Raw genomic sequence first — 273826 nt, 5'->3', positions numbered from 1 at the left:
CAGACAAAGGAAAATACATGCTTTCCTTCTGGATAGGGTCTTCCTAAGGGACACCTTCCACTTGCCTATCCTTGTATGCTACCAACATGATACAGAGGGACATGTATCAAAGGAGAGCTGATGTCACAGGCATTTTCAACTACATGTCTTTGCTGGAAATGGGGCAGGGTGAGGATTCTGAGATGTCTTTAAGGATTTGGGGGGCTCAGGCAATGACTGAGGCATTTTTCATAAGCTTAGAGAGTCATTTTGCATCACTGAATTTGAATGGTGTCAGTGGGGCCCCTACTGCAATGAGGCAGCTAGGCCATCTAAAATGGCTGATGCAAGAAACAGGGACACAGTCAACTCATTGTTTCTTCCTTTTCCTCCCTGGAGGATCCCTCCCAGACACCCTGTGTGGCACTGCTGGAGGGCGGCTTTCCCTCCCATCCTGGGCACGGTGCAGTGATGAAGGTAAATCATATATGGGATCTATGGGGACTTGACAGCGTTAGGTTTGCAGTTGGACTCAATCTTAAAGGTTTTTTCCAACCCGAACAATTCTGTGATGCAATGCTTGCCCTCATTCCCTCTAGTGCACAGCCCATGGATGAGCTCAACAGTAGTAGTATAAAGTAGAGAGGAAAACATAGCTCTACCTCCTACACATTAATTAGCTTTCATGCAACGCATCTTTTTGGACATCTCTAGAAGTCTTAATCTATGTCAGGAACTAATTAGTTATGAGGAAAGATTCTCACCCATACCTTAGCACATTTACCCAAGGAAAAGAGGCCTGAGAAGCCTGAAGTCAGGTAGAGCACAATATGCTGGCAGCTTCTGAGGAGCCCAGTGACAGTTCAGGTACAAGAGGTCTGCCACAGGACAGGACCACAGGGCACAATGCTGCTGACTGATGTCAGACATGAGATACTGTCTACATACCGTAAACCTAGCTGCTGAAGCTGTCTAGAATCATAAGAGTGGAAAAGTAATTTCAATCATCTTCCCCCTTGCTAGGTTGTGGGTCTTGAACTCTGCTTCTTACAGCTGTACCACAGTATGGGCCAAAACTGACATTCTGAAAAAAAAACCAAAACCAAAACCAACCACAACCAAAAAAAGACTATCAATTAATAGGCAAGCCGATTCTTTTTTTTTTTTTTTTAAAAAGAAAAAAGAAAAAAAGAGGGAGAAAGAAAATATTGGCAGTTGGATTCCCAAGCTGACACATTTTTCAGCAGTGCTAAACAGAAGCTATTGCAATAAAAAATTTTACTGCAACTATTACTGGAATTACTGAAATTAGAACAAGAGGGAAAAAAAGCATCCTTATTTGAAGTGGTTAGTCTCATTGTTTTGTGATTTCTGCTGCACAAATAGCTAACTGATGATTTTAGCCTTTTAGCTGTGGCTTAAAGAGGGCATTATGAATGCTGGCAGGCCCGCTTACATAGAGGAAACAGACTTCTGCACCTTTTTGTATATAGCTTGTAATCCAGAAATGAACAGATGACTGTGTGCAAAGTCTGGTTCTCCTGATCTCACGCTGATGTCAGCTCCAAAACCAACATTTCCTTCACTCAAATTCCTGAAACACTGGCCTACTTTCCGTATTTGTATTCAGACCCTCCCCCCAAAAAATGAATAAACATAGGAATACTGTACAGCAGGTGTTGTGCAGATCATGATCTCTGTTCCTACTGGGATAGGTGGGGTTTTGTACTTTAATTGTGCTGTTAAGAAGTTTACATGAGTCACTGCCTCTCCTCTTTCCTGCCTTTCTAACCGCCTTGTACTATACCAACAGGCGTGTGTGTGAGGGGACCGTGGGTGTGTAAAAAGAAACTTGAAGAGTCCCCACAGAGATACCAGTGCGGCTGGTAATGTTTCTAATCTTGATTCAGAATGACAATACATAAGAAGTTGCATTGCTAGTAACAATGGTAAGAAGGAAAATAGAAAATCCTAACAAATCCTAGAGAATCCCAATTCGGAACTAAACAAAAGTACCCCAGCTAATCTTTTCTCAGTGCTGGCACTCCCAACAGTTATTCGATAGCCAAGGAAGAATAAATAATATGCCAAAATTATTTTTTTCAAATTAATCTCTTGGGAGGGGGAAGCAGGAAGGGAACGTAAGTTGTCTTTGTGGAATGTCGTTAGATGAGAATTAAAATTCCAGTCTTTACTGAGGCCTCTGCTGGAATGTGCAAAATACTGGGTACATTCCCCTCATGCACATACACATTTTGTGTTTTATTTTTTCATGGCATGCTGCTTAAAGGCTTACAGCTGCTTTCTTACTTGGTTTCTCAGTAATCTTGGTACATAAACACAGTGACACCCAAAGCTGCACTTCTCAGCCCTGGTGCCTTAGCTGAAATAGAAGCCATTTCACCCAGAAGTGAGATATGTCTGAAGGTCCATGCTGGGACTAGGATGAAACTGCTACATAGGACCAGCCTGAGGTATAGTTTGCTCCCTCCACCAAAAGCTTCTCAAACATGCTACCAAAGAAGGCTTAGCAAAACTTCAGTGGTCAACAGTGGGACAGCTGAGGCCCAGCAAAGCTCGAATTTCATTTCCAAATGGTTAGCATTTGTCTTATGCTGTAAACCGCCACTGTTAATCTTCATCATCTATCCTACTGTTTGCAGTTGTTACCCAAACTTTCACAAACAACAGAATATTCTTCCCAGGCATAGGAGAGGGGAAATGTGATTTTTCTTCCCATGGTAGTTGGCCAGAAAACATAGTCTGAACACCACACACAAGGAAGCCTGTAGAGGGGAAAAACACATCCCTTCACAACAGGACTGTTCCACAATTCCTAACAGAATGATATAAACATTTTTCCTAATATCTAACAAACAAACTATACAGGCCACTTATTGTAGGCAACTATTCAATAAATTCCAAAATAACACTGTATGACAATAAAGTTAGATGCCAATTACTAACTCTTTTCACAGTCCAATCCCACTGAAGTCAAAGGCAAACTTCCAAGACAAGTATAAATGGAGACTTGGAGCTGGATTTGTTCAAGTATTCTTTCAATAGATGCCTTACGATGCAGACAATACTTTAAAAGGTGTCATTGTATACCTTAATCCCACTTGTTTGCTGAAGATAAGTGAGAGTTTCAACTCTGAAAATCCCACTAAATATAATCTGAATTTCTAGGAGCTTAAATAGCTTTGAAAAAATGCATTCATGCGTGAAATTCACCCTGTGTTGGGGCCAGAAGAGGATTTTACTCTCCATTGGGAGCAAAGGTATACTGAGGTCTCCAGCCGTAACAAGCAGGGAATCTTCTGCTGATCACACTCTTTAAGGCTGCACATGCCATGTTACAAATTAGTGTTAAAACTCAGACGCTAGAATTGTAACTTCCATATGCAAGAGGAACACAACAGGGTACAGCGCAGAGCCACGCTGTATGTAACCAACAGCAGATCCTCACAGACTGTCAAAAACTATGTTCCTGGAAGCCCCGCAGTGCCAAAACAGATCCCCCTTGTATGGGAACTTTCCACAGACTACAAGTACTGTCCAGTGAGCAAGGGCTGGCAACAGAGTCCTGCCCTGGTGCCTTATCACTGATTGGAATGGGTTGTTAGTTACTAACTGCAGTTTCTGTTGGACTCACTAAGGGCAATTAGGCCAACAGTCAGTTTAAATTTTAACTCGTAGATACATAACCTTGCTTTTCTAAGAGCAGTTCAAGTACACTTCAAATTCCATAAGAAAAGCTCTATTTTGCATGGCAGAAGAGGTTCCTAGCTCTTGCAGCACTGAGCATATTCAAGCAAGCACTGTGCTCCAGATGACTACCACCAACTAACATCTAAATCAATCAATTCCATGAGCACAGACAGTAATTAAGTCAGTTTTCTATGGATTTGTATCTTATGGCCTCACTGCTGCACAATAATACACAAGCTCATGATACAGTCTCCCTCGCATACAATTATTTGGTCTCTTCCATCCTATTAACCTATTTAGACTAATTTAGGACACTGCTTTGCTGTTAAAGCTAGCCAAAATTAGCCAGGGGAATCCACAGGAGTCAGACAAACAGTAAGGTTGCATTAGGTCTCCCTGAGTTAGGAACCTAGGCTAAAAATAAGCTATCCTCTGCACAACTATTTTTAAACTGCTGTACTGTCAGGGAAGATCAGGAAGAGAAAATTCTTAAAATTCTGAGCATGTCTGCTCTTACACTCTGAACACAGAAATCAGAGTAAATTCTTTTCTGAAGGCCAAACTCCAGTCAGCCTAGGAAAATACAGGATTCTCCGTATCTAATACTGCCTAGTGCCAACAGAACATTGACTGAGTCACTTCCAGAGAACAGTCCCCAGGCCTACGTTCCCAAACATGAACAGGCCTACCCATTTGTTTGGAAAGTTAATTATTTAACAGTTCTGACCTCAGTTACCGAGGCAGCCTGTGTTTCCTCAACACAGCACAAAGAGAAGCAACTTGCTTAATTGGAAAACACAGTGGAATGATGAGTCTTTTGTATTCACAAAATTCACCCAGGTTCTGTTTGGCTGTGTTTCCATCCAGACCTTAAACCCACCCCAAAATAACAAACACCACTGTCAGGAAGAAGCTAAGCTTTAAGTGTCAAAAATAACTTGTAATCAGCTGTCTGAGACATGCCCAATTACATAGTACTGCTACAAAATTATTTCAGACCTGGGTAAAATCCTTTTACTTCTCCATCATGATTTCCTTGTTAAATGAGGCAACAGCATACACCTTTTTTCCCTGCAATGTACTTTTCAAAGATTAATTGTTATCTGTAGAATTTTGAACATCCAAGTGGCCAGTGGGAACTAAACATTATTATACCTTCAAGACCAGAAAACTGACCATATTTGACAGGTAATTTGAAGTGCATGTGGGCAGATATTTTGTAGCCCACACATTCACTGTCATCATTTATTTTTCTTAAGGGTCTCAACAAAACTGCTTACATTTTTCTTGAACAAATATGATATTTAAAAAGCCATTTATTTAATGACTTCATGAGAACCTTAAACTATTAAAGCTCACCCTTGGAAAATCCTTTTTGTCACAACTTGCAAGCCTGATTCTTCACTATCTCATTACATGGTTACTTGCTTATTACCCACTGAAAACAGCAGAAGCCTTTTCAGTTTTACTTTAGATCAGACCCTTGCAACGATATAACAACTCCGTTTAAAAAAGCAAAATTAGTCCCAGTTTTCACGAGCAAAATTGAAGGAAGACTTATAGACTACAAACAGACCTAAATTAAGAATGGAAATTTTGCCTAACACAAAAGGAAGCTTTAACTAAACTCACAGCCATACCTATTACTATTATGTTTTACAGCTGCATTGTTCAATCCACTGATGAATGCCAGGCACATCTGTTTTGATCTTTTTTTTTTAAAGCCAACATAATTGATAAGCTTACACATGTTATTACTCTCTCACTAATATTTAAATGAATGCAACACTCACTTTACTTAATTGCAACAGTATAGAGAATCCACAAATGAAATAGCACACTTCTGGTTAAGGCAAGGTTATATGGGTGCAAAACCACTTGTTCACAAAACTGTCCAAATCTAATTACCATCTGAGAACACACAGCTAGGATAAGCCCCAAAGAAGAGTATGCTGCAAATAATAAGCAAAAGCCAAGGGAAAACTGAAGAATTGTCATTTTTAGTAGCCTACAATGGTATGATTTTCAGGTAGGCTAAGTGAAAGATACGAGTTACTGTTCTGAAACCAAAGGTAGAACGCGGGTATGCAGAGCTGAAGTCCAGCAGATCCATCAGGCCTGCATTCTTATTATCACATGAAGCTGAACTAAGCAGCTAAGCTCTTTTTGCACTCAGAAATGTAATTTTGTATTTCAGCTTTACAACAGACCATAAACTCCAGACCAAAATTCTCCGTGCTTCAAAAACTTCAGCAGACAAATTCCCTCTGGCCACATACCGAGATGACTAGTCTCAGTACAGTGGCTGATACTGCATAGCAAAATAAAGGTCTGTGGATATGTAGCCCTCAGTTTCTTTGGCTCAGCTGTGTTCAATTTGTCAACTACTGAAAGACCAGATGACACTCCAGAACATGCATACACAAACAAGGCTCCCCTTGAATGACTTCCTCATTTTGTCTGTTCATTTAAGAACACATGGGGCACTCAGCCCTCTCATCATTTTCAAACAATGTTGATCTTTTTTATCTAGTCTCAGAACTATGTGACTTCTTTTGTGTGTATGGTTCTAGAGACCTGTGTTTATCAGAACAAACCCTGTCACGATATACCATTTGTCTATTATTTTTTTAACATGCTGTGACAGAAACCCATGTTGCAGTGCAGTGGGAATTTACTAGCAGACACTTTTGAAGAGTAACATGGTGCCACAGTCTCAAGAGGTTCATAAAGTATTTGCAGAGCAAATCACCTCTCCAAAGAGCAAAGGGCAAAAGCATTACTAATGCACACTTGGGACTCCTGTTCTAATGCTGTCGTTTAAAGTGCTGAGGGCGTTCCTGCACTTAAGAGATTACTTTTGCTCTCTTCACCCCAAACATCCTCTGCTACTGGCCAATTTTTTATATATTAAAGGAGCTGGTAGCAAAGGGTTTGGGTATGAACACAGCATTTGTCCTGAAAAGTGAGCAAATCCCCAACACCCAAGAAAGCTATAAAATGAATGCCTCAAAAGACACTCCCAACTCAAACACAGTGACTCACGCTCATTTGCTGTTAACGCAGCTTTGCTAGCTGAGGCATTAAAGTAACTGGCCTTATTTTCAATGTATGTGTACGTCACACTCGGGCAGTCGCAGATCGGAGAGATATCACTAGTGCCAGAAGCGCCTGGGTGGCAGAGTGCAGTTGTGCTCCAGCGAAAAGGAGGAGTGAAGCTGTTCTACATAGTGGAAACAACCTGCTGCTCCTTAGATGAAGTCTGTAGGAGAGGTACAAAATTGAAATTCTGTACTAACGAGGCAGGGCATTGCTTAACAGATTCATCCTTTGTTAAAAAAGACTGACTATATGTAAGTAACTTGAGGGAGGGGGAATCGTTGCCACACTCCAGCACACTTGGACTGAAATACAGAATGTCATTTTTTAATAACAGGAGTATTTCTCATTGTATTGAAATAAAAAGCATATACAAATTCATGTTCCAAGGTGCAGGCTAACTACTAAAGTAATATTTGTAATATGCAGTAACATGCTGCAGTGTTTCTGAAGGAAGTAAAGGAAAGTAGGAGATACGCATTCCCTTCCTCCGCAATGTCTTTTTCTGGCTAGGTTCACACAGGGTACTGAGGCAGATGGCTCTAATCCAGTACGGCAATTCCTATTTCTCATGCCACACAGCCTCTTTTTCTCTTTATTACAGGGGATATACAAATACATTACGCTGTTTTACAGCCTCTACAGTGAGACAAAGGCTCTTCACTGCTTTCACAAAGTACGGTTTGTGTGTAGTACATGATACCCCTCAGTGGAAGGGAAGTGTTCCATTCCTTTCTCCCCAGATCAAAGCGTGGGTGGACTGCTGAGAGAACACACGTTGGCGGTTTTCTTGCATGTTTCTCATTTACCAGAACGGAGTGAAAAATCTTGCCGCCGCAGTTAGAGCAGGTGGAGACCTCGGTGCCCATCCCCAAACCCGCGGGCGGTGAGACGGGGGAAGGCAGACGCCGCTCCCCCCCGGCGGAGCAGGGCAGGGGCAGGACAGAACCCCCGCTGCCTGCAGGGCCGAACAGCAGGGCTCCCTCGGCGCTGCGGCGGAGCGCGGCCAGCCTCCCCCCGCCCGCGGGCAGGGCTGCCCCTAACGGCTGCCCCAGGCCGGCCGGCCCGGCACCTCCGCCCGCGGCCTCGGCCCGGCGCGGCTGCGGGGAGTCGCCCGCACCCAGGGACAGGGACAGGGCCACAGGCGCGCGTGCCCGGGCGCGGCAGGCGGCGGCTGCGCGCGCAGCGCCCCTCGCGTGCCAGGGGGCCCCGCCCCCGGGCCGCTATTAATAGCGCGGTGGCGGCGGGCGCGGCGCGCGCGGGGCACCCGAGGACAGCAGCGGTGGCCGCTTAAACGGGCAACGCCGCGCTCGCCGCACCGGGGCCCCTCACCGCGTCTGCCCCGGCCCGCCGGGGCCCGCCGGTTCCCGCCATCCGCTGCTGCCCGAGTGCCGTTCGGGCGGCGCCCCCCCGCCCGTTGCGGCGGTGGGGTCGGCCTCGGCCCGGGGAGGCCGGCTCCGGCTGTGTCGGGGCCTCCCTGGCTCGGCGACTGGCGAGGTCCGCTCCCCTCCCCCGGCTGCTGGGCTGCCCGGTGCTCCTCGTCGGGCCCCCGTGTGCCAGCTGCCTTAACGTTACATAAACTCGAGGCAAGCACTGAGCTGGGTAAAGACGGATACACTGGAAGTGGGTATTAAAAGCCCCCACACTGCACACACTCCTTCATTTCCAGCAGCAAGAAACGTAAAAAGGAAGGTGTCTGAAGACCAAGCACCGAAAGTTCCTGTGGTTTGACCTTTTCTATACCTGTACTTCTGCAAAACCCTGCCCACACTTGGGCCGACTGAGGTGTGTGCCTCACTGCAAGCAGTGTTCGGTGGCGGAAATTTCCACTTGACTGGGTGTTGATTTTGTCAGGAGGAAAATGGCTAAGAGCAGCGCTTGCCCCTCTCTTGTGTGATCCTCACTATAACTTGGAAAGCTGGAATAACCCAAACAAAGACCTTCAAAGCCACAAGTAAGTGTTCAAGCCTCTTCGTTTCTGCCAAGACCAGAAGGACGTTACCCAGTATTTCCCTACTGCAAAACACAGGCTTTAACTAAGGGAAAACCTTACCAGCTGCTACTTGCACAACAGCAAGGAGCCAGGATCCCATACACCTTTGAATTTGCAGTTCAGCATGAATTTCACCAGAGGGTCACTTAAGAGGAGGAACCCACGTTCTGTGAAAAGGGCTACAGAGTTACACTTAGCTATGCACCTAGCTTACCAGGAACCTACGCTGCCCGTTTCTACCTCTCCCTCACTCTCAACAAGCCACAAAAAGCTTTGTACGCTATATCCATTTTTTAGGGCTTAAGCAGACATTACTGGCTTTGCCCTCAGTCTAACTAAATCAAGTCAGCCTTGAACTTTGCTAGATGACTAAAATTGTAACATAATCAGCAACATTTATGTTTCTGTAAGTCCTCACTTGGTGGCCTGGACACAGCATTTTGACATGAGCTGCTGACTACTACCCTTCTTCCTACTTCCTCTAGCCCGATCCTGTGTGGAAGCAGCCAAAATAAGAACAGGAAGAACTCCACGTGCCCACTAGTGGGAAATCTTGCTCTTGCTCTTGCATCAGGAGTGCCTAGCTGTCTTATACCTAGCAGGATTATCATTAATTTTTTGAGAAATTAACTTAATCATAACAGCAATAAAACCTCCTGCCTTCTCACATCAAATATCCTAATTTGTCTATATTAATTATGCTACCTTTTGCTCCATTTTCTTGCTGATAGTATGACAATGCTTCTCACAGAGTGAAATCTTTTTTGACCCACCTGAAGGGAGTAGACCCAATTCTACATCAACAGCCCTTTTTCTCTGTCTGCACCTTTTTGGCCACCCAGAGGTATATATCATCACTTTTTATGGGTTTGGGATTATTTCACACATTGAAATGTATTATGCAGGAAGACAAGGAATGTTCATGTATACATTTAAGTCATAATAACCTTTGTGGTTTTATGTTTTGTTGTATGACATCACCATGCACTTACCATAAGTATACACACAGATACACAAGTCTACAACTACTACTGTAACTACTGCTATCTCCACAGGCTTTTAAGTGTTCAGCTCACTAGCTATACTGCATGGTGGCACAATCACATGAGATTTACCAATACCGTGAATTTATTGGTTTAGTTTTATTATTTTACCATAATTGGACTAAAAGTCACTGTTCTGGCACATTCCTCACTGGATATTGCCTTTCCCAGCATCTAATATATTGTAGCCTGTTTCCACTATGTCCGTGAATGCTGTCTTCCCTGTCCTAGTGGACTTTACACACTAAATACCCCTTTCTACAGATCAAGCTCTTTACTCAACAAGAGCTCAAGCACACTTCGGAGTTACAGAAGCAAACATCATGTGCTATCCTGTACCTGCCTCCCCCCACCACACCCCAGCCCCTTGCCAGAATACACTGATGGCAGACAATGTATTTTGGTAAGCCTGTTTACCGCAGGTGATTTTCTGATGCGTTATGAAACACCTAGTCAAGCAGACCTGGAATGAATAGCCTTGATTTTCTGGTTTTCTGTGCCATATAACTATACATACACCTGAGCTGGAACTCTCTATTTCCAGTTTTTGAATGAATGTGTACCTTTGCACTGACATGGAGTGAAACCCCAAGGGGCCAGGGCAGTGGAAATGCAGGAGGTAGTCTATAGAAGCCTCTACAAACAAAAAGAGAGTTATTGGGGTCTGTTTGGAGCCATACACATTTAATTTGAAAGTATCCCAAACTGTTGTTTTTCTTGTAAAAAGCGGCTTGTTCTGGCCAACATTCTTTAAGAGGTCTTTGCCAAGTTATGAACAATGCTTCATCAAAACATAGTATTGTGCAAAGCACGTAAACATATGCCATAAAGGTTATACTGTTATTCTTTCCAGCCACAGATCACCCTTGTTTTCATAAAGATGTTTCAAGAGGAACATCTAATTCAATTAATAGGATGCTTTCATTTTTTAAATTATGTACATACTTTTCAGATGTATCACCAAAATTTAATCTCCAGCATGCATGCTGAAAATGCATGCACCAATGTTCACAGTATAAAAAGTTACACGCAGATGAATCATGCATTCATGGTGAACAAAAACAGTGAACAGACAGACTACCGAGACAGGAAGTCTAAAGCAAGTCAAAAGCCAAAACAAGTTACTTACCCCAAACAAATTCAGAGATAAACTAACCTCCCTACTTTGGGATAACATGATATGATGATTAGTAAACTTACTTAGTCATGTGTGTGTGAACAGGTAACGGTAACAGAAAAAGAGAGGAAAAGTCCTTAAAAGGGAAGGAAAACAAAAGAGAAAAGGACTAAATTCTGTATGAAATGGAGTGGAATCAAAGGAGGATTGGGACAGTACTGAGACAGGTGAGACCAGAGCCTGCCCTTTTACATGGCTGCTGATTACCAGTTGCCACCACTAGACCTCTCAGATGTCTGGGTCTGATGTGAACTGTTCAAATTACAGTGCTACCTGGACCATTACAAGGCTGTGTACAAGGAAGCTGTGTCAGTCTTGATGCTGAACAGTGGGGAGGATTCATTCTTTACATGGAGGTTTATACGTACTCCACTTGTTGTTGCCCCATTCAGAAATAGGTGGTTGTGCCTAGCATCACCACATTTGTCATTCTAGCCAAGCCTCAGGAAGGCAGAGGTACTGTCTGCATCTCTGGATATGGTCCAGATCAGACCTCAGCTGTGGTCTGCGATACTCTGGGAGGTAACATACATGCATTTTGCTTTAAGATTCAGACAAGTCTGGCAAACCACATACTTTTGGAAACAGCTGCTCCTCCTGTCAGCAACAGCAGTTAGCCTGTACGGAGCAAGGGGTGCACGTAGGCCCATAGCACCTTCTGGGTAACTAAACCTTAAGCACCCTCCTCCCTGGCCTATACAGATGGCATTCTTGGCTAGATTGTTAAAGAAAGAAGCCTTGGGGACTCCTATGGGAAACTGTATATGCAGACCATGTGAACCACGGAGCATGCATTTATTCACCCGATTACCTGTACAACCCTGCAACCCATGTGTTGTAGCACCAAGTTATTGCAAGGAGCACCTACTCACTGACCACAACTAAACAATGAAAAATAATGGGACTGAAAAGACAAAAGCCAGAACATATGCTTAAACAAAAATGAGCAGTCTTCCTTCTTTTCACCTTGACATCAATGCAAGTGTTGGCAAGACAGAGGGGGAGCTTTACAGCACTGAACCTCCCTCACTATACTTCTGCAAGACAGAAAACATTGCACTTTTAGGAACTTCCATCACCTTTCCTCTAGCTCAACTATAGCTGCTATTACTGGTGACATTTTGATTCCATATGATATATCCATGCAAATCCCTGTGAATTTCACATACTTGAAGAAGGCAGGATTGTACTCTGGATCTAGTCAAGTCTCACACCATTTTGTTCTTGTGAGCCTTGGGATGTACAAAAGACATGCATTATCCTTCTTTATTACAAGAGTTATTTTTACTTCTTAAATTCACAGATTTACATATGGAGAAAGTCAACATACCATGCTTGCCTTGTCCATGGCAGGACCCTTCCAAGACCATCAACAGATGTCTAAGGTAACAGCCTGCAATCCATTTAATTGTGCAACATTTTCTAAAACATGCCAAAAGCAAATCTCACAAGTTGACAAGTGAGATACAAAACCATAGTTTACATGCTAAAGAAGGAATCTTAGTTCAGTCGTGCTTACTGAAAATCCAAATTTGTCTTTGTGGGGTTGTTCTGACAATTCAGTAAAACATATAACATGCTCAGCAATTCATTGCAAACAGCAAGGAGTTAAATAGAGAGCAATTAAAAAATATAATAATAAGGCTCCCATCCAGCGTGATTTATAGTGGGCTTTTGAGTATTCCTGAATACACAACATCCACAGATTTGAGTGAAAATATAAAAAGGAGCACACAAGTTATGCTAGTAATGCTATGAGAATATACTTGTATGTTTTCCTCAAAGATGAAGCAGGCTGAACACAGCAGGTTCCATGCCTGTAAGAGAGGTAACATGGGAAAAAGTGTAACTAAAAGAAAGTATTCTTCAAGATGAACTCCACCAAATGACAGGATAGGAGAGTGGGGGTTATGACTGGCAAGAAGCATTCAGCATTTCTGCAAGAATCTTTTTGAACAAAGTGACAATAACAAAGGTAATAGGAACAGTGGAAGACAACTTTGAACAGGAGGTCAAAAAAAAAACAAACAACTGAAAATGCCAAGACAGTTTAGCGAGAAGAAAAAAGATATCAATAAATAGAGCTGCGTGAGCTGTTTGAAGCCTGTCAAATTGATAAGAAATGGCTGACATTGAACTAAAATCTAGCAAGAGAATGTAACTCCTTATAGTATTAAACAATATGCACAACATTCTTTGTTCTCCAGATTTTTTGTATTATAAATTCAAATGTCTCTCTGCCTAACAACGATCAGTACCCAGTACAGCATAGCATTATGTGGCATCATGGTTAGAAATGGTGATGTTACCATGCTATTGTAGGTGAGGCTGTGGAGGTAGGGATGAAAACCCTAACATTACCAGAATGTTCTTCAGTTTTAGATTTTGCAGTTTGGGGAATGCTAAACAGTGGATGTTCAGACCACTGAAGCCATGAAAAGTTCTTTAACTTGATTTAACAGCCTCCAATTGGGCATCCAAAATAAAAAGTCCAAAATGAATGGAAAGTTTTTAAATAGTTGAGATTAATGACTTGCCAAAGGCCACACAGGAGATTTGGCATGTGCTGGCTTTACTACCACTTTACTCTGAGAAGCACATAGCACATGTAATCTTCAATGGGACTTTATTATTTCAGTGGCACTTTTCCTAGATTCAAGTAACATAATGGTCAAACAGATAAATGGAAATAATAATTTAAACTTACATGCTTTTAAAAATGTTTCTTAAGAAGGAAATAGTTTTCACCATTCTGAAAACATTATCCATGGGGCACCATAAGGACATGCTGCTGAATGCATGAATTTCACAGCTTTTAACTTCTGATTTTGTCCAAAATTGCAGTCTGTTAGTCTTCCAATATTAAGGTCACTTAAAATAGAATGAACTTCTGAAACCAAAATTGCAATTTCATTACTGTTCTGACAGTACTGTCACAGTTTCCACCCCGTGCAGGAGGGCTGGCCACTTCTTCTGGAACTACACCAAAGCAGCAAGCAAGTGACACTGCAGACAGGCTGCTGACAGAGCCTGCAGTGAGGATGTGCACGATCAAACCTCCAGCAACTACCACCTGGAATCAGAACACTTATATTCATGGAAATATCTGGGCAGAACAACTTACAAACAAACCTCTCACTGTATTAACACACTGGCTAGCTAAATAGGTACGGACTAGGAAGAAATCACTGTTTGCAACACAGAAAGCCACACATCAACATAATTCTTACTTGTGCCCCAAAACTTAATCCCAAAGAAAAGTAAAATGTCACTTGGAGCTATTGAAAAAATTTGGAAGACATTTTTGCCATGAATGCTAATTCCCAGCTCCCACAGATGCGCTATGTCATTAGGATTCTGCATAGCAGAGGTTAAGCCACTAGAGAGCTATCTAGTTGCTAAATTTAAAATAGAATTGGATTGTTTTACTTGCAACTTTTCGTTTCCAGTCTTGTATCTCGAAAGTCTAACTCAAGTCTTATTAAATACTCTCCAACCTTGTTTGGGATTTGGGACAAAGAGAATCAAAGTGAAATACAAAGTAACATGATGAGCTCAAGCAGTTTAGTTCATAGGAATCCCAGGGGGATCTACAGCACAAAACACATTTAAGAATCCAAGGCCTGAAAATCGTTTATTTTTGCACTGCACAGGGACATTGCACAGACTGATACTACTGAGGGAAAAGAATTCCCATAACAAGCCCAAACCAGTACATGTCCCGTGAGGAAAACACTTCAGAGTTGTGGGCAAACCCTGAATCATAGGCATGAACTCCAGTTACGTATTTTGCCAAGGCATTAGCACAGGTAGAGAGACCAGACAGACACAATAGGACACCCTTACTGAATATTTCTTAATCAGTTCATATTACAGCTGCTGACAAACAAATGCATAATACCTAGATGTGATACTAATTAGGGTTTCTGCATGTCTTGTGCCATGAAACCCTTGGAGGAATATGTAGATTAACCAACATTTATATATATATTTTTAATATGCTACTTCTTTCCCACAAACTCCATATCCCACAGGGGTTAAACGGTACAGTAACAGAGTTAAAACAGGCGCAGGAAAGAGCATGAGACTTAAAAATAGATGAGGAATCCAGGAGGCAAAGATACAGGAAGAGGTCTCTGAGACAGGCTGCAACAAACCCATGGAGGGCTTTGGAAGAGGAGGGGAAAAAAAAAATAAAAAGGCTTGAAATCCTTTGCCTTGTTTAAGTCAGTATAGGTTTTGCCAGTGCCCTTTTACTGAGGCAGTACTTCATCCATAGAGATCAAACTTGGATTTGATTATCAAGTGAATGAAAAGCCAGTATAGTGGGAGACAGTGACTCAACAAACATTTCCCTGTTTATGTGGAGTGCAGAGTGCTGCAGCCCTTGAAAAACACAGATTGGCTTCAAGTCTGCCTTTACACAGTCTGATAGCTATTAAATGAAAGTTTTACAACATGATAAGCTTTTGTTCTGCAGGGATATGAACCTCCCCCTCCTTGTGTTTTTAAGGAAGAGCAAGGCTGGAGGAAGCCTTGCTGGGTTTGAAACTATAGAAGTATGAAAGTTAGTCGTTCACAAATCTTTAGTCTTAACGCAACACTGCAGCAGACTGCATAAGGACTAAGGTACAATGCAGCCTTAGACACAAAAACCAACATGACTAACTACACGGCTGAGTTCACATAAATCTTTCATTGAAATTCTTCAGGCTCTTTAACCTGCAAGTGACTGATGTTTTTTTTATTTTTTTTAAAAAAAGTGTAACCATTAGGTACTGTAGCAGCAATTCCTCAAACACGTATTTGCATGCGCTGACACTTCTGAAAGGAAGGCTGTTGCGCAGTTATGCTGGGAAATAAACATTGCCTAACCCTGAAGAGTAACCACAAGAACAGAAAAACAAGTGTTTCTGCAGCTGGTGTCCTCCTCCCACACCACTAGTCTCTGACTACTGAAATGAAAAGATTAAAAGTCATCTGAGGGTCTAGCTGGTATTTAAGTAACTTTCTTATAGCTATATAAAGCTTGCAGTTCAAAAGTCTAGTCACCACTTCCACCCCATTAACCTTCTCCCCTCCAAAAAGTTTGGCTACTGACAAGAAAAAATACGCTCTCTCAAAACCTTTCTACTAGGTGTATTTACTTTGCAAGTTCAGCCATGATCCTGGCCAATGGGGACACTAGGGACAGCACAACTTACTTGTCTCCACGAAAAGCAGTAACTTTTTGGACATTTTGAGCAAGTAAGGAGAAGAGAAAATCTATTGAAAGAGATGGTCTTCTTCCCCATGGCCCTGTTTGTGTCAAGTATTAGAAGATATACGTGCAAGAGGCTGAATTCCTATGTAGCTGGTGCCTAGCCACCTTCACAAACAAACCTGCATCCAACCCTGTAAGCTAGTTTACTCTTTCAAGAAGCAGGTTAGTTTAGCCTACTCTCCATTACAGTTACTAACTTTACACTAACTAAAGAGCTTCTTGTGCAGACTGTATTTACAGTCATCAAGTGGCCACTGGCCGTTTTACACTCTGATACTTAGTCAGCTGGATTAGAAAGTTAGTCGAACCCAATGTCATGGTTTAACCACAGCCAGCAACTAAGTACCATGCAGGCACTTGCTCATTCCCTGCCCACACCACCCCCTGCTGTGGGATGGGGAAGAGAATTGGAAAAAAGGTAAAATCCATGGGTTGCGATAAGAACAGTTTAATAATTGAAATAAACTAAAAGATAATACTAAGTCTCAACTACTACTACTGAGTCTCAATATATTGGTATGATCCCAGAGCCAAGCAGAAATAACTGATTATTCTAATATTTGGGTTCATGAGCCTGGTAGACTGAAAAGGATGGCAGCTGTAATCAGTTTGGAAAACTTTGATGAAGATAATGGAATTTTGAGCTGTTTTCTCATAAACAAACACTAAGTCTTCAACTAGTTAGCATCCTTTACCATTAGGATGTTATGCTGGAGGATACATGGTGTTGGCTTCAGAGAGTAGAAAGGGCCAGAAATCAACAGAATCTCTTTTTGCCATGATTCTTTTTCAAGGGTTGGAATCAGTTTGTCTTTTCACTTTGGATTTTGTGAATAATTTTGAAAGAATCACCTTCCTTGGGAAGGGAACACATAGGTGTGAGGCATCCTGAAAAGATCCAATCAATTTGCCATTTATAGATGAACAATCCATGAACCACATGTTATGATTTGTAGAAACACTGGACTTGAGACAAATATGTGACAGTGCCTCAGAAAATTTCTGTTTGAAATTCTCAACTGGAAATAAAATGCAAACATAAGAAAAGAGACTGCTAGGAACTCACTTCCACCTGAGTATTATTGCAAGCTCTTCAGAGGTTAAGATTTCCTTTCCCTCACAGAATGAGATGGTAAGAACAAGACCAGCAGATCTAGCTTTTAGCAATAAAAAAGAGAGTGAAAGCACATCATAGGTTGAGCAGCTCTTCTTTCATTTGTGACTTTATATTGCAGAATGGGGAGAAGAATCACCTCCCAAATACTACTCACAAATCCCAAGCACTGTCTAGCCAAGCAAAAGTCCATGAACATTCCCCACCACCACCACCTTCTTGCCCAAGTTTTCAGGGGTCAGATTCACTAAAACCACCATTGTATTGTAGTGACCGGAACACACAAACAGAGTTTCTATAGTGGAAAATAAAGTTTGTGAAGTACAGCATCCCATATGCCACTCTACTCATACAAAGCCTCATACAACAGCAGCAGCCCCAAGGTGACAATTTAGCCTTTATTAATAGGTAATCATTTCCACTGTGTATAGCTCATGAACACATGAGATTTAAACATCATGAGTGCAACTGACTAGCATACTTGCAAAATTCAGCACAACAAAAATTACCTGGTGCCAAGCCAATGGTGAACATGATCCTACATAATAAGATTGGACTATGGGAGAAAAAGAAATGTGAAAAAAAATGTGAAAAAAAAAATGGTGCTGTACATTCAGATTTCAGGCGGGAGTAAAACTGAAGCAAATGGCAGAAATTATATGCTTGCTATGAGGCACAAAGCCAGAGCTAAAAAGAATTGCCTCTATTCAGTGTCTCAGCTTTATAAACATGGAGTGGATAAACAATTAGACAATGGGTTTGGTGTACAATTTCATTGCACTGAGTCAGAAGCAGTGGGTATGTATAGACTAGTACTCTTGGAGAATCAATGCTTGCATGAGGATGAGCTAGATGAGCTACAGCACCATCACTTCTGATCCATGAGAAACAAAGAAACCTGGCAGAGATTGAAAAGCACCCACTCCCCGTGCCATGGATACCACTTACTTCCAAAGCATTCAAACAGTCCAGAACGCCTGCTACAGTTCTCCAATGCCAGCATTAGACTAAACCACACAGTGTAGTAAACACAGGGAAAACACATTACAAAGCCCTCTGATGGGCTTTAGGGTGGGAGGAAGACAGGGGAATGAGATTTCCATACTTTAAAGCCTTGGCAAGTACAGTCTTCAGACAGGCCTGACTGCAATCATGATTGGCTACTTCATTCACCTATTTCTGTAGACACTGGCCTTCCTCCAGGTACTGCTGGTGCTTTTCAAGCAGTGTGCGCTTTCCAGCAATGCCTCTCATATGCCTCCGGCAGCTGTCCTGGGGGCTCTGCAACAGCACACTGCTTTGGCCATGAATGGGCTTGCTGCCCTGCCTGTCACAGCGCTGCCAGCTGAGCACTCTCGTTTTATCAAACTGGCGGGACTCTGGCCAAAGTTTTTAGTTGCTCCTTAAACAAACCTTCAGCTCCAGGTCTCACACCCCCAATAGCACATGCTATAGAATATAACACTCCTTAAAACTAGGGTTTGCAGCATCTGTGGGTTATGTTTTCATTCTCCAGTTTCTAGCTGTGCCACAATGCATGTAATAGGAAAAGGCTTGCATGGGTACCATCCACCTCCTAATGTCAGCACCTCTGGGAAGAACAAGTTCTGTTTCAAAGCTGCCAACTGCCAATAATGGATATCGACTGCACGATCTAATCCATCTTCCAGTTATTAAGGTCAGCCTACTATTTCTTTCCGCTGGCTAAATGTCCTTAAAACTAGATACAAATATTCATGTATAATCCGGAGCTTACTTGAGATGCTGTTGCTATAGTCTTGCTGAATAGCATTACACAAGAGGATTTCACACAAGATTTCACAATTTCCTAAATTAGACTGTGCTGGGAGTGGAAGTAGGAGATGGGGGGGAGAAGAATGCAAATACTTGATAGAATTAATTCAGTGTGACAGAGTCAGAACCATGCATCTGAACATCTGATTCAATTACGAACTTGAAACCAAGGATATGAAACCTGTTTTGCTTATTTTACACCCCCATTAGGTATCTGCCACCTACTGCTATCTGCTAGCGGGACAGAAGGAGAAAGAAAGGACAATATATTCTGTGAATACTGCAAAACTCAAGCAGTAATCTCCAAAATTCTTCAATTTGCATGCCATTTCCTGCTCCTTATCTCTTGCCTTTGCTCTGTCACATGTACTCCCAGTTCTTCATTCACCCTTTATTTTATTCCTTTAACCTCCTCCACCAGAAATCCCTTTGCTGAACAGTAACCTGGCAAGCTGCATTCATGCTGGCCTGTCTGCACTCAAACTGACCAAAAGAGCCAAACCTACACCTGGTGAAGCACCTCACAGATGACCAAAGCACAGCTCTTCATGATCAGGTGGCCTGAAATGCATTGCACAAAGCTGTTGTACTAGTTTGACCACCAGCCCTCCTCAGAATGTCTCATCCGCCTTCCTCTTCTCACTGCATATGCTGCTTGTCAGATACAGATAAAGATGACTTATATTTTGTTTCCCTTGCTACAAATGAAAGTATCACAACCTGTAGGTAGAAAGTTACTCAGAGATAACTGTTCTTGGTTTTATTGTTTCTCCGAGATCTATGAATCCTAGAAAAAAATGTTTTCCTTTCATTAGAGAACACAGCTAGCTGCAAGCGTTCCCTGCCTACAGACTGCCTAGGCACTACCCACACATCTGGGCAGAAATGGAGTCACCAGGTTCTAAGGAGGGGGCATGAGAAGGATGCCGGAGTACAAGTCCTGTCCTCAGGATTACCAACTGTGATTATGTCCTTTTTGCTCTAAGGGAAAAAGCAGCGTGCAAAAAAAATCATTCCTTGTTAAACCTCTATTAGTCTAGAATAGAAACCATTTCTGAAAATAACTGACAACCTGAGGGTTCAAGTCTGTGGAAAGTGCTAAAACACCTACATCTTAGTGGAAGTCCCAAGATCTTACATCACTTTTCAAAAGGGAAAGTAAATACTTAAATTACTTGGATGTTTTTTAAATCTCTACCCTACAAACAAAAAGAGAAAAAAGGCCCAGTTACATAGGCCTCATGCTCCCAGCCTCCCTAACGGGCAAGGAATGCAGGCTCTGTAGAGACAAGCAAAAAATAATGGGTAAGATTGCACTTTTTAGTAAGGTACCTCAATTACATGAGAAAGATGTGGATGTGAAGAGGCTGGCCAGGCTTCCAGCTACGCTGGCTTATTTCAATATCACATCCCAAGACTATTTCACTATAAACAAATTCTACACAATGACAGTAATCTCTTGAAAAGGCATTTTTTCACCCTGGGAAAAATATTCAGAACTACATCCAGACTAAGGAGCACAGTGATCTTACCTCAATGTACTTGCCTCAACAACAGTCATTTGGTTTTAATCTGTATTTACTATCACAGGTACTGTTACACATTTGATTGACCACAAAAGGCCATACAGGACCCCAGACTCCAAGGCTCTGCATTAACACACACCTTATTGCAGGAGCAAGTGCTCAATTGGCTGTCATTATTGAATTTTAATTTCTAGCAAACATTTTCAAAAACAGCTCAAGACTCCACAACAATCCACCTGATTTAGTAAAGGGAAGCAGCAAGCTTCTACCCAAAGATGGTAAGTTTTGCCCCTCACCACTCAGTTCTTTATTCATTCCAACATTTTAATGTTTGCTTCATGAAATACTTTTGGGGAGGGTGTCATGGCCACAAGCACTCACAACAAACTGATTTCCCCTTCCACTGCCCTGAGAAACGGACAATTTCCCCTCACTGACAGAGCTACCAGCTAAATAAGGTGACAGCCAACTTCCAGAAGATTGACAAAAATCAAAGACATTTGTTCAGCCTTTCTGAGCCCTTGACTCACCCCCACCTCTCACTGTAGATAAGCAAAGCATCAGGAGCTCTCCCTTCTCTCTTCACCAAGAGCCCTGCTCTGAAAGCAACTAGTCTTCTTCCACTCCAGCGCTCACAGAGCCAGACTACTACAATTACCTCAATGGAAAGCTAGCTAAACCCCTTCTTCTTCTTCTTCCTGCACCTCCACACCCACCAGTCACACCAAGCTCTTTACAAGACAAATGCTTTCCTCTACCTTCTCTCCTGTCTCTCTCAGCCTCTGCCTGAGCACCTACTGAAGTGGGAAATGCTTGTGTCTCAGGCTCATTTTAACAGCAAGATCTGTAGCAGGTGGGACTTTCCCCCAGACCGCAAAGACTACCAGCACTGCACTGCTTCCAGCCCCAGAAGTCCCATGCTTCCTGGGGGACAATAGCCTTTGCAGAACCATAAGCATCTACAAAGAGCCCGAAATCTGTCAGAAAAAGCCCAGCATCTTATGAAGTAGAGCAATACTGTGAAGTGATAGTACTGGATTGGTTACTTCCATTAGGCACAAATATATTAACTAAAGGCAGCAGAAGAAAAATGAATAGATGTCTTGAAAGAGACTATACTACTGTATAGCAACGTAACTTGAGTAAGCTCACAAAGACCTAATGCAGGGGATGCTCATGCATTCATAAGTTCATGCATATCATGCAACTCATAATAGTTGCAAAGACCTAGAGACACCAAGTCACATGGCACAGTAGAGAAAGGAGGCACCCAGAATTGTTAAATGGGTCCTCGATGGACATTATTGAGACGTTCTCTCAACATCTTTATCAGAGATTTAAATAGGCAGTCTTAGCTGAATGGTTATTTATGGATATCCTATATAACAGATGCAACAGAATGATAAAACTCCACTGTGCCAAGTGCTCTTCTCTTCTGTCTCTGACCCACACACCTGGGTTTTGCACTAGCTTGCTGGAAAGGCGCAGTTCTGCAAATATTTATGAGACCTTAATTAAACTGATTTATGGCAGAAGGGAATGGGGGTGTTAAAAAATACATGAGAGAATTAAGAAAAGGTGACATGGTGAGCCTATTACGGATTGCAGTAAATGATAGAGATGAGACTCTTGTAACAGTTTTCCCACTGAAGGCAAAACTGTAGGACTTCCCTGTTTTCAACACTGCACAAACTATGCACAGGAAATATTCCTACAAGATAAACTGCAGTATTTGCTCAAGCAAAGTTTACAGTCAAGCTTTCACAGCTCTCCCTCTCTTGGAGTATCAAAGCATTTTTATTTGCAACATGGAACATGCTAGTTAACAGTGTGATGCTTTATTGCTCAAATCCTCTCTGAGACATATTTCATAGGCTTTGTAATTGTGCCATTTACTTACACAGTGCATTACATTTCTTGAAATATACATGAACAGTATGCGTGCAGAATACAGTGGGCACTTTGTACATTGGAGCTAGTCCTTGGTTACAAGCAGTGAGCTCAAGGGTTGGGAAAAGGCCCCTTTAGAACACTGTACCCTTGCCCCACGGTTCACACACATTAAAAATGCTTGTTGTGTTTTTGTGTCATTCACTACTTGCAGAAAGCCCTTCTAGTAATCTCCATAAAAGATGGAGCAAAGTCCATGACAGATACGATGCATCCCCTGAAGACAGCTTTGGGAAATTCAGAGATCTGGAACAGGAGAGGGTTCTCCAAACTCAAGACAGTGCTTGGACTGAGTATCTCAAAGTGACTCTTTGCTGCTGCTGTTATTTTTTACTTACTTAGCTTTCTCCTCCCACTTTGTTTCCTTGTATTTTCTCCCTATTTGAATTTATTTACCTCAGTTTTTCTTATTAAATGGTTTTGTCCTCTGGATGCTCTGCATCCAGACTCTGTACCCATGCAGTGCAGAGTCATGTCATCAGCTTTACTCCCAGCTTGGGTGAGAAACTCCATGGTCCTAGTTCAGAAAAAAACAATGTTGATTTTTGTGGACCTTAAGGACACAATTAGAGAGTCCTTACTGAATATAGCTGTCTTTCCAAACCAGGGACACTGGTAGGAGGAACAGCTTCAAGGAACAAAGCCAGACTTGAGGAGTCAAAAATCCTTGCTGGTGGCAGGCAGAAGAGTTGGAAAGCAGTGCCCCATTTAAGACAAGCACCTAGTGGAAAAGCATAAACCAGGATAAAGAGGAGAAACCCAGGGTTGGTTTTGGTCCGTCCCCCCCCCCCCTCCTTACTTCCTTGTTAAAAAGAGATGCAGGTTGTCTTTGTCAACTGGCAAAATTAGCTTAGCTCCTTCCTTACTCTGAAGGCTTCCTGCACAAAGGAAACCACAACTCACCTGCCCTTTCACTAAGGGTCAGCTGCTGTTAACTACCTCTGCATCATCATGCTTGTTGCTTCCTGATCTGCAGGGTTTCTCATCTGGGAAATCTGGGAAATCCCCTAGCCCAAAGAAAATCTGTTGTTCAAAGATGAGCTAGGGAGTCAACCCCCTCTGCATGAAGCTGCTTTCAAATACAAAAGCATCTTCTCCAGCTCTGTGGCTGCTGTGAGCTCCAGCCAGAGGGCGTGTGCTCCGACTCATAATACACACATTAACACTTTTCACTCAAACAAGGGCATTGTCTTATTTAATATTTTAGTCATATAATCACTAAAGCATTTCCATGATTTATTAAATATCACCACATTCTAATTTGAACTGCCTATACAGGATTATTTCTGAAAGGTACTGCAAGTTGCAACATTCAAACACACAGAATGAAAATAAAATCTAACTTACTTATTAAATGCAGGGGTTTATTCACAAACAAGTGCTGTCATGGCAGTGTACTAATTGGTGCAACAAGTAATTAAGCCTGCATCCTTATTTTGCCTCTACAGGATTTCTGTTGCAAGCATCAGCCTTCATAGTGCAACAGAAAAACTAGGCAGTTATGGGAGTTTAAATAATGGTGTTACCTCTCTTATTCTAAGACAGCATGGCAGTTCTGCACTATGGAGTAAATACATTGTTATCACAAAGGCAGCAGCCTTACTGCTGGAGGCTGCAGAGTACAGCCCACTTAGTCCCCCAAGAAGCATCCCACTCGCTAAGGAGCTTTATTATAATTTTCTTTTATCTAAGTTTCTCGGAAAATGCATTACATCATATCACTCATTCACTGTGCTTTGTTCAGCACTTGTGCTACGCAAAATCATCAAAAACTGTTAAACAGCCAGCACTGCCCTATGGCATTTTGCTGTCCCCACAGTGGGACAAGTAGTCCCTTGTTCTGGGCTGTTGTTGACCACAGTCATGGTTCACATGAACCCTGATGGGCTCAGCTGGACAGAAGAACACTGGCAGCTGTGAGACAAACACATGCAATTAGCCAGCACCTGCCACACAGAGCACTTGCAACCCTCATTCATAATATTAAGCTATCCTCTGATAAATAAGGCGGCTACTAAAGATAGAACAACAACACTGGAGAGAACATTATAAATTAGACAAGCAACTGTTGCAGAGTCTAGGTATTATTAGTCAAGCACACTAAACCCCATAAAGTGTGTATAAATAAAAATAAATGTAACTGTTACAAAGGGAATCTCTTTCCTCACAGAACTAACTGCAGAGACACTATGGGCTTCCACTGCAGGCATTTGGCAGGCGAGACAAGAGAGGGTTTGGAGAAGAGCTACTCACAGATTGCACCCAAAAGCTAAAGTGGTTGTTATTATATAGGCCATTAAACCTTTCACCCCTTCCAGCTCCAGCAGGGATCCTAAGTTCATTGTCCACTTGAAGTGTGCAAGTGAGGCTTTGTCCTAATTCCAAATGACTATCAGCCTGTTATACACTCTGCTGAATGTCACCAAACTCATCTTCTTACTGACCAGGGGTTTTCCTTTTTTTTTTTTTAATAATACGTGAACCAGCCAAAAGGAGACCAAGCTTCTCAGGCAGGCAATGAATATTCCCACTGTGGAATGTGTTCAACCACCTACCGGCAGAGTACACAAGCCCATCTAGCCAGACCACATTTCCCACTATATTTTTATTCTTGAAAACAGATGAACGCCCAAGACAAAGGTCAGTTTCATTACCCAAGTAAATAATCTGAGCTCAAAGTAAATCAACTAATGAACTTGGACAATCATTAGCATCTGTACTCTAAACACATTCTGTTAGTGCTATTTGAGCCCTTCATGTTTGGGTTCCTTGAATCTGAGTGAATACATTTGAGTCTGATGAATGATAAATCCTCTGAAGAACTACCTTTAAGTCCACATTTACTTTTTTAACATTTGCTCAAAGTAAATTGTGTAACCTGGATTACACAATTACTCTGCAACAACGTAAACTATGCATTGGAAATCCATGTTATCGTTGCTTTCCTACGGCAGTTAGATTCAGGAAACAGAACTATTGCATGAACTGGGAACCTAACCAATAAAAAACAAACTGCAGATTTTCAGTCACCTGTTTGTAAACCACCTACACACCAAGAAATTCATGGTACAATGTATGAATAGTGTTTCACAGAAAACTGTGTTTTGTCATATATCCACAGACAACAATAAGCAAACAATTCCATAGGTAGCTGAACTAAAGAAAAATTATTTCTTAGGGACATCAGCAAGGCGTCACTAATGCCCCGAAAGGAGAAAATTCTGCCGCAGCTTCCCATCTGGAAGCATGGACGGGGACCTGCCCTCTAGCCACTAACCTGTTTTCAAAGGATATCTATGAAGTTACTCATTTTTATGACTTGAACTCACAGAACAAGCTGAAAATGTATTAAGTAGGAAACAGACATGGAATTGAGTAAGCCTGGCTTCTACAACCAACCCCCCCACCTCCCCAGAAAAACAACTATAAGGAAGTAGGGTCATGCAAAGGAGACTCCAGGAATTTGCTCTGGACTTTTATACATTTTTCCTTGAGTAAAATTCATGTGGTGACTGCGCTGCTTCCTGTGTCTTCAAATGAGGTCCAGTTTTTCTTTCCTTTTATTCAAAAACATGTCCTCAAAAGTCTGAAGTCTTACAGGCCGGGTGCCTTTGATTTCATATATATATATAAGAAACAGGATGGTACACTAAGGACACTAAAGATTTATAAGAACTATAGCAACAATCTCACTAATGATTTAAGGAAAGAGAAGAAATTACATTAGGGTTCACCTCTACTGTACGTTTCCATTTGTGACAAGAAGCTATTTAGTAAATCTGCTTTATAGAGAGATGGCACATGCTCTTCCTCAAAGGCAGGATGCTCAGCTTGAACAACAAATGCTGGAAACTTAAGATAGCTCCTAGGGAAAACCATTACTGTGAAAAGTCACTCCCTGATCCTGGCAAAGCCTATTTAAGCCTAAGTCCGTGAGATAATCACTGAATATGGTAAGCCTTTCCTGAAGAATATTATGTTATTTCAGATGTTTGCAGTATATGGACCAGTAAGTGTGCAAGAAAGTCATAGAATCTTTTAGGCTGGAAAAGATCAAGTCCAACTGTAAACCTAACACCGCCAAGGCCACCACTAAACCATGTCCGTAAGTGCCACATTTGCACACCTTTTAAAGACCTCCACAGATGGTGACTCAACCACTTCCCTGGGCAGCCAGTTCCAATGCTTGACAACCCTTTCAGTGAAGAAATGTTTTGCTAGTTTCCAATGTAAACCTCCCCTGGTGCAACTTGAGGCCATTTCCTCTTGTCCTGTTGCTTGTTACTTGGGTGAAAAGACCAACACCCACCTCACTACAACCACCTTTCAGGTAGTTATTTGTAGAGAGCAATAAGGTCTCTCCTCAACCCCCTTTTCTCCAGACTAAACACCCCCAGTTCCCTCAGCCAATCCTCATAAGACTTGTTCTTTACACCCTTCAGCAGCCTCCTTGCCCTCCTTTGGACACACTCCAGCACCTCGATGTCTTTCTTGTAGTGAGAGGCCCAAAACTGAATGCAGTATTCGAGCTGTGGCCTCACCAGTGCCAAGTACAGAGCACTGTACACAAGAATTGCACATACTGGGCACAAGTCTTCTCTCAGTATATTTCATTCCAGGGAAAGGAACAGTTCTTGTGCTCCCAAATGGAATTACTCTGATATAGCTCAGCGTAGCACACATGACTGCTTCAGAACAAGTTAAATAACTGTTGGTTTAAAAATAAGAAATCATCCAGGACTTCACAGAATGGACATCCAAAGTCACCAAAAGTACATTAGAAGTACCTAAACAAGGAACCCAGCTTCCAAATGATAGCATTGATATGCTTGTGCAGGGACATACTGGAGGATGGGAAAACTTGTGGGCCACCTCCCTTAGTGCCAGCTGGTATAGCTCATGCTTTTGTGTCACACGAAGTACACATCTTCCCCCACTGCCTGGGTTTCCTGAAAATATCTCTAATTTTCTGCACAGTGCTTAGTCAGATTGAGAGATCATTTCTGTACTTCGCACTACAAACTGAGCCTTTTGGTGATGACACATTTCTGCAACCGTCCCTTCTCTGCTTCAGAGGTACAATTTATCTTCCACATCAGGAAAGGAGAAAATAGTCATGTTAAATCATGTCATTGTCACCTAGTGTCCCTGAAAAAAAAACCAAGAGAACTCTGTGAAGCTTGTCTGCATATGACACATAACATCTAAATTGCACATCTAGTATTTAATTCATATTAATTCATAACAGCATAAACTATGCCATTAAAAAGTATTTGTTTTGCATGCATCAGCAAAAGCTGTGCCCAGTGCCCTGTGGCTGGGCATTTCTGAAAAGGCAAGGGTCACATTCTCAACCAATACACAAAGGTATCATGGTTCTCATCCTAGAACAATAACGTTGCTTGGCTGAGCTTCCAAGTACCTTTTTCTAGTTTATATTACCTTCCCACATGGATAAAGTTTGGGCATTTGTGAATTGCTATAGGGTAACTCATTCTATCTCAGTCAAAATAATCTGGGATTTACAGATCTGTAAGGCTGGTAAGCAGTCTTCAGTATGTAGGTATCAGAGTTATTGTAAAGATGAAGAGAAGTCATAACACTGTCATGAAAGTGAGAGATGCCAGCACAGTGGCTGAGGGGCAAGAGACATTGACCAGATGCAGGTCTTGTACTGATAGTCTGGATATAGAGCAAACATGGGCAATAAACAAGAAGAAAAGGAAAGAAAAGCAGAACACAGCTTCATAAATGGTTTCTCTTCATAAGGAATGATACAAACAGAGCATTTTAGATAGTACACATGTTAAATACCTAGGGAGACAATGAATCACAGAGATAAGACAGTGAAGCAGCATACATTCACAGATGAGAAAGAACGGTTGGCTTAGCTTCTCAGGCCCTGTTTCAGGGAGCAAGATAAACCTCCTTTGCAGAAGTGGCAATAACAGTTCCTGGCAGCAGAAGAACTGGTAGTGGTGCCAAAGGAAAAAAACCAACAACCAAACAAAACCAAAAAACTACTAAAATCTCATGAAGTCAAGCAAATCTCCCATTGCTGCCAAGAAGTCCACTGCAGAGCAGAAGACACTGAAAGCCCTGGCCTGGACCAGCCAAAACAGAGCACCAGGACACTACTGAGGGGAGGCAGGATCATGAGAAGGGACTGGGTTTGGTTAACACCAGTAGACAGCCAAGTCCCACACAGATGCTCCCACATTCCCCTGCAGTGGGATGAGAAAGACAACTGGAAGGGTAAAAGTGAGAAAACTTATGGGTTGAGATAAAGACCGATTAAAAAGGAAGGGGCAAAACAAAACAAAAGACAAACAAGGGATACAAAAGTAACTGCTCACCACCAGCTACACCAATACCCAGGCAGTCTCCAAGCAATGACAACCCCTAGAAAACTCCCCAGTCTTATTGCTGAACGTGACGTTGTACAGTAGGGGATATCCTTTCAGTCAGCTGGGGTCAGTTGTCCTGGCTGTGTCCCCTCCCTGCCTCTTTGCCCACCTCCAGGGGCAAAGTGAGAAACAGAAAGCCTTGACACTGCGTAAGCACTGTTCAGCAACTACTAAAACATCCATGTGGTATCAACACTGTTTTGTTCATAAATCCAAAGCACAGCACTATAATACAGCTGCTGTGAAGTAAATTACCCCCACCTCAGGCAGACCCAGCACACGGACCCACCTGCTGACTGAACCCTGTCAACAGACACTATCCTACAGCACGTTCAGTCTCCAACCGCACTTAAATAATGGTTTCCAGGGGAGGGGAATTCAGGCTTGGGGTGCTTCAATCTGCTTTAATGAATCAGTAAGAGACAGATTTACTTATTTTACAGAAAACTCAGCTGAATTAACACAGCTTACACAGAAGGCTGTAAGGATGATGGATAGACCACGTACCTAGTATAGCGACCTTGCTACAAATGCAGCCTAAGGAGAGGAATAAAAAGAAGATCCACTGCACAAAGGCCAGTTAACCTGAAATCTGTGCTGATAAACTCTTTGACATAGGGCAGTCACTTAAACACTCTTGTGTTTCTGCCACAGCTCTGGGTAGCACTCCCTCAGTTGGACACTGATGGGTTTGGATTTTGCCATATTGGTGCCACATGCTCTCGATGGGAACAGGTGGCTAGGGCTCTCCTGCCCTTGGGAACTGTCCTGGTTCCAGCTGGGATGGAGTTAGTTACCTTCTTAGGAGCTAGTACGGTGCTGTGTTTTGGCTTTGATGTGAGACTTTTCAGTTTCTCAGGCCTTGTTAGCGAAAAGGCTGGAGGGACACAAGGACACAGCCAGGTCAGCCAACCCGAACTAGCCAAAGAAGTATTCCATACCATGGGATGTCATGCTTGGCATATATACCCGGGGGATTGGTTGAGGCAGGCAGATAGTTGCTCAGGGACTGGCTGGGCATCAGTTGGCGGGTGGTGAGCAGTTGCATTGTGCACCACAAGTTTCTTCCTTCCTCTCTGGATTTTATTCTTTCCCTCCCTCTTTTCATTATAACTGTTATTGTCATTGTTGCTATTATTTTTCTTTCATTTTTATTCTATTTCGATTATTAAATTGTTCTTTTCTCAAGCCTCCATCCAGTATTACATTCCTTTCCAACTCTCCTTCCCATCCCTCTGGGTGAGGGGGGAGTGAGCGAGCAGCTGAGCGGTACTTAATTACCAGCCAGGGTTAAACCATGACAACAACAAATTTTGCAGAGGTGGGATCTCACCGCCCATTACTTTCAGGCTCTCGAAAAGGGCCAGAGTTTCCCAGCTAAGTGGACATTTTGGATTAACAGTTTATTTCTTCAACAGCAGTCTTTAGGAAAAGCAAACAAATATACAGACCACATGAGACTGCTGAAAACCAATTAGTTTTACTTTAGATATCACAAGTTATAGGCATGCATAGACATGGTAACAACCACCCAAGTGCATCTGGTCACTTTTCCAGCAACCTCACAACAGCTCTCTAACATCAGAGGTCTCTGGGCGATCTAGTTTAGTGTCATTCAGTTTCTCTCAATCTCTCTCTTTAGCTGACCTTTGAATCAAGCAGCAACAAAACAGATTTCTCTCTCTCCCCTCTGCCCTATCTTTCCTCTACCAGTAGTAGTATGCTTATAAACCCCTTAAAAGGAAAGAAAAAGGCACAGATGCTTTTACGTATTATAACTTGCAGTTACTTTGCTAAGTAATTATCTGGTCAGCCTCATCATGTGACCACTCTTCTTAAATCTATTACACCCTCACCTTTATATCCAGGTTCAGATTATAAATCATGGCCTGCCACGCAAAGTAGCCATTTTCTTACCTATGCATGTTCTGCCGGGATGCACAGCTACCAACATTATGCTATCTGAAAGAATTTCTTTTGTTCCTTGCAGTGGCTCAATTCAGAGGCAGGAGAAAATTGATTAAACCCCCCTACTCCAAATTTAGTTTGCAGTGTAACACAAACATACATACCAACTGTCCAATAGCAAGCATTGTACATCAACTGTATCCAAACATAAGATCTTTTAATAATGGTTTATAAATATAAAATGCCAGGTTTTGAGCATTGGCCTGTTGAGCAGGCCAAACTTATTACTGATCTGACATTATGGTCTGCTATTGCCTGATCTGCTTCAGATAGTGTATTGCAAAAATAAGCAGCTGAATATTTTGCAGTAGTATTTGCACCTACAATTAATGGCTGGCTTGCAAGCATGGATGTGAATAAGTTCCACAACATTGACTGAACTACTAGATCAATTAATTCATCTGAGAGCTTCCTGGTGATGCGTCAATTTTTTCTGTACTTTTGAATGAAAAGAAGCAACATGCAATATTCATATGTTGCAAAAAGCACACAAGTGAAGAATTAGAAATTATAAATGGGTAAATCATAAAAGACCAAAACTAATTAGAGCTCAAAAGAATGATTTGGTAATTGGAATCTGGTGGAAGTGATTATACTCAGTGCATGGCTTCTAACTTCATCACTTTCTGCTTTATAGCTGGCAAAATCTGACAGAAGTCTCAAGGTCCTGTTACAGAGACTGGAAATAGAAAAATTAATTATTTCATATTTTACCTTCCCACATTTGCTGTACTTTAACCTGAACACGCTCCCTTACTCTGGTAAGCATTACTTGCTGTTGCATTTAAGAAAAAGTTACCTTCTTTTTTTGATCCAGTTCCTCATAAATATGCACCAGATTGAGAACTGCATTTAACAATTTCAAATTTTATTATATTTTTAGGGCAGGAAAGTTACACTTCCCAATATTCTTCAGTTTTTACATCAACAGTTAAAAGGTCCTTTAATGGTGCAGCCGCTGACTTGTTCTGATTGGATGTCTCAGAACCACCGGCCACCAGGTGCTACTCCTTCACTTGGAACCTTTTTCCTAGTGTGTTACAGACCACTGTCCTACAGCTTTGCTCTCATTGAATTGCTTTCCTGTAATGTATGAAGAACAACAACCTTATGAAAATTAGGAGACAGAAAGGCAAAAGGAAGATGAAAAAGGAAATTAAAAGCAAAACCCCCAAATGTTTACTTGTGGGTCAGTAGTTCACAGGCCTGTCCACAGCAGAAGGGCATGCCTGTACCTGGAAATTAACCAAGACACTCTCATGCCTCAACTGCAGAGGTCAGGCACTATCGAACAGGTCTGCTTGCGGTATTCAGTGATGTTGATCACTGTGAAGCATTTCAGGATGCTCTACTGATCACTATTGCAAGAAACAGCACTACCATCTTTAAAAAGACCTCTTTGCCTGCTTCATGGCTGAAAGAAACCAGAGAAATAGCCCTATACAGCCTCAAGTATGGCATTTTCTTCAGTCACAACTTTCTCAGAGATTATGTGTAAAAAAGAATGTCATGAGCACAGCAACTGCAGATGTCTTCTGTGATCTACCCAGTACCTGATGTCTGACAGCTGAAGCAGAAACTGAATTCCATGATTTAGTTTGCTGCTCACAAAGAAGTGCTTTACTTCTGCCTCTTTCCAGTACGGAAAGGGCAGTGCCTAGAAGCCCAGAACCTTACAAGCACCTAAGTAACTAAGAGATGCCTGGATGCTGGCAGTGATGCCAGCCCCCACGTCCAGGGGTGAGGAGAGTTGTGCCATGGAGAGAGAAGCTGGAAGAGTCCACATGCACCACTTTATAGGTCCATCCAGGAAATTCAGAGACAAGTGTAGCTTTGCTATACAGCCAGTCCTATATGTAGCATTAAGAAAAGCTAATAAAGTGGAAAAGGGGGGGGGGGGGGGGGGAAGTGGTATATAAAAAAAAGCATCTCACATTTCAATACACACCTATCTGCTTACTAAACATTGTGCTAAGCTGTATCTAAGTTGAGAAAATTATTGAGGAAAAGAACCAGGCCTTGATTCCAAAATAAAAGTGCTGGAATAAAACATTTCCCTGGGCAAGCAGCAACGGTTTCACTAAGCCTCCCTCTCCATCTTTCTTCTCTCAAGAAGAGGTAAAAATATATAAATAGATAAAACAAACCAAGCCCTTCTCCACACCCCATAGCCCCCAATTAGTCTTGCTGCTTAGAAATGCACAGGCATTATTTGCAAACACAGTGGCTGCAACAATTATGTGGATAGCCTCACTACAAGTCCTCCCAAGAAATCCATTAAAACGGATACAGTTTACATACAATATCACTGATGCTCATTTCTAACATCTAAACTATTACAAAATGCAGTCTTTTTTTGGTGTCCCATCTTCCATCTTCCACAAGAGTTCCACAAAACTCTATCTTAAGTGAGGGGGCTTTTCCCTCAAGAGTTTATTTTCCTAATTACTCATTTATCTCTGCCATATCAATAATGCCTTCCACCATTTTGTGTGCAATCATTAATTACAATAGCACTTTTCTAATTTTAACATGGAAGAAGAACAATACTCAAGAATTTAGAAGTCTGTCCATCAACAGAAGCCATCAAATTACACTGAAAATCAAACGGGAGAGTTTGCAAAAGCACTTTCATGAAATTTCCAACCTATCTGGATTCAACTGAGCAAGAAAGATGGCAAGACCATTGTTTTAGTCACTATTCTAGCATTTTTGCTTCTTAACACAGCCAGGAAGCTCAGTGACATAGCACATTGTTGCACTAAAGCTTACAGTGCCTTCTCAGCTTTCCAAAGCTGCTTGCAGGGTTTCTGAAATGTCCAAGTTGCCAACTCCTAGATGCCATCTTTAATGGCTTCTTCATCTTCTTAATATTCAAGTCTTACCCCCACCCTTTGCAAAAGTATTGTCAAATTTATTGTCAAAACACAAGAGCCTCTGGGTGTTTTGGTGGGGGTTTTTGTGCTGTTGTTTTTTTGGGGGATTGTTTTTTTTTTACAGTCCAAGTCTTTAACAACTGGAGACTAACGGGTGATGTTGATATGAATTCAAACAATTACTTGCTGTAACATAGTGATTTGTCCAAACTGAGCTAAAGGGTTTCTGAACATGAGGGTGAATGTCTCACTCTTTTATTAAAGTCACTGGAAGCCATGGCAAAAACAACACTGCACGAACACTCACCCGAGTGTGGCACATCTCTGGCAGAAACCTGTTCATTTCCTCTCCCTCTTCCTATCTTCTACCAGTTCTGCATTATTATTAACCTGATATGAACAAGAAAGACATCATTAAGCATGCTTATCTTTGAGAGTGCTACAGGCCATAGGCTTTACAGTTCTGTCCCCATTTATTCCCATGGCTATGAACTCAAACAACCACTCTTACACAGCTCTTCCCAGAGCCCACCCTCAAACCATGCAATCACTATGGAGCAATCACAGGGTATCAGTAAATCAAATCACAGAGTATCAGTAAAGGCTGATACTCTATCAAAAGACAGGATTGTGAATACAGGTACTGCAAGAACACAGCCAGAGATATCTGCTGTTTCCTGTTTCCTTTTTCCCCTTGTTTCTTCAGTTTTATTGAACATGGAACTGTTTACATAGACAAAATAAAATGAAACTAGGTCTTTTCATCTTACAGCTGCTGTGTAAGAACTGAAACAGGGAAAGGGACTACATGGCCTTTTACTTTTTCCGTTCTCATAAAGAGCTTCCTGAGGTGATGTCAAATAATGTAACTTCACTGAGGTCCATAGAACTCCTATGGTTTACACTTCTTTTGTGTCTGACTCACTGGATATAAAGCAGAAGTGTATGAAAATAGAAAAAAATATTGAGCAAATTCATGCAGGAAAAGTGCTGATGAAATGTCTGCTGCTATAAAACTTCATGTTTAGATCATATCATGTTCTTGGGAATAGTAAACTAATTTTTCTCAGATAAAATTCCTTATATCTCTCACTCATAAATTCCTGCTTCAGATTGCCCTGTTTTGCATGTTGCTGACTTCCACTATCATTTGGTTTATAAGGATGTGATGTTACAGCATTCTTTTAACTGGAATAGTGGGTTTTATACCAGTTATGAAAAATGTTGCTATAGCTCAATTTTGATTTATTTATTTCAGCCACACAAAATAAAACTTCAGCTGATTTTGAAGCAAGTATGGCATTTGTGTAAGGACTTTGTTCTATTATGTTTAAAGTTCTTGTTAATAGAGGTCATAAAACTATTTTCATCACACAAAGCATTTTAAAGCTGCTTATTCCTGTTAGTTAAAACAATGAGCTCTTTTGGGAGGGGCAGAACAGGGTGGATTAGATTTAAAATTATTCCGCTGCTATGCATTTGTAACTAAACAAAACTCTAAATTACCTATTAAGAAAACACTAAATATCAAAAACCTCTGCCAAACCCCAGGCTGCATTACTTGAGTAGATGGAAAAATAGTGCCATAACAGAGGGAAAAATTCTCACCTCTGTCTGTGGGACAAATGCCTGCAGGTGAGAACACATCAACAACATAATCAAATAAAGCAAAGACAGAGGCAAAATATATTTTTCTTAAATGTTTTTGGTAATCTCCATTTCAAAATTCAGCTCATGTGGTGAGAACAAGTCAACAGTGGCAGGATATTCAGAGGTGAATTTAAGATACTGTGTACGTACAGAAATTTACTTCGCCACTTGCTCAGAGAAAAGAAATATGCAGTAAATAATAACAATTAGCAAGTAGGCAGGTAAATATATTATTATTATTATTACAAGAAAGAGTTGATAAATGCGTATGGTATTTTGGCTAGCAAATCTCCATAAAATCTTTTTGTACTACTGATACACTGTAATGGCTGAAACTTCTTACAAAGGACTCTTCACTGCTGCCTGCAGAGAGGCTATTGATTTGCTACTGCTAGTCCACACAGAAGCATTTAATATTTGCAGTCCTGCACTAAAAAGCTGGAATTTTCATGTCCAGGTAACAAACACACTTACTACACCCTGCTCTTGTATATGCAAAGAGAGAGCTACTCTTTCATACTGACAGTGTGCAAGACAGGACAATTACTTCTAGTCAACTATTAGAAAGTCAGAGGCATATTTTCATTCATAACCATGATTTAAGACAGTGTAATAGATGAACCTTAGCTGGGCAACATGCACACCTGCCAAATATGACTCACTTTTCCCTCACATTAAAAAGCATGTCTGTTACAAGTAACCTCCACAACATTGCTCTTTCCCAAATGATGTCGTATCCAAAAGGTTTATCCAAACAAAAAAGAAGTTCGCATCAAAACAAACCTCCTCCCCTGAGGCCCCCCACTTTAGCAGCCTGCCCTTAACCACACAGAGCACAGCCAGCGTCACATTTCCAGGCTGATATCAAAAACAAGCTCTCAACCACAAAATTGCAGAAGTACGAGAGAGTTCATGAAGTTCACTGGGGACTTGGTTATGGCCATTAATTTTACACGAAAAGCACTCCTATATAACAGGAGCTGCTATCAGGACAAGTCTTTAAACCTAACAGATACATTGGGAAAAAAAAAAAAAAAGTTAGCACTTATCCCTGCCATCAGCTCTAGCCAGCCATTACCTCCTCTCACAGCCTACCTGCTGCCCACGGGCCTGGCCATGCACATGACGCAGTGCCTCTCTCCTCTAGCCAAAGGCTCCGGGAATGCGCCCAGCTGTGTCCTGCCCGCTCATACGAAGGCAAAATACAAACAACATCGGATCATAACCCTCATGGAGAGGCACTTGTCTCCCTGCCAACAGAGCACCCAGAAAACCATCCCCTGAGGAGAACCTCACCCAGCATGGAAGGTTCCTTCCTGATTGGCTGGCCTTCTCTGGAAGGTTCCAGAAAGGGAGCAGAGCAGCCAATCACATCTCTCGGCTCTCCTGAGGGCTCTCTCCTCAGGCCAGGCAAACAGCAGGGCTGTGCTGAGGGGAAATTCTTGGGACCTGCTGAACTCCCCCTCTTGGCCTCTGCCATCAGCTCTCCCCTGGCCAGGGCCAGGCTACTCCAACCCTCCAGAGCCACAGGGAGCTCTGGAGAAGCTGCTGCTACACAGTGGGGCCGGCAGCATGGCCAGGACAGGTTATGGAGGAACACTGTGGGATGAGACAGCGGTGAGGAGAGCTGGTAGGAGAGCAGCACAGCAGTGCTGAGGGGGCTGTGTGGGATGAGCACCACAGAGATAACCAGGGTGCCTCTGGAAGCTCCCTGTTAGTGCTCAGGCAAAGCCTGCTGGTGGCTGGTGACCACAGTAATCCAGGTGTCCCTTTTCCTGGCCATTTACTGATAATAGTCCTTGGTGTTGAGTAAGGACAGAGAACTTGGGCCTAAACTCTGCCCTTTCCTCAGCCCCCTGAAAACAGCCCACGTTTCTCCTCAAACCAGGAGAGCTGCAGGGTTTCTGCTCTGAATCTACTACTAATTCTAAAGAACTGCCAGGTATGTCTGTTTAAGCAATACTCCTCCCTCAAAGAGGAGGTTGAGCTTGAACTCAACTGAAGTTTCTTATAAAAATGCTTTACCCAGAATTCCTTTTTCATCTAGGCAAGTCCCAGACTCAAGTTTTTTGTTTGGAAATGTGTAAATGTTTCCTCTAGATGTGCTCAGCAGAACAAATGGCATGATCTGCCTGCATCAGAAATATCTGGCTCAATTCCGCATTAAACCACATCCTCCCGCACGGGTTGTATGCCTGATTCCTCCCATGGCTGCAGTGATTCAAGTCCCGTGGAGCACCACAGGCTGCTCTGTTACGAGAGCAGACAGGGAGCACTGCGGCAGACACAGGTTACCAACGAGTCTGACCCGAAGGGGAACTGTTGCATGACAACCTAAAGTACATTTTTTCATAATGTGCAGTGGAAGCATGAGCAGACGTTGCTCCTGAATAACATTTTCATGTGTATGAAACTGGTATTTTACTCAACACCAAAACTATTTGAGTTTCTGCAACAGATGTTCACTTCCTCTCACACCCCCTCAAACTTGCCATCCAGAAAGGCTTTCAAAGAAGCCCTCCTGCTTTCTGACCATCTCTGTCTCACAGGAAAGGTCTCTCTATACTAAAGACAGGAATTAAGTCTGGAGAGTTCCAACAAAAGGTAAGAAGCACCACAAACTAACTGCTTTCAGACCTGAATTCAAATGCATTTCTTTACTTTGGATTGGCGAGGTAGTCACACGCGCGATGCTCTTGTTCACTCGGGCATTGTCTCTGTTAAACTGGCAGAGCTGTTACCTTTTGCAAGCTGAGAATAATAATGAATAGAAAGTTATTTTCATTTGTACTTTCAAATAATTTAGAGGCAGCAGAGTGCTACAGCCAGAGTTTTGACTGAAAGGAAGGTGGTTTCAAGTGTGTTCCCTGGCAGTTACTGAAACCCATCGCAACCTATTAAAATCCACAGACGGCCCCTGTCCGTGCAGCCGCGGCCCGGGCGGCGCGGCCTCGCTCTCTCCTCTCGCTTGCAGCAGTTCCAGCCTCACGCTGTCTAGTTCAGCCTCTTCCTTTTAACAGATGAGCGCCTGTGAAGCCGTCCCTAGCGGTAGGGGCCCCGATGCGGCACGCCCCGAATCGTTAACACCCGTCGGGGGCAGCGGCCTGCGAGAGGGGCAGGGAGAGCGCTTCACGCTCGCACAGCCGCCGGCCGGGGCAGGCTGCGGGCGCTTTCCCGCGGGCGGAGGGGTCGGCGCCCGCCGCTCTGCGCGCTGCGGACCTGCGGCTGGGGTGGCTGCGGGGGGCGGAGGGTGCCGCACGCTCCCGCAGCGGGTGGCGTGGCCGCGCGGCGCCCCCCCGCCAGCCAATCGGCCGCTTCCTTTCATTTGCGGGCGGCGGGCCCGGCCCTGCCCGCGCGCCGCCGAGCTCCCGGCCCCGCGCGCCGCCAACCTGATGGGCGCAGGATGTGGCTTCGCGGTGACGTCAGGCCCAGATGTTTGTCCAGGCCACGCCCCCGCAGGGGTCCGGGCGACTCCGAGGAGCGATAACGGGGAAAGCTTATTCTACTGTCACAACGCAATGGAAGGGCTGGGGAAACCGCATCTTGATCTTATTGCGTTCTCGAAAGAACAGCATTAATTCATACTCCAGACAACCAGCTGCCAGTGCCCAGGATCTGTCTGCTCTTTTTTTTTCTCATCCATTGGACTTCCAACGCTTTTTTGATTTAGAGACGAGCTGGGTGTTATCGTCACGAACAAAGTCTGGTTTTGATGGCTGCTAAATCAGCCTTTACTTCTACAAAGAGATCCTAAGAAATAAGAGAGGAAAAAGTCTGCTCACACAATCTTTTTAGAAAGGGAAAGAGCAGTGTTGTGGGTTTTTTTCCCTCTTCTGTTTGGATTTCTTTATAAACTTATGAAAAATGGCAACAGCAGCATATGTGGATCATTTTGCAGCAGAGTGCCTTGTTTCTATGTCCAGTCGTGCTGTTATCCATAGTCCCAAAGGAGAGCCTGATCTTCAACCTGATGCAGCGATACCTCCTTCATCGAATGGAGAAGATAAGCGGGAAGTCAGAGAAACTGGGAAAGACAATGGATCATCGTTACTTGTGGTAGCTAGCATTTTAGCTGATCTCAACCAGCATGTCCCAAACTCACCCGCTCTAAGGATGGAAAAATCAGAAACCTTTGATATCACAGAACAAATACACATTTCTATTGCTCCTAAGGAGTTTGGGGAAGAAAGTGTGTCTTCGGCTGGTAAGCGTGGAGGAGGAAGAGCAGCCACACCTACTAGCCTGGCTGCAGTAACTGAGCCAAGTCCCAGACAAAAGAACAAACGCATGAGAAGCTGGACTGACCCTGGATCACCCCAGAAAAAGCACAAATGCCACTATGTGGGGTGTGAAAAAGTTTATGGCAAATCTTCCCATCTTAAAGCTCATCTAAGGACCCACACAGGTTAGTTACAAACCAGCCAGAGATTTATTTGTTACAGCTTGGTAATTAAAATGAATGTTGAAAAAACCAAAACCAAACAAACTTGTATTTGGCCACCATTATGGTTTCATCCCTCAGAACTGAAGCTCGGGAAAACCAAACAACAACAACAAACAAACAAACAAAAAAACCTCTGGGAATAAACCCTTACTGGGCATAGATTCACAGTTAACCTTGCCCTTTTTTATTAGTTAATGTCACAGGGAACAGTGTGTGGGTCATCTGTGTGGATTGTACCAAGCTGTAATTTTTAGCTGCTAGCCTTCTTGTTCGGTGTGTCTTCTACTTCCCTTTCCAATGCTTCTTACCCTCCCCCGTTTACTTTTTTCCTACCCCTTGCTCCCATCACTACCTTTATACCAGCTTATCACTTTCCATGCAAGCATCAATGCTCTTGAAATTTTAAAATTAAATGTTCTAGAGGCACCTGAATGACTGTGTGTCTGTTTCTTTCTTTAGCAGACACTTGTGTGAAAGCTAGAGTAGGCAGGAAAGGCAGATGAGAGGCTGAACATGAGTCACAAGGAGACATTTGTTGAAAGTGTTGAGAGAGGGGGACATGGGCGGTCTCAAAAAAGCTTCTGGCAGCTGGGTAAAACCTAGTTCAAAACAAAAAAAAACATTTGGATGGAAGCACTAGCTTGTTCTGAGCAGTGTTCAGTGGTTAATTCTTGGTGAAGACTTACCTGGCCACTTTTTTTGTTGCTATTATAATTTATGAGATCCACTTCATATGTGTGTGTGTGTGTGTGTGTGTAAGTCTTGCAAGCACTATGAAGGTTATGCACTGAAAATATTAGGAGGGCCATCTTGAAATAGGCCCTGTGACTTTCCAGACCTTGCGCCTCTGCCTGGTGCTGGGGAACAGGATGGCTTCCAGTCAGACAGGGAGCACCAAAAACTGAGGAGACTGATCTCAGCTGAGGGCAGTGATCATAGCACATATGGCTGAGGCACCATACCGACTAGAGCGTGATTGTGCAAGCTGTTCCAGTGAGTAATTTCAGACAACAAATTAGTTCACGAAGATCTACGGTCAGTTCACTTTTAAAGAGCATTAAGAAAAAGATCCTCAGCACTAACTGTGACTCAATGACTCTTGAACAGTTTCAGCTCAGAGGTGGCAGCCTCACCCACACAGGCCATACCTTCAGTGCACCTTTAGCTTTTCCTGTTGCCTTCCTGAGAGCAACAGCCCTTCTAAATTGAGGGCATGTTTTGCTCTCTGTGGGAGAGAAGAAAGCCCTATCAAGTCTGAGCATATGGATGGACAATTCCCTGTGCTGCACAGCCAAAGGAACAGCGTGTTCCTGGCACCCCAGACAGCCTGCCCTGCTTTGCACAGTGTAACTGCTTTTTGCCTCCTTGGGAGTTATGCAGAAAGGGTGCTTCCACTTGGCTTGCAGGGAATTGTCACCATTAATTTTCAGTTCTTTTCCTTTCTTATTTCTGGCATTTGCCGTTGTCCTAACAGTTAAAGATAAATTTAGCAATGTTTTTGGGCTCTCAAACCAACTAGAGACCACGAAGGGGAACTCCTGTCCCTGATCGAGAGAGGAGGGCTGGGCATGCCCGCCCTGCGGGGAGAGGAGAGGGAGGGCAGGGCCGGTGGGGAGTGTCGCTCCGGGCTGCCGGCTCAGCCGAGTCATTCGGGGACGCTGGCTTGCCTCCAAGTTCTCTGGGTTTTTTTTTCTCCACCCCCCTCCTTTTTTTTTTTTTAACTCTTCATTTCCTGTATTGTTTCCAGGTCTGTACGGCTTAATTGGTTATTGCTGTAGCTGATGGCACTGAGAGAAGAGAGCCTGTGCGTGTCTGTGAGAGCTAGAGGAAAAGCAGGGAAGGGACTGGTTTTGCCCTCGGAGTGGCAGGACCCTCGGGGACTGCAGCTTCTTTTGTTTTCTTGTGTCTCCAGTGTCCGTGTGGGAAGCTTTAAACAAAGCTGCCAAGCTTCCCTCCTCACTGGCAACAGGTCTGTCTCTGTTTGGATTGGGTTTTAAACAGGCTTGAATGCCTTTTACTCCTCTTGCAGAATGCTTTCTAAGGTGTTTGATTTTTTTTCTTTCTTTAAAAGAAATTGTGACAGGCTTGAGAAAAGTTTATATGACGCTAGGAGTTAAGCTAACAGAACAAGCAGTGACTTCCAGGACTGGCAAATATTTGTTTTTGCAAAACACATAATAGGTTTTACTGATTTAGAACAAGGGGTTTGGGTCTCCTCTGGTTTCCGGTGGTCCTGAACTACTTATGCAACATGTACACATCAGTCTGCCCATCTGTCAAATGGATAGGGTGGTGGCCATCCACCTCACCAAGCAGTGGTGAAAGTACACAGGCAAGGTGCTTTAAAGAGCTACCCTAGTAACTCCCAAACCTGTTTACTAAGAAACAATCAAAACCTTCTGCTATGGAGTGGAAATTCTTCCATGTGCTGTATGACTAGATGAGCTGGTATTTAGGGGTGAACTGAAGGCTAAGAACAGTACTGCAGGCTAGAAGATACTGATGATAGTGCTAGAGATATTTGAATAGTGCAGTTTATGACCTGCTTTAGAAACTTGCTTGTCCTTGTCTGCTACTGTGCTCAGAAACTAAAGGCCTTGCTCTTCATGCCTGGAGGAAGGATAGCCTAGATCATTGAGCTTATGGTGTGGCAAAGAGATAGAGCCTTCCAAGTACTGTTGGGTCAAATCCAGCCCACATTGGTAGGGACTGAAAGCTAGTACTATTTTCAGCTGTTTGGTGCCCCATGTGAAATCCTCATAGTTAGCACCAGATTTCAGTGCCTAAATGTCCAAAGCAAAAACCATACTGCAGAGGATGCCAATTATCCTGCTTAAAGCACAAGATGGAATAGCCAAGGAAGCAGCATCTGCCTTTTGTCCTTAGGCCCTTGCTCTGAGTACAGGGTTTTAGAATGAAGTTCTCTGTTAGAACATAATGTGCTAGAGCAATCCACAGTCCCTTGTGTTTGGTACACTAGCGGTTAAGCTATCTCAGCCTTATGAATGCTTCATCTTTATTAAATTGACAAACCCTCGAACCAGGCAGAAAACATTAGTCACCAAAATCCTTGCTGTTCTCTCCACCAGCTTTCAAACCCTTCCCCTCCCCCTACATTTCTTTTCAAATGTTTATGTTTTCCACCCTACTCTCTCACTAGATGTCCTGGAGTTCAACGTGATCATCAGCCACAAAGCCCTTGAAGTTTTAATGTTTACCAGAAGGTTGTATTTAGTGTCAGTGGGTAGATGTCAAGTCCAGATTCTTTTCCACTGAGGTTCCCATGGTCCTCAGAAGCTGTGTTGTGATCCACAGATGCAGTACCCTGTTTGTCCCAAGCTATATTGATCCCACTGATACAAAAATTTCACTGGCACACCAGTTTTAAAAATTCTCTCCACTCCTGAGAAAATTCCTAAACAGAAAGGACTTTCAGAAAATCAGATAAACCATTTACATGACAAAGTTCTCCTTCCTGTAAGCAGGTTTTTGGCACAGGGTCACTAGGAAGGTTTGGAAATTCTCTGGAGTCACTGGGAACCAGTTTGTCTCTTTTGATGCAGCAGTGGGAGGAGAGAGATGGCTATTAGGCTCTGCACTATCTACAGGCTACAACCTCATAAAGCATTGTCCAGGAGCACTGTGTTCTGAGAGGCTGTAGAGAGCCACAGCATACTGCATTATACTGTGTGTTTTACATGTAGAGAAAAACTGACTGGATTTCGGACAGGGATCACAAGAATCCTATGTATTGCAGCCCCCCAAATCACTGTGACCTCTCAAGCCATCTTCATTAGCATGCCATTATGAATGCAGAGAAACCTTAATTCCATTGAAATGTCCTTCTAAACTTACTGGTTCTAGTCACTAAGTAGTACCTCATAATGCAGAGACGGCTTGTTGATCATCAGAACTAAATGTGTTTGCACAAATTAGCGTAAACTAAGGAGGTGTGGGTACCAGTCTCAGTCTGGACTCTTAACTATGAGAGTCTTGCACTGAAACAAACTTGGGGCCCAGGTGGCTTAACGGTGGCTCCTCTACTATTGTTAAACTAGCTGACTTCTTTATGGCTGTTGGGACACAGGAAGAAGGGAAGACCATCCTAATTATCTTACCCTTCTTCCTAGATGTCAGGTTAGGAATCATCCAAGAGAAAGCAGTCAAGACCTTTGACCTCTAGCTGGGAGAGCTTGGACAGCTATCTGTTCAGCCTACTTAACCATGCATTTATGAAGGATATGTTACTTCATATCTGTTTTTCTTTTCAGTCTAACCCTTATTCATGAAATATTAGCTGAATTTAAATAGGTAGAAAAGACTGACTCCTTTCCATTCACTTTAAGGAATTTTCCATTTCTTTACATTAAATTTTTATAATAACTTTTTTGAGGACAACACTAAAGAACCATATGAGAAAAGTTAGTTTTTAACTTATGTACCCTCTTTCCCCCCTCAATTACTATGTCTTGTTTCCCTAAGCAAAATTTTTCTGATTACTTTGTAACTGAAGTATGTGAAGATTGAGAAATTCATAATGTATTTGTCATTTGAAAGCAATCTGAGAAATAAAGCAATCAGACTTCACTGTGACAAGTGTGACAACAGCATAACAATTAGTCTGGTCAAACTGAAGTAGCATTAGGCCTCTGTTTAGGCTGGTAAAGTGGCCTTTGTATAGAGTACACATAGTAAGTTTTAAACAGGAGGTGGTTTTCACTTTCAGTTCTAGTACATCTAATTTGCTCTGACTACATTAATTAAAAACACAGTGATAAAGCACAACTTCTTTGAAGTTGGTCTGAATCAAGATGCTACCTATGTGCATGTGAAGAAACTGATTAACCAATGTAGCAAGAAGCAAGTTTATGTATCAGTGAAAAAGTTTCTCTTCCTTTTTACCACCTGGCAATTACCAGAAATGTAGCTGGTTAGCTAAAAAATGTGGACTAGACGTGGCTCTGGTTTCCTTTAGCTTGCCTGTAGGCACACAGTGATTCTACGTGCATGTGGCAAGCAGGCAGTGTTTGTAAGACACAAGCCTTCACAGGAGAAGATTAGGAGAGGAGAAACTTAATCTAATGCCTCCCATGCCACTCGAGGGAGCAGAGGAAAACAGGGCTGCACACTGCTCTTGTGCAGGGCAGGAAGAAATGAGTGGGTACCATTAGTTCAGTCCATCCTCTGAGTTGCCAGCTGGGCTGCTCTGGATGCCAGGACTGAATGGGAAGCTGCACTCCCTCTGAACAGGATGCCAGAGGAAACTGGAAAGGCCTTTCCCCAGTGCTGATTTCTCACAGGGAAGGGGACAGAGCTTGGCCCTCTGCATGTTTGCTCGTCAGTTTCAGCTTTAGTGGCTGGGCCTCCTGTTTTTGACTTCTTGTGTTAGAATTTAGGAACAGCTAGCTGGCTCTGTGTACCTAACTCACTATCATTAGCATACAGTCAGACTGTCGCAAAGCTCCAGTGTGCCTCTGGGCTGCTGTATCCCATAATGCTCTTCTGCTGCCTTCCCCCTCCTCTCTTTGCTGAGTGCATTAAAATCTTTTCTGTAAGGTTTTTCTCTGAGGTGGGCTAAAACGATAGCTTCAGGACAGCTTCAAAGCCAGCCTCATGAAACAGTTGTCTGTCCAGCCTGAGCCATAAGCATTCTTTCTCAGTGTTAAATAGTTCAGCAACCTGCTCCTGCATTTTTCTGAAAACTGATGGTCTTACATGTCTTTTAATAAGTCTGTATTTTTAAAAACAATACAAAACTGCAAAGCATTGTTTTAGTTCGCTCTGAAAGAGCTCTGCAATTTCTTTCTTACTTCCTCTAAGAAAGTTTTAACATATTAAAAAAAAGTCAGCTGAAAACATAGAACAACTTCATTTACAGCCCTGCCTAAGTCCTCACCCTAACATGCAATTCCAAAGAATGAAGTTCTTACCTAAAAATACTGATCCTAAGCCTGCATCAAACTATGTTCATTGAAGATAACAAGCAGCATATATGCTGTATGTCTCTTTTTGTCAAAATCTTTGAAATAAGCACAGGGCATACATTTCTTAAAAGAATAAGCAAGTTTTAAAACTTACCTTTTTCAAAAGGAATTGAAATCAGGAAGAAAGGCAGAAGAACTACCCTTACTCACTCCTTTTACCTGACTGGTTCAGGACTGAATAATAGGATTCAGTTAATTCAGCTGCAAAAGAGTTGGGTTTAGATTGGTTGCATGGAGAATCCTGATGGCTGACAACTGTATTTACCACACTTGAGCAGTATTAGCTGCTAGAGAGAATTACATCTACAGGTTTTTCTTCCCTTCCTTTCACTCCTTTTTCTCCCCAGTCTTTATGGAGATATTAATAATGCAGAAGTCACAGAAATGAAGGTTCTGATAATAATTAACAGAGCTTAGGCATTGTAGCTAAAAAGCCATTAAAGCAAAGCTGTATTTACCATTGTCATAACTGTGATGGAGAGAGGGTCTACTACAAAGGAGACTATTTTCTTTTTCCTTCTTCACCATTGTCTTTGAAACAGGTACAATCAGCATAGTTAATATTCTCTCTCCATAATTTCCCTCTGCTTGTCCCCTGTTTGCTTTTCCTGAGTGAAGGAAGAGGAAGACATAAAAGACAGGTGAGTGTTGCATTGAATCTGAGGAGACACACATGGTTGTGTTGTACTGAAACACTCCATAAACCGGGGGGTGGGGCGAGGCAACATGCAGAAAGAAGAATCAATTTGTGACTTCCACAATTCTTCGGAAATCACATTTTCTAAGACCAAGACAGTTACTGAGACAAGTCTAGCTCAGGCAGTGAGTTGCCAGCCTGTGCAACCTGTGCTCAACTGAAGTTGAGCAGAGGGTAATTAACTGAAAATATCCCAATTAGAGTATTGCTGTTCCAGTCAACATCATTTACAGAATACAGTGTTGAGGAACTGCTTTGCTACAGGGTGAAAGCTTTGTGTATCTAGTGGAAAATCGGAAACTTCACAGAATTCTCTTTCCACAAACTATCTTCCTTTTAGCATGGAAGTGACACTTGGGCCCAGTGGAATGAGATCTGTTAATGCTGGAAGTGGTGTGGATGGATCACCTTCCAGTAGTTTTCTTCATCCTAGACACCAGTAGGAGCACTTTCCTTCTCAACAGCAAGACCTAAGTCTTACAGATAGACTGGAGTAAACCAGCAAACAATTTTTTTAATGAATGAATGATTGCAATTGATAGCTGTGTTTGTATTAGAAATTAATCACAGCCTTATGGAAAAAGTGTTCTGAATGATCTGTATACAATTCTTCTGCCGTAGCACATACTTCTCTGCAGGACACTGGAAAGTATTTGTTTGTGACATGAGTTGTGCATAAACAAACCTTTCACTAAACTGGAGCTCTTTATGAAACAAACGCACAATTGGATTTCATCTGAAAAGAAGGCACCTTTAACCATTTAAAATACAACTGTTGCATTGTGTTATTGTCTGGCTGAACAGGGTTATGGCACATCCCAGAGCAGGAACCTGGAACTTGTTTATATTGGACATGTGGTTTCTAGTTCTGTTTTATAAGTTAAGCATGTTCCAACTTCCCCCCTGCCCCCTTCCAATCTTGGATCAGCTGTTTGGAAGTCAGTGCTGACAGAGCCAAAAAAATACTCTGCTGTTCAAATGCAGGACAACCTTTGAAGGGTCCTTTCTGTAGAATTTCTATAGGTATACTTTTTTCCCCTTTGTTACCCCCTTGGCTTTTATTAGGTAGATTCACATGGGCAGTGATATCATTATCTTGCTGTGTTCAGTTTAACAATAGCTAGACAATGTGGGTTATTTAAGTGCAGGCACTGAAGTCAGACACACATATCCTGTATTTTTCAGGTCTTGCAGATTCAGCAGATCTTATAGGGCCTCCACTTAATATAAAAGTTTTTAAAAGTTCAGAGCGCCACTGTTTAGTTACTGGTAGAAAAATGACAGAAGCTTTTTTGCAGCCCTAACATAAAAAGTATTTACTAACCAGGAATTTGGCACGAGTCAAATGGAATTAAAGTTAGCATATCCTTAAATGACCTCTAGTGCAAGGAAAAGGTTTTCTGTAATCAGTTACAGTACTTTTGTAGTGCTCTCAGGAATTATAGGCAAAATATTTGTGACTGGGTGTCTGTTGACGTTGCAGTCAATGAATCAATAAACTGTCTTAGATTTCTTGCGCACTATATTTCTACCAGACTGCTCTCTATTAATTGGTTATGTTATATGAGTTTTTGGACTAGAAGCACCTGAAAAATTCACATGAGTGTGCATTGTGTTGCTGCTACATGTTTTGTGGCTTTCTGTCTATTTTGGTCCTGGAGCCAGCTGGAATATCCCCAGACAGCAAATACACAAGCAGAATGGGTATGCTGGTCATGTAGCCTTTGCTGCCTGCCTTCAACAGTAGCTTTTAAAACTGGTCAAGGAGAGAGGCAGAAATGCTAACCACTTAGTTCCAGGGTAAGACCATCCGAGTACAGAAGCCTAAAAGGATGTATTGAGCTTTTTAAAGTAAACAGCTGTCAGTATTTCCACTAGAGTAACTTACTGAGAATCAGCTGAGAAGGGTTAGAACATGACAGCCTAGTCCATCTTCAGGTGTTTCCTGCAAAAATTTGCTGAAATGGTGAGCTGTTTGTTAGTAGATCAGAGAAATATTTGTTTTGCAATTTGGAGATAAATAAATGAAATTACATTGGTAGAAATTTACATACTAGACTGAGGCTTTATAGATTCTTGCAAAACCTCACTGTGCGTATGGGCCTTTCCTGCATTCTTAATCTGGTGGTTTAGGATCCTGCTATAACAAATACGAACAGGGATGCTGCTAAAATTTCACTGAACCACAGACTAATTCTTGTTATGTATTGTAGGAGTTTACTGAATTTAAATTTGCAATTCCTTTTAAGTGCCAGCAGAAGGAATGCAGACTAGCATTAATGTGATTGCTTTGGCAGTTTTTGATTGTTGTGGTGATGGATATATTTTCCAAGACCAAGGTGAATTGTATGCAGCTTTCTTATGCATGTGTGTGAAACTCTTAATAGAGCAGTGAAAGCCCCTCTTAACTCAACAGAAATTTCCGTTTGGTGTTATCTGTGTCCATACAAGCAGTGCCAATAGAATGTTGGCAGATGGCTAGTCTTATTGTATAATATATCCAGGGTGTATTTGCAAAGTATGTTTTTTAAATTCTCTGAACACAGCCAGAACAAAACTGAATTTCTTAGATACCCCAAAAGATTACATCTCTGGATTTGCATACATATTTTTTTTTCTCCTTTGTCCAGAGCTGTACAGTATTTGGCCCTTCCGTTTCCCCCAGCTTTCATCATTCTTGGAAACAACTGAATTCTCGCTAACTTTTTAGAAATAGTCTTTCTCAGATTGGCAACATGTGCAACATCTTCTAGCTTAAAAAAAAATGTAAAAGCAAACAACCAGAAAAGCGAATGCTTTGGGATTTATAGATACCCCTAAATAGTATTAGCATAAATGCACCTATAAGAAATGGATTTAAAAGCTCATTTTTTCAAGAAACAGCTGAAAAGATGTAGAATTTGGTCATGGGACAAAGTAATTCTGTATCATGGGTTTAATAGATGCTATGGTGTGGATTTAATTAATCAGTTTTACTTTAAACCGTATGATAGGAGAGGTTAAGACTATCTTCAGTAAATCACCTACCCCTTGTCTTCAAAAACAGTAATGTCAGTATCCCTAATAAGGTAACGTGTTATTTTTTAAGCACAGAATTTTGTGTTTTATTTGGAAAGAAGCACTTCCTCTCCCCACCACCTGCACATATAGTAAGCATTGCATTGATAATATACGTAAACATGGTTTTGCATACAATTAAAGATCACTTATGGTGAACCCTAACTCTGATTCTGTCCCTCCTTCATGTGCTGGTGAAGCTTTGAGGGGGGAATAGTGCTGCTGCGGCTAAGCAGATTAACTCAGCATTGCTCTAACAGTGGGACATGTGGTCTGGAGGGAGGAGGATTCTCCCTGTCCCCACCATCTCCAGCTCTTAGCTGCTCTGCAGAAGAGCTGTTACTGTTGAAAACGAGTTTTCAAGTGGCAGACAGGTATGATAGCTGCCAGAGTTTGCGGAGGGCCTGAAACAGTAACTTTAAGAGGAGAAATGTCTCAATTCATAACAGTGAGTTTTAACAGATGCTACTGAAGGTATTTTAGAGGTTTGGCATGCATCTATGGCATTCAGAGCCATTACTTTCCAGTCAGCTTCATCTATAGTGCAGCTCCCACGTAATCTGCAAACTCTAAAGTCTAGAGAACAACTGAAAACTGATGTTTACACCATAAAATTATGTTTAAAACTGTTAAAGTTAAACTGTACCCATGTATTGTAACTCCTATAATCCTGATATGCTGATTTATGAAAGACCCGTAGAAGCACAGATATGCTAGTGGGAGCATAACTGAACGTTGTTGGAAGCCAATTCTATTCACAATTCATTCGATTCTGGTTATATTCCATAGCTTTCGGAACATCTCACCTGCAAGTAGGTTCAGTTATCACACAAGTTTGGGGCAATTACTCATTCTTAAAGACTCTTCTACTATTTTCCTATGTTTTCCTTCAGCTTGAGTGAGTTTTGTTGTGTTCGCATTGCCTTTCAGTCTGTTGGTCAGTATCATTGTTGGCACCATCTCACTGACCAACTCAAAAATTATTTAAGCCAGCACCTGTTGGAGCTTGGAGTTTAAATGTATAAGTCTAACTGCTGGGGAGCTATTTTAATTGGCAAGTCTTGCTGGTAGCTTTCAGAGGATGAGATGGTTGGGCAGGTTACAGTGTCATCTTTGCTGTACTCACTGAAGTAAGCAAATATTATACAACAGCTAGCACAAATGCGTTACCATGAACCTTGTCCCAGACTTTTAGAACTGGGAAACATAGGGTCAAATATCCGTAGAAACATGACTGTCAGATACCTTGTACTGTCTAAGGTGGTAATTTACAAAACTCTCATCATATAATGCAAAGACAAAGCTGTATTGAGAAACAGCTTTTAAACACTGCTTATCAAAGTACAGATGTTCAGCACCAGCATCTTCTAAGCAAAGTTTCAGGCAGTCCCCAAAGGGGTGTTCTTTTTTTAAAAAAGCAAAAAACAACAGAACATTTTGTCATTCTGTTTCTTACTTTAGCTTCAGTGTATGAAACTGACCATGTTTCTGGCAAGCAATATGGACTAAGCAAACATATTCTCTGCAACTGTAAACTCTCATCTGACTCATACCACAAGATCCTAGATGGTGAAGGGCTATTAATTTTTAGATAGTTTTTTTGCTAACATTACTTACTGGTGAAAAGCCATGTAGAACTCACCTGTTTTCTCTGCATTTCTGCATCTTTCATTTTTGAGCAATGTTGCCTCTGGAGAAAACAGTAGCACTGGCCTTACCGAACCAGAATCATCTCTGTAATGACTGACTATTTTAAACCTACACCTTTCACATGATACTTCCTTTTCTCTTTTCTGTAATTTAAAAAGATTGTTTAATAGGCTGCTGTTAATTTCTTGAAATTTTAGGGCTCTGTAACATAAAAAAAAAAAGTAATAGTTCAGCTCTTTCACCGTGCTTGACAGGATAATAAGGATTTGAGTGCTTTCCTCACTCTTAACGCCAAACTTCCCAGTGAAAACATCCTTCTCTTCTTCTGTCCTTATCTTGACTGGTGTTTTTGTAGACCGTTTACAAGAACATAATTCAATTTTTGTAAGTGATAAATGACTCCCTTTTGAATGTATAAATCACTAGATTATTTTTTGTCACTAAGGCAAAATTAAAAAGTTTTATTTTTTGTCATTAAGAATATAATAGGTTACAAAAAAGGTCTGAGATAATGCTGTCTGGCTGGTGCTTTGCTTTTGTACCAATACCCTGCTTTGTGCTGCTAAGGTTAGCACTTGTGGGTGAGTTACAGACTAATTATTTTGTAAAAGCATGACACCTGTGCTAACTTCTGTGCGTATGTTTGTTTAAAGCTTCTTTCTGTGAGCCAACTGGTCTTGTGTATAGCGTACCCTTGGACACATCCAAGTTACACTTTACAATTCTGAATTATACATATACACTGTAAACTGGATATGACCACTGTTATTGGCAAGAGACTCAAACTCATTTGGTTTTCTCAACTAAGTAGTTGTAAAAAGGCTGTAACATTCTGATGGGTGCTCTGCAAGTTTTGTGTTATTTCCTTTATGAAAAAGTGATAGTGCTAGCACGCTTTTCACTGAGTACTTGTTGAAGCTTCAAGGACAAACCCACTAACAACAGTAACTTCTACTGCACAACTGTTTTTCACTTGGAAATCAGACCACCTTAGGGGTTTTTAATACCTATGGTGTGGGTTTTTTTAATATATAAAGCAGTTCTAAGTTCCTAAGTCAAGCTTGTGTTTGACTCTTTTGATTATAAAACACAGCTACAGCTCCTTACCATCCGTACAGAACTCCACAGACACAGCAGTAGTCAAGGCATAATCAACTCTAATCCTGTCAGCTTTTGTGTTACTTTCAGTGTGGATGTTCCTTGTGTCCAGTTCCTTCTCCCATATATTAAGGAAAGGGAACAGGCCCTATCTGTGAGTGGTGAATTTATTCTTTTAACAGCATTTACAGCCTTGAGTAATAGAACAAAGGGGTTACACTGAAAAGGTGATTTACAAATGTGCATCTAGCATTGTGTATACAACTTTACAGTGCTGAGGTTATGTGTCTTCTGCAAAAAATGGTAAACACCTCTGTGTGTGCGGTGTAACGATGTATCATTTTTCCTAAGACTATTGATTTACTCTGACTCGTCCAATGTTCACAAAAACGCTAAACTTAAGGTGTAAAAGCTTTTCAAAAGGAAGTAGAAACAAGTTTCAAAGAATTGGCTGAAATCCAAGGTCAAAGTACTTTGTGCACCACATCTTTTGTAGAAATAATGAAGGGTCCTGTTTGGCACTGTCAAGCGGTGACACCTGTAGTCAGATCAATCATCTCAATTCCCCAAAGCTAAGTCGGGATACAACACAACTCATGAAGTTGCAATTCCTGTTTTCTTTGGTTTTATTTACAGTCAGTCTGTTGTAACAGAACCTCCTGATTACTCGAGCTTATGAACCTTGCAACTCTGAATACTGCAGTTCTGGAATCCCAGCCTGAGACCCCTCTTGCCTGCCAGAGTTGCGCTCAGCAGGAGCTAGGAATATGGATGGGAAGTCAGCTTCAAATAATTTTGTACTTTCCTAGATTTAGAACTAGGTTGACCAAGAGTCCGAATGAAAAGAACAGGTGGGAATTTCAATGATCTTTTTCAAAGTAAAAATTATGTCCTCTGCATAGGGTTTTGGAGGTAGCCTGCAGACTTGCATGTCAGGGATATCTTTTAGAATTTCACAGTAATAGTTTAAAATAATGTGCATTTCCTATTAGATTTCACAGAACCTTTCTGTTACAGGAAGCTTCTCCTGAAAAATCTTTGGCTACAGTAAAATCCTATATTTTGCAGAGTATTTAGTTAGCCACTCTGCTTTGGACATGCAAAGTGTGGTCAACTGATTTCCTACGTACGCAAGGGATAGGTGCACCACCTCAAAAAGCTAGAAGGGCCAGCAGTTTCCTCACCTCAGCCAAAAGAGAAGGCCTATTAGAGAGCAGACTAGCTCATTTCATAAATGAAGTATAGCAGAGCATGAATAATTGTTCCTGAGGCACTTGTAATTTATGTTTTGGCAAGTAACAGGGATCTTTCTACTACAACTTCTCTACCTTTACGGCAGCTACATTTTCACATGGTATTTATGACCTGGAGAATTCAGAATCTCTGCTAAGGAATCACTCACACAGTAAAATGGTTTATGTGTCAAGAGGCTTTTAAAGTACTTCTAGAGAAAATGGTCACTGCTGGGCAGCCCTTCTAGCATGATTCATATGTATAAACCTGTAGTGTATTCTGTAGTGCGACACAACTGGTTTTAACTCCAGACTGCTCTGTAAAGGCAAGCAATGAAGACATGGGTGCAGCACGCATGGGAAAACAGAGTTATGGTTGATAAAGAGGCCATGCTTTTAGATACGTATAATTTGGCAAATTCCAAAATAGTGAAGATGTTCCTTTGAATACTACTTTGAAAAAGGAAAGTATTGGAAGTAGTATTTCCTTTTGAAAAAAAGGAATCCAGTTGATTTCTCTATGTGAATACATAATGAGATAGCTGCTTCAAAAGTAGAGAGAGGTGTTTTCAAAGTTAGGTTAAGGTGCCCTTGACAAAGCTGTTTTTGAAATACGTCCATATTCTACTTAAGATCTTAGCTTTTCAGTTATGTTTGATGTGCAGAGTCATACTCTGATAATTGGCTCCTGACTTGTACTCCTCCACAACCACATCCTTCATTCATTCATTTCCAGCACTGACCGTGGCCTCTCTCCTACGCCATGACCTCACCTCACATGCAGACAGAGCGGGTGAGACCAGCCTCCCTAAGTGACCCTGCAATCAGCTGTCCTGCAAAGTGATCATAAAACATGAAGAGATCGCGGGAGCTGAGCTGCACCTAGGGCGTGTTATACTGTGGCTGTTAATGCTTGGAGAAAGGGTGCTGTAGCAGCAACACTCCTCCATTGCAGTCTAATAAAACAGCCTCCATGTGACTTGTTGATGCCTGAAGTCCTGCAGGCTTAGGGGTAAGTTGCTTGGCAAGTCTATCTAAGGAGGAATGCTAAGGAAATCTCATTACAGCATCTCATTAATAACCAATTATTTCTATTTTGTATAGAATATAGCCAGGGCAGTAACAGATGCTTTCAGAAACAACTTGAGACATTGGATAGGAGCCTGATTTTTCAGAGAACTGGGTGTACATGCCTACAGGTTCACACCAGTGATTAAAACATTAAGACAGCCAAAACTAAAAGACAACCTAACCAGTGCAAGCTGCTGAAAACTTTCTCTTATTTATTTTCTGCTTATATATGAGGTCTAGATGTGTGTGCATATACATATTTGTAGTTTTAAAGAATTAGCACATAGAAAAGACTGAAAAACAAGCTGAAGCTAGAAAGGAGCAGATAATGTGCTGCTCTTCATACAGCAGTGGTTGAAGGAGACTGCTAGATGGGGAGATGGAAAATATAAAGGGAAGGTATTGTCAGAATAAAACATATAAATAAGACTTGCAAGAGTTGAATGTTGAACTGCAAATACTGTCTTTTCTAAAAAGTTGACCTGCTTTAAAAGTCTTTATTAGAATGTGAATACAACTGTTATCATAGAATCTGATTCCTGTATTAAAAACAAAAACCTGAATCCTGGTTTAAACAGGAAGTGTGGCTTTACAATCCAGGAAGAAGATTTTCTGAAGTGTATGCAACAGGTTTACGCATACCTTGAATGGTAACTGCCTGGTGTCAAGCAACAGACTTACTGTTTGTTTATCAACCCATAAAACCACTTTCTAGAGTGGCGTGTTCCCTGAAGCTGGGTGCTGCATGTGGCCATTGGCTGATGCTGCTTATAAACTACTCCAGCACCACCTTGCTCTCTGGCACAACGATCCATCCAGAACGAGAATAAAAATAGAAGGAAATTCCCACTCCCTCTCTCCTCCATACAGTTGCAATAGACTCTCATACCAGATTTTTCACTCAGCTTTACAGGTTCAGTTGTACTTATAAATGCTGAAGTCCCATGTTTCATGCATGCTGTGTTACTGTGAGGTTGTTGATTAAACAGTTCAAAAGTTCACAAAGACATTTCACGGTTACAGCCAAAGACAACTTTACTAACTTCTGTTTGCTTGGCTTCTAGCAAAATGAAATCTCATCCTGTCCCCAGATCCTGGGAGATGCTGTGCACATAAAATGTCATAACTTACCCGCAGTGTCTATTCATGCCAAAGTATGTGGACTTCAGTTGGAGGCAGATGACATTCAACATCTTCCAGAATTCAGATAAATAAAGTACAGGTTTCAGTTTAGATGAACAATCCTTTAGTCTGTTATTTTGCATAGCAGGACAACCTTTCATTAATTTGATAAGCTTTGCTTTTACAAGCACTTTTCTGTTTTTAGTAGGATAGAATAATAAAAAAATTATTGATCTATCAACAGAGAAAACACTGATTCCTGGGGTCATATGATTCCTTCTTTGCAGTTATTCACGCAAGTGCTGGGTAATGCTCTTGGAGCCAAAGTTTTACAATTTCAGCATGAATTCACCTACAATTCACACCAGATGAATATAATTTGTCATTAACTATTTAATTGCTCTCCCACTTAAAACATTTTAATTGTTGTACCAGAGATCAGGAACATTACCATTCAAATTTTTTATGAAAGCCACCACAAAAATTATTTGTGATGTAGACTTTCATTGAGAGTTCATCATATAGACAGGGATGGTTTGTGATGTTTCAGTTTGATTTCAAATATTTTTGTGATACAAGCATCTTCAGGATCTAACTTTTAAGTACCTACCTCCCACAGTGATCAGAACTCAGATAAATTAAAGCTTAAGACCATCTAAGTAAGCTAACTAGAATTTTCCACAAGGACTAGGTACCAGCATTTTCTGGCAGAGAGGGAAGACCCTTGGGTTGTTAGAAGAGCAAGGAATAACCTGTGTCCCACACTGAAGGCTGATGAAAAACAGGTCATCACATTGATGAAAAAAGGAGCAAAATTATCGATGGAGATACATTTGCAAGAAGATCTACAAAAAAGGAGTTATTTAGAAGTCACTATGCTGCATTTTTGATTCCTGCCATTTAACCCATAAGTACTTAGTGGTTAATTCTCCTACGTGTATAATTTCTCTGCATAAAGACCACACCATTGATAATGAACGGCTTGACAATTAGCCTGTCAGCTCTGTTGGGCCATAACCCTAGGTTTCAAGAAGAGGTAGCACAGACTGGAAGAAGAGGGGGAAGTGTCCTATAGTGATCATGTAATCTTTTTTCCACCGTACGAGTGGGCTGGAGAAAGACAGAATGCGAAGGAGTGTAATACTCTCCAGAGGTCCCATGGAACTGCAAACAGTCAGATGTCTGATCTGGAGCTGTTTTGAGTTTGCAGAGTGGGCTGGGTAACAGAGTGAGCAATTCTGAGGTAGCACAGGAAAGATCCAGACAACAGTTTGTAATGGAAACTTTGTGTTTCTCTTGGTACCTTAACTAAACATTCCCTGTAGATGCATTTGGTTCAGTTGTGTCAGCTACGGGTAAGGGAAAATCAAGTCTGGGGAGTTTTCTTTCTTGGCTTCAGTTGCTGTCTGCATAACATTTTCATTAATCACCTTATTTGCTCTAACAGAGGCTGAGTGGTGCAGCCGAAATCATCAGCTTGTAGCAGAGAACAAATCAGCATGCTAGCATGCTAGAACAGAAGTAACATGAAACTGCAAATGACTAAACGAGGTCTCAGTCCAGCATATATATTCATCAAGGCCCATATTATTATTTTCCTTTTCAAGTTTTAACTGGACTCATTTGATAAAAACCATGGCATTTGTTATTACAGACATTTGGAGAACCCTCCTCTAGGCCCTTGTCACTTTAAAAGATTTGAATTGGCTCATTGACATGACAGAAAAAGAACAAAATCCCACATAACTTCACTGATGTTAGTCTCTGTTCAATGTTTTAAGAAGCCAGAGACATCTCTGGCCTATGCTGAAGACACAAGTTTTGTACATAAGGAATGAAGAAAGCCCCTTAAATAAGCTTTTGGCTCAAGGCAAGAATTCTAGGCTGAAATTCCTTTGCTGGGGTAATGTAATAGGTCAGATTTGCTGATTAGCACTTTTTTGGGGGTTGTTGTTTGTTTGTTTTGCAACCCCAGTCATCTTTCGAAGTGTATTTATTAAATATTATAATTGACCAATGAAAAAGGAAAGAAATCCCGCATTTTTAGTTTTGTCATTCAATAATACCCAGATGTGTTCAGAGCTCTATTTATGGTGTTTTTTTCATTTATTTTCTGTTCACAGTAGAAATCATCCTCCTTTCTTACATTCATAGATCTCGGTACAACAAATAAAAGAAATATAGTAATTAAAGGGCTACTTTACTAAGTCCTCTTTGCAAGGAGTCTGATGTTTCAGTGTTGTTTGGAAATGACACATAGCTAAGACACATCTTCCTCTCCCCAGAATTCATCACTTCATCATTTCAGCATAATACAATTCAATTGTCTTGCATTTAAGTGCAAAGCCAAAGGGTCAGCTATTGATCTCCGTTCTTGGAACAAGCCACAGGAGAGACAAAATCAAGTGGAAGTTGCTGCTCTTCTAAATTAGTGGCATTTTGGCTCTCACTGAGCACTAGTGTAGGATTTAATGCCTCAGAGATAAGGAGACCCAGTAAGAGTTTTAGGTTCACTGAACAGAAATTACACACAGCAATTGCAGATGCTTAACTTCGATGGAAACCCCAACATTTAGTTTGCATTATTGTAAAACATAAGCTCTTTGACACTGAGGCTGTTGCCTTTCATTTTTCAACTTAGGCCTGTCATAGATACTCAGTAAAAGAGCATTGTTTACTCACAGATTCCAGCACCACAGGGAAAAAAATGCTGCTTTTATAATAGGATGTGGCAAAAGTCCACATAAACAAAAGCATTATACTTAATGGAAGCACAATCAATAGAAGTTATTCCTGTGGGGCAGACAGTGTCCATTCTAGTCTGCATGCTCACCTAGACATGGAAGTTGTCCCTGCTAGGTAGGGTAAGTTTCCAACCCCATGGCTATCCTAATGGCTCTGACATTCCTCTTTTCTTAGATGGGAGGTTTCCATTCCGGTTGTGCATCAGAACTTTTGGGAAAAAGAATGAAATGGTGAACATAAAGCTTTGGAGTTAAGACAGAATCAACAACAGAACAGCATTAGATAACAATGATAAAGCCATATAGATCTGTAAGGAGATTTATACCTTATCTTTGAAATTGCAACCATTGTAAACACCATCTCATACAATCATGTAACATTACTATTTTTCTGGCTGATGGATTCCTACCTTTGTAAGAGGTAGCTGAAGTTTTGATTACTCACAATGTTATAGACTGAGAGGTATTGCCATACTGACAGTGAGTGCATTTAAAGTGTACGTGCTATCAGTGCAGTCACATAGCAAGACTACAGCAAACATGATAGAAAAGAGTCAAGAGAAATTCTGTGTATGTAGATTTTGACAAGGCCATCTAGAAGGTATAGCAATAATACAGTTGCTACCACAAAGTTGTGCATTGTTTTTTCTGGCCATCAAAGGAAAACCTTACCTGCCCTCTGAGATGTGGGAAACATCTTTCATGCTTGTGATGCTTTGAGAGGAGAAAACATACATATGCATCTCATTCTTAGCTGACACGGCTAATCTGAATACCTAAGGTACTAATGAGCAAATTTACATCCGAAAAGAATTGCTCTTACTGCATTTGTATGTAACCAGTAACTCCTCCAGAAATACTTTGCTAAGAACATCACAAAAAATGAAGAGGAAAATACCACACCCAATGTCCAGCTCAGTGAGGCATCCTGGCCTTAGAGTGGACGATGTACAGCGCTGTGTAGGGTCAGGAAATGGAAGACAAGGAAGCCAGTTCTGTCCGCTTGCCTAGCCTAGAGTGGGTTCTCTCTTCCTTTCATCTCTGCAGTAAGAGCTGTGAAGCCAAGTGGCATTTACAGCAGCTAATCAACGCATACTGATGACACGGTATAAATGGTACAAGTGCTGCTGAGTTCCTAGTTTAAACTTGCAGTATTTGATCTAGGACAGTTTTCATTGAGACTGCTGTGGTTTATGGTCCTAGCAGCGGTCAGGGACACGCTTGCAACCACATGGGCTGACTCCACTGTAAGGCCACAGAATTTCACCCACAAGCCCTTTCATATTGTCTCTTTCACTCTTCTCTGTTACTCTTCTGTTCCTTTTAACTGCGCCACATTTCAGGCTAGTGAGAAAAAAAAGACTGGAAAGGTGACAATTGTCTGACACCATACTTCAGCACCATCTATTTCCTCTCTAGTTTGCCACTAACCCTGTCTACAACCTGAAACATAACCCGGTTCTGACTAAAGAAAGCAATACATTACTAAGTATTTTTAAAATGAGAACATTCTCTACAAGCTCAGGCATAAAGCAAATGAAGATAGATGTGGATTATACAATCATTAGCTGCTTTGAGATGCAAGAATATAACCTCACTATAAGTGAAAGAAGTTTTAGGCAAGGAAGAGTGGCGTGGAGCAGAGGTAGCATTGCTGTGAAGCCGTGTCATGCGGGACGCTGTAGCGGGTGTGCTGAATAGTTCACGTAATATGTAGTTTTCAAATGGGTAAACAATGCTGACATACAACCTTACTGTTTGACAGATGATTAGCATATTCAAAGGTATCACCTGTGTCTTACTATTAGCAATAACTTAGAGAAAGGAAAGAATCAGGTATGATGGATTAAATTTTTTCATGAAATCTCAGCAGTATACCTACAAAGATACTATTTAGAGCTGTTTGGCTAAATTTCAATACTTTAAATTCCAACAGGACTTTTTTTTGTTGTTTTTACCTTCTTTTTTATGGCTACTATGATGGGAAGCTGGGAAGGACAGCAAAGCCAAGGATGCCTTCATCTCTCTTCACTAAATTAACTTCCTTCATTTTGCTAGTAGTCACAGATAGCCTGTGATGCTTGGTTAGAAAAATGATGAGGAATCTTTAAGTTGTAGGAGTGTTTTACAAATTACACATATCTCTGTTCCCTCACTTTCACTTTCTCAGCCTTTAGTTTCAGAGTTGTCTTTCTACTGGCTTTTCTATTCCACTGGATTCTACTGATGCATCAAATTGAGTCATCAGATGCACAGATACTTACATAAGTGGTGAGCATATGACTAGGTTAATTAATTATTCAGAAAGTTATAAAAGCACCTTTGGTTCAATGCTTTAATCGGCTAATTCAACCTCTTTGCTGAAGTAGCTTTAAGTACTTCTGTTACTTCTAATAGAGAGGATGTGTTTCAGAAATATGTCTATATATTTAGACCCCATCATAAAAGAAAAGAATCTTGAAGGCTAATGATTTTGCATCTGGTTGTGTTTCAAGAGAAAAACTCTTTAACGTATTTAACACATACAAATGTAACTGTTTCCTCAGTCCCAGTTTTGATGTAGTCTGTATAATTGACCTCAAAGCTTCACAAGCCCCTGGCCTAGTGCAACTTATTTTTTGTAGTTTCAAAAGAGGAAGGAACATACGATAGGGAGGGGTTGCATGAGGAAGGGAGAAGAGATAAAGTGCGAACTCTTCAGAAACGGAAGTGGCAAACTGCACAGGAGAAAGCCTACTGTTAGCAATGGCAAGTATTCTGCGTTGTAGTCCAAGGGTGCAGTAAAACAAGTAGCATTAGACTCTCAGGTCTGCAGGCACAGATCTGAAATTTAAACTGTGGAATTACTGAAGGTTTTTTCTGACTTTTTTATGGTCTTCAATTGATGGGAAATAATTTAATTTCTCTATTGCCCAGCAGGACTAATATTTGGAGTACTCTCTAGCAGAGAGAGAGACTACAATGTAAATGTAGCTAGAGAGAAGAAAACCAAATAGAATTCACTATGTATCCATGGAACTGTAACATTCCATGTCAGTCCAGAGAAGATCATAAAAATACATACCTGGAAAATATGCTTGGGCTTTCTGGCATGGTCTTTGGGTTGGTTGCTTCTTTGCCATTCCAGTAGTGCATCTTTTTAGGTTTTGAAGGGAGAACTCAAAATGTCAGACAGAGCGTTTTGAAGGGCTGCATCACTTACCAACAGTATGCAAAATGGCTCAGGAGCACAAACGTACAAGGAAACCAAAGCAGCTCAGCATAACACTGGGAAATAAGTTTCTTGTGCTTAAGATGCTGTAGGGAATCACCTAAGACTCCTTGGGCCACACTGCAAAGCTAGAGGCCAAATTCTCAGTCACATTCTCAGCATAGATCTAGAATGTATTCCAAGATTTCTTTGTGAAGGGGAGGATAGAGTTTCATGGTCCTTACACTTGGCTGGTTAGCCTGTCTTTGTTGGCCGTTTTTGAAAATCCCTTGTGCTTATAAACACGGGGAGTCCAGTGAAAGTTGAAAACACAAATGAAATTGTTCCCTTAGAAGATCAGACTTGCAGTTAGTCACCTAATAAAAATGTCAGGCATTTAATCTTCATGAAGAGAAAGCTGCTAAGAAATGTTTATAAATAATATCAAAAACTTTGCATTTCTTTATTAGTAAGAAATATAGAAACTAAATTTTTGGTGAACACTTGTTCACCGACAAGTGGCTTTTTATGAAGAACAGAACTATGTATCAGTGAAACTCAGCAAATAGTTCAGGCTGACTTTTTTTATTTCAGAAAAATTGTGATAATGTGTTTCATCAATTCATTTCAAATTAACATCATCGTTGTGTTGAAATTTGTCTCCAGAGCTAAAGGAATTAAAATAGTGTTACAAAGGAACACCCCAAAAGTAGTAAAACATTTTACCAAAAATAAAATTACTATGGGCTACTTGGTTTGCTGAGTTCTTCTGCACTTCAAAGTTTTTTTTTATTTTTTCAGTGGAGCAAAAAATAAATAATAAACATAGCTCTAGCCTTTATTTTGCTCTTTCATTCAAAACCTTAGCAAAAGATGTAGCAAATTTTCTTTTTATTGAATTTATGACCATTTCATTTTAAAGCAAATTTGCTATAAGATTTATTTTCCAGATCATGGAATATAACTTTCAGCTACTTACTGGTGGTTTGTGCAAAGCAGTTTGGAACTAGGTTTTAGCTGGGAGTGGAACACAGAGCTTAATGTACTGAACACACAGTGATGTACTTTAGCAAAGATAAAGTGAGAACTAAACAGGAGTCAAAACAGGAGTTAACATGGTAGGCAGAAAATGACTTGGTAAAGATAAGAGGTTCAAATTCCAGATTCTTAATTTACTGTGCAAAAATGCAGAATAAAAATCGTGGGTATTTTAAAAGTGCTAAGCTATAGAAACTCACACAGAGCAGTTCAGCTTGGGCATCCCAGTTTGAACAGGGATTCAGTAAAGCCATGGAATGCATATTTTAGACAACAGAAAGATTATGTGATGGAGTGTCCTGTGAAAAAAACAAAAGCTTAAAAGGCTAGAATGTTTCTGCCTTGACAAAAGAGAAGCAAATGTAGCTGATAAAAATACCGTAAAATTATTCTAAACTGAGATTTAAGATATTAATGAACAAGCATGAAATAAAGGCCTAGAATATAACTGATAGAATGCAATCTGTTTAAAAAAAAAAAAGAAAAAAAGAAAAAGATTTTTTCCATTATGGTGAAAGTGAGTTGTAATATTTTTAAGAAGGAGCAGAAGGTAGCTGCATGGAACATACCAAAGTAGTTATTTTGGTCCTTGGGCAGACCCGACTGTGGTTAAGGCTAGGGGAGGAATTTTGCACTACTTGTATTTCTCCGGCATTGTAATCATTATCATTATGGTATCTGAACTGTTGTTCATCATTTGCTGTTTGCGTTGTTCTAGTTAGCTGTGGTTATACAGATAAGTCATGCGTGCTGTAATCTGTGCTCCCAGATGGAGCAATAAAGCACTTCCAGAACAAACAGTAACACACATTCACTTAAAATGTAAACTTGCCGCTTGGAAATTCAAGAAATATTCATACCTGTCTAAATAACTCAATAAGAATGTTAAGGTACAGGAAATAAATCAAGGATTTAAATAATGGATATAACGGTAGCTGTTGCAGCCTCTGCTCAGTAATAGTTTCCTGTGCACATGGTAAACATAAGATCCAAAAATTTATCCATTTAATGACTGTATTTGCTAAGATTAAAGTAAAGATGCCCACACTTTCAAGTTTGATTGTACTTGATGCCTGGGTCTGTGCCTGTTGGAAATCTGCGAACTCCAGTTCCCAAAAAAAGGTCGCATCACAGGTAATGGAAATAGCAGGAACATGCATGCTTCTGTCAGCAGGTACCAATGCAATCCAGCTCCTTGTTCCGGTGTGTCCTAGGGGCTTTGGGGAGGTTATGTCCCAGTGTCTAATAAAGTGTGAACTCTGACTAAAGCTTCTCTTGGTTTGGGGCATTCATAGCACACTCCCATATTGGGCTTCTGGTGTCTAATGACAGTCAAATTCACCCTGTGACTTTTCTTTTGACTGAGAACATTACTAAAACTTCCTCGTATTCCTGGAACTAGCCAAGCTTAATATTGCTGAATTCACTACCTGTTAGATATGGTTGAAGGTAGTGGAGACATTGAAAAGCTGTTGACAGACACACAAAAGTGGATACAAAAATCATGATCGCATTTCGCTTGTTTGGTTATGAAATGTCACCTCCAAAGTCATTAATTTAAAACTGTTTAATTTATAGAAATTTGGAATTGTGAAGCTTTGGAATGTTTTGATCCCTTTTAAAATACTTGGTAAAGAAACCACCATTCATTTAACATCAAAGCGGTGCATTATTCTCTCTCTTGCACTCAGATGGTTAAGGGCTTGGTTTTTGACTGCAAAAGGGCTTGTTTATAAAAAAGAGAGTAACAGAAGCTAAATGCTTGTAAATACATATCGGTGCTATTGAAGGATAACCTTTCTTTTTTTTCTAAATAACAGCCAGTCTCAAGAAACATGGTCTGCTTGGGTGAGTGTTTTTTCCCAGGATAGCATTTCCTCTCTTAGAGGAAGGCTGCTTCAGTCACATCTGTATTTAACTGTCTGCCCCTCATCCTCCCCACCCAGCCTGCTAATCTGTGTTTCCAAATATACCCGTAATTATGTATATGAAAATGTAGAAATATAAGAATAGTACACAGTGGCATGTTCAGGTTTCTAGTCTGTTTTTGTAACAACATACCATGCAGTTCTGCAAAACAGCAGAACAGATTAAAGATCACAGAAAATTGTTTCTGGCTTACTGTTTCTGGTTTTGCAGGCACGTGTGGAATTCCCAGAATATAAATTTCTTTGTTACTGCATGGTCTTGGCATATGTTTGAAGGTGCTAATGTGCAAAGCTACTACATGAGTTAAATTGAAAAAAATAGCCCGTATACATGGTTTGACTGGATAATACTCTAATCTGTAGGGCAGTGGATATCACGTTCCAAATTGTTCAGATAGGATTGCCTAATCTTTCCATTGGAATTCTGAAAATGGTTGGTATGACAGGTGTCTCAACCTGTTTTGGCATTTTAGTCATTTGTAGGCGTGGGGTTTTTTAAGCACGCTCAGGCCTACATAGTACTTAGTATCATTTTTAACTTCTATTCAAATGCTGGATATCATACAGATGAATCAGTCAAACAGGACTCCAGGGTCTGTACAGGAGTGTCACTGTATAAGAAAGGAGCCCTTAAAACTGTGTGTGAATTGGGGAAAAGTGGAGAGTACACTAGAAGTGTGGTACAAGTCAAGACATCAGTTCTGGTTCCACCATCTCTGTAGTTTTTGTTTCCCATAAGTACATGTAGTTGCCTCAATATATGTAACGATTGACAAATATAGAATAATACAAAGGACTTTTATGTAATATCAGAAGAACAGCCTGGCTCTACTTGCTTCTGAATCTCTTCCAGCAAGAAAGAAGAGAGGTGCATTTTTTAAAATGCTGTTTCTATAGCGCAGGCAACTCTACGGTTCCTTTGGTGGTGTGCTCTGGCAAGCAGTATAAAACAGTATGAGTAGCTAGGGCTGTGCCACTGGAATGAATTTGGAGTTAGTACACCTGCAGATCTCATGTTCTTTTACTCAGTGAGCACTGCAAGTTTCTTAATGCAGCTTGACACACATTTTTCTTTGGACTGGGTGGAGTTCAGGGAGAAGCCAAAAATGTTCTTGCTTGTGTAATTTTCAGTTAAGATCAGTTGTATTTAATTCTCAAATGTGATGTTTTTCCATGAGCTTGTGTAACTTTTAACACCAGTTATGTGATGTTATATGCTCTGTCAGAGGAGCTAGAAAGGTTACAGTTTAGTGGGATTTGGAACATGGAAATCCAAACCTATTTAAAATTGTTTAAAAAAATTAATTACAATATTCCTTATCTTTTAAAGGCATCTTTTGCCTGCCTCTCTTAAGAGTAAAAAAGCCTAAGCTGCTTTTTGATTCCTTTATTTTCAAGGATCTTTATCTTTTGGAGACTTATCTCTCTTTGAGACCTGCTAGTAATGCTCATAATGCACAAAAAACCTGATGTTGCCAAGGCAGTGCTAAGACTTTCAATATATACATTCACATGCTTGACGTGTTTCCTACCATATTTAAGATACCTGATAATATTTTCACAGTAATTTATAGGATCAAATTCTGCAGTCATTGTATAAAGGTAAAATTCTGACTTCAACACTGCCTAAGATGGACCTCAAAGTCTTTATTTTGTCGTGTACAGCAACTTTAACATTGAAGGCTCTTTGTTAACTACAATATGACCATGAATTACTGCTGATGCAAAAAACTTGTACTGTGGCTGCATTTTCCCTAATGAGATTAGGCAGTCAATTCATATAAACTGTCATTCTGTTGATTGCTTTACTGACAGTAAAAGGTCATTTATATAACGTACCTGCACAGAAAACCACATCCCTTCTGTTTAAGAGATGAGATTGATGACAGACTATGAATTTCCACGTGTGGTTTTAGACCAACAGCTAGGTCTTGCCTTAATTAACATCCTGCAGCAACTTTGTTCCAGACTGTGTACTAATTTTTTATGAACAATAATGATTCTCATATCTTCACACAAGAATTCCAGCATTTCCTCACAATACAGCTTTTCTTTGAGGAGGTATTGCTAAACCTTAACAAAGCTGGGAAGCACTCTAGAGAACTTCCTACCACTACTAGAGTGAGATTGCACTGTAAGAGTGCACGGAGGGGAAAAACATTTGGCCAAGAAACTTAAAGGCAATTAGCAAAAAGATATCAAATCAAGACTAGAGAGGACCGAGGGGAAAATATAGTTTCTTGGAAGGAGAAGTAGTAGTGGAAGAAAGGCCACATTTTCTTTGGCTTAGCACCCAAATCACCATGACCATCATCAACAACATCGTCAGGCAGGTGAGTAGGAACTTGAGTAACAGAAATGTCCAAAGGCCTTACCAGAAAGTGATGCTATAGCACAGGCATGAGAAAATTCCATTCTGCAGGCCAGATCCAGCTGTTAGACCATGTCTTATTGCCCTTCTTTCCAAGGGTCCCGGATTCCTCCTGGAAGTATATCTGTTATATGACCAAAACATAGGAAAAAGATTAGTGAATCTAGTCACACAACAGGGATATCTGGCACATCCCACCACAGGCAGGAGCATATCTAACAACGATGACTGGGTACAAACATAGTGAAAATGTATTTGTTTCCCGTTTCTCAGCAGACTGAGAGATGAATCCCTGACAGTTTGCAGAAGGCCAAGGAGGACATGGAATGGCTTTGCATAGGTTTTTTAAGCAACAAAACTATATGCATTAAATGAGTTGTTGGTGGGTTTGCTCTTAAAAAATTTGTAGATCCCTAAGTTTTTTAGGCTTTAGATCAAAGGAAGCAACTGAAAGCAGTCCTGTTCATCTTAGCTGACTTTTGTAGGTCACTTAGGAGGTGGCGTTCATGGTTCTCCATATGAAAATCTCCCTTGTGTACTGTACAGGTATAACTATTGCATTAGGCATTGTAGTTGTAGGTGTAACTAATGAAATCCACAAAATGTGCTTAAGATTGGGGTTTCTCCTAAATAATCAAGGAAACATGAGGAACACTTGTTTTCTCCATGGTCTCGAATAAAATTTTATTTAAAATAAGAATTGCGTGTCTATTAGTTGAGACACTGTTTGAGATTTGGCTGAAGTATCTTGGAGGCTTCATGAACAGAGGTAAAAAGAACCTAAAAATCTCTTTTTCTGAGCAGAAGCCTCCTAAGTAGATCCTGGAGATAAATGTTATGGCCAAATCTGTGAATTTAAAACAGATTACTGGCCACTTAGATTGAAGGTTGGCTGGTGTTAATTTTGCTATCAGACAATTTCAATTAAGGTGTGTTGAATTTCTCCAGGAGACTAATTTATGTATTTATTTCCTATTTGGCGTAGTGTGTGTAACTTTAATTTCTGATTTTGGGACAGAAATTTTATACCTCTCTGGACCTCCTGAACTGCCTATTCAGCATTAGAAAAATTAAGATTGGTGCAAGTAGGAAGTTATAAAAATTATAACTACAAAAACTGCTAAGTCTGTATTCACAAATGAATAAGATGTTCTAGATTGATAACAAATAAAGAACATGATATTCAGATGCAGTGACAGTAAGAACCAAACCAACGTACAGAAGTAGTAGGCAGCACATTTCATGGTTTGATGTTGTCATTTTTAACAAACGGAGAAACTAAGGATGGAAACAAATAGTACAAGTTGCCTAAGGCTATGCAGCGCATCAGTGATGAAGCTGGGAATACATCCCAGATACCCATCTATTACAACAACAACACTACTTCTGTCTGCAGCCGGTGCTCACCTCCAGTGCTTGAGCTTCTCAGGCTGCACATCTACCACAGTGCCCAAGTGCAGACCTCCAGCATAGCCATGCAACTGCCCTATGAAAGATGTTTCCCATGGCTGAAATCTGTTGAGAAGTGCATCAAGTCACCATACTGCTGTTTCTTTGAGCTCAGTGGTCCTACCTGAAGTGTCATAGTCATGGGTTTTAGCTGTTGATAGAAGGTTGCTATGTGGCACATTTACCTAGTTGAAATATAGGGCTCCCTCCCTTGTCTTCTAAAATGAGACCTAAGGCAGTGAACAAGAGAAACCCTAGTACCTTCAGCAAATGCAGAAATCACAGGCACGGCTGTGGAGAGTGCAAGGTGACAGCCTCACACCCAGTGCCTCAAAATTTCCATTGTGCATTTTTACCATTATTGTTTTTAAACTGAAGAGAGACTTCATCACACCTCCTGAACTTCAACACCGAGTCAGACAGACATAGGGACAGCTCGGAGGAGTAAGTGAATATTCTGTAGAGCTCGGTACAGATATTGTCAAAGCCCAGAAGTCTAATGGACTACAAGAGATATGAAATGTCACATCAGCTTAAAGGATCAGGAGCCCAGCATCCCTGAAGATCCAGTTATCAAATGAGGCATCTATCACTAGTTTGATTTGAAGTACTTTTTAATGGATTGGAATACCACGGTGGTCTCATCTCAGGCAGAGAGTAACACTTTCTCCATCCAATTAGTGCCAAATGGCTTCTACCATGCTCCCAACCTTTCTATTCTAACTTTTGCATACAAAAAAAGCACATGGAAGACATTGCTATCCCTTCTAATCATGCCATGTTTGCTTCTTGCAGGTGAACGACCTTTTGAATGCAATTGGCAAGGATGTAACAAGAAGTTTGCTCGCTCGGATGAGCTGGCCCGCCATTACCGCACTCACACTGGAGAAAAGAAGTTCAGCTGTCCTCTCTGTGAGAAACGCTTCATGCGCAGTGATCATCTGACAAAGCATGCCCGTCGCCATGCCAATTTCCACCCAAGCATGCTCAAGAGACGAAGCGGAAGCAGCTCAAGAACAGGATCTGTCAGTGACTACAGCCGCTCAGATGCCTCAAGTCCAACAATTAGTCCTGCCAGTTCCCCATAGACCTACCTGCACTGGATGTCAGCACTTTGCCTCTAATACCTAACGTGGAGTTTTGTTTGTGTTGCACACACTTAAAAAACTGTTGCTTCCCCTCTTCAGTTCCCCACCCCACCTTTTTTTTTTTAAAAAAAATCAGTAAATAGCTGCCTTCCACTGCAATTTCCAGTCAAATTTTCTTTACCCAACCAGACAAGTGGCTATTCTAACCTCATGGACAGACAGACTTACATGTTACACTTTGTGACTTCTGCTGTCTCAATATTTCAAACATTTTGAAACCATTTACAAATCTTCTTGATTATTCTTTATAAGAAAATGAGAAAATCTAAAAAAAACCCAAACCACTTAATTCACCTCAGGTGTCAAAGTAGTTTTGTAAGACCAGATTGCACAGCATGAGCATACATACATTTACAAATCAACTGTGTTGGATTGTGTCCCCCTTCTCCTTTCTCAGGGATGGATATTTATGTTACACAATAATTATAATGAAGACACACCCTAACCGCAGCCTTACTCTGTAAATGTATTTGCACTCAGAAGCTTTTTGTTAGGTTCTTTCACACACTGGGGAAAAAATAAAAACCAAACAATACAAAGAACAAATCAGTACTGGAATGTGGTACCAGACTCTTCCATTATTTGTTTTCCTGATTACAAACGTACATTGAGGAGTGTCCAAACAGGAGTCTTGCCTTTCTTCAAGCTGCTCTCTGCTTTTGGTAGGAAGCTGTATTTTCACTTCATGCCGAAGATGCTCCAAAACCAACTTCCTATTGCAAAAATCTCTGTGAGGTTGATAAACTTGTTTGTTTGTTTCATGCTAGATAAAATTCTGAGAAAAAATGCTAAAGAAGATGCCTTAAGTAAATAACCTCAATCGTGAGGAAACATATTTACACTGGGTAACATTTTATTGCAAGGTGGCATGGAATCTCGGAGGCATTCTGTCACTCTCTCCCAAGTTGTTAAGCAATCTGCACTGCCTATTCAGTATGGGACCAACAGAATATTCAAATCAAACCACACTGACTTGAACAATTTTCTTCTTTTTTTTTTTTTTTTTTTTAATAAACTATGGAAATAGCATAGCTGAACCAATGCCCACCAAAACTTTTATCAAGGTACTTACTGTACAGCTGTATCTTAGAAAGACAAATTGTCTAAGACCTAGTTTCTCTATCCTGTTGCCTCACAATCGTGGTCACTGATAAAAGGAATGGAAAATCATAATGTATCTTCTGACTGGAAAAATTAAATACACATTTTTAAGTTTTAAAATAAAAGGACATTTTAGCTCATCACTGCTACAAATTTCTCAAAAATACGCATACCAGCATAAAGTAAGGTGCTCTCATTTCTGAATAACTGCTTAATAACAAAAAGGGAATCTTGGCTAGTTTTCAGTAACTTTCAAATATTTGACACTAGACAGAGGTAGAATTTTTATGTTTTACATGGTAGCAGATATAGCAAATGACCAGCAGCATTGTGATGTACTGGAGATCTCATTGGCAGCAAATACACTATGCTTGGTTTGGCTGGGTCTGATGGTGCGTATTATAAATTCAGGTCCTTTTGATTCTGGAAATTTTGGGGGTTTCTTGCTTTTACTGTAGGGTATAAATGCAGTTAAGTGTAGCATGGTGAAAAGTAACTCTCTATGCCAAACCTGCCATTTGATATCAAGCGAATGCCTCCAGATTCCAAATGAAACTATATCTTACTTGCTGCTTTGCATTGATCCAATTTTGCAAGTCTTTATTGTACTGTATATTAACTGTGAGAGGCTAATATAGATTTCCAAGTAGTTTCATAGGTACTTCCATAATATTTACATTATTCCTAATACTACACATTCTATTAGTTGTATGGATAAATACTTAAAGACAGTTCAAACTGCAGTTATTTCAGTATTTTTTTATGGCTGTTTGCTTCAGATTTCACCTCTATAAAAATCAGTTTTCCCCTTTCAACTGGAAGTCGTGTGAGGCACAATTCTACTGTTTCATTTCACAGAAAATGAAAGAACATCATAATGGGTTTTGCAAGATGACAAACGTTGAGTTTGTGTGACAAGCTGCCTAACCACTGTAAGTTAGGAGAAAGCCAGATCTGTTTGCCTCCATAGATTTCCTCTTTTCTTCTTTTTAATCTCATCTACTGATACACACAATTTTAACAACTTGATACAATTCAGGTAACAGGAATTCACATTCCAATACTTTCTGTGACTGCTAAAAGTGCTCTTGTGCTGTGGTTAGTAACGAGGCATTTAAGGTGTCTAGCTAAAGGAATTCTACAAGTCAACAGTCTTGTGCATGTACTTGGAAACAAGACATAAACACATTTCTCATTATTATTATTATACCTTAATAGAGGGATTGGGGTGGGGAGAAAGGGGGAGAGGAGATCAAAAGGAAAACTAAGTATCAGCAAAAATCATAGGCTTCGTGGTTCAGTTTGTTGTAAAATCATCTTTTCCAACAAGAGCATCATTTAATCTTTAGCAAAGGAGGAATCACTTCAGTCCATTTAGGGCATAATAATTCAGCATTAATCAGTAGGTGCATTACAAACAAGTTGTTTCAATAGCCTGGAGAAAGAATATTCACACCAGGTTTCATTAGTACTGAGATTATGGGATATAAAGATTACAGGACAGCTATTGTGAGTGACACAAGAACTATGTAAACTTTAACTCAAATAGTAAACTAAGGATTTTATGTATATTTCTCATAGGTATTACTAGTAATTCTCCCAGATTAAGTAGAAAAAAAAAATTGGTTCAAAGATGAATTTCCAGTTCAGCCAGTTCATCTAATAAGAAGGCTGTGAGATTCTATGCAGCCAACATAGCTACACTTTCAGGAAATTCTCTGAAATGCTTTGTTAATATTTATTTATTTTTTTAAAAAAACACACATTTTTTTTACATCTGAGCTGTAAATACCTCAGAATGTGTTAGACTCGCAGTCAAATTACTGTGTTTTAAAATCGTAGAGTTTCAAATATCTCCATTAATAGTTTAATATATGATAGCTTTAGGATAAAATGATGAATTACAAACCACTAGTAGTTTCCAAAACTGAATGCGAACAAAACTTCTCTTATTATTTTCATATGGAAAGAGTGTGTTTGGGGTTTTGTAGCATCTGCTAGATGTTAGAAAAGAAGCAGAAGTATCAGCAAAGTCATAAGACTCCATTCTCGTGATGGTTCCTCCTGAGGTTTGCAGATATGAGAAGCCTGAACAGATTATGTTTTGAAATCTGGGTGCTTACTCAAACTAACCTCAAAGTTTTACCCTTTTGCTGTTTCACCCAGCAGTGAACCTCAAACATTCTCCTGGCATAGCAACAAACATCGCAGGCTTGGGAAGCACTGCTCTGGCAAGGTGCAGATGTCTTTGCAGTCCTCCATTTGGACGCATGTGCACCTCTCTTGCCTCCTCCTTTCCCCATGCAATCTGTTGAGGTGATTCCCCACAAACTAAAAAATTGCCCTATTTTTTTATTTTTAGTTTCAGCATATAACAACAGGTTTATGATTATTAAGAAAGCCCTGAAAGTTTGTTTTTCTCCAGCCATGATTCTAGCTTCCTCTGAGTTGAGTTTAACTGCCTTGCTATAGGAAATGGGTGCAAGTTAAAATCATCACATCACTACCACCACTCGAACTGAAAGTAAAGACACCCTTAGAAACTCATTCATCCCTTCCATTAACCTCATCCTGTGCAAAGTCCTGAAGTGCATTAATGGCCACATGAATTCAATTTGCATCTTGCTTCTTAGAAAGCAGTCCTGGTAAACTCCTGGCAGCTAGATTTTATTGTGAGAATTGTTTATATCGGCGAACTAATTGTTCCTTGCTTTTATAATGTATGCATACTATCCGTTTATGTTACATAACTGCAAAGGTATATATTTATAACAAGTCATCAGAAGCCTCTGTTTGATGGTAACATCAAATTCCTGTATATATCCTACCCCCTGTACTGCATTAACCTTTGCAATAACTTTTAGCTATGAAGGCCTCTGTACACCTTTAAAACCTCATCACCTTCTGTCCAGACATTCAGCGCTCTCCATGCTTCATGCAGCCAGGCAGCAAAAGGCTGTGCGAAGAGCTTACCTGTTTCTACCTATTCACATTCACAACTGCTTTTCTCCAGTTCTTTGCCATGAGTTCTAGAATGTGTACTCTTTGAAGTGCATTGTTGTTTTGGGGTACATGGTTTGTGAAGAAAGAACAAGGAAAATGAACCCTGCCTACTTAAAGCTTGCTTTTTCATTGCCATTTGATTTACTAATTTCATTAGGTGATGCCTACGAACTGACTTTCAGGTGCTCTTTTACTCCATCACACCACCTGTTTGTGCATTGGGTGCTAACATATAGTCTATGTCAGTGAATGGTATGATGAATGTCTGTATCTTTACCTCTTTTGGGGATAAAGCTATAGCCTTAGGCAGAAGAAAATAACCGAGTTATACTTGTTTACCCCATAAGCCAGAATATAAAATGCAAAACCCCATCCACTGAGATAGGTTATATATATATGGATTTATAGAAGCATATGCACATATATATAAATACATATATATGTGTATACTGTATAGTACGTATACACAGCAGTGTGTATATACTACACACTGAATAACGAAGGGATGTCTACAGAACACAAATAGGTATCCATTTCATTATAACTAGTGATGGGTCTGAACCAGAATCCTAGATCCACACCATTGCATTTGGAAAGTTTGAAGCTGTTTTTTTGAGATTTGTGGTTGAGTTTCATCTCTGGTTACAGCTGCAGTTACTTGTGTATGTATGCATTCTGGGGGACGGGTGGGCATGTACACACGTGGTTTTTCACAAGCACATGCCTGTGTGGGTGACAGAGAATATGTGTGCCAGTAAGTGTGCATGTGTTTACATATATACTTCCAGCTTTAGTGAACTAAATGTTACCGGCATCATCTTTACTTCTACAGTTTTATCAGCAGCACATGAATGCTTCCATGGGTCACTTTTCAACTCTTTAAATCACTACATTGAAGTATTACAGTTGTACAGTCGTATGTTCATCTATTCTTGCTCTGCTGTAACTTTTTATGTATTTTGTACTGCATAGATTATATATTGTGATAATGTCCTATGCAACAACAATAACAAAGGAAAAAAAAGGAAAAAGAAAGAAAATTAACAACTGTAAAATATTGTCTTAACTTGTATGCATGGTTAGTGACGTTTACATTTTCCAAAATAAAACTTATAACTATGAAATATTGCTTTTCTCTTAATTTCCTTCTCTATGTATCAGTTAGAAAGCATCAGTTGTTAATATTTGTGGTGTTCATTTGAGGTTTGATATCTTGTTACACATCTTTGTTTAAATGTCAACCGGTGCTATTCTTTAAAATTGGATTATGTTTTTAATAATTGAGAGAAAGTTTCTGTGATGTTTGTTAAGTACTCTCATCTGCTTTAACCAGTATTTTATAGTTGCATAGTGAAATTATTTTCTCAAAGCTGGTATATACTGTGGGGTTTTTACAAGATGGTTACAGGATTAATATGCACTACAAAGGTCAAAGAGTCAACTATCCTTTCTTCAAGCCTCAGTTCTTTGCAGATTTCTGATATCATCTCTGCAGGTGGCAGTGTACTATCAGAACAGTTGTAACTTAATCTCACAGCATTCCAAAATGTTCTTTCATAATTTTAAAGAAGAGTAAACTGAAACACAAGAGATCTGAGTGACTTTCTCGAATACATGAGGCAGTGGCTGATGTATGCCTTTGTCCTCTGAAAGTTACACCACACCCCTAGGAAAACAATTTTGTTCTCTATAATGAATATCTGTCTATAGAACATTATAACTGATGGCAAAAATAATTTAGAACAGTGGACTACTGTTGAAAGATGAAAGCTAAAATATCTTCGTTAAGCTAGAGGCAATTGTGGGAATTACTTTAAAATGAGTACATTTTGTTGTGCGGTGGTCATGAAAACTGTTCAGAGCAAATAACTTGGAGACCATTATCTTTAATAACAGTTTTCCCCGTGTATTCATTACAGTGTTGAACTGTCATTGCTATTCATTATCTCTGACCATGCACCAGTTAGCTTGTACATCTATCTACACGTGTCTATGATTAACTGCTATTCTGTGACTTACACAGAGGAACTAGCTAAATCACATAAATGCTTAACCATGGTACTGCAGTATTTAAGGGCTCGTTATCTGAGAATAACATACTCTTTGCGCATGCAATGGGTAGCCCTGACTATTAGTGAGCCATCACTGGAACAGAAGACAAAATGCTTCTGTCCAACAGAAAACCACAGGTTTGTTTCATTCTCTTCTACTAATATTAGCGTGGCGTGGCCTCCCACTGTTTATTCTCCGCGCCTGTGTTATAACTGGGAAATCCCAGGCAGAGGACTGTCTGGAGCATTCAGGTTGTGAGAATCCTCAGGCAAAACTCCTGGTAAACTGTCTAATAATGGAGGGAGCTGAGGTTCCCTTGCAGACCTTGTTATCAGTCTGTCTGTTGAACTTCCATTTCACATCCACTCGAGTAACTAGCATCACCCTTCCCCTGGCAGTCTTTGCCTTAATGCTTCCTCAGATGTCTTTTCACCCCATTCACAATTCTAGTTAAATTTTCACCCTTGAACAGACAGGCTAGACAGCTGCTTTAGGAGTCCAGTTGGGTTTTGCTGGGTTGTTCCTGTGGAAAGGGTGTGACATATCTGATCTCTGCCACCCCCCAGTTTTTCAGCCACTCGCTCAACCTGAATTCACTGTTTGTACTGGGGAAAAAAGATGGGGAGGGGTCTTTTTTCTGCTGATGCTGGAGAAAGTTGGTATGGACCCTTGCTCCTCTTTTCTGTGAAGTAATGAGTCTGAAGTTTCTTGAAAATACAGGTTACACAACACTTCTAAGCACTGTTTGTGAAAACAGGCCCCGAGAGTAGCGCTTCTGAAGTCATCCTACATGAAGGATCTGCCTCATGTTTGCTAACAGAAGAGCAGTCAAAGATTGTTTTCTAAGCTTTCTAGAAGAATGAAAAGAGAAACAAATACTTCTAAAAGGATATGCCTTTTCAGTTTGAGTTGATTGCCTTGGTACTGCAATGTTACATGCCTCCCCACCCAGACACCCACGCTCCGAAATGTGTATATTAACACATTCTCACCTGCAAAAGAAACTTATTCTCTCGAGTTGCTAAATGTATGAGTTTCTGTCTTGCCTGTGACTCAGCATTTGCCATGAAATGTTCATAGACTTGGCAGTAGTCCATCAGTTCAGAAGAGAAGGGATAATAATGCTAGAATCAGGATGGGATATTCCTATTTACATTTACCTGTGCAGCATTTCTGGCTTCAAAGTAGTCCATCTCAAGGTTAATTGCCCCAGCTTTTCAAGGAACCACACCCATGGCATGCTTTGCAAGTTCACTGAAGGAGATTAAAGTCACATAAATATAAATAGAGTCAACAGAGAGAAAAGAGAGAGAATATGGGGACTGAAATAAAAATAAAGAGGTGAGGGCAATGGGACAAGGTGAGTGTTTCTAGCAGCTGACCAGAAAGGCTCAGCACCAGAATACACATGGGCCTTCCTAAAGAACCGCAGAGCAAGGAAGCTAGGCAGCATCTCCAAAGATGACCAGAGACTGCATCATCTTTTCTAAGAGCAGTAGAGAAGGGACCTAAATTGAACAGTAATTCAAGCAGGCAAGCATACATGTCTAGCTAGATACAGCACATTGCTGGCACAGCTAAGAGTATAAAGAGAGAGGGAAAGATTCTTTTAATAGATTTCTTAATCCATACATCAGACAAGGGACACTGGATGCCCAGACATCTGAGCAGCAAGAGGAGAAGGGGGAAGCATCAACGAACGCTGGATTTGTTGGCCAGATTTGCGCCATAATGTAACAAGGTTACATTAAACAAATCTGGAAAAAAGAGAAAATTAAAAAAAAAAAAAAAAAAAAAGTGAAGAAAAAGCCTGGGTGGGCTTTTAGGCAAGAACAGGCCCCAAAGGTGTGCAACAAAACCTAAACACTGAGCTTAGTAATCACTCTGCCACACCAAGAGAAAACAGCTCTAGAGTATAATTGCTGCTTCATCATAATTGTAAACAAAGGATCAACCTGTCCTGCCTGGCTGGCACTGGAAGGGGTTAGATTCAATCTTTGGCTCCCACTGGCTGGAGCAAACGTTGAACGGGAAAGGGGGTTGGCATCAGGGGCTGGGCTAAGAGAGGCTCCGAGACGCTGTTGCCAGCAGGTTTCTGTTGAGCTGACGTTTCTTCTCTGCATCACTGGATAAACACGCCTGCCTGAGCACAGCCCGCAGGTCTGAGCCTGCTGCACTAGCGCTTGGAAGGTGCACCCGAAGGGTCGCGCAAGAGCTTCCCCTGCCCAGGCCGGCTTGTTCAGGGCTAGCCCAAGCGCCCTTCCCAAGGCCTGCCTGGCGTGACGGGGACATCCCCCAGAGAGAAGGTGCAGTGTGCCAAGTGGGTGGGTGAGAGAGCACCACTGAGAGAAAAAAGGCCCAGCTGCAGGACAAGGGAGATGGAGTGTTTCAAGTATGGGGCTGTGTAGTAAGAGCAATGGGAAGAACATGGGGAACAGATGAAAAGTGCAATAAATGGAAAAGGTAAGGTAAAGAGAGGGAAGTATAGAGAAAATAAGAAAGGAGTATAGGGTAGTGCAATTTTATGTCATTTTCTAGGGAGAAAAAGAAAGGCCTCAGGTGCAAAATCCAAAAGGGTGTCTAGAGGAAGGAGCACGACAGTTCAAGTGGTAGCATTTCCAACAGCCTAGAAAGTAAGGCATGTCGGTGCGTAATAAACAGGACTGTGTGTCTTTAAGAGACCAGTGTTTGTGTTTTCCCATGCTCTCCTATTGTGGAAATAACTTTGAGTCATTTCTCTGATCCTGGAGACAAACTGAACAGACACAAAACATAACAAAACACAATAGCAACGGAAGAGAGAAATTCCTCCCTCCCCCTTCCACCACTAACGCATTTTACGTCAGCGATCTGCACGCACTCAAAGCCTCAGAGTGGGAGAGAAACAAGGCACAGACTGTGTTGTTCAGTACACACTTCTTGAATCAAGCTCTCCTTCTCCACCACTGCATAAACAGTTAAAACATGAAAGCCACACTTTCCCAGTCTGTTACTTTAAAATATTTTATCCAGTGTCTTTGGTTAAAAGTCTGACCTTCCAGATTTTCCACAGGCGGTGAACTGCAACAGGAATTTCCTAGCTTTTTTAAACTACAAAGCTTTGCACTTCAAAGGCCCTGCGATTTTTCTCTCAAGCTTCATGCCCCACCCTCTGCAAAAAATATGTCAGTTTGGGACTCTTGCAAAATGCCACATTCAGAGGCTCACATACATCTAAACATCAACGTCACAGCTACGGTTTTCCCAGAGGGGAGCAAGGGATGCACACCCACGAGTGGCCGGCCCCAAACCCAGGCTGTGTCAAGACTTCCCGCACCAAAATGCAGAATCGCCACTGATCAGACCCGAGACGAGCCCATTTTCTCTGTTTCTTCCTCCAGCCTCTGTTGTTGTGCTGAGGACTGGCTTGGACCCTTTGGCGTTACAGACAGCACAGTCCTGAGAAGCTGCAAGGCCTTCCAGGTCTGGTTTAACGTGCCATCTTTTTGACTTTGGGGGTCGTAAAACGAATCCCAAGCTTTTCCACTCTGCGACTGCCCTACCAGCTGTTGTTGCAGCCTGCTGGGAGGAATAGGATGGCTTGACAGGAAGAAGCAGGACAGTTTGTTGGGGATTGCGAATGCCACCTGTGGTGCCGCAGTGAACCCTGCCCCAGCCCGCAGAGCCGGGGGCGATGCCCCAGCTCCGGGCAGGCACCGTGGGCTGGCTGCAGGAGCAGAGCAGGTGGGCAGATCCACAAAAGAAATGACCTTCATCCACCTTCCTCCCTGCAGGAGAGTCGTCCCTCACAGGGGTGAGGGTTGGAAAGCAGTCACAGCACACCCCAGCTTTTGCAGCTTTTCCTGAAGACAGGGTGAGGGGTGGGTTCCCCTTCACGTGCCCTCGCAAGCAGCTGTGCTGGGGAGTGAGCACGAGGCAAGCCCGGGAACGGGAGCTGTGCGGAGCGTGGGACGGCACAAACAAGGCTGGGGGAATAAATCAGGCATGGATTGACTTCCCTCTGAGAAACCTTCCATTAAGGCTCCACTGGATATTTTCGGACTCCACCTGCCTATTTTTAGGAGGGATAATTAATGCAGAAGGAAATGGGGGGGGGGGGGGGGGGAGGGGGCGGGAATCAAGCTTTAAGTCAAATAACGGAAAATTTGGTATTCTCCACAAAATCACTATGATTAAGGAGGACTAGAAAGGAAGGGTTATATTTCAGCAGCAAAAATATGCTACAAGTCACTGTAAAAATCGTATGTTACATGGTGTTTGCCAGGAGAGCGGAAGGTTTTCAAGAAGACGGAGCTTCACCACTTCACTCTTACTGAGCTGGAGCGCAGGCACCGCTGAACGCCCGGCTCTCAAGCACCGCTGTACTCCGGCCGTGCCTCTGCGTAGCTCTCAGCTGTGCTCAGGCTCCTGGCTCCTCTGCCTGTTGTGACTGGGCTCTGGGAGGGGCTGGCTGGGGCCTGGAGAGCGCCCAGCACCGCTCTGCCCAGTACTGTGTGGGAAGTTAGGCAGGAAGAGGAAAAACCCCAGCCAAGCTACGCAGCACCCCCACCAGGTCCTTAAAATAATCTGCTTGAAGCACAGGGCTGTTACGAGGCTAGAAAAATCTGTTTCATGAACTAAGATGGGAGGTTCTCAGACAAAAACCCTCATCCTCTTGGATACGGGAGCTGGAACATGATAAAACAACGTGTGCAATGCTTTCAAAATTCAGCCATTATTTTACCGATAGCAGTGGTTTAGATTCACATCCCTCAGCCTAACAATACAGTCTTCTACCAGTGTTAAATGGTAACGTTGCCTGTAGAAGAAAAAAAGCCTTTCCTTAGTCATCTGCTTGTGTGTTCATGTCCCACCTCCCTCCGAAGAGCGATTGCTTCAGAGCAGGGCCTCCTTGCTTGCCTGCTCAGCATCTTCTGCACAGCACCGTGCAGTCACCACACACAGGAACGGCACCTTTGCCCTCCTCCAAGGAAAATCACCCTGGCTCCCTCCTTTCCAACCAGTACCAGTTCCAAAGACTACCAAGTAACAAAAAAAAAAAAAAGCTACCAAAAAGGACATAAATATTGAACAGGAAAGTTTATCAAATGCAAATGTTTTTTTTCTTCAAAATTACTTGCAATTCTATCTCTGTACTATCTTCATACTATTGTGAAGTCATATGTAATATTAACTGGAAACTGACCCTACGTTCCCTGTCACACACACGAATTTTTATACTGGAGGGGTCACCTCCTCTTAGACCGAGCCCAGTTTGTGAATTCCTGACACCACAGAGAACGGCTAACGTACCTAACAGAACTGGAATGTGCCAAGGGGCTGCACTCAGCACCTCCCTTTTAGGTACCTCTGAAAAGAGTTGCCTCTTTGCTTTGGGGAATATTATACAAAAATTATCTTTTTAACTTAGAATTGCCATTTCCTGTAAGCATGACTGTGGTCTGGGAAGGGTTGTTGCTAGGAAAAATCCCTGGGAATTATTCAGTACCATTCCTGATCATACCTTTCCTGCCTGATGCCCTGTGTCTCTACACAGAGTGTCTTTGCAAACCTGCTACATGAAGATCTCTCTATTTCTGAACTCAGGGAGGTAAATACCATCTCCCAGGACTGATAAAACAATTGGAAGAGTAAGAACATGCTACAGAGTGTCTTTTCTAAACAATAGTATTTCTAGTTGTAAAAGGTTTGCAGATGTGACACGGTAATGAGCATTTGAACTACTTGGTGCTAGACACATTGTAATGATACGAAGTGCTATACAGTAAAAGTGATGCTGAAGCATTTATATTTTGTATTTGCTTTCAATTACGTTCGATAATAGAATTTACAGCAGTATTCCCCACAAATCTTAGAAGCCCAGATTCATGAGACATTTAAGTGACCACTAATGAGCTCCTGGCTTCTCTGATAATTTCAGCAGAAGCCAAAGGCAGAGTGGGCTGGCTGTGGTTTGGGTTTTATCAGTTAGAAAGGTACACACTGACATCTTGACCGTCCCAGTCAGAGGCACAGCAAGTACCTCCCTCCAAGGCCATCAGGCAGCAACAGGTCTAACTGCCACATGGGAACCAAGCTGGGTGAGTTTATCCAGCTCCCAGGTGACAAGGACCTAACAACAGCCACTGCCATCGACATCTGCAGGTACCTCATAGACACACGCACGGAACCAACACAAACACAGGATGGGCGCTTTCCTCCTTGGCCAGATTCTGCTCCAGATAAAAGATTCAGATGCTGGAGCAGAATTAGCACTGTTTGCCTATGAGCACAGCCCTGCCTTCACGGATGTGTCCCGGTCTCTTAAACCTACAGAGTCTTTGGTTCTGATGGTAAATATATTACATGCTCAGTAGCATATTAACCAGCTTTCTGCAAAGTGGCGGTTGCTATATGGAATCTCAGCCAGAACCCAGAAAGTCTGGAAAATCATCAACACAAGTGATGTGTCAGCTTTTTGAAAAGAAAGGGCTATGGAGCTGTTTGAACTTTGTTGAAAAAGTCAGGGAGTAGTTGGTTATTTTATGTAGTCGCACATCCATAATTTGAGTTCATGTCTATAAATAACTTCCTTTTTAATTTGTAGTTTCTTAAGTTAAAAAACTTCCTTTAAAGAAGAAAAGCAACATCTGTTACACGAACCTTCTGCCAACATTTAAAATCCCTTAGATGGTACCTTTGCCAGTTTTCTGTTTTCCTGGAATAGTGTGCAGGAGACAAGAAGTCAGTAACAGATTTTACAACCGACTGATACCAAATTAAACTCGTGATTCTTCTCTGTTCACATAAATTATGTCGTTTGGAGAATGTTACCCATAAGCACTGCAAAAAGAGAGGGAGGAATTTTCCCTGCAGTTAGATTCCCACCACTTACTAATTCCAATGTTTTGCACTTACCTTCGAAACAAGTTCAGTTCTAGAGCAGAGCGATCCCAACGCCTCCCTGTCGTCTGGGCAGAAAACTGGACTTCAGATCTGACGGGACTCCTGCGTGACGTTTATCAGGCACCAAAACCACTGCTCTGGGACACACACAAGTGACCAAAAGTGCACATAAAACGGCAGTGGTAAAAATCTGTCTGCCCATGCTGTCAGCGCCTGCTACGGGGCAGGAGCGCCCGGGTGCCTTTGGGGCAGCTCACACAACCGGAGAGCAGCCGGGAAAGCAGAGGACAGATACTGGGGTGTCAGCAGCACCTGGCTCAGCAGGAATGAGGTCTGATCTAACGGGAATGGCACGGGCACGGACTTGGGGAAGTATGGGTCACCTGTGGGGTTTAACAAGAGATTTCATGGGGACATACTGGATACTTGCTCGCTCTCTGTAACTGCCGAAGAGCTTGCTTACTTGCTGCTCCTGCCCATCTTACATAGGCAAGGCCTTATGTAGGCAGCTTTCTCTGGTCTACCTGTGGTAAATATACTCACATACATAGTAATTAAAACGTATTAATAACTCGTCCTGCACTAGCCACTGCTCTTTGCTCCACTCCTTCCTAATCACTTCAATTCAATGATCAGGGTTTTTTAAATTATAATTGACAGATGAAGTCTAATGTATGATATTTTACATTTTAAAACCCTTGTGCATGCCATGACTTACATGCTGTTAAATCTTGCATAAGAGGTATGGATGCTTGGGTCTGCCTTGCTTTCATTCCAGTCACTCCAACAGTTTTCAGCCTTTGTAGGCAACTGATTTGCTGTAGAACGAAGAAAGTAAATTCAGTGTTATTCTGCGCAGTACTGAGATGCATGGCTTTTCTGTTCAGGTGGCTCTGTGTCCTTGAGTAAACAGACTGACTTAACACCTTTCTGTGCAGAAAGACAATGTTTTCATCTTGCAAGTATAGAATGGGGCACTGCAGAGGGAGGCCAGGATTCCTTTAGGAATCTCTCCAGCCCTGGGTGCTCAGGTAACTGTCTTGGCCTTTGCTTCATCGATCAGATTTCTCTTAGTTCTTATGCTGCGCGTAACTAGACATTTGGGCAAATGCTATGGTCACAATAATAACAATTGCATTTTTGTTCATTTTTTGTCTTAGATTCACAGCACTTTGTGAGTTTAGATGAGCCAATTTAGCAGTCTTATAAACCATTATCATCAGCTCCTAGCGTAGCCCCAAAAAGTCTGCTTTGTCCTTAAAGCCTCCAGCATTTCCCCCAGGAGACATGCAGCTGGCGTGTCAGCCACAGTTTTTCTACTTCTGTTTTAGCATCCTTACATCCCTTTGAGTTCTGCACTCTACCTACCTCTGGCTTTTGTTTGTTTGTTTGTTTTTTTCATGTTAGTGTCCTTGAGGGGCAACACCTGCAATGCATTCTTCAGTTACAGCATGTCCCTGATCTGTAACTTGTTCTTCCCATGTGGTAGCTGTGCACTTCCATTGTCACCACTTCCAATGCACACTGAAATCAGACAAGGGAAAATAAGCTACAACAGGGAGGAGAAACTAGATTTTTTCCACAAGTGGTACTTGCTCTCAGAGCTTTATAACCATGTTAGGTTCTTAAACTGCTTTCATTTTGTTTCCTCAGAGTTAACAATATGAACAGCTTTATTTCAGCAAGGCATCCAAGTTAGGCGGAGTTTTGTGGAAAGGTACTCAATTTGTTCTTTAAAACACCCTTTTTTTCTTGCAAATGTAGTTATGTGAAGAAAAACACTGCAATTGTGTTGTAAGTAGAGGGAGTCTTTCAAATGTGGTGAAACTCAGAGTGATGCATAGATTTAGTTAAGGAGACCACAGGAAGCGGAACACAACTCTGTAAAGTCAAATCAAGTATGCACTTGCATATGGTTAATGTTGTGAAACATTTCTGTTCTCAAGCTAGTTACTTACTGAACTATTTGAAGTATTAAAATCCAGTTAGATTACTCATCTATGACTTGCTTTTTAATAGTTCTGGCTGAGAGCTGCCCTCTAGTTCTAGGGGTAAACTTTACCCCGTCAGTAATCTTTCTTGAAATGTATTGATCTTATGAATGGCAAAGTTTACAAATCTGACTCACATGAGGGGTCCAAAAAATGCTGCTTTTTAGAAGTATTTTCTAGTTACATGTGAAGTTTAACTGAGCCATCTGTGTAGAAATCAAACAAATGAAATTTAAAAAAAAAAAATCCTGTAGCAAAGATGACAACATCAGGAGTAAATTATATAACTTTTTTGATAGGATTTGAAGTTACCAGAAATCAACTATAAATGCTAGTTAGTTTGGCAAGGAAAAACAAATGCCACAGAAGAAAATTGGAATCACTTACAACAAAGCTGACAGACTGCAGAGAACTGCTTTTTATCGGTGCTCCGCAGATGTGGGCTATTTCCTCTCTTTTCATTAAGAAATCCCAGTTTCACTAGATGCTGTTAAAAATAAGCATCTATCACCAGTTTTCTGCACAGCAGTATGTGATACCAGCACCGCTTCCTGCATCCCCACAGTGGGAGACCAGTAGATGGGTGACTGGTACTGGTGGTCCAGGGGCGGCAGGCAGCAAGCCCTCGGGGAAGGGGGCTCACCCCAAACAGCCGTTTGACAGGGTGACCCAAAGGAAGTCATTATGTACCAACGCTGCTTTTCCTCTTTAAAGCTTTCTATAAGAGAGATTAGCAACATGCATCATAAATTAAAATGCCATTTTCCAAACTTCTGGACTGACTGAACACTCGCCTGTAATAGTTCTGAGCACACAGTGAAAAGGAACCACACCTCCAGAACAAGCTGAAGGAATCCAAGTGTTTGGATTTTGGCCAGAATGCCAATCCGGGAGGCCAACCAATGCTAGATTTCGACAAGTAAAGCCTTATGTTGCTTTAACATCCTTCAGTCAAAGTGTTTCTTGAGTGTAAATTCCAGCTCTACGAGTAAGTCTGCCCTCTTTTCATGAAGGCCTCTTGGAGATTATAAAGCTCTAGAAAGACACAGGAATCTGATCGTGCTGAGCACACTGCGTGACTGTGCCCTCTAAATCAACACAAGATGAGAACACAAGAGCTATTTAACGTACCACTGCAATAAAGCTAATTCCAGTATCAATCACACAGGCAGGGAAGTTTAGTATTACGATGTCCTTATATTTAAGAACCATGTTCCTAGAAACCAGTCACGCCAGTTCAGAAAATTCTTCATGAAACACACAGATCTGAGCGAGTCCGTAACCTCTGCCGAGCATTAGCTTCCCTTCTGTCTTTAGGTGCAGTTTGTTTGCACCAGGAAGAAAGGAAACCCTAATGGCAGGTTGGCATATTGTGGGCAGAAACCTTTGAGATCTGCAGAACAGTAACACACGTTCAAAGATTTTTTTATCTCCTTTCCCCAAACTATTTTACTGTTTGATTTATCCCCAAATCAAATTCACGATGGTGTCAAGCAGCAACTACTGAAGGTAAATGCGCGCTGTGAACACAGGCACAATAATGAAATGGTTAATATGGAACTTGAATCAAGAATGATTTACAAGGGTAAAATAAATAAAGTCAGTATTATAATATAAAAAATAGGCTCTTTCAAACCTTTTTTAGATTACTTGAAAAGATTAGAAGATCAACCGATAAATTCTCACCAACCCACTACCTCAAGAGTGTCCAGCCTGCACCGATCACCAGGGGACAGTGCTTAAAAGAATTAATAATATTAGGAGACTAAATGATTGGCTGCTAATACAGAGTAATCAGGATTGCTCTGGAAACTGGGTACAAGCAAACCAAGTGTGTTTGATACAATCAAAATTAACTCAGAGATTTAGGACGACACCCCATCAGCTTGGCTATACTCACCAGATGAGGACTCTAGCTCAGGAAGCAAGGGCTCTGAAAAACGCCGGGTCAGAGCGCAGCTGGGTGAGAGGTCCTTGTACGTCTTACAGCCAGAAAGAGTGAAGACATCTTTGTGAATGAACAGACAATCGTTTCAATTAGGGAATAAACTTATGCTGAAAAAAATGTCGATTCTTCCACAGGATCGGTGGCATGTTCAGCAGAGGGGCAGTCCAACGGAGCCTGCGGCCGTCTCTGCCTGGATTCCTTCTCGGTGGAGCTGGCGTGTGTTTCACAGAGAGCTTTCGGTCTAATTCAGGTATCTACAGATCAAGGAGGGGTTAAAAGGCTGGAGAAGGCTTGTAGCACAGGCATGAGAAGGATTACGCTCCACGAACTGGAATTACGCCTTTGCAATGGCCTTGGAAAGCACAACCCGCTCAGCCTGACACAGAGGTTAAGGGACAGCCCCGCCAGAGGGCACAAGCAGCTGGAGGGCAGCTCCTCCGTCAGACAGGGGGGAAATGAGACCCAAAGGCAGAAACCAGAGTCAGGCAAATTCAGGTTAGAAATAAAAGGGTTTTTAAAAATGGTTACTTAACTGTTGGCACAACTTACCATGGGTTAATATGACTTCTTCAGCACTCGGGATTTTTCTAACGAAACACTGTAGTTCACCAAAAGATGTTTGACAAATGCCCTGGCTGCCACCTGACAGCACGGGCATGGATGTCCCGAGGGTGGTAGGTCACAGCCCAGCCCTTGGCACGGCACAGGGGGTCCTTGTGCCCTCGGAACCCGGGAACTGGGAACACTGTAGAAACAAAAGCTGAACAGGCCTGGCAGCGCCTCATGTCTGGCTTTTGCCTCAGACTGTCGGTGACCCACCTCATGCAGACCTTGAAGTCAAACTGAGTGGACTTGGCGGCTGCAGGAGGGGAGCCAGCGACGTCCCAGTTATCCCCCACCCGCAGTTCACAGCGTGCCCCTCGCCCCTTGCTTCCCTTCCAGGCTGCGGTGTTTCCCCAGCATAACACTGAGAAGAGCACACAAAAAGCACAAACAAGAATTCAAGCAAACAAATACTTTAGAAATAAGTTAATTTTATTGGATAGGCATTATAGCTTCTCTCAGTTTCAAATAATGGAGAAGCCAATTCACACGGATTACAGAGCTATCAGTTACTTTGAGTAATCTTTCATAAAAGAAAGAAATTAAATACAGTTCTGCTATAAAAAGTGCGACAGTTATAACTGGAAGTTTTTCAAAACAAAAGCAAGTTTTACTACCTATTGCAAAAATTGGTTTAGTGCTTTAATACTTTACAAAGTAACAATCCAACTGCTAAAAACAGCTCTTACGCATCATCTTTGTCGAAGTATGGATCAGATTAAAAATGACATTTAAATTGAATTTGAATGAAAACTGCATGTAGAAAAGGTTCTCAAGAACTCACACCTTTCACAACAAAAAAAAATCATTATCCTTTAACATTAATTAATGCTCCTGGTTACTTTTGAACCATGGGTTTAAACATGACATGGCAGTCAGCTTAAAAATTATCAGCTGTTTTGTGTGCAGATGAAAGTGACTGCAACCAATTATGTCTTTAAATTGCAAATAGGGAAGGGAATAGGAAAATAAAAATTCACTCCTTTCATACGGGGTAAAAGTTTTGCATGAAAATGGTCAAACACAGAGAAACCTGAAAAGTCACTTCAGCTTTAAATAAGTTTCTGGTATATCTATCATTTTGTTTATTGAAATCATAAATCAATCTTTGCTAAAACAGTATAAACTTATAGAAGACAACAGACTCAGACTCTGGAAAATGAGGATGGTACGACTACCAAGAAGCTGAACTCTTAGCCAACAAAAATCAGTGAGACTTGCTTTATTCCTTATTAACATTTACTTGAGCCTCAGTGAGACCCAGCTACTGTCCATCTTTGAAACATGGACTTCAAGTACAAGTATGTTCATTGTACCATTTCTACATTTTTAAAAATGCTGAGTTTGCTAGGTTATTAGAAAGTGTCACATTACCTGTCCTGATCTTTTAAACTTCATAAAATTAGCTTTGGTTATAACTGAACAAAGACTCAGTTAAGGAGTAAATGAACTGCTGTAAACTACGGGTGTGACATCTGTGTTATTTTAATTCCTGACTGGGGAGACAAGCCACTCTATATGCAAACTGAGCTAAGAAAGCCAAATCTTTATTGGAAAATCTACCACAGGCTTTAAGGACAAAGAGCTTTAAAATTTGTCTAAGGAAGTAGAAGATGAAAGGGAAAATGTTAGCAACAGCAAAAAAGATAAACAATTTGGGGAGGGCACATTATACAACAGTAATAGTAAAGTTACAATGAATTAGCTACATATACCTTTTGTGTATAATAATTCAGACTATCCTTCAAGATTCGTCCATATCTGAGAGGCATTGAGTTTTAACAACACAAAATTGTGTAACAAAAAAGATAAACTACACCACATGGCAGAAATACATGTAAACAGCATTGACATTTTCAGTGTTTCATTCAGCTTCTTCCATACAAAGATGTCAGTCACAAGAATCAACGAGGAAGAACGAGGCCTTCCAAGGAGAACAAAGTCTTTCAGCCACGCAACCGTCAACGTCAAGGCATTAGGACAAGTTTATAACAGTATTCTGCGTCTTACAATTGAACACAAAATAAAGCTCTAGATGGACTCCAGTAACAGACAAGAGGTCTATGCAGATTTGAAAAACTGCTTTGCAGCTGAATCATGAGAAGACCAGCAGATCACAAGTGCAACAAGGAGTTAGCAGAGTAAGGCTTGGAAAAGATGCAGAAGTAACTGCTCCTGCCTGGGAAAGAGCACAAACCTCAACTAGATCATTGGGATAGAGTTTTATACAAAGCTGTCAAAGCTGGCCTGGAATACTATGGTTGGTGGCTAATTCCATGAATTATTTAATCTAGGCTTAAATCCCGTTTGTTCTCCTTGGTTTATGGTGACTGAACAGAGACAGGTATCATGTGCATGCAAAGCTCTTTGAGCGGCTCTGAGGCAAAAGCATCGTTTGTCCTGGACACGTACTGTGTGCAGTACACAAAGGCCATATTTACAGTACTCAGAACCTTGAGCAAATAAACGATAAAACCATTGCTATATTTCTGTTAGTATTAAAACGTAAGTGCACACAATTTGCAAAGTTCAGAGATGAGAGCGCTTCTGTCACGCCCACATGGCTGCGTTTCAATTCATACCTGATTGCAAGCCCATGAAAAGGAGATGCAGGGCATTCTCTGAGCCCAAGGTGCCATCTTTTGCTGCTACATCCTCCTGCATATTTTAACTAAAAGCACAGGGAAAAGGCTTTCTGTTACTTAAACCTGGTGCAAGTGACAAGGCAGTGTTCTGCTCCATCTTTACTGCAAAGACACCGCTCAGACGCCACGGGCCAGGACTAACTGTCTGTTCTAAAGGCAGGAACGACCAGGCTTGCTCTGTTTTGGCCAGGCTGGCCGTGGCTCTCCAGCTCCCAACATACTGCCAGGCAAAGCTCCTGGGCCAAGGCATTCTAATTTTATTCTGTGGCAAAGCAGTTACATGGGTTTTGCCTAAAAATGTAGCTTTTACCTCTCAACTTGCCTGAGAGGGGAAGTGCAACTCCAGTGTAACTCCATTTTCAAGCTTATATGGAATTTGCATGTGAAAAAAAGGAAGAACTGGGTAACTGTCCTACAAGCTTATTCTTTAAACTTCCCCTCACCCCCCCCCTTTTTTTTTTATTTTAAAAGAGCATTTGAAAGGGGCAAAATTAAAATAAAATACACAACTCACAGGAGTTAGGCACTGTTTAGTTCTAACACTGGATTATATTTTTGCAATCTCAGATGACTGCCACTAGAGTAGAAATTGCTTTATTAAGGAAGGGAAGAAAACTTGCCATTTTTCTCTCCCTTCTTCCCCAACAGCAAACCTCTGCCACCAAGTAAGAGACTACATTAGATGCAGAGATGATTGGCAAAATAATATTTTTTTTTTCTGAGAATACAGCCTCTACAAAACTTCCAGACTTGACAGGAAATAAGTTTTGATACATCTTCACTGGTTTCCCTCTTTTCAGCATTTTGGTGCCATGGTTACTCCGCTAGCTACCATTATCTCTCGAATTTTACATCTTATCTCCTCTTTTGAGTAAGGTTTCCTGACACAATGACACTTGTCAAAGAATTACAAATTTTTAAAGGAAAAAAGCCTTCAAGATGGCAGGTTATTCAAGATGAATACAAAACAGTTACACAGACGACAGAGGCTAGTGTTTTACAGCCATGGTTAGATGAAGCAGTTGGGACAGAGGCTGCATCCAGTTAAGTGACTCTCAGTCCCCAGAGAGTCGTAATTTTAAGGCTGTTTGGAACATGGTGGCTTTTACCCACATCATGTGTTCCGCAGTGCAAATGTGCATCAGCCATTTCAATCCTCTTGGTACAGTACGTGCATTCAGGTAATGGGACATTAACCAGCAGTCAGAACAGCACATTCATTTCAGAGGAAAATCAAATAATCAAAACAGAGCCATCAGGATATCCAAGAAGAAAAGGTCTCATAATCCCCCCAGGTCGGTGGAACGCACTAGCCCCACTATGAATGCAACAGTTAAATGGACAGGTATGTGGTGGTTTGGTACAAGGCAAGCAATCACTTTATGAATAAGCCAAATTATTTGTTCACACGTGGAAAATCACTAAAGAGAAAATGTAAATTCCATTGACTGAAAAGAAGTGTAGACTTACAAAGGAAAGCCCTGAACGTGTGCTGGAGTAATGCTCACTTGATTTTCTGAAACCAAGAAAGAACTTTTCCTCCCACAGAAACTGATGCTCAGCACACCTTAAATCCACTCTATTAGGAGAAACCTAGATGCAGAATCTTAACGTTAGTTAGGCACCCAGACTTGAGAATTTTGGTTGCAGTACATACCTTAATAGTAATTCTTAAATAAACAAACCAACCCCAACAAACTAAACCACAAAATTTATGGAATTTTAAAAACTACACTGACTCCTAGCTTAACGTTACACATAGTTTGCAAAGTCTTTTTTGCACAGATCATCAGTAACTGATATGTACAGTACAAAGAACTAAGAAGAAATAAAATCTGAACACTTTAATCTGCAAGAATAAAATGCATATTAGATATATATTAAGACACAATGAACCTGCCAATTAGAGGATGACTTTTCTATGATCTAGAGTGATTTTCTTCCCACAGATGTTAAATGGTTGCACTGGTTATTAATGCTTGATTTTCACTCTGAAGGAATAATAAATCTTTGATTTATTATTTTTTTAAAAGTAATCCTACTCCAGTGGATCCAAGGTGTATTATGGATGTATTAAATCAATCAATATCTGTGCAGAAATGTTTCATTTGTCAAGAAAACTTTCCAGATGAACATTTATTCAGAAGCTGCTTAGAAAAATGGTGACTGGTAGGACTGGAAAGAAGAATGGAATTGAATAGGGAGGGACAGTGTTGTACCAAAATATATAAAGAAAAATTTAAAGCTTTTCAATTGAAAAAAAATTGTATATTCAACGCGCATTAGATATAGATGTGCACAACAGACAGAGCAGTTAGAAACAAGTACATTTACAAAGCTTTCTTCACGGTTAATTTCTACCAGCATTTCTGAAGGTAACCTACTAAAATGATGACCCTGTTTATAATAAAGGTGCAAAATATTGCTCTGTAGCATATTTTGAAAATAATATAAAAATAATTTCTATATTACAATTTAAACTTGGCTTGTAAAATTCCAACATAATACAGCCTTGTCTACAAACAGAACATACTTACAAACACCTCTATTGGTTTCCTTTCATTTTTAACAATATAATATTTTAGTCATATACACTGGAAATTAATGTGCAAATTAAAACAGGTACTACTGTCTGTTACTGAAATAATTTTAGCTCCATGCTATATACTGTTCGCGATCCTCTGCGCGAGCTGCCATACCCTAAAACAAATACTCTTCAAATACCCTAAGCTGAAAAGCCATCTACAATCACCACCAGTTATTTTGCTTCTCTGGACCTGTGTTTATTGAAGATTATTGTGGTTTCTATTAACATACGGTGTTCGGCCTGTGCAAAATGTTCCCAGCGTTACGAAGACCCTACTCCCTTACTAGCTCCTACTCTGCTTTCACGTCCAGCTTGCAGGCGCCTGCGTGCCATGGAGGCCTGACGGCAGGGCCCACTACTGGGGGCACCCTGCCCACCCATTTCAGAGGGCAGCAGGGCCAGCCCAGAGAGGCCGAAGGCTCCCCTCGCCTCCTCGGGCAAAATCCTCATCGGTTCTCTCACTGGAAGAGTAACACCAGGCAGCCCGAGGGGAGCAAACACCGGCTAAAGGCCTAGGCCTGGATCCCACAAACATTTATGCTTTTTCTTAACAGTTACATGAAGTTTCTGAAAAAAAGCAGTCTCCTTGATGTCAGAGTGCGGTGAAGTTAAGCACCAGTTTAACTGTTTGCAGAATCAGAGTTAGAGGGCAGTATTTTTTTGTCAGATCTGTGCTGTGGATTTTTTGATATCTACACCTCCACCACACAAGAAGTAGATGACCCTGAATATGCCGATACATGCAAGGATTGCTATGGCCTCTGCAGACTACCCTGATCTGCAGCCACACGGCACGCAAACCCATGTTAGCATCCCTCCTCAACGCCGTGCCAAGCAACACTGCTTACATCATCAACTTTGCGGCTTTAGAAAAGATGACTCTGAAGACTTCACTTGGCCTACTTAGACTTCTTAAGAAACAAGGAACACGGAACTCCCCAAGGACAGCATCTTCCTTTCACTGATGCCCTTAATGTTGCCTTTGACCTAGGAAGTAGGAACTAATTGCTAAAGCTGGGCCACACACTGTATTTCCATCGCATTTATAAAGCGTAATGAACCATAATAACAGAAGGTTAATCAACTGTTTTAAAATCCAAAATATCTGAAGTTACCTTCGATAATCTGTGCCACCTTCTTCTGAATGAGCTGCCTGTTAGCCGTATGCTACAACTGATATCCACATTTGAAAAAATACTTGTAAAATCTAGCAATAGTTGATTAACTCTTTATAAAGCATTTCAAATGGAACTTTAATATAAAGTGTGACTGAAACCCATTATGTATTACAGGTGTCCTCTGTTACAAACAGACCTTTGTATCAGAGTTTATGAACAACGTAAAAAACTTGCATAATTGGTTTAAGCCTTTTTTAAATTAGAAAAATTGTACATTCACAGACTAAAAAAAATCCAGCTTCCTCCAACCTAAATATCTCCCGGTGATGTTGGCTCTATTCTGGGAAGGTGCAGCCTACCCAGGATCTAGTCCGTACTTTTGAGATCCGGACAACAGTGAAAATTGTTGAATCCCTGTCAAGGAGAGAGAGGGGGGAAAAGCACATGCAACTGCAAAAATACACGTGTCTTGCAGCCACCTGAGCTAACAGAAGAAACAAACAGGGTCCTGCAAAACTAAAACTGAGTTCTGTACAGCTGGGACTAAGTTCTGGAAGGTACAGAGAGGGCGACCAGGCACCGAAAAGGGCTTGCTGGCCTCTGGGCTACATATAGCTTTCAATGTAAGGAAAAATAAACCAAAAGAGCAGTCAAAGGTTAGCCATTTAGTGCAACAGAAAAATACACTTGAAGGTTATTCCCTCTTATACCTAGCTGAGGAATGACACAATTTCTTCCAGTGCTGGTGATTGCAAGTCATGAGCAATTGGGGATTCCCTCTGGGAAAAAATAGGTAGAAAATGTCCTCACATAGCTAGGCTCTTCGGTTAGGGGGACAATCCCTTCCTCAGGAGGAGGCACTGTTTCTGCATGTTTGGACTGTTCAATACCAGCTATGGGATCTTCTTTAGACGACTGCCACAAATACCTCAGAAATAATAATAAAAAAAAATAATTAAAAATATTTTTTAAAAAAATCACAGTATTACTTATCCAGAAAAAAGGACAATTACTAGGAAAAGGTGGGTAGAATTTAACTGGCAAATTGCATTGTAGGCCTGCAGCTTCTTTTCAGTATCAGATATTAAGGGACAAAAGAATAGTGGGGTATTTGAAGACAGTTCTAAAAGAAAACAGCAATATTAAGCAAGTTATTCAAAGATATACCAAGAGGAGTATTCTGAGGAAACAGATACAACTAAAGTGTTCTGTCAGTATTTCATATAACAGATATTTAAAAATGTGCAATCCAGTAGTGGTATATATTTATGGAAATATCTGAGTGACTTGACGATGATAGTGAATACTAAAGCTTGGTACCCTACACAGACAAGCCTATTATTATTCAGAAGACCAGTTAATTTTTCAAAATAATCTAACATACAGGTACAGTCTATTCAATAATATAGAACAGAGTAATTTATCTAAATATTGTCCAGCTGTAAATCTTTCTTTTGTGAGCAGTGGATCTTAAAAACATACCATAGGAACAACTCTTTTGAAAAATGGGAAACAGCAAATTCACATGGTAATGGCTTATTTTTACATACGTGCTGTTACTTTTTCCCTCATTCAGAATAGATACAGCTGACAAATACACGGGCTGGTGTAGCTGGCTGCTAACGTAGGGTTTCTTAAGCACTTTACATAGAAGCAATTCTCAGAGTATCAAATGCTACTGCTACTCTAACGCTCTATGAATTCTTAAATATTTCTTTTTTTCTTGAAGTTCTATCCTGCCACTTTCCTCAGTCTCAGCAACAAACACAAATAAGTATGCCATTTGTTGTGCTTTAACGCGATCTGGCTTGGTTTAGCACGATCTGCAACCGGATTTCTCTGACGAGAACCAGCAGGTAACCACCACCCTTAACTAAAACAGGCACTGGTGACCAGTGCGCGCGGCCGGAGGCACAGGGTTTAGAGTGCGCTTACCTGAGGGACAGCAGTCACACGGAGCTTTCCCCTCTCATTACGCGCACCGATACCTCCCTCTTGTGAAGGAATGCGAATTCAGTAACAGTCAGTAATGGCAAGAAATACAAAGTACAGGTCTGGATTCACGGCACAGACCGTGGCTTTTTAGGAGTGGCTAATGGACTTATTTTGAAATGATTCTTTAAATATCCCACTCAGCAGAAAACCTAAAGATATGGTAAATTTGAAGTACGTGCTCAGTTGCACAGATTTCAGTGGGACATTAGCAAAAGCTTATGTGCTTTTCCTGAAAGCCAGCACATGTCAGCATAAATTTGTGTATCTTGTTTCACAGACTACTTCAGGCTTGGTTTCAAGGCTCACTAGGATTAACTGTAAGCAAGGGAAGTGGTGGAGCCTGCGTCAAGAATAAAAACTGGGCTACAGCAGCAAAGAATCAGGAACAAAGACTGTTTGGCAAAGAATCTTTCCTGTGCGGGCCAGAAAAGTGCTATTCCATAGCGAGTAAGGCAGAACTCATGTTCTGCATCTTCAGGTGGCAGAGTAATCAGTCTTGGAGGCAGCACTTCACCTATTTCTGGAAAGTGAGGGTTCTTTTAAAAAAAAAAAAAAAAAGGTAGACAGTAAATGAGCCATTGCTTACAAGTGCAACAAGGCTAAAGATCTGTTCTTACTACATTACACCAGTTGGTGATGGAGAGGTGCAAAAATGGCGAGTACTATATTGAATAACACTTCCTAATGTCATACACATACTTTACCAGTATTTGCGGTGTCTGCTTTACAGAAATGTTTCTATAAGCAAAGTTTTGTTTCCAAAAATATTGCAGATACTTCTGTAAATATCTGGGTATCAGACTTGTGCAAACATGTGCTAGGAGTTGCAATTCATACTGGAGATACTTTATAGCCATCTTGGAACCTCCTGCGGGGTACATAACTCACTCTAGGAGAAGACTCAGAAAATAGATGGAGCCACCAGACTTCCAAGAAACATCAAGAAGTAGTTATATTTGCGATAACTTATCACTCAATAATGCTGAGAAAGGAATAAATAATGATTAAATTCATGCAATGGCTAAGAGAATCAATTGGTGCAATACCTTTGTTTTGACAAGCAGTTCATTCAGCTCTAAAATGATCCTAACTTTCCTAGCTGGTCACCAAATTATCCAAATCTAATAGGATTTTTGGATTTTCATTTAACGCCTCTCAATTTTAACAGAAATGGAAATACTACTGAAATTCAGGTGCCCAAAACTATACTATATGGAGATTTTTTGTGACGTGAAGTCTTGCAAGTCATCATATATTTTTTATAAAACCCGTTGAAATACTCAGTACAAATAAAATTGGCTCATTCTACCTTTTTATGGAAATGTAGAAATAACTGGTAAGAACTTAAAATAAAAAAGGGCTACAGCCCTCATGAATTCAGACCTTTCACTCCCATTTTCCCAGAATCATTCAGCTTTAGACTGAAATGAGTACAAACATTAGTAGCAATGCAATATGCTGCCGTGTTAAAAATGTGCAGTATGCAAAATCACTACCCTCCTGAAAAAAAAAGGCTATGAAAAATTTAGGTTTTACTGAGGAAAAAATACTCTCATAATAGCTATAGAATTCCAAATGTCTGCAAGGCAGATACTACCCTACTACAACACCACATCTCCGGTATTATGACTTTTCCCTATCATTCTACTACCTGAGTGATGTCAGTGTAAATTCAGGCACCATTAGTAAATTTTTGACCAAACATATACACAGCACTGACAAAGGAGTAAACAACCCTTCAGCTTACCAGTGTATGTAAAAAAGACACCGACAAAATGGAAAATAATACTTTTTTTATGATAAATTAATCCTATTATTTCCTCATTGCCCCGGAAAAGCGAAAAGCTAGACACTATTTACTCATCAATCCTTTATTCTTTTCTTAAGGATTCCTTTTACTGCAATTCAACACTGTTTACTTTGTAAGTAAGAAAATGGTAAAACTAAGTAGTCACAGAAGAATCCTCAATGCCTGTGTCCCTTGCTTTCTCTCTCCCTGCGCTTTAACTCTTCTTTGTAGCAGTACGAACAGTAATTCTCAGTCTCAGGCCGACCATAAAAGGAACAGTTCTCCTTCTTACAGCGGTTCTGCTGGATGGAATATATTGGGCAAACTGTGCTTCTGCCTTGATTTTTATCATTGTTCAACCAGGTCTGAGGAGCATCCTCATCAGCATATTCTAAGCAGTCTCTAATATCACCAGTATTGAATCCATTTGTGTATGTCTGAGACTTGTGTTCGGTAGGCATGGCATAGCTCAGCGATTCCACCGTGTTCACCGTACGGATCCCGGATATCCGGGCTGGGCTATAGCTCTGAGAAGACAGTGATCTGTTTTGTTGGGGATATGTGGCACAGGTTTTTAAGGTGCCAACCACTGGCTTGTAGGTATCATCTTGGAAGCTCGATGGCTTGGAGTTGACATCATGCAAATGGATGACACTTTGCCTCTGAACAGGTGGCGTATGGCTATAGTGGGCAGATACCGGAATGGGTCCACTTTTCTTAGCACCATTACTAGGCGAAGAAAATGACCCAGGAGTGGGACTAGTGCGATCTTTAAATTTTAAAACCAGTTGAGTTGTATGGCTTTGAGGCAAGACGGGTGATGCCCTATCCTGAGGAGACGTTTCTAATTTTTCTTTTGAGTACGCTTCTGGCTCCAGTTTCCTGCTAGATGACCCATTCAGTGCAGCCTTTTTCTCAGCATCCTTTCTCTTCTGTTCCTGCTCTGCGTTGAAACGCTCCTGTGCGCTGGTCAGGTAATAGCCTATCATCTCCTCGTGGAACTGATGCCTATGACTGGTCAAAAGAAGGCCAGCAAAAATAAACTTTCGTTCGCCCTGCATGGCAGCTCTCAAAATGTTCAGGCTGAGTTTCACGTCAGTGCTGTACTTCCATGGGTCAGACTGCTTATCAAAGGACTTAGTGTTCACCTTCTCAGTGGGTGAGTTGCTAGCTCTGTCAGTTGGAGATGGAGTGGTCTTTTCGGATGGAGAAGTGCTCGCCGACTGTCCCGATTCCTCTTTGCTCCCTTTTCGAGACTTGGACTTCTTCTCTTTGACTTTCTCTACTGTGTCACCATTTTTTCCATTCCCTGAATTGGCTCTGCTCATTTTGCCATGCACCAGGCCTCCAAGACCACCCATATTCTTTTTCAGTTTAATTCCCAGGGTTTTGCTGAGGCTTCCTATTTTATTGGCAACTGAATCCGTCCTGGTTTTGTCTTTATCTTTTCTCTGTTTGTCCTTTTCTTTTTCTTTACTGTTTTTGCCATTATTGCCGTTGGAATTACTACAGATGGAATCTCGATCCGAGTCCATTGAGTCAGCCAGAGACTGAACGTCTTCCCCAGCTGAAGCTGTAGGGGATTCTGGTTGAGCCAAAGGGGCCTGCTATGGAAAAGTAATTATAATTAGATACCGCAAAATCAGTTTCACACAGGGACTTGGTGCAACCCCCCCCCCCCCCCCCCCAAATCCACTATAGATTTTGACACTGATTTCAAATGTACTTTTAAATTTATGCACTGACATTTTAGGCTGGTTTCTTCACCAAATAAAGCAGCTCATTTGGCTGTGCTGACTATGTATCTTGCTTATTCCTGCTGTGGCTTTTGGCTCATTTCAAGCATGTTTGTAGGACAGAGGTCAGTCATCCAGAGGTTCTGTGACAACCAGTGCCTGATCAATGGCAGATGCGGGCACACAGCCGCCCTGCTTGTGCCGCCCCGCTGCGTGGCTGGCAGCAGGGATCGGCCCTTCAGCAGGAAGCACCTATGACACAGGCTGCCTCTCAGCCAGGGGGGAGGACAGAGCATGGAAAGAAAACGATAGTATTTTGATGGAAGAGAAATGAGGTTCTGCTGAAAGCTGAGAGGGGGATGCAGCACACAAACCTGTGCGTTAGCAGTATTTCAAAATTCATCGTGTTCAAAACCCAACTTATTTAAATTGGTTTCTTCATTGTTCAGGTCTCTGGTGCATGAAAATCAAAGGTGTGCTGCACCAGACCAGAGCTAAACATCTTGCCCGAAATATTAAACTTCAGCAAGTAGACTGAGAAATACAATAAGGTGCATTCATTCTGACTGGAAGTACAATGCAGATAAAACTGGTGTCAGAAGTCTGAGTTCCAATTTATATTTTAGGTAAGGTAATAGAACATCTTTCTTGAAAATGCAGTAATGAGGATCCTAGGATACTTTAAAATGTGGCTGTGTTCATTCACTCCTGCAAAACTTAGTCTTGCTTTCAGGCACCATGAAGCTAAATTCTGCTAGAGACGAATATGAAACATTTAACTAACCATAACGATTCAGAGCTCTGCAGATGTATATACTTGCAGTATAGAAATGCATGCCTGCTTCTTGTCCCTGGCTACTTAAATGTCCTTTCTCTCTCGATTCCTTGAGCACCCCAGCACTCAGCAGGGAGCAATGCTGTTACTTTGTAAGTAAGAAAATGGTAAAACTAAGTAGTCACAGAAGAATCCTCAATGCCTGTGTCCCTTGCTTTCTCTCTCCCTGCAACTGGCAAAGGAGAAACCCAGTGCTAAGGGGACCTGGCCACGCTCGTGTGCTCTCACAAATTTCAGGCTCAGAGCTTACAACTACAGGACCATTTTGCCTCTCCTTTTTCTGACGTGGTAGCTACCACTGTAGAAACTGTAGAAAAATGGATTTTCCCCCTCTTGCAGCCTGTTAAATGCTTTCTCCTTTTGTGTTCTTTCCCTCCTTTCAAACCCCATCTGTGTAGGCTGTCTAAATCACATCCACCCTCTCCTAGCAACCTTTTGCCTCCAGACTAACGCCTCAATCTATTCAATGTAATTTGCAGAGAAATTTGCGGCTGACTAGGTGCCAGTTGGGCATGGTTCTAAAATCGCTTTCTGAAAGAACCAGGCTCCAGTTTAGTGCCAGTCTGTGGCCTCTTGTCAGCCACTCTAAACTGGGAGCTGTCCAATGGGGTGCAAATGTATTCTCTGAAAGAGAAAGGACTTGGGACTGGTGACCTAACAGTGGCATTAGGAGAACAAGCCAAAGTTCTGAGAAAACAATGGTGAGAAAAGGTCTGTTTTAAGGTTTTTCTGAACTACACGGACTACTGAAATAAGTAACAGAAAGATTAAGCTAGAAAATACATTTCAGAACAGAGTACGAGTTGCAAAAAAACCAAGCAACCGTGTTATTGAAACAAATAAGTAGAAAAATCTATAAGCCTGACTGCAATGGTGACGTGCCGTGAGTGACTTGTCCCTGCTGCTAGGACACCAAGGTGTCTCCAGGCAGCCCACCCTGTGCAACACCCTGTCACGCCTCAGAACTCGCCTCTTGTTTCGATCAAGGGGGAGGTTCACCTTACCCGTGTCTCAGATGGTATGCGTATCCACGTTACATTCATATAGCTGTGTAGAAGATTAAGCTTTGCCTCGAGAGACAGGATCAAACTAAGGATGAAAAAAGAAGGGAACAAACAGTCAAAAAGCCTGAAAGAAAAAGCAGTACTTGTTAACAGCAAGAGATGTAACAGCAGCCTGAACGTGACCACCCACCGGACACCCACCCCTGTCCTCTGCCATGTAAGCAGAGAGCACGAACAAAGCCCTGTCTGTCTGCTAGAAGCTCCCCCCGTACTTCAATCAGGTATGGCTCCAGACATTTTAACCCTTAACACTAAAGTTACAGAAAGGTCTTACTTGGCCAGTCTGGTGTTATCATTGTCATCTTTTCCCCACTCCCAGTCTTTCCCAGGATCGACCGCAAAGTGCAAAGGCAGTAACTTGTGTTCAGAGTCAGTCAGGGGGATCACCGCTGAAGTAGAGAAGACACAAGGATGGGGGGACAGGGGGAGGACAAAAACAACAACAATGAAAAATGATTCAGCTGTGAAAAGCAGCATAAATGGTTGAAGTGTGCTGCAGAATAGCCACATCCAGAGCACCACAAACAATTTATACCAAGCTCCATTTCCCTGTTTTGATGTTTGTGCAACAGAACAGGCGAGGGAGAGGTTAATACACTGATTGCTCTTGGAGTGAAAGACAGTTACCTGGGGGGGGAGGGGCCGGGGGAGACCTCTGGGAGAACAATATTGCCATTTTGTAATGCACAACAGACAGAGCCATTAGAAAAGCAGAAAGCAATAGAAAGTTGAAATACTCTTACTGCCTCTCACACAGATGCACATACTTGTTAATTATTTTGTCACCTCATCTTAGTATCTTTCTGTTTTCAAATGCCAAAGGAACAAAAATATATTGATAACATCATTAAGAAACAAAGCAAACCGTAGTTACAGCAATTTTGGACTCAAACTGTGAATTAGCATAATCGAGATGCACAGATTGACATATATATGTGTTAAGAGGTCAGTTGGAGGCCTGTCTTGAGTGCAGTGAAAAGACCATTACTGCTGTCACAGCCCAGCATCACTGCCTGTTCTGGTTCTTCCAGCCCTTCCCTCCCCGCTAGGGCTTTGCCTTCTGACACGTGCCACTCCGCTTCACACGCAGCACAGGGCCTGCGCTCTGATTTCAGTGTCGAGCATTCAGCACCAGCAAGGAACTAAGAGAAAAGTACTGTCAGCTTTAATCAAAGCCAGCAACGTGCTTCCATTTCATCAGAAACAAAGCAAAAGCTGTTGAAGGACTGGGTGGCTTCCTCATCACTGCTGCTCCTCTGAACACCAATCAAGGAATTTTCTATACTAGATCCTTAAGGACTTTGCCTAGGTATTCATTCCAGGAGCACCAAAGGGCAACAAAACCTGGAGAAATCACCCAAACATCGTAGCACTGAATTATTGAAAATTAATTGCACTTACTGGTTATATGCTGTTTATAATCTTTTCTGCAGTTCAGAAAACATTTGTTGGTAATACAAAGGTACAGCATTTTTGGTTCAATATTGTTCCTCACCTAGTAGAATGCAGGAAATTTTAAACCTGCATTTTAGATTAACACAGTGAAGTCAGTATTTGGTTCAGACAGTTCGACAATAACCACAGAAAATATACGTATTTTGTCATCTTTGCAGACTGGAAATAAAAAGGTCAAACTTCCACAAATTCCGTGGATGTGTTGCCCCCTACTGCTTATAGCAGGCAATTCTTGAAATACTTTCCCCATATTAATGGCAACAGTGAACGTGTTAAAGTAAGTTAATATAAGAACAGCTGGAGATTAATCAACATCAGTTGCAGATACCACTGTTAGATGCAAGCACAGAAATTAATATTGTAAGAAAATTTAGCTCCTTAAAGAAACTCAATGTGAGTAAGTACCAGAGAGGATACCTCTGCAGTTCCAAATACACTGTAAAGCGAGCTCCTGAGGCATGAGAACACAAGACACCTACAGCACAGGTGACAACTGAATAAACTTTTCAACACTTATCGGTGTAATATGAGGGCTTACTCTGCTGCCTTCAGTGAAATTATTGCAACAACGGGGCTGCAATAGCTGAGAACACAATTAACTGATCACATTTCACAAGGAAAATACATACCCTGCCAATTAACTGAATTGCTAGCAAGTACTGACTGGATTTACAACTGACCTTACAGTGCAATTTATCAACTGTTTAAAGGAAGAAGGCAACTTAGAAAAGAGCAGCATAATAAGTGAAACACAACGCTTCCACCTCTGGTAGCACCTGACCTTACAGGTGCAGCCTGGCAGAGAACTGGGAATGTGAGCTGGGAGCAGATGTTGGCAAGCCTGGGCCAAAGAACTGTGCAGACAGTTGACTCTGTCTCTTTGGGATGCAAACCTCAAAAAGTAAATTTGAGTCTCTTTTCTAAGGACACCTTGAAACTAACTAATTTTCACATATTCAATAAATAGTAATTTTTAGACACAATTCTTTAAAGGAATCCTTTTTTAAAGCTGGCTGTTACTAGTGACACTGAAAATAACCTATTAGAAATGTTTAGTGATAATTTTATTGAAGTCTTAATATCAAAGTACCAAACAAAGTTTAGAGCTGTTTATCTGTAGCATATCACTGCTGTTTTAACTAATGCACACATTATGACCTATACTGTCTCCATCTTCCCACAGAAATTTGTTAACTATTATTTTTCAAACTCTGAGGTGAATGGAAACTGTATACTCATGGTAAGGGATACTGTGAGGCTGGAATGGAGCACTATCATCTTCACGCAAAAAGTATCTGCTAAAATAATGGAGTTTTAAAATTCTGTCTTCATTGCAAGAGACCTCCTCTCTCTCTGCGAACTCTGTTTGATAGCGGGGGTTCCTTGTAGGATTTCCCCACATTCCTGACAAGAGTACTTTAATATTAGGGCTGCGAGCAGGATCCTCCACATGAATTTCTAAACCAAACCAGACTGTAGCAGCTTCCTGATGCCCAGCCGCATTGGAGCTTGCAGCTGTGGTGTGGCAGCACAGTGACGCTTGGGTTGGGATGCTCACTAGCTGAAGTGACACTATTTGGAACACACTCTACAAGTCCTAATGCTGACAGATGGGATACGTCACAAGTAACAGCAACTGGTTTGTCCGTGGCAGTTTTAAGAGGCACAGGGTGGACTTTCACACCATTCCCCAGCTGGGTGCACTACCGCCTGTGCTGCCAAGTCACAGTGCTTCCCAGCACTCATCTCCATGCCTCAAGCATCATTGTTCATCTTCTAGAAAGAACAACAATTTAACTAGTGCCGAAAATACTAGTAAAATAAAATGCTGACACAGACACTGATATGCTGCTGTTACAAACCACGGTCACACCTCTCCCACTTGTTACTGCAAATGGGCTGGGGGCAGCCATTTCACTGCTGGCTGGGCGGCAGTGCGTGGCAGCATGGCAAAGCGCGGCAGCATGGCAAGCTCTAAGTTCAACGAAGCACTCCTGGGGGCAGTTGAGAGCTGCTCTTTATTGTCCATAAACAAAGATCCCAAACACCTGCATAAATACAGCCTGCATGAATACAAAAGTATTTACAGGTTTTTAATTAGATGTTGTGGGTTTCAGAACAAGAGGGCTCTCAGTGGCCATCAGAACGCCAGCTGTGTGCTGGTAAAAAGAAGACATATCAAAAAGTGTTTTAAATCCTCTTCAGACAAGAGGATGTTAGCATGCTAGATTCAGGCACTGCTCCTGACATCCCGTTACATGGTCAGAGTACAAATACTGTAAGCCATGAACAGCCTGGTTATCGGAGGTGCTCATTGTAAGAAGCTGTAGTGCTCAGCTCTCAGCTGCATTCCGGCAGTTCAAAATCCAGCCGTGTGCTGTGGCACCTGTGCAGTGTTTTCTGCTTTAACAACTGTGGCTCTCCCTGCCCCTGTGCCAAAGCTGCCAACATCTCTACGCTGACAAGGTACAAAAAATAAGGCGTTATTAGAGCATCCTTGTGCCAATCTATTTCCTGCCACAGCATCTGAAGGACAATAGCAATGCTGTGGTCGCTGTTAGATGCTGCAGTCTCTAACAGCAACCAGCTTGGCAGCCGAAAGCTAAAGCATTCCCTTCATCCCAGACTTAATGCCAAGGGCTCTCCGCTGTTCCACAGAATTGAAGCCTGTGTATTCAAGGCCCTGCAGTGAAACATGCAAAATCAGATCATAATACTGACTATTTTGATTCAACAGCCCCTGTAATTAACCTGGATGAACTTGAACACGAGCAAAGCCAGTATTTAACGTTATTGATGCTGTGCTGGATCTTTGGGAGCTTCTTCTCTTTCAGCACCTTTCCTGTGCGACTACAGGTGTAGGAAATGCCTACAGAAAGACAGTTTCTAACCACAAGTATATTTAACATTATTGATAGCACTTGTGGGAGAAATCAAGTATGTGACCTTGTTATCAAACTCAAGATCTTGCAGCCTGCAATTAACAGGAATATACGGCTTGTGATATTGGGAATGCTTCAGTAGGGGGCACCAAGGTGTATCGCTGCATACTTAAACGCGTACTGAGAGGTGGGGTCAGAGCAACCGAGCAGTAGTTTCCCTCACTGCCTTTTGTCAATCTTGTCACTTCGAGGATAGCACAATAGCAAAAGGTTTGGTGGGTGGCAGTTACTCTGTCTGCAAAGTTATTGCAGAGATTGTTATGTCTGTGTACTCAATCAGATGGAGGTGCCTGAAATAAATGATGTTACTGTCAGGCTAGTGATATTCCAATCCCGGTTCTTAGACAGGAAGAAACAAGACTGCCTACTCCAGAAATTGTAATTTTTCACCACCAACGGACCTAAAAAGACCTAGACCAAAGACACAGAGGCATGTTGTACAACAGGACAACTCTATGATTTGTAACATAGACATACATGCAGGAGCTGCTAACCTAACGGCACGCTGACATTAGTCCTGGCTGCATCGTATCATCGGCAACTACCAACAGTGGAACAGTATCCTTAAAGAGGCTCTTCAAAACTCTGTCTTTATTCGTATCACATTATTGTATTAAAATGGTTTCCTTTGCAGACTTTCATTCCTCACAAGGCGTTTCATATCACACCTCAGTGTACTGCTTTGGAAATGGTTCCTATGTGAAAAGGATTTTCCTAAGAGCCGCTCCTCTACAGACGGAGGGCTGGAAGCAGCTGCAGTGTGCCGCTGTGAACTGCAAAGGCCAGACCTATTGCCGAGCACCTACCTACACACACCTGACAGAGCTATGTGCCCCTGAAGGCTCAACAGTTGGGCTGGATTGATTTTCCCGCTGAATAGCTGACATCTAGAGCAATCTTCTTCTCTGTTTCTGTCTTACGATTTAGTCTCCTCTTCACCAACACAAAGTTTGCCAATACCACCTGCATCCCTTAGCAGAGTGTTTCCCATCTCACACAACCTCATATAAAACACCCTGTGCTCCTTCCAAGAAGGATGACTTAACTACATGTCAAATTCTTGCATGAAGATGTCTGCAACAAAACCTGTTGTTTGAGAGTTTCTTTCCTCTGTTGCATCATTTTAATTAATGTATTTCTCTCTACTTTACACAGCTGCATCACGCTGACTGTCTCACAAGCATAGCAAATGTTTAATATATCCAAAATCAGATGAAATGCACACAGGGTTAGGGAATTAAATGAAGGATATTTACTTGCCTCTAAATTGCTTTCTAGGAAGGAGGATGAAATGAAATTCACTCAGGAGATCACAACAACCAGCATACATTCCATGTTTACTTTACATGGTATCAAAACACCCCTGCAGTGTCATCAGGCAAAAGAAAAAACCCAGGAGGACTCATACCTAATAGCAAAACTGCACTGAATTTTTCTAAAGGCTCACCATGGTTTTGGCAATACACTTTTCCCTTCCCAACAAAAGGAGCAAAGACACATAGGAGTCCATCTCACAGTATTCTACTATGAAGCAAACAGTTCTTCCAAACAAGGGCAGGAATAGCTAGCTCCTAGGCTACTGATGCAGGAACAAACCCAGTCCTGAAGCTCTTGTCACTCCCAATCCCATATACAGGAAGCTCAAACTTGACACAGAAATACCTGGTCAGACTTTGTTGTCAGTGTTCTGAAGTAAAGCAGAAGATAGCAAGATGATAAAACATCTCTACCAAACGTTTTTAAATGAGAAGTGCATTTAGCACACTAGAAGAGAGACTTCTCACTAGTAATCTGACTCATACTTAATCTTTACTTTACTAACCCAAATTAACAAATGCCTTCAAGAACCCAGAAGCACAGCAGGTAGCTCTGATTATACCTATTTACATATATGGAACTGACAGAAAAGGTTTAAGCACCAAAGACAGACAGTGAGAGCACAAGGATTAGGACTGAAGAGTTCTTGGCTCCCAGTCTTGTGATTAGACCACTTAGGCTCCTAATACAGCAATAAAATTTAGTGGCTATTGTTTCCTTTCTGATAGATAAATACACGGACAGGTATCAGAAAGTGCTTTGTGCATTGCATTCGACACATACCCTTGTGCTGCCGTGTTTATAGCATACCTTGTTCTCTCTGTTGATCTTTTTGTTCCATGGAAACAAGTGCGGAGAAATGGGCCTGATCGTAGGCTAGCACAAGAGGTGAGCAATGGCATCTGTTAGGTAGAACTTCAAGTGGCAAATAAATTCCTCCAAATGGTATAGGTGCAAATGCTGCAAAGAAAAATGTGTTTTATATATATGTATGTATATTTTAAAGTTATGTCAAAGAACAGTTATGTTGGTTCTATTGTGTGTAACAATTGTGCTACAACATTTTCAGAGCTCCAGGTGAGCAGCCTAAAGTGGAGTAATCAGTGCAGAAAACAGTCATAACAACAGGTAAAATTTCATCATAAAAACATCAGAAAATATACTAAGAACAATAATGAAAACTTTTTGTTCTTACACATATATTTTTCTTGCTCTAATTGTTTACTAGTAAAGATATTAAGGTCTTGTAATGAAATCCTAATGATTCTCACACATGTATCCAGATTGGTACCTTCCTGTAATGCTTTCAGGTACAAGATATTTTCTAATAAGCCACAGTAAATACGCTACCGGCTCTTTTGGTAACATACTCTGCTTGTGCCTTGCATTAACAGATTTCTATGAGAAACATTACAAACATATTTATAGTCCACACGCACATGTTATCACATCATATATGTATGAATGTGTATATGTACGTATATATAATGAACATAAGGAAAGATTAAAAAATTCCACAAATAGAATTTGAATGGGATGCTGCATCTGTAAAGGCAGAGCTTTGAGAGATTCTGTGCTTGTTTATAATTATGAGAAACAGCAAGTTTGGGCAGGAAAATCCTCTCAATGTGTTTGCTTCTAACCCATCATATTTCCTTCAGCTGTGAAAATATGAATCCTTGTTGCTGAAATATTTCCAAAATGAGCATAAGGAAAAAGTAACCCCAAACAATGCACTGTTTTTACTAGAGGCTTTTTCTTTGAAGAGTCTGCTGTGTCCAGACTTTGGGATGAAGAACAGCATTGAGTTTGAGGCACAGATCTACATTTTGGTGAGTCTGTCCAAATTTGACAAAGTTATTAGTCTTTCTGAAAACCAGTACTTTGTACATTAAACCATTAAACTGAGGTAACTTGATCATGCTGGTCCATATGAGGCCAGTGGTGAACAAAACACTGTTATTACTGTGCAGAATCAGATTGGGTCAAGGAAGTGAAAGTGTGCGGAGGGGAATTATGAGGAGATGGAGCAACAGTCATGGAGTCTGTCAGAGTGGACAGCAACCATACAACCCCTACCTGGCAGTTCACAACTTGCACAGAAACTGAAATTACCCAGCATTTCCCTGTGGAAGTATATTTCTGTAAACTCTACCACATGTTCAATATCCCCCTTTAATCAACCAATCATTCCCCTTTAGTGAAGCATCATACTATCAATAATTAGTATTCTATTAGTTCACGGTAAAAAGTGAAAGAGACTAATTTAATCATTCAAGTCCTGTTCAGAGAGTTGTCCAGTTGGTTCCACATACGGATCTAACATTTGTGTGTTCACATGTGCAAACTGAATAAAACATTCTGGAAACTCTTGAACAAGAGGCTGCAAAGGAGCTAGTACAAACAAAAAGCCGATCTACACACATTCAAAATTCAGTTTTCCCAAGTCAGATTAGATAGATCTATGCAGAGTTTTAAGGGGCACTAAGATAACACAGCAAAATTGGAACCTTGTTAACACAGACCAGTAAGAAATGTGTTGTGCTCTGTAATTTGGTGGTTATTAAGTTAATAGTAAACATCTAGGATAAACAGGTTTTCCATGAGACTTACATAATTATCTTGTATTTTTTACTTTTATCTAGTAGAAAGGGATTAACATTCTGCTCTTCCCCCCACCTCCACAAAAAGGCAGCAGCTAACCCCTAAACACTCAGATGTGTTACAGCTGGCTCTTTTGTTTATGATAGTTTATGATTAATTCAATTTATGTAGGTACATACATTTCTAATGAAGAACTCTTACCTTCTCCCCCTGAGTCTCGCAACATTGTGTCTGCTACTACAACAATAGGTCTTCTCAAAATATGGGCTAAGACAAAAACGTGGAACTCTTCTAAGCTCTCATACACTGGATCTTCTGAATTATCAACTCTGGAAGACACAGAATTGACACCTTTTGAACCAACTTGAACCAACCATTGCAACTTTAGTGAACCAACATGTCACAGCAGCTATTTCTTCTTCCTTATCACTCATATTCCCACTCTTCTGAAACACATATTTCCAATTATTGAAATAGGTAACACAAGAAACTGGAAAGGAAGATATTGTTTTGGAAATAATATAATAGCAACATAGAAAATGTTTTCACTTGTAGACTCCACACCACCGGTTTAGTAGTCAGCAAAATTCATTATTTTCTGATGCTGTTTGGTAGCCTAATGGCAATAAAGAAGGTAAGTCTTAGCCAAGCTCCTGGTGTAAATCTGCTTTTGTCACAAAAAATGCAATTTCATGTGACACACTTGGCACACAGACTCTACAATGAAAGGTGTTTTTCTAGTCCGTCTGAACCAAACAGGGGTGAGTTTACCTTGGCAGCGTAAGAAACGCTGACGTCAATGTGAGCAGAAGAAATGTAACTTATGAAGTCACCAGCTTTTTTTCTTTTGACTATTACCAAAACATATCTTTTTAAGATGGGGAGATTCATTTTCCTTTAGATTTCCCAATGACAGGCCACCTACTTTCAGACATCTAAAATCAGAATTCTAACCATTTCACCTTGACTGCCTCCACAGATAACAAAATGACAGGCACATCTGGAAGCAGGATCATCCCTCTCCTCTGCAGCATTTGCCCAAAGATGAGATGAAAATTCTCATTTCTCTTTATAGAATGCAGAAGGAATCTAGATGGAGATGTAGTTAGGTGAGACAAGGCCAAGCATTTTTGCCAGTGGAGCTTTGTGTTTCAGAAAACAGATAAAAAGAATCAATACAAATATCTTATATGGCAGGAGAGCAGAACATACAATTCAAACAGTAGGACAGCACTACAGAGAAACCCAAGTCTTTTCTTTACATTGGCCTTCTACGGGTCTGATCCAAATACCACTGGAATTAATAAGTCTCTCCTTTCTCCATCTAGCTGGAGCAGATAGAGAGCACTTAAAAAAGTGGAGAGATAATACTTCATTTTAGATTAAAATAAATGTTTTATTGAGGATATTCCATGGGTGTAAACAGAGTTAATCCTCATCCAACTTCACAATAAGCAAGTAATTTAAGACAATGACAAAAACCTGCTGTTCTTGGAAGGAATTTTTTTTAAAATAAAAAATTTATGTAAAATATAACTGGAAGACAATTTGAGTGCTTGAAGTCTTCTGCATTCTGAAGAGTTGTTTCTTCCTTTCAAATGGCTGATACTGTTAAGGAATATACATCTTGGGAGGAAAAATATTATTAAATTAATTATCCTTACTTGGAGAAAGTTCTGTTAGCTTACATCATTACTACTACTTAGAAGAACATAAGAGATAAGACATTTAGGAAAGCCAAAAATGCATACAACAAGATTTGTAATTTTTTCACATCAGTACTAAAAAGCTCTAAAGCACCCAGGGAGCCAGTCCCTGTCAGATTCACCTACCACCTATACATCTATTTGCAAAAGCATTGAGTATCACAAGTGCACATTTAACAACACAAATGAATAGCATTAAACCACCATGCACGAATAGAGAGGCAAATCCTTACAGTGTAATTTATGGACTAAAATCCCTAAATTCCTTAAAATATACCTGTGCTATCCTATTCATCTGAATACTTCAGTCTTACTTTCCCAACCTATACAAATGTCAAAAAAACCCTTTCTTTCGTATATGAAGAGACAAACACAATTGCTAAGCTTGTTTTAAATGTTCTCTTTTACCGAAAAGCTTACAAGAAGTGCAGTTTGATAGCTCAAAACATTTGACAGCAAGAAAAGAGAAACTTTATATTAAAGAACATGTGCTGCTGACTTCCAGGGATATGCTGCTGATGACTAAAGGCAACGGGGTTCTCCAAAACAGCTAAGAGTAAAAACCTGACTTGAATGACAAAAATAAAAAACATTTTTCCAGGTAGCAGCAGTATGCTTTGGATCAGCCCCACAATCTTCCAGGAAATGGGAATGCCCAGCCCCTTTGGAAAGCTAACCTATAAAGTCAATCATTTAGGAAACAGATCATCCTATTATCTAGACTGCAAGAATAAATCTGTAAAAATCACCACTTCTCTAGCTGAACACTTCCAAGCCCTTCTATGACTTTTTAAGCATTTCATAGACTCTTTGGTTTCAGTTTTCTCCTTTCCTATTTTTCAAGTTTCATGTCATTAATATCACCACCACATCTTAAAGCGTTGCCTCTGCCTAGAAGACAGACATGAACACACTAGATGGAAGATGACAGAAAAACGGTGAGGCTGTGGGAGGCAGACAGAAGTGAAGATAGTCACTCCCAGCTGAGCGCCGCTTGGAAGTGTAACACACAGAGCACAGCTTCCATGAGGCAAGGCAAATAAAGGTGGGCAACGTCACCCAGGCACACCTGAATGAAGGCAGCGATTGTCCTGTCATTGCTGGGTGTGCAGAGAACTTCCATAACTACCTGTCATTAATTTTCATTATATATGAAAAATAGTGCACCCAACATAACTGTACGTGCACTGCTCTAGAGAATGTGGGACAGATACAGGAACCTTCTCACAGGTCTGATGGCATCCAGCCCATCCCTGAAAGTCTACATTAAAATCTTTCATCCCAGCCCAGGAGTGCAGCATACGGAAGTTATTAACAGTAGGCTGACGCAGGACACAAACTGATCAAGCAGTGAGACACCTCTCCTTCCCTGTATCACTCTTCCCGTAACTCAAACTCATCAAGAAATTTTTCCTGATGTTCAAACTAAATTCTGCATTTTGTAATTTTCTCTCATATTCCTTAATGAATTCCTCCCTGTTGTTGGCTGTCTCAGCTTTTCAGCATTTGCAGTCCATCACGTCACCCTCAGAGTGATTTGTTAGCCAAAGTTAAAAGAAAGTTAAAAGAAGTTAAAAGAATCATGTTACTGGCCAGATGACATGCTACAACGATTTCCACCTATCTTCTCATGTTCTATTTCCAGACTATCGGTCCTAAAGTTTTTCTTTAAATCCTCTAATTATTCCTCATCTCCTAGTAAATGAGGTTTCTAGAAGTGAAAGGCATATTTCGATGCCGCTGTACCAGAAGGACCTTCATCCCTCTGGTCAGCTGCTTTGGTCAAGCCTGACTGCACAAGGTCCAACATTCCACTGGGCTTTTTTATCCTTCAATATCACATCATGAAGTTGCGTGATTCACTATTTTTGATCATATTCACGCCCTTCAAATCCTTCTCTTCTATGACACAGCTCGTTTCCATCACTCATTTCTGAAGAACCACCGTGGCTGCAGCTGGAAGGGATCTCTGGAGGTCCCCATGTCCAGCACCCCCATTCAAGCAGGGGTGCCTACAGCCAGATGCCCAGGACCGTGTCCAGACAGTTTCTGAATACCTCCAAGGAGGAAGACTTCACAGCCTTTCTGGGAAACCTTTTCAATGTTCAGTTTTATTTCATCATTGCCATGAATTCAGGTGGGCCATCTTATATTATGTCAGTGTAACTGCTGAGGATTCAGTACAAATTTTCCTAAAGATTAATGAGAACGAAAAACTGTCATTAACAAGTACCCAGAGATACCTGCCACATCCTTTCATCCACTTATCATTCCATTTTTTTCATTGATCTTTATTTATGTTAACGACATGGCCATGAAAATGGTGGACAAAATAGTTTTGTTACTATAACATGGAACCAAAGGAAATTTAAGAAAAGTTAATGTAAAGTTATTTTTTAAATAATGAAATCCACATATATAAAAGCATATAAATTCTGCATTGCAGAATCCTGCTTAACCAGGGCACTCTAAATAATTGATCTTGATTGTAAGAACAACTTAACAAGAAAGTTAAAAAAAATTTAAAACCCCCTCAGTCTATCCTACAGGACCACTGACACCTCGAATCCAAACAGAGCAGACACCTACTAAGCACTCCAAAGAGATCGTCTCTCTTATGGAAAATCTACTTTGTACTGTAGCCAGTAATGAAAAAAAAACTCAAAGAGCTGAAATGGAAAAGTCACCTACCCTGCTGCTCCAGCTGGCTATCTGCTGGCTGCTCCTCTCTTTTGCCTGTGAACTCTGAGCAAGATCTGTTTTCACGTCCTTGGATTTCCTTCTAAACCGCTCCCTACGGTAACCTTGCTTTTCTTTGCCATACATACGCTCCAGACTCTCAGTTTGTCCAACAGACTCGTAACAGCTATTCCAAGTTTAGATTAAGTTTCAGGATTCACACAGAGCAAGAGACCAATGCCTGCAGACAGTTGAGATGTACTGAAACAACATGACACGCATCAAGTTCTTCAACCTGGTGATTAGGTACAAGCGTGAGACCAGAATGAAATCTGGGTTCATATCTCAATCTGCCACCGTTCCGTCTCTGAAACCTCTTCTTTCCCTGGTTAAGAATTCCAAAATTAAAACAAACATAGACTACAGCCACAGCTTACTGGCAAGCATAAATCCCTGCTGTAGGTAGGTGTAAGAATGTATCTGTTGATTTCTTTACACAGTGTTTCAGCAATAAGCTTCAAGTAAAACACAAAAAAATTGCACAGTAATGGGACATGTCCCTTCTTTTCTTGGCAGGGTGGGGGGTGGGGCACAACAACATGCTATACTGCATCAACTAAAGGACATACGTAACAAGAGTGTTTTGAGTTCCAATTTTTATTTCTTAGTCTTTAAAAATATCAGTATTTTCTCAGGTAAAAACAACATAAAGGAAGCAGTTTTGAAGGCATATAATAAAAGAGAAAACCTAAATTAACTCACCCTAGATTATTTTGGTTTGAATGTTATTTTGTGTTTAATTGTGTAGGAATGCATGCTTTTGTGTCACACATCTTCTGTGGCATGTGAGATGCAACCATCTGTCAAATAGGAAATTAAATACCTTGAATTCAACAAAAACTTGTTAAATAAAGAAAAAACCATTCCCTGCATAGGTACTAGTACTTAGTTTTAATATGACATAATTCTGATCCCTCCTTTGCCTTGAATTTTATCTCTTTTCTAGAGTCTGGGGGATATCCACTGTTTCCCAATCTGAAGGACAGCCTGCAATAGCACATTTGAATCACCACAGCAATTTGATTATTTCCAGGCTGTGTTTGGCTTAAGTACAATTTACATCAACTGAAAATAGGCCAACTGAGAAGATTTATTAGCCAACTGAAACTTCAGTGAAAAGGGAAAGATACACTGTTGTAATGAACCTCTTTCTATCTGTACCCTGTAACTGCTGCATATACTTAACAGTTAAAAAGGAACAGCCCTCCTATAATAGACAACCAGATTAGACATATATAGTTTTAAAGCAACATCTTTGTTAAATGATCTCAACTAAGTTACCTATAAAATGAGGGTTTTTGATAGGCACAGTAGTTTTGTATGAAGAATTGTACGTTAAAATATTCTGAACACCTAACCAAGCCCGAAACCTCAGAGACTGCATGCATTTGAGGGGCACTTTCTGTTTAAATGTTCTGGGTTTCTGCCTTAAATAAAAAACTAATGACACATAGGAAGATTACAGCAATATTCTCTCCCTTCTTCCGCATTTAAAACCACTTGACTTTCTTAATAAGATGGTGCCAACAGCATACGAGACAGCTAGCTGGAAGGTGACAGTTAATACTAAATAAGAATACCACTCACTTTCAAAATCTGTATTAGCCCACACCACGAGACAACCAGACATCTAGCTTTCAGCTCTACTAGGTTTTCAAGAAGTGAGAACAACAGCAGTATTCAATCTAGCACTAGAACAGGCTTTGAAATCTCTCACTGACGCTAAGTCTGCAAAATGAAGGAATGGATTGCAATTTTTTCTTTAGCAGTTATCGCCATAGTTAGGCTCTTAATAAAAACAGAGGACAAGACATTTTTTTTTTTTCAGAGCAGTTGCTTCAATTCAGTACCCCTGGTTGTGCTTGTAAATGGAGATAAACAAAACAATTACGTTCTGAAATTTGTTATTTACATTTACAGAGAGATGTGCAAATCTGCTTCATAATAAGAATCTGCTTCATAGTTAATTAGTTTGCTCTGCTTTAGTGCTTGAAGGATTTTACGTGTTAGAAACAAGAACTTAAGAATTAAGCTTTTCTGTGCTCCCTTTATCTTTCCCTTTTTTTTCAACTTCCAAGCCTCAGAATGAGAGTGCTCTCAAAGAAGAAAACTTTGGAGGTTTAGTGACAATTGCTGATCTCCTTTGCATGTAGTTCACTCTGAAAAACAACTAAAAGGAACTTACAGGTGAATGAGGCAGCATAATTCCAGATGTAGGCTTGTCACCGACTCTTTTGAAGCAGATACAACTTCTGATGCTTTAGCTAATTCTGACACCAAAGGAGAACATCTCATCTACAATTCAAAGACTAATTTTCAGGCTTTCTTAATACAGTACCTAACTAGAGAACATAATATGCCCCATCTCAAAAATACTATTCTGATATTCCTTTTCCTTCTCAAGGGCTCTATTTTTAACATGGGTACATTAAACTGAGAAAATTATTCATTTTGTCACAATCATTGTGTCTTTGGAATGATTGTAGAGAAATACATATTCACATCTTAAACAGGCCACATTTCTTGCCTGATTCCTCTTTCAGTATTTGAAAGGAAAAATTAACTGTGTTCTAGTTATCCTTATTTTATTTTGATTTGCAAAAAAATAAATGCAAACTATGATGAGAACATTAAAAATTATTTAAATTAATTCTTTATGTGACAGTGATATGTCATGTTTAAGTATCTGGGAACTAAAGGCAGAGATGGTTGGGTGATGGCAAATGCAACATTTAAGGACGTCTCTGATGGGTAGATACTGAAACTACACAGTACATGAAACATACAGAATGAAACAGACGGAACAAGGCCAGAGGGAACTGGTGGTGAATGGCCAAATCTAATAGAAATGTGAATTGGACTGCATTAGAAGACTGAAGCGTATCAACAGGAAAATATCTACAAACATGAGAAACACTAGAGATTAAAATGAAAACAAATCCAGTTCTTTTTTAGCCTCAAAATAGAAGAAAATGAGATGCATTACGATTGACAATTTTCTAAACAATGTCCTCCTGTATTACTGTCCTTGGCATCATAGGGTTAAAAGGAAAATATGATAGTCTTTCAAAGCCCAGAGAACATCATCTACAAATTGTATTACTTTCATCGTGTTGTATACCTTATTTTGTCAATTTACTTATTCACTTATAATTTTGTCAATTTTCTCCAGGGGAAACAGCAGCTAGAGAAAACACACACAGAGTAAACAAACACTACATATTTTTAGTGATAAACACTTGACACAAAACCTAAAGCTTCTGTGTTCTTAGGGTTGATCAATAATCCTATACTTTGGGAACAGGTGAACTGAAAGTGAGGGATGGTTTACTATAGCAACTACTTAAAGCAGTTTCTGTATGTAGATCAGGGGTATTTAAATGTTGTAGATACTATTTCATCTCAAACTTTTTCACAAATACGTTTCTATCCATCTTTTCTAATAGCTTCTAAACACCTAAACCAAATGCATCTGGGAATAAAGCAGACAGTACTGGGATTTTCCCCTATGGCCATCAAATATTCTGGTACTGTTTATAAGCAGCTAGTTGACTAAAATGCTACCAACTGAGTGTTACACTAAGATTAAACACACATACTAAGCTGGTCATCAAGAAAGCACACTTTCCTTGCTTGCCTGTTAGCACTGGGTAGTAACAGGCAAAGGCTGCAACTTTGCGGAGTGTAATCAAAGCAGCTGCAATCAGCCATGCTCTTATGGAATCCATCCAGATAAACAGATATGAAATTAGGTACGAAAAGAATCTGATGTGGTTCTTAGAAATACAGACATACCCTGTACAGAACCTTCCAGCAATATAAAACCTTACTAGGATGACAATAGATCAGTTTAATTCAAAATAAAAGCCCCTACAATCCTTAAATAATTCTTGCACTTGAGAGCACTATTTGTTACATGGGTTTAATAAAAGCTTGACTAGCCAAAGAAAGGGCAACTGTTCCTATCAGTGCAGCATTAATTATCATGATTTTTAGTGAAAGTTTTTTAAAGTTGTTCAAAGAATGAAGTAGCATATTGATATTTCAGAAGGGTTTCAAGAGCCTACAAACTATAACTCTGTATTCTACTTTCTGTTTTAAGACACTGCATCCAAATATTTAATCTTTAGCCAAAAATAGTACTTCCGCTCCCCCCCCCCCCCCCCCCCCCCCCCCCATGTTTTCGGTTAACAGCATTTTAAAAGTAGAAAATGTGAAGAGTAACTTGGGTGACTTGCTCTCAAAAAAGATCTCTCTGAATACTCCCTGTTTGAACTACAAAGCAAAAAAAGGCTGAAATAAATGTATGAATATGAGAAGACAGCATTAAAGCTGTAGAAGTGATATCTGGGCACAAACTACTTTATTCTGAATGCTATTAGAAGATGTGATGTTTCCCTGTCATTCTGTGTTTTTGTGAAAATATCTGAGCAGCAGCTATCTTTCTGCTAAGTCTTCCTCAATCAAAAAGCTATGTATCTTCAGTGAGACGAGGCACTTCATCTCCTTGAAGCTAAATGCCACTGCCAACACACTTGTTCCAGAAACCAAGAAATGAGGATTAATGGAATCCTGACTCTTGGATGCAAAGTAACCTCAAGTTAGTCTGGTAACTGTACAAGGAAATGCTAAATATTATAATGGGATGTTTAGACACTCGTATTGTACCATGCAAAGAGATCACAACAGTTGAAAAGGCAGTTTGATGGTCCTATAAACATCATCATTCATTTGTACTGTATTGTTTTCCTACTGAGAACAAAAAGGGACAAATTTTGCCATACTCTAAACTTACCCTCCACCAGTGCCTCCATTTTTGCTGAAATGCGTTCGCGGCTCACTCGATGCCAGTTTAAGCAGTTCATTCCACTCCCGTTCCCACTCTTCCTCTGTATACACTAAACCTGACTATGGGAGAGAATGAAACACCTTTATGATGATGCTGGTTAAAAATGAAATGTAAGCAGAGTTCTGTAGCAGTATTTATGCCTAACTTAGAGATTCATACATGATGCAGATTAATATCTTGGATCATTAATGGTTCAACATTTCTATTCAGGTCAAAGAATATTAGCTTACTAAAAAAAAGACCTAAACCACTCACTGCTAATTAGATTACATTTCTAGATGTGGGCCTGCTGCTACTAACACAGTGCTCCACTACTGGAGCTCCAGTTAGTCATACCCATATGAATTCCTTGCAACCACGGTCAGCATGCTTTACTGCCCATTTCTGGAGGTTTTCTGTCTTCCCCAATACCTGGAACTACTATGAATGCCCCCCCTGGTAGACAGGTGATGCTTTCTCCCTCTGTTCAAGAGCAGAACGGGTATGTAAGTGCTTCTGTGCCCCTGTATTTTCAGGTAGCCTGAAGTAGCTGAGCCAGTCACAGCTCAGCCATACTGTCACTGACTGCTGCCAACAAAAACCAGATTACAGAAGTCACAACCATTTAAGCATGTTCACTTAATTGCGTTGAGGATTACTCCTGAAACTGGCTTTTCTAGCCACTGTTTGGGCGCAGACATCTTCAGATCAACAGTCAAACCAAATCTACAGGTGATTTATTTAGGAAACATCCACCCTATTTGGTCACAGCTCTAAGAATCCTAACTCACCATTTTGGGGAATCTTTCCTAAATGGGGTTTTCTTTCTTTTGTGCATTTCATCCACTCATTTTATAATGCTTGTGATAGCTAAATGATACATTTAATTTTGCAGTCCCAACTTTTCTACAGGTTCCAAACTCATCTTAGACCTTTATAGGCACAAAACTGTGCACATTTATGCTCACAAAGCTACAACACAACTGCATTCTGATATGAAACTTCTAAATACAAATATCTTTCCCATTTTGCATGGGAAGCACAAGGAATTTGATAGCAATTACAACTTTCACCAAAGTCCAGAAGAATACTTTTTTTTAAGAAGACTGTCTTCAGGCACACAGACCTCCTTATTCTGCTGGGTCTGTTGCCATCTCCATCTTCTTTTCAGTGCTTCCCTTTCAGCTCCGCTCCTCATCATAGTGTAGAGTGCTTTACGTAAAACAAGGTCCCGGTCATGAAATCCCCACATTCCTAAAGTAGCACAGGACAACATTCAGTTTTAAAGAAGCAGCTGTGAAATACAAATAGTAACTACTAATACAAATAACGTTGCTCTATTAAATAATGTATAAGCTATGCTTCTTTTGCTAAGATTCTCTTTGGGAAATAATTCACTCATCATTTTTAAGGTTTCCTAAAGAAACAGTCAATACAGATAAGCTAATGAACAAGAGGGAACTCTAACAAAGTTTAAACTTTGATTAAGGAATGACTAAGGATTTGAGCTGTTGCAGAGTTTGCTTGCAGGCAACTTCAACTTTGCTGCAAGCAACGGAATATTCAGTGCACAGGTTGGTTTTATCTGTAGCTGCCAACAGAGCTTGCAGACACAAGAATGCTAATGACAACTGCAGGCACTTCTGTGAATCACAGATGATGCCAACACCCAAAGGCTCCAACTCTTACACAGCATGATGGTAAATTTCCTTTAGCTTCAACATCCAAATAAAGAGACGAGCATTCGAGATGACTGGAAGTCTAAAAATACCACCAGCCACAGGCTTTCAAGCTCATTTTAAGATAATAAAATGTCTTCATGTAGTCGAGAATAGTAACGCACAACATAAGAGAGCAGAGCTCTCACCAAGACACGTGCCCATAGACAGCCACATTTCAGCTACTGTACTGTCAGCTGCTGGCATTAAATATGTTTATTAAAGACTTTGCAAGTCAAAATACTCCAAATATTTGCTGCAAATAATATACAATTCCTCCTAATTAAAAATGAAGCAGACAAAGATAAAAGGATCCTTGGAAACAGCAAAAGCTCTTTTACGACTTCTTTCAAAAAGAATCTCTTCAAAATACTAAAAATCTCAGTGTTTTTTAAAAAGTCACCTTTTGGAGTTCTGTTGGTGAAGGATTTTAGCAACTGCAACAAAAAATGTTTCCTCATAATAGGTTAGGATATACAAGGCATATCAAAGACTTTCAGCTTCACAGGCTTCTGTTTATTTGATTTGAAGAAAGGCTTCAAAAATTCTGTATTAATGATTCATTAATCAATTGGAAATTATTTTAATTCACCCCAGATGCTGTTTCCCATATACTTAAACTTTACAAGGAGCCAACAAAGATAACAGATATTGCATTCTTGAAGATAGCAAGAGAACTGTTCAACAAAACCCAGAAAATGAATGCAATTTCTCGCCCACAATGAGGCCAATCCTACAGAAGCCCCTGGAATTTGCCTGTTCCAGAGCTGTTAGGTTGGGCTCTGTAAGGAAAATGCAAATCACCGGTGTTTATGATATATACTGTTGCAATGACACTACTTTTTAACCTGATAAAACTCTCACCTTCCACCCTCCAGCATGCCTAAAGCAAACAATACTTAAGTGAAATTTGAAGAATATATTGCTCCAGAATCAGACTTTTAATGAAAGTCTTTGCATCTGATGTGTTTCTGAGCTTTTGCTGGGGACAGAGAAAAGTGGTAAACATTTTTGGCAGAAGGTTGCATGCACAGACTCTCCCTTACCTAGAGACGCAGCATGCAAGAGGCAGTTTCCATCACCCGTTGTAGCCAAGGGAAGAAGACGTTTGCAGCTTGTACACACTGTGGACCACCAATTTAATCGTCCTGAAAAGAAAGAATCTGTTAAAATGGTGGAATGGAAACTAAAACAGCACACTGTGTACAGGCATACAGTGATGTGCAAAGTTTAAGGTTAATCATGAACATCCTTTCTGCCAAATAAATGTAATGTCAAAAGTGAAAACTGAAAAGACTAGAAAGAAGAGGCAGATAAACTATTCCCTACATGTATTTGGAATAAGATAAGAGCACCTTTAATTGGTTTTGATCTTCTGCTCTCATATGCTGCATTCAGGTATGGATTTCCAAGGATTACGTGGCCTAAATACCGTTATGAGTCCTGCTATCAGTTCCCAAACATAATTGACATTGGCCTCCCATACACAGGTGACAGATTATGTTACAGCAATAACAACGCAAAAGACAAAAGTAGTATGTACATGTTAATCAGGATATGTTTCTGTCAGGTAAGTTTATTAAGTAATATTGTTTCAATCAGATGGATTGATTCAACAGCTGAGTTTCCTCTCATTTACCATAGTGTTACTTATTATTAGACCTACTAAAAACAACAACTAATCTACCAGGGAGTTAAATTGAGACCAAATGCATAGCCCAAGGTGTAAGATAGCATGTGGCTTCTCTCTTTGAGGACATTTAGAGAACCACTTATTCATCACTGCTACATGAAGCATGTTTTACAGGTTACAAAACAGATGGAATATGAAAAACACCGACAAGAGGACCGATATTTGATGTACCTAGATGAAGCAAATAAAGTCATGAAGAGTATCAGTGCCAAAGTCAACACTGGAAGTACAAAACTCCTGGCACACAGGTTGTCATGTGGTAGCTTATTGGAGTGTTACATCTTGGTTAAATGGTCACGTGAATATTTCTAATATAAAGAAAGAGAACGTGACTAATTGTATAACATTTTGGGGACACGGAAGAGCAGATGATTAAGAATGATGAGTGGAGCTGGTATATTTCCCAAGACTTTTGGAAAGTCTGTGGTTAATGCACAATTGAATAATTGAATGAATAATGCAATAGGCAGCTTGCGATGGCTCCATTTGTTTGTCCCCTTCTGCAGACTTCTTCCCTGACTCCTTTACTTGCAAGCCAGAGAGGAACCACAACACATCTCTATATTTGTACAGCCAGCCTTGCATTTAAGGTTAAACCCCCAAAAAATAAAGTTCAAGCAATGAAAAAACTTTTCTCCATTGATATGTTTGGGGGACTTTATTGTTCTCTACAACTGCTTGACAGGCGGCTGTAGGTGGGGGTGTGGGGGTGTTGGTCTCTTCTCCCAGATAACAAGCAACAGGACAAGAGGAAACAACCTCAAATTATGCCAGGGGAGGTTTAGATTGGATATTAGGAAAAGTTTCTTCACTGAAAGGGTGGTGAAGCTGAAGCACTGGCACAAGCTGCCCAGGGAAGTGGTGGGATCACCATCCCTGGAGATGTTTAAAAAACATGTAGCTGTGGTGCTTAGGGACAGATTTAGTGGTGGACTTGGCCGTCCTGGGATAATGGTTGGACCTGATGATCTTAAAGGTCTTTTCCAACCTAAATAATTCTAGGATTCTGTGTTTTCATTATGAAATTATAGTGAAGGTTATTTGTAACAACAGGTAATACATATTGTGCAAAACCCCAGTATAATAATATTTTAATGTGTGCCCCGAATTACTTGTTCCAGGTACCAAGAACTATCTTGATAAAGAACTCATATAACTACATTTCAGTTAGTCAGTATGGGTTGAGAGTTACTATACTGTAAAGGTAAAGATGCACCGTAGATCAATAACTAACCACATCTGGTAATCCTCATAAGATTTTGGCAGCTATTTTGTACATGTCCAATGTCTCAGACTAGGCTTATTGAGTTCTAAATTAAATATGCATTAAAGAAGTTTAATTTAAAGCACTATGGGACAGCCTTTGGGAAAGAAATCTGAAATAACAAGTAATCATTTTTAGCAACCCCTGTGCCTGTGGGCTGTGAAATAACAACTCGCCACCTGTTTTTTGCAGAATGTTTTGGTGGTATCATATTCGGTCATCAGTTACACCACGGTGCTGCCTAAAGCACAGTTACAAGACCCAAAACAGACAGACCTTAGGACTTAAAGGACTAGTGAGTGGTACTGCTTTGCAGATTAACTAGCAGCTATTGGCAATAAATGTCGACGTCTGGTGTTTACAAATCTTTTGAATAACAGGAGGTTTCTATAAAAAAGTGATCTGCTTTCAAGTAGATTATGCAAAAAAAGTTTGTGGGCTTGGTTAATGTCACAAAGCTTATGGCTGACTAAAAAAATTAGCAGAAAGGCATTGGATTGTAATAAAGAAAGTGGCACATTTTCATTTTTTATATCTAGTGATATAGTGGATTTCTTCAGGGAAACAACAGGAAAGAGGAGCTTGAATGAAAACTGGGAACAGTTCTGTCTCAGGCTTATTTCTGTCTGCTTTGATGAGACTATATTTATGGACAAACCAGACCCACGTCTCACTCTCCCTCTCTCTGTTGGTCTCCTACTTGATCTTGCTGCTTTTTTTTTTTTTCTTTTGCTCACAAAATCTATTTAATCTTAAAAAAATTTCAAGAAATGGAACTGTTGTTATACAGCAAAAATACTGTGAGAATATAGCCATGTTCTAGTACATTGAACCTTAACCTTAATTTTAGATCAAGATTTGAAGTCCTGTTCAGGTGACATGGTTTAACCCCCGCCAGGCAGCTAAGCACCACACAGCCACTCACTCGCTCCCCTCCCCCGCCTCAGTGGGACAGGGGAGAGATTTGGAAGGGTGACAGTGAGAAAACTAGAAAACTCATGGGCTCAGCCAAAGACAGGTTAATAACGGAAATAAAGTATAATAACCATAATAATGATGATGATGGTGATAATAATAATAGTGATAATAATGATGATAATAGATAGAAAATAACAAAAAAAGAGACAAATAAACCCCAAGGAAAACAAGCAATTCAAATGAAAAACAACTGCTTACCACCAACCACCCAAAGCCCAGCCTGTTCCCAGCAGCAGCCCCCAGCCAGCCCCCCCAGTTTATATACTGAGGTGACATTCTATGGTATGGAACAGCCCTTTGGCCACTTCGGGTCAGCTGCCCTGGCTGTGCCCCCTCCCAGTGCCTTGTGCCCCTCCAGCCCTCTTGCTGGCAGGGCCTGAGAAGCTGAGAAGTCCTTCACTTAGCATAAACACGGCTCAGCAACAACTAAACCATCAGTGTGTTATCAACATTATTGTCATTCTAATTCCAAAACAGAGCACTGGACCAGCTAGTAGGAAGAAACTTAACTCTATCCCAGCTGAAACCAGGACATTATTTTTAGATATGACTAAAAGCCCTATCCAGGTTTATGATCTAGCAACATACAACCTGAGAGGCAGACACGAGCACACAATACTGCCCTTCCTTTGCATGATACTTAAGATTTCAGGTGCAAACCCCAAAGAAATGTTAACAGACTCTAGTACCCTCCATGGCTGAAGACAGCCAACTCTGCCTGTATTCTGCCGTCATCCCAGTCCTGCGCTACACAGCCTGTATCAGGCTTCACCTAAGACAAAGCAGATATTGGCTCCCCCATCCCCTTATTTGCAGGGCTCATCAAGAATCAATCATTCTGATACAGAACCAGATATAGACTTGTATTCCATGCAAAGAAGGTAAACTGAATCTCAGAGAAAGTTAACATTGGAGTATTATTAATGGACACTAGAAAGGTTAAGTGTTACTTTCATAAGCCTCATACGGTATTATAAGCCACAAGTGTATTGTTTCTTGCTGCAGGATTTATGGGAGGAAATTGCCAAAGAAGATTCTAGATGGTTATATGACCTGAACGGCTCAAACAGAAGGCAGCAGAGAACAGAGAACACATTTCAAGTATTCACAGGGGCCAGGCTTGGCTTTTGATACCAGCCCCAATGCCTTATGCACTGGTACTACAGAAGATACAATAGCATACAGTATAAACAAGAGGATTAAAACATACCACTGAAATTATTCTAGGTTATGACTATCCCATAAAGATGCTCACACAGAGCTGCCCTCCAGTTTGGTAAGGTCCACTATAAAGTATTCACTGCCCAAACACGCAGAAGGTCAGTGGTACACATACAAACTAAACAAATTCAAAACAAACATGAGATTACATAATACCTAAGAACCTCTGTAGATACTGCACAAATCCTTTGCTCCCTCTTCATTTTCTCCAGTCCATATTTTCTTTTTTCTGGCTTAAGCTACTAAGAAACTAAATAGCTTTGCAGACTTGGGATTTTTCTGATAGAATTAACTCCCCAAAAAGTTACAAGGACTTTGCAAACAGCAACTTAATATAACTCTCCAAACAAGGGAAAAGGAGATGCTACAAAGGATTAGCTCCCTCGGAAGCTCGGTATGACTGAGTGTGGCTGAAGTGTCACTGCAAAGCCAGATGGGCTATCGCTGCCTCCAAGACAGTTTCTTGCCTGCAACGCCACTGTGCATTTATTGTAGCAAAAGTAAGTCAGAATTCTTACAGAATAAATGGAACACACATTAAGAGAAAAAGAAGGATGGCTAAAGATGGGAAAAAGGATAAAGTGTCATGTCACAGTTTGTACAGATTTACTTCAGACTGAGTGCGACTGTCTTCTAACGCAGCAATTCACGGTGCTTTTAACAGTACTCTTTCACACAGCCAAGTAAACCAGCCTTAGGGCATCTCCTCAAAACCACTGGCAGAGGAGACATCTCACTGAGGAAAACAAGTTGATCTGTGCACAGTGGGACTCAAGGTCCTGTTTCCTGCACTTGTCATATGTACGGCTACAGGTGAGGTTTCTGATGGCTTTTCATTTATTTGCAGTTGGGCAGTCTTTCCCATGTGGATTCTGTAGCGTTTCATAAGCAATATTCATGCTGCAAGTTTTTATTCTATGGAAATACTAAAAATAAGCTAGCTCCTTATTTTCATGAAACTTGTAAAAGCTTAGTGACAAATATGTTTGAAATTGGTAGAGTTAAATTTAAAAAAAATAAACAGTGGTACAATCTTAAGGGACAGCTTGCTGACACAAGCTCAGTTTCCTTAAGAAACTAGGCTAAAACCAGCCTTTCTTTCACCTCTCTAGCACATCATATTTCCAGAAATCCATCTCTCATCTGTCCCTCAAGACAAACCAGTTGCAAAATACCATTTGCAGCTTCCACAGCAAGTCTAGTTCGGGACACCCCATATATCCTCAAAAGCAATGGTTCACTCTAACTCCCCTCTGGAATCCAAGAGCAAGAACTGCTCTGAGGTGTGCTCAGGACTAAAGTCAAGAGGGACTGCTCAGCCCACGCATAAGAGTCAGACAATTGACAATATGTGCCGGAACCTGAATTCCATATTTCAGCAGAGCTACTTCAACACTTCATGTGTTTCTTACATGACTAGCTAAGAGGATTTGCTTGTTTGGTTTTAGTCCTTTCATACAATAAACGTGTACTTGCAAGTATTGATGTGAAGAAAATTGCACAAGCAGATTTTCTACATGGGCTTATATTAATCATTCAGTGACTGCTTACTTTTTTAAATAAATGAATAAATAAAACATTTACCAATACATTTTCTGCACTTCAAAGAAAGGGCCTTCTTGTAGGAGCTCTCTCTTTTATTTGCAGTAGCATCTGCAAGGCTATTCATATTTACTGATGTCCTTGAAATGTAATGTTGAGCTGTGCATGTAGAAATAAGTAAAACTGAGCAGTTAAGTGAATGCTTCTCTTTTAGCCTGATGCATAAGCAACATCGACTCTGCCACAGAAGCTACTGACCAGAATGCAGATCAAGTATCATAAAATAAGATGGCACAGAAATATATGGCTAGGCCAAAGCGGCTGTAGATAACCGATAACTGAGTTCAGTTACCTGCAGGTCACTGCAGATCCACTGGTACTGGCTTTCTTAATTTGTTTCTTTTGTCACCCAAGACAGTTTTCTATGACATAATTGCATTTCATCCTACTCTGTGATACAGTATTTGTCATTCATATTAGAACTGAATTACACAAGCATGCACCTCAGACCAGAATTCAGGAAATTAATACAGTTCTCTTGTAATTATGGTTGATATCCTGGCACCCTGCATATACTGTGTGGAAGTCTGTTAAAAATTCTGGGATAAGAAAATGTTTCTACAATCTGAAAAGGCACCAGTTTTCCTTTAACAAAGCTTATTTTTTAACAGTTTGAAATCAAACATTTCCAGAATTTTGGTGGATTTGGTTTCGGGGATGCTTAACAAAGTATGACACTTTATTTTGCCTTTAGCTGTATCAAATGCTTCACAGAAAACACAAACCTGATCACAGAAAGAAAAATGTAGGAAAACAATATTCTTGAAGTTTTTTACAGTTTACATACACTCAGAGATCCGTCTGCACATTACTTACAAGCTGACCTCATTCCGTTTGAGGCAGTAATGAACAGCTGAGTTTATAAGATGCAGAAAACCCCAAAATGCTTTCAAGAATGTTGTGAATTCTATCCTCTAAGGGAAATATTCAGAAAGCAGTCACACAGAGTAGAGGATACACTGCATCAGCAGAGCGCGAGCAAATCATGCTGCCTTTATCTGAGCCTTTCCTTTGTAACCTCACCCAGCATTTCTGAGTAAATCAGAACATTTGCTCTGACTTTCTATACAGGTAGGGTGCAACCTGAAATCCTTTCACATATAGATGTAATGGTAGCAAGTGCCTAAGCATACAAAAAGAGAATATAAACACCCTACAGGCTTTCATAGACATCCAGCTCATATGGCCACTTCAGACAACATGTGCGACAGTCTGTTAATAGTAATTTTGGTCTCCCAGTCCTGGCTTTGTGAGTAGTAAGCTGTTCTGTGTTCCTTACAAAGTTCCTCCTCCTTTTGCCTATTCACATTTCTCTTCTCTCCCCCATAAACCATAAAATTCATGCCATTAAACCCAAGGACACACCTCTCTCTTTTCCTTTAACGCTACCCCCAACCTCAGTTACAGAAGCTACTGCTCTTCACGGGGTTTGGTTTGAAATAGATTTTAGCTCCTTTGCAGGGAATGCACCTTATCTGTTAATGTTTTTTATGCCACTGACCAAACCATAACCAAACTGGGCCTGCTGGCAGGAGATAAAATGTTTAATGCCAAATGACTTTCCTATTAATTCACTCTCTTCGTTTCAGACAACAAAATGTCTAAAACAGGCAGGACATAATAGGAAACTTAATATCTTTATGTCTTAAGTAGAGACAAAAGGTCAGTTTACATGAAGTCTTACATGATTTTCTTAAACATTCACTGTCTAATCTGTTTAACTTACTGGAAGTTTCCCAGGAAGTTCCAGTTTATTTGAATGAAATGCTCATGTAAGTAAACTAAATCTAGGCAGTCTACGAGAATACCTGTGATCCAAACCACAAGCGTATGGCGTGGTCAATACACCCTCCTTTCCAGGATGCAAGAGGCTCTGGGGAGGAAAGGACTTTTCCAGTGTGAGTCAAGTTATTGCCCTAATTAATGTGAAAAAAATAATAAATGATTTATTCTATTTTCAGACAGATTTGAGAGAGGACTGCTAAGAGGCAGCAGATTTGGTGGTTTCTGCAGCCCTATTTCAAGCTCAAAGCCAGCCAGCTCTGTATAAATTAGAAGAGGTCAGCTCTAAAATCACATATTCCATGATTTTAAGGGTAGAAAACCACTGTGATCCTCTAGTTTGTACTCTTGCATTAACTGACTCTAAAGGCTGTAATTCCACTGAAGCAGGTGGGTCAACAATGACACTATAGCAAGGTATTTTCTGATAGCCCTGTGGAACTCAGGGTGATTGGCAGAGCTGCCAGAGGAAAAGCCATCCTTTCCCTGCCCTGCCCCCCCCCCACCCCCCCCCACCCCCCGTCCTTGTGTCAGCTGGTTCCTAGAGAAACTAGGTATATCTCCTTTGTAGGTGAGTGACAGTTTTCGTACTTCATAGATGCCTGGTAGCATTCCCACATTATTTAATACTGCTATTTTTTTCCAGAAGGTGGTCTTTCTGAATACTGTTTGGGTTTTTTTGTTTGGTTGGTTTTTAAGTATTTGCTGTTTGATGCTACAATCTAAGCATGTCTTGCTTTTCAAATACCAAAGCCAAAAAAAAAATTAATCACATGACTATACGTGGTCAATACCCAGCGGGACACCAGATTAGCAGAGGTCCTGCCTAAAAACTATGATGCAGTGCCCTGATCAGTAGCAAGCAGCAGTTTACCAGGCTGAACACACTGTACGACCAGGCACTGAGTTTTGAGAACGAATTCTCAGGTGAATACACAGCGTTACACAAGCCAGTATAGCAATCAATAGAAAAAACCAACTGGCTAGCTGCTGTTCCACAGGCAGCCATGAAACCTGATTTTGTAGCTCCCTTATATCACCAGGGATGGGCATTTCACCATATAGATGTGTTCGTGTCATGGGTCATTAATATATTTGCTGAGATAAGGCAGAGATAATATTTTTCAATAAATTTCTCCATATCATTCAAAACTGACTTAAAACCTTAAACTACTACTAAATCTGATTTTTTTTTTTTAACTTTTTTCCATGGCCATAATGAAGTATTACTTTAAAATTAGTTTCTTATTACAAGAATAATCAATACATAAAATACATATTTAAAAACTATTTTCTCAAGCTGCAGCAGAAGCCATGAGTCATTGCAATGTAGTTTCCTCACAAGAACTGGAAGTACCACCCTGCTCCAACCATCCAGACTCGCATCCTTCTCTATGGTATGACTTCCTCATCAGTCCTCCTTTCCTTCCTCACTCAATGTCTTTGTTTCACTAAGTAAATTCAACAGTTTTCTCCATAATGTTTTAAAAGAAACAGGGTATGTGTTATTTTGCAAAGAGCACAGTATCTGCTGTCACTGTCTGGCATTTATTTCCCATGCAGTATGCGCAAGCTCCAGAAATGAAGCATGATTAGAAATGTCAACCAAAATGTCAGATTGCCCAGCTGCTGACATCTGAAATATTTACCCACCTGCTTGCTCCAGAGCAACCATTGTCGCCTGCTCAATTAAGTCACGTTCAATGAAGCTTCTGAAGTCTTCACTGTACACGCTAAGGTCTGGTAGCTGGAATGTGTAGATGGGCATCTCCAAAGGAAACTGTTCATTGCTGCACTCGTTGGCTACATGTGATCGAGCAAGGGAGACTATGGCTGAGCTGGCATGAGAAATACCTCTGGAAAGACGCTTTTCTGTAGAAAAACCAAAGAGATATTATAGCCTAAAAGACCTACCTAAATACCTAAAAGACCAGGCAACAGCAAGTCTGGTGAATGCCAGTTCCTTTCACTCAGGAATTTATTCCACTTCCTCCTGGTTACCTTGTTTAGGTTACTTCCCACTGTAAAAGACTACTTAGTTCTTACTGTGGATCCTACAGCAAATCATAGGAACTCCACTCTCCTTCTAGCAAAACAGACAAACAGTAAAAGTAACGAGATATGAAAGAACTATTTCTATGAAAATTGTTTTAACGTTTCTGAAGTTTCCGAAGAAACATTTACTGGCAGACAGATGATAATCCGTTAAAAGTTTTGAACTCACGATCTGACTTGTTGTAAATCAAAATATCCAGCATTTTACAATAGCTTCATATCAAACATTCCACATATTTTTAATCTCAGAACATTAATCTCAGAATTACCTGAAGGCAATTTTAACATCATTATGCTGAATTTGAGATAAACTCAGGTTTTACGGGTATGTGTTTTCTAAAATCCCGATTCAAGAAACAATACATAGTTCAAAAAGAATGATGACATTAACAAGCCTGGTACAAAAGAATGCATTATTTTATCAAAACAACTATGAGCTAATATCTTATAACTTCCTGAATTTCTCTGTGAACAAATGCTTAAACAAGGAACAGTAAAGGGTCATTAAAGCAAAATATGCATTAGAATGTTAAGAAAGGGACAAAATATTACCATCATACCATTTCATTTTACTATATGGCCTCAGTTCTGGTATCAGCAAATAAATACTTTTAAAGTGCTTAAATCATGAATCATTCAGTCAAAATGGACAGAGGTATTTCCCCTGTTTAGTTTCTGCCCTGCACTGCTGCTTATATTTTTGAAAACGGAAATGAACGTTTTGTAGCTGCTTAAAATTTATGTTCATCAAAAATTACTAGTCTTCTCTCTCAGAAGTTTAGCATTCAGTATAAAGTTTCTTTCTGCGTCGGGGAAGCGGCACCTGTTAGAAGCACAGTACCACTGACTTTCTGTGCTTCACCGCCTGACCTCATCTCTTCCACTGGGTTGCACTCTGGCTAGCCATCCTTCGCAACAGGCACCACCTGAAATTAATACTAGAAAGTCTCCTGGGTGTATTACTGAGTTTTATTTGTGAGTTGACACCATGTTTATGGAGTTTCTCACATTTCTGAGTATGCAGAAAGCTTCCTGGTAGGATTTACATCATGTTAAGTTCGATAATAGTTTCATTGATTTTCCTTGGAAATGGGTACATTATCATACTGGAAGCTTTTGTAAAAAAACCTATTTGGTGCAACTTCACTTCTGTAGCTTCATAAATACTACCATAAACTGGTCTTTAGTGATCAACTCTCAAACATGTACAATGCTATATTAAAATAAAAGGTGTTCCTGTACTTCTGTGCCTTCAAGAATTAACAATGAAGCTTACTTAAATGTAGCTTATCACTTGCGCTAATAGTGTTTTTAAAGCATCTCAAACTGACTAACTAATAGTCATTAAAAAATTAATTTTCCTGGAGTTTGTGAACTTTTGGTTCCCTAATGGATCAAAGTCTTTTTAATTTTAAGAGCTAAATTGCACTCCCTAAAATATCCTAAATTGGGGTGAGGGGCAGAAGTTTTGATTACATTTGATTTTCTTTCCTCTCCCTGTAGATCTCTGCTAAATGACTTTTAAGCAGGGGAACTCAAGTAGAGCACCTGTTTGTCATTCCCTTGCTACCCCTGCAACACCCCTTCCCCCATGGCCCAACCCTCACCTGTGGGCTGCATCCTGCACTCCAGGTGCTTGGTCCATAACAAGAGCCTCCTTTCCCTTCTCTGCTCCTCCCTGCACATCCTCCTGACTCCAGTTTCACATTTCGGTCAGAGATGGCTCTCCGATCACAAAGTCATCAGTTATGCATTGAATTAGTAGTAAAATTACTGTCAGTGCAGGCATTTAAAGCCAGACCTAGCCACACTAGCTACTACACCCACTAAAATATCAAATGACCGTTTCAGTGTAAACTGAGCACTTTAATTAACACAGAATTTGAGAGTGAGCTATATCCTAATGAGAACGAAGGGACACAGTTTTATCAACTACAGTGTGCTACTCTTCCTCCCTTTATCTGTATTCAGAGCTTTTAAGCAGTCATAAGCAGCACTACAGTTACTCTTCTACCTATGGAAGTTATCAACTTTAAAAAGTTTACTGACACCCCTAAGTACTGATGCCATTTCCTGTTTAACAGGAGGGAAGAGCCAGTGGGAAAAGGGAAGACTTTCTGTTCCTTTTAAGGATTGCATAGAAAGCCATCACTAAGCTAGTGCTATTACTTCCCTACATGACAAGCTGTCAGACCTGCAGATTTATTTTGGTGTAAACTACAGTTCCTTGATAAATTACTATTAACAAAAATGCATTCCAACAGTCTGAGAGAGAGAGAGATCTGAAATAAAATCTATAAAAGGTCTGCAAGCAAAAAATTGTAAATTCTAATGCTTATTATCCTGTACTGAAAATCAATTGCTAGGGGTAGTTGACTCATTTTTCTTAAGGTTTCTATTTGATGGAGGTAGGAGGTTGTCCTTTCTTCTATGGAACCATAGAAGAGCAAAATTTCAAAGCTGAAAGTTATTCATAGATTTCATACAGCCTAATCACGTACTGTGAGTAAGAATGCAAAGATTGAAATACGGATAATTTTTTTTAACCTTTCTTTGGTCTCAGTAAGCATAGAAAACTACACACAATAGTGGTCTGTGACACCCTCTAATCAATTCCTTTTATACATACCCTAGGACTTCTTGGGGACAACGTATTTTTGTAATCACACATTAAAAAGATAGCTTGCAGAACTGAGGCAAAGCTCACGAGAACCGAAACACTGAAACGTAGGGTCTAGCAGCAGCTCTGTGCATCCCATCACAATGGCAGTTCACAGGCTGATGGCAAATGACTTCCAACTCCTTGCAGACAAGCACAACTCACAAGCAGACAAGCTAGAAAGCTGCTTGTCCACAAAAGCCCTGGTGAAGAGCTCTTACCTTGAGCAATGTCATCCTGCCTTTGCAGGCAGGGCCTCTCAGCCTTTGTCACCTGGGGAGGCTGCTCTGGCTCCTGCTGCTTGTAGTATTTGCCCTCATTGAACACCTGTGGCAGGTTGGCGGTGTGCACCTGCCGGAGCTGCTCATAGTCATTCAAAGCTGCTGTCAAGTCCCAATTTTTGCCTGCCAAATAGCAAAAGGACATTCTGCTCACATCTGTATGTGACCAGACTAATAACCTGGAAACCATCTTCATATGCACTTAAAACATAAACTTAAATAGAGAAATCACTCTTAAAGCATCAGCAAAGAAACAAGAGATTCTTTGGATAAAACATTTTACAACCGCTCCTCCCTCAACAAAAATGCACAGTTGACAAACACCTTGAAAGTACACAGCAAATGGACAAAGAAAAATATTTTTATATTTCTTAATTTGTATTTTAGTTTTCTTTATACCACAATTGAAGAAGACAACTCTCGCCTAACCTCCTGCTCAAAGCAGGGTCAGCTATAAGATCAGGCTAGATTTATTCAGTTTGGTCATTAAAACGCCAAGGATGGAGCCTGTACAACCTCCCCGGGCAAATTGTTCCCACATCTGACCGTCTTCATGGGACCTATGTCCGCTCTGAGCCCCTCTTGTTTCACCTTGTACCCCCTGCCCTTTGTCCATCTGCCGTGCACCACTGCGAAGGGCCCGACACTGACTCCTTAATAATCTTCTTACTGGCACTGGAAGGCTGCTGTTAGATCCCCTCAGAGTCCCCCATTTCCAGCCTGAAAAAGCCCCAGTCCCCTCAGCCTCTTCTCACAGGACTCGTGTTCCAGCCCCCCACAACCTCTGTAGCCTTCCCCAAACTCAATCCAATTTAGAATTGCCCTCCTTGGCCGGGGTTTGAGGGGCAAAATGAGACACCGTATTATAGATGTCTAATGAGTGCTGAGTAGAGAGGTATAAAACCCTTCCCTTATGGGCTATGGTCCAGCTGACACAACTCGGCATACTGCTGCCTTTCCTAGCTGGCAGGGACACGGCTGGTTCCCCTGAAGTTTGCTGGCTACCAAGACCTCCATGTCTTTTTCTGCCAAGCCGCCCCGCAGCCCGTGTCATTGCAGAGGGTTCTTCCTTCCCAGGTGCAGAACTCCAGTGTTCACCCGTGTTAATGCCATCAGGGTCCCGCCAGCCAATTCCCTCGCTCTGTCTAGGTTCCCCTGAACGGCAGCTCTGCCCTTGAAGATGTCAGCTGGTCCCCCCAGCTGGTGTCTCCTGCAAACTCCAAGCTGCCTCACTGACAAAGGCTTTACAGAGGTATAGACCCCTGAGGTACAGACCCCCCTTGTTACCAGCTTCCAGCCAGAACGCTGTCCTTTAGCTACTACTCTCTGAGCTTGACCATCAAAACAGTTACTTGCCCACCTCATAGCCCACCCATCCAGACTGTAACATCCTAACCTGAATACAATAATACTGTGGGAAACAGTGTCCAAAGCCTGCGAATGCCGAGGTGTAAGCTTTCCACGGCTCCCCTCTCACCAACACATCCAGACATTTTATCATACAAGGCAACCAATGCCATGACTTCCTTTGCTTGGATTTGCCAAATGGCAAATTAAGGTGAACACTAAATCCCACAGAATTTAACATAAAATAAGGACAGGCTGTAATAATTCACTCTGTACAGTTGTATTATTAATAAATAAGAATCAGCAACGATGGAAACACATGACAGTGTTATAGCACAAAAGAGGGGAAAACTTTCTTATCTTTCTATTTGCAAGTAGCTAAAATGCAAATGCAAAATACTTCAGGTCCCTTTTATCTTGTACATCAGAGAGAACTTGATCCCTCTCAGAGATTTTAGAAGTCTTTTAGAAAGCAGATAATATAGGACAGTGTTCTGTACCAAAACATGCAGTGAGAGGATTCAGTCCGTGTGGTTCCATGTCTGTGCCAGCTGCTCATGGAACCTGCCAAGACAGAATCCTCTAAAAATTTGCTTCCAAGCTCCCACTTCATCATATTGCTATGACCAGTGGTAACAGAATGCAGATATCCAGAGATAAAGTCATCTGTTCAGTACAGGTGGTGAATTATCACTCCCCAAAAATAATGAAAAATATGTTGAGATGTTTGTATGTTATTTTCAGAACAATCCTGCTAAGTTAAAACACATAGATGCCCTAGTATTCTCCAAGTACTTGTTTTTAATTGGAAAATTACAAATATTTAATAGCAGGAAGAAAGACCCCACTAAATTATAAAACATTCATAGCATTCCATGAGCAGTTTTTCTGGGGATTCAAAGGCAATCTGATTCTGATTAATACATGATTTATCACACCATAAAAGGTTGTCACTGTGTACTTCGAGAAGCTACATTACCTGAGTAGCAGTGAAATATAACTTATTTGCTTACACAAAGGAAAATAAGCTAAAAATAGTACAAAGCAGTTTTATAGAGATATAAGGAAGTTTTTTACTGTTACAGTCATTCCTGTGAAGTAGGAAAAAACCTACACAAAGAGCTGTTACTTACAGGGTTGAGCTAAACTATCTCAAGTTTCGAAGTACTAAACAAAATTGTGAAAGGAAAATTAATATCACCAAGCAAGAATGTTATATACATCCTTAGAAGTCCATAATAGAAACCACCACGTCAGTGATATGGTATCGTTATATATGCAATGCTGTAATGTATTAGAAAGCCTGTAGGACAAAATGTAAATTCATTGAAAATTGTCAGAAACCCTAGTACAAGCACTTGAGTTATGGCCAGCATATTTTTTTTCTAAAAATCCCATGTAGATGCAAAGGCTAGAATCCAGTCAGGGCTCTGCTCTAACCACATATTTCATCTGAATCAAGTTGCCCAAACCAAACATTGAAGAATCATGAGCGTATTCCCAAGATTGATGTGATAACATATTAATGTTTGGAGTAGGGACTGCTTTTCTTGGGTCCTGTTTATAGGAGGGCACTTAAAACATGCTTTTTAAATCTTCTCCTCAACCATGAGGACAATAAAGAAAAACTTCTTAAAAAGTGAAAGTGACACTATATGTAATTCTAGGAAATGTAGGTTTAAACTAAATAGTATTATCTATTTGCAATGGTACAAGTCCAGCACTGTGTGACTCAGCAGCAACCTGGGTTTATTCAGCACAGGTCCTTGAGTAACAGACCTGTATCAATGGAACACAGACAGCATGTCTCCAGTGTCAGGGAATTCCTTACAGGTCACCTGCTCAAAATACTTCCATGTTTAAGTTCTGCAATCTAACAAAAGATCACTGTGCAATACTGCAAGTGACTGCTGTGTGACAGGACTCTGATGTATGTACTTGGAAAGCAGAAAAAAAATCAGTAGACTAACAGAAATCCCACTGTCCTTAGTTTTAGGCCAAATGCAATCACCTTATATAAAAGCTCTATCATAAAAATTACAGTCAGCCTTCAGAAAATAGGCTCACAGTGTGTTGCATTTAAAACTAATCGCATAGTGACTCTTGAGTTCGCTCCATGCTACAGTGCAGCAACTGAACTTACAATACAGACCTGGAACTACACATAAAATATAATTCCTATATCTAATTGTATCTTACATAGAAATATTGTGTTTTCAGATCTGCCTGTCTCCATGGAATTGTCCTCATCTCATGAACAAAAGCACCAATTCAGCACCATAGCCTTAAATTTCAGAGAATCAACATAGAAAATTATTATTAGACTCGCTCTCCCCCAGTTTGCTGGAGCCTCCAAACATTGGAATACAAGAAAAAATTCCAATCAAATTAGAGAACGTATTAAGCACCTTTCCATCTCCATGAAATGCTGGTTTCAGACAGTCAGCCACCCTAACTTGCTAGCTTAAGTGCTTTCAGCTACTCGCCGTACCAGAAACATGTAAGATTGCCCCCTTTATCAAGGCTTGCCCTCATTTTGGGTTATATTTTTACAAGCTAATACAAATTACAGACCTTTTGTTTTTCCCATTGCCCAAAAGAAAGAGGAGAATCCATCAGTTTGGGAGGATTAAAGAAGAAAATTCCTAAGTCAAAGTAGAGGGAACTGAATACAGCAAAGAGAATTAGGAAAAAGGAGGAGAGGAAAAAACAGGCATTTACAAAAGACACTGTGATGAAATGCTAGATAGTAAAGAAATAACGCAGTGTAAAATGAAAAAAAAGTCAACAGATGCAATAAAAAGTGTAATGTGATTTGGACCACAGAAATGGACTGCTGAAGGAATGGACAAGCTGGGAACAAATCAGAAAAGTTATTAAATTCAAAGATGCTCAGAGCAGATGATCTGGACAAGGATTTCTAGCAGTGTGACATAGCATGCGAGAAAGTTTCAGCTGGAGGTTACTGAAGAAACTAGGGGGCTTATGACTGATACGAATAGAGCTAACTGCCTAGCTCTCCTCCACCAGATTTTGCATACCAAAAGCTTTTGAATTTCTAAAGCTGTATCGTATTACCTTCCAAACTAAGTTCTGAAGAAAGTAAAATCCTGAGGTATCCTGGGTCAGAAATGACAAAAATAAATTTGTACAAGATTGAAATCAAATATATCTCCACCAATGCCTCATGAGGTAGGTCCCTCCTTCCAGTCTTGCTGCTTGTTCACCAAGCTTCAGCAGCCTTCTGGTTTGCAGCAGACTGTGTACAGTCCCCCTGGGTCCCGAGGGAAAGCCTTCCTCTTTCTATTGTCTAAGTTCTGTTTGTATGTCTGTTCCCTGCTCTTCTCTGAAATCTCTGAGACCCTGCTCATCACACACGTCCCTGCTCTGTCACATCATTTTTATTTTTGTTGATTGTCATCTCCTGCATTGGCCCTCAACAGAAATGAACAACCTCTCCTGTCCCACAGAGGTTACACCTGACGTAGGCACTAACATGCCCTCCCTCACAAAGCTGAAGGACAAGCAACAGGTAATTGATCTATTTTGCATAGTTTCATCAACTAAAAATTAAGTCAAGTAAGACTTTTTGTGACAATCTGGAGGACAACACTATTTTTTCAGATTGTCCACTATTTTTTTTTAACGTTACTTACCTGATGCACCCTACCATTCACTGACTGCAAACTTCTTTGTTTATATGACATATTGTCATATTTATTAAAAAAGGTATTCCACAGGCATAACAATGTTATTTCAGTGCACACAATCCCATCAGCTGACAAGTCACTGGCAGCACCATATCAATTAGTAGCAAATTAATTGCTCCAAAGCAGCACTGACCCAGTGGGTTTACATGAAAGGCTTTGATTTTTTAATGGTTGAAGAACAACAGTCAGCAAAAACCTGGAGCAGCACAAAGCTGGTTAGAAAACACAGGTAGTGATTCATGATCAGGATGTTGGAATCATATTAATTTACTAAATCAACAGAAAGAATATTCTTACTGAACAATTATTTCCAGAACAGCTGCATGTGCCATGTAAGTCAGCAGGTGTAAAACTTAACAGAACTGAGTGGTCTCTGCTTTAAAACCAATTGTTTCTAGTGTGGAGGAAAAAAAACCAGCAAAGTGCAGCTAAGTAAGGAATGGCAGACACACTCTGAGGGCGGTACTGACGTCTTAGTGTCAGAGACAGCAGGCATCTACGTGAAAGGGAAAATAAAATATAACCTCAGTTACAGCCTGAACCCAGCCAAGGGTTTGTTCGCCCAAGTATTGTTTTAACATATCACTACTTTATTGAGTTTTAAATAAAATAATATATTGCATAGTTCTAAAAAACCCCGAACAGTACAACTATATAGTGCTTTCTACTGGAAGGTCTCTTGGAAAACTTTCCGTGACTTCCTGACAAAGTCTCGACTCCTTTCTTTTAATAGATACATTTCCAGCTCACTCCCCATTTTAATACGCTGATCAGCTTGAAAGCTGAAATCTGAAAGCAGAAGAGCACTAGAAATTTTTGACTGCTGCTTTAAACCATATGCTTCAAGACTATCACCTATTGTAATTTTTTAGATGAGAAATACATTCTGCCTTCATAAAGATAAGTAGGGGTAGCACCACTCAGGTTTTACAATAGTTTTCATAGCCCATAGCTGTATTCACCCTTGTTTTCTGGAAAATAAGGGTCCATGTTTTATTTTATTTTTTTAATCTAGCCTTTCTCTAGTCTTCAGCTTGATTGTGCTGTGAGGAGAAAGTGACTTAATGCTCTGCAGCACATGAGTAATTCTTGCTTGCTCAATGTTAAGCATGTGCTTTGTCAGATCACAGTATGTACTCTCTAATAACAAAAATCAGGCCCATTAGGCAGCCTACACTAGCTGTGCAGATACGAGATTCTACATCTTCCAGGCAGAGAATATTCAGACAGCAAAACCTGAGCAACATGCTATTATTTGGCCTTTGGGTTTTTTGCTTTTTATCATTTTAGATACAACAACGTAGCTTAGCGGAGCTGTGACAGTTAATATATCTATTGTCTTTCACTTCTTAAATCAGATATAATAAAACTAGAGGACATTTATCATTAATTAGTAAGAATAGCAACCATGCAACTATTATGTACTCCCCCCCACCAAGCTTTCAAATATCCACCTACTCCAATATGTTAAAAAGAATATTCGAAAGGTCATCAGCAATTCTTGATTTAATGATAACCAAAATGCTAGAAAGAATGCGATTTGAGATGGGCAACTGGGAGAGAGTAAATGGTAAGGACCACAAAGAAGGGCAACTTGCAGCAACAACATATGCGCAGGACTTCAGCAAAGGAAGTTCAGAAGGGGCAGTAAATGCTGCCTAAAGCTATACAGGAGCAAAAACATGTAGGAAAAAGGATGCAGAAGAGGAAGGTTAAACAGAATTAAACAAATTATGATGCAGCCCATGTTCACAGCTAACAAACTGCTGGTGCATATATCTAAGAAATAGAAGCGATAAAAATATCCAGTAAAAATTAACGTGAAATTTTCACAAAACAACAAAGGAAAAAAAAGTAAGCTAAAATGCTACACAGCTCACAGAGAAAGCAACGTGGACAAGATTACAGAATGATGCATTTCTGAAAATAAAAATGTGATCTATTGAAGCACAAAAAGATGAGGAAACAACAAGACACTAAGCTGAAAGGAAGAAAGACTCATTTTTCAGTGTGACAAATACAAGAAAGAAAAAAGGTATTTTGGGGAGATGGCAGTAAAACTAAAATAGACCCACGTTTGGAATTTTTAACCATTCTAATCAGATACAATATCTGCCCATCTACTTTACATTTAATGCCAGTTTTGCTCTTAATGAAACACACTTGAATGCAATGCCATTTAGAAAACTTTTTTTTTTAAAAAAAAAAAAGAGACTACTGAAGAACCAGTACCAACAATGTAACTTTCAAGGTTTTTGCCACTATTTCTTAAATATTTTACTATCATTGTCTGTATTTTTTACTAGTGAATTTGAAGAAAATTACACTATTACTAAAGCTAATGCAAACCACCCACAGGAAAAAAAGGTCTCCCTATTAAAAACAAAATATTCAAAATTTAACAAAGCATCCCTGCCCACAGAACAGGGAAAATCTTGCCGTCAGACAAAAATTTTCTTTTCAGTATCATCCCAATCATTACTACTCTTTCCAATCTACTGCAGAGAGCACGCCTCTGTGACTCAGAGCTGCTCCACACCAGGGTACAGAAAGGTGTTCTTGCCAAACAGCTGTCCCACAAATGCAAAGCATCAGCTGTCAGGAGGTGCATCATCTCCATCTTTTAGCCCATTTAATGGAGCCAGTGTTTTACATGAGACTATACTGTGGATCACTAACAAATCAATTACACAGGTATAGGAATTTTCAGCAGTAATGCTTGATTCATGTAGCCCTCCCCTTGTGAGGGTGAAAACTACCTGTAAGGATGTACAATCTGAAATGTTTACAAATGCCAGATACAAATCTATTATTTAGCAGGCTGTGTAACATATTTCTAAAAACAAAACCCAGGGTTCTTAATCCACCTGTATCTAATATTTAAAATTGTGATTACAGGCACAAGGCAGAGCTATCATCTAACTAAACAGTAATTTCAGCTTCAACTGCAAAATCTCTTTTACTTCTTCAGTTATTGTTAGCATTGATAATACTAGGAGATCTTTTACTGGATACAAGCTATTTAATAAATCCAGGAGCTTTCAGTGACTGTGCTAGAAAGGCATTTGAAGAAATGATAAGGAGTTCTGTCTTTCAAGATTGTCGATCGACTGATAGTTTTCACCAACATAAAATGATCCTGATTTTGTGCCACTAGGCCAGTGCACAATGATTAATTTTTTTTTTTTAATACATATACAAAAATTTAAATCCCCTAGACTTGACAATTTGTTAAGATACAGAGTCTACCATCAGCTTCTTTCCCATGTAAGGAAGTCTGCTCTTGCAAACCAACTGCTAATAAAGCAATCCACAAGTTCAGTTTAAATGCAGTCATTTCTTCCTATTTGGCCTGAAGTAGATTAACAAGTATTACCAGGCATAAGACAAGAAGAGGAACTCAAGATCAGCTTTATTCCTTCTGAAAAACCTAAGTGCAAAACTAGGATAAAATTAGACCATAAGTTTCAAAACAAGATTTAATTTTGGTCTATGTTCTCAAAGGCAAACAATGTAGCAAGGACATTTTGTTAACATTTGCCTCATTTTCTGCTAGATTGCAAAGTCACTCAAAGCTGAACAGACAGCTGGAAATGACAATTTTGATCTCTGCATAACGAGACATTGGTAGCAGCTCAGCTTCCTCTTCCCTTTGCCAAGCCTTCCACCAGAGAACTAAAAAAGGAACTGTCTGAGGGAGAGAAGAATAAGAGACTATTTTGGGGGAGTTAGCTTTGAACACTCAATCACATGACAGTACTGTAAATTTCTCTCTCCCTTTCCATTAATCCCATGCTTTCCTTTGAATTCCACCCGTATACACTGTTCTTTGAGGAGGCATCTATCTACTGCATCTCTCATTCTCCACGGGGTCAGTCTCCTCTACCACACACACTTTGTGACTGGAAAGCCAATTGCCTGATTTCTGAATTAATGGTGAACTGCGTATACCTCGATTAAGCACTAATAAGGCTGGCAAATTAAGTGAGGGCTGAAATCCAACTCTCTGGGTAATAAATGGAAAACTTGTAGCATCTAGATGGCCCTACATTAGTACGTTTTCATGCCATCAAACTAAAAAGGAAGGCAAAACGCACTACGAAACCTGCCACTCGGCTCGCCCCAACTTCTGCTGTGTTCACCCGGTTCTCCTGACTAAAACGTCTCCAGTTCTTCTACTACAGGTTGGGGAAAATGGGTTGGAGTTTGGTATACAATTTATAATGATAATACTCACGTAACATTTCTTTCAGTTCTTTTGCACAGCAATTGATAGGTTAGTTTTAAAGGGAAAAATGAAATTATCTAGAAAAGTTTGGAAATGGGCTCATTTTAGACTCACTTCCTTTCAATGCTTTAGGTTTGGAAATGTATTATCTGTTCACCTTTTTGAAAATTGAGGCACTGATATTTGCAAAAAGAGAATAATGACCAATGCTTCCTAGAACAATCAGACCACATCTCAGAAAAAGCATTTCCTGAATGCATAGCATAAAACTGCACATGCAGCACTCAAGAAGTCAGGTCACATAGAACAAACGCAGTAACAGTTTCAGGTTCTCCAGCAGAATTGCAGAGGCTCATGCATTCTTTATTTCCACATGGGGACTGATAAACAAAAACTTGTTCAGTAAAGGAGCAGTTTTTAAAAAAATAATGGAAATAGTACCTTCATCCATAATCAGCTTATTAGGAAAAGTAAGTAAATTTGAAAGAACATGTATTAGTGAACAGGAAAATATCAACAGGGGATCTGAAAAGTTGGTTAGAAAATATGCAAAACAAAAATAATCTTAAAATGGAGAGGAAGTAAAGTTTCTCAAAATGTAATACCTTCTCTGCATAATCTCACATACAGAAGTATGCTTTCAGTTCTTGGGTAAAAAACTCAAAGTGGTGAATAGTATCTCAAAAGAGATATGAAATTAAACTGGTGAAAGACTCAGGAAGCAATCATCCAAAACTGAAAGTGAAGCTGGAAAATAACATTTCTAAGAAACAAGTAGTTTAGCAAACGTGTACAATCCACTAATATATATTAGACAGAGCTAATACTTGAAATTTAGCAGTATTAATTTATAATTAAAGTTATAAGCATCTTAATAAATACAGAAGTCAAATATTAGGGTTTTCTACCAGATAACCATTAAAATGTTTTAAGTTGCTTTTGTTTTCATAAATGTAACAGCACAAGGCAAGACTATGCTCTTGGCATTTATTGGAGGTAAAAAGATTTCAGATCTCTGATTTCTATTTCTTTTAACTGGAATCAAGGGGGAAAACTGAAAGTATGATGAAATTTGTCACATACTTTTATTTTTACTTTTTTTTAATCCATTCATACATCCACATTAAATTACCCCATAAATTATTCCTGTGCTGCACTAGGCATATCAAGAGAAAGTGTTGGCTATTAAAATCAATGGCAACTACTAGTACTTAAGCAGAATTATTTTCGCTGATATGTATCAGCATACGCAGAACACATCTGTGAATGAGATTAAAAGCTGAATACATATTTTCAGCAACCAAGAGCTAAACAATTCACCACTGAAAAATAAAATGGAGGGAAAAGAAAATGGGTATCAAAAGCAGAGAGACGTGAAACAGTGGTGTTGGTCGTCTGTACAGTCAAAGAGATCAGAAGCCCATCTTCCAGGTAGTGAAGACTGAGAAGAACAGACAACCTCATTCTGATGTGGAATTTTGCTACAACCTTATACATACAAGTGGATTTTAAAAGAATATTCTGCCCTTCCGGAGTGTTTATTTTCAAAAATGAGGCCAGTCGACGAAAACACAGAGTGCTTCCATTTAATGGAAGAATACTTTTACAGTAATATGGAATGACCTATGACCTTCTATACCCCAACGTGTATCCTTTTTTTAACGTATATGCTTGCCTTCAACCATCTAGTTTCCTATAGCTATTAAGTTCCTCATGGAAAACAGCACAATAATATCAACAACCGTAGGTTTCCAAATAGGGATAATATATACTGGAAGAATATACAGGGAAATAGAATTGGTAATAATCTTATCCTGGTGAACAAGATTCAATGTGAGATTTGAATGCAGTTTTAAATAGTGGTTTTAAACTTAGGAGAATATACAGAGGTTTACACTGTGTTCTTGGATACTTCTAGTTCAAAATGAATGTTCTGTCTCAAGGAATTATATGAAAGGTTGTTAGAGGAAGATTTACAGTGATGGGAATGCTCTTGTTTTCAGTTTTCAGGCAGGCTGACTGAATAAAACTGTCATGGGGTTTTTTTGGAAGACAGACAAACTTCTACAGTCTTCCTTCCTCCTGAATGAAAGTGCACAGAGACAACACCTCAGGTCTGTGGGTCTGTAGCAGATGTTTTTGATAGAAAGTGATCTGCTTCAAGCATATCTGATTCCTGAACTATCACACTATGTAATGTCAGATCCAGTTTCCATGTCCCCTGAGTCAAATGCTACTTGGAGAGCCAAGCAACTGTCACAGTCACTCTCCACTCTATAATTCGCTGACATATGTGGTGCTCATATATTCTCCCCAACCCATGATTTTATTTTTTGTCTAGTACAGTCAGCAAATAGCTTTTGGTGTCCTTTTATCTGCATAGGGACATATTAATCATTCTTTGGTTGACTCATAATTATTAACATAAAAACATCAGGATTTATGATGTCTTGGAGATGCCATGAATTTGAGGACACTTATTTTTAGATGCGCAGGCTCTCAAAAGGTAATTCCTGCTGGGTGTTTGCTTTAAAGTCTCTGCAAGATTAGAGACAAAGGTGTAAATAGATATCAATAAAGTGTTCTCCCTAGAGTCCTAAACAAAGATGAACACTGCAAAGTCTTGTAATCATAACCAAGCTGAAAGATCTGTGCTTCCCATTTTAATAATTCAGCCATAACAGTAGCTAAAAATCTAGCAGGGCTGTAGAAAGCTGTTCTTCAACTGAAAAGCACAATGGAAGTATTCTGGGTGGTCCAGGACAGCATTCAGCCAAAGAAAGCAAGGAGTGCTGAGTAAAGGGAGGAAAAGCCCTTCAGTATATGAAGTACAGAAAGGTACCAAGAACAAGCAACCAAAACCAAGCATGAAGTGTTCTATGCATAAGACGTTGCCAGCAACTAGCAAAGTAGACAAAAATTCCTACAGCTTCTGATGGAAAAGACTCTGATGTGGAGACAGATCATCTGGAGAAGTCAGCCCAGAAATAGCTCACTCAGCTATTGCTCAGGCACGCAGGCACACTGTGGGCACAAGAAAAAAATTTATACTAGTACAGAGAAGGGTAGATGAGAGCCTCCTGAGTTCGGAGCTGAGAGAGATAAGATGCTGTTTGGGTGAGCTGTACATAATCCCCATGAAAGGGCTTTTCTCATGATCTCAGCTACCCTGGGTTCTCATCCTAAAGTGGGCATGCAGTTATTGCAACGTTCAAAAGCAAGGGGCAGGGGGGGAACGGGGGCAGAAATGGGAGAGAGGAGTGTTCACACTTTAAAGCTACAAAGTCATTCTAAGGTCTCATTAAACTGAGTTACTAAAGCATCCACAGCACATCAGAGAGCAGAATAAATTTGATTACTCATATGATTGTATATCTTCAGTCGATGCATATGAGTAATAAGGTAAACCATTTGGTGCAACCAAAACCTCTGCTTGAAAACTATGCATAATCTATCCTTTACAATATACCAGTTATCCAACTCGATATGACTATAAATCTAACATTCTTTGCTATGCTAAATTATTATTTAACACAAATGGCGTGCATTTATAAAATACATCCAGTCATAAATATTGGCAATGCCATATTCAACAGCTGGAAAAAGGCCTCAGTTTTGAAATATTTATATACAGTTTAATAAAAAAATAATCACAGAATCAATCAAAATACATAGGTCTATGACATATCAGATTCTAATCTCAAGTTTCAAAAGTTTTCTTTAACAGCAGAAATGGGCTGTTTATCAATCAACAATTTATCAGAATAAACTGTAATGGAAGGAAGCTCCTTTACAACACTCAAAAAACCAGAAAAAAGCCTCAAGAAAACTCAGACAATAAGACAGATGACTTACTGAAGTGCAGGTCTATGTGCCATTAGGTGCTAAGCCCTTTCTGCCTCCACAAACCTTTACTTGTACTTTCTCCTAGTCTGTACATGTAAATTCCCAAAGCTGTATCACATAAACAGCGAACAGCAAGTAACCTACAACTGGCCTAGGAACGAATCACAAATTGTGCACTGGACAAACACAAACTAAGCCATTTCTAATGCAATTTTATCCACCAATGAATGGCTGACTAGACATATAAGGTTTTTCCTAAATTTAGACTTAGCACTGTAATGAAAAAAAATTAATTTTCCACACAGAACTAAGAAAACTCCATTTTTAATTTTGATGCAGCTGAAAAAGTCTGCATTTACATCCATTTTCAGATGTGCATGACAAAGTTTCTCATACCATTGAAATAATGCCTTTAGTTAAGATTTTAAGTCTGTGAAATCTGAACTACTTAACAGGTAAGCAACTGCACAGAATTCTAGAATTGGTAACTGAAATGGCAAACCGAGCATTGACTTGACTACAAGTTCCCTGTGTAATACTAAAGCAAACCTGGCCAAAGATACAATCAGTGGCATGTGCAATGTAATTGCAAAGCAGCAATCTCTGCACTAGAAAGATACATGCCAAAATAGCCAAAACATTTCTGTATACATTCTTCTGAATGGTAGAGAAAATAGAGAGACAGAAAGTGAATCTTAGAGCTCAACATGTTTAGCTTATCAAAACTGGATAGAAAAGCGATTGGTTTATAGTATTATTTATTTTAGGATAATAATAGCTGGCAAAAAGAACCAAACACAAATAAATTAGAACCAATATATGTGTATGATTGTATATATATCTTTTTGAAAAATTTCTTTCTATCTTCATTTCAAATCAAGAACGGACACTTTCTTGAAGATACGCATCAAGCACAAAAAGCAGAATGTTTTAGTGAGACAAGTAAGTGTGCTCAATATGAAGTTCAACAGAAAAAAAACTGCAAGGATTTTACCAGCAGGACAGGTAGAGTATACAAACATCAACAGAGCCAATATTTAGGACAGCTTCTGGCAATTTAGAAAATCTATATTCAATCTATAGATTTTTAGCTATTTGTACAACAGTAAGTGTGTATTTAATTCACTCATTTGTTGCCAGGGAGAACATCAAATATTGTGCATAATACTATCCTTATGCATCTACAGGACAATCAAAGCAAAACAATTAATTTATTAACATAATTTGATAAGGAGCAGAAACTGGTATCCTTGATTGTCTCCAGGGTAGTGAAATTCAGGAAATTTCCCCCAGAAGATGAACGAAAGAAAGAGTATTAGAAATGGCTCTGAAAAAGATGTGTACACTCCGTAGAAGAATTTCATGAACGTTCAGTCTGAGCAAGTTATAAAAACCTGTGAGCAGATCAGAAAGAGAGAAGGGCATGGGACCCTCAAAGAACTAGCCAAAACTTATGATGTCATGAAAATGAGTCTATACAAGAAGCTTTTTTGGCTCAAGGTTTTCTATGACAGTCATTTTGGGGCTACAAACTACAACCAAATCTTGAAATTTCTCAAAAATGTTTGTGCACATCTGTTTTCAAATTCTGAATTCAAGATATTATACAGACATCATCAATCCAAGACCAGGTGCAATACATTTGCTACAGCCTTGTGCACCATGGTGTGGAGGCTTGCTCTTCTGAATATTGTTTACCTTTAAGAAGTTACCTCATGAGTGTCAGTGATGTTCACAGAGCCCAGAGCATCTACACACTGTGACAACTATGAAAGACAGTTGTAATGGTGTAAGGGCAGCAGTTCCTCCTGTGTCTTTGTTAAACACATGAGAAACCACTGGATCAATTACTGTCCCCCAGCATAACATATGGCCAGTGTTAGAAGCTGTTACACCAAATGCAGCCACAACTACATGTGCTGAAATGTTGCTGTGAGCACATCTTGTCCAAAACTACCAACAATCCCTTTTACTTTGATAAATTCCTTTGTAGGAGGAAATAATTTGAGCTAGGTGCATATGTCTATTAGCTTGTTCAGAATAATTAAATTGTTTATTGCGTATATCTTTATTAATATATATGGTGTGAGTTTATTCATCAAAACAAATAAGAAGTAAACCAGATTTTTTTTCTAAGTTTATTTTCTAAATTCTAAAATGTTCTAAATTTATTTGGAAGCATTATCCTTTATAGAAAGGAAAACAAGCTAAGTAGCTCTTCTAAACCATCTCTGGTATGTAGGAACACTTCTTCAAATTTTGGCAATACTCTATCAGCACAATAACTGACAATCTGTCTTGGTATTGCTAAGAAAAAACTTCTCATATTCGTTTTCAAAAAGACCAACAGACAAAGACAGACTCTAGGCTACAATAACAGGTTGATCAAATCAGACAAAACAGCGATCTCTTCAATATAGTGAGCCAATGATGGTACCCATAGCTAGGTATTCTAAGGTTTTATTACATGTAACACAGATGACCTGGGAAACTCTACAAAATTATGTGTATGTCATTCCTTATTACTGAAAAATCCAGAATAAAAAAAAAGAACTTACAGCAAAATCTAAAACTTTTAGCATAGTATGATAAAGTGAAATTGCTCTCACAAAAAGGATATATATACCCTGATGTATACTTTTAAGTCTGCTGTGGCTGTTCAGTAGTTACTTTCATTTAACACACCATTTCTTAAAGCATATTAATATAAAAAAACAAAACAAACCGAAACAGAAAACAACTTTCAGGGAAGAAGTCCAGTGTGCATGTATCAAGCCCCCAGAATCACCTTGCAATTTACATAGGTATTGCCTACTCATGTCTAACTCCCACCTTCACAATTGTTAGCCCACATAAGAAATGAACAAAAATAACTATTACAAAATGTCTTCAAGTATCAAGTGACTTTCCATTTTTAAGCTTATAAGTTTAAAACTACTACAAGAAAATAAAGACCTAGTTATTTCTCTGATACGGCTTCTTAGATGCTTTTCAACCTAGCCGTTTGACTCCCATACCCTGAAGTTTAGGTACACATGTTAATCACTGGGCCCCCAAAATATCTCTGGTTCTCTATCACAGTTAAGACTATTTCAGACTAAACTTAGCTGCTCTGCACAGTAAGCCGGAACATTTACAACTATTTTCAGGATGCTGAAAATTACAAAATTCAGCTAAAGCCCCCTCCCCTCCTCCACGGCACATACACTTTCAAGGCATGACTGTTAATAACCTAAAATACAGCAACCTAACATTAAGAACATTTTAAGGCTTTTGCTGAAAACACCTACCTTAGTATAGTCTACTGTCAGCTTATTTCAAGAGCTGACTTACTAGTGAAGATGCTAAGAAATGTCTGTTTCTATAAATGGAGCTTTCTTTTTACGGCTGGTTCTTGCTTTAAGCAAGCAGGGAACACAGGAAATTTTTGTGTCCTGAAAGCTTACCTTCCAGTAAGTCTCTTGCCAGACCTGGTTCTGCCCCTGTGGACCGAACAAAGTCTGACAGGACTGCATCCATATCAAGAGTCATGTGATCATTCAGAGATGCTGCCAGACATGCAGCAGCCGCAGGACTCACTGGTCGGCTAGAAGACATCCATCTGTGCCAAGGAGAAAAAGCAACAGGATTTTAGAATGTACCCTAAATGGATGTAAACCACATTTTTCCTATCTTCCCCAAACATGACTACTACAAATGCTAAGACATTCAAGTTACAGCATATTAAAATAAACAGTATTTGTCATCCATCTCTGCCTTAGCCTAGAAGCTGTTGATCACTCACACTACAAGGTTTTCTCTTTCTTAACATTTCAGATTTTTATTGATTTTTCTTATGTGCAGCTTGTAAATAATTCTGCAACTCAAAGACTCCAATCCAGCTAAACACAGGCACTGTTCATACACTGTAGTTTAGCAAGTATTTAAATGTTTGGCTAGCCTAGAACTCTTTTGCCTTACAGAGATCAGTATTTGTTCTTGTATTTGCCTTGTCAATACCACTTCTGCAATTTATAGTTTCTTCACTGTACTGGGTCTGGCTGGGATGGAGGTCATTTTCTTCATTAATTTGCCAGAATTGTGGCTAAACCGGTGTTGATAACACCTCAATATTTCAGTCATCGCTAAGCAGTGCTTACACAGCTTCAGGCCTTCTCCACCCCCCCAGTGACCAGGCTGGGGGTAGACAAGAGGCTGGGAGCAGGACAGCCAGGACAGCTGACGACGGCTGACCAAAGGGATATTCCAGACCATATAACATCATGCTCAGCGGTAAAACCGGGGCAGAGTCTTTCCAAACTAGCCTTTGCTCAGAAACTGGCTGGCCATCAGTCTGCTTGTGAGTGGTGGTGACTTATCGTCTTGGCGTCACTTGCTTTTCCCATCCCCCCCCCTCTTTCCTTCACTTTAATGAGTGTATCGTGATCCATGATGGGGGTTTTCTTGCTTTTGCTGTTTCGATTCTCTCTCCCATCCCGCTGTGGGGTGAGGAGAGTGAGTGAGCAGCTGGTAGGTGCTTAGCTGCTGGCTGGGGTTGGAAACTCCAGGTCTTTATACATCCCACTCTGGGATTTGTTAATGGTCACTTTCAGCTTTTGCTGTTTGCTGTGTTATCACTTCAGGTTTTGTTGTCTGAGAGCTACGACAAAAGCACTAGCCTTGAGTCTAATCTGGTGTTTGGCCCATGTATTGCTGCCATCCCAGTACTCTAGGAATCATCTCATGGAGTCAGTTGACAGTTACAGCTTTCTCCTCCAGGAGCAACTTCCTGTGGAAATTAAGAATGTCATCTCCTCCTCCAGGGCCGATGTTTCCTGCCTCATTACGATGGCCCCTCGGTTTCTGAAAGCTCCCTGTGTATCTGCGGAAGGGTTACGCCTGTCAGCCAGGCGGGCACATTATCACCTGGTCGCTGTGCCACTGGGGTACCGAGGCCCGCAGTCAGAAATCGGAGGGTAGGGAAGCGCAGCAGCTGGCAGCCCTGGCTAAGGACCAGGGAATCGGCAACGGGGCTGGAAAAGGGGCAACAATCCACAGCTCTGGAGGCAGCTCCTGTTAGGCATGAAGGCAAGGTATTCCCTCAGGCTACTAAGGCAAGCGGACCACCCCTGAGGAAGGTATCCATTATCTGAGGGAATCAGTGGTGGTGGAGGTGATTTACAGCAACCTGGATAACAACCAGTCCTCCAAAGATCTGGACAAAACCCAGTGCATGTGGGTCATGTGGCGGAAGTTTGTATGGAACACGCTGACACCATATGCCAGCACCCTGGCGGTAACAGACTGGACAGACACCAAGGTACCAACTGTGGAAAGACTGGCTGTAGTTACATCTTCAGTGGAGAAGCTACCCCCCCAAAACCACATCAGAAACACCTGCAACACACACATGGTATAAACACTCGGACAAACTGATGCCCTGCTGGAACAGGCAGAAAGGAAGGGTCTGGCAGGATTTCACCCCTGTTCCTCTGAGAGATGCAATTAAGAGTACTAATTAACACAACCAGGGACACAAAAGCCTTTACTGGTTTTATATCTAATTCACTATGCCCCCCCAAAAAAACCCCCAACCCAACCCAGCCACCTATCCAGGGCTTTCTAAAAGAGTTATTATTGCAATACCCACTTAAACATAAGACAAAAGCACCACTTTTTTTTTGCACAAGTGGAGGTTTCCTTCCTGGAAGAATTTGTTTGTCCTGAGGCACAGCGACAGCAGCCTACCACAAGAAAACCAGCACCCCAACAATATATCATTGCACCGGGTGCCTGTGGCCAGGCTCTGGTACCAGGGGCTGCAGGGCTGCCCTCTGTGGGGAGGGGGCTCCACCAGTTCCAGCTGACTCTGCAAGAACCCACAGTTCAGCCAAGCTGGTGGCACCTCTCTAAAAACACTCCTACTTCACAGGAAGGCAGAAGGCTGATTTTAAAAGGAAGAGGAAAAACAAGGCACTGATATTACAGTAATTTATAAGTTTTACTTGTTTTATTGTTTTATTTTGTTGTACGGTCATCTATTGATGACCAACACTATAGCTACTGTACAGTTTTTACTATTTTTAAACAGTCTGTGGGGGCAATCTTACTAGGGTACTCTGTTGGGGGCACAGTCATCTGGGGACCCATTAGGAAGCAGATTGTGTTTTGACTCAAGTGAAATGCGACACAATGTCCAGCACAGGAGGCTTTCTTGCCAAATGCATGGCTAACAAAATACATATGCCCTACCGCATTTTCTACCTACTTTTCTGATCCTGGAAAAGTGAAAGCCATCCTTCTAGGCAATATACTCTACAAATATCAAATAAAAATTAAAGCAGGCACTTCAAGAGTAGCTGGTGTTAGACAAGCTATTAAAGACGGCTGGCATTCAAAACACACTAACTCTGTAGTTCTATCCTGCCTGCACCGCTGCAAAACTAGTGCAAGGCAAAGGAAACACAATGAAGTTAAATGATACACAACATACTCAGAAGCATATGTTTTACTTTCATGCTTGTTATTCATCATCAGTCAAAGTTTACCTTTGAACATGAATTAGATTTTTTTCCCGTTAATTCCTCCTCACAGGCTCAGTTGGAACTTTACCATGTGCCAAGGGTAAGGACTAGCATGGAGATTTCCTACTGGTAGTAGATGATATTGGTTGGCTCTTGCTTGTACCACAGCTACAGAGAAATAAACTGTGAAAAAAATTGGAAACCAGTTGATTTCACTGTTCCCCAAATGAAACACACTCCTTTCCTACTCCACGTGCAATTACCTGGTTATATTTTACCTTAAAAATGGAATGCCTTTTTTTTCTCAGAAATTGCCCTTTTCTGCAAGTACTTATCTCAGCTAAAATACAAACATGATTTACCTTCTGCCCCAGGAAGGTGGGGTCGTTTTTTCAGCCTCATCCGCCAGGACTGCCTGCAAAACTCAATTTACCCCAACAAGTTGGAAGTGTGTGGGCTATGGTTACACAATTACCTATTTTTCAGTATCAAAGCAGATTACACTCTTACTAATCTTACCCAATCACAGTCTTCTGGCCCCTACAATGTACCATGTTTTATACTATTTATACAGCTGTATATTGGGGCTGCATGAGGGTGGCAGGGGAAGCGATCCTTGCCCCTCTATTCAGCCCTGCTGAGACTCATCTGGAGCACTGGTCCATTTCTGGTGGCCCAACACAAGAAAGACGTGAACATACTGGAGCAAGTCCAGTGAACTGGACATCTGGATCCCACTGGACCAGGGAAAGACTTCTGAAATGTAACATAATGAAAAAGTAGTAGCAGAAGGAAAGCTGGAGATATTGAGGAGGCAAGTTAAAAAAGGAGCGCTGACACTTCAGGAAGAGAACTACTTTAATGGATTATGGCCAAAGTTGGCATCTAAGCTTTGTAGCAACTGAATATATTTCAATGCAAATGCAGAACAAAAATGCTACTTTTATTTAAAAAAAACCAAAACCCAACAACTCATACATGGATCCACTGTACTAAACAGCACTAACATCCTTACAAAAAGATCACCAGAAACTGAATACAATTCATTTCTTTAGTGACTTGGAAAAAGAATGAAATAAGTCTTAACCAGCAGGATGAAAACATATGGATCAAGCTAAAAGAACCTACTTCAGGTGAATGATACAAAGCATTACTGAATTTCAGATAATCAAAAGTGACTCAGTAGTATGATGACTGCTAAATTAAAATGTACCAGCTGGGCACTCAAGTACAGTCACTATGTGTGGGGGCCAGACTGCTCATAAATTTGGAAAACTGAAGTGCTTATCAGTCTGAAAAGTCATTTCATGAGTTGTCTCAGTATCAGCATTACTTCAGTATTTTCACCGGTAGTATTGAAAAGCTATCCTTTTAACAGCAGAAAATCAGTCTCTTTCTGCATTTATGACACCACCCCATCCCCTCAAAATTGCCCCTTGATTACGTCATCATCAGAACATATACAGTAACCGTGTCAACAGACACATTTAATTCTTAACTCATCCCAGCAAAGGTTATATAAGCTGCCTGCAAGGATCTTTACTACAAAAGAGGTTCTTTCTGGTAAGGCAGAAATTTCTTTATATAGAAAAATGGTAATATCTGTGCATTGACAGCTGCTGGAAACACAGCCACATGCAACAGAGCCAGAGATAAAGCTAGCTGTTGTTTTACTGAAAAACAGTAATTTAAATAAAATACTAGCCACATTACATTATATAACGATAAACAGCTGTACAGGTAGAAAACACCTGTCTTGCGTTGGGTGCCAAGGTATCACACCCAATCCAGACCTTACAAATCCATGACAGTGTGAGGAAAAAGTTTTTTAGTTGAAATCTCCCTCAATGCCTGTGCACTATGCTTTATAATTCTCTAGGCTCTGGGTCCTGCAGCTGTGCTTAGAGCACCTGTACAAAAATATCGATGCTATTTAATTCTTCCTGTTACTCATCAGACCTTAAATTAACAGCACAACATAGATTAATAGTGTTTATCCAGACAGATGCATCTGAAAAGATGGAAGAATCAATGACAAAACGTGTTAATGAACGTTAAAACTGAAAGAAAGCAGAACAAACCCAGCACTGGTTAGCTGTGTTGAATTACCTCAAAATGAAATAAGATCTACAGGACTGTGCTGACTGGGGCCGGACTCCTGCACCGTCTCCATGCAAACTCCAAATTGCAACAGTGCTGAATTAAGTACATCCAATGTTGTAAGAGACAATTACACATGCAAGTGAGAAGCAACCAGCTGTGGAAACTCATTCCTCATCTGCTGGTAAGGCCTCACAAAGTCCCTGAAACATTAAAAACTGAGTGGGGTGCTACCAAACCCACAAATATTAACAGCTATAGTACAACGAAAACACAAACAAAATACCCCTACAAAAACCCTCTCCAAATCTCAAATGCTACTTTTCCTACTATCACAATATTTTACTGCTAGTACTAGCTACTAACCATGTACTAACTATTTTTTCTTTTTTTTCATGCAGCAGACATCGTCCCTCTACCCTGTTTTGAAGTCATAATTGTCACAGGTGGCAGGTGGTCTGGCTGTTACTTGTACTACCTCACCCTGAAGAAAAACTTACAAAATGTCTGAATTATGCATGTTCTACACTCTGAAAGCAAGGAGCAGAGTTAGTAGGATCCTCCTGGTACACATCTGAACTAGCACTACTTTTTTTTCCCATAGGAAGTAGTTTTCTCAGCTCTCTAGAATTTAGAGAAAGAAAAGCCCAACATCCCCCCTGCCAAACAAAAAAGAAGTCTTCAAAGAAATATTATCTTTGTCAGAAAATTACTATCAGCTCTGAAAACCCGCTCAGATGGAATAGTGAAAACTACTAAGCAAAAAAAGAACATAAATTGCAAAGGAGGAGGCAGTGACTCAGAAGCCAGGTGGCTGCCTGACCTTACTGTTATTACCAGGTGAACACAGTCTCTCCTCACCTACAAACCCATCTCAACCCCCTTTGCTCTGGTCAAAGCATTAACCAAACTTACGCTTCACTTATACACACCTGGAGGAGTTCTAACACAACCATCCATGTTATAGCCACCTGCCAACACGCGTCACTCCCCTTGCAGTTAACAGCATTGACACACATACCAGCTTGCAGTTTTCCTCTCAAATGTGCCCCACATGAGACACAAACCACATTTTGAACATTCTTGACCCTCAAAACACAATGAAGACCTTGGTTGTCACTCACTTTCTAGCCAGATTTCTTCCCTAAATAATTTCTTCTTTATCAATGCAAACACAAAAGGCAGTGAAAGGGGGTAATTTGTTGCATATTGTAAGAAAAGGCATTTTTAAAGTATTTAAAAAAAGAGATACTGATTGCTTCTAAATGCTAAGATGGTTTAATAGGACTTGAAATCAATTTAATATGAACTCATTTGTATTTGATCTTTTCTTTTCCTCTAAGTACCTCTCTCAAAACTGAGCCATACTTGGAAGCAGTTTTCATCTGAATCTAAATTTGACTTCTTCAAAATCAAATAGCTTCAGCCAGTTAAACAACATGAAGGTGTGGGTTGGTGGTTTTTTTACCAAAGAAGCAGAAACAGATGCACAGGGCTAACTAATAAAGAAAGCAAGTATGTTAAAACAAATCCCATGCGTCCAGAATACAAACAGCTGACAAAACAGAAGTGAGGAACAGAAAGAAAACAGTGCACAGTGGACAAATCCTCAGAAAGACATAATAACCAAACAGCAACAAAGACCTTTCACTTTCATAATTTTCAAAGAAAGGCTGAAATAAGCCCCATCAATAACATGCCTAGTCTCAGTGCTTTAGAAAGCCAGTGGAAAGACTAACATTAAACCAGTCCCCCCACACACTTTTTTTTTCTTAATTTCCCTGCAGTGTGACAAGGCTAAATACCTATTAAGATTACTGATTCCTCTCAGCTGGTTTGGCAATAAACAGGCTAAGTGCAGCCCACTCGTGTGTTGAATGTGCATGCCGCTTGCATTTTTGGTTGTCAGGCAGAAAGACTGTGTTTGTGCACAGCTCCAGACTCTGAAAGTAATTCTTTCTGACATGCCATGTTTGATCGCAAATATCATCATTCTACAATCTTGACAATATTATGAAATTGAACTGATGCACTAAGTAAGACCATTTCTCAGTGAAGCATTTAAACTTTTTGAGCTCAGGCTGTATAATTTCTCATTCTTTTCTGCCTGCAAAATGTATTTACTTAGTTTCACAGAGACTTTAATTTTTTGTAAGCTAGAGAGTTTTTATGTGGTTATTTAATTTCTAAAGCCGCTCCCACTCTTCAATAGATAACACTTTGCAAAATGTTCATATACAAGATAAAAACTATTAAGGAAAAAACTGTAATTAAACCACCAAGTCCGTTACAGAAGATTTGTTTAGGGAGGGGAACACCAGCTTTAAGGGAACTCTTAGTTTATGTAGGCACTCAGCTTTTCAGATTACTTGGTAGGAATACCATGTATATGTAAGAGTAGTTAATTGTTCAGAGCATTCGTTGCCTAGGTAAAACATGATTAAATATTAAAGGACCAATCTGAAGTATAGAAAGATAATGCTCTGCCAGGAGTAGCTGAAAGGAACGATATTGAATTTCTAGTATTTTTGCACCAATGGAGACACAAGTCTTGTGAATACTTATAGGAAGCCTACCTTATTTCCAACATGAAATTTCTCCCTACACTTTACTTGTGTTAAATTTAACATTATTTAACACGCTATGACCTCGATGCAGTTTGTTTTTTGTATTCAGAGTAATGCTTCAAACTTGCTTTTCTGCAGTGTTCCCCTGAATAGCTGGGGCCTTCTATCACTATGCTTTTATTTTATTTCTGCACGGATAGAGTCAGATACGTGTCCAAGATATAACTGGGGAAAAAAATGAGAAACAGTTACTCATACAGACATGTTTCTGTGTTCCAGTATTCAAAATGAAACTAGAAGGTAAAACCAGAAGTCAGATGTTGGCAAAGCCTCTTCTGGAATACTGAAGCAAGTTCAGTAACAGGTTTCAGAGAGATCACTTCAGACTGAAACAGGCAAAATGAAAGGCTACAGATCATCAGAAGTTAAGTGTTTTATCTTAGGACAAGTCACTAGAAGGGCCTGGATTGCAGAGCCAATGAAACAAGGCTGAGAACTGGACTGAGACTGATCTTCAGAAATACACCGAGTTCCAAGCAGACACAGGCTGGAACTAAAGACGGGGCTCCCAGTGACAGAAGTACTGGGAACAATCTTTCCTTAGCAGCTGGGGGAAAAGTACTGAATTATTTTTAAAAATAGTTACCTAAGGTAAAGTACAACATCCTGCAGTGATAGGAAACCAGACTTTAAAAAATGGGCAGTTTTCTTGCAGTCCTGTGGCCTGTTTTTTTGACACTAACGAATAAGCTGAGTTTCCAGGAAACTCTTCCAGGGGTTATTCGTACTGGGCAATGCAATAAGGTTGTCCTCATTGCAATGTTAGAACAATTTCTAGATGACAAAAATCTGTATTGAACCTTTTCTGGTTTTCTCTATAATTTCCACTTGGAAAGATATGTAAGCAAGTCACACATGCATAGAATTTACTTCTGTAAAAGGACATACACATATAGATGGCATTTAGGTACAGATGCAAGGAAAACATCAGAAGATTAAAGGTGAGATTCTTCCTGAAAACAAATTTCTACACTAATTTACACTAGTGAAAAACAACACCTTAATTTCACAGCAGTATTTTATAATCCCTTTTTAAAGGTCACAGTGATTATATGTGAAGAACTGGCATAAGAACAAATTGTCTCTTTGGAAATAAGTATTCTGCATAGTTTCTGATTTTCTAATAAACAAATGTGCAGCTTATATTACAATACAGACTATATCGCAAATGTTTATCTTTGTATGTAAATATTGAGGATATAATACGTTGTATCAATAATAGGATATGTGATAGCTTAAACAACATACTAAGCTTAGTTGGAAGGGTTTTTTCCTTTGTACAACTTGACCCATTTTTTTAAAACTAACACTCTAGTGGTAAAACATGTAAGCACTAGCTACAGGACTTCACACATTTTACTAAGCTGATGATGATTATATATCTGACAGGTAGTTTTACTAAAAAAAAACAAACCAAAAAAAAAAATAAAACCAAAACAAAAAAACCTACCCCAAAACCACACCAAACACAAACACTAGTATATGACTGCAACACTAAAAATATAACAGCATTTAGGGTTTTTCGTGTGAAGCAGGCATGGTAAACACATACATGTTAGAAGTGTTAACACCTCTCATAAAAGTAATGTTCTTCTCTACATATACAATTCTCTACATTTCAAAGGAACTGAATGGCAAGTAAATGCTATTTGCCAAGAACATATGTCTTGTTTTGTTCCCTGCCAATTAGACTGCTATTCATTTTCGGCAGGAAAGGAAAAATTAATACTTTTTACAGGGGTAAGAATACTGTTAAAATATTAGACTCCAAATTCTAACAGAACTACTGGTTCAAGATACCAAACACTGAAGAAAAATGAAAGAATTTCCAAAGAGCTAAGCAAAGTATATGCAATGAGAAAATTTCACTTCTGTTTTACATTATTGCACCAGTAATAATGTAAGGTGTAAACTGGAAGCACATATTAAGTCACACTCATTTAAAGCACCTCTATGCAAATCATTGTAGCAGCAGTTCAAAAACCCACAGAACCATGGGCTTAGTTTTAAACCCATGCTGAAACCCTACCCAAATCAGAGAGAAAAAGACTGTGCTGCTTCGGTGCCCCAGGCAGCGTGACAGACCAACTGCTACTGAACTGCATCACCTGCCTCGGCATTTCTCCAAGAATTTTACAAGTCCCAAGTATCCTATGAGAGGATTGAGGAGTTTTTTCTTTATTTCCCTCTAGCAATAAAATGATCCCCATTCCGTCACAGCCTGCATCACTGCTGTGCAGTCCAAATTTCTGCCTGGAACTTACAGTTGGGGCCCAGCTGAACTGCTGTTTGCAACCTGGACTGTAACTATGCAAAAACAGTTGCAGCCTTTTACTTGTAAGAGCAATAAATATGGCTTTTGATACAAACATTTTCGCTTCATTTCCCTAGTACTTAGCACTCTCCTTGGTCTTTAGATCCTTTCCTACAATTCTGATTTAAAAAACCATATTTTTCATAAATCAAAAGCTCTCTTACGTGACAGTGGGACAGCTGGGGGTAGAAGTGTTCTGCTGACAGACCACAGCATGGTCATTTAAGACATGGTATTTTTTACCAACTGTAAAATTTTCTCACTGGTCTGAAATGTACTTTTTCCTCTCAGACTCAGAAGGAACAGCCTAAATCAATACTTCTTTGTACTCTTAGCCTATGCTCAGAGAATGATAGTTGAGGCTAAGAAAGATATTTTATTTTGGTTAGTAAGGTGGCAGAAGACAAGACTACTACTTATATCAATGCACCATACATAAATGCAAATATAAAAAGCCCAACCAACCCCCCCTCCAAAAAAAAACCAAAACAAAACACCCGTCGGTCTTAAATTAGCACCTCAACAAACCGCACACAGGCTTGTTCCAACACACTACTATCAGCCTTGTTATTCATCTTTATTTTGCACTAGGGTAAAATCTTGCTGGTACCATCCAGCACAGTTGAATGTTTTGGTATGGATGACCAGAGCTGTTCTGTCACCTTATCTTCTTTTGAAACATTACAACATATTTAGGCTAGAGAAATTTACAAAATGATGTACAGGTACAAATCCTGGCCTTCATGTTTCACTTGTAACTGCTGATCCCAATCAGCCATAAAATGCCACTTGGGATCATGCACTGGGTGAAGGAGACGCAGAAGTGTGGAAGATAACACCGTGTTAACACTTCAAAGTTGTCTGCTGCAGGTACCTTTCCACTTTTAAATCTAGCCTGTTTCAAGACGACTGACTATTCTCCTGCTACATCATCACAATGGTTCTCTGTCACTGACAGTACAGGTGTGGCTTTACAGAACTGCCCAGCTTCTGATGCCTGTAGCCATCTCTGAGTGTGTATTTAGTTGTGGACATTAACTTGGAGTGAAGCCCTGCTTGTAAGAGAACACAAGTCAACCTTTTTTTTTTTTTTTTTTGCATGTGTGTGAAAATTATAATGCTAGGAAGTCATAAATGGACTAGAATATTGCTTCTTCATATAGTCTGTTGGTTTACAGAACTAGAGAGCATTACAGATTACAAATCAGGCAATCTCCCTGCATTTGCACAATGCAGATGCAGTTATGAAGTTTGTTCTTGTGCTGTTTGTTTCGAATCTGTAACCATCTCCTCCAAAAGCCACACACAGCTCCTTGCCCAAAGTCTGCATAATTACGCCAACATCTACTGATGGATAGTTAAAAATAATAATACTAGTCTACTTCAGATTTTCAGAAAAGGAAATAATTCTAGTCAGGACACTGTTACAAGTTAAAAAGAAGCTACCTGAATAATCTCTCTACTGAAATGCTCACGCTAATTTTTATTTGAAAACCTCCAAATGCTTCTGAAAATGTTAGTTTGAATTAGCCTCACATTTGACAATTGTTTCATTGTTCTTGGTTTGTTTCTTTAATCCTGAAGGTTTAAACTTTGTCAGTTTAGGATCTGTATTTGTTTAAATACCAATGGATGAGAACCTCTGTATGGCCCTTCATAAATTTACACTTTGCTTAGTTCTCCTCTTCTTGATGTGTTTGTATACTGATAATTAAATTTACTGCTTGCAGAAAGAATAGTTTGTTTTCTCATTTTTATCAGTCCTTTGAACTTAAACGGCCCAGCAATTTGACAAATATCTTTACCAGAGATTTGCTGTTATCTGGAATTTCAAAGAGGTTTTTATGTGTCAGTAAGAACAAAGTATTTAGACTGCCACAAGCTGTGTGTCATTTGCAGATGAGTATATTGCCCAACCAATGCACTACTACAGTGACTACACTAAATCAATAACGCTTATTTTTGTACTACTATATAGTACAACATAATCACTAAGGTAGATTTATCCGAGGTTAAGTCAAAATTGAGAAACACGAACTTCAAATTCTGAAAGGGGAAATTTCAGCAACGCCTACCTTTCTCAGAGGGGAGGAGAAAAAAAAAAACAAGAAAGAAAAAGGGGGAAAATATTTTTCTTGAAAGGTGTGTATTTTCATATACAATCCTCTTCTGGTCTCTTTTCATTTTTTTGTTTGTTGGCTGGTTTTTAACAAGTATTAGTAGTGACTATAGCACTTCATCCTAAAAGCATGACCATTATTATTTTTTAAATCAACTAAAAAATAACCAGGAGGAAGAACTCCGTTTCAGAGAAATTCCAAAGCAGAAGCTACATACTGTGGAATCTTTTAAAATTCCAGTCTGACTGATGACAGCTGTGTAAGACACTGTGCAACTCAAAATTTAAAAGGAGATTACTCAACAGCAGCTCTAGCTATATGAAGAAAGGTGTACAGACTTCTAATTCAGTTTTATTTACTTATTTACCACGATCCAGTAACTGGAAGGATGAAAACAAGCATGTGGGATTCAGAGAAAAGTTATGTCAAAGAGAAGAAAGCAAAGGCAAAACATAACTGCACTGTCTAATATACCACACAAATTCATTCAGCCACATAAAGGTTTGTAGCTAGTGCTACTCTAGATACAACATGGTATCTTCTGGGTTTCAGCCACTGCTCCAGAAGTGTATGGGTCAGCATCATATTTCTCATGAAATGTGGCTATGGCAGATGATACAGAGCTTTCAAAATGGCAATACAGATCCACATGTAAATAAGGTGCTTGAATCACCTCTTTCTACCTATAATACTTACCAGCTGCATATTCAGGTACCTGAATCACATCTGAAATATACTTGGGGATTTTTGTTTGTTTATGTTCACCTTAATTTGTCAAGACTGCACAAGGCCATAAATAAAGATAAACAACTGAACAGAAATTTTGACATCAAGTTTTTCCAGAAAATTCTTCAGTTCTCAAGACAGGCTCTTCCTAGACATGATGACTTCAGCTGGGAAAATGCAGTGTCCCAATAAACACATTCAAACAGAAGCTCACTCTGTCTCCTAACAAACATATCTCTCAAGTGATTGAGTGGCAAACAACAAACGTGGTTACAAGGAAATATTCCACACCTGTTGTTCACTCAGGAGGTCCTGGCTCCCTCTGCAGTGATTTCATTGTTCCCAGAGATTTCAGGCCTTCAGCTTCTGCAAAATCTCTCTAGCATTGCCCTAACTTGCACGGCACTGATGCTGCCTGCAAGCAGGATACTCCAGTCCACCAGAAATTCAAATTTGACTGTAAATCACTGGACACAAGGCAGCTTTTTCACATAAAGCATAAAGCTGCTTAAGCCAAACTCTCTCAGAACAAATCTCAGAGATCATAATAGACTTAACTGAAGTTAAGAGTAGATGCTTACGCTCACTCCCATAGCACAGAATTTTAAAGGTGAATTAAAAGAGAGCATATCTCTTAAGTATTTTACTTTTATACTTTGTATTCACCCCAGATTGATTACTTTTCCAGCCTTGCACCTGCTTTGTTTTAAATAGACCTTTATCTTCAAATAGCTTCCGTTTTTATCTGCCAAGAATATTGAGATGAAAGCCAGTTTTTAACTTCTCAGTCAGAAGAACATCTCCCATAGAACTAAATGTATATTATACACTTTCATCATAGATGAAGTGGACCTAAATTTTACAATCTGTTTTTTTACAACTAAGTCCATACTGCTCACAGAACTCCAATGATAGAAACAAATTATTATTCAGGAAACATACTGTACAAACCATACCATTTAAGCTTATCAAAGTGCTCCTCAGTCTGTACTGAGGTAGGAAGACCAGCTCCTAAGTCATGAAAGCATCTTTCATCTACCTCCATTCAATCAGCTGCACTTGACTGAATTCTACCACCAGAATGGCAAATCACTCCGTTAACAGGCACTGCATAATTACATTATAGAAAGGACATGTGGTCACAAGTTATTTGCAATAATAACCACCCCTTTCTGCAAAATCTGTAAAAAGTGTTTTAGAAAGTGGCTGGATGGTTAAGATCTTGACAGCAGATACAGTTATAGTGATAGATTAAAAGTCGTTAGTTAAAGCAGCAAAAATTATGATGACTATCTAACAAAAGGTAACATGCACTAGACCTGATGGCACAGTAGGGTATTTATATGGTAATTATAAAATCTAGGCTCTTAAAATATGTAAGACAGGACAACATTTAGTGACTAGTAAAATTATGGGCAATCTACCTTCTAAAGTACAAAACACCAGAGTTATAGGAACAAAAGGTGAAGAACAAGAAAAATAAAAGCTCTAATCGGGCATTATTACTAAGGTTTTGTCTACACAATGGACCTCAGGAAAATTAACCCAAATTAATTTAACTGGATTTGTCCATGTCCATTAAATTCCTTTGCAAACACTTTCATCTGGGAATAAAAATGTGGCCTTAATTTGGTTTGGCTCGTCTTGCCTTTGAAGTGAATTAAACTAAATTCACTGGAGGCCACTCTAATCATGAATGGGAATGTGCGCACAGAGAATTGCTGGGATTTAAGCTGCCCTCTCTAAGTTCCTACACTTAGTTGACTTGCATCAATTTTCCTCAGTATCTTGTGCAGACAAGCCCCGAACTAACAGAGAACAAGGGAAGCTACACTGAGGAGTCCTCAGTCAACACACTAACCCCCATGGGAACCATCGAAGAAGAGCTGTTATCCAAGAGAAGAGAATTGTTCAACTACTTCAGGTTCAGTTCTAGGAAGAATACCACTGAAGTTCAGGGACCAACTAGGAAGTATTTTAAAAATGCAGCTACATCTCAGTTTTCAAAATGCTATTTATATAAAAGATCTACTATTTGCTTATTTATTTATTGAAGCTAGATATATTGATAAAGCACACCACTAAGTCATCTTTTGAAGTCATTTGTTTAAGAATTAGTGGTTGTAACCTATTACTGGACGCTAAGATAAAAGAAAGTAGAAAAGAAAAATTGAGAAGATCACACTGCGTTCTAGAGCTATGGCACACTCCAACTAAAGAAACATTATGGAAAGTTAGAGACACCCCATGCCTTAAAATACCTGAGTGCCCCTAAAATATTCTGAAACTGGTAACACTGACAACTGAGAGGTCTTTTACTTGCACTTCATCACTGAGGGCAGCCTAGCAAAAAGCACAGCACCAGTCCTATGTCAGATGCACATGCAGGAAGATTAATTCATCTGCTCAGATGTTCTGCTGGCACATTTTTACAAATGTATTTTCATGGAGATTCAGAGGGTTTTCATAACACTATGTTATTTGTATTCTGGCAGAAAGCAGCAGTGCAAGAGAGAAATGTAATGCCACTGATAAAATTGGAATTTCCCTAAAACAAAGATCTTCATTTTAAATCAAATTCAAATATCAATTATTCTTTTATCTGGGAAAGTGACAAAGAAGTAGGCAGTATTATACTGTACTGGAAATAGAACAATTAGGTTTTAAAATGCTAATCTGTGGCCTCTTATTAAATGCAGTTTAAGTAACATGCATCTCTTCCATTAGAATATATCTCTACAATAGGAACAAGCTAGATCTTTTCCTCATCCAGAATTTTTTCCTTACCTCTCTCCCTCATTTTCCTCATTTATAAATTTTTCCTGACCTACAAGAAGATACTATTTCCAAATATTGAACACATTCCTCCAAACGTCATCCTTTCAAATAAAGAAGGTACGCTGGGCAAAAGTCTTAACAGAGTTTTCTTTCACAAAAATATATATCATATAATCCACATGCATAAAATTTACTTCAGTACATAAAAAACAATATGTCCGAGTAACCATTATTTGACATACATAACATGGAATTTCTTTTTTTTTTTTCAAGTTTCCATTGCATTAGAAGTCAAACACTTGGTCCTACAGGCACCACAAAATGATGCAACTTAACAACCAACAGAACGAAGACCAGCTTAACCACTTGCTTTTTCTTACATTTTCAGTAAGCCCCCTATTTCTACATTGCAACTCTAAAATTAATTGTCATAGCAACAGGAGTCTAAGTCTTCATTTACAATGCAGATAATCTTTTCAATCATGTTGCTCATGCATAACCCCATAGCTTCTGATGTGCAGTGTACTCAAGTCAGCTCTTACTAGGGGCTGTGGGGAGAGGGCAGAACATGGAGGGGTGGCACACAGCAGTCAGGAAGCAGTTCAGCCTCAGCCTCTGCTTTAGAGCAAGTTACTTCCTCCTATACTTTTCATTTAAGAACAAACGGCTGCTGCTGAAAAGTCAGACTGCTAAGATTAGTTCTGCTGTTAAGGCTGCTTATTCTTAAGCTGTAGATAGACACACAGTTGATTAAAGTTACCTTTAAGCAAGTTTTTAACTTACCTAGACTTTAAATAAGAGTTCCTTGAGGCATGTGAGAGATGGGCATTATGCTGCTGGTTTTTGGTGAGGAAAATAATCCGGTTTTGCCACAGTAGAAGGTATGAATAAGCAAAATTTTGTCCCCTGAGAAATCTGGAAAAAAAAAAATAGTAGTATGTTAATCATCATACTTACTCTATGCTATCTGAAGAATAATAACTGGCAAAAAACATTACCTTTGACCTTAGGAGCCTAATGGATACTACTCTCAATGCAGATAAATTACCATATACAATAATATGCATTAAGAAGGTTACTTGGGCACAAGCCAGGCAATTAAAGGAAAAAAAATAATTACAAAAGTACAAAAATATCCTGATGGCCATCCTATGTGAAAATGGTAATTCACACTTCAAAATTCCTCTAACTGTTCTCTTTCTTAAGATTAATACACCTTTGGAAGTTTTTCTTCTCATAAGCTCTCAAAATGTAAGGCAACTAGTGAAGAGTTATGCAGAAGACTCAATTTACACAGCCGTTTTCTTTCATGGATAAAAGGGACAAACACATGAAGAAAGAAGGAACATTATTACATGGAATTTATTTATCTTTAAAAGAAACAGCACTTCCCTTCTCATATAACGTACTCCTATCTCTGTAAGTCCTGCTGCCTGCAAATACATAATCCAATTACTATAAGCTTCACCTTATTATTTTAAAAGGCACTTACAATCAGTTTTACTGTTTTTTTAATCCATTCACAAAACCCATGCGCTTGTAACTGAGCCCAGCCTTATCAAAATCAGGATTTAACAGATATCTGACCAAAACCTTTCATCACGGAAAACATTCCTTACAATAATGCCTTTAGAACAGGCAGAAATATAACAAGGTCCACAAATCTTAGGAATTTGTAAAAACTATTATACGAAAACAGAACATTATAATATTTCTCATTATTTCCTAGAATACATACAGAAATAACCAAATCTCAGTAGATAATAGTCCTGATGCAAAAAATCCCAGTTGTCTATAACAACTCAGCTGCAACAGGAGGTGTTTCTGAGCTAATATATAGTATTTCATAAGATTCCTAGCCTTTTTTTCTCCTTCACTGTGATGTATTTTTATGCAAGAATCATACAGCTGAACAAAAAAAAAATCAATCTTCAGTTCTTTGCTGGAACTTACTTATGAATGTAACACAGATAACCTCATACAAAAGCAGATTATTTTAAAGTTCAGAATAACATGGAAAGAATAATTTCATACATTACAAAGGAAATATAAGTAGAAGTAAACTGCATTAGCCTATGACCCTCATCTTTCTCACCCTCACAGAATTAAAAAAAAAAAAATTAAAAAAACCAAACAACCAAACACAACTGTAAAACTGTCATCAATTTACAACAGTAACTTTTAATAGCTCTAACCCTTTCATAGATATTTTGACTGCAAGGGATAGAAATAACTATCAAATGTGAATATGCCTCAATACTGTCATTTTTACCACGTCAACAAACTGAAATATCTACGCTAAGAGAGTCTATTAGCTATGGAGAAGTAACAAAAACCTCTGTTATGCAGCCTTCAAAATCAATGATGTTTCTGCTAAGGAGATGTGAGTTTTATCACTGCTGTGGAAATAATCAAACAGTCAACATATGTAGCTTTTTTCAGCTACATATTAACAAACCATGATTGAAACATTTTTACAGTTTTGTTCAGTACATCAGCTGCACAGAAAAATCAACCAGTTCCAACACTTGACCTACTTCAGCTGAAAGAGGACTTAACGTATGTGCTTGCAGTACATGTTTTTCTTTTTAGCAAATCGCAATGCAGCATTTAAACTACACTACAAATTATTCCCTTTAGTTTGCTGTCATAAATAAGTGATTTGAAATATTACCATGGATACTATGATTGTTAGGGCACAAGGAAATGCGTGTAGCTCAGCCCTTTTTGTCATTTCTCACACACACACACTGCAGCTTCACAAATTTTAGTTTTCTGGGTGTTTTTTTTTTTAGTTTTCATCTGTTTCACTGAACATTAATTTGATAGTACAGTGTGCAAGAGCTCAAGCATGGGTTTATGAAAAGCAGGTCCTGCTTGATGGAACCTGATCTCCTTCTATGACGAGATGACCCACCTAGTGGGTGAGGGAAAGGCCACGGGTGCTGCCTGGACCTCAGCAAAGCCTTTGGCACCGTCTGCCGCAGCATCTCCTGGAGAAACCAGATGCTGGTGGCCGGGCTGGCATGCTCTGTGCTGGGCAACAAACTGGCCAGCTTGTCAAGACCAGAGTGCAGTGGGGAATGGAGTTAGCCCCAGTGGCGGCCGGGCACGAGTGGTGTTCCCGGGGGCTCTGTGCTGGGGCCACTCCTGTTTAACATTTTATTCAATTATGTGGACAAGGGGATCAAGTGATCTAATCTCAGTAAGCTTGCAGAAGACACCGAGCTAGAAGCAGCACTGACCTGCTGGGGGGCTGGGGGCTCTGCAGAGGGGCCTGGGTAGGCCGGGCCCATGGGCCGAGGCCAGTTGTGTGAGGTTCCACCAGTGCCGGGCCCTGCCCGTGGGGCACAGCGACCCCAGGCAGCTGCAGGCTGGGGCAGGGGGCTGGGAAACTGGAAAGGTCCTGGGGGGCTGACGGCTGAACGTGAGCCCCCAGTGTGCCCAGGGGGCCAAGGCGGCCAACAGCACTTTGTGCTTAGTTTCTGTTTAGACCAGGCTTCTTCAGTGTAAATTCTAGGTTCAGAACAAGGCCTTACTTACAGCTACATTGCTCAGTGGTTCTTTGCAAAGACTTCATTTAACTCAAGCAACATATGAAGGAAAAGATCTCTCTAATAATAAAGAAGCAATAATATTTAAGTAGTAATAAGATCACCTGAAGGAAGAGTTTTTTATGTTAAAGGCAGCCACTATCAGTATGTTGGTCCTCTTAAACAGAAATTACAAGCATCAAAGGAATTATTATTCTAGTTACGGAAAGTAGCTCTGCCACATCCTACAGATGTCTGTGTTGAAAACTGTGGGGGAATGATACAAAATTTGATCAACAGCATCTGTCCACAGTTCATCTAGAAAAGATCCGACTGGCTAATGTTTCACTTTCTTGCGGACACATTTTACAGTTATGTTATTCCCCAGAGCAAAGCAGCACTTTGATGATCTACTTTTTTGAGGACCAGTTCTTGAGCACAGTCTGAAGTACTAGCACAGACAGATTTTCTTTTTGTACTGAACATTCATCACTTGAAATCTCTTTGTAACCCCTGCATAAGAAACATCTCTTGTTTTATCTGTCTCCTAAATCTCTATAGTCTGTCACAAGTTATTGAAGAAGGAAAAGATTTCTCCTCTAGCTAGAAAAAAACTCTTCTTTGCCCTGACTATTGGTTCTTCCATGTGAGAAATGGAACACATTTCTCCCCTTCTTGTCTTATGCTAGTTTTACTCAGAAAATGTGTGCAATGCATTGAGCTGACAGGGATATGCAGGCAGAAGCTTAAACGACATCAAAAGTGTTAGCATTGTGAGCTCTGTATAAATAGTCTTATTGATACAGTTCTCCAAGCATCCTTTATCTTCTTGTGCACAGAGATTAGAGAAAAGCTCAAATGCTTAATTGTATGTCAAGTGCATAGTCAACACATCAAGAGTTCAGTACAGGCTTTTTTAAGGGAGTCTTCAGCATATTCGTGCCTTGAGGTAGACAATCCAGCTGCTATTTTAAACACAACGCCTAACTGTCTGTTACTTTTCGCTTTGCATTGTTCCTCACATCAAGGCAAAACATGTTATGGTCATTTTTCCACATTCCCCTTAAAAATACTGATCCCACCAATGCATTCGCCCCATAGCTGCAGTGACAGACTGATAGGAAAGTGCCCACTCTTACAAGTATGCTAAAAATAACAGCAGAATTTAACTTCCGAGATTCCGATTATGTACAAAAAGCAAGTCCTTAGATGCACATAACGTGCAAAGAATAGCAAGTTCCTAGCTTGCCAGGCATTCACTTAATCTGCTGGAATTTAACAGTAAGCATATCAGCTCGGTGTACACAGCAGCTAAATAAGCTACAGCAGGAAAGAGCTCACGCAGACACATTATGCAGCAAAACTGAAGTGGTTATTTCCCCCAATCCCATGACTCCCATCCTCATTTCTGTGGGATATGAAGTTCCTCAGTTATTGCATTTAGTTTGGAAAACTAAATTAAGAATAGAAGGCTTAATTCCTGTTCCCACTAAAAACTATGCTTAAATGTCATCTCCAAGATTTTTAGAACAACTAGAGATACAAAGGAGAAAATAAAGATATGAGATATGGAATCTGGAATGATTCATTTCACAACATTTTGAAGATGAATACTTTAAGTATAGCAACTGTGTGTTTCACTTAAACTGGGTAAGTAACTGACAGTCTGAGAAGGACCCATTAGGAAAACTAAAAACCATGCATCAGACACATCAAGAGAAAGCACTCCTCCTCCCATTTGCACAGTATGGAACAATACACCACAGATGCAGTATTAAAGACCATCAAACAGCTCAATCACTACACTGGTGAGTAAGCAGTCAGTAACGTAGTTGATCAGAACCCGAATCTTCAACTCTTCCTCAGCTTAGGGTGTCAAGCTGTAGGAGTCACGCATCACATTTTATACTGAAAAAGAACTGAAATATGACTATAATAAATTATAATGGATACTAGCCTGTTTTAAGTACTCTGAAGACACTCATTGCTACAATCACCCCAGCAGGATTAAAGCACAGTTCTTACAAATCATGTTCAATTGTTGGAATTTTTGCTTATGTTAAAAATCTGCTAGTATCAAGATTAGGGGAAAACACCATGTTTTTTTCAATTATGGGTTATTTCTAAAACTTTATGCCAGGGTAGGGGAGGACAGGAAGGTGTAAGCATGTTATTTTTCAATGCCAACTCAACAGTTGCACTGGATAAAAAGTGTGTCTGATGGTATAAATTAATTCATTTGGAAGACTGCTGTAATTGACTAAATCAAATCAGGGTTGGCTCTAGAAATCAGTACCTACAGAAGGCAGATTTGCAATGCTATCTCTGACAGTAAACTTCTAGCTGAGGCCAAGCTTCCGATTGATTCTGGCTCCTTTTTTCAGCTAGAAGTGCTGTTGAAGAACCAGTCTTGACAGGAGGGACTGGAGCCCCCCACTGCCAGGCCACGTCACACAGTGCGGCTGGGTTTACTTCCACATCACTGATTTGAATATGATCTGTTCTAAACTGACTGAAACTTATCAGAGTGGTGTTCGGTAGCCTCTGAGAACATTAGCAGTATTAGTCCAGTTCATATGAGGAGCACAGCTTAATTTATGTGCTGCTGTGAAGTATCAATATAGAAATGATTACAGAAGACAAGACATATGCTAAATGTATTTTTCAAAACTTGTCAGAGACCACTCACACTCCAATTAGAGATACCCTGGGGGACAATAGGAAGAGGTAAACCCAACTTTCTTCAGTGAAATAACGAAACAGCAAACTTTGTTGTTTGTGCCTTTGTCCTGGCATATTAAAGATTTTAATTTTTGGGGGGGTCAAATGACAACACAGAACATGCAGCTCTTTTTTTAAAAATAACAGCAAAAGTAGTACTGTACTATTATGATTCTCTGCATTTTGCTTGAACTCTGTTTCCTTTTTGTGTTGCAACTCCTTTTCATACTTATGTTTATACATTATAGCAAGCCATAAATTTTACTTAATTTTCAAGCAAAATGTCTTGTGTGAAATTATCTAGTAGTAAGAATGGCTCTTCATCAAAATTTAAAGAAAACATAAGCTGCCCTAAGCAGCAAGAAAATCCCTCTTTCATTTAGTCAAACCAATTTGGTAACATTCTGTAAATTTTCTTACCACAATAAGCTATAGCTACCTCTATGGCCATAGACCTTCATAATACCTTTACATGTTTCCTGTAATTCAGGCAATATTAAAAACAAAAACAAAAAATGGGAAAAACTCAGACTTAACAAGGAGAACTGGAAGCTGATGAATCAAGCAAAGTGTTACAAGGTTATAAAGAAACATGCAGAAAAATTGTACACAAAAAAACCACATTAGCAACTAAACAGATATTCAAAGTTTGATGTTAAAATAGGACAGCCTGATTTTTGAGAGCTTTTGAACAGTTGTGACCAACTTCAACAGGATTAATGGATATTCAACATCTCTAAGAAGTAGCCCATTAGTTCTAATTGCCACTGTCGTCATCATCTATTATTTCGTTCTATGAAAAGCAGGACACAATTGGAGTTAAATATCAGTGTGTGAAACAGGAAATTTAGAAAGCCAGGAAAAATTGGAAATCGCTATTGATTGCAAAATAAGTCCAGAGGTGGGGAAATAAAACCCTTCACCACACTGAATATTAATGTCTACAGGCAACAGCTAAAGGAAGTAATGGTGCCTGTTTTTTTTTTAACTTATGTACCAAATTCACATATGAAAACAGCACCTGTACACTGTGCTGCACTAAAAAAATGAAGAACAATCTCTTCTGAAAAACTGCTCATCATAGACTACCAGACAGAAAAAGAGGGAAAAATACAAAAAATTTGTATTCTCCTTGAGCCTTAGTCAACAAATGTGATGACAACATCACTCTAAGGAATTAGAACACATTTTGTAGAGCTTACTGAAAGCTTCAGCACATAAATATCTTTCAGTTCACGCTACTGCATAAAGAATTATTTAAATATATTTTTTAAACATCTCAAACACATGGATTTCAGAAATACCTGTATTTTTCTCAGCTTTTTATAACAAAAAAAGTCCTGGAAAATAGACAGATTCATAAAACAAAAAATCCTTGAAGCTATCCAAAGTGATATTCTCTGTCACACATTCAAATTTTTTGTCTTTATTTTAAAGACATATTGATCAAAATACTCTGCTCTGCTGCTGATCTGAAGCTAAATGCATAGCAAAACTGACAGGGAATCATTGCCAATTATTTTTAGAAACAATGTATCATCACTTTGGACAATAAACACTGTCAATTTATTAGAAATCTTTCAAAGAAGATTGGCAGAAAATTGCTCTGTCTGACTAGCAAGTCTGCTTATTAGCCAGAAAAGCAAGGAAGAAAGAAAGAATCCTGTTACTGCTGGTTTAAAACTAAAGGATGTGGAGGTGGAGCAGGAATGATCTCAATGATGATCTTCAATTTCAGTTAGGTGTTATATGAAATACAAATGGCTGGGGGAGGGGAGGGAAAGAGCAAAAATCTATTATTTGATGCAGGGAATTGGTCCCAAAACAACAGATTGGTAGTTTGGTAAGACAGATGCTCAGCAGACAGGCAAGACTACAGACCACATAAAAAGGAAGGGAGGAAAAATAATAATTATGGAAACCATGTTCATCCATCACCTGCAAAACAATTAAAAAAACTGATCAAAATAGCTGCTTAAGGAGTGACCAACCACAGTGCAAGAAGCAGAGAAACAGGGCTACTCTCATTTCCCTGTTGAGTTTTGCAGAAATCTATTCGAAAAATTATGGTTTTATTGTTTATGTCAGTCCCTTTCCACTACCTCAGTCAGTTTGCCTGACAGTGAACACGTGCAATGTTCACTCATTTGAGTCCGGTTTTCTCTTATTTACAAATGTTTTGGAGTAACATCCTTCTTTCCAGTTTGCTGAACCAGTCAATTAACCAGCAGTATTCTCCATTTCATGACAGACAGAACGAGCTAACTTCTTGGAGCTGCAGTCAGTAGACATAGAAGGGCAAACCATTTATGGGGAGCTCATAATACTCTAAAATGCAAAAAGATAAAGCTGAACTTTATCTAGTTGATAAGAATTCATTTTTTTCAACCACCAGTATCAAAGTAAAAGTGGTGGTGTCAGGAAAAGAAGGTCACTGCCATCAACTAGTCAAATATTTAAACTTGAACCTGAACTAAGCTTGTTTCACCAGTATCTATGTTTTAAATAATACAGAAATGGATCTGGGTATGTGCAACATAATATATGCAACTCAGAAACTGCACAACAGCTACTATTTTCTTATCTATAACATCAATGTTTTCTGTGATGATGATCTCCAAAGACTAGAGGAACGGAAGAACTTCTCCAGCAACTTCAAACAGTCCTGAATCTGACCTGTGATTTTTTACACAGCTGATGTGACTGAATATCTAGTCCACATATATAAATCCATGTCTGCTTGATCAAATTAGACTATCAGTCTCCAAAAGTAAAGCCATAGCCAAAAGGCCCAAAATTACGTAAACAACCTCCAGCAAGAGGCTGAAAATCTGGCTCTGTATTTTCTCTATAGTATAAATGATAGAATTACAAGCTCCAAGTAGCATGCCCTCAAACAGAAAGAGATTCAGAGAATTTATATTATAATTACCATTGCTACTTACAGAGAACAGTAAACTTTCCCATAATACTTTACCTCTTGAAAGCCAGACACATTATAGAATGTCACCCACACAACACAGCAGTGTCACCACTGAACGCTGGCCTTGGAAGTTTTTCTGTCCTATCAGTCCTCCTCCAAACCACGACAAGAATTTACTAAGTGACAGATTTCTTCACATTTTTCTCTGTTCTTCCCATAAACTAATCTATCCATTAAACACTACTGAGATGAAGACACATGCATCTGTGGAAGCAAAGACTGTAGTGAGGGCCTTTTTTTCCATATTGAGACAAAAAGTTAAGGACTAGCATAGCTGAACCATATTAAGTTTCTTACTGGAGAAACCTGGCTGAGGAAAGTATCCAGACTGCTAGAATTATATCACTTCACTTCCCTAACATGGAAAAAAGTAATGCTCATAATGAAAGGATTGCAGATAGGTCAACAGACTATCTGCCTTGGCTGAAATGCAGGAAAAATGCAGGACTGCTCATTTTTCTTCTCCCACATCTGCTCTTCAAACAGTCTGAAAAAAATACTGAAATCTTTTTCAGCTACCTTGCTCACTCTATGTAGTAGCATAAAGATGAAACCTGGGGTTTAGTTTTTATAGCACTTTCGCTCTCCCTTCTAAGCTTGACAGCTTTCTCCTGGACATCACTAAGGTGACTATAACATCAAACAGCACAACATATACTATTTACTCTGAAGTGAAATAGTGAAGAGGAATAATTAATTTTTATACATAATTTGCAATTTGTTGCACTGCTTCGGTGAAATAAAAATACCCTGCATTCTTGCACAAGGACACTAGGCCTTTAAAAAACAAAAGCAGCATTTTGATGGGGAAACCTAGGAATAAAGAGCACACCAGAAGCTGCACTAAATGGTAGGCAACATACCATCCTGTGACCTTCTGGATTTACAAATAGCTCCGATGTTTTTCAGAAGCAGAAGGCAGCTCTCAATGCTGCACGTGCCAATCTCTTCAGTTTTGACTAGACCCATCTATCCACCTTTAGTTAATATCACCACAAATACCAGTATGCTCTCAGGCACAGTTAGCATCTCTGAATTCACAGAATCAATAAATCAATTCCACATGTAGAAAACTTATTTGGAAAATCCTATCAGCTTTGCAGGAAATCGTTCTGTGAGCGGCAGAAAGAAGGAAGCCTGGCTTTATTTGGATTTCTGTCCTTTAATACCCTAAACTTCTGCAGCTACCAGCACATCCCAGACTTAGTCCAGAACCAAATATGCACTGGACTGTCCAGACAACTGCTGTCAAACAGTGTAGAAAACAGTATGGTTCTAGTTTCAGTCTTTCGTCCCCAACAGCCACAGACTTTCACAAATTTTGTAAGAAATCTTATTAACTTGGACAATTTAACTATTTTTCAAATAGTACCATGGTTTCAGGGGAACTGGAAAGAACAATACACAGATGGATGGGCATAAGTCTCATTAGAGAGACTGTTAGAAAAACAGGCTACAAATGCTTTCCCCTTTTCACGACGTTTGGTATCAGTTCAAGACTGCATGCCTGTCAGCTTGCTAGCATGATGTTATCCAGTGATGTCTGATTTCAGAACTTCAATTCCAGCTCAGTATAACCCTGATTTGTAGATCCTAATTGCAGAGTTGAAGGTTTACCCATTTAATCAGCCTTTCTTCTTACCAAGAGATGGAAACAACAGAGTGCAAGAATTTCAGAACCCCTACTCTAGCCAAACAAGTCAATCTGCAAATGGAGATCTGAAGTTCTCCCTGGACAGTTAACTGATGTAGACAGGCTCCACTAAGGTGCTCTAGTTGCACTTTGGAGTCTCCATTAACTATTTTGGGAGTCTGGATTCTTAATTCCAGGAATATGGTTAAAGTCACATCATATAAATACTCCATTATATACATTGCTCAAAAATTGCAATCAATTTTTCAACGTTGGATGAATTCAGACATTACAAGAAACAGTAGTATAGTATTTAAATATCTGTATCAACAATGAAATGCTAAATATACATATATTAGTGTTTCCCTATACTGCAAGACAGGGATATGCCTTTTTTTTCTTTGCTGTGCAGCAGAAGTAATTTTATCACTTTTCTTTCTTTGAAGATGCTTACTGTTGTAACTATTTATTGCAAGAGCAATTGGAGATTTTGTCTCACTGGTCCAAGAACATGGCCCAGAAATTAATAGGCTTCTCAGTTTTCACTATAACACTGTTTACCAAACCAATTTAATCACTTATAATCCTTTTTCTTAATGGCTGGGCTTTTAGAAGCTGAACTTTTAGGAAGAAGAAAGCTATTTTGCATACAGCTCTGCTTAGTTCCAGTTTTCAAATAAAAGTCGTCTGCATAAATACTACAATGTGTTATCCCTTTTTCTTATTTCTAATGAGTAAGACGTACTTTGCTATCATTTTTAGAGGCACACTGGGAATCCCCCCAGCACTTGTCCTTCCTATACTGCAAAAGATTTGATACAACAAATGAAGTAACTGGATGGTCACCAACTTTGTTACTTTTACTGCAGTCATGAGTGGTTCTACCTGCAGCAACTCACAGAGTATCCCTGTTTCACAAGAAGTATTGTAGATGAGTCAGATGGCATTCAAGGACACACAAGTATCCCTTAGTATCTTTAAGGTCCTGCCATTTCCTCCTATAAAAGATGTTCTTGATAGCCAGGGGTAGTGACTAGGATGGCTTCACCAAGAGATACAGAGAGAGACAACTGGCTTCCTCTTGGGTGGCATCTCCCCTTGGTGATGCTTTAATCATCACAAGAAGCAAAAGTGTTTTCAACAAATTGTCTTATTCCATCATAGTATCAAGCAATTCAGCAGATGGTTTCAGAATCAATGAAAAAATGTATTGAAACAATTTATTTCTACTATTAAAATCTGTTAACCACAATCACTGAAAAGAGTGCAAATCTTTCTTAATTTCTGCATAAAAGGAAAGATCACTCCCTCACAAAATAAAATACCTCACCATAAAAATTTATCTAATTACTTACACAACTTTTCAACCAAGATATTTTAATAAGACATCCTTTTAATCCCTGCCTGTTCAATAAGACAAATGAAACATTTGTTACTTTATTACACCACCAGTGCACAATTCATTTTTATGATACAGCAACAATAAATAACTTAAGAACACAAATGGAACAGCCAAATCTCACAGCCTCCAGTGAAACAATATATGGAACATAATTACATGCAGTACACATTTTCAAAGAACATTGACTCAGTTCCAAATTTAGCAAAATGTGACCAGGAAATAAGTGTCTGGAACTTAACCACAGCGTGTGTTTGACCCTTTTCAATCTTGAAACCTACTATTTGCCAAATGCTATTTCAGCTTGTAAGAGTGTTAAAGATCCTCTAGTCTTCTGTAAACAATTAACTGCTTCATGAAGAGATTTTTTTTTTAGTATATTACTGGTCTAATTTACACTGAAACTTACTTGAGTTCCTCAAAATATTTTTTTTTCTCTTTGGATAAAGATCCAAAGATTTTTAACATCTATGGGAAACCAACAGCGTCAGCTTTTCATGCTTGAAATATATGGAGGTAGTTCAAGAAGAAATGTGAGAGGAGATGATTAACTTGGAAAGGAGCTACTCCCCATCTTCTCTATCAACAACATACCAACAGGCTCCTCCTCCTTTTAGCTACACAAACAGTACCAACTTCTCTATCCATATGCTCTTTGCCCTTACACGCATTAATACAACTGAAAGCTCAAGTACAGATAGTTTTTGTCTAATTTTACAGAAATTCTTTTTGTCTTCACAAAAAGGGTAATTCAAAACTACATTAATTTACTTATAAGCATGAGAATCTCAGTGACCTTACGCTGTGCTATAGTTTGGTTCCACAATGCTAAAAATTTATTACAGAGCCCATGCAGCACCTAGAACAGATGACATATATATTTTGAAATACTCTGATTTTAAAGGTTTAATATATTAGAAACTTGGAGCTTCTAATCACCTTATCTAAAATAGTAGTACTTTTAAAGAGACAAAGGTATTTTCATCACGTAGCCAGTGTCCACTAGCTTAGACTGTAGACACCACATTAATATGTGCATCATATTATTAACAGTAAAAAAAAGTGGACTAGAAATTCTCATAGACTTCATGCTAAATAACTTTTAAAGTAGTGTTTAAATATTATGAATACTATAAAAGTCTTTATACTGTATGAAATGTTTAAACTATATCCTTCTAATGCTCTATACTATTATTTTCATGCTACAATATATTAAGGCCTTCTTAGATTAAGATAGGTTTCTTTAGTGACAGACTCTTCCTCTAAATTGAACCAGTCAATATTATTTTTTCTTAAAAATGCATCCTGATGATTGAACTGTCCAGAACATATTATTTTTTAAAGTATACACTTAATTCTTTTCATCCAGGTCTAGAACTACCTACCTTAGAAAAACACAGTTTTACTGTGAAAAAGGTATCTTCAAGCCAAAAAAATTTCCTGGAATTCCATGAGAAGCTACCTTGGATAAAATTAACTAAGACACGAAGTTTCGTTTGCATAGACTGGCCTGAAAAGCTGTGTGAAGTTACTGCCTCACAAGCACAGCTTCTTTCAGTGGTAAAACACATGACTTATATGGTTCGTACAAAAGAGGATGCATCTCTTTTCTCACTATAGAATAGGGCTCAGGAGTATTTTACTCTACTTCTGGCAATTAGCAAAATTATTTTGATTTCATAACAACTAAGTGAATTAGTCTGGTTCACACTGAAAGCAAGTAACAAAACCTGTAAAAGCATATACCAGAGGTAAAGAGCATGAACTAGAATATTTGTGTTTTCTGCATTTGAAAAAGCAAAGCTATGTTTTCACTCCCTGACAACAGGTACCTCATACAGTAACAATATTGTTGTTATCATATAACAAAATTATTAATAAAATAACCAATCTAACTAGCAATTAAATTTCAAAATGCTGGAGCATTGCCTGTCATTAAAACACGCTTCTACTTCTACCCATGTTAGGCAAAGAAGCCTGAATATCCCAATACACCAGTTAGTTTTTATTAATTGTATCTCAGTGATGATTCCCAAGATAAATTCAATACTGAAATCAAATAGACTACAATCAAATGGTACAGAGTCTTAACTTAGCCTAAAATTAACAGTAACTGCGAAATGATGGATTCAAGAGTAAGCTGCCTGTAGTGACAGGTAATTGTCCCAGTTATTTGCAATACTAAATGCCACTGCTGTATAATAAGCCAACACACTTCTGTAAAAATAGTACCACAGCAGTAGCCAAGATGATGCTTAAATAAAGTAGAATAACGTTTCTGTCTTACCCCTCTGACTACACGTTACATTAACTGCATCAGAAGATTAAAAGTGAGATTTGTTTTCTATTGATAACCACCTCGTCATTACCGGAAAGTTCTGGGACATTGCTTACATCCCAAACAAGGCAGTTTCCTAAAAACTTGTAAGCAGTTGTTTGTTACGCTTTGGGCGATGCCATCACCAGCCCTGCGGGAGGACAGCAGACATCCAACGCAGATGTGTAAAACAAACTAGAAGGATTCAGATTTCTTTGCAAAGGATGAACCCAGAGCAGGTAGTGGGAGGGAGGGTGAGAGATGCTTGGGCTTATTTACAACCCAGAAAACCCCCTTGTCAAAGCAGACACTGAGTTTAGTAGGAACCAAAGCACTTACACAGCACAAGCTGCAGCTTCAAGACAGCAACACAACAGCATCTGCGACTTAAAACTTTAGCCATCTAAGCCAGGGTTTTCTTTTCCAAGTTGCGCATCAGGGAACACACAGAGAAATCAGTTCTGTGAAGCTGGTAAAAGGAGTATCCAAGAAGGATCTATTCTTGCAACAAACAACTAAATACTTAGAAGTGAATTTTGCCATCAAAAGATTTTTAGATTGGCAATGTAAAGTGGAACAAGAGAACATTTTATTTCCTCCTTTTCCTTCAGATCTGCCGGTTCCCTAGTCTACTCCAATTTCCTACTCTTCTATTCCTTGAAAAGCAAAATCTAACAAAAGAATACGGTAGAATTGCATGTTTCAGATGCATAGATGAGGCCCATTAGATAGATTTGGTTTAGATTAGATACATAAGAGCTAATAGCACATAGAAGTGGTAACCGGAATTACCTGAAATGAAGGTTGGAGAAGGTAATATAACTTCTGAGAACCAAATTCAGAATTATTTTTTTTCAGTTAAATTAGGCACAGAATGTGGAAAGATTAGAGTCTAATTTGTCTTACAAAGGGACTGCTTATCTTTACCTGACCCCTATCACTATGAAGAGACTGGAATTGGCTGGAGCCACTGCCCCAAATAAAATAATCACTTCTAAAACATTAAAGAAGCCACTAACATGGATTGACTTTGTCCCAGCAGAACAGAGCAATGTCATCTGTTCAGTGCTGGTGATCTGGCAAGGACACATAAAATTAGTCTGACACCCGAGTGGAAAGTCAGGGACTTGCAGATGCTGAGCACAGTGTCCAAACTCACACGGACTTTTGAAGTAACAATGGTTCCAGAGGAAATGTTCTATATGCAACACCTGGGTATGGCTTTTTCTACATGATTGAACTGGATACTTACAAAATTCTCAGCAAGAACCCCAAACGTTTTACTAATGTCATTCTTAATCCTCAACAGTTTAAATAAAGAACAGTTCCTACAGAGAAGCATGGAGTTCTCAAAAAAATTGTGTATCAGCTATAGAGAGAACTGATGAGCTCAGCAATAGTTGAGGAGCCTTAAGATAGTTTGATATGTCAAGTCCCATTTCTGAAAAGGAGAGAGAGACACAAAGAATCTATATTCAAGAAGAGACTAAAAAAAAACCAGGATCTGGACACAATTCAGGCTTGAAAGTAGGAAAAAAAGATCTGAGAATTCTAACTTTGTTTCTTTGCTTGACTGACTTCATGCATGATCCAGTCTGTTTACATGCATTTGGTATGAAGGTTTGCTTGTAAGGAAACATTTTTGTCATTTCTCTTTTTCTGAACTGTATGAAAATCTTATTACTCAGAATCTGTGTGGACAGAAAGAATACTCTTCAGTATGGAACTATTACCCATGTCTATGTTTATGTTCTTACTCCATCCCCTGAAAGTATTGAAGAACATTATTTTCTCTTGAAACTGTAATATTTGGATAATTACAGCTCAAGAAGGAAAGAAAACAGAAGATTTGACAAAAATAATTTCAGGTCCCCGGATCAATACAGCACATTCACCACACTTCACAACTGTCAGATGTGGAAATCCAGCTCTTCCTGAATGACTGTCTATTTGCTACAGAGAGCAGTGTAGCAGAAAAACAAGACTGTTTGTGCCAAAACACAAGAGAGCACAACATTAACGGCAGAACGCACCACCAGTCCATTCAGCTGTTGTACTTAGGACAGAAAAAGGAAAGCAGTATTAGTCAAGGATACCTTTCTCATCTCTTTGAGAGAATTTCACAGCATAGACCACTTCAAGCATTTGCACTGGCTGTTGTTCTTGGATAAACAGGTTAGATCACAGTGCTCCTCTTTTTGTAATACATTTTGCTAGCACCTAGCACTCTTGTTTCAGAACTCCATAGTATGAGACAATGTTCTTTTGTGCCATTGCTCTCCTGCCATCAAAACAGAGTCCCCAGCCTTTTATTAAACACAACTGCATTTATAATTGCTTTGCAATGAATTTCAACAAATCAACACTTCTCTCATTTCAAATGAGTTACAAAAGGACTTATAAGACAAAAAGAAAATACAAGTCTTTCCAGCACAATGTTCTATGAAAGAGAAGCATACCTGCAGTAGTATAGTTTGTTGTTTGATTACTTACTTTTCCTTTACCCCAGACATATTGCTGAACCAACTTCATAATAGGGATGATATAAATATTTCAAAATAATAAAACACTGAGGAATCCCCATCCTTTTTTCAAAAATATTCTATCCAATTAAAATGTGATTCAAATTCATGCAATTCCTCCCTGATGTTTGATGACAGTTAAGATGACCAAAATGTAAGCAAATCAATAAATACAACACTATTTCTTCTTAACTTTGCTGATGGTTTACTGAGTTCTGTAAGAGTTTCCCTTGAAACTGCAACACCATAGCCTGATAAATATGTTCGCAAAGAACTGTGCAGGCTTTAATTTTTAATGTCTGGAATTGAGGGACTGATTATTATTTCCCAAATAAAATCCACATTTTTCTGTTGTTTTTTTCCTGTTTTTTTCCCAGGCTTTGCACTACCTGCAAGTTAATGACATTTTCCCAATCATCTTATTTTCAAAATTAAAATTTGTCAGTATAATGTTTATGAAAACTCAGAACTCTGCTAATCGCTCCACTGAAGACTGTAATGCCAGTAGCAGAACAAAGTTATGGCTCAGGCTTTAAAAGCACAAACTCCAACTTAAACAGGAAAGTTTAGTAGAAAAATACACCATTTCAAAGGCAGCTAAAACCAGCACTTGCAAGAAGACAGTAAAATTTGCCACCCAGTAGTCTACCTTAAATTCTATGATCCATGATGACTGTTCAGCATTTTGCTACACAATTTTTTTATATTTAGAACGATTGGGAAATATCAAAAGTATTAAAGACAATTATTTTGAGGCAAGAGAAGATTTAATTAGATTCAGCTAGCCTACAGGTTTCTTCTGTTTGAATTTCACTTTTTTCTGATTCCTTTCTACTCAAAATCCCATGAGCCTGTACTAAGTCCCCTAAGCTTTGCTAGAAGTGCTGTCTTGATATTTTTGAGCTCTGCCTCCCCCAATCATCCATGCCTTACAGTCAACTTACCTCATGATAGATGCTCACATAATCCTGAATATAAAAAAAATAAGCATAAAATAATCCAGTAGAATGATTTGGGGTTTTGTATCACTGCAAGTGGTTAGGTTCATATCTCTCTATTATCCAGTAATGAAAAGGCCCTTCTGTAAAGCAAACTGAAAAACAGATGCCATGGTCTCAAGGCCATGGTTTCCCCAATGGTATGCACAGCCAAAGGTGCTAGAAGAATATCCTGGCCATAAGTCCCTGTAGATCAAATCTAGTAAATGCAAAAATGAAGAATTTTTGTTCCATGCTCTTGTGAGTAAGCATTATAATACAGCCTTTAATTATACCCTCACTCTTGTATTTTCACTCAAGATCCCTGCTTTTAAACATTTTGCAGAATCAACAGGGCTCACTTAGTCAGCAGATTTTTCAATATTCAGTTGAACTCAACCACGCAAGTGTGGCCCCAGGAATTTGACTTACTGTAACCTTTTGGCCCTCTTGAAGGGAAGTTCAGGATGTTTTTCCTCTCCTTCCATGATCACCTGTTCAGTACATACATGTCTCACAAAACAATAATGAGCTTAGTTAAGAATGTGCCTGTAAGGTGTGCAATTACTACACCATTTTAGAAATTGAGCCAAGGAAGACAATTTAAAAAGTATTATTAGTTTTGAGTCCCTGCGCTTTATACAATTTTTGAGGATATACAGCAACTCAAAATTAAAAATCTAGCTCCTATGCACTTCATTTTCAGTGTAACATTCAAGACAGACCTTGTGGTGTCAAATCAAGGTTATAGACCACTTTTCCTCATATTTTTCTCATGTACATGGTAGAAAGTAATTATTTTCATCTCCCTTTAGTTTGCTGCTTTAGTTATTGAAGTCCTCTCAAGCAGTTCTGTGGACCTAATATGGCAGGGGAAGAGCTACTCAGTCTGGCACTGCTGCCAAGGAAGCAATACATGTAACATACTTCCAGGGAACAAGAAACATTTGTGTGCAAATTTTTGTTTAAGCAAAGTATTTAGCATCACTGAGAACTTCTGTAGCAGAAGCATGGACCAAATCCAACTCACCATGGTAGGTTCTACTTGCAAATTCTATTTGCAAAAACCTCCCTTCTCTCCTGCATGCCCTATCTCATTTTGGTGAAGCAAATGAAGCAGGCATCCACACCAGTAAACCCACTTTCTCCCTAGAAAAAGACAGAGAAGTCAGCAAGTAAATAGCAATTTACAGCAGCTGATAATCAGCTAAACACCACTTATTTAGCAAATATATTGATCAGTTCACTGTCCTTAGCAAGGTTATTACTATGGTGATCTTCCATTTAAGTCTCACAATGGGCTGCACCATGTTATGACAGAATGAACTGTTAAGAAATATAAAATCAAAGAACTAAGCCCAAACCAGGACTTCTGCAGTGATGGATCAACTGCCGAAGCAGTTTAATGTGGCAATGACATGGATGGTTTTAGGAACTTATTTAGCATCCAGGCTTTAGGAAGCACAGATAAAGATTAACTTAATGAGTAACACGGCATCACCCATCAGCTCTGTGTTGCCACAGGCAATAGGTATGCTGTTAGCTTGCTAATAATTTTAGCTGGTTTCTTTGGTTGGCTACACTTAATTGTTGTCAACCAGAAAACAAATTACATTCTTGTTTTCTTTGCAAGACCCCTTATGCTGAGCATTTCAAAACAAATAAATGACAGATGCTAATTTGGGGGATGGAGAGGATGTTTATAGCTACTTACAGGAATGAGGTAGGTAGGCCCCTGTTTCTTTTTCTAATATGTTTACCTATTTAGGAAGGCAGGAGGCAACAGTCCAGCTGATTTGATTTCTGATTTTGAAGCTCTGCAGTATCATGTGCCTGTGAGAATGGAGAGAAGACCAGAACATGTTTTACTCCAAAACTGACACTAAAGTACTGTTCTGCATCCATTTATCATTCCCACTACACACCTTGACCCCGGAATCTTAACCTGCAGCACAATTACAAAGAAAGAATCTCTTTCTTCCAGCTTTGACCATTCCCATGATTGTTATAAGCACTTCAGTATCTCACTGTTGAGGTCACAATAGCTTTTCATCAAGAACTTCAGCCAGGACCCAATCCAATTCAGATTAAACAAAAGAAACATTCATTATGAAATAGAGAAACACAAACAAAGCTTTCTCGAGGGAATCATTGTCTGCCCACTGGCACACATTAACCAGGACATAAGGATTCTGAAAGGTAACTTGATAAACCCAAATGGTACACCTTAAGGCTGAGCTGACTTTGCTATTGCAGAGCTATGTGCATCAGATGACAGCTTCTTAGAAATGCAGCCCCCTTACTGTTTGGCTCAGAGAAACGAAGGCAATATATCTCAAAATCTAGTATAGAGGGCTGGTTGTATACCAGTTTGACTGTATGTTCCACATCAATGACAGAATAGAGTAAATTATTCCAACTGATTCAATGCATATAGTCCCTTTCTGCTCATGAAACATTCATCTACAGGTTGAGATTTACTGATTCTGTTCAAAAAAAGTCATATGATTTAAAAAAAAGCCAACAACAAAATATTAACACAAAAACAACAACAAAGCACTGCAGACTGATCTAAAAGAATCCTCAATATTAATGAAATTAACCATGAAGCATGGACCTGAGTGGTTTAAAGAGCTATATGATCATGTTTTTCTTCCTGACTGGATATGTGAGTATGCTGCAGTTTATGTAGCTTTTTATCTGGTTTACCTGTCAAGAGAGCTAAAATGATCATACTCTTCTTTTAAAGCCTGTTCAGTGATCCTCTGCCCAAATATCAATCATTCTGACACTGACTAAAGTCTTCTTCTCTGTTAGTTTAAGAGCAATTAATCAAGGTCATCAAACATCGTGTCTTGAAAAGTTTTTACAGCTCTCATTCTCATACATGCTTTTTCCCAATTCTGTGAATGTTTTGTTCCTCCTAGTTACAACATATTACACTTTCTTCACGATATACAATTTGGTTTTTTCTTAATGAATTCATATATATATTTAGATATATTTGTATGTACTTGTAAAATATATTTGTTTTATAAAAAGAAAGACTAATAAAATCTCTTTTCTATTTTCCTCTTCCACACTCTCAGCTGTATTTTTCCTAGTATATGTTATTGCACAAATTTATTTCAACATAAAACACTTCACTGGTCATTTTTAAAGACATACCTGCTTTTCAGGTTCAGTTGAATTTTCACCTGGTTAACTCATGTCAGCCACCTAGAATACTGTCTAAATTCACTTTTTTTGTGAAATTCCACTGAGATGGCAAAACATCTATGGTAACCTGACCAGAAAGAACTAAATGCACTCCATGTTCATAAAGAAGATTTGGAAGTGGTAGTGGTCACAAAAATAACAATTTAAAGTGTGAAAAATCAACATGCAATTCCACACAGTCAGGAACTTACATGCACATTTTTACAAATGTCTACTGAAGTCCACAGGCAAAACTGGACGAACATTTTTGACTAAAGATATCACACCTTTGATTCCCAGCAGTATAAGAAACAATCCAAAATGCCAAATTAAGATATGTTTTATAAGAGGTTGTCCAGATACTTTTTTCACTCTTGCCAAGGTCTTTATTTCAGATGCCTAGATGGAAACATTACCCCAAATTCACTTCAATTTCACTGTAGTGTTTATATTGTTATGTGCAGATTGTACAAGTACACATAACTACGCGAAAATTGATGAATAGATGAATAACGGTGCTCAAGATCTTTGAGAGCTCGTCTGATTCCTTTCCACCAGCAACATTTCATTCACAACACACATTATAGTCACACACACAAATCATTGAGAACAAGTGGTGCGTCAGTAATGCTTTTGGTGGAAACAAAAAGAGAGTCCAAGCCTGTTGTGCTGTTCTGATGCCCTCACATCCTGCTGAACTGCTTGACACTCACAAAACTCAATTAACACTTCTAGAAACAGCACACATGGTAGAACCACTCAGAGTATCACTGTCCAAAGTGCCCATTTATTTCTCTGAAGTGCCATTAAAAACAGTTGTTTTAATTGTAGAAGTTAAAAACTACCCAGAACAAAGTGCTCTCTAGGTAGGAAATGTGAAGTAAAAAAAAGTTATACTTAAGAGATTACAGTGAAAAGTCTCTTCTGGTTACTTTGCCTCCTGCTAAAACCACCCCTGGACACTTGCATGTATCCATTGGATAATAAAGCAGGTTAGGAGAATGACAAGAAGTGTACTAGTCTCATTGTAACTGGGTGAAATTCATGCAACAGCACAAGCAATCGGCAAGGAAACACAAAATTTGCCTTTCAAAGCAGAGGCCATAGCAAAAGCCATAGTTATCTCTTGTGATCTACACATTTAAATGAAACTGTAATTCCCGATACAAGCAATTAATCTGACCTCAGTATTCAATTCTAGATTTAGATATTTGATGAATCTGTCAAAATGATTCATACCTAAGGAAAGAAAAACAAATGATGCTAGATTCAAACTGAAACAATCACAAGAAAGTTTTTACGGAAAGAATATCAAACATTTCCAGGAAATTCCTATGAAGGTAATTAATGCTGTCAAAACTCAATCTGTGTCTCGTTTATGGCATGACTGAAGTGTGATGATCTCTCACTAACAATTAATGAATGTTTTGGTGTAGTAATACCTTCAAGGATTACACACTAATAAGTACTGTATGTTCTCACATTTGATTATGTGATGCATATTACCAATATATTGATGATATTACTGTTTAAGCTCAGACTGATAATTCTGTCTCTGAAAATAAAATACCCTGCCAGTCATGCAGAGGATTGTTACATGTGTTTTTTCATTAGTCCAAAGAAACATACACACTGAAGATTTCTAACTTCAAAACGTAAAAAGGACCTTTGTGAACAATTTCATTTGGATGAATTCCATCATGAAAGGCTGTAATGGGACAACACAGGTATACTGGAAATGCCCATGTTGGAGGTTTCTGGCAGACCTTGGGGTTTGTCCATGGTTAGGTACTAAAGTGGTTTTTGCAAAAGCTACTGCATTTGAGCAGTGACAGAAACAGTATCACCAAGATCTTGGGAAGTTTTCCGTATGTTCCCTTTAGCTCTCAGTAGCATGTGCCACTTTAAGGCAGCAGTCTTTTTTTCCAAAGTTCTAATTTAAGACATGATAAACCTCTCAGTTATGTTTGTTGCTTCTGACTTTTAGCATCTGTAGTAACAGCATGAAGTCATGGAAAACACAGTAGTTGTTTGACTGGTCAAAAGCTGAGGACACTTTTTTACAATGGAAAAATCTCTTTTTAATTAAAGGCCTTATATACAACACATACTTCTTTATCACACAAAGAAGAGACGCTTTTCCAGGCCCATGCTAGAAAGCTATGCAATCTAAACTCTCAAGTTTATGAATGATCAACACTTATCTTCTGAAATAAAATAACGAAAATCTGAATTGGACAAACAATGAATGTTATCCCCAATCTCCACATATCTGCTTTATATTCCTTCCCCATCAAAACCAGTCTGTACTGACTCAAAGATGATGCTACAACTTAGTAGCTTTAAACGGTGGATTCCTCTTCCTTCTCAGTGGTGCTGGTTTGGGCCGTTTGGTGCCACGTGCTCCTTTTCATTTGCTCAGACACTTGTCTAATTGGTCTGTGGGCCACTGACTCAGCCAACAAAAATAATCCCTGCTACATTTTTTTGGCTGGAAGAATTTTGTGCCAGATTGAATCAACTCACAGAAGGGTCTGCAAAAACACCGCTGCCAGCACAAAGCAGGCAACATGAAGCAAGCGGGGTGAAGACTTTCTTTTCTTCAGTACCAATGACCTTGCAGATTAGCTCTCCCCTTTTGCAGATGCACAGCTCCAGTGTACTGCCATTGAGCTAGTTACAGGCTGGCCCACTGCCACTGCGCAGAGGGCTGAACTAACTGCTCACAGGGCTGGCCCTTCTGACTTGGTGACAGCTGAAAAACCAGCCTTCACCTTTAAGAGTATAAAAGTAAGCTGGGCTGCAGCTTAGGTCCGAGGGCTTTAGCCACATGTTGTACACAGCTTGTGTTTCAAAGAAATTTCCAAATACACATCTCACACCTGCACTTTTCTTCTCAGTCTCACAACTAAAAATCTGTGGAAACAGCAACAGTCCAACCTGTCCTAGAAAACTGGGGCAACAAAAGTGTATTGGAACATCTTCCTTTTCTCCAACAGCCAAGGAATATTTTACCAAGTGTAAGAAAGACTAAATTATTTGACTGTCTAGCTACAACATCATTAAAACAATCTGACTCTTCCACGCTACCAGAAGTGCATCCAGCTACTCTCAGCAAGTCTGTAAACAGGACTGAGAAATACAAGATCATAAAGCTTGCTTTATCTCCCCAGTACTGTGAACACCTACACTTTATTGTACATATCCATTTTTTTTAAATGCCATCAAATAAGTAGCTCTTTTTTTCCTAGCCACTGAAAGCTCAAAATTCTCAATTGAATTAGTTATAAGGGAGATTTTGCAAGTTAAAAATGGTATGGATCTAAATTGAACTCCAGAAATAGATCTTGACTACATAACTATCTATATATACTTGCATTAAAACCTCTTAAACAGGAATAAAAGGAACTCCAATACTGGGGAAAATACCTTGGAAAAAAGGGTTACATTTTATACTTAAGGTGCCTGGCCTGATAAACTCATATCATTTCTGCTTAAATTCACGAAGGAAACATTTCTGGGGTTAGTTTTTTAAATACAAATTGTCTGATTTCACCTTTTAGCTCAATAAAAATCTCCTTCTGTAGCCTTACTTTCATTAAAGGAATAAGTTTCAGGGAATAAAAATGCTGTCACATATCCACACATACAAAATCCCTAAGACATGTAATTGAAATCTTAATTATTTTTCCCTGTGTAAACCAGATATATGACTTCCAAATTACTTTCTGAAAAATGCTTTTTTTCCCCCTTTTGCAGCCAGAAAATTGAAACAAAGGCCACATAAAATGATCAAGTAAAAATTATCTGAAAACTAAAATACAAATCTTATAAATAATATTGTGTGTCATGGTGTGTCATGGCTTTTTGTTACCATGGGAATTCACTTTTTTCTTACAAACTCAACAATTGTCCTGTACCCTGAATCACAAACATAAAATTCCAATTCTAAGAGTTTTTATCTCTCTCACATCACCATCAGTACTACCATAAAACAGAATATAATTTTCTTTGTGAACAATGCGAAGTCAGCAAGTGCATTGATGTAGGTTTCAGAATTATTATCATTTGGCTTAATAGATGAAAAGGTTACTTTTAAAATCACATCTTCATTTAGTTTCTCCTGAGTTCAGAAGAATTTAAATCCATACAAACCTACCTGCATGATTAGTTTTACTGACATCATTAGACCATTCACACAAAAGCGAACACCAAGTTACTAATGTGACAGCATGTTTCCAGGATCTTCTGGAACACACAGGAAGAAATCCTAACTTCAGTGAGGTCAGAGAAAGTTTTCCATGAACTTCACCTATAGACATCCTTTAAACACTTCGACCTCTGTTATTACACAAACAAACAAACAAACAAAAACCTCAGGGGAAGATCAATCAACACATGTCATCTTTAAACAATGCTAACAGTAACTGACTTACCTCTGGGTACTCATTTTTTGTGGTTTGAAAACTTTCATATTAATGTGTTTCAGTTTAACATATACAAAATAAATTTTATGTCTGTGCATATATATATATATATATAAAATCTGCCTACTTGTTCATTATCATTTCCCATGAGCCTCTCAGACTTTGGTACAAGACAACAGATCTTTAATTAGTGCCTGATGACTAGTTATTTTCACAAATCAGTTTCTAGTCACAACTTTTCTATCATACTCCATTACAGGCATACAAAGTTATACCTTTCACTAATCTAGAAGTGTGTCCTTCATTCATTCCTAGGTGGTAGAAGATGAGTAACTTTTATTTGAAATGTATCTTCTTAATTTCTGATCATTTCTAATTAACTTACCTGCCATAAATTCCTGAAAAAAAAAAAAGCTATTTCTAAGTTTTATACGCAAGCAATAAGCCCACAACATGAACAAAGCTACATTACAAACTTTCTCTGCAAGCTATCAGCAAAGTCCTCTACCAGCGTACAGACACTTCAGTGGTGGACTGCACTGGGAAAGCCTACTGCCAGAGAGCTGTACAAACCTTAGCAAATAAATGGAGTGCACTGCAATTGCAAACCGAGCTACCCTCTTCTAAAATAATATAAAATGCAAGTAATTCAAGTTAATCTTTCACACTGTACACCACCCACCCAGACTGCTGACTGTGCAGGAAAAACACAGCCATAGTTTTACCTTTCAAGACTTTTTTTACACTTCATGAATTTAATAGGGACAGCTTCACCCTTACAAATAATAAAAGCAATTTCACTTCTAAAACACACCTCTAGATACAAAATCTGACAAGCTCCACAGCCCACTAAGGAAGAGTAGTACCGTACCATATTTCAAAGTATCTGATCAGGCATGATAGGACCTTTCTGGTCACTACTGGATGAGAAAATACATGGCAAACCTAAAGCATGCAGAACATACTGATGCCTAAAGACTCACAGCATACAGCACAGTCTCCTATTGATTTTAGCTTCATCTCAGGACACCTATTTTCCTTCTAAACCTACTTCACCAAATAAAGCCATTTTCTAGTTGCCCCTCTCCCGACACTGAAAAAAACCCTAGACTGACTCGGAGGTTAGCGAGAGCTTCCTGTGAAGACTAGGAACCTACTACTTCTTTATACAATCACGGAAGGATTGTTTCTCCTCCATCAGCTTCTTAAGAACTGCGGACTGAGAGAGAAGAAAGGCGGCCTATGGCCTGCCTCATAGACGCTGTGTGGCTGAGCCATGGTAATTCCAGCGGGCGCATTCAGAGAGCTCTTGGTTTGCCGCCCATCTGTGCTTCTCACCAGCAGCTTCTCAAGGGTGAGGGGTGGGCGCGGAAAGAGAATGGAGCGTGTCAAAGACACTGAAACATGCCAAAGTCTGTGCTTTGCTAAGCGATTACTTCTGCATCGTGAAATGCCAGCAGAGCAAACCTGACCTCTGTACAAGAGGAGACGACTAAGAAAAAAGAAAAATGACTAGGGGAAATTCTCCATATGATTTAATGAGGTGGGGGAGGGAGAATATATTTTGAACCACAGGCAATAACTCTTCTATCACCCAAAATATATATCTGTAGCCCAGATGTCAATGAGGGGTTTCCAAAAAATAATTACCTAAGTCTCTTGTTAGAGGAAGACAAAAAGGTATTAAACCATCTTTCTTGTTTTTCAGAGATGCTTTAGTGGAAAACATGATGATTATATGATGAGCTGTCGTTCAGTTACACCCACTCAGTTCTATTACTGCTCACTACAGCTGCTTTAACATTCAGTTAGCTCAGTTACCTTTTATATTCATTACATGCAGAAATTCTCACATGTCCCTTATCAACATAGGGCAATCCTTGTCCTTGGAGTCCAAACTGATTTGATCTCTCTTTGCTTTATTGGAATTTAGGACTGAATTTTGAAAGAGAGTAGGAACTCGGTTTCACTATCATTTGAATTCCTGCACCACACGCATTTTTCTCTGCCCTTCCTTTTGCTCTCTAGAAGGCTGAGGTTATAGGGCGCACTGCACATTTGCATATCAAAAGCAACAGCACTTTACACAAAAATGAAAAGCAGTCACTTCTGGTTTCAGTGACACAAAGAAAATTTCGTTCCTCTGCATCTGTAACTCCAAATTCAGGTAACTCAGTCCATCAAGACTGATTCAGATAAATACCCTTAACATGAAGAAACTCCCCCACTGCCACTGTTACCTGATACTTATCTGCCAAAGACAGAGTTCATTTTCTTTCCAGACGCTTTCCTTTTGGAGCAGTTACAGACTTCACTGTCTTACAAGTAAGAACATAATTAAGACATGCCAAAGAGTTCAAAGGTCATAAAGAAACATTTCTTCTTTATCTCAAGTTATACCAAACTTGTCTAAATGGCACTACCCCACTTACTGTGTATTTCAATGCCCTTTTTGGGCTGGCCACCATGACCTCAGATGTGTCAGAATTTATTACTAAAATAAGCTGGATGACTCTGCTCTACCTTAAACAAACAAAAGAACATCTATACAGAATGCTATCCCAGGTTACTGTAAGTTCATGCTAAGGTAGCAACCTTGCCCTAAGTTTCTACATGGAGGTGCCTTTTCTGAAGCAAAATGTGCAACACTGGTGCTAAAGAACATACACACAAGCTATTAGCGCAGAATAGCTAGCACACCATGAACTATGCTAACTTGGAACCTCCATCAAGCTCCATGAGACACAGCCTTGATACTGGATTATTGCACCCTGTTTTCCTCAACAGGAGGAAGAAGTGATTCAAGCACAAGCTATATACCTGCTGAAGTTCAATATGCCCCTAACTGCATCACACCTAACCTTTACACCCTCAATGCATCAGATCAGCCTCCGTTAGGCTAAACCCAGCCATACCCTCCAGAAAGCAGACAGGTGAATAAATACATAAATACAAAAGACATTCATAGTTCTGTTTCTGGGAAAGACTCTTCCTGAACCTTACAGTATGAGTCTGTAGGCTAGGTCTTGGCATACTAGCAGACAGGTGAGACTAAAAATACAAGCTATCGCATCCTTGTGAGGCACAATAACTGACCATGTATACGTTGTTCCCGTACCCTTTTTACTGATGGTCACATACATCAGGTAGATGAGTGCATAAAGGCTTCAAAAGGGGTAACAGAAGGATGCAACCATGTCCCCTCTCCCCCATAACACGACTGTGATTTGTGACATCATTTTTAATGACTTTCCTGCCTAGAAATGTACCTGGTCACCCACACACCCTAGACAGAGTGATCAGGTGGGAACAGCAGAATGAATGACTCAGGAGAAATACCAGCTGTTTACCACAGTGTCTCACTACTCCCAATACCAACAGTAGTAGGTGGTGTTTGAGCTGTCCTTGACCCAGCCAAATCCCTCTTTAACTACTTCCCACCATTAGAAACACTGATGTGTTTCCAAGTCCTACCATGAATGCATTACTGATTTCATGAGGAAGATCTGTCTGCTTTAGACTGCTTGAAAGAAAAATAGCTAGCAGACAACACTTATGCTCGAGAACCATGCTATACTATGAGTACATTGATTACACATTCATTTAACTTGTACCAGCCAATCAAGCTAGTTTATCATTCATGAGTCACCTAAACCCCTTCTTAAATCAGCAGAGATATCTCATCTATTTCCTTACGTGTCTTCAGTTAGATCATTTAAAGAAATTGCACTGGATCAGAAACAAGAACCAGTATTTAAAACCAGTTTGTCTCAGCAACTTTGCCTCCATTTTTCATCTATTTCTTATTAAAGAACACAGTGCAATGGTATGCTCATTTAACATAAAAATAAATGTTTATGAGTACATTGCTATTTGCATTGGAATCTTTCACTGTAAAATAATTTTTATCAAATTCTCAAACACATTTCTACCCTAATACTCTGTACCTCAGATGATGAAGCCAACAGTCATGCCACTACCATGTTTTTACAGAGAAGTAACAGGATAGTGGATCCATAGAAGACTGAGATCTCAAACGCAGAGTAATAGTATTGCCACCATCCTCTGTAACCCTTACAGGATTACAATTCACCTGGAACACTATATTCCTTTATTGCACTGCAGGTGATAAAAGGGAGAACCTCCTAAAACTGTTAGGTGGACCTTCGCTTCTGAAGTCCTACATCTTATGGTGAATAAATTGTTCTCTCTTTAACGGTTGCCAAAGCCGATGTTGCCATTCTTATTAATTATTTGGAGAAAACTACACCCATCTTTCTAGAAATACTTGAAAAGCCTACATCCTACACAGATGGGGAAAAAATAATAATCAGGTGTCCATAAACATGGCTTCCCCATAGCCTGATTGGACTTGTTTGGTTGGAAACAAGCATGAGAAAAGCAGACATGTTTCAGTGCAAATAGTCCTATTCCCTGGCAGTCTACACCAAACACAAATGAAGGAACAGGACCTTTTTATAAAACTTCATAAACTGGTAAGAGGTAAAAGACACACAAAGCATAAATAGGTATTGACACCTGGCAATAAGCAATGTGCTCTAAGGTAGCGTCACTAACCCCTGACAGGTTCACCAGAATAGTCAAATTCAAACCAAGGTGGACTGGATATACGTGTGTTAGAAGCGAGCATTTTTCACAGCTGTATTTCTCAAGAAGCATGGAGAAGAAACAAAACTCCCAATTCAAACAGCATATACAAACCTCTTCAAAAAGATCACAAGTCAGCTGTCAAAACTATCTTTTATGTCCTGCACCATCTTCAGTCCAACCCTGCCTCTCTGCCTGCCTGATGTATTCAGAGGTTGTTGCTGGAGTCACTTCCTCTTGTCTCTCCTATTTAACTAATCTAATTCAACAGAATAAAATAAACTATTTCTGCCATAGCAGGAAGGCACACAGTGAACTGTGGAATACCAAACATACCAATTCACTTTATTCAGTGGATACAAATTTTACCCAGAATACCTCTCTGTAACTGACTAACACTAAAACAGAACAAATAATTCAGTAATCACACCTGCACCCGGAACAGTCTGTCTTGTTCAGGACTGAGGTCATCCAGGGAGGGGAGTTTACAGTGCAGCTGCTGTACTTGACATAAACACAGAGCTTCCATGGAAATTTGAATGCTTGCTTCTTCCACCCCCCACCCCCACCCCCCTTTTTATTTTATTTTTAAATATAACTTTCCTATATACTACGGAAAACTACAAATTACTATCCTCCACTGCCTTTTGTTGGCAGCTGGGTTTTTTCTAGTTTGAGAATAAACTACATCACAAAATTATTTCCTATTGTAAAAGACAGACCTGTCTGATGATTTTAGTATGTTATTAACAGAAGGTTCTTAACTATTTTTATAGCATAAGAAACAAAATTTTAAACCGCCTAACTATGCTTTTTCCAAAGCAGGCAAGGCAGAGTTTTGAAGGAGAAAAGCCCAACAATTCAGGTAAGTATGACAAATTGATGTTTTTATGCTTACATGGTTATAGCCTTTTGGTGGCAAAATGACCCAGCATGCACTCACTCCTTCACAACACTAAGCCCCTCTCCAAGGCTGATCCTCCTCCTCCACATTTGTCCTTATACTAAACAAATAGCTGACAATAATGGAGAATAGTTATTGCCATTTCTCGTATGTTAAATGCTCACATATATTCTCTTCACATCCTTAATGGTTCACTTTTATTACAAGCATTACTCAGCGTACACCTTCTCATTACTTGCCAAACCCACACTCAAACACTTGCCAAACTATGCTGGTAAAGTAAATAACTCAGATTTAATGTATGGAATAAATTGTAGCTATCAACATAAAACTGGTTAACAGAGACAGTCTAAAAATTCTGCAATGCAAGTAAGCGTTTGATAAACCCCAAGATAACTTAATTATAAGCATTCATGTGTCATTAACCTACATCAAAACAGATTCAAGCTCTCATTTTGTAAATAGCTCTGCAAGAATGCACATTTTTTTTACCCATATCCCTGAAACAAGTTGCAAAGATAAATAGCAGATGTTTCAGTATCAGCCGGTCTAGGTGTCCTAACTGAGCCAGAGCCTCCCACTGAAGCAAGCTGGGAATCCTGCTTCAGTAAGCATTCTTAATGGGACCCATTCAAATTCTCATATATGCTGGCAGAATAAGCAGGAAGTTCAACAACAAAAAAAAGGAAATAAATTTACACAATTCAATGCATTAAAATAATGCAGGATTTCCATTCTTCTCTGTTCAAGTTCCTGTGTATATGTAAAAGAGGATGAAGAAGTAAAATACTCCCTTTCAACTAGCAATTGTGCTAGAAGCAGCATCAAAAGATGGAAATGTCTCTGTCGGTCCGGCTGAATGTCATCTAGTCAACTGTTACTAAAGGTACCTACCAAAATGAGTGGCAAAAACACTGCTGCCTTCAATGACAAAGATTCCTCTCCAAAGCCAAAAAAATACAACATGGTTGTTTTGCACTTTTATTTTACTAAGTGTGCTTGCATTACATCAGCTTTTGCATCAAAGCTGGTAGTGCAAAGAGGAAAGCACAGCCAATTTTATGAACTGATGTAATCAAGCCTAGCATCTCTGTGGGAGTTTTTTGTTCCTATGGTCACAATGACATCAGACTACTCTGCCTATTTAGTAGTGGAGAGCAATGACAGTTCTTCACCTCTGCACACACTTCTCTATTCTTTTCCCCCTGCTTGCACATCTTAACACATTAGGAGTCAGCTTGCATTTCAATGGGACACAAACAACACTTGCCTCAGATCTCTCCCTCTCTCTCTCCCCCCTCCCTTTCTCTCAATATCACAGGCAAAGTTAAAACTATACTTAAAGTGGAAGGAAGAAAAAAAAAATCTCAGGAATTTAACAAAGCACATCTAAACACTGCAGTGGGTCATGAATTTACACACTGGAACACACAGTGCTCAAATAATTGCTGTATTTTAAGTGTAGCAGATATTTATCCATACACAGAGCTGACCTGGAAAGATTATGAAGCTGTGTATCTGCCTGATGGCACGGGGAGATGCTTTGCTGGTACTCCAGCCCCACAGACACCCAATGCAGCTGATTTAATACGCTTGCTACGCCTAGCTTTCTAGTTTGCATGAGTCCATATACGTTTCAAAAGGCTCCTAAAAACTTATGCAACTAACTTCACTTTTCTGTGTCAGTTTCTACACCTGCAAAATTTAAATAATTACACTAATCTTAAAAATAACTTAAACACATCAACTGAAGAGAAGTAGATTCATTTCCTGTTCATATAATCCAGCCCTGGAATTGCCCATCTGATCAGTTCTCTCACCTGAGAGACAGCACCTAGGCCAGATACAGCTACACTCTGCTCTGAAATCTTCGAATCTAAACCACACAAACATACTGTAATACCTCTAAAAAGTATATTTTGCAGTTCTTATTTGCACTGTAGAGCACCTGTGAGCAACCTTCATATTCTGCCAGTAGGGGAAAAACATTTTTACCACCACATGAGTTCTTACACAGCCTTATTATCTAGAAACAAATTTCAACAGAATATATTACAGAAAATATATTTACACATGGAATAATCAGTTACTGAAGACTACCAGTGTACAGACCGTCTATTTTGTAAGTTTTCCTACTATGATTTCTTGAATCTGCCCTGCTGTATAGCACACAAACATGTATCTGCACAGAAGTCGGTATCAAAACGTATCTAAAAAAAAATTAAAATCCACCATCAGACCAAACAACCCACCTCACCCCACCAATCACCACCTCTTTCTCCATGTCTCAAACTATTAGGAGAAATTAATAAAGATAAAATAGCAGTATGTTAGACACTCCAATTTCTAGATATTTTTTTGTCTCCTTCACTGAATTAATTCTTTTGCAAGGTTTAAGAGAAGCAACACTATGAAGCACCTAAACAACAGCAAAAGTAACCTTGACATAGAGTGGAAAAAAAAAGTAATACTAGATAGTTATGTACATAAAATTATCACATTTCTTTTATTATCCATCTCATATATTCTTCAGCTGAAGTCTGATATTTTCCATTGATATAATTTTGTATAAAATCTAGACAATAAGAAAAATGTGATTCTTTCCAGCTGAATTGCCTACTTCAGTCCCTAAAACTGATTATTTGCCAGCTGTCCTTCCCATTAATAAAAAAAAGAGCACAATCCCCCCACATCTGCTATTATTTTTGAGCAGCTTACCAAGTAACATGCAAAGAAATGAGGAAACATTTTAATAACTGTAAGTCAAATACATTAGAAAAGAGGTACAACAAATATAAAAAAAATACAAGTATGTGTTTTTATGCACATAAAGAAAATATTATGTACTTGTTGAAATATATATAGGTATTATATCTTTATATAACCTATATCTAACAAATAGGTATATATTTATACTGCATCTATATTATCTATATGACTATATTATCAATATATTTCTGTAGATATAAATATATGTAGTTTGAGCTACAGATAATATAATTAAAATCACTGATGCCACTTTTTTTTTTATTTGGGATAAACTGTCAATTTAAAATACAGAACTTTATATAGAGCAACCATTAACCCTACAGTAAGCCATGCAGTTAAAAGCCTAAAGGATTTATTTAATATTCTTCTTACAACCAGTTGACAGACATCTGACAACACAGAAATGTAACATTTCATTTAACTTATCCATAGGCTTAGTCTACCAAGCCCCAGATGTTTAAGCAAAAGAGAAAAGAAGTTCCACAATTTTAGGGTGGAGGACAGGAAACCTGTTTATTACAAATGGCCCTTGCTTTATTAATTTCTACCAAAAATTAAGAGGCATTAAGTTTAATTAATAAACAAATAAAAAGATATATCTCAAGTAGTAAAACATTCTAGTTTGATTAGCTTGCTTGCCTTTGTTTGTCTGGATTTTTTGTTTGTTTTGTGTGTGTAAGGTACCACGTGTTGCAGAAACCAGGAATAAATTTTCTGGAGGACATTCCATATTATCCATCAAGTCTTTTTCCCCCTAAACTTATCAACTTATCAATTCTTCTCTTCCTTCTATGGCAGAACAAAGTCAAATTAGAACAGAAGACATGTACCTCTTTCTAGTTTTATGTCACAGCCATTATGCAATATATAACAAAATGGAACTAGCAAAAATTCTAATAATCCCTAAAATATATTTTAAGGTAATTAAGTTCCATTTAATTTCAAAAGCCTTCCAGCACCATTGATTTCATGCCTTTATTTAACCTGCAGATCTTGAGAAATTGTTTGGCTTTTTTTTAACAAACAAAAAGACAAAGCATATGGCGACAGAGGCAGAGATGACAAAAGGCGAGAGTTTCTAACAAAGTCACACCTTCCCCAACTGTTCCCAGTGTTCAGATGAACCTGTCACATGTCCCTTGGGCAGTGTGGAGAAAGATCACACTCATGCCAGGTAGCTTGAACTCAATCCCACTCAGTTTGCGCCTTTGCCAGCTGCACTCAAAATGTGTGTAATTACCATCAAGTGAACCAATCAATTACAGCACTTCTGAAGTGCCTGAAATAGTAAGAATGAAGTCCTTCAAATAACCAAATACAACATTTCAAAATACCGTTACCTGCTGTAGTGATGAAGTAATGAGCTATGAATTGCTGTACAAAGGTCAAATTCGAGAAAACAAGACCTCTGAAAACTGGTAGAAGTACGGAACAAAGTGATTCAAAAACACTGAGAAGATACTATTAACATGTACTTTAAGTAAGCTCAACTTTTCAACATAATAACTTGTCCAATAGCAGAAGTCTATCAGAAACTGAGTAAGATGGCATGTACTAGCTTTAAAGGTGAGTATGTAAGCGTTTTTTGCATTTCAGTTTGCTAAAGATTTCATTTTGTTTATCCTTTCTGTCTGAAATGCATAGTGTAAGCAGGACAGTTGGAGAGTGATGAGTTATGAGCTGTTTAGAAAGAACATAAAGTGTGACATAAAACCACTATTGCTTGATAACATAGATAAAAGTATCTTTACCCTGACTATAAATGACTGAATTCTGCTCAAAGACAAAATATTCCAAAAGTTTACCCAGCAAAGTTTCATCTACTCTACCTTTTCATTGAAAGAAAACTAATCTTTTACAGTAGTTAGAAGACTAACCTTTTAAATTGTCCATTGAGTAATGGAGAATCACATATGCAAGAATCTCTGTAACTTTTATAAACTTCCAAAAAATATATTATCCTCCTAGAAAAGACAAAGATGTTCCCATAAGAACACTGGCAAAGCATCTTTACTTATTAATAAAATGAAAATGCATCCAGAGCGCACACAGCCTAATCCTCAATAGAAAGATTGTCATCCTGTAGAAGTATAAAGCTGTTCAAGTCAAGAATAAACCACGTCTCTGCTTAAAATCCCCAGCTAAGCAACTGTGTTACTGAGCAGGACACTGGGCAGCACAGGAAAACACAGACCCAGCTTTAGCAGACAGAAAATACAAGGGGGCTTGCAACTGGAAATTAATCAAACTACAGGCTGGAGTCAAAACAGTGCAACTGACCATAAACAGAGTTTAAAGAATTACACAGTTACAGTATTGTGATACCAAATAGTACAAAACAGCCTGCAAAGCAGTTTTAACAAAATTTCCTATATAATAAAACAGTAATAGCGCCTGGCAAAACGAGCCTGGATCTTCAGCTGGGTACATCTGTGACATAAGTTAATTGTAGTATTTCCTGCTGACACACAAACTGAAACTGAAAAGCACACCATAAGAAGAGAATGAGATGTCTAACACAGAAGATGAGAAAACAAAATCTAGTAGTTGTCCTTCAGTCTATCTTTTCAGATGTTTATCTATCAAAGGTGTCAAACAGATAATATGCCAGGGCAACAGCATAGCAGGAAAGGGATACCACATCCTACCCTCCCGCTTTGTAACTCTACACATGGGGCATCCTAAGGATTGAATTATAGCAAACTTTACACTGAACAGAAAAGCTTTTCATATACTAGGCAAAACAATAAACCAATTTAACACTCAAGCAGACTTCAAGGCACACTGTACGACATAACTGGGATAGCATTCGCAAAAGCCATAAATAGCTTCAGCAAAACCCTAGCAGGGATATGCTTTGTGTACAAAGGATAGTTAAAATTTCCCGATGGCTAGTGCTGCTCAGTGCAGACCAAGTATTTCAGAATAAAAAACAGGAACAGGAATCCTAAATTCTGCACAGTTTGCCCTGTGCTTCTCAAGAACCTGGGGAAGTTTTTCCAAATGAAACAGGTTTCCAGATTAATGTTTATTTTTTCCACCTCTGAAATTACATCTCTGCAATTACTCGTGTAACAGGGTAGTGGTTTTTTGGGGGGGGGCAGAAGGGCAGTGCTTTGGGAAGGGCTCATAATCAAATGATTTCATAGAATCAGCATAACAACATGGTTGAGGTTGGTAGGAAGCTCTGTAGATCACACTGTCAACCCCCCTGCTCAAGCTGGGCCACCCAGAGCTTTTGCCCAGGACCCTGTCCAGCTTTTGACTGTCTCCACAACCTCTCTGGGCAACTGGGCCAGCACTTGTGGTCACCCTCACAGTGAAAAAGCATTTCCTGATGTTCAGGCAGCATCTCCTGTATTTCAGTGTGTCCACTGTCTCATCAGTTCCTAGTCATTATTATTTTTACAGAACACTGTCACACCTAAAAAGCTTTCAAAATCCCACACAGACAAACATGAACACCCCTGTGTTTACAAAGCAGTTAAAAAAGGACACAAATCATTACACAAACTCAAGAAAGCAAATGAGGACAACGTTTAACCTCAGCCAAATGAGAATTCAAAGCCTAAAAAGCCACAACTCAAAAAAACCTTAGCCTAAAAGGAAGAAGTGTTTCTGGAGACACTGGTCCAGGGCTGGATGTATGGATGGCCACTGATAATCACAGGGCTCTGCAAGCAGATCCAGCTTCATCGCTGCCTTGCACATCTGCACAGCTACCTGATCATCTCCTTAACACTTGCTGTCCTATTCCAGCCGGCAGCAAGCAGAAGACTGACTTGGCCCACATGCTGCCTCCTGCAATATGGTCCCTTTGCCATCCCCATTATTTCTGGTTAGGTTCTCTAGAAGCTGCTGCATTGGAAATTGAATACGAGAAGAAAGCTTTAACTATGTCTTACATTGCCATTTAGGATTTCCTTGATACAAAAACAAAGCCAGTATTTAGGTCAGATGGGACGCAAAGCTCTCTGTCTCATGCAAGCTGGATTTATCAGCCATGTGCAAATCGCTCCTATTGCACACACATGGTACATCTGACCTGAACGCATGCTATCAAAACATGTAGGATTTCTGTGCATCTTTAGCTCCAGAGGAACTATGACTCTAACTGAATGTCCCATGGCCTGATTAGAGCCACTACAGGAATTCCCAGGCAAGCATCCAAAGGCCTCACAAAGCACCCAGACAAGAACCAACCTCACACAACTGCCAGACACACATACCCACAGCATCCGGGAGAATGAATCACTGCAACGGGACAGAAAGCCCTTTTTAGGTAGAAGCCGAATCTTATTTGAATTGGTCATTCTGACATTGGCTTCAGGAGGGAAGAATTGTCTCTGTAGGAACTTTGAAGTGTTCAGAGCACAGAAGACAAAATTTGATACGTTATAATGCTGCTTTTATTGGGGTTTAATTTACGTAAAACTTTAAAGCCTTTATGTGTGTTTTATCAACGAGCAGAAAATAAACACTGCTTTTTCTGCATAGCTTCATCCTCAAAAATAAATGATGCAATGCAGTCAATGTTCTCCTGATCCTTTGGAAAGTCTCACTCTAGACAAATGTTTTCTTATTGCTGAAGCAGATATTAATTAATATATTCCCAAAAAGAGTAAGCTGCCTGTTCAGATTACCTCCATCACCCTTTTAAGAACCTTTCTTAGTCACAGGAAGACATTTCTTGCTGAAGAAGGGGGGGGGGGGGGGGGAGGATTGGAAATATATCTACCATCTTTCACGAGGAATTTCTTGTACAGATTAGCTTTAGGGTTTTGTGTACATCTGTGTACCACAGACTTTACAAATACTGTCAATGTCACAGCAAAAAGAAAGCTCTCCATCCACAACTGTGTGTTCCATCAGACACCCGAAAAAGAAAACATAATTCCAATTCTATGACCTGTTCATAGGGGCAAAATAATTACAAATCATATCAGACAAGCAAAGACACCAAACCACCAACTCCTACTGTTGTAACCTGAACAGAACAAGAGTTCTATCTTATGAACAAACATTGAGGAGGTGTCTGGGGAGAAAGTTAACTAAACAGTAATCAGTTCTTCCCTAGAATATACAAATGCCTCCAGCTAACCTGAAAGAAACTTTGAAAAATCTAACCTGAAACAAGATTTGTGCTGAATTTTTGTATGAATTCTTACAGACTTCCACCAGAGAAGCTCTCTAAGTAAGGCTACTACAATCCACCCGAGCACGTGCGCCTTCATCTTTCCACATACATTTAGCATCTCCATTTGCTTTCCTAACAAGGTTTTAAAATTATTCCCAAACATGAAATAGCAGAGAACTGTCTGGCAGCATAATGAAGACATTTGCCCCTGAATGAATACAGATAGCAAATGTTAATAACACAGATATTTGGTACTCAGAGAAAGCCAGGATTTACTCCACTGGTAATCCTGTTCCCCATGGACTATTCCAAATGCACAGACAATCAGAGCCAAAGAGAACAGCTTGCAAACGCGATCTACCTGAGCAATGCTTCTCTTGACCTTGCAGGCACTCATCAGTCCCAGTGGAGGGCTGTAAGCACTCATATCCAAAAATACTGCAGTGCTACCTGACTTGGGTGGGTCATGTAGAGCAGGGTACTGAAAACGGCTGATCAATCACACGGTGGTTAAACTAAAGCCGCTATTAAATACATTTATAAGCTGCTACAAGGAGGACAAGTCAGCTTGAAAAACTAAGTAGAAAAGAATAGAAACAAAAAAAAAATTAGAATGGAATTTCCCTGAACCCTGCATTTCCTTCCTTCTGTTGGTTTAGCGTGCCACATGAAAACATAACAAAAAAGGATGGAGTTTTTATCTAAATGGATATTGAAGTTCCTCAGTCAGATAATACAAAGTTGAGCTGGCTGCTTGTGAGCACACAAGATTTCCTGCGGAAAATCCTGCTGGAGTAAGGTTTTCAGCAATGATCTCAGATGAACCCTTGAACTACTTTTTAAAACCAGATTAATTACTATAATACAGGTACTTTATATATAGCTTAATACATTCTCTACATTTTTATATTAATTTCTCAAATTTTATCTCTAGATTCTCCAGAATCTCTATGTTCCTTAAAATCAGTTTAAACAATGTTTAGTTATGGGAACAGATTTAAAGAACTAAACAGGTATTATCAAATGAAAAAAGGGTCAAAAGATCTTTAGCAAGTCTAGGAGCACTTGATGTTGTTCTGTGGATCAGAAGACCACCGTCATATACTGTACGCTGTTCGTAGTTTACTGGAATTCTCCCCAATTATTATATCTATGCAGTGTGCCAGCGGGCAGATGGCAGCAAGGTACAAAATACGTAATGGACATAGATCAGCTGCATGACAAGGTACTTGCATATTTTTCCATTGTATCCAGATTTATGTGAAGAATTTAGGAATAGTCGCCCACATTTACCCTAGAACCATGAGCTCTTAGGAAAAGCAAAAGCATGCATATATAAAGCAAATATGTATTAGTATATTCCCTTATACTTTTATAATATTATTTTTTTAATGCATGGGAGGGGAATGGCTTTTTCTTCTTTCTTTGGTCTTCTTCAATTACAGCCACAATGGCCCACATTGAAAACAGAAAGTGAAATACAGAAGTGATGAAACGTATTTACACCATGCTATGCAAAAATGAAAAAAAACAGGAGGGGGGTCAACAATTACCAGAGATGCACACAACGAAAGCCTGTGTAATATGTCCTTTAATAGGCTTACAGAGGTCATCGGGTTTTCTTCAGCTGAACTGCCTTGAAAGCACTGTATGATTTACAACACGTACAAATTCATACAATAAAAGACTTCCTCTGAAAAAAAAATCCACAAATTTCCTTATTCATCCAATTAGTCACACAGAATGATGTGAATACCGAGAAAGCGTTTGTCTTACTTTTTCATTAAATGCAATGACCAAGGAATACTGAGTTTCTATAAAAGAGCAAAACTGTTTTTTCAGTTGTCAAGATCTGTAATGTCAAAAATCACAAATAGGCAGCTACATCGACTCTATTCTGAAAATTTCTGGTCAAATCATTCTGTGTTTAACCTGAACCGAAAATGAACTATTATTTTGAAATTTCACTGAAAATGAACCAGAATAATTAAAGTTACAGCTGAACTCATATAAAAAATAAAATGAAATATTTTCTGTTTCTTCAGCTCCTTGGACTGTTAAAAACCTGTAACAGAAAGGTGTTTACTGGTGTTTGGGTTTGTTTTTTTTTTTCTTCTTCCCCTTTTGCTGCATTTTTCTCACAACAACTGGATAGTTTGTGTTGACTTTTGGATAAGCAAAAATCTAATTTTCCATTCTATTTAAATTCCTTCAGAAAATTCCGAATTTTAGGATAATTATTCATAAAAGATTCATCATAGTTTTGTAACAAATGAAGGGGGGAAATTAAACACAGGATTTTTAAAGCCTGTGTTTCAACCAATTCTATTTATTCTGACTATATCATCATTATAAACATTGCTATTTTATCCTCATATAAATTTCAGAATAATATTTAAAGTAATTCACAGAAGTAATTCAGAAGACAGTAGTGTACTTCAGGGACTCTGACCGTCTAGCTCCTTTATAAGACAAGCCAAAGAAATTAATTCTGTCATCTCTGTATCAAGCCCATGACTTTCATTTGAGCTATATAATTAATTTTAGGAAGACAATCAGCACTGATTTAAAGACTTCAGCTGATGGAAAACCCAACAGATTCCAGATGGTTGATTAGACCTGCCACTGAAAATCTGGGGAACTTGCTTCCAGTCTGCTCCATGTACCTCCAGTTTCCAAGTCATGGATCTCATTATACCATCCCTGTGCTAGACTTAAAAATATACTCCTACTATCAGAATTCTTTTTTCTATACTGATTATTTTAGACAATAATTAAATCTCCTCTTATCCTTTTTTTTTTTTTTTTTTTTTTGCATAATGTGAATAGTTTATTTTGAGTTTTGAAAAGCTTGTATTGTAAGAGTGCATTATAGAAATTCATTGTTTCAGCTCTTATTTCACATATATGCAGATCACCGCTCCTACAGCACTGGAAACTTGCTCTCAAAAATATAAATAATAAAAGATTTACACTTGTGTTTTTAAAACACTTTTTCGGCCTGTTAAGAGTCATACCTTGGTTCTGCAAGCACCCAGCAGGATTCTGCATGGCAACACAGAACATTTGGGCATTCAAACAAGGACCCTAGTAGTCCCATCTGACAGTCACTGCCACTTCTTTTGCCTTCTGTTCAGTGGCAGTTTGCACACCGTCAGTTCAGGACACCATTAAATGGAGTCAAATGCTCACCTTGCCTGTTTCAACCTGTGGACTGTCAGGCATGGTAATAGATTTTTATTTTAAGACATTTTCTTTGTCAGGAAGTAGCACATCTCATAAGAAGGCACAATTCCTTTTTCATTCATAAAGGGCAGCCTGGGGCTGATGGGAAAACATGTCAGTTATAAATACAGACCTGTCCAAACTGCAGAATGTTGCCTCTTCGGAAGGGTGAGGTGTAAGCCTTCACAGACCTCGAACCTCACACACACCTTCCCAAAACAAATCTCACATTTTTTGTGAAGGGGCTACCTATTTAAGCCAGTACAGGCAAACTTTTCAAATAGAATCTGCAAAACAGAAACACACACACCTAGTGAAATGGAACAGGCACCGATAAACAGAAAGTCAATTAATCTTCAAAAACACTGGAAGAAATAGAAAAATCTTTGGGGGCACTCTTTTCGGAGACATCAGAAATGCTCAAGGTATAGCCTTGAAATTGGGACCTAATAAGTGACTATTACAAAAGGCTGCGTTTTAATAAGTACACACAAGCCACTGAGCTATGAACTTACAGATCAATTTTCTTTTATCACTTCCTAATTTCTCAGTCCTTGGATTTCCAGCCATAGCCTTCTTCTAATGTAGCTTGTGAAATATGGATTTTGCTTTTTTCCAAATATTTTTTTCAAAAAAAAAAAATACTGTTTGCTTATTGTAAAAATACATAAACTGCAACCTTTCATCTATATAACACAGAACAACAGAACATTTTTTACTCTGTTGTGTAGATAACACTGAACGCCTTTTTCAGTCAACTGCAGAAACTTAAAATGAATTTTCATTATCAATATGTTCTAAACCCATATAAACTAGTTTTCATTGTGTTACTGGAGTAATAGCCAACAAAACTGCATGAAAAATCCCTATCTTGACACTTAGGTCTCAAAAAGGATTCTACCAAGCCCCTAGAAAGTTTGTCTTATTTAGAACGACACATATATAGGAACTATTGATAATAGCAGGTAATCCAATAATGGGGTTAATGTGGTTTAAATCCAAAAAAGATTAATATCTTTATTGGCATGGCATCCAGCAAACAATGAAATCTATCCTAGTATGGTTTTCTCTCTCTGAAGTCAAAATGGCAACAATAAAACCCTGCTATTCTCTAGCTGTCATAGCTGCATCCTAGCAAACACGCATCCTCCCATCTCACAAAATCAACTTAGATATTTTGTCTACCATTTTCTTCATAGAAGAGGAGAATCACTGATAGCCTCTACAGAACCTTGTATCTCCTGGCCACTTCTCTGAAGAATTAGAGAGCCCATCAGGAGATACTTCAATGTCAGAGCAAAGGTCTTTGGACAACTATGCCACTGCTGCAACACTCATCTTGCAAAGAAAGGCTTTGGTACCCAGAAGGCATAAGTAAGATACCATGGGTCTGCAAGTTGCTCAACTTCCAATTATTAGCAAATAACAAGAACAAATAAGAATTTCAATCACCAAAGACACTGACACTGTATATACACCTGAGGGGGAGTCCCTATTACAGCCAGCCTGACTTCAGTCCAAAACACTAGGCTGCAACACTAGGCTGCAGCTATCAGCTATACTTCACAGTATCGCCCTTGCGGGGGTGGGGGGAGAAGGAGTAACTACCAAAAGCAATTGTCGCAGCTTCAGCTAGAAACACTTTGGTTTATCCCACTAATTTTTTCAAGAACTTTCTGGCTGAAAAGAATGAGAAGCTCAAGAATGCTAGCAAACAAAACAAAAAGGACAAGAACAGTTAGAGAGGAAAGAAAACCGTACCGTTCTGGGTACCAACAAAACGAAAGGCACAGCAGCTTATACCTCTTTCGCAGAGATCGTCTTCCTTACGGAATGATTTTGATGAGGCAAATAACTGCTACTCTAAGGGATACCACAGACACTCTAGAAGCGATGAGGTTCTTTGGAAGTAGGCAACCTTTTAGTAGACTGAGCAGACAGGATTTTTTCAGTATCTTAATAACACTAAAATATTTAGTGTATCCTACTATATGTGACAGAATTAGTGTTTCTCTAACAGTGGACCAGGCTGTCTAGGAAAGCTGCGAAGTCAACTGTTACTAAGCCTGGAGGGAAACTTATGTTTCAGTATTCCAAATTAAGTGTAATGATCACAGCTCATGGAAGGGATTATTTAAATTATTTTCCTTTAAATGGTAATTGGACCATGTGAGAAATACTCCGCAAATATAAATATGTTCATGATCACAAGGAAAACCAGCTCTGATAAAACTTGCATAAATAACAAGGTCCCTCTCCCCAGTACAGAACAAGTGGATCGTACACTGAGAAGGCAATGTACATGTAGACACAGGATGGTGGGAACGGAATTAACAGGGACTCTTCTAGCTACTCAAATACCTAATTTGATCCTGTGTTCAAAACCTTGGAAATCTACAGCATTAGCTATTTAACCCCTCAGCAGAAGCCTTTTTTCCCTGAAATTCGGGAAGCAAATATGTCAAAAGCTGTCTGGACTTTGATATTCCACAAAATAACACCATGCTACAGCAATGTTCTTTGCCATGTTCTAATTTTTTGTGCTTTTTCATGTAGAGAGATATTAGCTGCCAAAGTACGTTTCAAGCTGGAAGATGAGAGAGCACCTAAAACTAATACTACAATAGCTAGAGAAACAAACAAAGTTACTGCCTTGGTGAGCCAGTAATTCATACAGAATTAGTCAACTATATTGCCAGAGGTGTAAATATTACTGGAAGATAAGCTGGCAAACCAAGTTACCAACATACAGTCCCAAAAGCCTCTTGGCCTTTGTTCAATCAAACAAATGGAGAAGACAGATAATCCTTCTAAGATACAGAAATCAAAAAACCCTGAGAAGTGGAGAAGAAAATGTCAGATTACATGAAAGTTACAAGAAAGCATTACCATTTATAGAAAATTCTCCATCCAATTCCTGGAAAGAGAAACTAATAGGAAAAAAATTCCCAAAACACACAGCTACTAAATCAATTTAATGAAATAAATTAATAGCTACTGCAGTAATACAAATATTTCATTAGGTACTAAGTTGCTATGTTCCTTTTCCTGCTGAAAGATCACATTTTAAAGTCTCCAAAGCTCAGTATTTTGGGGTTTGTATGAAGTACATTTTTCACTGACCACAGCTATAGCTCAGCTTTTGGAGGGAGGCAATCACAAGCACAGATCCAGCAATGGAAAGCAGTATGTGTTTTTTCCAACAGCAGCTCTGGAGCAAAAGCAAACCCTATTGTCAGAGAGCAGGAGCTTTCTGTGGGAGCAGGATCTCTCTCTGCCCTCTCTTCAGCAACAGCAATTTCTAGAGTACTGCACCAATAGTTATTTGCTTCAGAACCTGAAAAAAACAGCTTAGCTCAATCAAAAACACATTCTCAGACACCCACAGCAAAACCACCCCCAAACACTGTAGGCAAAATGTGTATGTGTACCAGGAAAAAATAAAATAATAACTTCTGACATATGAGCAATCTTTTTAGCAAAATAAGTCTATTATCATTTAATATTAAATTTGTACACCATCTCTACCTACCCAATTACATAAGATTTCTGTATAAAGAGTGGGGAGAATTTATTGGACTTCTAGTCTCAAACTCCCAGCCTAAACTGTCACATTCATTCTTGTTTGGATAATAAAATTAATTTTAAATTACCTGAATGACATACCAAGCAAGAATTTCTTTTCAAAACCTACAAAAGGTTTTGAAACCTGTAGAAGAGAGATAGTAAAGTATTTGATCATACATTTACACTTAGAGATTTGAAGTATCTCTTTTTCCCACTGTTACGAATCCATTTTACTACTATTTTTGTATGGCATCCTTTCAGAAAGCTGCAGTACAAAATAGCATAGTTGGGTTTGCATTTTGTGTTGCTTTGAGAGATTTTTCACTTACTTATCTGTTGAACTCAATTACCACTTTAGTCCACAGCATTTGTAACTCTGAGCCTTAACTATCAGATTTCATTCTCTACTACATGGAACCTCCTATATCAAAGCAGACTTTTTCAGAAAGATATCTCACCAAACTCAACAGCTCTTCCTAAAGTAAAAAAACACCAAACAATTAAAAAACCTTACATGAAATTCCTTCAGATTGTAGAATTTGGTCCATTGAAAAAAAACTATTCAAACCTAGTCTTAATGTATCCACCCAAAATATAAAAGTTTATAAGAAATATACACCATAAAATTTTGTTAATCTTGTCCTAAACAACTTTCTATAGAATCTGTTTATTCCTTTATCTGGACTACCACCCAAATTGGCTATTCCATCTGCCATCTAACAGCTGCAGCCATTCATGGTATTTCTGATTAGACAGAAGAACATATTCCTCAGATAAAGTTATATCCAATCATGTAAGTCAAACTCCTTTGGACTTTCTAATATGTAGACAAGTGAAATATTTTTGCCAAAAAGAAAATACATATCAGAACTATGATAAAATAAAAACAGCATGAGAGACAGCAAGCTAGAACTTCTAACAACTCTACTCCTTCTCATACACTGGAAGAAATTAAAATTATACCAGTGATTAGAAAAAAAAAAAAAAGCTTTCATTCCTCGTGAACTGCAAGCATGTTCTTGACCGTCTTGGATCTTTATGGATTCAGGAAACACATAGTGATTGCGTTCATCAGAATATGTCCACAGGCCTGTAGTGATTTCTTCACTTACGCTTTTTCCTGATACAAGACTGCTGCTTCATTTTGGGGGCCTTGCCCAAGAGAAGGCTCATGAAACATCACATGCTTCTGTCTCTGTATTTCATGCCTTAATGACTATGGACAGTTGTACAGCTTTTGTTATGTACAATAAAAAAAAAAAAAAAAAAAGGCTGTATTAGTAACAGAAATATTTCTAAGACAACTGGGACTCCTGAGCTTGTCTATGGCCTTGGGGAGATGGGGAATGACAGGTTTTGCTGACATTTTCTCATGGATAGCATTGAAACAGAAATGGTTTATAAAATGTGTATTACTTTCTTCACAGCACTGGAAAATAACACTACCCTTTTCACAAATTACACATAAAAATAAAAGAGCCCTTCATGATAGCTGCTTTCCGCAAAGCTCATATAAATGGTTTCTAGCTGTCACTGTCTGGCCCAAAGCTTAATTCCACTGAGCTGCTGAGAATAAAGGATAGTGATTAAAGGAATACAGTGCCACTTCAAACACTATTTTTGTGGTATACTAGGAACAATATCATAGATTAGTATCCCTAATGTATTTTGGAATTCCAGTATGTGACTGCAGCATACCCCAACCCAGAAATCTGGCTGGTAGACTGTAGTGTGTATTTGTCTATATAGTTGAAGACTACTAGTTTCATATAAAGCTGCATTGATCTGATTTTAATACCTTCCACCACAGAATGTGCTGGATCTGATTTGCAATGCTGAATTGCAGTAACAGGTTGAATATGCAGTTGTGTTGAACTATCAGGTAAAATTGAGTATATCAAAGACTATTTTCCCTTCCAAAACACAAGGATCTCTGTCTGTCAGTCTGTCCTCTGGATAAATGTAGTAACTCCCTCTTCTTTGATGAGGTTTTCTTAATTATGAAACCTAAAACATTCACTACATGCTATAACTTTTTCTTTACAATCCAGGTAATGATGGGAACACACAAGTTAACTCCCAAACAAACCTAAGGAGCAACCTTTCTCTGCATAATTTCAAAATTATGGAAAACGTCTGCAATAACATATGTAATATTATATTTTTAATTTTTATTAACCATGTTCTTTTTGATACAACAATCTTCCCATCTCTACTTGTATCGGACATCACTCAAGCTTTTACCTCAAATTCCCTTCAGTAACATCCAGCTTGATGTACAGCTAATAAACTGCCCCATCTAAAGAGATTTATCAGTTCAATTTTACAGCTTGGTTGATTTTTTTAAGACTTTAAAGGCTTTTATGCAGTGCCCCTCAGACCCAGTTGCAACACTTTGACCAATTTCCTTCCAAGACTGGGCAACAGTCATCCCACAATAAATCTGCTAAGTCATTACTTTGATTTCATAAACAAGTTCCAAAAAAGAACATTTCACTTGGGAGAGTAACTTTTAAAATTAAAATAACAAAAGGAAAAAGATTGTTTTAGTTTGCCTGAACTAAAAGGAAGGATTCCAGTGGATTTTCAGTTATACTCAAAATGTGCCATTCATGTTTTCCCTTTCTCATTTCCCCCACGAGCTTTATCTATTAATTTGGTTTATAACTGACATTTTTGGGACACCCACAGTAAGCTTCACCTGCAGCAGCCACTTGTAAATGTCTGGTTGTAAGGGAGGAAACTCTCTGCATTCCACATCTGATTCAGATTTTGCTTTTAATAACAGGAACTGCAACATACATACTTTCTGAAGAAAAGTGAGTGAAAAATTAATAAAGGAATTTGAGAACATCTCAAGACAGAGAGAAGTGCTATTAATTTCAGTGGAAGGGAGAGGCTCAGAGAGATGACAGTAATACAAGCAGGGACACGGTGAAGCTCTTGGGTTCCAGTCCAAATCTTTCAAACCAAATGCTCTAAATGAGAGTCCAATCTCTAAATTTAGGTGTCTAAAATTAAAACGGCCTGCCTAAGGGGTCAACCATCTGTATCTTCCAGTTAATTTAAGAGGCAGCATACTTACTCAGTTGTGTGAAAAAAGAAATCACCAAGTGTTTACATATAGGACTCATATCCTAAGTTTAAGGGCACAAGTTTAATATACAATAATTTTCTGGACTCCACACATCAATTTTCCCCAAAGTTAGAAATTTTGCCTCAGACACAGGGGGCTCCTTGCTCATAGTATTCTCAATAGCAAAAACCTTCTTCCAGAAATAACAGGGCATGCTTATTCAGCCTAATCAAGTTAGAGTCTTCATTTACATTGGGCTGTAATACAACCGATTAAACGTGTATTAAGCAGCTGTTCAGTTCTTGTAAGTTGGGCAATTATCCCCTATACACTCCCTTATTCCCCAGTTAAGTGATCTATCAAGGGAAGAATAAGGTATAATGCAGAATCTGAGTGTTAATCCTCCAAATATTCAGTAAACTACAGTTGAGAATGATTGGAAGTTGTACAACTCAGCTCCTAGAAGATGCAAAGACAGATTAACAGGATGTGGGCATTAAAACATCCAGTTCCAAAGGGCTGAAAACTATTTAAAAGCATTTGATTTTAAATAAGCTTTTTTTTTTTTTTTTACGCTGCTCTCTTCAGTCTGTTGAGAAATTTTTAATAGAACCACAAAATAGAAAGATTTTCTAGCCTTTCCTGAACAAGAAATAAACAGCCTCAGAGACATATTAGAAAGATGACGCCCATGATTAGGCAAGAAATGTACTGGGGACTTCATTTCTATCCCAGCTCTGCTACACACATCAAAACACAATCCATTGGCTCACTGTGTGTTTTACCTGCTTTTGGAACACGTGAAGCATTACACACCCTGGCTACAGCACCTGACTCTTTAGCTCAAGCTGAGGAGAGATGTGCTGTTAGTATTCCATGTCTGCACTTCAGCACCTGACGTATCACTCAAGATGGTAATTAACATAATATCATTTTACAAATATTCTTTATGAGGCATGAAACACTTTAATAATAAGAGATCTTAGACAATAAGCCAATAACCACATAGCCACTCAGCAGGAACTTCATTCCCCTTCCAGTGCCAGGTTTGCTACAAGAAATGTCATGCTGTCTTGGATATGACATTCACTGTCCTGTGGAAACAGAGACTATCTGTGACAGTTCAATCACGTCTTGCAGCTGTGAGGTTACTTTCATCCCAGGTGATATATATGAATAAAATAATGATGTGGGGGTTTTTTGGTCAATTGCCAATCTTGCTGCTAATGATCTTTATATTAAACAGCATATTTCCCTATTCGAAAGAATGCCAAATTCACCTTTGTAAGAAGGTTCTGTAACTTCAGCAGCTTTCCTGCTTATCAAGAAATTTCTTCTCCCCACCAGGAAATAAACCTCAAGGGCGAAAAGGAAAAAAGAAAAAAAAAAAAAAAAGGCACTTGACTGCACTCTGCTTGTATTAGGCAAAGGCCCTTCCTCATCACCTTATGAAAAACCAAGTAGTTTTACAATGGATATAGCAAGATGTAGGTTAGTTTCTTTGCCTTTCCAGGATGACAGAAAGAAGCTTTTATTAAAAATGTAAAATTATGGGGCTTGATTTTCATCAAGCATTTTGTTTACTGCACTAAATTATACAAAACATCTAGAAAGCATTCAACTTACCATTTAGTAAGTAGCTACCAGAAATATATCCTCTCATTTTATCTGAAGTAGTCATCTACACAAGCTACTACTCTATCCCACAACTTTCAGATTTCCTGTGATTGAACAGCAAATCAATAAAACATTTTGGTACAGCTGTAACTTGCAACAGATGCTGACTATTTCTTTACTTCTAAGATTATACATGAATCCTAAGCAAAAAATCATTGGTACCACAACATTTAGATGCTTTACCACAACCAAGATCAACTATGTACAATAGCTGCTAAACCCACATTTGGCTAACAGTAATGAGACTGTTTATTTGAAACAACGAATAGCCCACATGTTGTTTGGCTGGCTGGTAATCCACACTGAGAGCATCTCACATGAAAAATGGCTTGAGATTCTGGGGAGAAACTGGAACTCATACCAATACATTGCAGTAGTTCTATATAAGCATATTATGCTTTTGTGGGGAAGAAAACCCAAACAATGACAAAAGAACCCCACCACCCAAAAATGAAACACCAATGGTGCAAGATTAGAACAAACCCAAACAAATTCAAAGAAAACCCACAGTGAAGAGCATTAAAAAAGCCGTACATCGTTCACTCCCTAAAAATCTCATTGCCTCCAAAATCTTCTCCCTTGGGAAGTCAGCAGGGCCAGAACTTCACTATACGCTATATACCCACTGCACTCCCTGCTGCGAGCTTAGGAGAGACAGTTGAAAAAGAAAGGAAGGGCCTGTGGAAAAAGCTTATGCTAAACACCAGTAACATCAGGCCATCCTGTTCTAGATGTACATGCACACACAGAGGCGTTTACATGTGCATATAAATACACAAATATGTATATATATTTATTCTATCCTAACAGTGTACAAACTCCTGTGTGGCAAACATCCTTCTCTGTCACAAATACAGAGCAGGCTTATCATCTAGAATGTGTGTTTTATCTTTGTATAAAGGGTGATATTTCACTTCTCCAAGGGTTCCTGACCCCTTTTCTCTAATTGATTAAATTAAAAATAAAAAAATATTAGGACATCTCTTTTGGTTCTGCCATGGAAGTAGATCATACTGCCTGAGAAGTACTTTGTGAATTCTCCTTCCAAATCGAACAGATGAGGTGCTTTTAATCATCTCTGTGGTAAGCACACGTTTTGCAACTATTCCTTCGGTTTCAGTCAGCAGCACAGTTCTTGGAGCTGCCTGAAATGTTCTCAATAAAATTTGATACTCAGCAGCAGAAAGGATGCTAAACTAAGAGAAGAAACAATCAGACTGCATATTATTTTCTCTCGGGAACACTGGATGTGCAGATAAATGACTGATTCAAATAAAACAGCAGAATGAAAAGCTGCAGAAACAGTGCAAGGAAAGAGCAAGAGATTAGTATCTGCTCCTTGAATGGCTTATGACATGATAAAATGAAGAAGTTTGTTCATCTCTGAAGCTGTTCTTCATATTCCAAATGTCTTCTCTACATAAGCTGAAATGCAGAAATAATAACCAGAGAAAAGTCCTGTGTTGCTTCTACAATGCAATCCGAGAAAGTCCGTTAATATTTACTTCAAATATACAAGTGTTTTAATCATGGAAACTTTTGGAACGCTAACAGTGAGATGCACAAACAATGCTTTTGGAACTTGAACCCCCCAAAATACTTTCTGTTTCTGAGGTAAATCACCGCCAGGCATGACATAACAGCCAGCTAAGAGTGCTGACTCTGAAAAGTGAGGGTAAACCTGACCGTTCCCCAGTCCAGCAAAGGGACATGCTCACATTAACCATGTAGGAAGCACCAAAGAAAAGGCCATCAACAAAGTTAGATGAGAAGTTGAAAAGAAATAATCAAAATTCACAACCTTCTTGCTACTATCAGGCCATCTTCCTTTTTTAAAATTTTACCTGTATGTTTCTACCCATATAGTCAATAGGGGAGCCTTTTGCATGCCTGAAGGACTGTAAAGCTACTTGAAATTCGTCACGTGAAGTACTGCAGCATGTCAAGTTCTTACATTATTTAAGACTCAAATAGAGTAAACCCTGAAATTGTCATGTGAGATCTAAACTGACAGCCACATGCTGTCCCTCTGTTTTAACACCAGTCCCTGTTTGGATTCCTTCCCTACCAAGTAATCTTAGAAATTCAGTTCCTGTAATAAAGATGCAAAAGCTAGATATTCATGTTGGTCAAGATCAAAGACTATGACAAGGTGAATGTAGGTTTTCCTAATGGCACCAAATATAGTTTTTGGCCTAGGTACGTTAGTTGCTGTCATAGTGAAACAAATAGCTTCAATTGCAAACATTAACAGGCAGCAGATAATTGGGCATATAGGTGCATCCCTGGGTGACTATCTGAAGCTGAATTCTGAACTCTCAAGCAAATGACTGGTACATGCTCACTGTAATCTGTACAGGCTGCTTGTAAACTTTGGTAACACCTGGACTAACAGAAGGATCACATTCTGAATCCTCCCATTAACACAGAGCCAGAACATGCAATTAAAAGGCTGCTCACACATTGTGGTTTTGCATACTATTTCAACTGGGGGACAATACAAGTTTAGGTGCCAAAAATAAGGGCTCCCAGAAAGAAGTGTTAGTCTCAGAAAGAAAAGGGGGCCAGGAAAGAAGGCAGCAAAGACTGGGGAAGCGAGGGAAAACCCTAGAGATCAGAGATGCATGGAGACAAACACCAGGGGATGATGCCCTGGGACCCTGGCCAGTGACGTCCAAGACTGGCAGCTACAAGGAGATGCACAGCACAAACCAGCACAACTTTGCACCCAACCTCCTGAACCAGCAGTGATCTCCCAGCTGGGAAGGGAAGTCAAGACCTAGTGAATATAGTGCTGGCAGCAGAGCAGGTGAGGAAGTATGCAAAATGAATCAAGTGTGATAAAAGCTTAAATCTTGTTGGTTCTTAAATAAACCCCAGTATGTAGCTACACTACATACTGGTTTTAGTTCTAACTCACCTTTGAGAGCTTAATACTCAGTTTCCTGTTAGTTCTCCTCAGCATGCTGTGGCCTGCCTTATGAAAAGTACTACCTAGTTACAAAAGTTTAAGTACATTTTATTCACTGTTTACAAAACAACAACGTTAAAAGTAGTCAAACTCCCCAAAACCAGAAAAAATTTACCCAATTCAACCTTATAACTGCAGGTCTCAAGCTGAAGTTTTGCATTGCAATCACAAAAGCATTTTGGTAGAAAATGGAAAACAAATTCTTTCAAAAGAAAATTCCATACTGCTAGTTGCTGCTACCTTCTAGAAAAATACAGCCTACCAAATTAAAAAATGAAACAGTGATCTAAAATTGAGGTTCACAATTAATAATAAAATTATGAATCCATGGAAGGGTATAAAAAATTACATTTTATTTCACAATTTCCATTTCATATATCATGAAAGGAAGCAGGCAGAAGTATAAAAGCTTGGGGGAAAAAAAGAGCATCTGGGTCTTCTGGGAGTTCATTTTATGCTGTGATTGGTGAAAAGCCTCTCTAAAAAGGTTATAAATGCTATATTAATTTCATTAGGAAAGCTCCCATGGCATATTAAATTAGTTTCTGGCACTGTTATTGCATGTTTTCAGATACACAAAATCTTAGAAGGTAATTTCATTAACAGTAAAGATCTGAGAAAAGCAACTAAAATATTTTAAACAGATTGGTGACAATTCAGCTTGGAAGCATGAATGTTTATTAATATACTATCATTCTCTTCTGATTAACAACACACTGACACACGAGCTAGCAGGCTCTGCTACTGAAATTACATTATCCTTCAGGCTTCTGTATTTGCAGAGACTGCATGAACATCTCGCAAAAGATTAATGACCTACTCCTTTATTTAAGGCAGATACTCATCTTCAGTGATCACATATAAACTCTGAAGCTGAGCATGAAATTTAACAACTGTCTTAGCTTACAACCTTAAGAAACAAGACTATTTTCTCCAGACATTTGCTACACCGGGCACTGTCGGTAATTCTGGACACATAAAATACTTTAAGGCCAGTTTGTACAACAGCATTAGCAGCTTTTCCATCCTGGCCTTGGTTCTGTAACCTGACTTCCACATGCAGGCCTCTGACGCTACCTACGGTCTCAGTAGAAGCTGATGGGAACTTTTTATCATAGGATACATACCTAAACCACAAATAAATAGAAAGCAAATAAACTAAACTATGTAGGTACTTATAAATCTCACACTCTATGATCACTTTTACAAATAGAGTATGCATATTTCGTATGGTTTAGGTCATGATAATTCTAAAACCTGCATATACTTACTGGTTAATTGAGACAGCCTAAGCTTAGCTATCGTATAAAAGCAATTTTTTTTTCTCTTACTCATGTTTTAACCCCATGCTTTCATTCAACTTCACTCTTAGTCATAAGAAAGGGGACACAAAAGAGCTTCTTTAAACCACAAAGGTACAACCTGTATGACCAAAGCTGCTACTTTTTATGTATTCAAGATATTCATCTAATGAATTAAAAGTCTGTAAGTCAGGAGTGTCTTTCTGAAAAGGATGTCTCAGTTCAACTAGACCTGTACTTTTTAAGCATAAACTACAGCACCAAGTTCTACAGCTTGCATGACATCAGGAGATCAGACCATAAAACCTCATAAATGTCCCACTGAACTCAAATGAGTCACAGCCTAGGCATCTCTCCATCACAACACTAAATCCCCACTGCAGTCAGCAACAGATGCAAAGTCTCTGAAGAATATACCCATTAGTACATGGAAACGACATTCTGGAATTTAAAAAAAAAAAAAAAAAAAAAAAGGATAACTTTTAAGCCCTACTCCCCTGAACACTAAAGCAAATTTTACTAGCCTTAGTGTATTTGCTGATTCTTCAGGCAGTTTCATCTGAAAATTTTCTTGAGAAGTACTGAAAACAAGTTTTTTAGAAAATTTCTTTCGTAACTGATCAGTGTAAACCCTATGACTGGCAAGCATGGGGTTCATAACACAACATACATTTACAGCAGTACAACAATACATTCAGATGCACAGCTGTGAGATGAAGTGTAACCTGTTGCCAATCAAGTGCTTTTGTTATTTTCAGGAAAATAAATAATCTGAAATTACTTTTATCTAGAGTCAAAACCAGAAGCAAACTTAAACAAGATAGGTGTTACTAAACCAAAATACTTTTAAACCCAAAAGGGTGGGAACATATGGAAAAGAAAGGCACTCAATATTTCCAAGTACGCTGGATTCTTAGACAAGCATGGATGAAAACATGGCATGAATAGTAATTTCCTCTCAATAGATACTCTTCTGCACAAAATTAAGAGAAGGGATGCCACAGTATCACATAGGATCAACTAGTTCTTTCAGATAAGGAACCTGTTCAACTGAGTAGTACTCACAAATTTTGATTACTCTTACTGAAGTGCATTAATTATTGAATTACACGGTGCTTATTTTAGATTAAACATTCAGTTTGTCATGGCCATGTTTCCTTCTGTTCCAAGCCTCCAAAGTTCTTGCAAAATGTCCTACTTTGTTTTCACAGAAAAATAACATAGGTACTCTCATCCAAGTCAGTAATGAAAATATTAACTAATGCCAGATTAGGATATTTTGGGATTTCTGCAGAACGCCAATTGATTTTTCAAGGCTAGTAAAGACATATAGAACCATACCCAGAAAAAAAGCTGAAAGTGCATGTGAGCTCTCAAAAAAAAAGTGCTTGCTTTTTAGGCTACCTTCTGAGCTGACATGAAATACTATTTTCCAACTTACGAATTCTCTTTAAAAAGATTGTTTACGAACAGCAATGTTTGCCTGAATGCCCTAAAAATTGACAAGCATTTTCTCACATATTCAATTCCTATTGTTACAGCAAAAATCAGTAGAAGGAATGCCTAGCAGAGACATGACAGTATGAAATGTATTTGCCATAGTTTAGGAAAGACTGTACACCTGCAGGTTCAGTTTTAAATATATACATCTAAGGGCTAGGAAACTATTCATTTTTACAAATTACAGAAGAACTGAGAAAACACAAGGGTTTGGGGCCAATACATAGCTCCACTTTTTCAGGTATAGAATCAATGTTTTCAGCTGGGGTTTTACAGCTTGACTATTAATGAAATTACAACATTATCTGGCAGATTAATCATCAGGACAAGAATAAACTTTTAAAAAATACTTCATATGACCTAGAAGCCTAAATCCCATTATAAGAAGTTATGTGATCTCTTAAGAACCTGTAGTCTGCTTTTGGAGTGAGTCAAAGAGCTTTGGAAACGTAGAACAACTCACTCCGCATAGGCTACTGATACTACACAGTAATTCACTTTAGTCTCTCCGTCTCAAAAAAAGTAAAATCATCTCAACTATTAACCCACAAAACTTACATGTTCTGTTGCAAAACACTACTCAAAAGATCTACCAAGCCACTGAACCTCAGAGCCACACTCTACTTTCTGTCACATTTGGTCAACTTTATCGAATCCTGTGACATTTACATACATAGGAAGATGTATTGCAGAAGAACACATTATTTGTTTGTGAACTACTAGTAATGGATTCAAAGGAATTGTGCTTATTCTTAACTATGTTTCCTGTAATAGCGTGAAACCTTGCTACTAACTTTTTCTGTAAATACAACAAACTCTCTTGTCTTGTTTAACATGCATTATATGCAGTGACCCAATTTAACAGTGCAAGGCTTGAAGAAAAGAAGAGCTGTTAGATCTACAGATACATAACATCACTACATTCCAGCCAAACAAACAGTGGGAACATGCAGAAGCAACACAGAAGGAACACTCCATATTATTAGCAGCTTTCTCCATCCAGGTATTTTATTAAATGGGTGATAAGCTTTTAACCTTACCTGGCTGCTCAGGAATTTATATAAATGCCAATTCTAAAAAAGGCAACTTTTCTGGCAAACTGCTGTAGGATTAGCTACTTCCCAACTTAGAGATAACTGTACAAGGTTTAAAATATCCTACTGGTTTTTTGATAAATAGTTTTGCTGTTTCTCAGTAACTCATTCTTCTAGAACACTTGCCTGTAAAAGTTCAGCTATGTTTTCACGAATCTTTTCCTTTTCTTTTAAAACCAATGGTAGTCCCTTATAACTATATACATATGTTTAGTTTTATATATACAGCTACTGTATTTCATTTGCTTTGTAAATTAAGGTAGAAGATCAAATAAAAGTTGCATTTTCCTTAAACATCTGTACAGAAAGTTAAGTACTGCTCTGGAGTTTTTACATTCATAACACTGGCAAGCCCCATTCTTACTGCTGCATTTAAAGAAAAAAATTAAACTGATTGTGTGTACTGCTCTATCTCAAATTATACAATTATAATTAACACTACATTAAATTCTCATGGTATGGTGATAAAAACAAATAAAATAACCACAAGCTACACTTATTAGATATTTTTTCATCTAGATGTCAGGATTTTACTGCACAGCATTGAATCACATATAAAATTACCTCCTCTTAAGACCATGAAATATACTGTACAATTGTGGGAGGGCACAGGTTTCCTGGAAATCTATCCCCCCCCCCCCAACATAATGTATTTTCCATAGCCATATCCAAGAAAGATATGGCTTGCAGATAAAACATCACCAAAAAATCACAACTATATGGCAAACTATTTTGTACAGTTGCTTCTTGCCCCACTTTAAAAGTAAATATACTGACATGGCATCATTTCAAGCAGCACAAAATAGATTCTTTTTTCCCATAAATATCAGTCATGAGAAGCGTTTTAAAACATCTCACACAATCTGATGCTCTCCAACAGCAAAAGATTTTGTTTTCCAGGTGTGAACAGAGTAACAGTAAAAGCTAAATCCACTTGTTGGCCATTCACTGTTTTAGCATTTCAGCTTAAAATATATTTTATTGCCACAACTATTCCCTCTGAGGTCATCTTCTGCCAAAGAGACTCAGAACTCTACAACTCAAAGGCTATTTTCCGGAATTATTTTACTAGGAAAGAAGTGTTGTTTCAGTGGTTTGGGGGACGTGAATTGTTGGGGTTTGTATTTTTAAAGCTCCATACCTTTTTTTCTCCAGTTTCCAAAGGGCTGTGGCAGCATGACTCTCAGGGGATTTATTACAGACAGAATAATTTTCTCCTCCATTGGTAAGTCTCAGATTTGCAGAAGAAAAATGGTTCACAGAAAACATATGTATACATATGTTGTTATAACTTCTCTAAGATAACAATTGGGATAAAACCAGTCATAGGGTTATTTCTACACACAATGGCACACAGAGTAAAATTACGTGCTCTTCTAACCTTTTCCTCACAAAAATAAAGCATCTTTTCATTAAGGTGAAGTTGATTACAAAATCCAAAGAAAGGTATTTCATATTTTTCTTTGATAGCTATAAACATACATTTAACAAGAAGCAATTGACTTCAGAGATATCTTCTCTCATGAGAACATATCCCTCTATTTATACTGGATAGGAAAATATTTTATATTTAATATAAGAGACACATGGAATGAAAGCTAACAACTGAATAGCTCTTGAAGGAACCATTTCTCCCATTTTTATGTAAAGCATATTTTAGGAGACAAAACTGGAGGAAGGAAAATGATAATGGCTCTGTTTCTCAAACTTTGTATCAATGTCAGTCAAGAGATTATCAGCTAGATGCAACCATCTCATCAACTCCAGGTACTTACAACTGAGTTGCTCAGGCATGAATATTCATCTCCGGTAGTAGAAAAAGGCAATGATTTATATTTCCATGTTAATTGAGGTCTGCACTTCACTAGTGCAACATTTTGTGCGCATAACAGCTTATCTCAAGCACCTAATCTGCATTAGCGCTAAAGGAGAGCAGCCAAGCTCAACTTGATGCACATTCACCAGGTTTTCCAGTATGGCTACATATTGCTTATCTGCTGAAATCAGCATATCATCTTTTTGTGGTCAAGAGCACTACCAGGCCTGCAGATAAGCAATACATCTTATCAGTAAGGTGCATGTGCCAGTAAACCAGCACCTTCAAGGCTTGCTTTAAAGAAGATCCCCCCCTGTGAAATAAGTAGTGAATAGTTTGTAGCATGTGTTCAGAGTCACAAAGCAAACCAGTTCAAACAGACTCGGACCCCATTGCAAAACTGTTGTTACTTCTCCCAGTCACAAGTCCCGAGAATCAGTTTCCAACCTACTAGCCTCTGTTTGACCCATCCCCTTTTGCCAATTACAAGGGTTCTCCCTTTGTAGAATAAAGGGACTGAGAAAAGTATATGGGACAGATTAAGTGATAGAAAATGGGTATCTCCTGTTACAAGGATGACACAACATAATTATTATTACTGTTACAAACAGCACAGCTCTAGATTTTATGGTGCTACTTTTTGTTCTACACGTGCTTTTCTCTCATCACTGTCAGAAGAAATTTTGAACAATGCAGAATGATAAAAATAAACTGTGTTGCCCAGGAGACATTACAGACCTCTACATGGGGCTTCTTCAAGAGAACTTTTGTTATTAGAGGAGGAGAAAAAACTGTGTAACCTTCACAGAACATGCTTTTTCATAGCCTTTAGTTTCCTCCTATGCTTGCCAAGAATAGGCAACTTTTTATTAATCCTGATTAAATTCTGCTTTGACCATTTACAGTCTGCCTATGCACTAATGAATATCTATCTTTTTATTTCCTGCACAAAACTGTTACACAGTCCTTATCTATTAGGCATCCTCAGTTTGGAATGTTGGAGCAGGGAGATACAAGTATGATTACAAACAGAGAAGAATATGAGAGAAAAAGAAAATCAGTAAAGCACTTCTGGGTACCTCCCAGAAAAGGAAGATTATTTATATGAGTGCAAACAACTTTTCCTAGCTTATCTGAAACTCTGCCTCCAAGTATTTAGCAATGAACAGAACAGAGGAACTCTTCCGTAACAGAAACATGCAAGAAAACCTCAGTTATAAACAGGCAGATGTCAGCTCTGTATATCTAAGTTCCTAAAATACTGCATTCATACAAAGAAGCCTGAAGGAACAAACTGTCTATTCCTAAGAAACACTTAGCTTCTGCAGGACCTGTCATTCCAAGTGTTCCTCATCCACTAAGTCATCCCCAGCTACATGGCTCATAAGTTCATTCCTTCAAGCAGGCCTTTCAACACAGAAAAGACATTGTATAAAGCCCAATATTAGAATATCTGATCTCCCCCACTGCCTCCTGGGATATCAAAACTATACATGATAAGAAGCTGTGAGAATAACTCACAGGACCTCAGATCCTTCTGGTAAGCTGTCATCCAGACCTGGAGCTTCCCCTAAATGACTTGGCATTGACATGCCCTCACATGGTTTTGATTCAAGTCTTGCTTTTATGATTATTGAAATACCAAACATGAAACACACACTGAGAAAAAATGAAATTTATATAAAGCATCTCAGCTGCAGTGAATTTTGTTTTAAATTCCAAATTTTCAGGTTAACCTCACAATCTCTGAATTTAATCATCAGCTTGTAAATGTTCAGTACTCACTGAATCCCAGTACTCACAGTTAAGGAAAAGGTTACAGCTTTTCTGTGGCAATTTCTTAACAGACAGTATCAACTTACCAAACTGCAGACATTGTATCAACCTGACTTTGTTCAGTATTATCCTCGTGGCCTTCTCTGAGAGACCGCTACAATATATGCTACTTCTGTTAATTTGTGCTGAAAGGAAGTTTCTCTGCAGCTCTTACTCAATTGTACTTGCAGAAATGATGAACACATGACACTCCCCGAATCTTTCCCACATACAAACTTTATCTATGGGTTGTATATTCTGTCATTATTTCTGTTGGAATTACATAAATCTGCCTTCCCTTCATACTCTACCTTTCCTTTAATTCACCTGTACTCTTCCAGAGGCAAAGATGTAAAGAGTTACTTAGAGAGACATGGGAAGTGATTTCATTGCTTCACGCTTAATTATAGTTTGCTAAATCAATGCTTTCTTTACACTAAAATAATCCTTTCCCATTAGCACAATGTTATTTAAAACACCTGTATGTCCTCCTTTTCTCTGCAATTGACAATGTAACAGCTCAAAGACTTAGAACAGAAGCTACTGGGATATTAAATATTCTCAGGTGAGAGGCAGGCAGGTTTCTGGTAAGGGACGGTGGATCTGAGGCTAAGCATTCCTGACATACCCATCTGCAACACTTCGGTCTGGGTTCCGTTCTCAGATAAGTATGCTATTCTGATTAGAGCAAGTGTGCTGTCCTACTTGTATCTAAGTGTAGAGTTTGATAGCCTGTATTTACTTCTACTGTTTGCTGCTTAGTACAGACTGAATCTAAGTAATGAACTCAAGTTCACCACCATCAAGAATCTGTCCTTTACACTGATCTCAGTGCTAACAGGGAAAACTATTTAACACAGGATAAAAGCTCCTTTACAGTATCTTGGAAACACTGAAGGCCATATAGGTGTTTGCACAGAAATTTACTGATTGCGTACCTACACAGATATATCTGGGATCACTCCCTCCATGTCCTTGCTTAGCAATTTCCAATAGGCTGGAAGTACCTGATAGAGTCACTTACCAGTAATAGAGAAATGACTCATTTCAAACAAGAGACTGAGCAACCCAACTCAGGGACTGTTTCTCACACTTTGTTTCTTGTTGCAGTAGATCTCAAAAGAGACAGAAAAAGTTAAACAAGTAAAGATATTACCTGTTACACGATCTTCTCTGGCATTCTTGTATTCACAACTTGCATAACTTGAGACAGACAAAACCCTTTACAATGTCAAGCTCCTAAATTAAAGTTCTGTCAGTACAGGGCTTTGAGTGTTGATGTAGACACTGCCCATGGGACACAGCCACAGCAATTCTTTGCTGGAAGAAAGTTGTAGTAACTGCACTATTTAGAAAGTAATTACAGTAGAAGAAGGTAAAGTGACAACAATAAGGATCAATGCTGTAAGAAAGGTGTCTACTCCAATGCCCTTGTTCTTGAGACTAAAAGTAGTCTGCAGAATGACTAATTGTCAGTCACTCCAGAATTTAATGTTTCAACAGTACCGATAAAATAACCTTAGCGTGGTCTGCTGTGTAATGCAGAGCAAAGGAATTTGTTCAGTAATTTTTTCACTAATATAATATCAGCAGAGTTCCATTCTTGCTAAGGTGTTAAAACATAAAAGACAGAAAAAAAATTTCACTCAGATTTCTTAATAGGCAATGATTATTTTACCAGTTTCTATGGTACTATCACCATGGCAGCTAGCCATTTTAATCCCAGGCATTAGAACACATTTCTGATAAAATCAGAGCAATAGCTTAGAAATAAATTACATGTCCTGGTCATACGCATCAGTAGCAACTTTGTAAATTTCCATATAACAAGAGGTCACTAACAGCATCAACAGACATCAGGATTAGAAACGTGATATTTCAAGCATCTAATTAAAGAACAGGTTCTCGGTGTTCCTTACTCTAATTCTGAAAACAATAGCAGAAATATAACCATTGTGATAAAAACAAGAACCAAAATTCTTTCACAGCTTGCTTGGTTTCTACATGGGTTTTGTCTCTTCTTTGATTAACTAGTTAATGCATATGATTACTCAGCAGATTCTAAGAGAATGTGCAAGTGAAATAAAATCCACTATAGAGCACTGAGTATCTGCAAAACACTGACAGATTAAAAATAGCTACTTTACCCTTGCATTAAAAAAATAATACTTTGTTCTCTGTACAGGTTAAACAGTATTGAAGCATCACATACCAGACTGAAATTGTGATCAGAGAGCATATCTCTGTGTTCTGACCGATGAAATTTTCAACATACATTGTGAAAAATACTAATTTTACTAAATGTATCATGAAGTATTTGCAAATATGTTCATCTTGAAAAAAACTGGAAGTCTTCACAAATACTTTCAGCAATAGCAATCCTCCACTTCCTCTATAAATTACATAAGAAATAACATTTTCAAACTATCTTAGAAAAAATTCATACTCTTGTCCTGGGATTTATGATTTTTTTTTCCAAATTAAACTGTACTTGAAAAGGCTGAGAGACTCTAAAATATTAAATTAATTTATAAATCCTTTTAATAAAAGCTAATAAGCAAGTTCAACAATTTCTTTATTTCAAGCCTAAAGCTTTGCCCAGGGTCCATCCAAAAGATATTAAAGAAGTACAGATAATGTCAATGATATTCTGCAGTAAAACATTACAGCAAAGCACTATGACTAAAACCCATTGCTATAACTGTTCCTAAAATAGACAGCATTGACCTCAAATAGAAGAGCAAAAATCTGAAGTAAACTGAGAATAAGACCTGAGATACATCACAATTAGATTTGTCTCTTCAAACTACTTAAAATCAGAAATACTCATCACAGAAGCAGTTATGCTAGAACAATTTAAAAATGGAACCGTAAGTCAAGTCTTCCATATCTTCAGTATCTCCATGCTTGTAAGATATACAATTTTTCCTCCCTTGGGTCAGTAAGAGCTAAACAAAAAGCTAGAAAATATTTGATGGTGAAATAGTTGTACTGTTACATTTACATGCATATAATAATTAAACTGCCTTTAAAATAAAACCAATTAATTACCATTCAAGGATTTGAGGACAGTTCTGCCATCTTATCTAGGGATACTTGACTTCCTCAGTTTTGTGTCATACTTTTTCTTAGGAAAACAACAATAAAGAAATACAGAAAGATACAACGTAACATCTATGCAACATTTGTATCACACTTTAACTGGTCAACATCTACTCCTCTTAAGACTACACTGCTGAATTTTCAGACCATCTAAGTAGCCAGGTTAATCTCCCAGGTTTTTTTCATTAGGGCAACACTGATTAATTTGTCCAAAGCTCTACGCTTTGGTCTAAATAGCTATGAATGCATTTGCATGGCTGTACAGTGCTTATTGATGGTAGATTACAAAATCTTCAACAACAACAAAAAAAAGCTTTTTCTACTTCTTTCAGACCTCAATTCAGTAACGGTTGCACTTGATATTTTAAGCGCTTGCCATCTCCTTAATTAAAAATGTACATTTAATTTTTGCTTTATTTAAGTCCCAAGATATTTTATGAAATTCAAGTCAAAAGATTTAGATTTCACAATGTTTTGGGGAATGCACAATGTATTAAACAGAAGGAGACTTCATTAAACACTAAGAGCTAAGGTCTAGACTATATGGTGACAAATATTCTGCTAGTTTCCTTAGTCCTTTCCCTCTTTCAACTCCAACTTTCTCTCCATCAATATATAACTACACGAGAATGTCTTGTCAACGTTTTTCTATCAAGACTATAGAAGTTACTGTGTCTAAAGGCAATAAAGAGCAAAATAGCAATATGTGACAACAAGATTAAAAACACATTTTATATATATATACATATATATATATATTATTTTATGTCTATGAAGTAAATCAGGGGTCCTCAAACTATGGCCCGCAGGCCGGATACGGCCCCCCAAGGTCCTCAATCTAGCCCCTGGTATTTACAGAACCACCACCACCACCCCCCGCTGGGAGTTGGGGGGGGAAACCAAGCAGCTGGCCCCCTGTTTAAAAATTTTGAGGACCCTTGAAGTAAATAAACAAATTAATAAAATACCATTTTTCCCCAAATAACACAGATACAATACCAAGGAACTCATACAAGATGAAGTGACATGAAAACATCACAGTGATTAGATTTAAAACATATGGTTTTAAACTAAAATTAGATGTTCTACATATAGTACTTCGGCTAATTAAAACATAGATTCCCTAATTTTTGAGTAAGTAACATGAAGGGCAACTATGGCAATAATTAGCACAACAGTTGCGTTGGTAAGATCTGACTCAATGTTCATACGCCTGCCTGTATACAGGTCTACAGAATTCCTGACCTGGAGTCCCACTCGCTGAAAGTCTTTTCAGTCCCTGGCCTTTTTGCTGAGTCTGCCAACACAACTTAAGGAAGATGTTCCAGGGGCAATGAAAGATGCAGAGGTAGGCTTACTACAAAAGGACTAAGTACATTCCCACTTGCTCATTCCATAGTCACTTGGAGTCTTATAACCATTCAGCCATTACCATCCTTATCTGAGTTTGTATTGGTAAACCAGGACCAACACTTTCTAGATCCCCCTTGAAAAAAAAACAACAAAAAACCAACAAAAAACCCCCACCAAACCCCCACTTTTTTAAACTGATATATTTTTGTGCTATATATAGCAAATTATTAGTCTGTTAGACCTGATTCCTACTCAGCCTCATATTCCTTAACAGTTATTCTATTCTACATGAAATGAGCTGTCCTGAAGATGACTGAGCTTCTTGTAAACTGCAAACATAAAATCATAATGTCACAAAAGAGCAAGATTCACAAAAACGTCCTTTCCGTTCCATGTCATACCATTATTTCTGCTGTATAGGCATACATAGCCCACACTGGTTCTATACTCCACAATATTACAGCTTTATCAAAAGCATACAGGCTTGTAACAGAAAGTTTCACAGAGCAAGCAGGCATTGAATATTCAGCTTTAATCTAGATTCAAATGGGGAAACTCTAGCTTGCCCCTTATATGAGCAGCACACTCACACCTGGGCAAAGTCTGGCCTTCATCCATAGAAGGGATGCCATTTAGTCAATTCACACCAGCAGCAGGAAACAGAGCCTCAACAGCTATCACACTCATATTTTAATAACAGATTATAAATAAAAACCCAACACTTTTCCTACCAACAGCACTTTCAATACCTGAAGCTTAATATACTTTGCTTTAAATCTGTGCCATAGCAACCTTTTTTAAAGTCAATGTCATCTGTAAGGACTGAGTTAAAATAAAATGTGGGCCAAATTTATCAGACATTAGTTTCTTTTGGATGTGGAGCTTAGAACACTGATTGTGTGTCATCCTAGATGTGATTCGAGTTGTATACGTTGCATCCAGCAACATATTTTAAACCAGTTCATTGCAAAATACTTGCCCTGATCATCAGTTTCAAGTATTTCTCCGAGATGCTGAAGGTCAAATGAAAAGCGTGGAAGATTTCTTCCTGTTCACATTAAATTTATATTGTATGCTAGAAAATGTAGCACTGTTCAGGCCTAGAAAGTGAAGCCTTAAGAGTTTGTTAAAATATGACAGGTTATATGGTCAATTTAAAGGCACACCTAAGGGACAACAGACGAGACCATTCCCTCTTGCCGTGTGGAGCGATGTATGCCCATGCAGCCGTCAGTATCACTGTGTGTGCGCGATACTGACCAGTGATGAGGAACTGACCGTGACAGAACTATGGCAAAAGTAGTCAACAATTTATTCTTTTATTTTCAGCAGTGGCTCACAAGGGGCTCTGCATCTTTGTGTCAGATAGATACCTACCAAGCCTCCAAAAGGAGCTTAGAACAGACATATTCCTACAACCTCCAGGATAAGTGTAGGGGTAGCGAGCTTTTTAGATTTAGATTATATAAGGTTGTGTACCTCACTGCATTATGTTTTATATGCACGTTTTATCTCACTGCACTATATTGTACCATGTGAACTCCAAACGATCGTTATTCACAAAGATCCTACCAAACTCCCTTTCATAGCTCTTTCAAAGAGAGAAGAAATATCATATGCACGTCTAATATTTATTGGAATGAGGTCAATCCCCAGATGTCCTGACAGGCTGCAAGAACGAGGGAAGGAGATACCACCTGCCCAAATCGGCCTCCTGCCCGAGGAGCAGCGGGCCACCCGGCCAGGGAACAGGCTCCTTTCACAGGATAAAGCGGCGAACGCAGGAGCGAAGCTAGGGCGAGAGTCTGCAATGCAGAAGCGCTTCCCGGAGCTCATCAATGAGCCGGGGGAGCCGGGGCGGCGGCAGAACCGGCAAACCTGCCCGCATCCCCACACAACAATCCGAGGCACGGGGCGGGGGGTGCTTCCAAACGCCCGGCTTCGCCCTCACCGGCGGCGGGCGCGGGCTGTGCCCTCCGCCTGCCCGCAGCCCCGCAGCGCGGGCACGGCCGGGCGGCCGGGCCCACCTGTGCCACCTGCCGCGGGCCGCCGCACCGGGCTGCCCCTGCGCGCTGCCGGCCTGCCGAGGGGAGGAGGAGAGAGAAGCAGCTCTTACCTGCTGCCGCCGCTCCTCCCGCGAGCCCTTACTAACCGAGCTCCATCTTCCTCCAGCCGGGGAGGGGGAGGAAGGGGGGGGAGTCAACCCAGCGCCGCCGTCCCCCCCCAGCTGCTGCTTTCCGTCACCGCTGTCCCCCCGCCCGCGCTGCCCGGCGGAGCGGCCGCCTCTCGCCCGCCCTGCAGACGGCACCGGGAGACGGAAAGCGAGACCCACCTCCCGCCGCCGCCTCCTTCCCATGAAGTCACCGGCCGCAGGGCCCTCCCCCCGGCTGCCCGCAGCGGCCCAGGGAGCCGCGCTCCGCCCCGCGCCGCGCCCGCCCCCGCGGCAGCGGCCCCGCCGCCCGCCCGCCCGCCCCGCCGGACCCCCCGCCGCGCCGGCCGCCACGGCCCCGCCGGAGAAGGCGACGGGATCAGCCGGCGGCACCGCGCAGCCCGAGCTGGGGGGCGGCAGCCGCCCCGCCAGAGGAGCGCGCCCCACCGCAGGGTGGCCCCGCGGGAGCGGGGGTCGGACAGGGCTGCTGCCGCCGGCATCCAGCCGCGCTCTGGAAATGCCCGGCCCTCCCTTCGCCCTCTGCGCGGAGGGGGTGTCATTAAGCTGCTGCTTTTCACGTGCCTTCTGCTTTTATACCTCATATCATTTGCTCAAGGGATGACAGACAGCAAAGTTTCCTTCAGCCTGCAGCAACTTCGCAGATAACCCGCTCCCTGCTACTCCAGTCCACACGCAGGTGGCTTCCACCTCACCCAGTTAAAAGTACCTCCCTCACGCCCAACTAGTCTCTCATTTCCATTCTTACAGCAACACTAGAGTTGAAAAGGAAACGGATCAAGGAATACACCTCTAGAACGGAACATTCCCTTTTCTAGTTACAATGACAAAAATAGAAACATGCAAGACCAAGAGCTGCGCAAAATACACAAGATAGAAAAAAAAATATTTTAAGAAATCACAGCTACAGGAGTACCTGTTCAAGAAAAACCTCCTTGTCTAGAAACACTAAGAATTCCACCTGAAATCAGCTTACTACAGATGGCACACCATCAGTGACAGAGCAACACTCAATCTTTAAGGAAACACGAGATATAAACAAAACATCATATGTTTTGCACCAACACAGCACATCTGGAGAAGTACACCCGGTGACCCGTGACAACAGTTTTTGCAGATACATGTTTTCATATGATAAGCAAGTGAGGTTTGATGGTTAGGGATGAAAAACAGATCAGTTACAGTCTAGTTCTCTCTGCTAGAACCCAAACATCAGTTCAGAACATTGTTGAAAGCCACAGAAGAATCTCACCTTACCTTTGAAAAATTATTTCTTTTTGGAGCTAATGAGGAGGGCAGAAATGAAAACATTTGAAAAAGTTCCCAGCTGTTCCATATATAACTTCTTGCTGCAAAACCCATGAGCCACCACTAGCCACTACTACAGGCAAAACCCACAACAGTGTTGTCCAATACTGTTTTAGGCCTGCACAAAAGGAACTCTCATTGTTTGCTGCTCTTCTTTCTCCTTAGAGAAATTCGTTATGCTCAGGGTTGAAGATTACTTCGGCAAGCAGGGTTCTCTGCTGTGCTCTCAAGTTCCTCCCAAAAGCAAAGAAGTCATGAGCAGAACAGTTGCTTGGCTTTTTCACCAATGCAACTTCCAGCATTCTTTAAGTGTGGCAAAGAAAAAGTTGTGAGATGTATGAATAACACACTCAACAAGAACCATAATTACAGAAAGAGATTTTTGTTTTTCCTTGATGCCATTGTCTGTACAGATTGTCCTACAGGTGATTTTACAGGTGAGAATTCTATATAAAGTTTGGCAGAGTTTTGTCAAAAGAGCTCTACTCTAATTGCCTTGCAAAGGAAATCCACTTGTGGATATGTGAAGAGACCCTCTGATGGCTACTCCAGAGCTCTCAGGACTGAAGATACTCTAAGTAGTCACAGAAGCTATGTAGGCCCAGGGATCAAACCATGGTTTGATCAGAAGGCTCTAAGTTGGCCAACTGGTGATACAGAGTCAGAGATTCCTTTAGGCGGCAGCTGCAAAAGAAGCATCCAGTTCTCCTTTCACGCAAAGCCAGATACAATCTTAGCAAAAGCCTGAATGGCTTAGCAAAGGAAAGGGTGCTTAGACCCACGCAAGGAGAAGCAATCCTACTGAGGTTTGAGGTTTCCTCATTCTTCATCTTTTCTTGCCACTAGCAAAACTCTATTTTATGCTACCATTACAGGAAAACAAACATGTTTCTAACAGTCAAAGTTCCAGAGGAAGAGTGAAAATGCGGAGACACTGGATCCAGGTAAAGTGTTCACGTACTTTGGGGATGTTATGTCCTGTCTCATCAGATGTGGTAGTACCTCCAATAACAGCAGTCTTAGATTCAGGAACCAAAATTCTTTAGTCCAAAGAGATGCAATGAATACTGCATTCTCTCATCTGAACATCTTCCTCCTCTTTAATTTAGAGAGCAGGTATGCAGTAGTCCACAAAGATCAGGAACCCAGACATCACAAAGTCATTCGGAGATCTTAAATTCCAGGCTTTTAGAGAAAGGAAGCATGCATATGACTGACATTCCCTGCAAAATCCATTGTATGTTTTCTGTGACCATACTTGGATGCAGGGGGAAGAAAAGATGTATCTTCACAGCTGATGTTCTACACTGTTCATTAATCCTGGCAGTTGAGTGGCTGTCAGCATAACATGATTCCATAAGTAGACAGGTTCCTGTCATGGTGAAAATGATCCGGTTTCTCCCTGTCTATTCACATAAAGCATTGCCACTATGTTGTCTCTCACCACCTTGTCTTGCATTGTTCTGGCTCAGAGGCAGAAATGATCACAAACCAAGCAAATTGCTTTGAGCTCAAAAATATTCTGGTAAGGTCAACTAATGTCTTGACTACCACCAAACCAAAATGTTGCCTTGGGCATTCTCCCCTGCTAAGGACAGGAGCAGGTATTCTCTTGTCTTTATAGGTAAGTAAAGACAGAAGCAGAACTTCTCTGCAAGTATGGTGGCAAATTATTCTGCCTCCTTAAGGCTGACGAAATGTCATGGGAAAATTACGAGTATGAACACTTTAAGGTATTTGGTTGGAAAAAGATGGACTTTGGGCTTCAGCTGCCAGTTGGGTATGCAAGGGAGTGCTGTATTGATCTACCCAGCCTATAAATTACTTACAATGCTACCACAACCTCATGTGATGTGACCAGGTACGGTGTTGTACACTTCAGAAACGTCTTCAAAAACCCTGTCTTTGAGGATAGTGTGAAAGAGGGTGTTGGCTTAATTATGCTGAGCCCCAGTTAAATGAAAGTATATAAAAAGGGTATAGGAGCTGTTGCCCATAATCTGATAAAGAACATAACCCTAAAAAAGCTTGTTGCATCAGCTTGATTCCTTAAGAACTTTGAAGGCTTTTGTTGCAATTGATAGCTCTAATGAAGAAATCCATACTGGAAAGATCATAACCCTAGTAAGTGTTCTAGGCACATCCTGTGAACAGGGTGTGGGAGATATGTGTACAGCAGGTTGAAAGGCACAAAGTAGTCTCTTGAATCTAAGGTAAATTGACTGAAACTAGATTCTGCACTCTCACCTTGCATATAACATTAAAAATTACACTGAAAATCACTGCAAGTTAAATAAGAATTTATAACAAAAACCTTCTCAGGGTAAAGAGGCAGAGATGAAGCACAAGCAGCTTTCTGTGCTTAATAAATAATAGGAAAGCAAGAAGGAAGGCTGGCTCCTCCCTTCCCTTTTCTATGTAGAGAGGAAAGACAAAACTGTAGGCCAAGAGTCCACCTCCCGCTACATATTTATACATATCAAAGGGAGTTTGTAAACTTACTAAATTCAAAAGACAACAAAGACACATTTTGCATTCCAACTGGGCAAAGTAACCTGTGCTCTTCAAGAAAAGCAACAGTATTCCTAATAATATAGATTTTTATTTAAATTCTGTCAGAAGAAAGCATGGTGCAATAGTAATGGAATGCGGGAGAAAACCCAGATAGAGCCCTAAAAAATGTGTTCTACTGAAATATATATAAAGCTGATTTGAATCCACATGACCTTAGAAAGAACACTGAACTTTCCAGATATACACTAAAATTGAACACTTAGCTAAAACAGAGATGGAGATAAGAGCAAGAGCACTGTGATTTGGTTAGTTGATACTAAAGTAATGGCAGTGCAGTAACTGAAGAGGAAATACTTTAAAAGGAGCAGCCTCTATATACAACAAATTCTCATTACACAAATAATATTGCAAACCATTTGAGAACATTTTGTATATTCCAATTCATAAACTTGGATTTATTATGAAGTATATTGCAGTCATAAAATAATTAGTTGACAATTTATGAACCCTTTATTTTTCATTTTTCTGTTTAACTTTTTTCTTTTTATAACATGGATTTTTTAATTTTTATAATATATATACTTTTATATATATTATCTGAACTTAAATATTATACATGCATGGTAATGGCACTGGTTTTACCTCCACCCCAAAAAAAAAAAAAAAAAAAAGGTTTTGGGACAAAAAATTTAATAATTACTCAGGAATTATGCAAATGCTTAAAGAGAAGAAAGAGTCTGGGGGACATTGAAATTAGAAATAGAGGTAAAATCATCACTGTTCATGTATAAAGGAAGTTCTTTTTACCAGTTTAGTTCCAGATCCTCCTGCCTTGCTTTATTCCCTTGTTCAAGGCGTGGTTGTTTTATCTTGGTCACATATCTTTGGTTCTCAAAATGCAGTTTCATTGAGAGGGAGAGATGCTTGATTCCCCTTGTAGGATGGCACTGAACAAGCCTCCAGGTTGCTTTTTCTCAGCAGGGCTTCTTTATAGTGCAGCATTTTGCTTTCCCACAGTACCACAACTGTAACAGCAACTACATGCAGACTGTATCCCACAGAGCCCTATAATTCCCATTTTACAAATGCAGAAATTACACAGAGGTCAAATAATTTGAACAAGAGGAGATTCGTTACCAGTCTCTGTAAAGAAGACACGGAATCTAAGTGCAGTCCCGCTCATGATTCTTAAGAAGGTTTTGGACAATATCTTGAAAACATAAGCATTTAAATGTAAACACGTAAATATCATTATCTACCATAAGCATTTCATGACCTCTAAGAAATTCTGCTGTTTGTCCTAACAGGCACAAAAGGTTCCTGTCAGTTCGTGCGATCTGTCTGGAGCTTTACAAAAAAGTCAGCAAGTAACATATTAACAACTACTTCAGTCACTTACAACCTTATAGGCACTATAGACATTAGCTGCATAAATCCATCAAGTCTCCCTGCTCAGATCCCCAGCTTTTTTGGGTGTTTCTCATCAGCCTCACAGCCCCACTCAAGCTCTCCTTTCCTCCTCTCCTACCACCTCTCATGCTTCTGCCTTCCTATGGCACAAAGCAATTTATAAAGAGAAACCAACACATATTGTAGCCATCTACAACGCATATTATCCTAATTTCAGTTCTACCACTCCCATACATTGAGCCTGCAATGAGCTACAGAGATTCCAAAAGGAACATTAGAAGAGTTCTGGATGGAAAGCTTATAGAAAGTGAAGGTAAGCTTGCAGTTATATTCCCCAAAAGATAGGAACATTAGGTTTTATCCTTCTGGACCTTTTTTAAGAGTCTGTCTAAACAACTTTGGCAGATTAAAAGAATAATTTCTCTCTCTCCTAGACAGTAAATAAGCAGAAAATTCTCTTCTATGAGATTCCACAGAAGAATGACAGATTATAGTGGCACTTTTTTGTTTGTTTGGTGTTTGATTTGGGGATTTTTTTTAATGCTTTGATGAAAAGTTTCATAGAATTATAATGTGACATCTATGACTTTGCAGAGATCTCTGGTTTCCAAACCTCAGTTTGATTCTCAAAGCTCTATAAGAGAAAGCTTGTAGAAGACAACTACATTTAAAGCTAAAATAAATTCCACAAGACAATCTGCAGTCCAAGCTATCCTTTGGAAGTTCATGAAGGGTGCAAGAAGTTAATTAGCAGTTAAAAAAATGATGTACCAAAATCTAACAAACTCCCAAACCTATAATTTTCATTCTAGTTGCATGAGAGTTTAGTGATAGATTACTGAAAAAAGACAGCTTTAGGTTAAACTTCCTAATGAACCACACAATCAATTTCTTCTGATGTTTTCTCTAGTATCTCTTTATGTGTGCTATGTGCAGAATAATGCACAGTTCTGTCTCATGTCTGGTCCCATAATTCTGGCCCAAATTACATACTTGCAAATTCTGATGGAAAAGAGCTATTTTAGAGAATGATCAAAACACAGAATTCATGTAATTTAGTGGACAAAATGAACTTAAATGAAAATCTGCCAGACCCTTAACTTTGGGAATGAATAGTTTCCTGTCCAGCATCTGCTATATGTACATTTCCTTAACTTATTTTGATGTTTTCTTCATCCATCATCCTTCTTCCTTCAGCCTATCCACATTTATACACCTTGCTGATTGCAGGAAGTTCCTAAAGGACCACAAACATCTTGAGGCTAACAAGAAGATATATATATATACACACACACACACATATATATATGACAAAAATTGTGGAATGAGGTATCTATTCAGGCTTCATTAGTCTGTTAGATATATCACTTTTATAAAACAAGTCTATTTCTATTCTGTAACTTTTATCTTAAATATAAGGAAGCATTCACTTTAAACTCCCACTTCAGAAAACATGGAAACTGGGGCAAAGCTGTTAAAAACAAGTTATATACCACAACCAAAATTACATACAACAGAGATGCAAATTAGATTCCTTTGTAATCTAGAAAAAAACAAATTAAATTATGACTGATCTTGAATATAAATGTTAAGCACAATTTTCAGTGTTATTACTGCTAACACCAGTCTGCAAGATCATTACAGACTAGGTATGAATAGACAGACAACGTTGAGTTGCATCTTGCGTACAAATGTAATGAGACATTTATGCTTATAGATCAATAGAAAGTTTTTCAGAAACTCTTCATTTACTTCACTAGACAAAGACACAGTCAATTATTCCTAAGAAGAAAAACTCCTCTAGTCATCTTTTAAGACTGTTACATGAGCAATAGTCCTTAATGATACTTTGATGGTACCTCTGTAGCACCATCAGAAACTCTTCCAGTGCCTAATGAAACACCTTTTGTTATTATTCCATTTGGAGAAGGTAATTTAACATACAGTATCCACACAAAGAGATTTCCTTGAAGGCCTAGGAAAATCTGCTTTAACTCTAGATGTAAATGAAAGCTTAAAATAAATAAATAAAACTACACACACACACAGAGGAGAGCTGAAAAGGCAAGAATAACATACTTGAGTTATGAGAACCTCAGAAGATTTAACTTGAACTAGAAATGAGGGGAAATAACTTTTTTAAAAAACTGGTTTTGAGTAATTGTAGTTAATAGTGCCTAAAATTATAGTTCCTGTGAGTTGTTGCTTCCCCACCTTAGGTTTATACAGATCAAATCATCAGCATTTTCACTGCCGAATCCTACAGTCTGAATGAAGCACATACACTGCAGGCCAGGACAGAACAGGGGCAGTGGAAGAAATCAGACTGGTTACTATCTCCTCCTGACCTGTGAGACTGGGACCCAGAAAAGGTTGGTTGTTTCCTAACTAATCTGATGTTTAAAGTTGTTCTCATTTTCTTATTATTAAATGTCACTGAAATTAGCAGCATTTCTTGACAGCCAATTGCTTTTATTACTTGTTAACTCCTGAAATGTATTCAACAAGAACACATTTTTCTGTCAAGTCAGCTGGGAAGTTTATTTCTCCTGTCATTACATCAGAGTATTATTTTACAGTTACAGACAGATTGTTATCAGCCTTCAGAGGCTTTAAAAATAATACAATATGGTTCCTGGCACTCCCAAGCAGACTGAGAAATGCCACCCACACAATTAGCAACACATTTTTTTACACAGCAAGCAAGAAGATTTGTCTACAGATGTTCTGGAGTTAATTCTGCAGTAAAATCTGGCACAAAACCGGATCACTAGTGCAGTAGGCATGACACTTCTGTACTAAAACTTACAGCAAATCTGCAATGCCTTTGCTGCTTACTGCTGAGAAATAGGATCACTTCAAATATCCCTCAGGATATCTGATTTAGGAGACTTCACTAGCACATGACTACAGCTGTACTTCACTAACAAAATGCTCTTAGTATTGACAAGGTTAGGCGTTACAGAATATTGCAAAGCTATACCCTGCTGATGAAAAGCCTAGAGCTGTAAGCACACAGTGTTACCAATCCAGTTGCAAGTGCTTAATAGATCGCTGTTTACAGAGCTGTGAAGAGGAGCAACATATCCTGCTTCTAAATAACCTTCCTGGCATGTACAGAGGATCTGGAAGTTTGTGACAGATGAAGGTCACATCACTTTCCAGTTTGGGTTTGTCTGTGTTTTTTTAAATCAACTTGAATGGCTGAAGAGTCAGCACTACTATACTATACTTAAGGAACACAGTAAGCGTTCCTGATTTATAAATACTCGGGGTTCCTAGAGGGAAATCTTTGCTTTTTGACAGTGACCAGACTTCTGGCTGACATTTGAAGAGCTGTCTGATTAGCAGAGTAAAAATTTTTTAAAAAAAATGCCAAGGCAAAACTTCCTAATCCATGGCATCTCAATGAACATAGAAAAGTCTTTTTAACACAAAATTTAGAACTTCTGGAAGAAGGTAACAGCCTATGGGCAATGATAGCGAGCACCTGAAACAGTCAGTTCTGGACATGGGCAATAATCTTGTAGTGAGGATCATCTCAGCTTTCTTTAAAAGGGAATTACTTTTGCATTATCATTATTACTGTGAGATATGGGACTTGTTCATTTGCCACATGAACCAACAGAAGTGAAGGAATTCCTGCATTCCTGACTTCTGCTGAACTGCAAGCTGCTAATACATTTTGCACATCTATGCAAAGGCACAACAGTAGTATTCCAAAAAACACATAACCAGCTAGCAGACTTGGGACATTTCAATTGGTCTGAAAAGAAATAAACTACTACTTTTAATAACTAAAAGCTTTTTAAAAGTCCTAAGAATTAAAAGCAGGAGATAGATTCTGCTCAGTTTGCAGGAGCCTTTGAAATAGCAAACAAAACATTTTCTTTCAAATGTGGTGGTAATGTCAAATGTTTTACTATTGAAAGGTAAATTTTCTTCTGGATTAGTGTGTTCAGTCTCAGATGCTATCTAAGAGCAGAAGCTGAAAATACTCAGAAACATGGGAAGACTTCTAGGTGAGGAGACACTGCAAGATACGTAGGCTAGTAAGAACACAGTTCTGGGCTTCTGTTATTATCCTCACAGTGGAAATCCAAAGGAACATGCCATCAAAAAGAACCCTGGTGACTGAAGTTACAGTACTTCCCCCTTGTTTTCAATACATTAACTGCCACTAGCACTCAAATTCACAACGCATCTGAGACCAAGAGGTTAAAACAAAGACAGCTCTGGAATTCTCAAAACTGCCTCATGACATTAGGTACCCAATTCTCACCAATATGTACATAGAAAGAAAATTTTGAAGGAATATTTTCATCTATTGGCTCATAAGAGAAGTTATTTTACTCATCCATAAAAGAAAAACACTATGTACTGATAAAAGACTAGTCATGGTTATTCCTGGCGAGAAAAAGTGTCCTACTCCCATCTTGCCAGCACACCAAAGTTAAGTCTCTAATGATGCTGCCTTCTCTATAATACAACTTTGAATAAAGACATCAGTTTTCATTGCTAAGGTCTAATGATATTATTTTACTAAAGGTCTCCATCAGCCTTTAGTCATAAAGGTGAGAAATTTTGATCCATCTTTAGTTGTTTTAGTTAAGATTAACTCAGTTCACATATTCAATGGTAGCAAATGGAACATGAATCTGAATATTTTATTGCTACCAACTTAATTTTTAAAATTCTTAATCAATTTAACACAATCCTGCTAAAATTCCTCCATATTCATTTGAGTTTGCAACAAAGCAATTCCTGAACATGCCTGTAAGAACTTAGTGGTCCAAAGACTGCTTCAGGCTTGAAGCAGAAATGATACATCAGTCACACTGAATTAGCAGTTGTCATAGGGATGTTGGAGACGATTATTCCCTGTGTGCACATGTAACTCCTACTAACATTAATGGGGTTACCAAACACATTGAGAGGAAAGCTGGCCCCATTATGTGAACACTGTTGAAAAAGATTAACTGATTTCTCATGCTAGATGGATGGAATGGAAGTTTTCAACACCGCTTCATTGAAGAATATAAGAGCACACGCTGCTATTAAATTAATGCGTGGCACGGAAAAGGATTGAAAGCCTGCCTTTGGAAACAAGGGGCTACGAAGATCAATACCATACCCTAGGAATCCTCTACTTCAGGGTCTGGACAAACTACAGGTCTGGGAATGAGCCTATGCGGACTTCATCCAGGTTTCTGCCATGGATGCATGCATGATTAACTGCACACAACTTAATCTCTTCAGGGAAGATTAGTGCCATCTAATATAGGAGCCACCCAACACATGTTGTCCACATTAGAAGTCTTCAATCCTCAAATAGTCAACAGAGCCTTTAGAGGGCTCAGTTCACAAACCTACCTCTACCACCATCCACTGAATATTAAAGAAACCCAGACTGCTGCTGCAGATGCTTAAATGTAAATGGCTACGTTTCCACTAGCAGTAAAATTCTATTTTTTAATGTCTACAGGAGGAAAAAAACACTGAGGATGTCAGATGAAAAGCCATAGAATACCCGTCATTTGAGTACTGGCACAGCAGCACAGTACGTACAGAAGTCAAGGCTACCCAGGGTCACCTTTCCTAATGAATAAAACTGAAAATGAAAGAACAGCTCCCTGAAAAATTATCACCTGCAGGGATATCTCACCACCAGATTTTACAGTAAAGAGTTAAAGCAAGGTCATAAGATGGAGAAATCTGAAGGACTGAATGCCAGAAGACATACGTATGCACTCTCAACATCCATGGGCACATTTAAGAGGCAGAATGTAACCGTTTAGAAGCATTGCAGTCGTGGCAGGGTAGAGGAACCCAAGAAGTACAATACACTGAGTGTGATAGGAGTATGTCAGTGGACCATGGAAGAGGACAGGTATTTCTGAAAGACCCTTCTAAGGAACAGCTGAGCAACAGCACAGAAAACCTGTCCTATGCAGGTTTGTGATAATTCTAGTGACAGAATTTCTAACTTGCATGCACTCAACAGTGATGAAACAAAGCAGTCACATGAACAGTAGTGACTTTTACAGTAACTATACAAATGAGAGGATAGAAAAAAAACCCAAACAAACCTCAAACATTTTAAATACAACTTTCTCCATTAAATAATTTTGGCTTATGTTGTCACAAGGGAAAAAGAAGAGGGATAAAAAAAAAAAAAACCAAAACCAAAAAAACCCTACCCTGGTCAAGCTCCTTCGTAAGCTTTAACTTTTTCTTTAACTTTTTTGATGTCTTGTCTTCCCTCCCCTCTAGCTAAGACTAGAAAAGTGATACCACCTCTGATTTTTCTTTGATAATTGCTTGGTTACCCTTCTGAATTACTATTGCTTACTAATGGAGTAGAAATTTTGCTAAAGAATGATAAAATATATAATATTGAATAGATGAGATTTGATTTTCACTGTCAGTCAAAAAAATCTCTTTTTCCGATCCAAATGGGCAATCCTATTTGCATCATCAAATGCTTGAACTGCCTCTGTTAATCTTGAGCAACACACCAATAGTGAATATCATGAATGAGCAGACACTGAAAAGATATGCAAAAAAGAGTGGACCATCATTGTGTTATGCTACTTTTAAGGCAGTCATTAACTTCACTATGCATGATGCGCTTTGCATATGTATTAATTTAATAGGACATTTTGATACAGCATTTAGATATCTGAAAAGGGGCAATAATGGTAACTCCTTTTCCTGGATTCACAATATTGCTGTAAAATAAAGATTGGAGTGTTTCAAAATATGCATAACAGAAGGAAAGCACTCTATTAACAAAATTTTTCTCTTTGGTTAAGAGCTTTTTCATATAAATGAATAAAGTAAAAAGTAAGAGCACATAAATAGCTGATAAGAGCCAAAAAAAGGTCTGTGTAATGTTACAGGATTTTTGACTCACATAAAGACCTTCTATAGAGAGACAATCCCTGAGTTTAAATATGCAACATTTTTCAGGGGGGTTCTATTTTCCTGGTGCGTCTTAAAAGAAGCTCTAAGCCACTGGCACCAGGGGAAATTTTTCCATACCCACAGAGGGATAAACAAGTCCTTTACTGAGCATACCAATCAGAAATTCATCTTCTACTGCAATTGCGGACTTCCACCTCTTCGCATTGGTTAGAGAAGAAACAATGGTAACCTAAGAAGTGCGAAATCAGGCATGCATGGAGCTTGTTTTGCAACGGATAGCTCAAGGGCCAGAACATTGCAGAGCACTACACATTTTCAAGACCAGTTGGTAAAGGTAGTATGTTTCTTCCTTTACATCTCCCTCTGCTCTAAAAGGCAATTAAAAGGTAGCAACTCAAAACTGCAAAAAATAATATTCCTCTAATTCAGATAAGAGATGCTGTAAAACCACTGTTCAGCTCTAATCAGTTCGTAAATCAGCCTTTGTCTTCATTATTTAGTTTTAATAGTTCACATAGTCTGATGTAATAATGAACTGGATAATCAAGACCTAACCAAGTTTATAATCCTACTCTGATAACTAAAAAGTTACCTGCAAAAAAGCAGATTCCTAAATACGATGCTTTTAAAGGCATTAAAACTGAGAAAGCCCGAGATTCAAAATCTGAGGACCTTCAAGCAAATTAGTCTTCAGTTTTCAGATTTTACTATACCTCAGTTCACAAGACTGATTATCAAACGTTGGCAATTAACAAGACTGAAATAACAAAACACATCCAACCCAAATTAACTACTAGGGCTACACAATTTTATCTATTCAAGATCAATGCCAGCTAAACCAACTTCTGTGGGTAACTGTTAAGTCATAATCATGGCCATTAGCACTTTTATTATTATTATTAATTATTATTATTATTATTATTTTATTAGCACCAATGAGTAACATTTGTCAAAGAAAGATCTGATCATACTATGGTAACTACAGACACAATAAAAATAGATCAAATTTTCAATATCAAACTCTTTATTAGTGACACACAGAAGAGACCAGGTATTACTTGGTAAACAATTTGGCTATGTTGAACCAACAGACCATGTACAGATATTTTCTTGATTCTGTATTTTTTTTTTATTCAGGGCAAGCTACAAATCCAAGAACCAGAAAAAGCTTTACTGTTAAATCTAGTTATAAAATATGCAGCATCTTTGAAAGATTAAATTTTGTCTAGTAGGTTGATTAAGCATCCAGTAATTTGTAGCATCCAGTAATTTGTGATCAAGAACTGATTAATGTCAAAGTTGTTTGGGGCAGGGGATGGACACTGATGACACAATGGGACAGGGATGATGACACAATGGGACAGGGATGATGACACAGGACACTACTGACCCACACAAAAACAAACCCAATTAGCAAAGCAGCCAAAAAGGAGCAAATAATTACTATTGGTTTTATGCAAACATTAATGCTCTATGCTTAGTGACAGTGAAGTATTTCTTTTCAACTTTAGCCTTCTTAGGATATGGCTGGATTTGGTTAAATTGTGTATATCTAATAAGAAAACATTTTCAAACTGCGGACACAGTACCAGTTCCTTATCTAACCTGCTGTCCTGTACCACATCCAGCTGCTATCTAGAACCACAATACTTGTACTTTCAGCAGATATGGAACTAAAGAACAGGAGGATATTTTTTTTTCTGGTTCCCTCCATCTTTTTCCACTTCACAGTTTGACAGAGAACAATGGATCAACTTGGTCTATTTCCCGAATTAAAAATAAAGTGTCTCTCTGGAGGACACTTGTTTGGCTTCTTTGTTTCCTTTTATCATCACATTGAGCTGAAATACCCTGACAATCAAAAATTATCACTAAAAAGAACCTGGAGAAGTGTATTACCTCCCTGCTGCCCAGCGAGGCAGTGGCATGAGAAGTACCATTTGGCAATGCACAGCCTGATGGTTTGGGTGCTTTAGCTTGTCTTTTTGACCAGTTATAGACTATTGGAAGGCTCATTGTCCCAAGCCAAATTCCTGCTCAATTCTCTCCCCAGTATAGAACAGAAAATAAAAATAATCACTCCCCTGCTGCTCCCAGACATTAAAAAACCAACCAACCAACCAAGTTACTCAGTACTAACAGACAGTTAATGTCCCAGTATTTAGTTACTGACAGCTCCTCAATTACAATTCTGTGCTTCCCCTTGGACTCAGCACAGGGCTATTACTCACCCCTGTAGAGGAAAAGAAGAATTTAAGGACAGAAAGCCAAGCAGGGAGTTCTCTATATCAAAGGAGGCAAAACTGTTTTTCAAAAAACACTGACAGGCATCTCAAAACACAAAAGGGCAGGATGCTTTCTAATGCCAGTCTTTACTGTAGGGTTTACTCAAGGCTCAAAAATTAACTACTCATCTATCCAGTTCTCTGCCTGAGTTCAGAAACCGGGCAGTAAGTGGGAAAGTCCCTAGTCTTTATTGCTTTTCTTACACCTCTCAGGCCTTAATCTCTTCTCCTCAAGCAGGAACAGGCTACTGACTAAACGCAACCCCAGAGTACACTTGAGCTAAAGATTCTACAGCATTGGCTGTGCTCTCTGTGTCAGGCTGGTTTCCCATACTGCCCAACACAACCAAATCCAGCAGAACTCAGCCCCCATGTGCACACTATGAAAAGAGGGCATCTTTAGCCCACAAAAGTTACTGGAAGTGTTACCAAGACAAAAATCTCAGAAATAAATTCCAGCTTTGGCTGACATTAAAAAAGACGTAATTAAATGTTGATTTTTTTAAAAAACTTTATTTTTTCTGCTCTCCAGGCAAAGAGCTGAGTTAGGTCCCATAAGAGGTTTGCTGATAGAATGTTTAATGATAACACCACAAAACTCATCTAGTTTGCTCTTATACGTAATGCAGACATCATTAACTAACAGCACTAGAGGGTCTGTGAATCTGAGATAAGATTTTATCCTCTAAAGCTCTGAAGAAACTCCTTCAGCAGTTACCCATTTATGCAGCTGATTTGGGGTTGGGGTTTTTGTGTTGTTTTTTTTTAATTTGAAGGGAGCACAGGGTGCACTGTATGACTTGAATTAACCCCAGGACACTTAGCTATGACTCATCATAATTTTGCTTCACTGTTACTTCTGAGCAAACAAGCACTGCCTGGGCAGATGGGTAGATGCCACAGGTCAGTCCAGGGTTTAACAACAGGAGGAAAACCTCACACACAGCCAAATGTTTGCCATGTGCAGGACTTCGCCAAGCACACATTCAGTAGGCTAAATGTTTCTTGGAGCCATTGCTCTCAAAGCCATGGGCCTTACTTGTGCACACACTCGTGATACACATGATACTCCCAGATGTGGGACAGCCCAGGCTCCAGCTTCAAGCAGGCTGCTCCATCAGTCTGAAAATCTGGACAAACATACCAAGTCTTCACATTTCACTAATCAAATTTCTGGAAGAAACACAGGATATATTTAGGGTATCTGAGAGTCGGGAGGACAAAGGGAAAAGCAGAAGGACAGGAACATATCCAAGTTTTTCTCCTCCTGCAGGAGTTCAGCCTAAGATCAAAGACTAGATCTGATCTTCTCACAGCAGCCACTAAAACCTTCCCTATGCCAAAAAACCAACATTCATTTCTCTGCTGCTGTTGGAACAGACAAGCAAATAACCCATGGAGGGAAAGCAAATTAAGAGAAACATAATACAAAAGTAATTTCATAAAACATGGCATTCAAGATGGATTGCCCTTAGGCACAGGGTAGAACCTTGAGGATTGTGAGTGGCAATTATATGTGTGACTATGTGCAGAGACAATGAGACATGGATATGTCTGACCCTAACTGTGATGAAGTCAATGGGAAAAGCCTCCTTTGACTTCCACAACACAGGATTAAGCTCTCAAATTAATGAGCTGCTTGTATAAATAAATTGAGACATATTTAATTATTACAGAAAAACACCCTTCATCCCTCTACAGGTTTTCATAAATAGGCTTCTCGCATCATTCCAGAGGTTTTTTTGTATGAGATCTCCAGCATACATTGCTTGAATAGATGACACTTCCATAAAAAGTAATTGGACATGCATTCTTTTTGGTGATTTCAGTCTGTCAACATCTGTTTAGATTGACTTCATTTAAAAGAAATGGGGGTTTTGGCAAATATATTTTTGCCATCAGTTAGAGTTCTTTCATATAATTGCAGCCAAAACTTTGACCTGCAAGCCTGAAAATTTTATAATTAAACCAAGATATGTATACACACTCATGCAGAATAGACAGTGACAGCATAGCCTGTTCTGTGTTTGTTTGTGGGTTTTCCCCCCTCCATTATCATACAAGAATGTTACTTTCTGACATACATATGCAGCAATGCACAGCTGTGATCAGCTCTGCCCCTTGGACATGCATTCTGGATAACAGTTGAGAGAAATGAAATGTTCCCAGTGGCAAGAGGGAAAAAAGAATTTCAGAGCTCTACACTGATTCATTCGAAAATTGCTTCTCCATGACACTAGATTCTGCAGTTGAATATACTCAAAATTACTTTGGATAGCACCTGTTTTCTGTTTGGGTTTTGGTGGGGTTTTTTTCCATATTAAATTCTATTACCCAAAATAAAACAAGACTATATCAACCTGCTCTGTCAACACCTATGGTAGGCACAGTCCCCAGTGCTCTATTTCATGCAGCATGATTGTTTGCATCACCTCCAAACTACTCTGGAAGTAAGCCAAAATTAATTTTTTTTGCTATTATTTTCTCCAGTCCCCCCAAAAAATATGAAGATGAGACTCATTTTCATGAATTCTCAATAGAAAGGAATTACTACCAGCAAACACCAAACATTTCACATTACAAATATGTTGTTTTGCCCCTGTTCATCTCACATGTGCCAACACTTTCACCTACCACCAGAGCAGCCTGCTGGATATCCTGCTAATTTGATACAAAGCACAAACTTCAGCTCTGCCACAAGGAATGGCATTTAGTTCATGCTGACTGTCTGAAGTGGCTGCAGTTCTGAGCCCGTTACAGGACTGCTTTAAAATTATGCCTGTCAGTTTTACTGGAGTGAGGCTGTAGCTTCCACATGCACACATCCAGGTTTCTCGAGTGACTCCATGAAAGATAAATCACAGATGTTTAAAAGGTTTCACCCCACACACTAAAACTCTATTGCCTTACAGATACTATCACACAAATCCTGTAACACATACAGTACAACACTAACAGAGCATCAGCCACAATGCTGCACATCTATTCCAAACACATCACTGTACACAGATTTGGAGATGTAGGTCATAGCTGTCCACAGGGACACAATCATTTTCCAAGATCATTATTCTGCTACAGTTAGCATACAAAAGAATAGAATTAAATCAACTTGCTGTATAGTCTGCCTTTCCTGAACTTGGCTTTTCTGGTTCTAGGATTGGTACCATTGCTCCTCTGAGAATAATAATATTGCTCATGGCCTGAAGAGCAATAAACACACAGCACAGGAGAAACAACCAAACACACTTCACACATTATTCTAGTAGACGGGTCAGAGGCGCTCTCACCTTGCTTTTAAAGAAAGGAAATATAACAGTGGGTCTTCTAACTAACATTTTTAACCATAATGTATCTTTCATATCAAGTGGGAACCCTGCAGGAAGACTGACATCCGCCCATGTGATGCAGTCATTACACACCACTGCCTTTAACATAAGTTTTATTTCTGAACCAGCATCCTTTCTTCCTCTACACTCTGCAAAAACATTACAAAGACGACTTCAAGGCTTTCTTGTGAAGAGAGAAAAAATAACTTATAAAATTATAATTTTCTTTTAACTCTCTCAGAAATCTACAGAAAGCATTCCACTGACCTATGGGACAGAAGAAATTTGACCTGCAATAACAGGTTCTTTTCTCACTTTGCTCTGAAGTGCTTCAAATAGCCAAATTAAACACATGCAGTAGGTGTCATAAGGTCTATCTCTTCAACTGTTGCACCTCAAAGGGAAAAAGAAAGCACAAACATTGAGTTCTACAGAAGGCATGCAAGCAATCTGTTCCATAGAGCTGATGCACTGGACAGAGATATTTTGTATTTCCTTGCTTTGATGCTGACAATTAAGTGCAAATTTCTTCTCCTTAAAACAGAAAACTCTTTAAAAAGACTACCAAGGTTAAGAATTCCAGAATATTAAAAATATATATATATAGTTATCCATTTTGCTTATTTTTTGATGTTTATAGCAGTAACAATGAAAATACCATTCACGTATATTTAACATGTTTCAAATAGCTATTTCCCTGAATAGGAGAAAGTTATTTGGCTTGGGTGAACCATCTCTGTTAAAATGACAGTCCTTAACCCTTCCAACTCAAAGTCTCCTGAAAGTTAACTCTTACTGATTCTCCATCCTCCTCCTGCCTCCACAAAAGCTTTCAAAAATTGCACTAACTCTAAATTAATAAATGTTATGAATTTATGTAATATCAAAGGTCAACGTGCACTTTCCTCCTATTTCTTTTTTTAATGGGTTTAAAACCATGTGCTGGTAATAGCCAAAAAAATCTGTATTTGACCATACTACCTTTATCCTGTGGTAAGGTAAAGATGCTTCTAGGCACCTCTCAGGACTCCACTATACAGTAATAGCCATTCGGTAACACAAAAACTGATGGCAGAGTAAAATCTCCCTTCAGTATTTTTACATGAGCTCTTGATTTGAATTTCCTTAAGGAGAGGAGGTGTATCATGCCACAAGTGGCCCACAGCTTCAGGTAAGCATTGGTCCTTCTAACAGCAGTTTCACAACAACCATCTCTGCCAAAAACTATGTTCCTCTGTGACACTAAAATTAAAACCTACCTTGACATAAATACAAATAACTGCCTCTATTGCCCTTAGTCCATTTTACACATGCCAACTCACAGATAATGTTCTAGAAATCACAGAAAAAATTTAGGTTGGAAGGAAGGTTGCTAGCCCAGCTTGCTGATCAAAGCAGGTCTAATTTTAAAGTTACTATAACGTTTCTTTATTTTATAATAAAGTTACCAGAGACCTTAAGGCAAATAAAGCATGTGCTTACACCCATGCTTTTCATTTCTCATACAAAACCATGAAGTCAGATGTTTTCATTGGCAGTAATTCCTATGGAAATTTATAAGGGCTGGGGAAAGGGCTTATATACTTCTCCATCCCTTCTCAATCCAAAATACTCCCTGATGACAGCTGTGGGTTCTGACTTGAAGCCTTCTCAGGCTCCAGTCAATACTAAAGGGTTGAAATTATGCTCATGGATGCACCAGTGACTTAGGGCGCTTTAGCCTTGGTTGTGCCAGATGATACAACTTGGTTTCTTGGATGAAAATGCTAGAAACCAGTCCAGAGGAAAGAGAGCCCCAAATGCTTGATTTTACCTTTACCCTTTGGCTCCTGGCAAAATGATGCAAAGAAGTAAATTAACAGAATAAGGTCTTCGAGTTGTTTCTTTGAAACCAGCTGGCAGTGAGAACCTTACAAATTAAATGATACTCACATTCAGGAATGCCATGATCAAGATAGAATTAAACCCAGGAACTATTTACAAAAAGAGGAATAGCTTCAGAGAGGCATCCAAGGGAATGCCCTCTCAAGGAAGAGAGGCTTAAAGAGTATATATTCTTTAGGAGGGGAAGTACAGCTGCAAGCTTTTCCTACCCTGATAATAAATGCAGTATTAAAACATCAAATGTTTTTCCAAAACTACATTTAATATTTATTTTAAAAGGTGGGTAAAGCCCAATTTAGTTCTCTATAATTTAATGATACTGAGAGGAACAGAAAATTGGAATGGCTGTAAAACACTCACCAGATGACTGTAAAGGTCAGAACAGTACATTTCACTATCAGTTTTCATGGGTCTTACGTAACTCATCTGAAATTTTACTCTCAAAGCAAGAAGACTACAATGGTGTTTTATAAAGCGTTCCTCCTCCCCCTCTCCGACAGTTACTAGAAGAGCAAGGAAGAAACCTGACTTCCATGGAATTCTGACTCATTAAATGAAGCTTTTTAAGAGTCAGCGAAAGGGTATTCGCCTATTACAGCTCTTCACCTCAAAAAAATGCAACCTCCTGGGTATGGCAGCTGCACTGTTTCTCAAAAACCTCCCTCTGCACTCAAAGGGATCATCACTGCTAAGTCCATCTCACACATTTTCTAAGCCTTCATTCAAAGCAAACATTAGGAAGCAGTAATTTTTTATAGCCATCTGTTTCCTACTATCCACATTACATTTCTCTATGTAACATGAATTTACCTTTCTGAATGAGAAAGACTGAAGTTTTCATTAGTCAAACAGCCTACCTCACTCACAATTACCAAGCAAAATAGAATCAGCAACCAGTTTTGTACCGCAGATGTACTTGGGAAGAGAAAACAGATGCACTAATTATCTCTAGCCGACCCCCTGTGAGTTTCCTATAGGACACTTCCATTCTCTATCTCATGCCCGTAAAGCAGAAGCAATGCGATATCCCTACAGGGAGTTTGTTCTCTGCAGTTAGTCACGAAGGAGAAAAATGTAGATAACAGCTCTTTTCATCACTATTCAAATCTGAAAAAGATCCTAATACTGAATTTATTGCAGCAATTTACAGTATTTTTGTATTTTTACACACAACTTCCTAGTGAGATACTCAAATTGTGGTAAGACAAAAATTTAATTCAGTAGGCCTGGGTTTGCACTGTGTGGACTACTAAAAACTACAGATCATACTGAGGTAAGCATTAGGCCTTACCATGCTGCAATTTCTTTCTTTTCTAGTATGCTAAAGATTCTAATAGAAAAGAAACCTCATTAATCTACATATGTATAGATGGTACACAATAAACCTACTGTTAAACCAAAGATAATAATTTTGCTAGAATGATACAGAAGCAAAAGTCCAGCTGAAAAAAAGAATAATTTTGATATATAGCCATGTGACTCAGTGATCTTAAAAGTTTAATATGGGGAAGAAACGCTAACTCAGAACATATTTAGCCTATTCCACATTATCAGCAAGGTTGGCCATCTCTTGGTGTTCTAACTAGAGGTGCGTAGAACAAAACATGCTGCTTCACCAAGGTGAGGGTTTAGTTTTAAAGCAGATAAGTAAACCCATATATATGATCATTAGAAAGACAGAACTCTGCTAATACGAGGCAATTCAGACCACATTTCAAAGCAACTGCTTCAGGATAAATCTAGTTATAAATATTGCTGAAAAGAAAGATATACAACAGCATGAAAACCCTTGTAAACATTCTAGAAGAAATACATGTTCAGGTGAAGCAAAATAAATTGAACTGCGTGGAACTCACTTTAAGAGCATCAGACTCTGCCCTGCCCCCCCCCCTTCCTTTTTTTTTTTATTTCCTAGCTGCAATTTTTTTAAAAAAAAGACAGCCTTCAGATGCATACTGGCAGCTCTGCTTTGGACAAGAAGCACTTCATTGTTTTGTCAACCTCTTAACTAAGATATTAACATAAACAAATGGCAAATCTTCAGTTAGTAAACTACTTCTACTTCCACTCACCTCATCAGCAATAGCAGAACTCCCTACTCTTCCTAGAAAACACAGTTTTCTGCTGTTTATATTTTTCTTTTTTCCCCCTGGAATGGGGAACACCCAGGACTCTTGACCTGAACAACCTTGACCTTTGCCAGTAGGGTCTTTACGAAAGACCTGAAATCATATTGTCAGGCTCATTCCCTGACCCTCCACCAGTACAAATCCAACCCAGCCTTATCAGACCTGCAGATTGCCAGTGTCTCAACCTAGTATTTCATAGGCTTCCAGCAGATTTACCAGAAATACCATGCATTTCATGAGGCAATGACACTGATGAACAAGGAGCATCTGGACAGTGGTCTTGGTCACATGGTGGAGTTTTAGATGGTCCTGTGAGAAGCAGGTAGTTGGACTCTATGATCCTTATAGGTCCCTTCCAACTTGAGATAGTCTATGATTCTATGAAGAGCTTGCTTTTTAGTATGGAAAAAAGAAAACTGTTTGTACAATTTCTGCATGTTTGAGAAAAGTGGCAATCTTTCACCTCAATGCACCTCTCAGTCAAAGCCTAGACACATGCCAAGTTGTTTTGCTTGCCTCAGTGAAAAAAAAATCCAGCAAGGTGAGCAGCCTCACAGGCGTGCTGAAGCACAGGCTGGACAAGGTTGCCCGCCACCCTTCTGAGGCACACCATTGCAGAAGAATTAATTACAGCAGAGAAGAGCTGTAGCAGCACTAAATGCAATGTGAATAGTGAGCAGACCAAGATAATGTTTACAGTTACATACCCATTAAGATGACTCAGATACTCCAAGAAGCAGACCTGTTGGAAGAAGGTTCGCCAGAGTCAAGAAGATGCTCAATATGAGTTATACATCTTGCTCAACTTTATTAGTTTCTAACACTACTTATGTAGAACCGATACACATGCATATTCGTAAAGCAGAAATATAATTGGTTAGTAGTCTCTAAACGCGCGCGGTTCTCACACCCCTAGTTATCATGACTAAAATAAGCATTCTATCCATGTAGCTAATTGTGTTGCTGTGCTTCAGCCTTGTAGTTTGTTACTCCCTATATTCCCATACCGGTCCCTATCTTTCTTGGCCCTGCACCTGCTTTCCCAGCAGCTGTAGCTTGTTACAGCCACAGCCTGTTGGCACAACATAATTACTTGGTCTCAGGATTCAAGAGTAGCTCAAGGCTACCTTTCTTGTTAACTTCAGCACAGCAACTTCAGTACAATTCTGATTACAGGCCTATTCTAATACCAGGCCTGGATTTGCAGATCTTCATAGATTCTAAGGCCATGCTTCTGCAGCCATTCTTCTACACAGACAATCCAAACCAACATCAGCTATCACCCATTGAATAATTACAAAATTTATTAAGTCTTCAATCCTGTGATTAAGTAATACTGCCTTTGCAGCCCCTCCCTCCTTAAGGCCTCTAATAGACAGATGCAAAGAAGCAATCTTTGAACTATTTTTTGCTTACATTTTCCAGGAATTCACTGTGAGGCACCTCACAAAAATTGAGTATTTCAGTTCAAAGTGCATCAAAGTCATAAGGAAATGGGGAGCTGTTTTACCTGACAACCACAGCAACCTATTCTGTTATGCACACAAGTACTAAGTACAGCATTACTTCATCTGTTGTCTGTTTTTTTCAGACCCAATTCCAGTGTCAACTGCAACGTGTTTTTCCCCAGTGGCAATCCCAACAGGCAAATGCAAGGTGCTTTCTCTTCCATGGGTTGCAGTGCTGGGTTTTTGCTGACTGCCACCAGTCCTGTCAGTGTTTAGTGAAAAGGGAAGTAATTCAGAAAGACTTTAATGAAGTGACCAGTAGTAAAGCTTTGCCTGGAGAGGGCCTCACTGTAGGAACTGCCCTGACCAGGACTATAACAAACGTGTATTTCAGAAAGGAAGAGAGGCTATTTTGTAGGGCTGCACAATGGAAGTCTACTGTATTGGGCCATAAAGAGGAGACTTGTGTCTGCCTCTACACCAAGAAAACAGCAAAAAGGAACAGAGACTCCTCCATTTATCATCTGCCTTCCCTATTTCTTCTACTCCAATTGTATTCTTTCTTTCTGTATTAAGTGGGCTAAGTTTCACCAACATGAAGTTAGGTATAAGAACATTAGCTCTTCTTAGTTTATTTTACTATGTTAATCCATTGTTTTCTGGCATGCCTGATTTCTTTTGCTCTGCCCACAAGAGCTTGTGTCATTCTTTGGTTTATTTTAAATTTTCTGTAAATCTAGACAAGAATTAAAAAGTAAGAAATAATACAGATTACTCTAAATCTCCATTCAATCATTTCTGTTCAGTGATGTGCCTGCAATCCCTCAGCATATTCTAACTTAAGCATTCTAGCTTGAAATACATTTCTCACCAGTTTTTTAAGCTGCTGGTACCATTGCACAGAATGATACAAAGAATGCATTAGCCCTTAACAGGAAAAAGTTTAGGAAGAAAATTATTCATATATAGATAACTGGCTGGGGACAGTCAGAATATACCTAACCATAAGTTCTCAGTACCGTATGCAAACACCTCTTAAGTCAAGAACAGTAGGGAGGCAGCCAACAACACAGCAGCTGAGGAAAAGAAGTAGAAGAGGTATTTAACAAAGAGGAAAGTTCACATAATCAGCAGTTGATTTTGTTCGGTATGCAACAATGTCCAGGACATTCCATGCTCACCAAGGGCAGCCACTACAGCTTTGAGAAAAAATGATCAGAACTACAACTCTCTGCCAGGATCAAGGACTTCCATGAAGCAGAAGAGAAGTAGAAAGGTGTTCTGCCAGTTTGGATCACTCCAGGCACATGCTGTGCCAACAAACACGTAGTCATCTGTTGAGGAGAGTCCTGTGTCATATCTCTAAGGATGGTTCCACTGAAAACACTACAAGGGAACCATTACTAGTAAATAAGAAACTAGCAAATAAGAAACCAAAGAGCCACTGGTGTTGAAAAAATATGTTCTAAAAGGTACATGGCTTGTGACTATTTTCACAAAGAAGGACCATGATTGCTGCATTTTGTAGAACAAAAGATCACAGCCAGTGTTGGTATGAACTAATTATTCTGACAAATGCTAAAAGTGCTATATTTGAGGCCCCAAATACCCTTCCCAGACAAAAGTTTTTTTCTTCAGGCCTCTACATTTGTGGATATTTCAATAGACCTGCTCTGTTTCACATGCACAAGCAGTACATAAAGTAAAATAGAGACTTAATCTGCCTTCCCTGGAAAAGGGGGACCTCTGTTAGCCAGATATTTATTATTTTTTTAAAAGCATGAAATAATTGTATTTTATCCCAAAGAAAAAAGCTTTAAGGGATTTACAATACAGGCCTGGTGATTTGCAAGCAGAAAACTAACAAGTGTCAGGAGCAATTGTATTTGAAGACGACTGAAGAGAGGTCTTTATCTAAAGGAAGTTACTAAAATGTTATTTTCTTTATTTGATAGAATCATTTAGGTTGGAAAAGACCTTTGGGATCATCAGGTCCAGCCATTAACCCAGGACTGCCATGTTCATCACTAAACCATGTCCCTAAACACCTTATCTACGTGGTTTTTTGAACATCTCCAGGGATGGTGATTCCACCACCTCCCTGGGCACCCTGTTCCAGTGCTTCACCACCCTTTCAGTGAAGAATTTTTTTTCTAAATATCCAATCTAAACTTCCCCTGGTGTAACTTTAGGCCATTTCTTCTTGTCCTGTCACTTTTTCATCTGGGAGAAAAAACCTACTCCCACCTGTTTAAAACCTTCTTTCAGGTAGTTGTAGAGAACAGTAAGATCCCCTCTGAGCCTCCTTTTCTCCAGGCTAAACAACTCTAGTTTCCCCAGCTGCTCCTCATAAGACTTGTGCTCCAGCCCCTTCCCCAGCTTTGTTGCCCTTCTCTGGACATGCTCCAGCACCTCTACATCCCTCCTGCAATGAGGGGCCCAAAACTGAACCACAGGATTCAAGGTGCAGCCTCACCAGTGCCAAGTATGCATAACCGCGCGCTGGCTGGGCCCAATCCCCTGGTTGTCCTGCACGTGCTGTGAATGGCGCTCAGGATGAGCTGCTCCTTAACCTTGCCTGGCAACAAGGCCAGGCTGACAGGCCTGCAGTTTTCTGGATCCTCCTTCCTGCCCTTCTTGTAGATGAGCGTCATGCTGGCTAACCACCAGTCTTCTGGGTCCTCCCCAGTTGGCCAGGGCTGCTGATAAATGATGGAGAGTGCCTTGGCAATTTCATGCCAAAAGCTTGGTTACAACTTGCAAGAACAGGCTAACATGCTGTTTTAACTTTATCTGACATAAACCATGATAGGCCTTAGACTTTTTTTTTTTTCCCAGCAGCCCAAAACACCAAAAAATGAGCTGAATCAGCTTTTCAACATTTGGGGAAAAAAATAAAATGGCATTTCTCAATTAAAAAGAAAGTTTACAGAACATTTTATTTCCCACACACATGCACACGTAATTCTGGTTCTAATATTTCCTAATAGAGTTGTTAATGAATGGATAGTTGCTTATTTAAAAGCATGATCAGAGAGTCCAGCTCATTATGACTGCATGAATCTCAATTATAGCACTTAATCTTCTTGTATAAATACCAGTCATATTTCTCCCATAAGAACTTTTTTCTTAAGCACTTGAAATTGTATTATAAATGAGAAGCATAAAAATGTGATACAAAATGCAAAACATTATTAGGAAGTGGCTGGAGAACAGTTGCTTTGCTCTGTATCTTATACCTTCAAAATGGAAAACTGAAGCAGAGAAAGACTGGCTCATAATATAAGTTAATGAATATATAAAAAGGCTGCAATTAAATAAGCATATCTGTTGCTTTATAAAACTTCCCTTCTGTATTATAGACTTCCTTTTTACCTGATTTTGCTCAGTCCAATTCTTCTGAACAGCTATTGACAGCAATAGCCAGAAATACCACAGGTTTTCCTGCAGAAAATCCTACTGATACCAACTGCTAAATCCAGTGGTGCATGTCAATTTGATGACTCACATCTCTTTTATCATTTTAATCTCCTTTCCTTTCATGTTGAGGACCTGAAGTTTTACAGTTTCATCACAGTCTGCTCCTTTGCCTTCTCTTATATACCTAAGACTAAGTAGGACAAGTAGGAAAAGCGCACACCGGCTGTCACTAGCAGCATTTGTGCTGTTGTGATAGTAGACTTTAACAATTTACAATTCTTCTAGAACTTAAACAAAAGGAAGAGAGACATGAACAACTCTCAGTAATGCCACTCTGCTTGCCACAGAGTAGTAAGGTTTAAGAAGGAAGTATCCTCTTTCCTCTTGCTTCCTTCCCTACAATGCTAAAGTCTAGAAATTAAAGGAATAGCCACATTCCCATTTTAAGCTGTGCATTAAACAGAACAAAAATATACATTCAAATCTAAGACTTAAATGCTTGATATTTAGGGGTTTAGTTTCCTGCTCAAACAGAATGACTATACTTACTTGTGGCCATGATTAAGGCTGCTCTGTCATTTATGTTATTTAAGGTTACTATACCAGTTGGTTTTACCATTAGTCATTTAAAGGTCAGCCCAGTATATCTTGTCCTGTGTTTTGGTAGAAACTGAAACTCAACTTGGATAGATAAAATAAATTTCTATTATATATTTCCATTAAATATCTACAGCTGCCTCAGACTTAGACTAGCTTTGGATACTTAAAACACAGGCGTATGAACTCCAGCATACAGGTTGGCCTCTAAAACATCGTCTTCTCCAAAAAAACCCAAAAAAATTCCTAGAAATGATTGTACTTCTCTCAAGACTAGTAGTGCTAAATCAACTAATATGCAGTTACAGTTTAAGAGATGGTGGGATCTAAAAACTTAAGTCATGCTGGTTGATATTCTTTGACATTTGTGGACTTACACCCACAAATGTGCAAGCGTACAGTTGAAACACAGACCCACTTCTCATTCATCCAAATAAATGTGAGAGGGGAAAATGCATACATGATATACTTGCATATGGTATGTGTTTTCCAAAATCAAACCAAAGCTAGTTGCTCTAGGCACTCTGACATTTATGAATATAGCATACTTCCTACTGTAAGTCCTTAACTCAATGGTCTATATCACAGTCATCTACAGTAACCAGGTCATCAGTGAACTTGAGAAGTAAGAGCAGCATTTCTTCACATTAAATTGGGGGGTTTGTTTTTGTAAAAGATTATTTACAATACAATTAGCTTCTGATAGTCAAATTAATTCCAGTTTTGTTTTTTACTATGTTAGAATGAAAAACAACTTTTACTCTGAAAATGTCAGGTAATTGTCAAGCTATATTTAACTACCATGTTTCACTTATGAAGAAACATCATTTGAATAAACAGATGGTGTTGCTATGGGGTTGCCATCATCAGTAGAAGCTGTAGAAGCACACGTTTGACTGAAAGTGGCAGATACAAAGGACAAGAAAACAATATGTAATATTGGGCATTTCCAGAAGCAAACCCATGGTTATACTAAATCTTAGTTTATTTCATTCCTCCACTCAATAACATAGTTCTACTGTCAGGATTGCTTAAATTCCTGAGAACTAAATAAGAACTGAATCTTGCTAGCCAATTCTCAATTAATTTCAGGAGTATTTGTATTCCTAGGTCCTTTACTCCCTTCCCTGAAATCCCTAGGAAAGTGAATGCACAATTTTGTCTACTTCATCAAATCATTTATGTGGCTGGGAATCTATTGAAAATAGATTGTCATGCTACTTCAGGAACACGAACGCCACTAGCCAGCTAATGCATTTAGTCAGTATAATTTAAATATTATTTAAACAGCTAGTGTGGAACTAAAAAAAAACCGCTATGAAAATAGAGTATCCAAAGAAATGCAAATAGAAGGACTGTAAAGATGTTTATGATTCATGTCATTACTTGTATTAGGAGTTCAACTTTATTAAAAAACACACTAGGAGAGAGGCACTGTTTTATTTCCAAGAACTGCTTTAAAACTGCAACAGCTAGGAATTTTCCAAAATACAACAGAATTTTCATCTGCTTAAGCACTCAGATAATATTTAAGATTCAAAATTAGTACCAAGAGGGAGTGAAAAGGTAATCATGGACAATATTTCATCAGATGGTTATATAAGTTAATCATAATTCAGGAATGCTGAATCTAATTTTGATGCTATACTTGTGGATTCCTTTGAGATTTAAGAAGTGATTGTTTAGATTTCATTTTGACTTTACTCATCTTTAACTCGTGTACCTGCAGAAAAATAATGACCATAACCAATCAGTTCAGTAACACTTGAAAGAGCATTTCCGCAAAACTAATTCTGATATGCCGAAAGGACTGTGATTATTATTTACTTCAGAATTTTTCAGTGTACTAACACAAGGATGGACCTGCAGAAAAAGTCTTAAGCTCCTATGAAAACCTTACCACAAACATGCCGCTGCACAACAAAATCTAGCAAAGTCAGATCCATTGCTAGGAAAGATTAAAATATGGCAAACAGGAAAATCCTCTAACTGACGTAATGGCATCATCATAGTTCAGTGTCAGAATCTTAGGGAACCCGGAGACAAATTATAGCATTTTATGTACAATCATCACCAAGACAATGGGAGTACAGAAGTATTGAGCAAAATGAGGGCACAGAAGAAAAACTGTAACATGTTAAACTGAACAAAAAACAGACCATAAAAATATTGACAGAAACCATCTTCCAAGTGTAACACAGTAAAATAAGATGTGAAAGATCATGTGTTACATTGGACAGAGGTAAATTTGCTTTGTTAACAAATGTATATAGTAAGGAAACTTATCTACCTTCCTACGGACACCACACAAACCACTCTTTGAAAACTTAAATTCTGAGACTTTTTTGCTGTGGTGACAAGCCTAGTTTTGATCTAGACCAGAAGTTTCTATGCTTTACAACCAATAAAGTTTCTTTCTGTGTTTACTAAACAGCTGGCACTAATGCCAAAGCAGATTAGATGTTTTTGTTTCACTACCCAGTTTCATAACTTTTGGAACAGCCATTTCCACTTTCAAGGGTATTCCTTACTAAGGTATAACTGTTAGATTCACATACACATACTGTTAACCTGACGTGGAAGGTGTCACAACAAAACTGCAAGTAAAAAGGACTTGGCTCAGTTCTTATATAGATATAAGAACTTATATATAGTTCTTATGTATATGATATGTATGTGTGTGTGTATATATATATATATATATATATAAAAATAGCCTTACACTTCTAAAGTCCCCAGATGGAATGAATCCCTAAAACAAGTTGCTGGCCAAATTCATTTCTCTATCTTCTTTCATGTTGTTTTGTAGAATTATGAACACCCCCCATGCCCTCCTTCCTTCAAAGTGAGATCTAACTGCATTTTATTTGCATTACATCTGGAAGTGATCATAAAGCTTTTATAATTTAATGATAATGAAAGGAATGCAAGCATACATAGCTGCATGTTAGTAGAACCTTCTTGCCAGATACAAAGCCAGTATTCTCTATGCAGAAGTACTATTATAGCATCTTTTCAAGCCATAGTTATTACAATGGAGACTAAATGCAGTCCTTAATTTCAATTATATCATTGTGTCTAGCATGCAGATACCTTTCCATCACGCTCCAGATCATTGCCACTAACCAGAAATCAGCACCTATGACATTTTATCCAAAAAAATAAGTACATAAACAGCTTCAGTCTACCTGCAAAAACAAAGTCATCCAGGAAATTATAAATAATTTTCATTACATGTTAGATCTGTAATAATGAATTGCAAATAGCAAGTTATTGTAATGGTTATAAATGACCTCAGAGCATTCAGCCAGGAGTTGGTTTGTGAACAGTTTTTATAATTCTTTCAGCAATGAAAGAAACAGCACCCTAGAAAAAGAAGCTTAACTTCAGAAGCCAAGTTAATGAATGCATACAAATTGAGATTCCTCCCCACTCCTCTCAGAGGCAACACTTCCTGCTCTCACAATTTTATCATGACTCTCACTATTTTTAGTGGTTTTCTTAGAGTCTCTGCTGCTGGAATCACGCCTGAGTGTCTTAGCATTAATTTTAAAAGAAAAGATTATCACTCCTCTGCATCCTGAGAAAAGCTTAAAAGTGTGAAACCAGTGCAGCCTACAGGCTAAAAAACTAGAAAGAATACAAGAAATTCAGGGTGGGTTTGGTTTTGTTTTAAAAAAAAACCTCACGATTTCTAAGCTGATGTCTTGAGTGGCAGGAGCTAGATGATGCATCGACTGCTTATAGCTGACCGTCCACTGGAATCTCTCCAGAACTGATGTAATAAGGCACATCAGCAGTTTTACATGGAAAACATAGGCAACGTCACTTTCCCTGCTCTTCCTATGCAGTAGATATTGTTACTTTTTAGAGTGCTAATCCAGCTTTTCTTAATTTTAGAGAGAACACGACCTTTTGAACTGAGTATTATTTTGTGCACAAACTATTTTTGGTTTACAACAATATAATTCTGTTTTTCTTCTCTGAAAATGCTAACTCTTCTACAGCTAGGAGCATCTTGTGTTAAGAAGATAAAACTAAGAGTCATGCTACCTGTAAGGTGTAAACACATGTAAAGAAGGCTGTAACACCAGGTTTCCTTAGGGGAAAGATGAAGCTTTTACATTTGCCTTAACAGAGCTACTTGCTTTTAACTATACATTCAGATGGAATTTGAAAGAAAGTTACAAGACATTGTTTTTATATGATTAAACGGCTTTTTAAAAAAACTGCCACTAGATGGTGCAACAGCTTAAACAATTAATAAACCAGCACCCGCGCCTCTTCCCTGCCCCCAAGAAAGTAAGCTCAGCAACAGCAGGAGACAACACCCAATTGGGAAGCAAACTTACCTTCTAGAATTTGTATTTGTCAAAATACCAGTCAAAAGACATAATAATTCACCTCCTTCTTTGGCATTTCTTTTAAACAGGAGGGAACAATAGTTGCTCATCTGAGGAAAACCGAACAGTAGTGAAATCACTACGACTATGGTGCTGTGACTGAGAGCTACAGGAGGAGGGAAGTGACCAGTGACTGCAGATCAGGGTAGACAGAATGCCGTTCTTGGGATTGAGAGACACAAATTCAGCTCCCTCTTCTGCTGGACAGTCTAAGACAGAAAACCCAAAAGAAAGTCTCAACCTCATAGCACCACAGTTCTCATCTGGAAGTAAAAAATATGGAGCTGGTTTTTAGTACTTGCAACTTCAGACAGATGCTGAAAGGACAAATACATTTTAAAATTATGCCATATTCCAGAACTGTTAAGTATTTTAGTATATGTGTGAGAGGCACATGACAGCTTTGGCATTCACTTTGCGTTGGCCTAGGGTACTCAAAACAGATGCATTTTGATTAAAGTGAGCTATGATGACTTTCAGAAGTCTTTTACCTGCTACCGCAGAAGATCAGACCCAGTTACTCAGGAAATGCTTCTACTGTGCTCTTAGCAATTCTTTTAGTGCCTACTATGCCATCTTCTGAAGCTCTGGATTTTGAAGAAAGCCTTGTGGGTCGAATGTTTTACTATCCAGTTAAAATGGTTAGTTATGCCTGGTGGTCAAATATGGTTGGATTTCTGTTACAGTAATTTTGTGTAAACATTTATCATGAGTGCCAGGAACCATTTCTTACAAATAAAGTTAAACTGATAAATAAAACAAAATGTCTTCTCCAGTTCTAGATGCATAGCATAGGAAGTTCTGAGCTTACTTTGTTCACAACCAGCAGAACTAGAAGCCTAAAGTGTATGTTATTCCAAAATACATTTTTTAATGATCATCAGTAAGCAGATTATAACCAAAGTTATGACTAAAGTATGTTTAAGGCTATAAGAAAAAGGAAAGTGTTGGGTAGGTAACATCAGAAGTCATATAGACAAGGTAAATTTTCTATCAGCTAGTAGATATCAGACTATTTAATTAATCAGGTTTGTGAGATAACACAGAGAAAGCACACACCTTCATTTCACAGGGAAGAAACCTCCACCCAGTCATAGCATTTTTTTTGCTCATGTGGAGGTTAGCTGAGTAACACATATGCCGATGAAACAGACCAGGAACTGCTACAGGAACTACGAGAAATCCCCTACAGTACACACAAGTGACAGGAAGAACACTAGGTTAGAAAAGAGGTTTGAAAAAGAAAGGAGATCGTGCCTAATACATTAACTAAGACCCCAAAACCAAGATAACTGAGGAGACTTCCCACTCCAGATGCCTCATGAGATAAAATTCCTCAAGGAGATGACAGGACCTCCCCTAAGATAAGCTAAAATTTTGGAGGAAGTATCATCAGGGTGCTCACATTGGACGGAAGAGCTTCAAGCCTGTGGCTTTCACTACAAGAAAGATCACTTCTTGGATATACACAATACATGTAGCCAGTAAACCTTTTACTGCTCTGAGCACATTTACGCTGCTTTAAAAGTAAGGAAATTAAAAATTAAAAATCAATCATCAAATCTGTCACTTTCTGCCAGACAGTCAAAGGGGTATGGAACTCACAACCTCAGAAAGGATTTATCAGAAATTAAACTGCCCAAAAGGGATAGAAAGTGTGCCCTTTCACCTCCCAGACTGCACTAAAGAAGTGTGTAATAAATATGTCAAAATATAAACAACAGACATGAATATAGCTGCAAAGAGATAGAATCAAATTCCAACAATAATCCAGTAGCTTATTATTCAGCGGGTAAAATGAGTAAAAATAATTCAGCTACAGTCAATTCCTTTTTCAAACACAACATAAATTCTTTATACAATGGAGTAATGCAGCTATATAGTTACTAAATTGCTTTACTGTATAAAGTTCAGAAATAGTGATGTAGCCTCTTACAGTTGGTACTATTTCCACAGGAAGTAGAAGAGACTCTCCTTTTCATTTAAGGATGAGCAAAAAAAACATACAAGTAAATACAGAGGACATACCTACACTACAAGGCCTTTACTAGCATAGCAAGCGACCTATGTCACTGCTATAACACAAAGAACGGCCTATATCACTACATCAGAATAGCTGTTGGCCCACTCCTGTACTGAGAGGCAGTGTATCCTAAAATGAACTATTATGCCACATCCTTAGAGTACTGTAAGCAAAGCTGATCTAATCACCTATTTCTACACTAGCAAAATTATGTTTACACTGGAGGGTTTGCTAAGATGGTGATTTTGCCAGGCCAAGCCTAAACTTGGGTTCACACAAATACAACTACTATGAGTAATGAAGTGCTACCTTTAATATCGTCATCCCAAAGTACTGCTAGGGAACCTCCCTAGCTCCATATACTTCACTTCCTCAAAGGTGGAGGATGAAGCTATTTCAGCAAGATCTGTCCTTCTCTTAACATCTAAAAGAGATGAGAACCCTGTTCTACTTACACCCTTTCCTTTCCTAACAAAGCTCCTGCCACTTGGTTGGGCACAAGTCTATGTAGCCGAATGGGATCTACCCGAGGGTACTGAGGGAAGTGGCAGAGGGTCTCACCAAGCCACTCTCCCTCATTTATCAGCAGCCCTAGCTAACTGGGGAGGCCCCAGAAGATGGGAGGTTAGCCAGTGTGACACCCATCTACAAGAAAGGTAGGAAGGAGGATCTGGGAAACTACAAGCCTGGGGAAGAACAGCTAGAAAGCTGCCTGGAGGAAATGAACCTGGGGTGGCTGATTGACAGCCAGCTAAATGTGAGCCCGACATGTGCCTAGGTGGCCAAGAGGACTAATGGCATCCTGGCTTGAATCAGAAATACCATGGCCAGCAGGACCAGGGAAGTGATTGTCCCCCTGTGCCCAGCAGTGGTGAGGCCCCAACTCAAATACTGTGTTCAGTTTTGGGCCTCTCACTTCAGGAGAGATGTAGAGGTGCTGGAGCATGTCCAGAGAAGGGCAACAAAGCTGGGGAAGGGTCTTATGAGGACCAGCTGAGGGAACTGGGACTGTTTAGCCTGAGAAAAGGAGGCTCAGAGGGGATCTTACTGTTCTCTACAACTACCTGAAAGAAGGTTTTAAACAGGTGGGAGTAGGTTTTTTCTCCCAGACGAAAAAGTGACAGGACAAGAAGAAATGGCCTAAAGTTACACCAGGGGAAGTTTAGATTGGATATTTAGAAAAAAAATTCTTCACTGAAAGGGTGGTGAAGCACTGGAACAGGGTGCCCAGGGAGGTGGTGGAATCACCATCCCTGGAGATGTTCAAAAAACCACGTAGATAAGGTGTTTAGGGACATGGTTTAGTAATGAACTTGGCAGTCCTGGGTTAATGGCTGGACCTGATGATCCCAAAGGTCTTTTCCAACCTAAATGATTCTAGGATTCTATGTTTTCATTATGAAATTATACTGAAGGTTATTTGTAATGACAGGTAATACATATTGTGCAAAAAACCAGTATAACAATATTTTAATGTGCGCCCCCAATTACTTGTTCCAGGTACCAAGAACTATGTTCTATAATAGAGACTACAAGGGGTTCTGAAGGAGACAGAGAATTTGAAAGCCTGTATTGTATATCTAGCATTCTGATTAAGTTCATAGGTCCTAGTCAGGGAAGATACTACTGCACATTTTTCAGCAGATCTCTTATATTTGCAAACCTGATCCCTCTGGATAGCCGAGAATATTCATGAGCCAAAGTGCCAATCTAAATGAGGAAGATTATCTTTATGATTAAGGCTCAGATACTCACGTGGTACCTCACTGTGTAGAAGAGATTACAATAGTGAAAAACACTTAACTTCAGAAAAGCGCTGAGACACATGGAAGATCAGTTCCACAACAGCAGTATAAAAATGAAGTATCAAAAAATTAAATGACATTGCTTTTCACTATGGCAAAGTCTGCCACTAAACATGAAATTTAATCTTCCTCTCCAAAGTCCCAGGCTAGCACTCTGAAGGTCCTTGTTTTCCCTGAGGCAGAAAGTGTCTTTTCCTTTTGCTTACTTTATTCTCTTTATTGTTAGAGAGAGTAATAGCATTGGAAGAATACCAAAATATATGCATAGATTGTACCCAAGCTGCACATTTTCTCAAAATATGAGCTTCTAGATTAGCACTCTGTGAAATCTGTAGGATACCTAATTGAAAGATGGCATGACCAAAATTTATGGCAGTCATTAATCAGATTAGAGCAAGGTCAGACAAGATAATTATAAAAGGAAATCTGAAAAGCATTTTCACTGTTAACTGAAAAATATACAACTTTTAGAGAGCTGTAAGTTCAGACTTTAGCCCAGTATATGTGCGCATTTGTGTTCATCTGGTCATAAATATGGACTTGTAACTGCTATCTAAATAGACATCAGAAGAGACAATTGAAAGGCTTACCTTCTCTCTATCTCTCACACACACACTTTCCCCCCCGCCCCCTCTTTTTCATGCAAAAGTTTTCTATTTTCTAGTAAAAAGCACCACAAAATATAAGAAAAGATGGAAAGAACTAAAGGAAAGTATAATCTGTCTTAAAAATAACTTAATTTTTGTTATTCTAATATCTTTAGAAGAGAGATATAGGCATGAACTGATGAGCTCACATGAAAGAAGGCATTTCTAGTGTATTTCTTTCCAGAGTTCAATTAAATACTTGTGAGAGAAAGCACATGGAATGCAGAGCAGAAACAGCATGTCATCCCTGCCCCTCCCCTCCAAAAAAGGCTTACATGACTGACTTCTAGGTCACTGAAATAATCTGATACAGATAAGTGAATATATGAAGAATAGTATCTGCAGCTGCTGACTGGCTTCTTCAAGCAGAAGTCTTGACTCCTTTTTTGGTATGACTGCCATCATTAGAGTCATCCTTTCCACTGCTAGCACAGATAAACGTTTAACACAAAACAAGCAGATCTACCCTCCCTTTAACCAAAAGGTGAGTGGGTTTCTTTCATCTACATAAGTGCTATGCCAAAAGTCATGGCATTCTTTAAGAAAAAGACATCAAGTTACTCTTGCATTACTAAGCAGGCACTTGTACAAGAACATTGTATTCACATATTTCAAAAACTTGTTCTGTAGTAATTTGTGATTCTGCAAGGTGACAAAAACTAATTAACTTTGCCTACTCATCTCATAGAATGAATTGAAAATCTGCAACAGAAAATACACCTGGTTTTGCTTGAACCACATGTATACAGCCAACAATAGTTTTTAACTTTAAAAGACAGTCAGATTACTTTGTGATTTGATTCAAAAACGGTGCTGCACAAAGCAAATAAATCCACCCAGAACCTGTAATGTTTGAGAAGAGTTTTGACACAAAGTGGTTCTTCCTTTCCAACCAGCAGTACTGGTCTTGGTGATTATTTTAGTCAGGGATTATTTACATTCCCCCTTTAAGAAAATAACTTCCTTTTCCTTTTGTTTCCAGTAGAATAACTAAATAACTAAAACTCAGAAATGACCCCACACTATAAGGAAGCTAGAGTCCTATGTCTCAGTAGGATAGAGATTTGGAGAAATAGGAGTGCATGTATACAGAACACAAAGACGTAGCTAGCTGAGGGAGAGTATTCAAGGATATACACTGAGAACACAAAAGTTAACAGGCAATGCATAACTGCAGCATTAGAGACAGTGTCTAGTTCAAATATTCATCGAGAGACAGAACAGGATTTTTTGACTATGGATGAAAGTTCTCTCTCATAATACTTGTGTACTGATGCAACTCAACAAGCTGTTGGAAATCCCTTACAGGCTACAAAAGAACATATGGAATAACTAGATTACACTTATATTAACTAATAAGACACGTACAGCTTTTTCACCATAGAAGAGTACAATACTATCAACTATCACATCTGACACTGCTCAGAAGAGGTATATTATCTTTATGTTAAGTATATTTATATGTACCCAATATACAATTATTTAATTGAAGTTCAGAATTAGCAACTGGCAGAATGTCTCACACATTATTTGAATCACCTGCTGGAAACAATAGAAGAATTTAAACTACAGTTGAACTCTTCACCTACAATTGAAGAACAGCGCTAGTCAAGGGAACATAGCCAGTTCCCTGAGCTATAAATTAACCTCAGTTTAGTTAGAAATAGGAGCTGACAGCAAAACAGTATTAGAGGCAGATCCTGCAATATATCCTGCATTTGCCACAACCCCAAACTTAACTGGTGGACAGAAGCTCTTGATGATACAGCTAGGAAGTTGGAAATGCTACATCTGCTTCAAATGGGTGTCTAATTTAGCCGCACTATTTAGCCCTTTCACTTTGTGTTAAGAGTTGCAGAGATACCCACCAGCACTAGAACTCTGCATTTTTTCATGGAACTTGAAGCTGAAAGGAAAAGCAAACACCACTAAGATGACTCAAAAATACACAGAAATTGCTTGTTAACAAGTATGACATGCTTCATAAAAGCATACTTTCTTGGGGGATTTGAAAACAAAAACTACTGGGGTTTTTTTTTGAGGGGGGGCACGACAGAGATTTGCATCCTCTCCTCAGCTTTATTCACTTTGCACTAAAAATACTAGAGAAACAATTGTAAAGTGGGACACGTGCACTTTCCAAGTATTATTTGTATCTACAATTGTAACTTGGTACTCAATCTAAAAGTCTTTTGACCACATTTTCAAACATGTGCAAAAAAAATAGTAGCAAACAGAAAACTGATGGCATACAGATAATCCCAAATTCATCATTAATGGAAGCTCCAAACAAAACTGGAAGCCAAAGGGCTGGACAAGCACTTTATGCCGATTCCCTTATGAAGGAAGGAAAGAAAAATGGACTTCTGGCAGCCTTGAAAATAAAAATTCTTGCTCAGTCTTACTGAGAAAACTATAGATTTCTAATTCTAGTATTTGTTGTGGGTTATTTTAGTACCTTGTTTCAAAAAATAACCCATTTTTATAACCCAGCATGCAGCTCAGCACACCTGTTACGGAGGTAATCACCAATATCTGCTCATCTGTTCACATGCAGACGTTGCCTTCCTCTCATGTCTCTTCTCTAATTAACGCCTCTCCAGATCTTAATTTCTGAATGTACATCACAAGAATTTTGAAGCTTACAATTCTGACTATACCAGAAAAAGTGTTCAGGCCAACAGAGGCCGAGTAGAATCACTACATTTATGCACAAAGTCCAACAAGTCTACCCACCCAAAAATCAGCTGTTAGATTCTCACTGACGGAGCATACATAGCTGTGGGTTGTCCAGCCCTACTCTACCTCATCTACATACCCATCAAATCAAAGGCCTCATCAAATATTAAGCACACAGATTCCTCTCCCTACTAGGAAATTCAGGACAACCCTAACTGTGATTTACTGGTAGCCAAGGTGTTCTCTTGTTTCTATGCCTATGGAGGCACCTTCACTCCCTCAAAAAACGCACACCCCAAAAAGACAAAAATACCAGAAAAAACCAAACCCAACCAACTAAACAAAAAAAAAAAAATCAGGAAGGAAAATATGCTTTAGTCCCTGAATTCCAGTGCTATAATCTTCATATGCTATATTTACGTGTTCCTTCAAAAGACAAGAGTCACTAATACCTAACAAAAAACCTCATGCCTGAGGCTGTTACTGACAGACTAGAAGTTAAAGAAGAGAGCGTGCAGTCCTGCTGATCTTTTCTTTTTGCAGGTGAGACACACTCGCTCACTGGTTTAAAATTTTTTTTAAATTCACCAAATCATTCTCAATAAGTAAGCATGAGCCTGACTGAGATCACAGAAATTTTTTTGAAAGCTGTACTTGGACATTTTTAGTACCTGGTTCCTGACAAGATATTTTTCATTAAGCATATCTTGAATAAGCAAGTTAGTCAGTGCTGCCCCTAAAGCAAAAAGTTTAGAGAATGGCATTTTAGTCTAGCTTGCAGTCTTTTTATCAAATCCAATAGTAAAATATTAGCACTGAAGTTTAACTCACAAGGCAGGGGACACACACACATAACACATCAAAATAAATTCCTTTAAAATTCTTTTCAGAGATTACACTGCCGAACTGCACTGCAATCACAAAGACTGTGCATGTGTTTCAACAACAAAAAAAGCAGTCT

General features: G+C 39.4%; 2 protein-coding genes and 1 long non-coding RNA gene across 9 annotated transcripts; 1 reads left to right on the top strand and 2 right to left on the bottom strand.

Moving 5' to 3' along the window:
* The first annotated feature begins 37055 nt into the window (after positions 1-37055).
* KLF13 (KLF transcription factor 13) lies at positions 37056-72618 on the top strand. Its single transcript, XM_080395652.1, has 2 exons — positions 37056-39955; positions 69421-72618. The coding sequence occupies exons 1-2, from the start codon at positions 39415-39417 to the stop codon at positions 69711-69713; spliced, it is 834 nt and encodes a 277-aa protein (XP_080251778.1). The 5' UTR covers positions 37056-39414; the 3' UTR covers positions 69714-72618.
* Positions 39957-69413, bottom strand: LOC308067216. Its single transcript, XR_013929501.1, has 3 exons — positions 55915-69413; positions 48564-48620; positions 39957-46586 (listed from the first exon to the last, which is right to left on the bottom strand). It is a non-coding gene; the product is annotated as an uncharacterized lncRNA (long non-coding RNA).
* A 23629-nt stretch (positions 72619-96247) lies between the features above and the next one.
* OTUD7A (OTU deubiquitinase 7A) lies at positions 96248-234341 on the bottom strand. 7 transcript variants are annotated; one of them, XM_080395578.1, is made up of 16 exons: positions 234010-234341; positions 186068-186186; positions 185384-185502; positions 167052-167183; positions 153628-153786; positions 150547-150701; positions 133910-134092; positions 130628-130846; positions 121481-121582; positions 119843-119970; positions 118684-118796; positions 109645-109772; positions 107650-107799; positions 101400-101514; positions 101066-101150; positions 96248-99094 (listed from the first exon to the last, which is right to left on the bottom strand). In XM_080395578.1, exons 6-16 carry the CDS (start codon positions 150695-150697, stop codon positions 97667-97669), a joined length of 2802 nt encoding a protein of 933 aa, XP_080251704.1. In that variant the 5' UTR covers positions 150698-150701; positions 153628-153786; positions 167052-167183; positions 185384-185502; positions 186068-186186; positions 234010-234341; the 3' UTR covers positions 96248-97666. The 7 variants fall into 7 exon arrangements, with proteins under 7 accessions (XP_080251704.1, XP_080251701.1, XP_080251702.1 ...); XM_080395575.1 differs by having other exon boundaries at positions 96248-99097; positions 234010-234340; XM_080395576.1 differs by having other exon boundaries at positions 96248-99097; positions 186114-186186; positions 234010-234340.
* Between the last annotated feature and the right edge of the window lie 39485 nt (positions 234342-273826).

This window comes from Falco punctatus (genome assembly GCF_963210335.1).
Source record: "Falco punctatus genome assembly, chromosome: 7".
In the NCBI taxonomy this organism is placed as follows: Eukaryota; Metazoa; Chordata; class Aves; order Falconiformes; family Falconidae; genus Falco; species Falco punctatus.
Note: the sequence above shows the minus strand (reverse complement) of the source record. Positions and strands in the feature narration are given on the sequence as shown.

Bases quoted from the DNA above. Each gene is read 5' to 3' on its own strand.
- KLF13 (XM_080395652.1), top strand. From the start codon at position 39,415: ATGGCAACAGCAGCATATGTGGATCATTTTGCAGCAGAGTGCCTTGTT. The intron at 39,956-69,420 runs GTTAGTTACAAA...TGCTTCTTGCAG, and splicing joins TCATCTAAGGACCCACACAG to GTGAACGACCTTTTGAATGC.
- OTUD7A (XM_080395575.1), bottom strand. From the start codon at position 150,697: ATGTCTTCTAGCCGACCAGTGAGTCCTGCGGCTGCTGCATGTCTGGCA. The intron at 134,093-150,546 runs GTAAGCTTTCAG...GCTATTTGGCAG, and splicing joins GGCAAGAGACTTACTGGAAG to GCAAAAATTGGGACTTGACA. The intron at 118,797-119,842 runs GTCTGTGTGCCT...TCTCTCCCATAG, and splicing joins AGACCCAGCAGAATAAGGAG to TCAGGTTTAGTGTATACAGA.